Source organism: Rhinolophus sinicus, chromosome 18 (assembly GCF_057876585.1).
Source record: "Rhinolophus sinicus isolate RSI-liver-muscle chromosome 18, RSI-T2T, whole genome shotgun sequence".
NCBI lineage: Eukaryota > Metazoa > Chordata > Mammalia > Chiroptera > Rhinolophidae > Rhinolophus > Rhinolophus sinicus.
Genome location: NC_142518.1, coordinates 77,043,839 through 77,283,389, shown reverse-complemented (window position 1 = coordinate 77,283,389; position 239,551 = coordinate 77,043,839). Strand labels below are relative to the sequence as shown.

General features: G+C 37.3%; 2 protein-coding genes, 1 long non-coding RNA gene and 1 other non-coding gene across 4 annotated transcripts; 2 read left to right on the top strand and 2 right to left on the bottom strand.

Annotated features, from left to right (window-relative positions):
* Positions 1–21,813: 21,813 nt before the first annotated feature.
* On the bottom strand, positions 21,814–96,163 carry ALG13 (ALG13 UDP-N-acetylglucosaminyltransferase subunit). The gene is given in 29 exon segments (XM_074323865.2): positions 21,814–22,730; positions 32,666–32,846; positions 34,443–34,483; positions 36,589–36,771; positions 46,784–46,949; positions 48,188–48,259; positions 51,982–52,031; positions 52,145–52,177; positions 54,581–54,701; positions 55,083–55,239; positions 55,665–55,778; positions 56,203–56,449; positions 57,193–57,320; positions 59,858–59,958; positions 60,290–60,354; positions 61,554–61,662; positions 62,828–62,903; positions 64,896–65,058; positions 65,248–65,329; positions 70,635–70,707; positions 72,457–72,503; positions 73,250–73,300; positions 75,333–75,416; positions 75,959–76,100; positions 76,102–76,178; positions 76,180–76,299; positions 76,302–76,335; positions 92,497–92,633; positions 96,017–96,163. Coding segments are annotated over 29 exon segments (3,201 nt in total). The 5' UTR covers positions 96,098–96,163; the 3' UTR covers positions 21,814–22,464.
* Positions 96,164–96,187: 24 nt separating this feature from the next.
* Positions 96,188–223,575, top strand: LOC141569671 (uncharacterized). Its single transcript, XR_016020105.1, has 5 exons — positions 96,188–96,300; positions 98,922–100,985; positions 101,774–101,826; positions 207,538–207,752; positions 221,250–223,575. It is a non-coding gene; the product is annotated as an uncharacterized LOC141569671 (long non-coding RNA).
* SERTM2 (serine rich and transmembrane domain containing 2) lies at positions 216,482–219,393 on the bottom strand. The gene has a single exon (XM_074323868.2). The coding sequence runs from the start codon at positions 219,303–219,305 to the stop codon at positions 219,033–219,035; it is 273 nt and encodes a 90-aa protein (XP_074179969.2). The 5' UTR covers positions 219,306–219,393; the 3' UTR covers positions 216,482–219,032.
* Positions 223,576–235,936: 12,361 nt separating the features above from the next.
* Positions 235,937–236,042, top strand: LOC141569767 (U6 spliceosomal RNA). The gene has a single exon (XR_012493567.1). It is a non-coding gene; the product is annotated as a U6 spliceosomal RNA (small nuclear RNA).
* Positions 236,043–239,551: the final 3,509 nt, after the last annotated feature.

Below are 239,551 nucleotides of genomic sequence, written 5' to 3'. Positions count from 1 at the left end.
TCTAGGAATTTTATGATTTCACATCTTACATTTAAGTCTTTAAGTCTTACATTTAAGTCTTTTTTGAATTTATTCTTGTATATGGTGTAAGGAGGTGGTCCAGCTTCATTTTTTTTTCATGTGTCTTTCCAGATTTCCCAGCACCATTTATTGAATAGACTGTCTTTACCACACCGCAGATTCTTGCTTCCATTTTCATACATTAAATGACCACATAGGCATGGATTTATTTCTGGACTCTCTACTCTGTTCTACTGATCTCTGTGTCTGTTTTTATGCCAGTACCATGCTGTTTTGATTACTGTAGCCTTGTAGTATAATTTGATGTCAGGTACTCCTACTTTATTCTTATTTCTCAAGATTGCCGAGGCTATCCGGGATTTTTTATGGTTCCATATAAATTTTAGGATTATATGTTCTATTTCTGTGAAAAATGTCCTTGGTAGTTTGATGGAAATTGTATTGAATATGTATACTGCCTTAGGCAGTATGGAAATTTTAACTATATTAATTCTTATAATCCACGAACAAGGTATGTGTTTCCATCTATTTGTATCTTCTTTCATTTCTCTCTTCAGTGTCTTATAATTTTCTGAATACAGATCATTTACTTCTTTGGTTAAATTTATTCCCGGGTACTTTATAGTCTTTGAGGCAACTGTAAACGGGATTGTTTTCTTATTTCTCCTTCCAATATTTTATTATTGGTATATACAAATGCAACTGATTTCTGAAGATTAATTTTGTATCTTGCTACTTTACTAAATTCATTTATCAGCTCTAATAATTTCTTGGTGGAGTGTTTAGGGTTCTCTATATATAGTATCATGTCATCTGCATATAATGACAATTTTACTTCCTCCTTACAAATTTGGAAACCTTTTATTTCTTTTTCTTGTCTGACTGCTGTGGCTAGAACTTCCAGTACTATGTTGAATATTAGTGGGGAAAGTGGGCAACCTTGCCTTGTCCTGATCGTAAGGGGAATGATTTTAGCTTTTCCCCATTGAGTATGATGTTAGCTGTGGGTCTGTCATATAAGGCCTTTATTATGTTCAAATATGGTCCCTCTATTCCAACTTTCTTAAGGGTTTTATCATAAATGGCTGCTGGATTTGTCAAATGCTTTTTCTGCATCTATTGATATGATCATATGATTTTTATTTTTCATTTTGTTTATGTAGTGCATCACATTAATGGATTTGCGGATGTCGAACCACCCTTGCATACCAGGAATGAATCCCACATGATCATGGTGTGTGATCTTTTTAATGTATTGCTGAATTCTGTTCGCTAATATTTTGTTGAGGATTTTTGCAACTATGTTCATTAGAGATATCGGCCTGTAGTTTTCTTTTTTTGCAGTGTCTTTGTCTGATTTTGGGATCAGAGTGATAGTGGCCTCATAAAAAGTGTTTGGGAGCCTTCACTCCTGGATTTTTGGAATAGCTTCAGGAGAATAGGTGATAATTGTTTTTTGAATGTTTTGTAAAATTCACCTGTAACGCCATCTTGTCCAGAGGTTTTGTTTGTTGGGATCTTGTTGATTACTGATTCAATTTCCCTGGTGGTAATCAGTCTATTCAGGTTTTCCGTTTCTTCTTGAGTTAACGGTGGAAGGTGTTATGCTTCTAGAAAATTGTCCATTTCTTCTAGATTGTCAAATTTGTTGGCATATAGCTGCTCATAGTAATTTCTTAAATTTCTTTTATTTATTTGGTGTCTGTTGTGACTTCTCCTCTTTCATTACTGATTTTATTAATTTGGGTCCTCTCTCTCTTTTTTTGATCAGTCTGGCTAAAGGTTTGTCGATTTTGTTTATCTTCTCTAACAACCAACTCTTGGATTCATTGATCTTCTGTATTGCTTTTCTGGTTTCTATTTCTTTTATCTGCTCTGATCTTTATTATCTCCTTCCTTGTACTCCCTTTGGGCTTATTTTGCTGTTCTTGTTGCAGATCCCTTAAGTGTGAAGATAAACTGTTGAAATTAGTGCTTTTTCTTGTTTCTTTATGTAGGCCTGCAATGCTATGAATTTTCCTCTTAGGACTGCTTTCGCTGCATCCCATAGATTTTGGGTCATTGTGTTTTCATTTTCGTTTGTCTCGAGATATCTTTTGATTTCTTCCTTCATCTCATGGTTGACCCATTCATTATTTAGTAACATGGTATTCAGCCTCCATGAATTGGTGTGTCTTCCAGTATTTTTTCCTGTAGTTCATTTAAAATTTCATAGCACTGTTATCAGAGAAGACAATTGGTATTATTTCAATTTTCTTAAATTTATCAAGATTTATTTTGTGGCCTAACATGTGGTCTATCTTGGAAAACGTTCCATGTGCCCTTGTGAAGAACGTGTATTCTGCAGCTTTGGGGTGAAGTGTTCTGAAAATATAGATTAAACCCAAGTCGTCCAATGTGTCATTTAAGGCCATCATTTCCATATTGATTTTCTGTCTGGAAGACCTGTCCCTTGTTGTCAGAGGTGTGTTGAAGTCCCCTACTATGATAGTGTTACTGTTGATCTCCATCTTTATGTCAGTCAATACCTGTTATATATATTTAGCTGCTCCTATATTGGTTGCATAGGTGTTTACTAGGTTTATGTCCTCTTGTCAGATCGATCCCTTAATTATTATATAGTGCCCATCTTTGTCTTTTAATATATTCTTCATTGTAAAGTCTATTTTGTCAGATATAAGTATTGCAACTCCTGCTTTTTTCTCCTTGCCATTTGCATGAAACACCTTATTCCAACCCTTCACTTTCAGCCTGTGTGTGTCTTTTGATCTGAGGTGAGTCTCTTGTATACAGCATATACAAGGGTCTTGCTTTCTTATCCACTCAGCCACCCTATGTCTTTTGATTGGAGCATTCAATCCATGTAAAGTGATTATTGATGGCAATAGTTATTGCCATTTCTTAAATTTGTAGTTAGTTTTCATCTTTCTTCTGTTTACAAAAGCCCTTTTAATATTCCCTGCAATGCTGACTTGGTGGTAATAAATTCCTTTAGCTTATTTTTTTCTGGGAATCTCTTTATCTCTCCTTCAATTTTAAATGATAGCCTTGCTGGATAAAGCAATCCAGGATATAGGCCCTTGTTTCCCTTCACTCCTGGCCTGCGATATTTCTGTAAAAAAGTCATTTGACAGTCTTATAGAAGTTCCCTTGTATGAAACCCATTGTTCTTCTCTTGGTGTTTTTAGGATTCTCTTTGTCTTTAACCTTTGAAATTTTAACTATAATGTGTATTGGTGTGGACTTGTTTGGGTTTTTCCTGGTTGGAACTCTCTGCACTTCCTGGGCTTGCATGTCGGTTTCCTTCACCATGTTAGGGAACTTTTCAGACATCATTACTTCAAATATGTTCTCGATCCCTTGCTTCTTCTCTTCACCTTCTGGTTTTCCTATGATGTGCATGTCGTGGCGCTTGATGTTATCACAGAGGTCTCTTAAACCATGTTCATTGCTTTTTATTGTTTTTTTCTTTTTGTTGTTTGGGTGATCTCTACTAACATGTCTTATAAGTCACTGATTCGATCCTGCACTTCATCTAACCTGCTGGTAATTCCTTCAAGTGTGTTCTTTATTTCAGTTATTGCATTCTTTAGTTCAAACTGGTTGTTCATTAGGTTTTCTCTATCCTTGTTTATGTCGTCACTAAGCTCCTTAAACATTCTTATCATCAGTGTTCTGAACTCTTGTCTCTGATAGAATGGTTACCTCTATTTCATTTGGTTCCATTTCTGGAGGTTTCGGCTGTTCTTTTATTTGGGACATGTTTCTTTGTTTTCCCATTCTGGCTGACTCTCTGTGTTTGCTTTGATGTGTTAGGTATATCCCCTAGGGTTCTTAGTTTTTGCTGGGTTATGTGTCCTCTATATTGTAGTATGTGTCCTTTATATTTGACTTGCACCACTTCCTTCTTCTCCTCTGCGTATGCTCCAAAGGTGACTCTTGTGTTGTGTATATTGTCCTATTAAAGTTGATCTTGATTGCTTTTAGCTTGTGAGTTGGTGGGGTTGACTCCTAGGATGACTAGTTTTGAGACTTGGCTCTGCCCACAGCAGGATGTTCTGCTGTGTGAGGGTTGACTGCTTAAATTAGGTTTGGACTCTATGGACTCTTGTGCCTGTACAGAATTCCCTCTGGGTGTGTCACTTGTAGGTCAAACCCAGTAGTACTCTGGTTGGGTCTGGAGTTCGCCTTGGGTGTGTTGAATCTTGTGCCTCTTGAGCTAGGCCCTGGTTTAGGGCAATTTCAGGAAAAAGCAAATCACCAAGGAAAACAACAACAAAGAAAAACCCAAATACATTCACACGTAAAAACAAACGATAACCCACACTGAACACTGGCAAAAATATCAAAGACATAAAAACAAAACAAAGCAAAAAAAGCAGCGCCAGTCTTGGCTTAAGCCCACCAAGTAATCTCCACGTTGTCCTCTGCTGTACCAAAGCGTCCTCTGTATATTGTGCAGGCAGAGCCAGTTACCTGGTGCTCAGAGTGACCTTGGGACTGCAGATTTAGATGAGTGGGGCTAAGGGGCCTGGATGGTAGTTTCTACAAAGTCTGCAGTTTCTGCTCTTGCCTGCACATATGCACATTGAGAGGAACACAACCAGCCCTGTTCCCAGGTCTCCTGAGTCTTAGGGCACTTCTTCCGCACGCGCGTGTGCGTGTGTCTGTGTGGCGGGTGGGAGATTTCTGAGCTGATGAAATCCCAGAGCTGCATCTGCTGCCTACTGCTGATCCCTGGGAGTGTATCCACAGTTGTAATTGCCCTGCCCTAGGCAGGCCAGAAAGGGTGCGGGCTGGGGATGGAGGAGTCTTCTCTCTCCAAGCCCAGCAGTGTCACAGTCTTCCCGCAGCCAGAAATAATAGGAGTTGGGGGTGGAGAAGTCTTGTCTCTCCCAGCCCAGTAGTATCACACTCTTCTCAGTCTTTTCCCTGGGTCAGAGCTGGGCTGCATGCCAGGTCTTCCCAGATCCTGAGCACTAAGACTCCTCTGTAATCTGACACTCCTCCTCAGTTCAGGGGCCATCTAAAGTCTCTGGAAGGGCCAGGGTAGGATTGGGATAGTGGGGGAAAGGGCCCAGGTATGGAGTTTATGTCCTTTGTCTGACCTACGGTCCAGCTGGAGGTCTCAGCTGAGGTTATTGCCTCAAATACTGGGTATGCTGCTCTCTCGGTGGGATAGATCAGCTGTGGGATGCAGGGAAAGAGCCCACCTCCTGGCTTTTGTAGTCTCTGTTCCGACCTGGGACCCCCTGCATCTCCGCTGCAGCAGATGCGGGCAACATCTCTACTCTGCTCCCTTCCCTCATCACCTGCTCTCCCAATTTGCCCACCTTCCAGTAATCCTCATACGAGTCTCTTAGCTGTTCTGTGTGATGAGCAGAAAGTCCTTTGATGGATTATAGATGTTCAATTTGGCCTAAAATTATACTTCTCAATCCCTTCAACTTTTTCACCCAGTACCCCAAACCCCTCCCTTCTGGCAACCATCAGTTTAATCTCTGTATCTACAAATCAGTTTGTTTCGGTATTTTGTACTTTACATTCCACATATAAGTGAGATCACGTGGTATTTGTCTCTTTGGCTTTTTTCACTTAACATAATACTCTCTAGGTCCATCCACATTGTTCCAAATGGGAAGATTACTTTTTTTTTTTATGACCGAGTAACATTCCACTGTATATATGTACCATATCTTCTTCATCCAGTCATCTATTAATGGGCACTCGGGTTGCTTCTACATCTTGGCTATTGTAAATGCTGCAATGAGCATAGGGGAACATGTATTTTTTTGAATTAGTGTTTTGGTTTCTTTGAATAAATACCCAGGAGTGGAAATGTTGGGACATAGGGTAGTTCAATTTTTAATTTAAGGAAATTCCAAACGGTTTTGTTAGTGGCTGCACCAACTTGCAATCCCACCAACAGTGCAAACAGGGTTCCCTTTTCTCCACATCCTCGCCAGCACTTGTCATTGTTGATTTATTGATGACAGCCATTCTGACAGGTGTGTGGTGATACCTCATTGTGGTTGCAATTTGTATTAATCTGTGATTACTAACATTGAGTATCTTTTCATACGCCTTGGCGATCTGTATGTAATCTTTGGAGAAATATCTATTCAGGTCCTCTGCCCATTTTCTTTAATTGGATTTTTTTATGTTGAATTTTTATACATTTTGGATATTAACCCCTTAACAGATACATCGTTGGCAGAATACTCTAAATGCAAAATTTACTTTTACATAAACTTAATGGTAACCAGTAACCACTCAAAAAAATCTAGAACTGAAATACACAATATAATAAACGAAGTAAAAGAGGGAGAAACCATAGAATACAACCACACTGAAATAATAGCAACAAGAAGGCAAAGAAACAATGGAGACAAAGTCCTACCAGAAAACCAAAAATAGAATAATAGGAAATCCTCATATATCAATAATCATCCTAAATATAAATGGACTGAACTCACCAAACAAACAAACAAACAAAAAAAGCGCACAGAGTAGCAGATGGATCAAAAAACTAAAGCCAACCACATGCTGCCTCTAAGAGACACATGCCAGCTACAAGGACAAATACAGACTCAAAGTGAAAGGCTGGAAATTGACACTCCAAGCAAATGGTATCCAGAGAAAATCAGGTGTACCTATACTGATATCAGATGAAACAGATTTTAGGATAAAAATGGTAACAAGAGACAAAGATGGACATTTCATGATGATAAAGGGGATTATACAACAACAAGACATAAAGTCATCAATATTTATGCGCCCAATAAGGGAGCACCGAAATATACCAAGCAACTACTAATAGAACTAAAGGGAGATATAGACCAAATCACAATTATAGTAGGGGACCTAATACATCATTGACAGCTATGGATAGATCATCCAAACGGAAAATAAATGAAGAAATAGCAGCCCTCAATGACACGTTAGATGAAATGGACATAACTGATATACATATGGCATTTCATTCATCCTAGAATATTAGACTACACATTCTTTTCTAGTGTACTGGAACATTATCAAGGATACACCATATATTGGGACATAAAACTAGCTTCAGCAAATTTAAGAACATTGAAATCATACCGAGCATATTGTCTGATCACAAGGATTTGAAATTGGTTATCAAATGCAAAAAGAAAACAGGAAAAACAACAAATATGTGGAGATCAAACAACATACTTTCAAAGAATGACTGGGTCAAAGAAGAAATAAGAGAAGTCAAAAGATACATAGAAAGAAATGAGAATGAAAATGCATCCTACCAAAATTATCGGGATGCATCAAAAGCAGTTTCAAGAGGGAAATTATATCATTATAGGCCTATCTCAAGAAACAAGAAAAATCCCAGATAAACAATCTCACATTACACTGTAAAGAACTAGAAAAAGAAGAACAAATGAAACCCAATGTCAGCAGAAAGAGGGAGTTAATGCAAAATCACAGCAGAACTAAATGAAATAGAGAACAAAATGACAATAGAAAAAAATTAATGCGCCAAAGAGCGGGTTCTGTCAAAGGATTAATAAAATTGACAAACCCTTGGCTAGGCTCACCATGATAAAAAGAGAGAAGACACTAATAAACAAAATCAGAAATGAAAAAGGGGAAGTTATCACGGACACCACAGAAATACAAAGGATCATCCAAGAATACTATGAAGGACTATATGCCACCAAATTCAATAACCTAGAAGAAATGGACAAGTTCATAGAAACATATAGCCTTCCTAGGCTGAATCACGAAGAACTGCAAAATCTAAATAGACCAATCAACAGTAAGGAAACTGAATCAGCCATCTGAAATCTTCCCAGAAGCAAAAGTCTGGGACCAGATGGCTTCACTAGTGAATTCTACCAAACATTCAAAAAGGATCTAATACCAGTCCTACTCAAACTCTTCCAAAAAACTGAAGAACAGACAATACTCCCTAACTCATTTATGAGGCCAACATTACCCTGATACCAAAACCTGGTAAGGATAACATAAAAAAAAGAAAATTACAGATTAACATCTCTGATGAATACAGATGCAAAAATCCTAAACAAAATTCTAGCAAATCGCATACAGCAATGCATTAGAACAATTATACATCATGATCAAGTGGGGTTCTCCCACGGGCACAAGGATGGTTCAACATAACACACAAATTGATCAATGTGATACACTCATAAACAAAAGAAAAGGACAAAAATCATATGACTATATCAATTGACGCAGAAAAAGCATTTGACAAGATACAACATCCATTTATGATTAAGACACTTAATAAAATAGGTATAAAAGGAAAGTACCTTAACATGATAAAGGCTATATATGACAAACATTCAGCTAATATCATAATGGTGAAAAACTGAAGCACTTTGCTCTATGTTCAGGAACACAACAGGGCTGTCCCCTATCACCTCTGCTTTTCAACAGTGTTGGAAGTCCTACACAGAGCAATCAGGCAAGAGAAAGAAATAAAAGGCATCCAAATTGCGAATGAAGAAGTAAAAATGTCACCTTTTGCAGATGACATGATGCTATATGTAAAAAACCCTAAAGACACCACCAAAAAGCTATTAGAAAAAATAAATGGATACAGTAAAGTTGCCAGCTACAAAATCAACATACAAATGTCCACTGCACTCCTACATACTAACAATGAAATCTCAGAAAAAGAATTAAACAAAAATTCCTTTTGCAACTGCAACAAAAGAATAAAACACCTAAGGAATAAACTTAACCAAGGATGTGAAAGACCTATATACTGAAAATTACAAGACATTTTTTAAAGAAATTGAAGAAGACACAAAGAAATTGAAAGACATTCCATGTTCATGGATTGGAAGAATCAACATACCATGTTTCCCCGAAAACAAGACCTAGCCGGACCATCAGCTCTAAAGAACCGGTCTTATATAAGACCTGGTCTTCTATTACAGTGTATTATATAAGACCCAGTCTTCTATAATAGTATATTATATAGGACTTGTTCGTATATTATAGTAAAATAAGACCAGGTCTTATATTAATTTTTGCTTCAAAAGACACATGAGAGCTGATGGTCCAGCTAGGTCTTATTTTTGGGGAAACATGGTAGTTTGGGCCATATTACCCAAAGCAACATACAGATTTAAAGCAATCCCATCAAAACCCAAATGGCATTTTTCAAAGAAAGAGAAAAACATATAATCAGATTTGTATGGAACTACAAAAGACCCCGAACAGCCAAAACAATCCTAAGAAAAAGAACAATGCTGGAAGTATCACACTCCCTGACTTCAGCTTGTACTACAGGGCTACAATAATCAAAACATTATGGTATTGACAGAAAAACAGACACGCAGACCAATGGAATAGATATGAGAACCCAGAAATAAACCCACACAAATATGGACAGATGATTTTTGACAATGGAGCCAAAAACATACAATGGAGAAAGGAAAGCCTTTCAATAAATGGTGTCAGGAAAATTGGAAAGCCACGTGGAAAAGAATGGAAGTAGACTTTGATCTGTCACCATATACCAAAATTAACTTAAAGTGCATCAAAGACCTAAACATAAGACCTGAAACAATAAATTGCATAAAAGAAAGCATTGGTACTAAACTTATGGACCTTGGGTTCAAAGAACATTTTATGAATTTGACTCCAAAGGCAAGGGAAGTAAAAGCTAAAATAAATGAATGGGACTATATCAAACTAAAAAGCTTCTGCACAGGAAAGGAAACCATCGACAAAATAACGAGGCAACCAACCAAATGGGAGAAGATTTTTGCAAACAAAGCCTCTGATAAGGGGCTAATATCCAAAATGTATAAGGAACTCATACAATTCAACAACAAAAAATCAAACAATCCAATTAAAAAATGGGCAGAGGACCTAAGGAGACATTTCTCCAAAGTGGACAAATGGCCAAAAGACATGAAAAATGCTCAACATCACTAATAATCAGAGAAATGCAAATAAAAACCACAATGAGATATCACCTCACACCAGTTAGAATGGCTATCATTAACAAGACAAACAGTAACAAGTGTTGGAGAGGCTGTGGAGAAAAAGGAACACTCATACACTATTGGTGGGAATACAGATTGGTGCAGCCACTATGGAAGGCAGTGTAGGGATTACTCAAAAAATTAAAAATAAAATTATCATGTGACCCAGCAATCCCTCTCCTGGATATCTACCAAAAAAAATCTGAGAACAGTTATCCATAAAGACATGTGTGCCCCAATGCTCACTGCAGCTTTATGTATGGTGGCCAAGACATGGAAACAACCAAAGTGTCCTTTGATAGATGATTGGACAAAGAAGGTGTGGCATATATACACAATGGAATAGTATTCGGCGATAAGAAAAGATGAAATAGTACCATTTGCAACAACATGGATGGATCCTGAGATTATGCTAAGTAAAATGTCAGACAGAAAATGTTGAGAACCATGTGATTTCACTGATATGTGGTATATAATGCTGAAAACAACAAAAGAACAAGACAAACAAATGGAGAAACAAAAGCTCATAGACACAGACAATAGTTTAGGGGTTACCAGAGGGTAAGGAGGTAGAGTGTGTTAGATGAGGGTAAAGGGGATCCAGTATATGGTGATGGAAGAACTGACTCTGGGTGGTGAACACACAATGTGATACATAGATGATGTATTACAGAATTGTACACCTGAAATCTATGTAACTTTACTAATGATTGTCACCCCAATAAACTTTAATTAAAAAAAAGAAACATGCATCGTTGGCAAATATCTTCTCCCATTCAGTAGCCTTTCTTTTCGGTTTGTTGGTAGTTTCTGTTGCTGTGCAAAAACTTTTTAGTTTGATGTAGTCCCCGTTATTTTTTTCTTTTCCCTTGCCTTAGGAGAGACAGCAGAAAAGATATTACTAAGAGCAATGTCAGAGAGCAAAAGCTAGTTTCCTTATCTGATGTGAAAAGGCGTGAAAGCTGTGTAGAAGCTTCCTGGTACTACACAAATGAAAGGCAAAAAACATCTCTTGTTAACAGAGAGAGCCCGCTACTTTTGACCATTGTAATCAACCTTTCTAAGTCCAGGATTGTAGCACATATCTGCCCTACCTTCATTCCTCACCCGCAAAAAGAAAATCCTTCTTTGTAACTAAATGACTGGATAGAACCAAAAATGGCTGAAGACATCAGTAAGAAAGGCCTGCAGTGTGAAGGTCATGTTCACCAATTTACAGCCTATTTTGTCCTTCAGCTCTATCTATAAGCAGGTTTCGCAGCAACCTAACATCCCAGGAGCTGCCCCTCAACATATGCACACACACACCAAGGCACCATCCTCAATGGCACTTCAATGAGTAGGTGGCAGTGTGCCTTTTATTTTAGCCTAAGGTGGCCCACCATTTGCAAATAGTTAAGCAGGGCTTGGCCATTTTATGTGTTTTCCCACAAAATTCAATACCACGTTTCCCCTAAAATAAGACTTAACCGGAAAATAAGCTGTGGCATGATGTTTCAGGATGCTCGTAATATAAAATAAGCCCTAATGCGTCTTTTGGAGCAAAAATTAATATAAGACCTGGTCTTATTTTGGGGGAAATACGGTAGGACTTATTTTATATTATGAGCATCCTGAAAAATCATGCTAGGGCTTATTTTCCGGTTAGGTCTTTTATTCGGGTAAACATGGTATATTCTGAAAATACTCATTGCCACCAATTGCCTTCAAACCTAGAAACCTTGACAGTTCTCTGGTCTTAAACAATCTTTAAAACTGACTCTTGGAAGGTAAGACAAAAAAGAGGCTTTGGATTTTTGTGCGAGTGCTTGAAGTACTTAGAGGGTGATAGTAGAGAGTCAGATGGAAAAGCTTTCAAAGTAAGGATGAGTATGGATAAGCACTTTAAAACATAGGGCTAAACCACCAAATTATCCAACTTTTAAGATGACCATATTGAGATGGAGTTCCCCAATTAAAGAAAGAAAAAGTTTCTGGATGAAAACTTTAATGTCAACATTTTCTTCCCCAACAAACTCCAAACGTGTAACAGTATATGAAACTAGCTCTGAACACCTGTACATCGTTTTCCAAAGGTTGGGTCATATTCAGGTTGAATTTAGGATGGCAGCAAGTTCTCACTTTGTGATCACTGCATTCCTAAGTTAAACACATCAGACCCATAGTAAGGTTACATTTTAAATTGTGCAATGTCATAATTTGACCAGTTACTAAAAGGACAGATATCTCCAAATTTTATCTAAGAAATAAAATGAATTTGTCAAAACTCTACCTGAAACAAAAATAGAAGTTAAAATTGAGAGAAGGTAGTATGGAAGAAAGCTAGATTCTGTAACTGCTATCACATTATAGCCTCATAAATTTGGAATAAACGTGTAAAGTGAGATTATAAAATAATGAGACTGATATTTTCATAAACATGCCAGAATTTAAGTGCCCAAATAAATGTTGTTCTTCAAACTAGTCACCATAAGCTGCACCCATATTCGAGTGCTGCCATTACTCCAACTATTGTGGACTTCTACTTTTGGGAGGCCTTTGAAAATCCACAATGAAATCTATGAATATCCAATGGTAGAAAATAATGGTCCTGTAAGATTAAATTTTTAGAAACAGTCAAAAGTAACTTAAGATGCACATTTGGTAAAATGTTGAGAGATCAAGTTGAGTTCTACTTTTTCTGGTAAAAAAATAAACATTTTTCAAGTGCTATTACACAATAGGCAGTTTGATAGGCACAATCATATGAAGTAATGAGATGGTATCTTGTGTAGTTTGCAAAGTGACCTGAAACTACTTTTCGGAATCCATTTTTTTCCCCCTTATAAGCTTTATTTAGGAATAATTTGTATACAATTACCTGCATCCATTTAACGTGTACAATTCAGTGAGTTTTCACAATTGTACATAGCCCTTGAACCACCACCAAAATCAAGATACAAAATATTTCCATCACCTCCAAAAGATTCCTGTTCTTCTTTGCCATGGAATGTACTTTCAAACATGCTTGAAACAGTGGCAGCCTTACTGGCTTAAGTGCACAGGTCCCCAAGGAGGATACTTTAAAGAATACCATATCTAGGTATAGAACCTCCACTGATTTGGGAACAACCATGAATTAAGCCTTGAAACATTTGTTTAAAATAGAACACATTCCAAGTTCCAATGGCTTATGCTGTACATAAACTCAGAACTGGCTTCCAAAACCTTATTCGATCCATAAGAAATGACACGTTATAATGCTGAGGTTCTGACAACTAGTTTGTTACAGGAAGAAGGGGCAGTAATGAAAAGCCCAAGAATTGGAGAAAAATGGGAGAGTTTTAGACTCAGAAGAAAAATGGGAGGGTTTTGGACTCAGAAGTAGCAGAAGTAGGAAATGGCTCTAGTGAGAGGATGGCGGCAGCTAGCTGAATGTTTAGGGCATTTGTAAATAACCTGTTAATACTAGGTATTTCCTGTGTAAGATTTAGTAATATTAAAATACAACTTTTCTTCATCACTTTGTGGTCACACCTTTTAGGACTTCCTTTTACAACATGTACTAAGTGATCAGTTTCAATAACCACAGCAATGAAGCCTGTAGTCTAATAAGCAGAGTGATAACTCTACTTAGTATACTTGGGCAGGAGAACCACTCCGAATTCTCAAGTGTCTATCAGGACCACTGGAACCAATGGCACTAAAATGAATGTGTGAGCTCATGAGGAAATCTCTAAACCCAAGGATTAACTCATTAGTCTGTGATTTTCTTAATGTTAAAACGCAATCCAGTTTGATAATTAACTTAAAAATTTTAACTGTTCAAATTACTCCATTGCATAGCAAAAGTAAATCCAGGTGCTCTCTTATTTCAACTATAAACGCAAAGACTTTCTCAAAGGACATTTCAGTTCAAATAAGGATAAACACATCTTCCAAAAGTGAACGCATGTTAATTCATCTGTTTCTTATAACTTAAGAATGTGCACTAGTAGTAGTATTCATGAAAATATCAATATTTAAACTCTATACAGGATTCTATTTCAAAGTTTCTCAAAAATGGGGTTGAAACTAAGGACAAAAAGCTTCTTCCCATTCAAAACAATGTAGTTTGGAGCTAACATTTGATAGCAGATAAAGAACACTAGAAAACACAGGTGGTGTTTAATTCACATTCTTAGCCTAGCTGATAGCCCCAATCACATATTATCATACAGAAAATCTTTGCATCAAACTTAAAGTTAAAAATTGTATCTCCTAAGCTTAATCATGAAAAGAGGAAATTCCGAATGTGTTTGTGTAAATGGCATTTTGGCTCTGCACACTTCTATCTTAAAAGCTAAAACTCCTTGAGTAACTATTCCTTTAAATACTTTCTGTAAGAAGTGCAAAGTTAGTTATTCTTAAATATGTTAAAAAGAATCTTGCATAATAAAATATTTTATGCATTTTTAGCTTCAGAATAAAGAAAAATAAAGCATTTTCTCCCCCTCCCTGAAATGTATGGTTGCTCAGATTTAAGATGTTTTGCTCTTCCCTTTCCCAATGTAATCATTTATAGACACCTATTATCAATAAACATTTATGAACAATAGATTTTATACTATAATTTAACCAGCAGAAACACTTAGACTTCTGCAGTCCAATATATTTTGAAAAGCAGACTATTGAGAATAAACATTAATATCATTCGAACCTATATTTCCTATTAAACAAAGCTGTGACTATTAAATATTTAAAAATTGAATAAACATTCATAAAGAACTTTGAGATGATGACACGAAAGGAATAGCTATGAATAAAGCTATAGCTTACACCATTGAGAAATCTTATAGACTCTATCCTGAAAATTTCTTATTCTTTATTGAGTACCCAAAGTATGATCCATGTTGTACAGAACAGTTTGACTCTGTGGGTCAGTGAGAAGACACATAAATTGAGGTTAAGCTGGTCATTATTGAGCTAGTATAATCTGAGTACATTTGGGCAATATTTCCTCAAGTATCAGCTGACATTTCCTTTTAATAATTTTTTGTGTAATAACAGTCTTTTCAGCAATTAGCTTTCCCCTAATTAAATCAGATTCCTGAAGTATTACTGTATTTTATTTTACTAATTAACATTAACTTTTAGGCTCCAGAGCACTGGTTAGATTCCAGAATAATTTAAGTTTCAGCCAAATAACTCACTTGCAAGTGCTCGCCTAATTATTTTAAGAAGTGTTATTGGGTGTATAACGTTTACATGTTGATTAGGCAAGTAAAGACACTTATAAAGGCATTAATGTATCTGAAAAAGATCTGCAACCAGCATATGCAAAGAACACCTACAACTCAATAATAAAAACAAATGATTTAAACACATTTCAAAAAGGAATATATACAACTTGCGAATAAGCACAAGAAAAAGTGCTCAACATAATTAGGGAAATAGAAATTAAAACCACAATGAGATACCACTTACTATACATCTACCAGAATGGCTAAAATCAAAAAGACTGACATCACCAAATGTGGACGGGGATGAAAAACAACTGTAACTTTCACACATTGCTGATGGGACTATAAAATGTTACAATCACTTTGGAAAATGTCCCGTAGTTTCTTACAAAACTAAACATACACCTAATCTATGGCCTATCAATTCCATTCCAAGAGGAATAAAAACAAATGCTCACAAAAAGACTGCTTTTTGTGACCCATAGCAGCTTTATTCATATCGAAAAACTGGGAATGGCCCAAGTGTCCGTCAAGAGAATGGATAAACAAACAACGAAATATCCATACAATAAAATGTTGCTCAGCCATAAAAACGAATTGTTGACACGCGCAACATGGATGGGTCCGAAATACATTATGCTGAAAGAAGCTTTACATAAACAAGCACATATAAATTCATTTACATATAATTTGAAAACCAAACTAATCTATGATGGGGAAAATCAGAAGGAACAGTAGAGTGCTACATCTTATTCATCTTGCATAACAGAAATTTATCAAGACAAAAATGGTCACTTTGATCTGGCTAATATACCAGCAAAGAAATAAAACTTTTCTTTTCTTTTTGTAAATCTAGAACTTGAGTACCCTAGTACTAGGGTAGAATTTTTTTCCCCTACAATTCTGCAAAAGATTTGAGAAACCTGTGTTATACAGTTTGGAAAAAGCCATAAGGTCTGCAAGAAAAGATTTGCTAGTTGATTAGGCGAAGGGACTGACCATCCATATAATACCAATAAATCACTACCATGAATCAATAATGTTAGGCTAAAATAGACCTTAACATTTTATTTCACTGACTGGCCTGATTTAATAAGAACAGGCTCAGTTTAACCTCAATATTGTTGAATCAAATCCCCCACCCTCCACAAAAGGTTTTTAGCCTGTAGCAAGAACCATCTACCAGGAAAAAACAAACAAACAAACAACCAATAAAAAACAAACAGCCATTTAACAGTAAAGGAGTTTCTAGTTTCCAAGCTTCTCTTTGGCAGCCACAAGGAGACCAGTGAACTCAAAAGTGATGGTGATTATTAGGGAAACAGTGAAACAGTAAAACCTGAAATGGGTCACTCTCCTCAATTTCAACTACAAATAAATGTCATGGTTTAATAAAATTTAGTTTTACAGGTAGTGAATATTCTTGATAATTATAGAATTTTAAGAATCAGTTGCCTATACTATAGGCTTCCCAAACTCTCAGATATCTTAACAGGGACCTGTGGGCCTATGTGATAGCCTATCTAAAATTTGTATGTTTAATTCTTTTCAGGATTCAAAGCAACATTTTTTAAAACCTTAACTCTTACTAACTTCATAAAAAAACATTTACTCTCCAGATGGCACCAGTTACCAAGGTAGTTTAACTATTATGAAAAATTTCAAACACAAAAATAGAAGGAATAGCATATTCAAGTTATTAACATGCAGCTAACTTTCTTTCATCTATTAAGTTGGTGAAAAAGTAATTGCAGTTTTTGCAATTTATTTTAACCTTTTAAACTTCAATTACTTTTGCACCAACCTAATATAAACCACACCCCTCAGATTATTTTGAGGCAATACCCAGATTTATCACTCTAAAGCAGTTTTATTCCCACAGTAGTCACCTAAATTCATGTCTATCCTTTCCTGAAGCTACAACACGCCCACATCCGTGGCCTTTGATAATTGAGGCTGGAGAGAAGTTGCTCCTACTGAATAACGTTCTAGGTAAGATAGAGGCGAGGAGAAGAGGTCTTTTGCTATATTAGTTGTCCTGAAATTTTTTAAAAATTTTATTTTATTAAATTTATTGGGGTGACAATTGTTAGTAAAATTACATAGATTTCAGGTGTACAATTCTGTATAGTCAGACAGAAAAAGCAGAGAACCATGTGATTTCACTGATATGTGGTATATAAACCAAAAACAAAAGAACAAGACAAACAAATGAGAAACAGAAACTCACAGACACAGACAATAGTTTAGTGGTTGCCAGAGGGTAAGGGGGCTGGGGGGCGGGGGGTGGGAGATGAGGGTAAGGGGGATCGAATATATAGTGATGGAAGGAGAACTGACTCTGGGTGAGTTCTCCTGAATTCTTAGTTTTTATTATAAATGGAAACAAATGGCTGCAAAGAGGTTTCATGTAAACTACATATGTCCCAGTTTTTAACAAGTCTAGATTAAGTACACGTACCACTCTCCCCCAATGACTATTTCATTATTCATGAAGATTTATGTCTGAATTAAGTTCTGAATGTCTGGTGTTCACATAAAAAAAATCATGCTTTATACTTTTATTTCTAAAGCTAAAAGGTTATGCCTTGATTATAGACTCCAAGGAAATGGAAGACGTTTTAAATTCACAAGTCTTGAATTTCAACAGTAAAACAGATTCAGTATTTTCATCTTTTCTTAATCAAGGCAGAAAACCAATTAGTTTTAAGAATAAATATACACAGCACAAAAATAAATTCTAATTGTTTTTATCCCTATGGAAATGATTCCGCTTTCTACCTTTGGTGTGACCAGATTTATCTCAGGAAGTGGGATGGAAGTAAAGGGTCCAGAACAAAGCACAGTCCTTCCCCCAACAATTCTTAATGGATGAAATTTGGTTTTAACAGTAGAGGAAAGGCAGGATGTCTTTTGTTACATCAAGGGCAACTAATGAGGTAATATATAAAAAGAAATCTACCACTATGCTTATACTATGGGTTTATTAAACATGTTGTCTTAAGGTTGGTGTTTTTTATTTATTACCAGACAAACCACTTCCTTTTTATCTGTAAACTGCCTTCAAAAACCACTGCAGACTTCCCCTGCAGAACAGGTCACCTTCACCCTCCCAACCCCCCAAACAGTACAGGAGGGTCTGGGTACATTCCTTGATTATTTCTTACAGAAGACTGAGAGTAATACATGAACAAGTGGACTACATTTGTATGATATAAACTACCATAAATACTGTTGACTTCAAACACCTTTGACAGTAAAAATTGGGTTGCAACAACTAAAAAAAAACAACCCAATTGAAAAATGGGCAGAGGACTTGGAGACATTTCTCCAAATAGGACATACAAATGGCCAATAGACATATGAAAAAATGCTCAACATCACTAATCATCAGAGAAATGCAAATCAAAACCACAATGAGATATCACCTCACCCCAGTTACAATGGCTATCATCAACAAGACAAATAGTAGCAAGTGTTGGAGAGGCTGTGGAGAAAAAGGAACCCTCATACACTGTTGGTGGGAATGCAGACTGGTGCAGCCGTTGTGGCAGTATGGAGGTTCCTCAAAAAATTACGAATAGAATTGCCATATGACCCAGCAATCCTTCTCCTGGGCATCTACCTAAAAAATCTCAAAACATTTAACATAAAGACACGTGTGTTCCAGTGTTCATTGTAGCTTTGTTTACGGTGGCCAAGACATGGAAACAACCAAAATGTCCTTCAATAGATGAATGGATAAAGAAGTTGTGGTATATATACACAATGGAATACTATTCGGCAGTAAGAAAAGATGATACAGGAACATTTGTGACAACATGGATGGATCTTGAGAGTATGATGCTAAGCGAAATAAGTCAGACAGAAAAAGCAGAGAACCATATGATTTCACTGATATGTGGTACGTAAACCAAAAACAACAAAAGAACAAGACAAACAAATGAGAAACAAAAGCTCATAGACACAGACAATAGTTTAGTGGTTACCAGAGAGTAAGGGGGATCAAATATATGGTGATGGAAGGAGAACTGACTCTGGTTGGTGAACACACAATGGGATTTACAGATGATGTAATACAGAATTGTACACCTGAAATCCATGTAATTTTACTAACAATTGTCACCCCAATAAATTTTTTTAAAAAAATTACAAATAGAATTACTGTATGACCCAGCAATCCCTCTCCTGGGTATCTACCAAAAAAATCTGAAAACATTTATACATAAAGACACATGTACTCCAATATTCACTGCAGCTTTACTTATGGTGGCCAAGACATGGAAACAACCAAAATGTCCTTCGATAGATAAATGCATAAAGAAGGTGTGGTATATATACACATTGGAATACTATTCTGCCATAAGAAAAGATGAAATAGGACCATTTGTGACAACATGGATTGATCTTGAGAATATAATGTTAAGCGAAGTAAGTCAGACAGAAAAAGCAGAGAACAATATGATTTCACTGATATGTGGTATATAAACCAAAAACAACAAAAGAACAAGACAAACAAATGAGAAACAAAAACTCATAGACACAGACAAAAGTTTAGCGGTTACCAGAGGGTAAGGGGGGAGAGGGGTGGTAGATGAGGGTAAGGGAATCAAATACATGGTGATGGAAGGAGAACTCACTCTGGGTGGTGAACACACAATGGGATTTATAGATGATGTAATACAGAATTGTACACCTGAAATCTATGTAACTTTACTAACATCTGTCACCCCAATAAACTTTAATTAAAAATTAAAAAAGCTCAGGCGGTTAGAGCTCCATGCTCCTAACTCCGAAGGCTGCTCGTTCGATTCCCACAGGGGCCAGTGGGCTCTCAACCACAAGGTTGTTGGTTCAATTCCTCGAGTCTCGCAAGGGATGGTGGGCTCCGCCCCCTGCAACTAAAATTGAACACGGCACCTTGAGCTGGGCTGCCGCTGAGCTCCCGGATGGCTCAGTTGGTTGGAGCGCGTCAAGGGATGGTGGGCTGTGCCCCCTGCAACTAGCAATGGCAACGGACCTGGAGCTGAGCTGCGCCCTCCACAACTAAGACTGAAAGGACAACAACTTGACTTGGAAAAAAGTCCTGGAAATACACACTGTTCCCCAATAAAGTCCTGTTACCCTTCCCCAATAAAATCTTTAAAAACAAAAATAAATAAAGAAGAAAGAAAGAAAGAAAGAAAGAAAGAAAGAAAGAAAGAAAGAAAGAAAGAAAGAAAGAAAGAAAGAAAGAAGTTAGGTTGTTCTACTATACACCACTGATTTCTGGCTTTTAAATTAATAACAAGTGTCTCATTAAATTGCATTAATTAATAATGGAACTCAACACAAGGCAGCGACCTACAAGTTTAAAATAAAAATGTATCAACAGGAAGCATAAGGCAAATGTTCTTATCTCAAAACCAAACAATTTCCAGATCCACATTCTCAAAATAGACTACAACCTTCTAAAACACCACCTGGAAACTAATTAGTGAACCACTGACAGTTGAAGATACAGGACAATCACTTGCTGTGAGTTACGTATATTTCAGAAATGTTAGTGTGTTTGAAAAATGTTGAAGAAAGGGTTGCTCCATATTTTAAGCTTGACTAAATTAAACCTTTACTTAAAACATAAAACAATTTGTAGGCTACACAAATTGAGAACTCAGGAGGTTAGCAGAAAAGATGATAAAACATTAACACATAGAGTTAGTTTGTTAGAAAGATCAGTACACTGTTGTTCATCATGTTTACCAAAGTTGTCAGATGCACTTAAGATCAAGAATGCAAAAACACAATCAGTCCCATGTCTATTATGAAGCAGAAGCCTTAACTAGTACACTGATGCGGAACTCATTAACGTCAATCATCTTGAGAACAGCACATCAAAGATATTAGAATGTCTTCTAGATCTTCTTTGCAAATGGATTCCACTCTGGTTCTTTCAATTGTTCAAGCACCTTGAGTTCTGAGGTCTTAAGCAGTGCATTTGGCCTGGGGTATAGCTGAAGGTGGGAAAGGACAGACTGATTTACAAACATAAATACCTGTTAAAAAGGCAACATAAATAGGTTCTGTGGCAACAAAGAACACTTTAAAAATAACTCTCTTATCAGGTGAGCTAGGGCAAAGCATTCATGATGAATTACTCCTCAGAGGAGAACTGAATACAAAAGATCTTGTGGTCTTTGGGTAGATGAAAGGGAAGAGAGAGAAAGACTGATGAAATATGTCTCACAGAAAGTTAGAGACAAGGCAGGCCTAGAGAGATATAAGGCAAGTCTAAAATCAGAAACTGAAAGATCTGACAACTATCGGGAGTACAGGACAATGAGAAAGTAAGTCTAGATTAAAGTTCCATGCGGGAGTTAATATATTTTAAAAAACAGAAATACTACCTAAAAAGGTATTCTCCAGGGAAAAGAATTACATATGGTAGTATGCATTGCAATGTCTTGAGATTAAATAACAGTTCAGCTGGCTCTGCCAGTTCATGTTATAAATTCACATGCTTTTGCAACCAAAATACCAGGGGACAAACACTGGAACAATTAAATGCCTCATACTCTTTGATGCCATGAAAAAGCAAAGAAAATCCCCACTCATTTTATGAATTTTAAATGCTAATTTTTATTTATTGCTAACTGTGCAAAGGATACCAATTCAATACTGTGCAGTAAAACAGTTACATAAATCCAATATTAAACAATAGTATATGGGACAGATCTAAAGCAGAGCACCTTGTGCCTTCGAAACTGATTAATATCATAGAACACAACTCAGTTCAGACAATTCTTAAGAAACCTGAAGAGTTCTCTCATTTAATATTAAGTTAGTTACCCAGAAGCAAATGCTCTACGTTTTGTTTTATTTTCTAGAGAAAAGTGGAAATTTGAATTTTGCAGTTTAATATGATGTGTGACATCTGAACCAAGGAAACAGTTCGTATGATTTATTCCTTTTATCAGTTGGTACTATCAGCTAATATAATGTTGACAAGCTGGATGACAAGAAGACAGCTGAATACAATGAAGTATGCTCAACATGGGGCTAGCTGTACATCCATCTCAATTTCCTTATTCACAAACCAAAGCAACATTCCTTTAAAGTACTATTTTAAATCAAAAGACAAAATAATCTTACAGACAGAATAGTAAACACCTAAATCACTTTTTAAAACACTAACATAAAACAGTTTTTAGAAACCAAAACAGCAAGAAAAATGGCAGTGAAAGAATACTTCATACTGCTGAATCTTACATATTCTGAGGTACATAATGAGAAGCTGAGGAAGGTGAAGCAATATAGCCAACTGGCCCAGGATTCATAGCACCATGAATATGAGGAGAACCACCATATACTGCACCAACAGGATGCCAAGAGGCAACATATGGATAATCCGGCACAATAGGAAGACAGGAATCAAAACCCGGTAAAGGTGGCTGCCCACAGGGATCTGACATCACTGGATAATAGACTGCTCCACGAGGGACAGATGCAGGGTCAGCATTTGGACAAGTATCTGAAACAAAGAATGCACACAGTACACTTTATATAGAAAGCTTCACTAAAACACCAGTATAAAATGGATGCTCTTAACAAGTAAAAATGAAATTTAGCACTAACTATAGGAAAGAGATTATATGAACATTTACTAATTTAAAATTTTAAATATTCATGTGTATGTGTCAAATGTATTCTGCCTAGTGACAGCTATCTTTCTGGGGTGATTTAGGCACAAAACCCACTACATAAAGAAACATTCTCTAGAGTCCTTCTAGCCAATTAAATTCTTATAAAAGTTGGTCATAATGAAGTTATCCAATCGTTTTCCAGTACAATACATATATTATCCAAATAACTGAATTACTTTAGTGATTAAAAACTCAAGTGTCTATACAGTCTGGTCTACACTTGAAGGTATAGTTTTGAAGAACATTTAAATATTTAAGTGCTATTTCTTGAATGTCATTAAGATCCTTCCATCTTGAGCAGCCGGTTAGCTCAGTTGGTTAGAGCACGGTACTCTTATCAACAAAGTTGTGGGTTTGATCCCCACATGGGCCACTGTGAGCTGTGCCCTCCACAACTAGACTGAAACAACTACTTGACTTAGAGCTGATGGGTCCTGGAAAAGCACACGTAAAATAAAATTTAAAAGTTTTAAAAAAGAAGAAAAAAGATCCTAGCATATTTTCAATTTTACAGCACTTTTGCTACCATGAGTAGGTTTCAGTGGAAATAAGATGCTGTTCTAGCCTTGCTATAGTAATTATACAAATATTCAACAAAAAGGAGTCCTTCATTACTTGGGATAACTTATATTTGTTCATTTTTGGAATTAATACTGCCACCGTCTAATGGTTTACTACCATTAAAAATATCTCTATAAAAGGTACCTGGTACAAAAATGCAATAAAAGTTGATACTTTAATTTTTATTTCCATGGGCCACATCACATGATCATACCAGAGATAATATTCTATAGCACTAATATTTCAAAGCCATTAATATGCTTTAAAAAAGGGAGGAGAGAAAAGAAATTCACATTCCTCATATGTGCCAAAAACAGTTTATTTACACATAAGGTCTCATTTAGTTTTCATAACAACGCTGGCAATTAGGTATTTCCCATTTTACAGAAAAGCAGGCTTAGGAAGGCCAAGTAACATAGCTGAGATCACAACAATCAAGTAGCAGTGCGGGGAAACAGATTGGTTAGGTTAGTCCCTAACGTTTCTTCTTATCTCCTGCTGATTCCTTCCAAGAAAGGCAGTCCAAAGATCCTATGCTGTGAGTAAATACTCAAAAATGCCTCCTCATCTGTGTTATACTGTGAACGTGCAAAGCGACCATCCTTATGGTCTCAAACTTCTTGGTCTCAGGATCCCTTTATACTCTTAAAAAACTGAGGACCCCAAATAGCTTTTGTTTATGTGGTTTATATCTATCAATATTTACTGTATTAGGAATTAAACTGAGAAATTTAAAAATATTAATTCACATAAAAATAAACCCTTTATGTTAACACAAAAGTTTTATGCAAATGAGTTTATTTTCCAAAACTAAAAGAAAATGTGAAATAGTGGCATTGTTTTACACTTGTGGAAATCTCTAATATATGGCTTAATAGAAAACAGTTGGATTCTTATTATCTGCTTCTGTATTTAATCTATTATAATACATTGTTTGGGTTGAAGTACATGAAGAAAATCTGGATTCAGTTAGATATGTACTTAGAAAAGAGAGGTCTTTCAATAACTAGCCTTTTCAGATAACTGTAGATATTCCTTGATGCTACTCAAGTGAAACCAGGTAGTTTCTTAAAGATCAGTAGCAGTATGGATTTTTCATATTTTGTTAATTTTAAAATCCAGTTTTATCTTGCATTTTGGATAGATCTTTTATGAAATCATGCACGGGTAACATCATGCACTGGTAACTGGGAAAATATTCTTTCACTGAGTTATACAGGTCTCCCAAATGTTGACACATTTCATTAGACAATGTAAAAAAAGACATTCATTAACAGTGCCATCTAAGTATTGGGAAGCTGTCAAGTTCGTGGTGGCAGATACAAATTTTCTAAAATTTTAATTTTTACTTGAAAGCTGAAATTTTTATCTTTAACAATACTATCAATTGTTTTTCTTGAAGTGGCAGGCTCATGTAGTTCATTTGAGAAAACGTCTGCCAGATCCCACAATTTGAATAACCATTGTTTGTCTATCATTCTTTTAAGTAAAAATAGTGTTCCATGAAAAAAGGCTGCTATGGTAGTTCAGATCAGAACTCAACCTCACAAATCCTTATATTTAGGTTAATCATCAAACTTCAATTAAGTGTGCAGAGTGCCTTTTGAATAATTCTCATTTTGTCACACAAATATAAAGCACAATTATTCAAAGATAAATATTTAGGAATTCATTCTCTTCCTTAAAAAATAGTGCTACTCTTTTTAAGCAAAATAGCAAAAATATTATTCAGAAATTAATGGATATCAGCAAGCTGGCAGACTAGAGAAACACTGTGCTTGCCTCCTCCCATAATCACATATAAATTACAACTAAATTATATTAGGTTGGTGCAAAAGAAATTGCAGTTTAAAAGGTTGAAAATAATTGCAAAAACTGTAATTAATTCTGCACCAACCTAATCAATCAACCTGGAGAACCATGTGAAGAATAGCTGAAACAAAGGCCTATAACTAAACTATTAAAAAGCCACATAAAAATTGGTAGAAGGGGTGGAGATGCGAAACTGGCCGGCCCAACTTGTGTGTGGTGGTTGAGAATCAGGAGGGATATCTTGGCCTTGGAGGTTCCCCCAGAGGAGGGAGGGAACCCAGGCTCACACAAGGAAACCCAGTCTGGAGTACCAGTGTGGGGAAAAGGAGCCCCCAAAACATCTGGCTTGGAAAAACGGGGGATTTTTTTCCATTGGGTGGGACAAAAGGCTGCTGGAAACCCAGACATCTTAAAGGGCCCACACACAGACTCACTTGCTCACAGACACTCCCCCTGGGCTCTGGTGCAGGGATACCAACTCTGGATGTGCTAGAGACAAAGAGAAACTGAGTTGTGTGACTTCAGGGCAAGGACAGGGGTTGGGTGGGGTAAGTTGCCATTTTCTCTGTTTAGAACCTTCCACCATGCAGCCAGCAGGTGAGTGCCGTTTTTCCTGGATTGAGCCCTCTCCCTACATGGCCAAACCTTTTCTCCATTGGTCTGATGATATCCGCTCACTCCATCCTGGTGACTGCCTGAGACCCTGCCCCACCCAATTCATAAAATGCCTGAGGAGCTTTCTGCGACTCACAGGAGGCTTTTTCAGTGGCAAACAGCTGGCCTCAACTCCCATGCCACTGGAAGCACCATTACAGGCAGTAGTCAGCCGCAGCCCACACTACAGTCTTTCTTGGACAACTCTAGGGGGTAGGCAAACCCATGGTGTGCGGCGGTTGGCCTCGGTGTGCTCTCAGACTTTTACAAGATGCTCCGGCTCTGCACTGGTACCAAACCATAATCCACATTAACCTGGGGAAAAACACTCGCCTCACTCTGGTGACTCCCTGAGATCTCACCTCATCAAATTCATTCAGCAGCAGGCCTCGGGATGCCCTCGGCTTTTTGTGGACTTACCCCAGGCCCAGTACTGCTGGCAGCCGTCCTCAGTCTGCTGTGTGGCCTCTCCCAGGTGCCTCCAGGCCCAGTACAGACAGCAACTGACCACAGATTGCTTTGTGGCTCCTACCAGGTAGTCCCAGGCTAGTCAAAAGCAATGGCTGACCTGGGCCTGCACTGGAAACTATCCTAAGAGGCCTCAGAACAAACATACCCAGAGGTAGATATCAGACCACAACAAAGCACCACCCAATTAGCCCCAAAAGTGGCACGTCCAAAGGGCAGTCTCAGCAGGGACCAGAGCCTACTGGGGCAAATCCTGCTCCACAGTGTAAGCCCACCGCACAGGAACCTATAAACCATGGATGTGGCCAAACCCTACAGCCAGTCAGCCTGAGGATCAATCCCACCCACTGATGAACCAACAGTAATCGAGGCTCAATAGGAGGGAACACACACAAGGGACACTTGTGGAGCACCCAGCTCAGGTGACCAGGGAGACTGTGCCACTGGGACAGACAAGGAACGTACTATATGAGGCCACCAGACAAGACTAGGAGACACAGCATATATACCTAATGCATAAAAACAAACACAGAGAGACAGCCAAAACGAAAGAACAAATATGTCCCAAATGAAAGAACAAGAGAAAACTCCAGATAAAAAAACTAAATGAAAATGGAATCAAGCAATCTACCAGATACAGAATTAAAAACATTGGTTACAAAGATCCTGAAAGTACGTTTTGAGAACTCCAACAAAGAGACAGCAAGCATAAAAAAAAAAAAAAAGACATAAAAACCATAAAAAAGAACCAGTCAGAAGTAAAGAATACAACTGAAATGAAGAATGCACTAGAAGAAATCACCAGCAGATGAGATGGAGAGGATCAAATCAATGATTTGGAAGACAAAGCAGCAGAAAACACCCAATGAAAACAGCAAAAAGAAAAACAAAAAATGAAAAAAAAAATGAGGCCAATTTACGTGAGACCTCTGAGACATAACATAACATTTGCATCTAGGGATACCAGAAGGAGGAGAGAGAAAGCAAGGGATTGAGAATCTATTAGAAGAAATCATGTCTGAAAACTTTCTTAATCTGATGAAGGAAATAGAAATAGACATACAAGTCCAAGAAGTATAGAGTATCCCAAAAAGATGAACCAAAACAGACTAACACCAAGACAAATCATAATCAAAACACCAAAGGCTAAAGACAAGGAGAAAATCCTAAAAGCAGCACGATAAAGGCAACTGGTTACTTACAAGGGAACTTCCTTAAGATTGTCAGTGGGTTTCTCGACAGAAACATTGCAGGCAAGAAGGGATGGCACTAAATATTCAAAGTGCTAAAAAGAAAGAACTACAAGTAAGAATACTCTACCCCGAAAGGCTATCCTTTAAAATTGAAGGAGACATCAAGAACTGCCCAGACAAGAAAAACCTAAAGGAGTTCATTGCCACCAAAGTAGTATTGCAATGAATATTAAAGGGACTTCTTTAAGAAGAAGTGGGGGTGGTGGGGAAGAGCATCAATATGATTAATAAAATGGCAATAATTGTATTTATCAATAATAATTTCAAATGTAAAGGAATTAAATGCTCCTTTAGAAAGACATAGGGTAGCTGAATGGATAAAAAAAACAAGACCCATACATGTGCTGTCTACAAGACCCATTTCAGATTAAAAAAAAACACAGACTGAATGTAAGGGGATGGAGAAATGTATTTCATGCAAATGGGAATAAACTGGAGTAGCAATACATATATCAGACAAAATAGACTTTACAACAAAGGCTATAATAAGGGATGAAGGACGACAATACATACTGATAAAGGGATCAATCCAACAAGAGGACATAACCCTTCTAAACATTTATGCACCCAACATAGGAGCATCTAAATATATGAAGTAAATACTGACTGACATGAAAGGAGAGACAGACAGTAATGTAATCATAGTAGGGGGCTTTACAGACGAGACCAAATAGATTTACAGACATTTTAGAGCATTTCACCTTAAAGCAGAAGAATATACATTCCTCATAAGCACACAAGGGACATTTTCCAAGATAGAGCACATATTAGGCCACAAAACAAGTCTGAATAAATTTAAGATTAAAATCATATCCAGCATCTTCTCTGACTACAATGGTATGAAACTAGAAATCACTTACAAGAAAAAAAACAAAACACAGAAAAAAATCATGGAGGCTAAATAACATACTACTAAATAAAGAATGGCTTAATAATGGCATCAAGGAAGAAATCAAAAGATACCCTGAGACAAATGAAAATGAAAACGCAATTAAACAAAATCTAAAGACAAGTGAAAACAGTCCTAAGAGGGAAATTCAGAGCAATACAAGCTTACTTCAAGACACAAGAAAAAAATCTCCAGTAAACAATCTAACCTTACACTTAAAGGAATTTGAAAAAAAACAGCAGACAAACCCAAAAAGAGTAAAGGGAAGGAAATAATAAAGATTACGCAGAAATAAATGAAATACAATCTCTAAAAAAATACAAAACATCAATGAAACCAAGAGCTGGTTCTTTCAAAAGATAAACAAAATTGATAACTCAAACTAGATTCAACAAGAAAAAAAGAGTATCCAAATAAATAAAATCAGATATGAAACAGAAAAAGTGATGACACCACAGAAATACAAATGATTACAAGAAAATATTAAGAACAATTATATGCCAACAAATTGGATAAGCTGGAAGAAATGGAAAAATTCCTAGAAACATACAATCTTCCCAGACTGACTCAAGAAGAAACAGAAAATCTGAACTGACTGATTATTACTAACAAAACTGAATCATAAGCAACAAGCTCCCAACAATCAAAAGTCCTGGACCAAGTGTCTTCACAGGTGAATTTTACCAAACATTCAAAGAGGAAGTAACACTTATCCTCCTCAAAGGATTCCAAAAAATTCAAGAGAAGGGAGAGTTCCCAAGCTCATTTTACGAGGCCATCATTACCCTGATTCCAAATCAGATAAAGACATTAACAACAACAACAAAAAATTTACAGGCCGATATCCCTGATTAACATAGATGCAAAAATACTCAACAAAATATTAGCAAACTGAATTTAGCAATACATTAAAATGATCAAGTGGGATTAATTCCTGGGATGCAAGGTTGGTTCAATATCCCCAAGTGAATTAAGGTGATACAACACATAAACACAATGGAAAATAAAAATTATATGATCATATGAATAGATGTAGAAAAAGCGTTTGACAAAATCCAGTATCCATTCATGATAAAAACTCTCTGCGAAGTGATAACAGAAGGAACATACCTCAACATAATAAAGGCCATATATAACAAACCCACAGCTAACCTCATATTCAATGGGGAAAAGCTAAAAGCCTTCTCCTTAAGATCAAGAACAAGATGATGATGCCCACTTTCACCACTTTTATTCAACATAGTATTGGAAATCCAAGACACAGCAATCAGAATAGAGAAAGAAATAAAGTGCATCTAAGTTGGAAAGGAAGAAGTAAAACTGTCATTATTTGCAGATGACACGATACTATATAGAGAAAACATTAAAGATTCCACCAAAAAACTATTAGAACTGATAAATGAATTCAGTCAAGTTGTAGGATACAAAATTAAGATTCCAAAATTGGTTGAATTTTTATACACCAATAACAAATGATCAGAAAGAGAAATTAAGAAAGCAGTCCCATTTACAATTGCATCAAAAAAATAAAATACCTAGGAATAAATTTAACCAAGGATATAAAAGACCTGTACTATAGTTTTCTAACTATAAGACATTGAAGAAAGAAACTGAGGAAGATACAAATAAACAGATGCATAGCCCGTGCTCATGGGTAGGAATAATACTACCCAAAGCAATCTATAGATTTAATGCAATCCCTATCAAAATACTAAAGACATTTTTCACAGATCTAGAACAAATAATCTTAAAATTTATATGGAACCGCATAAACCCTGAATAACCACATAATTCTTGAGAAAAAAGAAATTGGAGGTATCACACTACCTGATATCAGACTATTCTATAAGGCTATAACAATCAAACCAGCATGGTAGTGGCATAAAAACAGACATAGATCAATGGAATACACAGCCCAGAAATAAACACATGCATCTATGGTCATTTAATCTATGACAAAGGTATCAAGAACATACAGTGGTGTAAAGGCAGTCTATTCAATAAATGGTGTTGGGAAAACTGGACAGATACATGCCAAAAAATGAAACTTGATCACCTTACACCATATACAAAATAAACTCAAAATGGAGTGAAGACTTATTAAATGTAAGACCAGAAACCATAAAACACCTAGAGGAAAACATAGGCAGTAACTTTATGACACTGCTCTTAGTAGTACTTTTTCGGACATATCTCCTCAGGTAAGAGAAACAGAAGAAAATTAAACAAATGAGACTATATCAAACTAAAAAGTTTTTGTACAGCAAAGGAAACAATCAATAAAATGAAAAGACAACCTACTGAATGAGAGAAGATATTCACCAATGATACAGCTGATAAGGGGTTAATATCCAAAATATATTTTTTAAAAAACTTATACAACTCAACATCAAATAAAAAAAAGCAAACAATCCAGTTAAAAAATAGGCAGAGGACCTGAACAAACATTTCTCCAAAAAGGACACACAGATGGCCAAGACATATGAAAAGATGCTAAAGGTAGCTAACCATCAGAGACATGCAAATTAAAACCACAATGAGGTAGCACCTCATGATTCAGAAAGGTTATCATCAATAAATCAACAAATAACAAATGTTGGCCAAGAATATGGAAAAAAGGGAACTCTCGTGCACTGTTGGTAAGATTGCAAATTGGTGTAGCATCTACGGAAAATATTACAGAGGTTCCTAAAAAAATAAAAAATAAAACTACCTATGACCCAGCAATTCCATTTCTAGGCATTTATCTGAAGAAATCCAAAAAACTGATTCGAAAAGATATATGCACCGCTATGTTTACTGCAGCACTATTTACAACAGCCAAGATATGGAAGCAACCCAAGCACCCATCAATAAACGACTGGATAAAGAAGATGTGGTGCATATATACCAGTACAATAGAGTATTACTCAGCCACAGAAAAGATTGACATCTTACCATTTGCAACAACATATATAAACCTAGAGGGTATTATGCTGAGTGAAATAAGTCAGACTGAGAAAAACAAATACCATTATGATCTCACTTATATGTGGAATCTGAAGAACAAAATAAATGAACAAATAAAACAGAAACAGATTCATAGATACAGAGAACAAACTGATGGTTGCCAGTTGGGAGAAGGGCTGGGAGCTGGGTAAAAAACGTGAGGGGATTAAGAAATACAAATTGGTAGTTGCAAAATAGTTATGGGGATGTAAAATACCAACACAGAGACTATAGTCCATAATGTTGCAACAACTACATACAGCACCAGGTTGGTATTAGACTAATTGGGGATCACTGCATAAACTATATAAATGTCTCACCACTATGCTACACACCTGAAACTAATATAAAATAATACTGAATGTCAACTGTAACTGAAAAAAAAATATATTTAAAAAAGGAAAAAGATAAATATTTAGTAAAAATAAAACATGTTTGATGAAATGAAAAATAAATAAGATTGGCATTTTTGTTCACAAATGTGTGGCTTTCAGGAAAACACTGATTACTAGCATGGTTTGGTGCCCCTGCCTTGATTTGTGCATAGGTGCCAGCAGTTTTACCCGCCACTGATATTTGCACTCCCATTGCAAATCTAACAGAGTGAAAGGGACAAACAAAATCTGTGCATTATGATGAATACTTCTGGCTTCATGGATCATTTGAAAGGATCTCAGGGACCCCATGTACCATGTTTTGAGAAACACTGGTCTAGTATTTGAACCTAATTCTGTTTCCCCAAAAGTAAGACCTAGCTGGACCATCAGCTCTAATGCGTCTTTTGGAGCAAAAATTAATTTGGGACCCAGTCTTTATATTATATTACATTATATTACATTACATTACATTACATTACATTATATTACATTATATTATATTATATTATAATTATATTATATTAAGACCCGGTATTATATTATGTTATATTATATTGCATTATATAACACCCGGTCTTATATTATAGTTAATTAAGACCGTGTCTTATATTAATTGTTGCTCCAAAAGACACATTAGAGCTGATGGTCCGGCTAGGTCTTATTTTTGGGGGAAACACGGTGAAATACCCGATGGCTATTATTAAATTGTGCAAAATAAAATCCAATGGTCTTTCTCACAAACAATCTCATTACATACTCACCATTTGCTGATGCTTCTGCCTGTGCACCATCTTGTCTCCCCACCTCACTGTACAACTGAGGAATGGTCTGATCTACCAGAGGAGGTGGCTCAGTATAGACTGAATAATTCTCTACATGAAGCTGTTGCTGCTGCATCTGTGGCACATAGACCATGGAGTGCCAGTAGTTGTGGTAATAGCACTTGGGCAAGAAAGGGAAAAAATAAACACTTTATTGTTCTATTTTCTTAAAGTAGTGCACTTCCTCTCTAAAAAAAAAAAAAAAAAAAGTTGGGCCATAATTTTCCCATGGGGTAACACTGAAATTTTTTACTTAAAAGATATGACATTTAGAAAATCTATTCTCCATTATAATTTTAAAACCTTTTGCAGCATCTGTATCTCATATTTGGACCTAGGAATTCTTTTAGGAAAGCATCTGATGGAAATAAAGAGATATACACAATGACATGTATAAACAGAAGTGTTTTATGGCATTATTTTTAAAAGCAGGACACCTTGAACAACCTAAATATTCAACAATAGGGAAGTAGATGAATAAATTATGATCTATTCATGATAGAACACAAAACAGGCAATAAAAAAAAAACTGTCAAATATTTAAATGAAAAAATGCTCATACTGTTAACTTAAAAGTTTACAAAATTACACAGCATAGTCCACATTACTTTGTAAATTATGCAAACAAACGCAAAGGAAATCTATCAAAGTATACAGTAGTTATACAGATGATTTCAGTTTTCTTTATACTTTAGTATTTTCCAGATATACTACAATGAATGCTATTACTTTTATTATGAAAAAAAGTATTAAAATATTTTCTGCATTTTCTTGTTTCCCCTGAAGGAATATTTTAAAAATGCTCAGCCTTGTGGAATAAATCACAATGTTTCCACACGTGACTATAATAAACTAACACAACTGAAGGGACAAATCGTTTATTTTTTCAATTCTTGAAATTTCCTTTATGAAAGTTAGTCTCAAATAACAAAAACCAACTTCACTACTCTAAATTTACAAATGTGTTCCAGTTGGGGAAGATAATTTTCTGTAAATGATATGTCCGAGGTTTTAAGGAAATCTATGACCTAATCTAAGCATTATCCAAGAGACTATCTAGTTTACTATCATTGGCAAATCTTAAGAAGCATCATTCCTTTTCAGGAAACACCATCTTGTTATAGCAGAAGTGTCATTTCAAGGAGAAAATGATCCCTGAATGAATAAAAGAGCTCTTAGATGAAATCAGAGATACTTGCTGTGATATTAAAATATTTGTCAGTATCCACCTTTTACAACTCAGGGGAGTGGTGAAAATCAAGTGTCTGGCAAATATCTATGAACACATGAATGCTTAAAAATAATACAGCTCTTTAAATGTCTGAATTTGATTACTTTTCACATGGAATGCAGAAATAACCCTCAAATGTTTTAAGTAAGCAGGATAAACAACACATTTATTATTTTGAGACAGAAAAACATAGTGAAGAGTTAGCACATGATGCTAAATATGGAGGTCAGTATATGCTAAAGTTGTGCTGCTTAGAGTCCCCACTCACCACAATTTAACAACTATTTTATAAGAGAAACTGAAGCACTGGGATGCTAAAGTAGAAAACTGACGTACATGATCTTCAGAGATCTTTTATAAAGACAGAAATATAACTTTCAGGCCCCTGACAGTATTCTTGGCTTTCAAATATCAAGAGTCTGATGATCAAAACAGCTTATATTTTTAATACAGAGCTTATCAAAGCAATTTTAACATAATTCTTACCTGCAATCCCAGATTGAAATAATACTGCAAAACTTTTGTATCTAAAATTTAAAAAATTTAATTGTAGTCACTAAATGACATAAGCAATTAGAACTACCACTTAAAAACTTTTGAGTATTAAGGTAGATACAAATGTAGTCTTCCTACATCAACACCACCAACCAGTTCCACCTTAGAGTAAATGACCATTTACCTACTACTACAGCTAAGATCATTATCTGAGCCAAGGTTTAATCACCAAATACATGCTTTATTTCTACTCTTAATACTAGCAGGTGTTACAAGAATGCCACTCTGCTAATATTTACAAAGAATCCAGTAAAGGAATTTTTTTTGCTCATTTCAAGAGTACAATTTTACTTCAATACAAATCTACTACATAAGCAATCATATTGGATCTCAGTTAGTGGAGCTACTACATAGTACAAACTAAATGCTCTGCTAATGCTAAAATTAGTTATGCCTACTGAGGTAACTAGCACGGTATGAAACAATTCACCTTGTTTTCAGTCAACACGACTAAACACCATTAGAACTCCAAAAACAGGAGGCAATGAGCACAGTAACATCAAATAAGTTAAATCCTAAGATGATAAAATTTCTCCAAACATAGAACTTAATTAAAATATTTCACAAATGAACATAAACTAGATGTAGGGGCGAAGAGGGAATAGTCTTAGCATTCCAATTATATAAATGTATTTTTACCGATTGACCTGGGATCCATGTGTATTCTTATAAATAATATAACCTGAGTTCCACTAACAAATGAATTCTCACAAAACCCCTTTCTTAAGTTGGAGATTCCTGATACATATACGTATGTTTACTGCCACTTTAAATGGCATGGGATTCCACTCCTTAGTATATACATACATCCACACAAAACTTGTATACAAAAATTCATAGCAGTTATTACTCACAATAGTGAAAAATTGGAAACCCAAATGTACATCAATTAATAGATAATAAAATGTGGTGTATCCATTCAATGAAATATTATTCATCCATAAAAAGGAATGAAGTAATGATATATGGTACACTATTAATGAAATAGGAAATCAAGAAGAGTTAATATTTTGCATGGCCTAGAGAGAAAAAAGAAGAGATAAAGATGAGGACTTTCATCACAGTCAGACTGGGTTTTAAGTGAAAGTAAGAAAGCCAAGTGAAAATGTCTAGCAAGTAGCCAGCGACAAGTACCTGAAACTTAAAAGGCCAGGGTTAGACAGATTTAGGAATCATCTACATAAAGGTGATACTGAAGTTTTAAGGTAGAGAGAACAGAATGGAGTTGAAGATCTTGGTGACTACCTTAGGTGCTAGAAAAAAATTGAAAAGCAGCTAGAAAAATCAAGAGAATGTTACAGCAAAGAAATTATAAATAAGTTATAAACAACTTTCAACTACAATTCTCTTTTGAGAAACACTGCTAAAGTGAGAGGTAACAAAGAACATCCAATGGAAAGCTACTCCTTAGTTTAATTAGGGAAACAAAACATATGGCTGAAATCTAAGGCATACCAGCTCCTTTTTTTGCACCCCCAACTCCTCAAAAAAAAAAAAAGAAGAAAAAAAAAAACTTTTCCAAGTCTTCAAAGTTCAGTTAGAATCCTAAATAATACTAAATATCAAAGACTACAACAATTCAACACATTTGTGTTTGTGGTGAGGATTTAAGAAAAAAAATGGAGAATATTTTGATATTGACGCCTGCTTTTCAAGAAAAACAATTGATAGAGCAAAAATATCCAGTTGAGTATCTTCTCCAAGACAGACACATAAGCTACCAAAAAGCAGCATGAGTCAGCTCAACCATCCACTTCTTGATTATGCACAATATATTCTCAGCTTTTGTTGCTCCATTCCTTAGTCATTTACTTAGTATTATGCTCTCGAGTCAATTTCCATTTGGTCCCTCACCCTACTCCCATTGGTTACCCAGAGATATTCTCTAACATTAAAAAAAATAAAAAAATAAATTCCAGGGTTGGCCGGTTAGCTCAGATGGTTAGAGTGTGGTGCTAATAACACCAAAGTTGCAGGTTCAATCCCGGTATGGGCCATGTGAGCGGCACCCTCCCTAATAATTTTTTTTTAATCCCAGATCTAAATAACCCTCACCCAAGTCTCAAAATGCATGTACCTTGAGGCAGATCACTGCCACTTGGATCACAGGAATAAGGTGGAGGTGGTAGAGGTAAGTCTGAAGCCTCCCCCACCTCAAAAGAAGGAGGAGGTGGGGGTGGAGGTGGTAGTGGTGGTGGCAGAGAGGCAGCAACAGCAGGCATCGGAGCAGATAAGTATGGGTAGGATGGTGAAGCAATCACTACAAAACAAACAAAGCATAACGTAACAATTCAAAACTGTAACACCTTATAAGCAGAGTTCATCTACTTCTTGTGTGTTCCAACATGGTCAAACAACTCTGATTCTTATGGTCTGACTTAAAAACAAAAATCTGGAAGGTAAATTGCCCCACATTCTCCTAGACATGCCACTTCAAAACAGGTTCATTACAGGTTGAGTTAAGGAAATTACTTGAAATCAAAAGGAAAAGCTTTGACTATCAAAACTTTGAACACCAGCTAAAAGAACATAAAACAACAAAAAGAAAACATTAAAGCAAAAGTTTTACTTAGCTGAATACAAAGTTAAGGATGTTTTCAGCCATCTGACATTCTTAGTCAAATCAGAAGATGTAGAAACTAAGAAGAGAAACTAATTTGCATAGATAACAGATTTAAGTAATCCCTGAAGGTTTCTACTTGGTAGCATTAGAGTAATATAGGGAACTCTAAATCATGACAGTTCATTTCTAGGACATACGGAATCTAAAACAGACAAGTTTAGGTGAAATATCTTACCCCTGTAACTTTCTATACCTGTTACTATAGCTCAAAAACAACACCCACTTAGTAATTTCACAGTTTTTGATATAAGGAATTCAAATATAATTATGTTTAAATATTAATACATTCTTCTATGATGATAAAGGAAACAATGTGGTTCCAACCTAGTAAAAATAAATTATCTCCATAATATACGTAATATGCCAGATAAATCTGTTAAATTTTTTGACAAAAGATAAATGATACAACCCTTCAAGTTTAATTCAACATTTTAGCTAAGAAATTAAAGTACTACGTTTTATCATTGTGTGACCTGCACTGTAATTTTAACCCTGAGAAATACAGAAAGATTAGTCTAGTCTATTCAATAAAGGTTTAAGTTCAGAGTCTTAGAACAGATAGTTTAGGTATAGCAAGTCAACACAGGCTGAATTTGTTATTCTGAGAATTTAGCAACAGAAATTTAAGGCCAATTACAAATAATCCACATTGTCTCCATTCGCCAACATAAATATTAACAATACACTTATCTATACCCTTTATACAGTTACGGGGTAATAGTAATAGGAGATCTGGGTCTTAGGGTGATTTGCAACTTGATAAAACAACTCTTTGGGGATGATTAAAGTGTTCTTTCTTGACTGTAGTGGTAGTTACAACTCTACACACTGTCAAAACACATAGAACTAGGCACCAAAAAATGAATTTTACCATCTATAAATTAAACAGTAAATTATACAAAACTTGCTCAACTAACTTTTCTGGAGTTTTGTCACACATGTGGAAATCTCCACTTTTACAGTTTGGAAGAGGAATTTGATTTTTAGACTATCTCCAAATGTTCTAAAAGCTTTATGGATTTGCTTTCTATAAAATAATGGCTTCTTCAACAAAGCTCAATGCTCGTGCCTTTTTTTTTTAAATTTATTGGGGTGACAACTGTTAGTAAAATTACATAGATTTCAGGTGTACAATTCTGTATTACATCATCTATGAAGCCCATTGTGTGTTCATCACCCAGAGTCAGTTCTCCTTCCATCACCATATATTTCATCCCCCTTACCCTCATCTCCCACCCCCTACCCCCCTTACCCTCTGGTAACCTTTTAAATGAGCACTCAAATCACATCATTTAAAAATAAATGAATGAAACATGAAGCAACAAATGAACAAATAAAACAAACTCATAAATAAATAAATAAAACAAAATAAAACACACATGGACACGAACAACAGTATGGTGGTTACCAGAGGGAAAGGGGGATTGCAAGGAGGATGAAGCTAAAAGCATTCTCCTTAAGATCAGGAACAAGGCAAGGATGCCCGGTTTCACTTAACATAGAACTGGAAGCCATATCCACAACAATCAGACAAGAAAAAGCAATAAGAGGCGTCTAAGTTGGAAGGAAAGAAGTAAAACTGTCATTATATTTGCAGATGACATGATATTATATAGAGAGATCCCTAATGATTCCACCAAAGCTATTAGAAATGATAAATGAATTCAGTAAGGTAGGACACAAAATTGATATTCAGAAATCAAGCATTTTTATATACCAATGATTATCTGTCAAAAAGGGAAATTAATAAATCCCATTTACAACTGCATCGAAAAAAATAAAATACCTAGGAATAAATTTAACCAAGGAGGTAAAAGACCTGTACTCAGAAAACTGTAAGAAACTGAAGAAAGAACTTGAAGATACAAATAAATGGAAGCATATACCATGCTCTTGGATAGGAAGAATTAACAGTTAAAATGTCCATACTACCCAAAGCAATCTATATATTCAATACAATCCCTATGAAAATACCAATGTCATTTTTCACAGAACTAGAATAATCTTAAAATTTATATGAAACCACAAAAGACCCTGAATAGCCACAGCAACCTTAAGAAAAAAATAACAAAATCGGAGGTATAACACTACCTGAAATGAAACTGTTCTACAAGGCTATTTGAATCAAAACAGCATGGTCCTGGCATGAACACAGACACACATATTGATATACTGATGGAACGGAAATATTCCCACACCTATATGGAAATTTAATCTGTGACAAAGGAGGCAAGAACATACAGTGAGGTAAAGGCAGTCTATTCAATAAAAGGTGTTGGGGGAAAGTGGACAGTACATGCAAAAATAATAAAACTGGACCACCTTCTTACTCTACCGTGTTTCCCGAAAATAAGACCTAGCCAGACCATGAGCTCTAATGCATCTTTTGGAGCAAAAATTAATATAAGACACAGTCTTGTATTATAATATATAAAAGCGGGTATTAAATATTATATTATATTATATTATATTAGACCCAGTCTTATATAAGACCAGGTTATTATATTAATTATATTATATAATATTATATTATACCCAGTCTCATATTATATTAAAATAAGACCGTGTCTTATATTAATTTTTGTTCCAAAAGATGCATCAGAGTTGATGGTCTGGCTAGGTCTTATTTTCGGGGAAACACGGTATACACAAGAATAAACTCAAAATGCATTAAAAACTTACATATAAGACCCGATACCATAAAACTCCTAGAAGAAAATATAGGCAGTAAACTCTGACATTGCTCTTAGTGATATTTTTTCTGATCTATCTCCTCAGGCAAGGGAAACAAAAGAAAAAAATAAACAAGTGGTACTACATCAAACTAAAAAGTTTTTGAACAGCAAAGGAAACATCCAACAAAATGAAACATCAACCTACTGAATGGGAGAAGATATCTGCCAATGACATATCTGAAAAGGGGTCAATATCAAAAATTTATAAAAATTTCATACAACACCAAAAAAAATCCAATTAAAAGATGGGCAGAGAACCTGAATAAATATACCCAAAGAGGACATATGCATGGCCAACAGACATATGAAAAGATGTTCAATATCACTAATCATCAGAGAAATGCTAATTCAAACCACGATGAGACATCACCTCATACCTGTCAGGATAGTTATCTTCAATAAATCAACAAACAACAAGTGCGGGCGAGGGTGTGGAGAAAAGGGGACTCTCGTACACTGTTGGTGGGACTGCAAATTGGTGCAGCCACTATGGAAAAGATCCGGAGGTTTACCAAAAAATTAAAAATAGATCTACCTATGACTCAGAAATTCCACTTCTGGGTATTCATCTGAAGAAATCCAAAACACCAATTTAATAAGACATATACACCCCTATGTTCATTGCAGCACTATTTACAATAGCTAACATATGGAAGTAACCCAACTGCCTATTAATAGACAATTGGATAAAGAGGATGTGGTACATATACACAATGGGATATTACTCGGCCATAAAAAGAATGAAATCTTCCCATTTGCAACAACACTGATGGACCTAGAAGGTATTATGGTAAGTGAAATAAGTCAGACTGAGAAAGACAAACACCATATGATCTCACTTATATGTTGAATCTAAAGAACAAAGTAAACAAATAAAACAGAAACAGACTCACCGATACAGAGAACAAACTAAAGGTTGCCAGATGGGAGCAGGGTTGGGGAGCTGGGTGAAAAAGTTGAAGGGATTAAGAAATACAAATTGGTAGTTACAAAACAGTCATGGGGATGTAAAGTACAGCATAGAAAATACAGTCAACAATGTTACAACAACTATGTATAGTGCCAGGTCAGTACTAGACTAATGGGGAGGGGAGAATCACTGCATAAATTACATAATTGTCTAACCACTACACCTGTACACCTGAAACAAATATAAAATAATACTGAATGTCAAGTATAACTGAAAAAATAATTTTTAAAAATAAAAAAATAAAATTTCAGGAAGAGAAAAAAAGCTAATGGAGTAAATTAATGGAGTTACCTAAAGAGAATGTGATTATGATCATCATGTAAAAACCAACTAGTAGACACAGAGGTAGTTAAATAAGTTCTAATGCGGCTGAGAGAATATAGGGCAGAAAAAAATTTGGAGGTTACTGTCTGAATTCACCTTCCGTGTAAATGCATACTACAATAAGCCCCATAAGGAAAAGCTTTTATAATTTCCAGTTGCTCTAGAGATGTATGAGCATCTCATTTGCAGGCTTAAGAGAGCTCTACAGCATTAACAGGTATATAGTTCAAGGGATGGTTCCAGAACAGAAGCAAACTTTTCTAATATTAACAGAAACCAATAAAATGCACTCAAAATGCTTGTTTGTTCCTGTCCATGTAGCTGTACCCTGCTTCAGGACATTTCAGTAGAAAATATGAATATACATAAGACCTGGCTTCCTTAGAGACCAAAGGGCATGACCAAGACTAAGGTGCAGTGAGGTGCAAAATTCAAGGGGCCACCAAATTAATGCAAAAACAAAAATACATGAATAAATAAAATATCAAAATTCCAAAGATAGGATACAAATCTCTACTCGTATGACTTCAAGAGTGAATGCCTCACTGAACTCACCCAAAGCCTGGCCCACAGATTCTGTCTTTAGGGTGAGTCACTAGTCCTGGCCCTGGCAAAAGCCTTGGGAACAATTACAAAAACTCAGTTATAAAAGGATGTGATGTCTATGAGGAGTCTCATATTAAAGGCAATCACGACATCTTGTTACCTGGCAGATAGGCAGTGACTTAAAAGAGAATGGGATGGGGCTGCCAGATAGTCACATGAATAACATGGAAAAAATGAGTTGTTTCATCTAGAGGACAGGAACGGTAAAGAGCAGCTCAAAAACAGCCAAGGCCTGGTAGAGTTATAGTTGAAGTTCATAACTGAATCAAAAAACAAAAAGTAAAATAAATGAAGGCAGCATACATTTTTAGAAATATCTACATAGAACTAATCTGGCATTTAATGAGTAAGTTTTTAATGACTCTACATAAATGAGGCATTACGATGTTTGATTCACCTGTCACTTGATTTTTTTTAGGTCAGACGGCTGCTGGAAGACAGCCAACACTTTCCCTAGTAGTACAGAACATATAAGAAAGGAAGGACAAATACTTGCTTCTTTCTATTTTCCAGTTTTCAAGAAAATAAACTGGTTTCCTATCATCCTCTTTAAGGTGACCAAGTTTTTAAACATTAGGAACTTTTAAATTTAACATATTTGAGATGTTCCAATCTATTGCAGTTATTACTGTTGAAGCTCAAATTATTCCATCTTTGGCCAGTGGGAACCTCTTCAAGATGGCACCTGAGTCCCTCTGGCATGACCCTAGTACTCTTTGATAGCTACCTGTCATGACAAGATGATCCGGGCTCACCTTAAACATTTCCTGCCCAGACCTGGAATCAGCATTGCTCCACAAAATTTTTTTTTTTTTTTTTTAAGTGAGAAACGGTATTTCAAGACCACAAACTGTGCTAGGGATACTCATTGCTGTTTCTAGGCCTTTTCAGTGAACAGACCTAGGAAATAATACAAATATATTTAAAGGTAAAATACCTGAAGTACTTATTGACACTTCTAATTCAAACTTGAGGCCATAAAAAGTTTTACTTAGCCTCTTTATTACATCTGTATTGTCTTTCTTCCATACTGAGACTCCTGGTTAACAAGAACACAGGACATAAAAACAGAATATCCCATACTCACTCATTTGTTTTAACTGACATTACGCAGTCTCCAAATAACAATCTAAGTGTCCAGATAAAAGAATCTGAAGTCTGACAACTGAGGACATTAAAAAATGTTTGGCATATAGTCTCTCAATTCTCCCACTTTCAAAAACAGCCATAGTATATCTATATCGTCCAAACATAAGGCTATTATATAGCATATGCTTAACCTATCAGCCCTCATTTTGTCTTAATTCTATAGGTAAATACAGAGGGTGCCAAAAATATGTATACACATTTTAAGGAAAACTGCATTAAAATTGTAATACTCAATATATACCAATAACAAAAGATGAATACAAGTCACATTTGACTTCCGCAATTACAAGAGATGTTCAAAGTGGTTACCATCAGTGTCCAGACACTTCTGATTACAGCGAACTACTGCTTGAGCAACACTGACAAAAGTGTCCACTTGTTTGGCACCCCCAGTATATATTTAATACTTACCATCAGGTCTTATGCTGATGTCACTAATTATTTTTGTAGTATAAAAGTGAAAACTCATTCTCTAACGCACTGCTGTCCATCCAATACAACTTTCTGTGATGGTAGAAACATTCTTTATCTGCACTGTCCAATACTGTAGCTGCTAGCTACATGTGCCTTTGAGCACTTGGACATGCTATTGAGCAACTGAAGGTTTATTTTAATTAGTTACAATTAATTTAAAGTATCACATGCAGCTAGTGTTTACCTAGCTTGACAGCATAGCTTTAGCAGATTCTTCAGGAAGTGCTCATGCAAATATTCTCTGGGTGCCCTTAAAAATCAGTTTGATTGGATATAAAATCTTTGGCTCACACATTTTTTTAAAAAACTTTTATTGGGGAAGGCGGACAGGACTTTATTGGGGAACAGTGTGTACTTCCAGAAGTCAAGTTGTTGTCCTTTCAATCTTAGTTGTGGAGGGTGCCGTTCAGGTTCAAGTTGTTGTCCTTTCAGTCTTAGTTGTGGAGGGCGCAGCTCAGCTCCAGGTCCAGTTGCCGTTTTTCTAGTTGCAGGGGGCACAGCCCACCATCCCTTGCGGGAGTCGAACCGGCAACCTTGTGGTTGAGAGGAGGCATTCCAACCAACTGAGCCATCTGGGAGCTCAGTGGCAGCTCAGCTCAAGGTGCCGTGTTCAATTTTAGTTGCAGGGGATGCTGCGCACCATCCCTTGTGGGACTCAAGGACTTGAACTGGCAACCTTGTGGTTGAGAGCCCACTGGCCCATGTGGGAATCGAACCAGCAGCCTTCGTTGTTAAGAGCATGGAACTCTAACCGCCTGAGCCACTGGGCCAGCCCACACATTATTTTATTAGTTTAAAGGTTACTCCATTTTCTTCTAGCATGAAGCATCGCTGTCAAAGTATGAGATTATCATTTTCTTTTATACTCGATAGGCTCTTTTACATAGATAATCAAAGGTCTGTCTATTTCTTTGAAGTCCAGGCATTATACTAAGATAACCTGGTGTTGGTTGTTCTGGGTCAATATTCCCAGGTATGCAGAGTAGTAATTCACTATGTAGTTTTAAAGGTTTTTTAATTTCAGGAAAATTTTCTGATTTACACTTTTAAGTATTTGTTCTTTTCCCTTACTTTGGTTTTCTTCTTCAGGGACTTCTATCAGTGTTTGATCTCCTTTACCTAATGTTAGTATGTCACTTGTGAATCTTTACCTTTGTTTTCTTCACTTTAATTCCCCCCCTCTTCTTACATCTTTCTCGTAAAGCATTATCTGTTGTGTATACCAGGGGTGCCAAAAAATGTACACACATGACTTGTATTCATCTTTTGTTATCGGTATATATTATTACAATTTTTTTTAAAGATTTTATTGGGGAAGGGGAACAGGACTTTATTGGGGAACAGTGTGCACTTTCAGGACTTTTCTCCAAGTCAAGTTGTTGTCCTTTCAATCTTAGTTGTGGAGGGTTCTATTCAGCTTCAAGTTGTTGTTCTTTCAGTCTTAGTTGTGGAGGGCGCAGCTCAGCTCCAGGTCCAGTTGCCGTTGCTAGTTGCAGGGGGCACAGCCCACCATCCCTTGCGGGAGTCGAACCGGCAACCTTGTGGTTGAGAGGACATGCTCCAACCAACTGAGCCATCCAGGAGCTCAGTGGCAGCTCAGCTCAAGGTGCCATGTTCAATTTTAGTTGCAGGGGACGCTGCCCACCATCCCTTGCGGGAGTCGAGGAATTGAACTGGCAACCTTGTGGTTGAGAGCCCACTGGCCCATGTGGGAATCGAACCGGCAGCCTTCGGACTTAGGAGCACGGAGCTCTAACTGCCTGAGCCACGGGGCCGGCCCCGAGTATTACAATTTTAATACAGTCTTTTTCCTTTCTTAAAATGTGTATACATTTTTTTGGCACCCTCTGTATTTGGTCATGTTCTGTATAGTTTACTCTTCATTACTGAAATGACTTTCTTCCATTTCTAACACTTTCTTGAGTATTGTTACCTCATCTGTGTTTTTCTGATTCTAATTTGTTAATCTTTAACATTTTATATTATTTTATTAATGTCTAGCTCATTCTGAAATACCTGTTAATTTAATTACATTTAGCTTGTTTAGTTCTGTTTAATGGACACATGGTTTTACCGTCTAAGGACGTTATTCTTTTTTTTTCTTAAAACATCTTGATATAGGATTTGACCTTAGTGCTTTTCTTCTGTTCATTTTTATGTGAAATTATTTTTCATGAACTTTTAGGAGGTAAGAGTATAGGAAAGATTTTCTGATTTCATAGTTCTCTCTTCTCTATTGTTTTTGTGTAGTGTTCAGAAACACAACTGCTTTCTAGAATTCCTTGGCTCTGTTCTCAACTTTAGTTTGGACCTGCTCTTTTCCCTATCCTGATGAATTCTGACTCCACTCCCAGCAGTTTTTCCCCAATAAAGAATACTGTCCTAAAAGGGAGACCTGACAGGTTAGTTTTGAGAGTTCTTAGGGGTCAAATTGCTCCAAGCCCTTCAGTCCCGTTACCATGTACCCAAAGCACTCACCTAGTATTGGAAAGGGCAAATCCCTTCCTAAACATAGTTGCTCCTTCCAAATTGGCTGCCCCATTTTCCAGTGAATTCTTATTAGTTCTTTAGGGGTTTTTCTATTCTCAGGTCCATCAGGCCACATCCCTGATGCTTCCGTCTTCTTCCTCCCACACAGACCCTGATAGCATGGAGGCCTTGTGAAGTGGTGGTTTGCTCCCAACTGCTTATATTTTGTGGTTTGTAGGAATAACTTTTCACTTAGTTTTGTTACAAGTATTGTCCATGGGTTTTTGTTTTGCTATTTCCATTTTTATTTGGGGTCTCAAATTGAAAAGCTATGTAGTTGTTGCCACCACCTTCCCAGAGTTCTGCTGAGAATGTTATCTCATTGGAATTCCACAACCACTTCATAACTTGGTACTACAAGCACCTACAGACTCATAGATGAGAAAGGTTCAATAACCTGTCCAAAATTACACAGCTAGCCAAGTCATAAAACCAAGATTCTAACTTGGATCTCTTAAATTCTAGCACCTATATTTTTATATTCATAGGAAAATGATTCATTATATAGAAATGTATTTTATAGCAAATTTGTCAGGAATTAATTCTGTGAAATGCAAAAAAATCTATAAATTCCTGTATAATAAAACTTAATTCGAAGTTTGAGAAACTACAAGTCCTCTAAATTTTTAGTGGGGCAGCAAAATAATGGCTACAAAATCACATCAAAGGCAAATTCGCAAGAAAAAAAATTGAAACCCTGGCTCTCAAATCTCATGGATTCCTCAACTATAGTACATACTTTAAGTAGGTTAAACAAATGTAATCCTGGAAATTACAGTAATCCTATCACTACAACTGTTGCATGTGCATGTTCATGCATAGGAAAAGAAGCTTCCAAAGTGAGCAGCCACTAATAACCTACCTGGCCTGCCTTGTGTAGGTGAAGACACAAATAGAGGCTGTACAGCATTCTGTGAGGAAACTGAAGTAGTACTACTAGCTTGATTAGCTGTTGCACAGTTAGATAAGACTGGAGCTGGAACATTACTGGCACAGGAAGCTGCAATTGCTGCAGAATTTACGATCACCTGTAAACGTGGGAGAAAGTTTAGAAATCTTGAGTTTGGTTTCTCAAATAATATTAGTCTCTCATCTGATCCTACATTTCAGGAAATAGTATTTTGATAACTAAAACACAGAGAAGTCAATCTTTATTTAACCATGTATAGGAAGGTTATTTATTTTAGAAGACCCCAGATTACTTTGAGAGCTTCAACTTTTAAAATTTACTATTTTTCTGAAAAGGTAATATATATTAATATGACTCAAAAATCAAGTATAAAATTGTGTAACAATGAAGTTTCCCTTCAACCCCTGTTCTCCATCTGCCTAGTTCTCCTCTCCTCAAGCAAGTAACCTCTGTGTTTCCTGCATATTATCCAGAGATTTATACACTTAAAAAAAAAAAACAGAGAAGGTGCTTTGATTTTTTTTTTTAATTCATGAGACTACAAATTGTGTTTCTGATTAGGCCACAGCACCCAACACAGGGCTGTGTACAGAGAGGTGTTCCATAAATGGTAATAGACTCTTCTTGAATACAGTCCTCAATGCAGTCTCCATTTTCTTACCACCCACTACAGTGTGGCTGCTACTGCCTCTGGTCCTCAGAAACTGTATTCCAAGTCACCAGTGGTCTCTGTGGCAAAAAAATCCCAGTCAACTCGTTAGTCCTCACACTGCTTGACCTCTTGGAAACAGCTGACACTTTACTGCTCCTTGAAACATTTTCTCCCTGGGGCTTCAATAATAATACACTCTCCTGCTTTTCGCAGCTCCTTGGCTGTTCCTTCTCTACCCATTTTCAAAAATTTGGTGATTCACAGGCTCTGTTCTAGATGCTCTTCTCAATCTCTTCCTCTGCCAGAATGATCTTATTCACTCACTCCTATGGTTTCAGCTACCTTTTTGATGCCAACTCTCCATTCTACAGGAGTGCTTTACATTTAAGTCTCAGCAGATGACATTGACGTGGCAGGTAATTTATATTAACTCACTCATTACATAAGAAGTTCAGAGTAGATTAACAACTGTTAGTCTAATGTTGGCATATAAAACAGTGTCTGGACCACAGTAGATGCTCAATGTGTTGAATGAATTTACTAATCACTGTGCAGGGCACCACAAGGTATAATAATACTTAAGATAGGAATATAAGCAGCTTCTTTGAAGTATGATGAAGAGCAAAGAGAACAAAAAGAAAAAAAGTCAGTTTCCTGTGTTCAGACCACTGCAACTGACTGCTTGATAACACTATAAAGATTACCTTCTGGGGGTAGTTGTATGAGGTAACTGTGTCCTGAGGAGACATAGAACATGGTCTTCTGTCCTGAAGAGACTTTAGTGAATACAGAAATAGAGTTAAGTAAGGGGAAATCAAGAAACCAAACAACACATCAATAAAGGATTTGCTTTGTTTTAACACCTCCTAAAATTAATAAAGGTCATCTGCTCTGAAAGTATTCAAATTTGGAAGTGACTACTAAAATAACGCTCCAAAAATTATCACTCTAGTGCCTGATTTACATGACTTCTCTATTTCTGATCTATAGAGATCCAGATCATTATCTAACTCTAGTCCCAATGCAAATAAGGTAACAGAGGACTGTAATTTAAATACTTTCTCAGTGGCCCTTCTTTCCTCAAAATCTTCAAAATCAGTAGGACCAACAACAGTTTTGCTACAAGAAAGCATTCCATCTAAAGATGTAACTTGGGACAAGGGTGGATAATTGGTAATTTGGCTGCATCCTATTAGCCAGGATGTAGTATAATCCAACCACCACTCCCTCTGGCTCAAGACCTTGTCTTTGTGAAAGCAAAAATCATTTTATCAAATATACAGTGATGGAAGAACTGACTCTGGGTGGTGAACACACAGTGTGATATATAGATGATGTATTACAGAATTGTACATTTGAAACCTATGTAATTTTACTAACCATTGTCACCCCAATAAATTTTAATTAAAAATGATTTCAAAAGGTTCAGAGTTATACACGACAGACTGTCATGACAGCAAAAACAAACAAAAAACTAGCAACAGAAATGGGTAATAATGATAAGAACACAAAGGGAATCAGGGGAAATAATCACAGAAACAAGGTTCGGAACAATACTGTGACAAAGATGAGCCTAACTTAACAAAAACTTAAGATTGCACGTTTCTTAAATTTGTGTTCAAGTACAGCCAAAGTACCTGCCAAAAAGCAAACTTCAGCCCTGGCTCAGAAGGCCCATTGTGAATGCTAAACAATTCTAGAGAAGGATTTGGTTGAGAATCCTATGGAAATAAGAAGTAGGAATAAATGTTCATCGCTTCTTAGAAGGCTCTGTGCCTGGACATCTTTAAGTCCTGCATTTGTCCTCTCCCCTTGGAATACTGTGAAAAAATTATGTAGAAACTTACTAGTGATTTGGTGACTAGGGGGTGGTTAATGGAGCACAACATGAAGAGATTGAAAGCTACTGGAATGTATAATAAAGTAAGTTCACAACAAAAAGGAACACGTGACAAGTGAAATTAAAGGGACAAAATAAAGTGTCTACTTTTGTCACCTCTGATGGTGAGATTTTTACTTGCTTTTTCAGTTGGGTGACTATTTCAAGAGATGGTATAAAAAGCATGTGATATGAGAATAGTAATCACAGACTGAGGGGAAAAACTATTATTTCTCTAGAAGGGGCAAAGGAAGGGAAGGAAAAACAGGGGAAGAGAATTACATATCATAGTTTTCTTCACCTTCCTAAAATGTATTGCTTAAACAGGGAAAACAAAAATTTAGTACATGAAGCTACCAGAATTAAGATTAATCACAGTTAGAGAATAGAGGGTAGTTATTCAAATTCTTCAAAAATATTCTAGTTCTCCTCCTGGGTACATGGTAGATTGTTCTGCCTGGCCTCATCTAAAGTTAGGTATGGCCATGAGACTTGTTTGGCCAATGAAATATTAGCAAAAATATTGAGAACCAGTGTTCAATTTTCCTATCTTTAGCCTGCGTCAAGGTGATTGTGAAAGTGCACGTCCATCAGCCATGGTCCTTGAGTCACTATGATGAACAAAGGCCTGCTACCAACCTGCACTGGACATAGAACATTAGCAAGAACACCCATAATGTGTTCAGCTGTTGAGATTTTGGAGGGGTCTTTACTGCAGCCTAACCTAGCTTGACAAAAACAATAATTGTTAACTAGAAGTAGTGGGCTGCTGTAACAAAAACCTAACTTGAGAAGATTATGAACTTACAGCTCTTAATGGAAAAGATTTGGAAAACAGAATGTTAGTTTTGTTTTGATTACTGTTGGCAGAGTTTAGTAAGCTATTTTAAGGTACAGAAAAGTAGCTTGCAGGCAGGAATAAAAGGGAGTAGAGAGTACTTGAAGACAGGGACTTGTAGGGCTGAAGAGGTAAATAAAAGACAAAATTGATTAAGTGCTCTCAACAACAAAGAGCAGTTAAAACTTGGCCTCAAAGGAAGAATCACACCATTGTGAAAATCTGATTGCATTATGTTAAAGCAAGAGTCCAACTAAGACTATAATATTGAGTGAAAACTTGCACTTGGACAAAACGGCTCATGGAAAAGCATCCAAAGGTATGGCTCTTCCATCAATGCCTGATAAGCTCATGACAGTTGCGATCAAGTAGAGAGAGACATAGGGATAAGAAAGCAAAGCATTATAGTAAATCTAAATAGTGTATCTATTATTAAAAAGAATTGTCAGTATGGATATTGGCACATGAAACTAATAGGAATAAAACAGAAAAAGAGCATAATAAATTAATCATACAGCCAGAGAAAACGTGAGCAGAACTAAAACCATCCAACTGAGATAAAATGACCATTGGGCCTCCAATTTTCTATGAGTAGGATGTAGGCTAATAAAGCTGCTCAGTTGCCAAGAAGGATTACTCTCTAATGCCTATTTCAAATACGACCAAGGAAAGAATAGTCTTGGAGTAACCAAGAGCCCCAGAAAACAATGAACCAGCGAGCCCCTCCAGGGGAACAGTCCCCATGCCTAAGTCGGGGGCCTTTATAACATTTGTCCATCATGATGTCAGAATTGCTACAGGCAAGTAACCATGTTTCTCCTATTTTCCCCCTCTCTGAGTGGGAATTTTTACTCCAATTTTCAGTCCCTGCTCTACCACTGTAAATCACGTTTGAAGGGAGTAAATAACTTTATAAGTTTGGTTTTAGTTCTCCAGATCAAGAGGAGCCACATCTAGATCCAATACAAAGAGTATTACACATTTCCCAGAAACCTTGGGCTCTGAGTTTAACTACAATGAATGGAATTTTGGGGCTGCCTCCCTTGAGGTGGAAGCAAGTATTTTGCTTGTAGGAGGGAGTTTGAGTTGAAGGCTGTAGTCCTTAGTGCTGTTAAAATATTTCCAACTTTTTGACTTCCAGGCACAGAGAAATTAGTTCCTCAGTGGGACATGCTCTGGCCAATGAAAAAGAAATGGAAAAGAAAGTGACACATGTCATCGCCAGGTGGAAGCTGTAAGAGCCATTGCACCATTCACTACCTTTTGTTTCCTGCCTTGGCAATCACGGATAGAGCTTCCATAGCCTGAGTGCCTGAGTAGGGCCCACCCAGAGACCTCCACTGGACATGTAGCATAAAAAAGAAGCAAATATTTCTTATATCAAGTAACAGAGATTTATAGACAATTCTTACTAATAGAAAAATCACAAAATTCTCTAAAAAGGCATCACTGCCAATGCTCAAAATTCTTCATGTATCAATACATATTAGGAATACCTCTAGTATCTCACTTGGCCACCAGTGAGAATATAGTGGCATGACTCTCCAAAAAAAAAAAAAAAAAAAAAAAAAAAAAAAAGGAATACCTCTAAATAGACTAACTTCAGAAAGGGAGTGTGAACTTGGATGAGTTAATTTCTGGTTCTCAATTTCTTCATCTACAAAAATGGAATGATACCTGATAACCTCATAAAATTTAAATAAATTTATATGTATAGCTCTTAGAATAGTGCCCTAGGACACAGTAGGAGCTATAAGTGCTTGCCATTATAAAATACCTACCAAGTTTGCTGTAGATTCAGTTGTGCTATAAACACCTGAAGTTTCATATTCTGGTTCCAGAGGATATTGCCAAAGTAAAGTTAAAAAAAAAAAGAGCATTATATTATAGTTGGAAATTTTATAAACAATGATGAATGTCAGATTCTATCTAGATCTCACTGACCTGAAGGATAAATATATTCCTCATGATATCCCCCTAGAAAAAAAGAAGAAGTGTGTTTATGTAGGGCTTTTTAGCTCAGTAGAGCCAGATGACCAGCACTTGTTTTTCTCAAGTTTTATGGATATATGTTCAAAACTAAAATGTATACATCCTTGAAACAAGTCATTTGAGCTTTCATACTAGTCAAAAGATACTGAAACCAGAGATTGGCTGTCCAAGAGTACAAATATCTCCTCTGAAAATTCCCTTAGTTCCTAAAGTTCAGGGAAAGGTGAAAAACCCAGCTGTATCCAATTTTCCCAGTCAGGCAGTAAAGTATGGCAATTAAGTTCACCAGCTCTGGAGTTAGGACTATCTAGATTTGAATCCTGATTAATTACATCAGTTTAGGCAGGTTATTTAATCTTTGTGCCTCACTTTCTTCACTATAAAACCGGGATTAACAGTACCTGGCTGATAGGGGAGTGAAAAGAACATAGCATGGTGCTTGACATGTAATAAATGGTGACTATTATCTGAGTATAAGCCGTAGTTTGCACAGGTGGACATTAAAAGGATTCACCATGTCTCATTTGTTTTTCAGCCTGTCAGGTTAATAATACATTTAAAATCGGTCTGTTCTCAGAGGATGGCTCAATGGACTGAAGTACTTCACTGTAAGACTGGTGTAACATTGAAATGCAGACAAAGTCAATCTTCAATTGGACAGTTTTCCATGAAATAAAACCCCACAGGTCAAAATTGGATTTGATTCTTAAACACATCACTTATCAAACACATACGCATCAACCCCTCCAGACATCAGGATTTAAGGTGAGAACAAAGATTTGGTTACTTTGAATATGCCACTACTGGTGAGCAGTACATATGAAGGTACCCATCGTGCTCAGGGGAAAAGACAAAAGTGTCATGCTGAGTAAAAGAGCACAGCGTATGTATCCTTGAACATATGTATCCTTAAACGCATGCACATGCACATGCAAAACCTTCAGAGATTATCCTTGTGCTAGATTTTTTTGTACTCATTAAATTCTTAGAAATATCTATTTTCTTCCATATAAGTAACAGAAAGGAGAACATCACAGGAGAATAAGGAATTTGATTGGTAAGTTGAGTCATTCAGACTGCCATAATCCACCCAATTCCTCCAGAATTGTTTAAGTAGGCATATATCATTTTATAGTAAAATGGTAAAAATAAGCATACCCCATGGTAAGAGGCACTATAACTACTGTTGAAGGCACATATGCTTTAGAGTCAGAAAAACCAAAATTGAAAATTGATCTCTGCCAGTCACAAAGGACCACATATTATATGCTTCCATTTATATAAAATGTCTAGAATAGGCAAATCCATGACAACAAAAAGACTGGTAGCTGTCAAGGGCTGGGGGGGAGAATGGGGAGTGGTTATTAATGGGTACAGGATTTCTTTTGGGGGTGACAAAAATGTTCTAAAATTGATCACTGTGATGGTTATGCATCTGTGCATAGTTCTGTGACTATCCTAAAATCCAATGGATTGTACAGTTTAAAGAGAAGAACTGTATGGTATGTAAATCACATCTAAATAGAACTGTTATAAAAAAAATTGAATCTGTGACACTTACCAAGAATATGACTGGTCATGTCATTTACCCTTCAAACCTCAATTTCTTTACATATAAAGTAAGGATACCGCATTTCTCAGAGGGATACAGTTTAAGTATTATATTAAATTATAAATAAAATTACTTAGTACATAGGATTCAATGAATAGTATGTTTACAGATCAAGTAGACCTCTTCAGGCAATGAAGTTATTTTATAGCAGTCTTGTAAAATAATAGCCAATTACATGAAAAGCCTAAAGTAGCTACAGCGGTACCTCAGTTTTCTAACATAATCCCTTCTAGAAGACCGTTCGAATTCTGAAATGTTCGAAAAAAGCCGACTGCTAGACCTCAGGATCTTGCACTCAGCGGAAGTCACGTGACATGTTCGACTTCCGAGGCATGTTCGGAAAACCGAAGCATTTACTTCTGGGTTTACGGAATTCATAAACCGAAATGTTTGTCAACAGAGATGTTCGAAAATCAAGGCACTACTGTATTGGAAATGGTGAGGACAATATAAATAGTACCTTACTAATAAGGAATAGATGTTTTCCATACTGAAATCTTACTCAATCAAAACTCACTAAAAACCTATGCAGAGAGCTGAAAAATAAGTTACTGCAATGTGGAGGCCTACAGAAACAGAAGTTTGTCCTTCTGAGAAATACCAAGACATCTTCAAAAACCTAGAAAGCTCTGAGATAAGAACTGGTAACTTTCAAAATGAGCGACCAGAACAAAGTGAGACCCCCCAAACCAAAACTTTAGGTCTATTTCACAGCCCTGATATGCTAATACCAAAAGAATCATCTTTAAAAACAAATTTAGCTGTAATTGACTCACCACTGTCACTCTGGCCATCGCCCTCCTCTGAACTCAAAGTCTGTTTGCCTGAGCTATGTCCTTGCCTTGTGACACAGTATCTTGGATTAGGAAGAATCATTGTAGAGGGTCCTCCATGATTCTGTACCAAAGAGACACACACACACACACACACATACATGCAGTTCTCCCTATACAGTCAGAAAAAACTACATATATTTTTAATGTGCTTTACAACTTTAAAATGTGAGGAAATAATGATCAAGAAAACAGAAATATTAGCCCATACTATATAGACAATATTATTTATCCACCTCTACCCCCTTCCCTAAGAACAACTTAAAACAACAACAACAAAAATGTTCTCTTTTCCCACCTTTAAAAGTGCTAAGATGAAAACTCGTGTTTTCCAGGAAGGGCTTTATTTGGCCATTTGTACAAAAAGCTAAAATTTATCCACATTGCCTTTACTTTAAAAAGAGAAAAATAAACCGCTTATTGAGTAAAGCTTTTAACTACTTACAGGTAAAGTTGGATAAGCAGTCTCATCCCCTTCTTCAATTTCATAAAAAGTAATGGTTTCTTCCAAGCCCCTGGGCATCTGTCCATTCTCTGGGGCAAAGTTATACTGGCACTCCTTATTCATGCAATGCATCTGGCGGTGACTACGTCTAAAGGAACTTAAATAGTTCAAAGAATGAAAAGGGAAAAATGATAAAATATGGTAGTAACTTGATTCTAATTTCTAAATAACAGTACAAACCATCTTAACGTTGACACTTCAAAAAATTTAGCCCATACATTTGTTGCTCAGCAATGAATCCAGACTTACCAATTTTCTCTAACTTTCAACTTAAAATTCACTTACCGAAGTTACAAAATAGCCACGGGGATGTAAAGTACAGCGTAGAGAATATAGGCCATTATGTTGCAACAACTATATACAGTGCCAGGTAGGTGGCGACTAGACTTATTGGAGGAATCACTGCATGAATTACATAAATGTCTAACTACTATGCTGCATACCTGAAACTAACATAATACTGAATGTCAACTGTAACTGAAAAAAACATAAATAAAAAATAAATTTTAAAAATTCATTTACCGAGATCTATAGGAGAAGTTATCATAGCTCTGGCAGCACCTTTTACCTGGGCCAGGGTAAAAATCAACTTTAGGCCCCGCCACGTTATGCCTGTTCATAAAGTGAGATGAATCCCTAAGAATAAAGGGAAAGGAAAACAATGTTTTGTTCACCAGTGCTTGAGTAGTTGCTGTTTGTAATTAAATAGAAATAACACACATCTTCCTAAAAACATCCACCCTACAGGCACTAGGCCTATCTATTATCAATGCATATAGTGCCATACACACAGCACCCATCTCGATGGCATTCTATTTCTACCATCTCTTCAACTGCTCCATATTTTTCCCTAAACTGTGAGCATATGAACCTTCCAATAAATTCATTTGAATTTAAGAATTTAAGTATATATCAGTTCCATCCTCTATTCTTTTCATAGGTAGAAATTACAAAAGAAATCTAAACTATTGTTTCTAAATTCTACTGTAATTCTGTCCAGAAATTATTTCCAGTATCTAAACAGAGAGATGTATTATCTTAAAAGTCAGCTGAACCTTACCTGGGCATCCCAAATCCCCGACCTTGTGCCTGAGATGAATGTTGAGGATGAAAATGTTCACTAGCCATAATATCTCCAGTTGTCTGTGAGTAGTGCATTGCAGGGTCATGCCCATAATGCATACTATGCTGAAGCCTCGGCGGAAGGAGGGGGTCTCCCCTGCTGTAAGCCATGGTCATATAAACCTCTTTTCCTCTAACTTTCTTGAACATCTTCTTCCGTTGCTTCATGTCCATTTCTGACATAACTTTCAGACAAACAAAGAAGTAGCAAATAAGCTTCATAACCAAAAGAAAAGATCCATGGTCTCCCCACCACTCCCACAAATGCCTAAAATGTTCAAATGTTTTTACTAGGAACAAACCAAATAAATATAGGGAGGGAATTTTTATATTTTTTAAGGAGGTACTAGAGCTTCCATTTGGAAGGGCAAAACCAGCAGGTAATTTCTGTATCAATGGATATTTCAACACTATCTTTAGGCAGCTTTGGTCATCAAAATGTAGAGTCAGTCATCCAGTTACCTATGGCACTATTATCCACAAAATTATGTCTATTGATCTATGGCTGCTCCCGTGAGATAGGGCTGCTCCCGTTTTCCTAGTTCTCTGAGAAATCTTTCCCCTTCATGTTTTATAATCTAAAATCAATTCCAGCTTAAGTTTACACAGAGTACTTAGAACAGTGGTTCTCAGTCAGGGACAATTTTGCCAGTGACCCCTTGGAGCACATGCAGCAATGTCCGGAAACATTATGGTTGTCACGACTAGGGGAAGGATGCTACTGGCATCTAGTGAACAGAGGCTAGGGATGCTGCTAAGCATCCTACAATGCACAGGACAGCTCCCCATAAAGTATTATCCATTCCTAAATGTCAGTAGCACTAAAGCTGAGAAACCAACCCCGGAACTAGACTTACATAGACCTTTTTAAAAAGTACAATGTAGGATACAAGAAGGAGAGAATAATAAAAACCTGCAGTATACAAACCAATTTCTGGGACATAGCCCCTGGAAATTTTCTGGTAACCTCTTCCTTTCCGACTGGGTACAGCACACCAGGCAGGAACGGGTGTCACTTGGGTAACTGGTTTTAAGTTAGCCAGCGGAACAACATGCCTTAAAATTAAAGGTACCACCGTGAAGCCATTGCAACAGACTTAATTTTCATTTGATGCACATAACCCACCCTTCCTGATTCATTTTCAAGTGTATTCTACTTAAACCTATTGATATTAGCTTCCCAGTTGATGTTTTCTTTTTAGGTTTAGAAAACCTAAAAGTAGTTTATACAATTTCACAGCTGTTTGTAGTATACATCACATTCCATAGGAAAGATTGTGGCACACTAGTTTACAAATATTTGTTGCCTCTCCTTGGAGAAAGATTGTATTTTCGCACCCCACTGACTTCAGTCTTGGATATGTAACCCACTTTTGCCAATAAAATGTGAGCAGATGCTTTAAGAACCAGCACATGGTTTGTCATGTTCTCATTCTTTCCCTGCCTGTAAAATGAGGCTTGTTGGCCTGGGTCACCTTTGCTGACCCACTATGAACATGCTAAATGAGCAGGAAATGACTTTATTGTTTTAAGCTGCTAAGTGGTTTTTGGTCGTTGGGGTAATATAACCAGTTTGATCATTCTTAAAGTGGATAATAATATCAGTATCACCTGGAAACTTGTTAGAAATTCAAATTCTTGGGCCTCACCACAGACTTACTGAATCAGAAACTTTGGGAACGGAGATCATCAATCTGTTTTAACATGCTCTCCGGCAATTCTGGGGCATGTTAAAGTTTGAGAATGACTGGACTACATTATCTTGATATTGGCAGAGGCTCAGTTAGCAAACCAGCTTTCCAATTAGTATGAACAGTTTTTTCCAGAATTCTGTTGTATTTGATATTTCTAATAATTTGGCTAGTGCCTAGGATTTGTAAACTTTTATACATAGGTATACAGCCACGTGTTGCTTAATAGAGTGGGTAGGTTCTGAGAAATGCGTTGTTAGGTGATTATGTCATTGTGAAAACATCCTAAGTGTACTAACACAAACCTAGATGGTCTAGCCTACTACACTCCTAGGATATATGGTATAGCCTATTGCTCCTAGGCTACTAACATGCACAGAATTTTATTGTACTGAATACTACAGGCAATTGAAACACAATGGTATTTGTGTATCTAAACATATCTTAACACGTTGCGTACAGCGGGGTTTAAATCCCTCATGAAGATTCTCGTGATCCATACGCAACGTGTTAACATAGAAAAGGCACAGTAAAAATGTGGTATAAAAAATAAAAAGTGGTATACCTGCATAGGGCATTTACCATGAATGGAGCTTACAGTACCGGAAGTTGCTCTGGGTGAGTCAGTGAGTGAGTGATGAGTGAATGTGAAGGCCTAAGACATTACTGGACACTATGGTAGGCTTTGTAAACACTGTCCCACAAGCCCTACCCCTGCTTCCTTACAACAGGGTCAGAAATATAACTTTAAAGCTGTTAGTGCTGTCCATGAACCCTTTGAGCTGGATGAATGTGAACATGAAGCTCCATGTAGGTTGGATTAATTGGAAATATTGAGGAGAAACTGGCTGGTTGAGGTGCAGACCACAATAGTGACTGTCAGGGAGTGGAAGGTGGTCTGAGGATCACTAGGAAGAAATCAAGATGTAGACAAAAAGGAACATAGGGATTGTCATGACTATGTGCTATTGGCCACTGCATGTTGGAGCAGTGGTCAGATTAAGAAACCTTGTGGTATTCATTTTAAAAAGGTGTTTAACATGGAGAGGGTGTAGAACTGGGGATGCAATAGTTTGACTTTGGAAATTTTTTTTTAGTTCAATTGACTCTATTGGGGACAAAAGGCTCTCTCTGGCATTAAATTGATGGAAGAAATAAAACTTCTCTTTGTTTTATATCATTACAACCTGAAAATATTCCCAAAGTACAGGGACAGGTTGGCTCCACACTAGCACAGAAAGCTTTTATGGAAGTGGCAGGTTCCCTGAAAATAAGACCAGCTCTAATGCGTCTTTTGGAGCAAAAATTAATATAAGTCTGGCTAGGTCTTATTTTCAGGGAAACATGGTAATACTTGTTAAGGTAGCTCCTGTGGACCTGTGTCCTTGTACAGAATCTTAGGTCCTCAACAGAAAATTTACAGCAATGCACTCTGAAGTACATCAAGCTAGATCTGGGAGGGCTATAATACCCTCTAAGTATGTCATGATGGGGGGACAGGCTCCCCTATGCTGAAACAGGGGGTGGGGATGTAATCTCTGTACTCAAAACTGAGGTGCTGTGAGATAAAGAGAATCTACTATCAAGCCCCACAGATATGCTCCCATCAGAGAAAAGAAAATTCCTCCTGAACCACATATCCTTCTATTTCGTACAGGCAATTCAGCTCCATTACAGTCTTATGGGACCACTGTCATAGAACAAAATATCATTATGCAGCACATATATGTACTGAGTTTTCACACTTTAGCATTTACTTTTACAATTCAAGATAACTTATCTGAGGCCAGTACCAGATACAACTTTGGTTCTCTTACTAGCATCCTGGTGATTCTCAATTTAATATTACAGAAAGGCATCAGGACCCAAAGATTTTAAGAATTCAACACATTATATTCTTACTTTTCTGCCAATTCTTCAATGAAGACTGTTACTGAACTGTTCTCGTTTCCAACTTCCTGAATATGAGCATTATAATATCTTCCACCTGTTTCCAAGCGAACCTGAAAAAGGGGAAGAGACAATAAGAACACGTCTAATCTCAAGCCTATTGGCAGATGTGGCTTCTGCCGAACAAAAATACCACTTTTCCCCAAATGGAGTTGTGTCTACTTATTGAAAAGCAGTTGCTAATCAACACTGCTAGTCTGGTTCAATGGACACAGTATACACTCAAAGAGCCTTACATCTAATGAGAAAAGTCTATAATTAAAATTTAACACAAACATTAAAAATTTTTCTAGCATTTTGTAAATTAGTTTTATTGAACTCATATTAATGACTAAAACCACAATCTTGGAAAAAACAAATTGATTCTTTGCAGAAGGAACTAACCTGACACTTGTCTCCCAAATAGTACTGTCTCCCAGCATACTCTAAGTAATCAGATTTCTGAAGTTCTGTTAAAAGAAAATGAAGAATCAAGCTCAACTGAACTGGTTCCTTTCCTATTATACATCATTTAATTTTCTAATTTACTTTTACCACAGTGTCCTTATAATGGTACCACTAGGAGCTAAAATCTGGGGTGAGAAGTCCGAAAGGGTCATTCTGTCACTCCTGATGGGTTAGGTTATTCCTGTGGTCAATTTAAGGAGACCTGCAATTACAGTTTTGTGCTACAAAACACAAATAGGTGGAAATTAGGAGGTCTGAATCTTGGAGTTGTTCAAATACCAGTAAGGTAAAATTTGAAAGTAACATACTTCACTAAAAAAAGAAAAAAGTAACACTATGCAGCTTCTTCAAAGCCACCTATTATTTTTAACAACTTATTGTGTTCCACCTGGTCTTAACCTCATCCTATACTGTAAACTATACCTAGGTCCACAAGGTTCAAGGAGTTGAATATGAAATATTAAAGGCTACCTCTAAGACAGAACCTTAAGGCCTACTTTGATCAACCTAGTTATCTATTAATAATAAAGGAGAGATAATCAATTACCTATTTCAAGGGTTAGCAAACTTTCTCTATAAATAGCTAGATAAGTATTTTAATGTTTGTGGACCACACAGACTCTGTTGCAACTATTTGACTTTGTCATAAAACTTTATTTATAGACACTGAAATTTAAATTTCACATAATTTTTATTTGAATTTTATATAACATATTGTTCTTTCCTTTTTTTTTTGCCATTTAAAAACATAAAGACCATTTTTAGCTCACAGACCGTACAAAAACAGGTGATAGGCCAGGTTTGGTCCACAGGCCATAGTTTGCCAACAGCTGACCTATTCATTTTTCAATGAGGACAGTCTTAACCCTTTAAATTTAAGATGAGCTTATTTCTAGTTACTAGACGTTTCCGATACTCTTAGTTATCTAAAGGCTGTCTCCACACAATCTTTGCAAAGTTGAAGTTCCAGATAAACATCAGACTCTAAAAGATCCCTTCCCACTTCTAAACCTACTTGTTTTCTCCTTTGGATTCAAATAATGTATTGAATAAGGCAAAAAGCACCTGGCTGTTTTTTTTTTTTTGTGTGTGTTTTTTTTTAATAACAGTATATCGAAAATGTCTCTCATTAAAAACAATTTGCAAAATTATTCTCCTGGATCTATAAGGATTCAAAAGTATCCTGTTGATATTTCATTACCTTTTCTGCTGTCCAACCAAACATCAAATTCTACATTACGATAGATTTCTGGATCCAGAGCTTTGAGCACCTTATAGGGCAAGAGCATCTTTGATGGATTTTCTGGAGACTAAAACAAAAATAATCATGCTACAAACTCACCATCCTTAGCTAAAGTATTCCTTAAGAAAAAGTTATTTTCTTCCTTAAAAAGAAAACTATATACATATGCCTCCCTTTACTTTTTTATTAAAGAAATAAATGTCACAATAAATTTTATTGCGTATTTTAAAAATATGGAGACTAAAGCAAAATGCAGATAATCTAAAAGGTTTTAGATGGCAGAAGGAAATACTGTCTAAAGCAGCCAATTCAGCACAGATCTTATATAAATCAATGCAACACAGGTCAGGATTGAAGATTTAGTCAGAGCTACCAACAAGTTTCATCTTGATATGTACACAGAGGTGCAAGTGTTTCTGTACCCTAAAATCACCTGGAAATAGCTGAAAAGTTTACTTCACTTTGGTCAATATCTGTTGCAATTTCCAAAGGAATTACCTTTTTCTTCTTCTTTCCTAGAAATGTACCATATTCAATACTTTTCCCAAATTACCAGCACTTGGGGCATACATAGAAATTGTTGTAATAATATTTGCCCTACTTAGTTAGCTAGCCTCAAACTGAAGGTCTGCTAAATTTTAGGCCTTTGTAGATGGTACAATTTCTCCTGTTTCTCCAAACAGGGTTATTACCTACTTTCTCAGTAGACTAGGGATAAGCACTATTATTCTTTTTTTTTTTAATTTTATTTTATTAAATTTATTGGGGTGACAATTGTTAGTAAAATTACATAGATTTCAGGTGTACATTTCTGTATTACATCATCTATAAATCTCATTGTGTGTTCATCTGATATGTGGTATATAAACCAAAAGCAACAAAAGAACAAGACAAACAAATGAGCACTATTATTCTTTAATGACAAAAAGAAACCTCATCAAAAGACTGTATACAAACTAAGTATCTATTAGGTTTGTAATATTACTTTAAATTGAACAGTTGCTGAAATTTCTCAAGTGTTCAGTTTGCTTTGAAAAAAACTGTAATTCCATAAGAATAAAAATTCAGAGAACATTAAGCATACATTTTTGGATTAAGACTTCCACAAAGGAAAACCTCAGCTCCCTCCCCCAAACCATATAATTAGAAAGGACCATCTGACCTTAACTAGTTGGAGTTACATTGCTGCAAACCAAAATTATGAAAAGTCTTTGCCCTAGAAAATCTCAAACCTTTGCTTCTTCTGTTCCTTGATTGTACCCCTCTGGTATATCTTCAATATTGCAGCAAGCACCCCACTCTTCAGTCCTAATTAAAAAGATTTAGAACAAAGAGCTTTATATAAATGTAGTAGCTAAGAAACTCAAGCCTAACAACTATTCCACTACCTAGTGTTAAAGCAGCTCAGTTCTAAAAATGAGGCAAATACTTTTTCATTCCAACATTTACATTTATGCTTCCTTCGTATAAGTATGTGCTACAATATACTTAGCAGATTACCTGTTATATTTCATAACTCCTGTGGGGACACATTCTTAAGATTGTCTCTATGATCCCCACCTCTTGGTATTCAAAACCTTGTGCCAGTTCCCTCTCCTTAAGTTTGCTCCTAACCAATAAGCAGGATGTGTATCATTACACTACATAAGAATGTAATGCCTGCCTTGGTCTCTCGTTTGCTGACTATGACTATAAGGAAGCAAGCAGACATGTTCACCAATCCCATATGGCAAGGAGCTGAGGGTTACCTCTGGCTGACAGCCAGCAAAAAACTGACGTTTTCAGTTCTACACCTGCAAAGAACTGAATACTGCCAAGAATCATGTGAGTGGGGAAGTGAATCCTTCCCCAAAGCTCCAGATGGGAACTCAGTCCTGATCAACACCCTCACTGCAGTCGTTTGAGACCCTAAGTAAAAGATCCAGCTAAGCGGTGCCCAGATTCCTAACCCATATAAATTATTAGATACATGTGTTGTTTTAAGCTGCCAAGTTTGTAGTAATATTGTTATGTAGCAATAGATAATACATGCTGCCTTCCTAATACTACTGTTCCCATAAGCCTGAGGCCTTAGGACAAATAATCAGTAAAGGATGAAGAACTTTTACCTTGATATATGGTTGCTGTCCCCTGTATTCTAACTATTGACACCCCAATAAATTTTAATGTAAAAATAAAACCCCTCTTCTACCATATATGTATGTATGTATGTATGTATGTATGTATGTATACATATATATATGTGTGTGTGTGCATGTGTGGATATATATATATCTCGAAAGCATCAAACATCAAAGAAATAGAACTGCAAGACAAAAAGGTAAGACCTGACTGGCACTAAGCCTATCTGAATTTCCAGACAGAACAAGGAATCAGGAAGAAATATTATCTCAAACACAAAGTTTTTCACTAAAGCTGTTCAATAATAGCTGCTTCCTCAGAGGCCAAACATACATTCCTAGTACCATGTTTCCCTGAAAATAAGACCTAGCCAGACAATCAGCTCTAATGCATCTATTGGAGCAAAAATTAGTATAAGACCTGGTATATATTATATTATAATTAGATTATATTATATATTATGCTGGGTCTTTTAGTAAAATAAGACCGGGTCACATATTAATTTTTGCTCCAAAAGACGCATTATAGCTGATTGTCCGGCTAGGTTATATTTTCGGGGAAACACGGTAAGTACAAAAGGCAGACAGTGAAAAGCTGCTAAAACTCCCCTTAGCTTAAGAGACTCTTTTCTACTAGCTGAATGTGTGTCAAGTAACCACTCTGAAACTCAATTACCATCTACAAAATTATGGTGCTGGTTGAGAATCAGTTTTTTACCCAAGTGTGGTCTATGGCCTACCCACATCAGAATACTTGCATGTGTTTGCTTAAAAAGCAGGTTCCTGGCCTCACTCTGAGCTGAAATTTTGTGAAGGTAAGCCACAAAATCGGCATTTCTAACAAGCACCTTCAGTTATTTGTATATAATAAAAGTTTGAGAATCACAGGATTAGACAGTTCTAAAGTTTCGTCTAGCAATAAAACACACACACTCAAAAACTGATTCTGACTTGGACCGAACCCCCAAATCCTGAGCAGCTCACAACATTATCTTTTTGGTAAAACTTCTCTACCCCCATTTAAAAAAAATGTATATTCTTACACATTCGTACGTGTGGGGGGAGGGGAGAAAGGGGGTGTCTAGTCTAAGTCATAAAAGCTTGCCATGTCCCTTCCACTTGCAAATGATGCACAGAGATATGATGGTCTTGTAGCTGATGTCCCCTTGCCCTTTATTACCTATCCTGAGTCGAACTCTTGTAGTCAATATGGGCGTCCTCACTGCCAGGGACAGCACTGTTCCTGTTCTTCTTGGAACCACTTCGAAACAATTCAACTGCAGCCTTCAACGCTTCTTCATCCACAACAAATACATCTTTATAGAGAATCTCATACAATACAGCTAAAGAATAAAAGGCCAAAATTCCAATTGTCAAAGTAAGATTTTTTATAACCATGTGAAAATATCCATAACCCAGTATACAAATTCAATAGGTATCAACAAGGTTTTGAAAGAGCTATTTATGGTGGGTCCCTCAATTTAAAGACTGGCAACAAATCACACACAAACATTTATAAAGCCTGCACATACCCTGACAAACAGCTGCACTTGACTGAAACTGTTTTGAGTACACTGAATCATAATGACCATTACTTGAATAGCAGAGTAGAATCTGAAGAAAAGAAAAACACAGAACAATTAAGTGAATGTCACACATCTTACAGCCATGAAATATTTGAAATTAAGATGTGAATTAGAGGGGGGGTGGTAGATGAGGGTAAAGGGGATCAAATATAGGGTGATGGAAGGAGAACTGACTCTGGGTGGTGAACACACAATGGGATTTATAGATGATGTAATACATAATTGTACATCTGAAATCTATGTAACTTTACTAACAATTGTCACCCCAATAAACTTTAATTAAAAAAAAGATGTGAATTAGAAATTGATAAAGAATTTTTTTAAAAGGTGATTTTAGATTCTACACTTTAGTAATATTATACAGTATTTGTCTTTCTGTCTAACTTATTTCACTTAACATAATGTATCAATTTTATCTTGATAAAGCTGGGGGGAAGTCATTTTTAAAATCTAAATATAGATAAATGCAAGCTATACCTCATATTTTCTTAAGTGACTTTTAAATGCCAAGATGAAAATCATAAGGCTACACTGTGAGCCTCAATAACATTCTTAGTAATATACCAAACAAACACTGATTTACAAATTTACAAAAGATGGGAACTTTTATAAACTGAATTAGTGAACATAATAGAAAGCCTAACAGCAGTCAAAAGACCCTGCTTAACTTCTGCAAAATGACTGGAGACATTAGATCAAACACCTCAAACTCATACTATGGTAGAAGGGACTTCATTCAATTTATTCAAAATGTTATCCATTGTGCTGAATAGCAATATATCAATATACTGCATAGAAGCAATACTGTTAAAGAGACTTCCTTAATGAATTAACATATGAGATGGCTGCAAAATGAGTTAATTTCTTAGCTGATTCCCTTGATCTCTAGCAAACAACAATTCAAAGGCCATGCTTAGGAACCAAAGTATTTCAGCAAAAATGTTCCCTGGCTCCACGTGATGAAATTTGTTTAAATAACTTCTCCAAAACTTTTTTTGAGATTTTGTTCAACCTCTGTTTTGTGTAAGAAACGTAATCCCTAGTGATTAAGTATGTTTCATTTTGAAGCCATTTCTGGTATCAGCAACCTGAGGTACCAAAGATGACTGACTCTCTGTGATCTATGGAAGGATGTTGCCACAAAGCTTCCTTGGCAGAAAATTATGCTAAGAACCAGTTTTTCTACCTTCCTACACTATCCTGGGCTAACTTCTTCCAATAATCAAATTCTCTGATAACAGATCTATTATTCTTCCATAGCCTGTTTCTGAAGTCACAATTCCAAATCAACCAGTATAATCCACTTCAAAGTATTAAGGACAAGTGTCAAGCTAAGGTTTACTCACAGTAAAGTTTAAGTTATGAAGTTTCACCCACCTCAAGGGGTATTTGTATTTAAGAGTTTATTAATCCCAAAGAATAGTGAGCAGATTTTGAAGAGAAGCCCTTTTTACTTTAAACTAGAAGAACTGGGAACTCCAACTGAGAAAGGTTAATAACTAGAGGCAATTGTTAAGGAGTAGTTAAGGGAACTCAGCTAACAAGAACTGGTGAATAAAAAAGGAAAGAAAACAAAGTTGACCATACTATTTCTCTATTCAAGTGGCATGAAGTTCTGTTTTGATTGGAAAAGGCAAAACTCTGACATGATGGCTTTTATGTTCCTGGTGGTATCCCAACATAAAATAATTATCTCATACATTGTGGTGGTGAGTTTGTTGGGGATTTGCAGATGGGATGTAATGGCAGTAAAGTAGTGAAAAAATGAGGTAGATCTATATGACTGATGAGGATATCTAAAAAGAACAAGAGAATGTTAAGTATGAATGAACCCATCTACATTAAAAAAATAAATGCAAAGAGAATGATATATAGAAGGATACCCACCCAAACTTTAGTTGTAACTATGAAGCACGAGACTGAAGAACATGGGACTTGACTTTTTACTCTACTTTTCCAGATTTAGGTTTTATTGTGTTTTTAATATTTCTATTCTTTCTAGATAGAGCAAATGGGCTGAATGAAGATGGCTAGCTTCCAGTAGCATTCACTTTGACAATGAGTAACTAAAATGAGGAGTTAAATCAATATAGAAGGTGAAAGATACCAAGATGAACATCAGGGATTCATATCTTTGAAATGTGCTCTAAAATATATTTTATGGGAAGCTCATTAATAATGTTCACTGTTTTTAACAGTTATTTTTGAAAACCCCAACAATTCAAATACAAATCTTATGATCTGAACTCAGTGACAGCAACTAAGTTTTAGGCAAAGCAAAGTGTCACACAAGAAAAGTACCCTGCTGCCACCTGGCTTTTCCATACTTGAATTTCAATATGAAGCAACACACTTACTTTACATATTCCCAAATCATACACACACACACACACACACACACACACACACACACAGTATCCTGTGTATGCAAATACCCAATTGTTGATTGTAGAAATAACCAACACGTCCCGTTCCCATGAAGTTAATCAGTTTGTGAGAAAAACAAGAGACTAGTAATTAACTATTTACATGTTAAACATTAGCTCTGTGTATATGTATGGATGATACTTATTCATGACATTCTCATGGTTGCACACACTCAAAAGCTTACATTTTTGTACTTTCATGGTTCCCAGTGGGTGTTTTCCCCATTATCTCTGAGATGTATAAAACTCATTTCAAAATGGAGCTGTATAATTTTGTGGGAACTATGAAGTAGGTGTATGAATGTTCATTATACAAGTCTTTTAACTTTTCTCTTTATGAAAATTTTAAGAATGAAATGGGGGAAAACTGAACTGCAGGTTTAAAGTGTCCTGGTAAAGATCAAAATGTCTAAATCTCATCTCAGGCAAAGCTGTATACAATTGCTGAAACAAAAGCTAATGCTCCTCTCCCTCAGACAATTCTTATTACATCACACCTTTGTTTAAAAACTTGAATGACTGTTTAGGGGCAATTGTACTGATATCTGAAATTTACTTTGAAATACATAAAAAATTAAGACGGACTGATGGATGGGTAGAGATGTGATTAAAAAAAGGATACTAAAATATTAACAGTAGACTCTAAGCAGTGGGTATATGGAATGCTGACTGTAAAATCCTTTTTTTAATTGAAGTTTATTGGGGTGACAATTGTTAGCAAAGTTACATAGATTTCAAGTGTACAATTCTGTATTACATCATCTATAAATCCCACTGTGTGTTCACCACCCAGAGTCAGTTCTCCTTCCATCACCATATATTTGATCCCCTTTACCCTCATCTACCACCCTCCTCCCCCCTTACCCTCTGGTAACCACTCAACTATCGTTTCAGTATGCTTGAAAATCTTCACAATAAAATACTAGAAAAAAGCTTCAATGAACTATTCTGTACAAAGAAAAGTCAAATTCTTACACATCCTACTATACCTTTCATTATGTAACTCTAGCCTATCTTTCCAATACTGCCCTACCCCCACTCAGCTACGTGAGTCCCAAAGGGTCTCTTGCTTCCAAGCCTTTGCATATAGTGTTTCCTCTGAGTAGAGTGCTCTTCATACTTGTTGGACTCATCTTTTGATACTCCACTGAAATGTCACTAACACCATGAAACTTTCAAAATTCCCTCAAGCAGAGGGAAAGACTTTTTCTTCTATGCTCTTTGCACGTACTTCTATTATAAAACTTATCACTTGCTGTAATTAACTATTTACATGTCTGTCTTCATAGCCCCTTAAGCCCTTGGTGGGCAAGGATTTTGTTATATCCTTTTTGGTATCTCCAAAGTCCAAGAAAGTACATTATACACTATAGGTGCATAATGTTTGCAGCAAATTAGACGTTAGTACTGAGCTAGAAAAGGGATAACAAGAGGGATTCCATTTTAAAGCCAGACTCCATCCTGTCTATAAGGAATGCAAAGGAAAAAAACTCAAGCACAACTGAGAAGGGAAGAAAAACAAGACAGTCAACAGACCTTGTAAAAATAACCAATGTGTCCCGTTCTCATGAAGTTAATCATTCATTGTAAGAAAAACCAGAGATTATAAAACTCCTACATAAGTTTGTTTTTACAAAACCTGAAAGAAAACCCTGTCATGAGACAAGGTTGAGCAGATATCTGCTGACCATGACATGGAGACATGGTTTGCTGACCACAGCAGTAAGGATTGTGGGACAGCACCAACTTCCCTCCCTAGGCCCCTTTCACTCCCCAAATAGCACAGAAAAACCCCCTCACACAATCCTATCAGGGAACCAGCAAGCTCCTTTTTTGCTGGTTCCTTGGTGCAATAACTACCTCTCAATAAAAGGTGGCTTGCTGAACTTTTTACCAGGTACAGGACTCATTTCTATGACATTGGGACCCAAGAACCTGGCATTAGTCAGTTCCGGCAACAGTACTATGGTAAAACAATTGATGTCCCCCAATTTATACTTATCTTGCATCCTACTCGGTCTTTTCTATTCCTAATGCCAGTTGCCTAGTTCAGGTCTTTTGTCTAGGTTACTGTAACATCTTAACAGTGCTCCCTCCTAACAGTGTCTAGTCTTACTTTACCATCACCAAAATGTTGCCTGAATTTTGATCTACAATGTGAAACAAGATTTACAAACATCAAATATTACGTAGTCTATATCCACTAATCAAATAAAATAATGAGGACAAAACACTTTTCTTAAAATTTTTGGAAGAAAAAGTATATGCTGAAGAAAAATTTGTTTACCTGCTAAGAGTTCTCAACCTCCTACTATTTTCCTCGCACCTTACTAGGCAGTAGTAGCACTGTCCCTGCCCTCAAGAAACTGTCAGACTAATGAGAAATAGACATTAAAACAAACACAATGTTGATAAATACTGTAATTACTTGGGTGATGCTAGGGGAACACAAAGGAAGGAAACAACTCCGAGGGGGGGGGGTGTTGAGAAAGTTTCAAAGAAACTGACACATTTTGGACACAAGGGAAAGAAAAAAAAAGGATGAAAGTCTGAGTATCTGGAAGCCTGGTATACTAAGACTGGAGAAAAATGAAGCTGGAAAGAAGAATTGGGACCCTTTAGGGCACAGAATGCTAGGTTCAAAGTTTGAACCTTATCTTCTAGTCAGTGAGAAGCCAATTAGGGTTTTCTATTAGATGAGTGACAAGATCAGGCCTGTTCAGAAGGGCAGCTAACAACACGATGATGAGACTGGAGAGGAAAAGATTAGTGACAGAAAAGCGTGGCATTTAGACTGTGCTTATTTTTTCATTAATTAGGTAAAAAGGATGATTTCTTAATATCCTAGTAAGCCAGTGACATCACTCAATTTCTTTTACTTTAGTAAACATTCACTGATCTTCTTACCTTGTCTTCATAGCCATTATCTGTGACATCAGTTGGAGGCTTTCCAGGATAGCGATAAAGAATGAAATCCCGACTACATGGGTAGAAAACAAAGGTGGGTGAGAAGAGAGAATTTAGTATACACAACAAAGTTATAAGGACAAGTATTCATATAAAATAATTCTGACCTTATTCATATAAAACAATCCAAATGTTTAAGAGGCTAAATAATGTTAATTCAAAGTAAATAAGCTAACTGTCCGTAAAGTCCTATGTATTTTTAAAAATGTATCTTAATTTAGGGGAAAGGGCAGTAAAGAAGATAGATTATGAGTTTTACGTATGTTTGTGAGTTTGGCAAAGGGCTCCCATTTATTTAAAGCAGAGGTAAGCAAATTTTTCTTGGTAAAAGACCAGATAATAAACATTTCAGCTTTTGCAGGCCATATGCTTTATTCAACTTTGACTTTGTAGTGTGAAAGCAGCCACAGACAATGCATCAACAAATATACATGACTGGGTTCCAATAACACTTTAGACACAGAAATTTGAATTTCATATAATTTTCACATGCCATGTAACATCTTTCTTTCGATTTTTTTAACCATGTAAAACTTTTTTAAAAACAAACCAGCTTTAGCTCAAGGGCAATACAAAAACAGACAGCAGGCCAATTTAAAAGCTGGTCCCTGATTTAAAAGCAACCTATCCAAGCCTCTTGTGCATTACCTCTTTTCAGATTAAGTAAAAGAGCAGAATGAAAAAAACGAACTTCAACAAGTCCCCATGACAAGAGGGTTCTGACTCTACCAAGGTATGTGCCATCTCACCAGCCACAGAATTGTGAAGGAGTCATATAGAGATCAAACTCCTCAAATGAGCAACATTCCCACTAGCCTCTAACCTGTATTACATAGCTATTTTCCAAAACCCTACAGCTTTCAAAAAGAGCACTTTTGCAGTTTTAAAGACCAAAACAGAATTTCCAAAGCATTAGAGCAGTGTTTCCCAAATTGTCCCCGATTACTGCCTCCCTAAAGCGCCTCTTTCAGACTTTTCTTAATTTCCCTATGAAATTGTAATACCACAGAAAAACTGTGCATCTGTATACATACTATGACCCTTTGAAGACCACAAACTATTGTAATATCTAACATTTTTGTCCTCAAGAACCAATTTCTACCCTCTTGGAAGCAATAATGGCCCACAGAAGATGCATGCAAAAGAGGCACAAAGTTAAACAAAATTTTAAGATAAATATTCCAATTTTCAACAGGAATAATACCAGCAGTTCTTAAAGTCCTTTATTCTTCCATTCAAACAAGACACAAATGCTAGAGGTTCTCTACCTAAAAATTAGGCCAACTGACTTTGCTTATTAGACCTCTTCATGCTATGTATTAGGTTGGTGCAAAAGTAATTGCGGTTTAAAAGGTTAAAAATAATCGCAAAAACCGCAATTAATTACTTTTGCAACAACCTAATACTAATACATCACTTCTCAAATTTTCCCAATCCTAAAGGGACTTAGAAACCATGCATGCGCATGCACACACATAATTTTTTTCTTTTTAAAGTTTATTGGGGTGACAATTGTTAGTAAAATTACATAGATTTCAGGTGTACAATTCTGTATTACATCATCTATAAATCCCATTGTGTGTTCACCACCCAGAGTCAGTTCTCCTTCCATCACCATATATTTGATCCCCCTTACCCTCATCTCCCACCCCCCACCCCCCGCCCCCCTTACCCTCTGGCAACCACTAAACTATTGTCTGTGTCTATGAGCTTTTGTTTCTCATTTCACACACATACTTTTTAAAAAGGAGATTCAACTTACTTATAAATTAGAGAAAGAGCTCTTATTTCCAGCTGGCCAGCACTTTCCTAAACATAAATAGTGCATAAAGTTTTTTAAAACATTTTGTAGCTAGAAGGTACAAGTTTTTACAAGTTCATCAACTGTTTCTTTAGATGCTTAGCACTGTTTTAGATGAAGAATTTGTAGACTACAATATAACTTGCTTTGAGGCTTGGGATACTGTGATAGTTACTCATTAACAATCTTTTTCTGAAAAAAATGTGCCCAAAACCTTAGCCATTAAGTAAAAAGAACAGTTAATATGGGAGATTTAAAAGGCACAATAAAAATGGAATTAGTGTAAGAATATGAAGTTAACAGGGTATTTTAGTACACGTGTTTTAAGCCCAGAACTATGGAATTAATCATATCAAATTATTTTTAATTAAATATGTTTTTATGGATCTTACTCCCACATGAAACAAAGCTAACTACAAATCAGAATTGTTTAATTAAAAAAAAATAACCTCCTACTAGCATTCACTACCACCCGTACCCCCATTAAAGTGAAAAGGCTTAGGCCTGTCCTATTCCCAAGTGTGTGCTCTTTCACTAGTCCATGGATGATACAACTGTTAATCACACAATTCTCAATATTCAACACAAAACAATAGGTCAATTGCCAGCCTCGTGACTTTGCAAGAACTATTTGATTCAATACAGCTGGCTACTTAAAACAGAGTAGCTTTAGCTAAAGTGACACAGCTGAATGAATATTTAGGTTATTATTCCAAATGCTCTGAAAAGATTAAATCCCAATATTTGATCTTACCTTGGGATCTCCCAACCGTTCCAGGTATTTCTCAAAAGATCCCTCCACATACTTCAAAAATAAAACAAACTTGACTTAACCAAATACATAGCATTACTGAAATCTGATTATATTCTGCAATATTATCCTCCAATGGCTTTTTGTTCAGCTCAACAATTGTGGTATTAAATTCCTACTTTGCACAGCACCTCAAGAAGATTCGCAAATACACAAAAGTTATGGGTGAAGAAAGGCTAGACTACAAGAGTGTATTAGGAATTGGTCCTGGCCTATGCACACACCAGTACATTTTCTCAAATGCTATGCCTATGAGTTTCTTTTGAAGTGCCAACTTAAATAACTTGACAATTTTCATAAATCAAGCAAGCCTAATAAGGATTTCAAATTTGACAGGAGAGATGCATTTACAAAGTTAAGTTGAGGAATTTTAAAGGGAATTTCAATAGGTTGAAAAAAAGCACAGGGCACAAGGAAACTTTTTGGGGTGATGAAAATGTTCTACATCTTGATTGCAGTGGCAGATGAATGACTATATTATTGCCAAAACTAAAAATGGTAGTATTAAACTGGTGAATTTTACTGTATGTAAAATATAGCTCAATAAAAATAAAATTAAACTCAAGGAATATAAGTCCAGGTCCATGCATATACATCACTATAATTTTAAAACAATCAATTTTTAATTTTTTCCAATTCCTTTTTAAACAGTTTTTGAAGTATAACTGACATACAATAAATTGCACATAATTAAATGGCACAATCAAATAAGTTTTGATTTGATTATGCACCCATGAAACCATCAGGACAATCATGACAGTGAATACATCCATCATCCCCATAAGTTTCCTTGTGCCCCTCTGTAACTCCATTGACCCCCAATTACTGACCTGCTTTAGTCACTACAGATTGGTTTGCATTTTCTAGAGTTTTACATAAAGGCAATCATATAGTATGTACTTTTGGGGGGGAGTCTGGCTTCTTTCACTCAGCAAAATTATTCTGAGATTCATCTATGTAGTTTTAAAATTTTACACATGTATGTTACTCAAAATATGGTCTGCAAACACCACCAAGTGTCACTTGGGAGTTGAACATTGCAGAAATTTTGGGCTCAAGCTCAGACCTACTAAATCAGAATCTGTAGTTTAACAAGACCTCCAGGTGATTGGTATGCACAAAAATACTTGAGATGCACTGCTTTACACCATGGTCTTGCATTTGAAGTAATTCAAGAATAATCCTTTCCCCAGGTGTGGTAAAGACCATAATTAACTTTAAAGTAATAAGCTTAAAAGTCAAGAAGCCTTCACACAATTCCAAAATTCAAATTTGTTGAAAAAATTAAGAGTAAACCTCCGACAGCAAGCAAATACCCACAATACAGTCAGAATAAACTCTGGAAGGGCTAGGAGTATAATAAATAACAACCACATGAAAGGGCACACTTCATATCAGACCTTGATAAAACCTCGTTTCCTTAACAAGAATTCAAATACTTCAACATATAGAAAGATGCCTTCTAAAAGTTGTTTTAAAGTCAATCGTTAGTGGCAAAGCTCCAATTACAGTTTGTCACATGAAAAGATGGATGTTCTGGACTAATTTGTTTCCTTAAAATTAAGTTTTACAAGATTCTTCAAGTTGACCGACTGAGGATCATTGTGCACAGAAATGAAAAGACGGGGTTTCCCACTTGTATATATTTTAAAATATACATTTAAAAATATTAACGTAGTCAAAACTTTTGTGAACTATGATTAACTTTTCAAGAAAACAGTTGTAAGATAATACAAAACAGAGTCAAAGTGTAGCTTATTAGGGTGGTGGGGGGTTTTTGGTGTGGGGGATAGAAAGTAGTGGGGAGAATACATACTGTTTTTTCTTAATTTTTAGAATACAAAACAATCTAATTCTGGGAGGAGTTCCAGAAGTGTGCTAGCTAGGGGGAAGGAAGCTAGGTGAAAATTTCAGTATTTGCTATTGATAGATTACATATTTTTCATAGGTAGGTGCTCAAAATTCATTTCCCATCTGCTACATACTCTAATGACAACTCTCCCTTGGGTATGTATATTCTACTTACAGACTCAAAAGTTTGTGGATTTTCTCTCATATATGAGACACAAGCCTTCCTGATTTCCAAATGATGGACCTGGCTGCAAAACAACTAAAAAGAGAAAGACCAGCTCACTGTCAGCAGTCATTTGAAATAGAAGTTTCTAAATTAAGACTATGAAATACACTTAACATCCCCCTTATTCATAAAATATGTAGGAAATTGGGAAATTAAGTCCTGATATTACTAAAACATATTTTTGTCATCTTTAGTGAGATTGGGGAGACATTTCTGTCAAGCTCCCCATTTTCTACTATTTATGGGCACAGCCTGCATTTTTCCTTAGACAAAATTTAGAGGAAGCTGGGGCTACTTTTAAAGCATCAAGATACATTTCAATTTTTTCTTTAACCCCATTATCTTACCTCTCATTCCAAAGTAGCACTTAGAAAACAGAAAAGATAGCAAAGCACAGCAATATATTTGGACTAATCAGCAAAGGTATGTATAAATCTAATAAGTAGCAGGCAGGTCTAGATGTTTTTACTAGGTTTGTCTGTTTTGGTGAGCTACAGGTCTTCTAGCTATAGTACCATACCCAGCACAAACTACGAAATCTCAGTATAGGGAAGGTGTATTTGCTTTCCTGTTACCTGCTCCGAAATAGCCCGAAAGAGGCAAGAGGCATCCTTGGCAGTCAGCTTTCGAAACAGCCCTAAGCTGCCTAAATATTCATCCATCGTGGCCTCATTCAGAGACTTCTGGCCGCAGTACTTTTTCCATCCTTTATGCATTGTGCACGGAGGGTGGAGATGGGGACGGGGAGAAAGGAACACAAGTGTAGCAAGAAGGAAAAAGCAGGGTACAGGTAGGAATGGGTAGCAGTGACAAGGGCTTGCTTATGCAGGTATCCGGAAAGCAGCCCAAAGTCTAGGCATGAAAAGGCAGTTGAAATCAGCGCTGCAGAATCTTGCCACTTCTCAGGAGCAGGAGAAGCAAAGGGCTGGCTTGCCCAGGACAAGTTGAGACCCTGTGAAAAGAAGAGGAAGAGCCAATGCTCCCAGGAATAGAGAACTTGACTTGAGAAGGAGACATGGAAGGGGAAAGGTACTTGCAGAGTTACCTTGTTGGGGAAAAGTGGGATTAACCCAATCAGCCCAAGGTTGAGAGAAGTATGCACAAAGCAGCTGAGCTGTGGGACCAAAGGGAAGCTGGGTTTGCAGCTTAACTCAGGGCAACTGCTGCACGAGGCTGCCAAAGGGCTGTAATAAGACCCAGGTGTATATGATGCAGCCTAGCCCACATGACATTACTTTAAGATCTCTGCCCGAAATTTCAACTAGTCTCTGCCCAAGTTCCCTGCTCCCTCCATGGTTTCATGGAGATGAGAGGGGGGAAATCTGAACCTAATTAACTAGTAAGCTTTTTATAAAAAATATCTTTAAAAAATAAAGGGGGCACCCTTAATATATAGGGGCAGAGGTCTCAGTTTAAGTAAAGTGCCAAAGAATCTGGATATTTCAGGTATGGGGTTTAAGTAATCTTCCCATTTAGTTCTTGTAGATTAATTACCCTCCGCTAAGATCACAGAAACTAAGTGGTAGCTATGCTAGGAAATGGTGATATAATTCTTGATTGATGTCTCCAAACTATTGTATAGCATTAACAAAAGGAAAATGCAAAAAGTGTTTCTTAAAAAAGGAAAATAAAAATTTAAATTGAAGCAGCATGAAAGGAATATCTTACCCACAAACTTTCAATAACAGACTACATTTAAAATCCTGTGGCACAGTATTAGAGGCATTGGACATGAGAGGTGTGTTTCAATGTATTATTAGGGTACTTTTCCAGAAAAAAACTACTGGATTCTGAGAAAACCAAAGTAAAATATGATATGGATAAAGTAAGGTTCAAAAACAGGACTGATTACTTGTATTACTTGAGTCTACTGTGTATCACTTATCAAGTGTGATCAAGCGTCCACTGTGTATCACTTATCAAGTGTCTTGTTTTTATTTAAATGCCAAAATCCAATTACTTTCTTACTTTTTCTAAATGTTAAAAAAATTTAGATCAAAATCTAGCTTTGGAGAAGTTGCAAAATTCAGCCGCTTTGAAAATTGTTTTTCTTGTATCTGTGGATCCGGTAGTAATCATGACTGCCCCCTGTAGGGAAAGCATCAATAATCAATTTTATAATTTTGGAATGAAATAAAATCACGTTAGAAAAAAGAATAAAAGCTTGACTTCCTTTAGCATGCCAATTTGAAATTACCTTAACTAATTTCTTTTTTAAAGAAACCATAACATTGAGGAAATTATTCATTTTGCAAACGTTCTGAAACATGCTTTGGGAAGAGGGATCACCATCTTTCTTTAGTGCCACAAATTCGCAGAGAAATATTAGGAATGATAATGAAAAAGTTAATTCATTTTTGGCATTTTTTACTTGTAGAGAAAAATACAAATACTTCAGATTTCTTGTTTTCTAAACTAAAAATAAGTTATATAAAACTTAAATTAATATTAATCCATATACTTAATTTTGAAGAAGGGAATAAAGGAAGAGAAAACTGGGATAGGAAGAGAGAATCAAAAAAAGGAAAGAACAAGAAACAAAGAGAAGAAAAATTAAGAGACAACAAGACAAAAAGATATAGAGGAAAGGGAAAGTAACTGAGAATCAGCACACAGAAAGAGACCCAAACAAGCATGGTCAACTGATTTTGCACAAAGGTACAACAGCAGTTCAATAGAGAAAAGACAGCATTTTCTTCAAATGGTGCTGGAACAACTGACATGCACGTGCAAAAGAAAAAAAATCCTCAACCTATACCTCACATCTTGTACAATAATTAAAATAGATTGAAGACCTAAATGTAGAACTTCAAAATTTTTAAAAGCAAGCATAGGGGAAAATCTTCACGACCTGGAGTTAGGCAAAGAGTTCTTTGATATTTAAAAAAACAAGGTGATTGGACTTTATCAAAATTAAAAACTTTTGCTCTGCAAATGACACTGTTAGAGGAATGAAAATACAAGCTACAGACTGGCAGAAAACATCTGTGTATCACTTATCTGACCAAATAAACAAACAAACAAACAAAAAACTTTTATCAAATTATATAAAGAACTCTCAAAAGTCAACAGTAAGAAAACACAATTGAAATACGGGCAAAAGGTCTACCTACACATTTCACTGACAATATATGAATGATTAATAAGCACATAAAAAATGTTCAACATCATTTGTCATTAGGAAAATGTACATTAAAACCACAATAAGACATCACTGCACATCTACTAGGATGGCTATAATAAACAAAACAGGCAATAACAAGTGTTAGCAAAAATGTGGAAACTGGAACCTAAGTAAAAGAAGCCAGATGCAGAGAGTATTATCCCAAAAGATGTACAATTCCATTTATATGAACTATACCAAAACAGGCAAATCTATAGAGGCAAAAAGTAGATTAGTGGTTGCCTGGGGTTGGGGTGGGAATAGGTAGGTATTAACTGCAACCAGGCACAAAGAACTGTTTTGGTGTGACAAAAATGTTCTAAAACTGTTTTGTGATGATGTTTGCACAATTCTGTATATTCACTAAAAATTATTGAATTTTACACTTAAAACTGGTGATTTTTTTAAGCTTTATAATTCAGTGTGAACATTTTAATATTTTTAGAGTTGTGTATCCATAATTTGAGAACATTCTCATTACGCCAAAATGAAACCCCATACCCCATAACCAACAACCTCTAATCTCCCCTATATGTATCCACCAACTCCAGACAACCACTAATCTACTTTCTGTCTCTATATATTTGCCTATTCAGGACATTTCAAATAAATAAACTCATACAATATATGGTCCTAACTGGCTTCTTTCACTTACCATGAGGTTTTCAAGGTTCATCCATGTTGTAGCGTGTATCAAACATTATTTCTATCCTTTGTATATAGTTAAACAACATTTCATTCACCTATTCTTCAGTTGATGAACATTTAGGTTGTTTCCATCTTTGGGTTAATGCTGTTATAAACATTCACATGCATGTATCTGTTTGAACCTGTTTCTATTCTGTTGGATAATACCTAGAAATGCAGTTGCTGAATCATATGGTAAATGATGTTTAACCATTTGAGGAACTGCCACAGAGGTGCACCATTTTACATTCTCATCAGTAGTTTGGGAGGGTTCCCATTTCTCCACATCCTATCAACATTTACTGTCTATCTCTTGATTATAGCTTTCCTAGTGGGTGTGAAGTGGTATCTCATTGTGGTTTTGTTTTGCATTTCCTGGATCACTTATAATGTTGAGCATCTTTTCATGTGCCTGTTGGCCATTTGTATATCTTTAATGAAATACCACTACATACATCTTTGAATGACTAAAATAATATTTTTAAACTTACAATACCACGTGTTGACAAAGATGTGGAGCAACCTGACCTCTCCTATGCTGCTGGTAGGAATATAAAATAGTACAGCCACTCTGGAAAAAATATTTCAGCAGTTTCTTATAAACAGAGTTACCATATGACCCAGCCATCTGGGTATCTCTCCAAGAGAAATGAAAACTTAAGTTCACACAAAAACCTGTACATGAATGTATATAGCAACTTTTTTCATAATCATGATTCACCCAAAACTGGAAACAATTGAAACATCCTTCAATTGGTGAATGGAGAAACTGTGGTACACCCATGCAACAGAATACTCCTCAGCAGTAAAACACTAATGAAGTATGGATACACACAAGAACATGTATTAATCTAAAATGTACTGTACTAATTGAAAGAAGACAGATTCAAAAGGTTACATACCACATGACTGAATTGATATGACATACTGGAAAGGCAAAACAATAGGAAAAAAGATCAGTTGCTGCCAGGGTTGAGGAAGGGTTGACTGCAAAGGATGGCAACAAGGGAGGCATGGGGGTGCCGAAAGTGCTCTGTATTTTTATTGCGGTAGTGGTTACATGACTATGCATTTGTCAAAACGTATAGAACTATACAAGAAAAAAATGCCAAATTTACTGTACTTAAATTTAAAAATAAATAAAACAAAAAGCAGAAGAAATAGAATTTATAATTGAGGGGCTCAAAGAACAGAAAAGATTGTAGAGAGAAAAAAAAAAAAGAAAATTAGAGGATCAATCCAGGAAAGCTAACACCTAACCAACAGGAGGCCCAGAAAAAGTAGAGGGGAAGAAATGATGACAACATAAGGAAAATTCTAGCACTGCAGGATATGAATATCTATATTTAGACTGAAAGGTACATGAAATAACCAGAAAATGAAAGCAAAAAAAGATGATCAGCAATGCATATAACATTTCTTGAATCAAGGGACAAAGAAAAGATTCTAAAAACTTTCAGCGAGGAAAAACGGGTCATGTACAAAAGATAACACATATGCATAGCAATAAACTCAACAGAACTAGAAGCTAGAAACAATGAAGTTCAGTATTTGAGGGCAAATTATTTCCAACCTTGAATTCTGTATGAACCTATCAATCAGATGGGAGAGTAGAAGGTGTTTTCAAACATGGGAGATTAAAATAATTTACTGTCCTTTCTCAGAAAGCTACTGGAGGGTATTTGAAACCAAAACAAGTAAGTTAAACCACAAAAAAGGGTGGGGGGAGCACAGAGTCCTGGAAGCAAAAGATTCAACACAAAAGAGAAGCAAAAGTAATTGCCAGGATAAGGATGAAGGGGAAATCCCAGAACGACAAACATTCAGGAGGACTAAACAGAGAATGAGTAGTTCAAGTGAAAGGAACGAGAACTTCAGCACAGACATTTCAAAACAAAATAAGTAATAACAGAAGTTACAGACAACCTGTTTAAATGTACTAGGAAAGATGTATATCTCTGTTGGAGAATTTGAGGATGTTTCTATTGAAAACTGAGCAAATGAAAAAATAAAAATGAGGTATAGAAATGGAAATGTAATCAATGAACACATACTACATGATTCAGATATGAGCAATATTGTATTTAAGTAATCATAATAATGTCAATACTGAAAACATCTCACCAGACCTGATAAAACTAAATTTGTTTTTTAAATTTAGATATCATCTATAGACTTCCTACTGTGGAAGAGATAAAGCCTCTTCTTCCCTAGTAGGAAGTCTATAGATGTTATTTAAGTTTAAAAACCAAAAACAAGTTTGAACGTATCACTTATAAAACATACAAAATAGTGTAACACGGTCACCTATAGGAAGTAGGATCACAGATGGGGAATAGTGGGACATAGAATTGCTATTTCTTGTTATAAGCCTTGTGGAACTAGTTAATTATTTTTGTGTATTAAGAAATAATGAAAATTAAAAAAATATTCAGTAAGTGAGCAAGAAACACAATAGCAAAATAAACTGGGAAAATAAGTATAATTTTACACCTACAAAGGATCTCTTATTTTACAGATGAAAAAAACGGGTTTCAAATAATTATTTGTCCAAGTTTTCACATCCAATCAGTAACAGTACTAGAACTATATATTGTCACACAATTATTATAAAGAGGTACTGTATACCAAAGAACAGACATGAACAAAAGCTCAGAGGTGGTTATATACAAGTTACGTTCCCCAAATTAGTACAATAGGACTTTTTTAAAAAGAGCTGTAGGACAATACTACAGCTCTGTATATAATGGAAAGCCACTTCATAGTATTTAATACTGTTCTTTGAAGTGCAATAGACATTGAACTTGAAATCCTAATTGGTTGACTATTCTTCCACAGCAAACTACTCCAATCCTATAAACCTCTAGAACAGTGGTTCTCAAATAAAGGCCTTGATAAAACACGGATTTGCCCCACACTCAGATATTCTGATTCAGGTCTGGGGTGAGTCCCAAGAATTTACCCTTATAACAAGTTCTCAGGTGATGCAAGACGCTACTGGTCCAGGACCACTCTTTGAGAACCAGTGCTCTAGAATGTGTTCCATAAGTTATTAGTGTTTCTAGAGTTTCAAGGTTCAAATTTCAGGAACACTGCATACTATAATCCTATTATATCTTTGAGGTTCACAATGTCCATTAGCAATATTGAAGGATCTAAAGAATGTTAGTTACCTGCTTAACTTTGACCTGCCCTTTACCATAGGGGAAAATAGGTTTGGGAAAGGCCAGGTCAAAGCAGGCAGCATTCAAGATAATAATGGTTTTTAATGCACTATAGCTACTGCTTTTAAATTGTTCCAAAGTTTGAGAAATGTTGGTATAGAAATTTTTCTGTGACTTATACATAAACTTGTTGAAATAATTACTTAAGATAATACACATCAAGTGCACAGCACATAAGTGCTTAATTAATAAGTATTGACTGCTATTAGCTGTTACCTGACAAATAAAGCAGTTCACTAAGAAATTATTCTTTGGTCAAAAAAAAAAAAAAAAGAAAAGAAAAGTAAGAACCGGAACAATATCACCTAAATTCAACTGAAAATCGAACCAAAATTCAAATGTAACTCCCCAGAAGAGGTTTCTCCAATGCTGATGGAGTTCCTCCCTTTGACATCTGCAAATGGGAAGAAAAATGTTTGCCTTAAGACTTTTTAGGCACTGTACTCTGGATACTGATTAAAGTAAGACAAACTGAAGAAAATAAAAAGAACTTAAAATAATTATATTATTTGACCTGTTATGAAACTGACATGCTTTAATTTTATAATTACTACTTTTTATAATGTAATTTAAGTTGAAAATATCATTTGTCCTTTTAATTGCTAGAATTGTCTATTTCTTCTTTCACTGATTAAGTGGGGAAATTCCTTGTAGTACAACATATGAATGCTATTATTATAATTCTAGGACAATTATATTCTAAGCTATTTCCAATACATAGATAATTCTTATGCAATTCTAATATTTTAATTTTAGATAACACTCCTTCATGTTTCAATTAAATGAGGCATATGCTTGAATTGTTTTAAAGCATATTATCTGCGACTACAAGGTATAATTGCAAATGTATATATGACATGATGCTTGCGACTGACAGGCAATATGGTACCATGAAAATTATGAACTTGGTTATGCCACTTTAATCTCTGTGGGTCAGTTTTCTCATCTGTTAAATGAAGAAAATGGACTACATGATCTCTAAGTTCTCTTTCAGGTCTAAGGAACTGTGATTCAATTATTTTTAGTACCAAATAACTTGAGGCCAATTGGGGGAAATAGTTCCTCAACTTTATAGACCACTTTTTAAGGTTTTTCGTTACTTAAAAATATAATGATAAACTTTTAAAACAATATTTTTTAACAGTACCCTGGAAGTAGAACCTGTCACTTCTTTTCTTGGTGGACATTTAAACAGATTTAGCAAAGCAGGATTTATGAGGGAAGAGAATACAATGGTTCTACAACAAAATTTGGCCACAGGGATCTATTAAACCTCCTCCTCAAGTTTTAGGAAGGAGAGGATAAAGACAAGAAAAATAATTAATTTCCCAGAGCAGTGATATGCAAAACTGAAAAAACATTACCAAGAGCCACTTTATTTTCATTTCCTTCCTTTCTTCCACCTGAAGCATTCTAATACAGATTAGAGAGAAAAAAAGGAAAATAGTACTTTGCTTTAAAATGTTATCATACTGGCACAGAAATACTGAGGGTTGTTTTATGGTTATTGTTTTCTGATTTAAGACACTTGCAGTGTCTAATCAATCTACAGACAGACGGGATAAGGTAAGGGAGAATAACAACTAGAATATTCTTCTCTTTATTTTGATGCACTGGAAATACCTACTGACTTACACCTCTAAATAAACTTTAATTCTCTAACTATAACCCCAGGTAGAAACTGAATATGAAATTATACATTAAATTCAATAAAGAGTTTGCTTTTTGTATAATTTAGGTCTATATACTCTGAATTCTAGAGAAATATCTAAGCCTACTCCTACTTCTTAAAACAAAAACTCTTAACCAAGAGAAAATGTATTATTTCAATGACATTTTTTATTTTCAAACATGCCACACAACTGGTTTTGTCTTAGAAGTCACCTATGAGGAAAGTTTTGCTAATTCACAAATACGAAAACTGAGATCCAGAATACTCTGGGAGAGGATTTAGGAATGTTTTTCACTCTTAAATTTGGGGAGTGTATTATCCACCCACTTCACAGTGATAGTAGAGAGACAACCAATGTATTCTGTACAAAAGGAGAAATGAACAGTAAAAAAGTTGCAATATATGTCCTCTCACAGACATCATTCCAATAATAAGTGTTAAAATTCAGCAAATACTTTAGAAGCACACTTGACAGTAAATAATTTAAATATGTATTGCTTTACCAAATAGCCTAATGTATTATACCTAAAATTATCACTACAAATGAAAAAAATTCCATTTAGCTCCTTTGATCAATGAGAAACAGTGCTACACAAGACATGGGTTAGAGATACTGACTCAATAGTATAAGGGTATTAAGGTTACGTTTCAAAATGTGTTGTTTGGTATGTTTCAACGAGCAAAGTTTACAATTGGTGTTATATTACAAAAACTGTGAATTACTAAACTTAAATGCATTTAATAAGAGGGTTTAATTATAAAGGAGTCTAGCAGTTATCACCAGAATATTAATGAACAGTGATGTAGGAATGAAGTTACCGAAGTTGGCCTCAGTCTAGGGATTAACCTGGGGGCCTCAAGGTACCTGTAAACTCTCTGAAATTCACTGCAAACTGTGTATATGTGCGAGTAGGGAGAGAAGCAATAGTTTAAAATAGTTTGAAGGGTCCATGACTCAAAAAATCTGAGAGCAGGGCTATAGTCATCAAAATGAAATCATGAGAGTACCAATCAACATAAATAACTGTAGCAAGGATGTGGTGAACATTCATAAAGACAACCAAGATCTAAAAGTGAAATACCATTAGATGATATATAATGGTATAAAAGCACCTCAAAATAATTTTCAAGAATATTAAAGTTAAGCATATGGGTGGGCTACATTCCTGTTTGAAGCTAGCTAGATTGGTATGCCCAACTTTTGTCTAGCCACCTGCAAAAATTATAATGAAAAGAACTACACAGTATAGATTTTGCTAGAATATTCAAGTAAGGAATTAACCATTTAACAAGGAATTAAATTGTGTCATTTGGTGGTTATCGTAAACCTTTCTCCATGTAATCTTTTACTGGAAAACATTAGTCACTCATTTTAATAAATCTCTTGATTTTTAGCATGTTTTACTGAAAATCCCCAAAAGGTACCATTATTTGACAGACCCTTAACTACCACTAGTATTTTACACAGGCTCAACACTGTTTTAGGGGTCACTCCTATAAAAGCTTGATCCTACAGATTTCACTATATACCATGATGTTCACAAATTTCTTCCCAACAAGAGACATACTAGATACTTCGAAGTCAAAGAAAGTATGAAATGAATGTGTGATAGGTGACAGTGTTTGAGAACCAATACCTAATCCTAATCAAGATAAGGAGAAAAGAGTACTAAGTTACAGAAGTACATTTATTATTTATGGAAGGCCTACAGTGTTTCAGGGAAAGAACTCAAGAATGAAGACAGTTCCTCTGCAAGTAAACTGTAAGAGTTCCTCTAGAACAGGAGTCTTGAGTCCTCTGATACCAAGAGTAGATCCTTAGTATGCATTTGTATTAAAGACTAAATGAACAAATAAATAAATGGGCTTGACTATTTTGGAAATAAGCTGAGAGTACCTGGTGACCAATCAGATATAAAGGGTGAGAGATACAAAAGTATGAAAGCCTGGAAAATGGTGATGATACTAATAGAGACAAGGAGCTCAGCAAAATAAAAAGGAGAAATATGATTTTAGTTTGGGGCATATCGAGCTTAAGGTGCTTAGAGAATTAAAAGAAAGGTGACCAGTAAGCAATTGGAAATACCCTTCAGGAGCTCAAATCAGACTCGGAGGACATCAGGGAATCGGTAGTAGAAGTTCTGGGAGTGAATACCAAGAAAATACAGAGGGTGCCAAAAAAATGTATACACATTTTAGGAAAAGAAAACTGTATTAAAATTGTTAATACTCAATATATAACAACTATAGATGAACTCAAGTCACATTTGACTTCTGCAATTACAAGAGGTGCTCAAAGTGGTTACCATCAGTGTCCAGACACTTCTGATTTCAGCGAACTATTGCTTGAGCAAGTTGACCAAAGTGTCCACTTGTATACATTTTTTGGCACCCCAGAATATATAAAGAGAACCAAAAATTGAACCTAAAACACAATTATTTAAAGAGAAAAGGAGAGAGCTGATAAATAACTTTCAACGAGGTAAACCAACTGGGAGTTTCTCTACATGGATTTTATGAGTAGAAATCAGTATGCTTTTAAACAACGATGTATAAACTGAAATAGGTTATATACCTGTGCTATTGATCTAAATTTCTTGGAATAGTCATGGTTTCAAATATTGTCCTTCTGTCCCCATAAATTATGGAAATATACTAAAATTCAGCATTCCAATTACAAGTCCCTGACCATGTTTTGGATGTTTAAGAAGCATAAAACTCCCTTTTTACATCATGCTCTAGGTTGTTTCCTCACGTACAAAATGGAAAAATAACAGTATTTCATAGGATTATTGTAAAGATGTAATGAGTTCACACTTGTAAAGTGCTATGAATAGTACCTGAAACATATACTAAGCATGCAACAGGCGTTAACTGTTATTTATCATTACCCATTTCTCCATAAAAATGTATACTAATTGTACAGCAGAAGATTAATTATCACACAGCTATAAGGACCACCCATTCCAAATCTTTCCCAAAAAACCAATTTCAAATAATCTTACTATACATCTCATTTCTCAGACTGTATGCAGATTTTTGTTCATCTCTGAAAATTTTATATATCGAACAAATCAAAGGGATTAAATGCTCATACCATAATAAAGGGACAAGAAAAATAACTACATTACTGCTAGTCATTTCTAAGTATTTTTTATTCTTGGAAAACTCTTCCTCAAACTATCAAATAAGTGGTATAATTTTTATATTGCCCTTTGTGTCTACATTAACTCACCTTTAAAAGCATACAAAGTATTGTTCTAAGTTATCTAAAATCACACTTGACAGTACTTTCAGATAACTACCTTTAAACGTTCCAGAACCCCACATCAAGTTCATCAGTTGTACTATCTTACACCTACCACCAAATCCTTCTAGCTCTTTGCTCCCAAATTATGAGCACACAGTAAGTGAAAATCCTTACTTCCCAAGGTCATCCTATTACCTCATTTTTCATCTACTCTAACATCAACTTTCTATTTACTACCTGCACACCTCTGAACCTATCCACGATGTGAATTTCTCAAAATACTAACCTTTCTCTTTTGCTTCCTTATCCCTGAAAATCTGAATACCTCTAACAGAAAACTGCTAAATTAACTGCATTCAACTTCCTCATTGATGTCAAGAACCCGAAGCCCTGTCATTGAATGAAACCAAACAAATTTTACTTTATTGAGCAAATATTTCTAACAGAATTTTGATTACCCTTAATTTTCTCATAAGGACCAATAAGATGTAAACTTGGCAATTAATTTATCTTAGCCTATTTCCTCATCTGTAAAATGAGTAGTTTCACTAGGTATTTTTAAAATTGTCTTCTAACTACAAAAAATCTATAATTCTTTGTCTTCAAGTCTTCATTCGTTCAATCTAGTATGAATTCTACCCATGGCATTTTGCTACTCAAAAACTCATAATCAAATATTTGTTAACTCTGAATCAAGGATGTCATACACCAAAGGAAAACCCAATTAAGTGTGAAATTCCTACTAAAATAAACAACTGGAAATGAACAGAAACTTCCATTCAAAGGAATTAAAGTAACTAAATACTAGGCAAACAAGTATAAGGAAACAAAAAGCTTACAACATATGCATTATGGTATGGGAGTCAAAAAGCTGCTTCTAGTGGAAGCTCTGCCAAAGGCTGTTATTTCAGACAAGTCCTAACCTGAGGCCGTCTTTCTCATGAGAAATGATGGGATTGGACTAAGATGGTCTTGAGGATTCCTGCCATCTTCAAATGATTCTAAGATATCCTTTGATTTTTTAAACCCCACATTTCACAAAGGTACAGTCAAGAGATGTCACTCCACACAATTGAAACCATTGACTTAAGCCTCTGCTGAATGAAATACTGCAATGTAGGTTTCGTATCCTTGTGGGAAAAAAGTAAGCGGAGGATTTGGGGTTCTATATTGCTTCCCTATTGCTTTTTAGTTGTCTCAAATTTGAGTAGACCCTTTCATTTGTTTGATTCTCTGTTAGTCCTTCATGTCATAAAATAACTAAAGACTGAGCGAGCAACATAAATTTTAAGCCTGTTTTTCTCAAATTAGAGAAACACATTTAACACAGCCCAAAAATGTCAATTCTTTCTATGGATTTAAACAGGGTCTTTCCTACATTAGTATAATATTAATATACAATTATGATTATGGTGTTGTGAATTCTCAACTATGTAGATGTAGATTACTCACTTTTTAGGTTATTCTCAGCAAAATTTTAATCCAAGCTGGCTTCCTCCTGCTACCCAGAGTACTTCTCAGCCACCACCTTCTACCATTAGTAATCTACTTTAATATTAGCCTAAGTGAAACACAATCAGGAAAATAAATCTACAGAAACATTATTAAACGTATCCCAGTTTAAGATATTCAACATTTTGGAATATAATGAAAAGTAGGTCTTTATAGTGAATTCTCTATTTTTATGCATGGATTTACCTAAACTTACTACCAGAAAACTATGAACACAGGTAATCTAGTTTACTTTACAGGTCTTGAGACCATTTACGCTAATCAGAATTTCATAATACAGGTATCTCAAGTTATATGAAGTTTAAAACCATTATTTAGCACGTTATACATATCAGATCATTTATTTGTAAAACTAATTTTATAAGTACATAAATTATAAATTCCTGTTACCGTAAATGATTCAATACCACTGTGAGAGGGTTCTTAAAAAATAATAGTGAGTCCTATTGGCTTAAGTCATTTTGGTTTACTCTTCTCAAACCAGTAAAGCTTTGACATTAGCCAAGATTATTTTGTCACTGTCTACTTCTATTTTAGAGGGAAAAAGTGAACACATCCACTCCCCTCTATTCTTGAGGATAAAAGTTTCTCCAAGTATAACAGTTAATCTTATTTATCTTTTTAAGATAATTATTGAGCTTTTTATTTCAAAGAACATAATCCGTCATTTTTGCTTCTTTAAAAATGTGGTTCCTTGGATTATGAAGCTGACTCTCAAAATTTTTTTACAAGTTTGTTACTATTTCTTTTTCTTATTCTAAGAAACATCAAACTAACTACATTTGAGATTCTTCTCCAAGTTTTAAAATTTAATTCATTTTTTTCATGATTCCAATTCCATTTGGGATTCTAGGATACAATCTGTGAATGCTTACTACATCTATTTCCTAAAATATGAAGATTTTATGGGGAAAAATCTATTAAATTTACTAAATTGCAATTATGATTTGGACCCAAATGCTAATATTCACACCATAAAATTTTCTAAGATTCTTATAGATGTAGGCAGTTTATTAATTTACGTTATTCTGCAAATATATATTATGTATTTAATTTGATTTAACCACATTCCATAGGTTGGATCTGGGAGAGGGGTGTTTTTAAAGTGTTGAGAGTTTAGTGTTTATTTTTGTAATCCAACAACTTTATCCAAAAATGCAGAATTTTTTTCTGGCTGGCCAGGAGGAAAACATTTCAGTGTTGATAAGTCCATTGACTGTAACAGCCCAGGAAACGTGCTAAAACAAAAGAAGAAAAATATTAGGTAACATGGGAGAAAGTTCCATAATTCATCTGCTGCCCATTTGATCACTACATCTAACTTCCAAGAACACTGTGATGCTTCTCAAACTGTACATAAGAATTTTCATGTATTTTAATATTATAGGTATACATACTACCATGTTTCCCCAAAAATAAGACCAGCTCTTGTATTAATTTTTGCTCCAAAAGACACATTAGGGCTTATGTTCAAGGGATGTCATCCTGAAAAATCATGCTAGGGCTTATTTTCCAGTTAGGTCTTATTTTCGGGGAAACACGGTAAAATTAAAGTAATACAAAAAACACTACATGTCAATTATCAATTTAACAGGTATACTTTATCTCTGATGTCAACTGAAATATTTCAGAAATGTTATTTCATGAAAAGATGTGGTCACATGGGTTTGGAACACTTGTCAGGACTGGGCAGATAGAAATTGAAGCAAAATTAATTAATTTATGAAAACAGAATAAACGAAACCAAAAGTTACAGCTGCCAGACAAGAACAATTAAGCTGGGGAGACTACTAGACCATGCATGAAGATTGTGAAGTAACTTTTTTCTGCTGTAATATACTATCACAAATCCAATGTAAATTACACAATGTACAATCACCATGCATGTTGGAAATAAGGTTCCAAACTACAACATGAAACTATTACTTCAAAAACTTAATTAAACCAGCCACGTAACAAATTGACTTGCAAAAAACAGTTAGGAAGATTAGAGTTTATTCCTCTTTAAAAAATGATGTTAACCCCTAATAATCTCAATTACCCAAGGATAGATTTGCACATTATCTGAAGCCCACATAATTTTGATTACGTAGATTCTCCCCAACTTACAGTGGTTTTAAGAAGGGCTTCTATATTACAAAGCCACCCTGATATTCCCTCTCCTCCATCATTATAGGGGTTAGGACATCAACAATTGCTCCTGAAACAATCAATGAATCCATCTCCTCTCAATGAGAACAGGAATCTTTGCTTTGTTTACTGATATATGCTAACTGCCTAGAATACTGCCTAGCACATAATAGGTGCTCAACAAATATTTAATGAATGAACAAGTACTTACTGAGTGCCTAAGAGACAGACGCAGTCAAATTAAAAGAAAAGCTTACTATGTTCTAGCCGATACCTTCTAAAGTTTTTTTTTTTATTTTCAAATTAATTTGAATTTATTATAATGTAAAAAATTATGTATTTTGCAATTCTTCTATGAAGTCTTTACTTTTTAAAACGTCAAATTAGGATAGCTTTTAAAGTTAAACAATTGGGAATTACTGACCTGACCCTTTGGCAAGCTTCTAGTGTCTCAAGAAGAATTAACAGAAAACAAACCAGCAATTTTCTTCATCCTTCTATTGTGATGTTGATCAGTTCCTGTTGAATTCTAATGTACTTCTAGAAAATAATTCCCCTTACCGTAAAGTAATTCCACTGCTTAAAATACTCCAGTGACTTCTCACTAAACATAGAATTAAATCACTCTTACGTGAGCTATCCCCGTCCAGTCTCATCTTATACTACATTCTCCCTTGCTCACTATACTCCTGCCACACTAATAACCTTCCCTCTGTTCTTCAAACACACCAAACTCCAAGCTCATTTCCAACTTAGGGCCTTTGCAATTGCTGCTGTTCCTTCTGCCTCTAGAGCTTCACATGACTGGCTCTTTCTTGTCATTCATGTTTCAACTCAAATGTCCTAACACCCTGTCATGCCTTCCATGACCATCTTATCTAATTAGTCTTCACCCAAGCTATCACATCACCCTGCCTTATTTTCTTCATAACACATTTCACCATGTGAAATTATCTTGATCACTTATTTATGAACTGTTAACTGTCTACCTCCCACAACTAGAACATAAGCACCATGGGATTTTATCTCATGTTTACCACTGTACCCACAGCCCCTAAAACAATGCCTGCCACCTATTAGCTATAGTTAAATTAATGAATGAGTAAATTTAATTTAGAGATTCCAGTGGATTTACTGAAGGCAAAACCTGAATTAAAAATAAGCAAACGACTTCCTTGAATAACTCAAAAATTATATTCTCGGACACTTGAGCATGCAATTGAACATACATTACACACATGCACATGCTCAGTATTCACATGCAATGATACAGGCATAGAAAGAAATGCAACACAGAGATCACAGTCAAAGTGGAAGACAAAAAAAATGAGAGGGTTTTACAGGTGAGAAAATCAAAGTACGTTTGATAAGTGCGAGAAGATAAGAGGTCAAAGAGACAGATGGGTTAGGTAGGTGGGTAAGAACAGCTAGGGAGGAATTAGGGCAAGAAGTCAAATAATCAGTCTCTAGTATACCTGCAGGTACAGTAGAAGAGATGCCTGTCTTTGTGTAGCTGCTTTGCCAATTCCAGCTGATGATTGTTCATCAACTTTTCATTTATAACCACTACAAGTGGCTTCCTTTTTTCTAGTCTCCAAACAGCTTCCTGCACCTATAAAAATAAAACTTGTTAATACAATTTAAATAAAGGTGCTCCACCAAGCTTTGTGCTAGAACTTGAAAGATGGAAAACTTAGTTGGCAGAACTATAAACCAGGACTTTTAATTAAACATTCAAAATGCCAAAAGTACAAGGTGTGCTCAAACAATATGGTGAAAAAAAGAGATTATTACAGTAAGACACATTGCAATAATACCCCTCAAAACACTGCCCCTCACTTCAAACACACTTATCCCATCACTTTTGCCACTTTCTAAAGCAGTTCTGGAAGTCCTCTTCCATGAGTGTCTTTAGTTGTGCTGTGGTGGCTGCCTCAATGTCCTGAACCATTTTGACTTTGAGGAAGAGCCAGAAGTCGCACGGTGCCAGACCCAGTGAATAAGGTGGATGTTTTTATTTGACAGAAATTGCTGTATACCAGAAATGACGTGTGAAATGGAGCACTGTCATGATTAAGGATGATTTGCAGCACACTTTAAAACACACCTTCTCTCAACCTTAGCTCAAACCCGACTGACTACAACGAACAAGTTGAAACTTGTCACACATTACTAAGGTTCAACGTACCGTTTCCTGTATTGAAGATCCCTGCCTTTCCGTTGGATGGCACTCGACGGCAGCATTCACCGTATTTCTTGATCACAACGGAAAGGCTCCGTATCACACATTGCTTCTGGTACACAGCCAACTTCTGTCAAATAAAAACATTATGGTGTGTCCTCATCCACCTTATTCACTGGATCTGGCACCGTGAGACCTCTGGCTCTTCCCCAAAGTCGAAATGACCATGAAAGGAAAACATTTTGAATCCATTCATGAAAGTGAGGCAGCCACGACAGTGCAACTAAAGACACTCACCTAAGAGGGCTTCCAGAACTGCTTCAGAAAGTGGCAAGCACGATGGGATAAGTGTGTTCAAAGTGAGGGGGAGTATTTTGAGGGGGATTAATGACAATGTGTCTTTTACTGTAATAATTTTTTTAATTTAAAAATTCACTCTATTTTGTGACACCTTGTAGTTACCAGTTGCTCTCTAGTATGTGTTACAAACCTGACTTGAAAAACACATTTTTAACACTGCCAACAATATTATGATCTATAATTCACTGCTTTGCCACTTGCCCTCTAGTAATACGCCCTGGGCGTGGATCTCGAATCCAAATAAAATTCAAGTTCAACATACTGTACATGAAACTGTACTATACGTCTATTCAAACACAAGTAGAAAAAGCAAGCCTTCAATAGTGACAGGCACCAATAAAGAAAAATTTTGACCACTCCTTATGAGTCTGCCTGTGAGGTACCATTCCAAACATAGAGGTAAATCTCCACAAATGTGCACATATACAATATTTAGGTCAAATCAACTTTGAAATCTAAAATCATTTGACACTTTATATGGGACCAAGGTGACTGATAAGTGAGTAAACAAATCCTTTTTGGGTAAATAATTCTAGGGTAGTAGTTAAGAACACAGACTTCAGCATCAGACCATTATCTATCTACCACTTACTAACCGGACAAGTTACTTAGCCTCTGTGTCGGTTTCGTCTGTAAAAAGGAGATTCTAATAATACTTAGTTCATAGGATTGTTTAGGATGATTCAACCAGTTATATACACAAATCACATAGAACAGTACCAAAAGCTGTTATCTACTATCGTATACATTTCTAATCACCAATTTCTTAGTAATGCCTATTTGTAATAACTTTTCTCTCTCCAAACGAGGCTTTTTAGGGACCACGAAACTTCCTCCCTCACTTATCCAGCAGTCAAAATTGGAACGCTCCCCAAAAGCAGTTCTTCTGAAGGTACTGGCAGTCTAATTAACTAGTTCAGGATGGTTCTCTGAAGAGCAGGCAATGCAATGTGATTGTTATAGAATATTTTTGACTGCATTCATTTCACATTCTCATTTAATAGAAATGTAAAACATCTTTCAAAGCCAGTTTCTCCATGACTAACCCAACCAAATTACTAGATGGCCGAACATTACTGCAGATCTAACCCCTGATACTAACTTCAACTGACAACTCTTTACACATGTCACTGGATAGATCATTTTGTCCGTGTTTAGGGTTTCTTCCTGTAAAATTGTGGTACAGTGATTAATTTCACATCCTTCTACCACCAAGAAATACTTTCTGTCCAATGATATTCTCAATTGTTATAGTCAAATAAGTGTTATATTCAAAAGGACTACTATGAGTTACTCTAGTGATTTTATTGTACTCCAAAAAGGTTCAAGTTTGTTATTTATTGTCTATCAAAACCCAAATGGTAAGATTCCAAAGAACTTTACCTGCGTGACTAATAACAAGATCTGCTTTCTCAAGGTCTTCTTTCAATGAATCCTTGTACCTGTAAACATCCAGAGTAAATGACTCAGTACTGAAGGGTTCTGGTACCACCTTTCCTCTACCTATTTGTAGGATGAGTAGGTTGTAACCAAGGCTCTTAATGATCGGAAACGGGGTGTGGGGGAAAGCGGGCCTTTTAAATAGGTTACTGTAAAAACAGCAGTAACAACAAACCCTAAAGTCAGTGTTCAGATCGAAGCACGGGCTGCCAAATAGTCTAAGTGTAGCCGATTTCAGGTAATTTTCCAAAAATGCCCCCTTTTCACGGTCCCGGGCTCCAACAAGGTACCTCACTAGTCCTAATGGATCTCAGCGACCCAGCTCACCGAGTCGTGAAAAACTGGCCCCGCAAGAAATCTGAGACCCGGCGAAGATTCTGGAAAAGGCGCCAAAAACCGGGGGGGGGGGGGGGGGGGCGGGGAGACCAACTAACAAGGTGGTTATGCCTCCCAGACGGGCCACGAGCCCTGAGGAGACACCACGCCGCTGGAGGATGCCGGTTGGCTGGCCCGAAAGACGCAGGCTGGGCGGGGGCGGCCCGCCGAACAGGACAAGCTAACTCCAGCCGGGTGGAGCCCACGTGGACCTGAAGGAGCCCGCCCACGCGACTGGCGCCAACTTCGCCGCCACAGCCGGCCGGAGGAGCAGCGGGCGAGGCGGGCCAGGGCCTAGAGGCGGAGACGCAGGAAGGAGGAGCGAAGTCTGGGGACTGGGAGGCGGAGGCGGAGAATCCGAGGGAAAAGCAGGAGAAAGGAGGAGCCGGAGAAAGGACGGGGAGGAGCGGCCCGGGAAGGCAGCAGGGAAGCAGGCAGAGGAGCCGGAGGAGGGCCCAGCCGGGCGCGGGGAGGAGCCAGCAAAGGGGCGGCGGCACCTGAGGTCTGGCTGGGGGGGGGGGGCTCTTTCCGAGCGCGGCGGTTCGACAAGGTTACCGAGACTGACGGTAAGGATGGCGGCGGCGAGTGGCGAACTATGGGCGGCGAGCCCAGCCTTCCCACCCGCCTCACCCACTCACTTGCAGACTGTCGTGCGCCAACACACACGCAATGAGGTCGTCAAAGCTGGTGGTCCCCACAGTAACAAACACGCACTTCATCCCGAGGGTTCCGAAATCCTGACTCACAAGGGCCGGATGTGACGTAGCGGAGGCCGCGGGGGCTGCTGCGGCCCATCTCGGTGGGGGCGGCGGAACCCGGTTTGCGTCGCCGGGGTGGAGGTGGAGCCAAAGACTACGAACGACCTATCTGTAAGCAGCGTTGGAAACCGCGTGGTAGGACCTCACCCGGCCCTCACAATGAGGTGGGGAATTGATAGGTTTGTTATTTTTTTCAAAAGTAGCGGTTAAAAAAAATAATAATGAAACCTGACACCCTATCCTGTCTTTGTTGGTATCATTGGTTGGGTACCACAGATCTTTTAATAATAGAAGTCCGGGATTCTTTATTTGCTACCACGTTTTGCCAAGGCATAGACATCTGAGCGATGGTTTCACTTCAAGTCTGCTGAGGTCCTGTGAAATAAAAAAGTGCCCTCTTAAAATCACTCATTAGCCTGGGCTCTTCCATCTGTGGTTCTCAAGAAGCCAGAGCTCTGTGGGGTCTCTTTGGAAGCTGCAGCAAGACAGTTACCTCCATTAACAAACATTGTGTGTAAAATAGAGGCGTTAGGGCCTGAAGCCTATTATCTATAATGCTATAACTCGTTGAACCATTTAAAATGTAAAATTATAAATTTAAATTATAATGAAATATAAAATTCTATATTAGCATAAAGAGCGTATGTTACACTTAGGCACTCAAGTACAGGAGAGGTGATTTCGATATACTCCCCTTTTTTCCCCTACCACTATTATTTAAGATCTTTGCTCGCTCTATCTGGCTCTTGTTTTCTGTGTTTCCTACTTAAAATTTCACGTTAGCTTATGTTTATGCTTTGCCTTGCTTGGTTATATACAGAAGGGAAGCTGTGAGAAGAAATTCTTTTATGGAGGAAAAGGAGTTAAATTAGGCCTAGGTCATAGCCTGAAAAAAAAAGAAAAACTTTTTCCTTTAAGTCTTGTAGCGTGGGTAATTGTCTTTTTGAGGAGTCATAAGTTGTTATCCCTCTCTTGATACCAAATTTCACGAATTAATGATACAGTGAAACTACAGTTTCATAATAACCATAAATGTAGAAAGATCATGGTTAAATAATAAAACATAAACATAATCTTATTTTCTGCCCAATAAGAGGAATCATTTATTGAAATACAAGGTCAAAAATATTCCAAAATACTCTTACCTTTTCTTGTGTCTGTGAAATCTTTTCCTATGTCTGCAAGATGTTAAATTAAAGGAGCACTGTTCTGATTAACTCATAGCAAGAATAAACATACATGTAAATTAACTGCTCTTAAATTCCCATAAAATAAGAAAATTAAACTTCTAGTACTTTAAATGTGCTAGACTTTAACAAAACATCTTGCAGATACGCATCCAGAAATGTTTTAAAATCCAAGATCACGTAACTATAGTGTAAAATTTTGGCAATTAAGTCTCCTTTTTTATTAATAGTTTCAGGTGTACAAAACAATGGAATAGTTAGACATATACACCGCTCACAAAGTGATAGCCCCCCCTCCCCCAATCTACTACCCCTCTGAAATCGTATATAGCTGTTACAATTCCGTTGACTGTATTCCCTATGCTGTACTCCACATCCTGTGACTATATATATACACATATATATATATACATATATATATACATGTACATATATATATAATAAATTATAGTTGGCTATTAAGTCTTTTTTCTGATCAGTATTAAGTGTAATACAAGTGTGCGTTTTATTCATTTGGGTGTGTGTTTCCTAAACTTACACAGGTTCACTGATCAAATAAGTTAACATTACTTCTAAAAATGTTTATGATTATGAAAAATGTAAATTTGTTTTCAATCACATTAAATCAGTATTCTGACAAACTATTTTAACAGCAACTATGTTTTGTAGTATGCCAGTTTGAAGATGATTTCCAAGATCTTTAAACAACTTAAAGTCGTGCACTGACATTAAATTGAGTTAGTTAATGGGTAATCATTATGCAGCTAGATACTTTTTAAGTCAAACAGAATATTGAAACATTGGGTTAAACTAAGCATAATTTTAAGTTTATATACTTTTTCTTATTTTGAAATGCTATAGAGATGCTGTATCTTGAACTGTGTAATGAATGTGTTCATTTTTCCTGCTTTAGGAGGTTGTAAAAGGGATTTCTATGGCTATAGAAAGTTTTGTCGTGTGTATTAAGCTCTGCTAGTGTGTTAACATGCTTGTATATGCCAGACAGTTCTCAACCATCAACGCTGCCTCTTTCTCTTTAAATTAGAAGTTAGTCACTTTGGTTAAAAGTTACAATTAATATGGGTGGGTGCGGCTCTTGACGAAGTGACAAGAGAATTACAACTATATATGTGCTTTTGTTTTTCAAGGAAAGAAAATAGTCTTTTCCTAAAGCAGCATTTTTGTTTCCAGACTCCTTTATACCCTTAAAAATTGATTGAGAACCTCAAAGTGCTTTCGTTTATATGGATGCAGTGTGAGTTACAACTATTAATATTTACCATTTACCATAAGATTAAAAATGAGAATATTTAAAAATATTTATTGATTCATTGGAAAGTAGCAATGATGAACACATTCATGTTAACATAATCTACTTTTTATGAAAAAAATGCATTTTTTAAAACAAAAATTTTCATGAAGAGAATAGCATTGTTTGATATTTTTGCAAATGTCTTTTACTTATATGGGCTAACAGGAAAAAATATGGATCCTTTTATCTGCTTTTACATTTAATTCATTGTATTACCACACATTGATGTAGGAATATTTTTCCGTGAGTCCCCAAATGATGTAAATGATGTTGGATCTGTCCACAGTTTCTGGATGTGGGCCGCGATCATATCTAGTGAAGCCGAAGAATGGACACACGGACCAGGGAGAGGCAAACAGTTGTAAAGGAAGATGGTTTATTCGAGACAGGAGAAGAGGTTGCAGCTCCAGAGCTGGAGGGAGAACCCGAAACTGGGAAGCCCAGTGACTGAGGCAAAAGCTCTTACTTTTATACCTTCCCTGGTCTGTTTGGGGAAGGAGGCTGGAACCTTCTAATTGAATTCATCAATCAGGTTTATCCTGTTTGCCCATCCTGAAGAGGTTAATGAAATAACCCATTCCTACCTATCAGATCTGCTCCTTTGTCCAACCAAAAGGTATTTGAGATAATTTATTAACCTCAAGGTGCGGTCTCATATCTTTGTCCTGGAGTAAAGGAGACGTTCCAGAACCTGGAGTTTCAGGATAAGGCTGCTTTTTTGTTTATTCAGCTGGGGACCTTCCTGTCTACCTAACGACATGCTAATTAACCTGTCTCAACATCACAGAGCCTCTAGAAAATGCCACTGTATGCTCAGAAGTGGTTAAGAGTCAAAAAGCGAGATAACATCATAGTATTATTATGCAAATCATTTCACCTCTCAGATCATTGAAAAGAGTATGAGAGAGTATAAAAAAGGACAATACTTAGAAAGTGAATTTTATTTGACTTGGTTTATAATACCTGAGTCTGAAAAGAAGCTATGAAATACATTACAATGTTTAGAGTACATCAGTTTAAGTGGTCTTCCTTCCTTGATTTATTAATAGTTCCACCTACAATATGAAAGGTTATTCTTTACCTTATGTGTATTCTGCCTAGATAGTAGAGATTCTGTGTCTTATAAAAATTATTTTCTATGATTTAAGTTGCCTTTATTATTTTTTAGCATGTTTTTATTAGTTTCAGGTGTACAAAACATGTAATAGTTAAACATTTATCATTTATATCCCTCACACAGTGATAACCCCCTCCCCCCAACTACTACCCCTCTGACATCGCACACAGCCATTACATTTCCACTGCCTCTATTCCTAATGCTGTACTCCACTTCTTGTAACTACATATATATATGTGTGTATATACATATATATGTATGTATACATATATACATACATACGTACATATATACATATATATGTGTATATATATATATAAAAAATTGTAGTTGATATTCATTATTCTTCAGCTTCAGCTTCAGGTGTACAGTGCAGTGATGATGCATAAGTTGCCTTTATTATGTCCTTGATTATTTAAGGGGAAAAAACTCCATAGAACATAGACTCTTCACTTAAAATAGTGTTACCTTCTCTGTTTCTTTTCAAATGCTTTATTTGTACTTTGATTAAACAGACATGGAAGTATTGTTTCTCAGTCACTCATGATCCTGTCTAGTCAAGTGCACAAATCTCTGACAACTCCTTCCCAAAATCAGTTCCTAAATTTAGAACAAATAAAATAAAATTTTCAGGATATATTTTATACCTAAAACTAAAACTTCTTAAATAAAACAACTAAGATTTCTCAGAGGGCCTCTGGAATCACAAAGATGTGCTCTGTAACCTTATAAAAAGTGATATTGGAAATAATTAGGTTAGTTTAATGTGTTACTATTATAAAATTGAGAAGATCAATCAGATAAAAAGAAACACTAGCTTTCCCTAAATTAAGTTTATTTTGGAAATAATTAGGTTAGTTTAATGTGTTACTGTTATAAAATTGAGAAGATCATCATCAGATCAAAAGAAACACTTAGCTTTCCCTAAATTAAGTTTGTTTTGGTAAAATAATATAAACATTTCAGAAATTGTGTGCTTTATGGGAAATTCCTGGTGATTTGTCAGTACCTTCCCTGTTCATAATTCTGTTTTATATTCAGGGGTAACCCTCATCAAAACTCTTATGAAATAGTTATACAGGCATACCTCATTTTATTGTTCTTTACAGATGTTGCATTTTTTACAAATGGGTGGCAAGACCCTCCACCAGCAAGATGATCATGATCAGCTTTATTGTGATACTCACTTTATTGTGATGGTCTGGATGCAACCCAGCCCACAATATCTCCGAGGTATGCCTGGATTCCCATAAAGAATTTTACTCCTCTCTATTAAGATAGAATTGGCAATGATAATAAATTAACCACAGCCATTAACTTTCTCAATGTTCTTGTTTTAGTCTAAAGCTTACCTGAAGGTTTTACTATAAACTACAGGCCAGAGTTTGTATTTTCAACGAAGAACAATCTCAGAGCCTCATGGAAAAGGACTGTCCCAAGTACTACACACAATGGCCACTTCAAAGAATAGACTTTAGGGTTCAGGCATCTGAGTTTTGTATCACTTAGAGTAACTGTCAGACGATTAAAAGTGGACTAAGACAAGTTTTCCAGGGCTCTTTTTAATCCAATGAAAGGCACAGACCAATATAGAATCAGATAACCAGTAAGGATGTGCTAGACAATGCCTAGCCTTCCATAAAATACCCAGTAATTCTTTTTTTCTTTTTTCCCTTTCAAAATCTTTTACATGTTTTCATGACATATGAGACCCAGATTTTCTGATACGCATTTTAGAAGAAATGTCATACATATTTGCCCAGATAAAATAAACATGCAGCTACTGCTGAGACTCTAAAGGAAATGTGGAAAACAAAGTAGCATTAGTTATCTTTATGATAAAGGTGGTTTTATACTGATTTTATTTAACTGAAGATCTATTTTATTTTTTAAATAATTCAGAAGGAATTGTAATGACTGTATGCCATATTAATTTATTCATATTCGTCTTATATATTTTTTTGTTTCTGCTCTTGCTATTTCCTCTGCCTCGTCATCAATATGGTTAATTAATCCTTCAGGATTCAGCAGAAGTGCAATTTCCTGCAGGAAGCCTTTCTTTGACCCTCATAAGGTATGACAACTATATGCAAATACTACTCTTTATCTACCTCTGTCATAATTCTTGATGTTTAAATTACCTATATACTTTTTTCTTCCTCTTGACTGTAAAATCCTAAAAGGTATGGACCATGTCTAAATCATCTGTGAATTCCTAGAATTTAGTGATGTCCCTAGAACCTAGACAATACTCAATAAATGTTTATTGAAGTAAAAAGAGTTAAATTATTAGCTAGTATGCTAAGCCCTGTGGGGAATACAAAATAAATAAAATATGGTTCCTTTTCTATCCCAACAATAGATTATCTTTTTAGTTCATAGGCTGATCAATGGTTTGTGGAATTTTAGAATTAAGAAACCATGGAATCCATTCTTTTTATTCTATGGATAGGAAACAGAGGTTCAAGTAGATTGTGATTTTTCCCAAGATTATAATAGCAGAGCTAATAATAATAGCAGAGCTAAGGATTGAACCCAACCCTCCAGATGCCTGTCAAGTGTTCTCCACTATGGACCTGCCCTTTAATGATGAGCCTACAGTAGTGACATCTGCATTATAATATAAAGCAGTAGCAGTGTGGGAGAGGAACAAATTTTCCTCTACTCTCAGGGGTTTTCTGGCTAGTCTAATAATCAAATAAACACGAGACAGATTAGCAAGAGAAAATAAACAAATTTATTACATAAATATGTATGGAAACCCCATATATAAGATAGAGTCAGGAACCACACACATGCACAAGAGGTTCATTCAGAGATAGAAAGGGGAATTGAGGTATATGAGACATCCTGAGCTAGGGATGAGGTAATGCACCTTGGGGGCTTCAAAGGGTCATTCCAGGATGTTAAGAAGAACAAACATTTAATAAATAGAAGTCTGCCCTACTTTATAGTTAGTAGATAAAGGGAGGGGCCGAAGCTTCTCTTGAGCCTAAAGCCTTAACTGCCTTAAGGTCAAAGTAATCTGCATACCATTGAGGCACATCTTGGGGTGGCTCGTTCTGAACCCCCACAACAGCAATATAATTTTTAAAAGATGATAAACTAGAAGTGTTTTTTTTTTTCTTTTTAAACACAGCATATTATAGAATCCTTGAGCCTAACTATTCTGTTTAGGTTTATTTCTTTAATTTTTTATAATTCATCAATGGTTTCTGTGTATCTTATTATAGTAAATATCTTTTATCAAAGCTGAGAAATTGCATGTTATAAAACATTTCTTTTTAATAACTGCTTTGTGAATCTATTGTGTTCTTAAAAAGTTGCCAAAACTTTACTCTCCCTTTTCTCCACCCCCTCCAAAATATTATTGATGGAAATTGTCTTTTAGGGACATAAAAATAATTGTTTTCTGGCTCCACTGGTCAAATCTGGGATTAAAAATTATACTATTTTTAAAGAACCATAAAGAAATTTTTAAAGAACCACAAAGAAAATGGTTTAATGTTAAAGGGTAGCAGAATATGCCATCCCAAAGTATGGCACTTTGACATAAGGATTATTTTGAGCTGGTAGCAATTGAGAAGCCTCAGAAACAAGAAAACTGTCTGCTCTCCCCTTATTTGCTTAAAAGTATTTGTAAAGGTGTACCCCTCCCCTCTGTACCAGGAAAGGCAGAAGTTAACCACTAGAGACAACTCTAGACCCTTTATAGCCTGGAGTCCCATCAGAGAAATCTACATGACCACTAATTAGTCCTTATGGTCCAGTAGTTCTCCCATATATTTACCTTCCAGCAATTTGCTACCGGAGAAACTCAAAGTCCTGTTCCTTTGTCTTGTCACTTCTCTGAAAAGTTATTGTTCTTTTGTTAAGATGCTACTGTGTTTCCCCAAAAATAAAACCTAGCCAGACAATCAGATCTAATGCCTCTTTTGGAGCAAAAATTAACATGACCGGGTCTTAAGACCTGGTATACTATAACATAATGTAATACAATATACTATACTATACTATACTATACTATACTATACTATAAAGTAATATAATACCGGGTCTTATATTAGTTTTTGCTCCAAAAGACGCATTAGAGCTGATTGTCTGGCTAGGTCTTATTTTTGGGGAAACACAGTATGTAAGCTCAGGTTCTAACCACCTTTTTCAGTTACTCATCACTGAGTACTGATGTTTAGAAAATTCACACTATGTTGCCTAGTTTCTTCAAGATCCTTAGTGAGTATAGTGAAGAGCTTCATTTATCCAAGAGTATTGTGAGGGTCCAGAACTAGTCACCCCAAAATGTGCCTCTGTCATATGCAGATTGTTTTTGCGCTAAGGGCAACTTTAGCTGTAGGCTCAAGAGAAACTCCTGCCCCTCCCCACTTAACTACCTAGAATTTGAATTAGAGGCCTTGCCCATAAGATATTATGAGAAATAACTTCTTTTGACCTACGAATAGGACAGAGAAAACTTCTGTTTACTAAAGGTCTGCTCTTATCATCCTGCAACGACCTTTGGAAGCCACCAAGGCACCTTACCTCATCCCTAGCTCAGGATATGTTACATACAGAGGGTGCCAAAAAATGTATACACATTTTAAGAAAGGAAAACTATATTAATTGTAATACTCAATATATACCGATAACAAAAGATTAATACAAGTCACGTTTGAATTCTGCAATTACAAGAGGTGCTCAAAGTGGTTACCATCAGCGTCTAGACACTTCTATTTTCAGCAAACTACTGCTTGAGCAACGTTGACCAAAGTGTCCACTTGTATACATTTTTTTGGCACCCCCGGTATATACCCGTGTTCCCTTTCTATTTCTGAACCTCTCGTGCATGTGGGGTTTTTGACTCTCCTGTATGTGGGGTTCCCATACATACGTATGTATTAAATTTGGTCATTTTCTCTTGTTATCTGTCTCATGTCTATTTGATTATTAGCCCAGCCAGAAGATCCTTGGGGATAGAGTAAAGTTTGATCCTCCCCCCCACATTTGGTGCTGTGAACAAGATAAACTCACTGGCTGGAAACCTGCACTTCCCCACGAGGCTGCCTCAGATGAGGAGATCCTGGGGCACCTGACATAGGCCAGCAGAAGATAAGGATTCTTACCTTGTCAGAACACCTCCAGATCTCTGTCTGCAAGAACCAGTGGTAACAAAAGTCATAAGAATCTTTTTCTCTCTTAAATTTAGATTGGCAGGAGAAAATAGTTGTGAAACTATTTTTTTGGACTAACAATTCTTGCTTAGTTGGTATGAGTACTCATGGGTTTGTTTTTCTCTGTCTCTGTCTGGTTTCTCTCCTTTCATCTTGTTATATGTCCTGAGAGCTTGACCTTATCAATAGTGAGAATATTTTCTTTCTGTCCTCTATCATCCAGAGGGTGCACTTGCCAAGGCACACCTTGCTCTCTATCTGGCCATGACAAGCTCTCAAGGGAGTTTCCTGTGGCTATCACATTCCTCCCAGAGCTGGCCTATTGTCTCTGCCAGCTGGATGATACATATGCATATGGCGGGCAGCCAAACAGGCTGTGGATCCAAGGTTAGGGAATCTTAGCTGTATTCTGTTCAAGGGGGGAAAGCACGTGATTCCCTGAGTTTTGGAACACTTGTTGAAAGACAGGGCTCCCCATCTTTCTTAGGTTACCTCTGGGAGTAAACTTTATCTTGCAAAGGTGGAATCTTTCTGCATTCTCTTTTGGAAATGCCTCTTGAATCCATTGTATTAGTTTGAGTCGCTATAGATCCTATCATCAAGGCCAGGCAATGGATCCTTTTAATTGGAAAAAGTAAATTGAAAAAAAATTTTTTTCTTAGAGAGCTCTCATAATACCTAATCATTAAGATTCTCTTAATAACTCTGAGACTGTTTCTGTTGCAGAATATCGGTGAGGACCGAGAGACACAAACAGCACCCAGAGGGCAAGGAAAACTCAGCTTTATTACACTAGTGGGCCCAGTGGGATATTTCCCAAAGAACTGAGCACTGACTGGGGTCAGGGGTTTTACTTTTATATGCTTAGGCCTCTGGGTTGAGGGGGGGAAGTCTGGCTGGGGTGCCAGGGAGATCTGTCCCTAGCAGCTGTGATCCCTCAACTTTGTTTTGACAGGGAGGCCTCTAACTATACTGCGTGTAGGAGTCATCTCTGATAAGGTATGGGAAGAGGAGGGGGCAGAGCTCTTAGGGGGAGCTTGCCGTGGACATGTCCAATAAGGGGGAGATTGAGCTTTTAGGGGGGGTCTGCCGGAAAAACCTCAACATTTCTAATTAGTTTGTTCATTTATTCTGTTCTTTAGATTCCACATATAAGTGAGATCGTATAGCATTTGTCTTTCTCCGTCTGACTTATTTCACTTAGCATAATGTTCTCTAGGTCCATCCATATTGTTGCAAATGGTAAGATTTTATTCTTCTTTATGGCCGAGTAATACTCTATTGTATAAATGTACCACAGTTTCATAATCCAGTCGTCTACCGATGAAAAAACTGAGGGTTGCTAGATGGGAGGTGGGTGGGGATGAGGGAGAAGGTAAGGGGCTTAGAAAGCATAAGTTAGTAACCACAATATTGCCATGGGGATACGAAAGACAGTTTGAGGAATATAATCAATAATGTTGTAAACATTTTGTAGGGTGTCAGATGGGCACTTGTCTTATTAGGGAGACTACTTCATGGTAGACTACTTCAGTGTAGATGCCTGACCACTGCAGTGTACACCTGAAGCTGAAGCTGAATAATACTGAATGTCAACTATAATTATACACATGATATAATAATACTGAATGTTAACTATAATTATATACACATATATATATATATATATATATATACACACACACACATATATTCATTCACAGGATGTGGACTATAGCATAGGGAATAGAGTCAAAGGAATTGTAACAGCTATATATGATGTCAGAAGGGTAGTAGATTGGGGAGGGTGGTTATAACTTTGTGAGAGGTGTAAATGTCTAACTATTACATTATTTTGTATACCCGAAACTAATAAAAAAAGTTATCTTAATAAGATGGAAGGACAGAACTTAGGACAAAAATCAAAGCCCACTCAGATCCCTCCCTATTTGCCTTCAGAAATTTGCAGTTAGTCTAAAAATCAGGACATTGGAAGTACAATTGTCCTGCACATAAGAAGAAAAATGAAAGAAAAAGAATGGTAAAATCTTACTTAAAGAAAACCTGGATCAAATATATGGTGATAGAAGGAGAACTGACTCTGGATGGTGAACACAAAATGTGAGTTTTAGATGATGTAATACAGAATTGTACACCTGAAATCTATGTAAATTTACTAACAATTGTCACCCTAATAAACTTTAATTTAAAAAAAAGAAGAAAACCTAAAATTGTTATGTTCTAAGATCTCGGCTTGGTAACTGTGAGGTTGGAAACTCCGAAATATGGCCAGATAGAAATGTGAGATGAACTCTGTTTATGGCTAGGGTCCTACAGAACTGCTGCCATCCCTCAAGGAAATTATCATCTAAACTTACAATGTCTATTGTGAAAATTAGAAAAAAAAACAAACTAACTGGGCTAAATAAAGCAAACATTGATGGGGTTAAAACAAAGATTTTAATACAGCACAAAGTCTGAATGGGCCAAACTGACCCCCTTCTGGTCACCCAAGACTAAAGAGTCCCAAACAAGTCTGCTCTGTTTATCCCAGCTTGGAGAAATTTAAAAGACTGGAAGGATATAATTACAATGAGAAACCTGACCACCAATCACTTGGGGCGGCAGTCAGGCTGGTTAAATCAAGTAAAAGATTGATAACAGGGCCAGGGTCCTTTGGCTTGACCCCTCGCTGGAGACTCAAAGCCTTTTTACTCATGAGTGGGTAAAATGATCAGGAGATAGAAAAGAGCAATTTCCAGGACGCTTTGATACAGGAATTGATGAACTGTAGTACCAAAACCCATTGGTGAAGCCATGACTCGGGCTACAATTAGGTTAGAAGAACATGGAAATGTAAGGATTGATAAGATTATGAAAATTGGAATGTTTAAACAGGCTTCATATTTTTAAAAGTTATGTCAACTTTAATTGATTGCATCTCTTTTACCTGATTGAATGTGGAAATACACATTGTGTCTTTTTGGGGGAGCTGGGACATGAAGTCTGTCAGTTGTTTCTTTTGGCTATCAGAGGAAAAGGCTCTAATAACCATTTTGTGCCCTCTTGGATCCATGGAATTATTTAATAATGCCAGAAGTAGTTACTGTTTGTCCCAGATGAAACCTGATAAGATATTTGAAAGGATTTAATAACTTTTCTCAGAAATTTGGCCAAATAAAAAACTAATGTCAGAGCCTGATAGGAATTTATTTTATTTGTTTTGATTTTGAACCCTCTCCCTAAACTAAAATAAAACTATATACCCAGAGGGAAAGAAACAAATTAGAGATGATGTAGTTCAAGAGGTAGGTCAAACTATGATGTCACTTCAGTTTCAAAATTTTGAGAGCAATTGTTATCATACAAATCTTTGTCAAACCAGAAATGCAGCTGTCCTGCGGGGAAGCCTGTGGGGTCTCTGCTCCCGCTCCCCATACAAGAACGCAGGATATGGTGAGGCCAAAAAGGAACACCCACGGAGCCATAGGTAGGGGAGTCATACCACTATATTCTCTCTGGCGGCACTACACTCTCACTGGAGGCTGGATCCACACTGTCCGCAAACCGCCATCCACGCTTGCCAGCCCAGCCGCCATCTTCTTGCTAGCCCCCATTCTTCTCCCTTCTCTCCTCGCGTAGCCACAGCAGTTATATTGTGGCCAATGGCTCACTGGTTACAGCTGACGGCCAACTAGCCACAGCTGATGGCCATGCAATCACAGTTGGCCATTTACTACCTGAGCCAGCACCTGTCTATGTGAGGCCGAGAGCCTGGAAACTGCTGTCTGGGGCTCTGCCCCCACAGCAGCTCTAGAAGCAATTCAAGCCCACCTAGCTTTATCATCTCCAATTCCTAAGACTGAAGAGAAAATGGGAGACTAGGGTATTTTTGTATTTGTTTCAGGTGTACAAAACAATGTAATAGTTAGACATTTATCATTTAATATATGTATGTATATGTATGTTTATATATGTGTGTGTATATATATATGTGTGTATATATATATATATATATATATATATATATATATATATATATATATATATATATATATAATTGTAGTTGACATTCATTATTCTTCAGCTTCAGCTTCAGGTGTACAGTGCAGTGATCAGGCATTTACATCATCCCTGAGGTGGTCTCCCTAATGAGACAAGTGTCCATCGGATACCCTACAAAAACTTTACAACATTATTGATTACATTCCCCAAATTGACTTTTCGTGTCCCGTGGCAATCTTGTGGTTACTGACTGTGCTTTCTAATCCCCTCACCTTTCCCCTTATCCCACCTCCCCTCCCATCTAGAACCCTCAATTTTCTCTCTATGTCTCTGAGACTGTTTCTGATTAGTTCATTTATTCTTTACTTTAGATTCCACATATAAGTGAGATCATATGGTATTTGTCTTTCTCTGTCTAACTTATTTCACTTAATGTTCTCTAGGTCCATCCATATTGTTGCAAAAGGTAAGATTTCATTCTTCTTTGTGGTTACATAATATTCCATTATATAAGTGTACCACACTTTCTTAATCCAGTCGTATACCAATGGGCATTTCGGTTGTTTCCATGTCTTGGCTATTGTGTATAGTGCTGCAATAAACATAGGGGTGCATAAATTTTTTTTGAATTAGAGTTTTGGATTTCTCTGGATAGATACTGTCATGCGGGGTGGCCTGCGGGGTCTCTGGTCCGGCTCCCCACATAAGAACGCAGGATATGATGAGGCCAAAAAGGACCACCCACGGAGCCATAGGTAGGGGAGTCATACCACTATAGTTTCACTGGCGGCTGGGTTGGAGAAATAGGAAACAGGAGCCACACGATCCGCAACCCTCCGCGGCTTGCTGGCTCAGCCACCATCTTCTTGCTAGACCCCATTTTCTGCTAGCATAGCCACAGCAGTTATATTAGTGGCCAATGGCTCACTGGTTACAGCTGACGGCCAACTAGCCACAGCTGATGGCCATCCAATCACAGTTGATGGCCATTTACTACCTGAGTGAGCACCTTTCCACGTGAAGGTGAGAGCCTGGAAACTGCACTCCTTGCTCTGTCCCCACAGATACCTAGCAGTACAATTTCTGGGTCATAAGGTAGTTGCATTTTCAGATTTTTGAGATACCTCCATATTGTTTTCCATACTGGCTGCACCAATCTGCAATCCCACAAACAGTGCACAAGGGTTCCCTTTTCTCCACATCCTCGCCAGCACTTATTGTTTATTGATTTCTTGAGGATAGCCATTTTGACTGGAGTGAGGTGGTATCTCATTGTGGTTTTTATTTGCATTTCTCTAATGATTGGTGAGGTTGAGCATTTTTTCATATGTCTGTTTGCCTTCTGTATGTCCTCTGTAGAAAACTGTCTCTTCATGTCCTCTGCACATTTTAATTGAGTTGTTTGTTTTTTTACTATAAAATACCTAGGGTATTTTTGAAAGCACAAACTCCTTCTATGGCTCCAAGGCTCCCTTGCCATGGACAAATACAAATCTTAGGTGTTTTCTCCACAAAGCTTCAGCCATCTACACAGGCAATCTTAATTTGTCTGCAATAAACACAGTTTGGATCCAACTGTTCCTTTATGTTATCTTATCCATCCTATGTCAGTAATTTTAAATTCAAGGCTAGGAGGTTTCTGTTTGTGTCTGTTTGTATGTTTATGTGTGTTATGTGGTATTTTCTACCTCCAGATAGTATTGTTGATTCATAAAAAAAGGAGCGCTATTAAATTAGATTAAACAAAGGCTTATATGAGATTTCTCAAAATAAGAGAAACCCAAATGCTTTTCAGAATCACATGATCTGGGAAAATATTTGATACTAAAGCTGGTTTGAGTTTTGTTTGGTTAAATAGACATATCTTTAGAATAATCAGCATTAAGTAATACTTTTATTCTACCTGGGTTTGCTAGTCAAATAAGTTCATGTTCTCTCTGTTGCAAAATTTGTCAGCAAGAAAAGTAATTTGGTATATTGAAATTTTCATAAGTAATCTAACCTTAATTGTTAGGAGTAAGTAAATTAAATAAACATAAGTAGGATAACAGGCTTCTTTTTAGATGAGTGCTTCAGCGATAATTATATGTTAAAATGTTTTTTTAATTCTCTTTGGTAACTTGAAACTAAAGTTTTGCTAGACAAATTAAATGATAGATATTCATGGAATGTCTAGACCATTTCCAAATAAGATAAAGTAATAAAACATTATCTACCAAACATTAGGTTTATCTCCTTGTCGTGCGGGGAGGCCTGCGGGGTCTCAGCTCCCGCTCCCCATACAAGAACGCAGGATATGGTGAGGCCAAAAAGGAACACCCACGGAGCCATAGGTAGGGGAGTCATACCACTATATTCTCTCTGGCGGCACTACACTCTCACTGGAGGCTGGATCCACACTGTCCGCAAACCGCCATCCACGCTTGCCAGCCCAGCCGCCATCTTTTTGTTAGCCCCCATTCTTTTCTCTTCTCTCCCTCTCCCTTCTCTCTCTGCTAGCGTAGCCACAGCAGTTATATTAGTGGCCAATGGCTCACTGGTTACAGCTGACGGCCAACTAGCCACAGCTGATGGCCATCCAATCACATTGATGGCCATTTACTACCTGAGCCAGCACCTGTCTATGTGAGGCCGAGAGCCTGGAAACTTCTTTCTGGGGCTCTGCCCCCACAAGCCCCGTGGAGAGGTGGAAAGATGTGGACGGTTCCCCAACCAGCACAGGCCGGAGAAAGTGAAAGTCGTTGCAGCCCTGTGGGCCGGGGAAGTTCCTGCTCAGGCAGCCCGGATGCGGGACTTATAGTCCCAGGAGGTAACGCTTGCTGAGTCCTCCGTGGGATATGAGGGTGAGGTCACGGTCGTCCCTCACTCCCAGGACAGCCCTGGCGAATGACTATGGACTATGGGGAATTGCCTTCCATCCCTAATTTAATGGACCGCTTGACTGTTTGTTTGGGAACTGTTGTTAGTGGAACTGGGGGATATTTGCTTTTGTCTCTTGACTGGCCGCCATTGAGAATATGTAAGCACCTTGATTGTGAGTCGCTGTTGTTCCAGCAGGGTACCCTGAGAGGCACAGAGAGAGTGGCGGTGCCCTGAGAGCCCTGGCTGTGTCCAGGAAGTATGGCTGTGCCCACAGAGAGTGGCAGTGCCCTGAGAAATCCTAGCTGTGCCCGGGGAAACTAGTGGTACCCTAAGAAGTCCAGGAAGTCTGGCCATGCCCAGAAGTACTGGTGGTGCCCTGAGAAACCCTGGCTGTGTCCGGGAAGACAGGTGGTACCCTAAGACGTCCAGGAAGTCTGGCCGTGCCCAGAAGCACTGGTGTTGCCCTGAGAAACCCTGGCTGTGTCCGGGAAGACAGGTGGTACCCTAAGAAGTCCAGGAAGTCTGGCCGTGCCCAGAAGCACTGGTGGTGCCCTGAGAAACCCTGGCTGTGCCCAGAGAGCCTGGCTATGTCCAGGATATTGCATTCACCCCCAGGCTCCTCACACAGGTCCCCTCGCGGAAGACGCTTGTCGCGTAGATTGTGAGGCGAGAGCCTGTAGGGGTGGAGTGTGGGGGCAGAGCCTCAGAAAGTAGTTTCCAGGCTCTCGGCCTCACATAGACAGGTGCTGGCTCAGGTAGTAAATGGCCAACTGTGATTGCATGGCCATCAGCTGTGGCTATTTGGCCGTCAGCTGTAACCAGTGAGCCATTGGCCACTAATGTAACTGCTGTGGCTACGCTAGCAGAGGAGAGAGGAGAGAAGAATGGGGGCTAGCAAGAAGATGGCGGCTGGGCTGGCAAGCGTGGATGGCGGTTTGCGGACAGTGTGGATCCAGCCTCCAGTGAGAGTGTAGTGCCGCCAGAGAGAATATAGCGGTATGACTCCCCCATCTATGGCTCCGTGGGTGTTCCTTTTTGGCCTCACCATATCCTGCGTTCTTATGGGGGGAGCGGGACCAGAGACCCCGCAGGCCGCCCCGCATGACATCAACCTACTAGGACAAAGTACTTCCTTTTAACTTCTCTCAAAAATACACACACATCCCTTTTTTTTTCTTCTGTAATAACATTCCTTCTAAATCTTATAACCATAAAAATAATATTATTGATAATATGAAAGTTGTCTTATATACCTTCACCAATTATTAACAGTTCAGCTATATAAGTACAAGTTTTGAGAAAAGCCTAAATAACAAGTATAATTATCATCATTACTAATATTTTTAGCAGACCGGTAAAGACAAACAAATGGTTATTTTAAGTTCAATATCAATTATGTAGATATACAGGCCTTCTTGATGTCTTGGGATAGCTGTCTAACCCTGATGTCGGCGGCTTCCCGTCCTTGAGGAGTCTTTGATAACCACTTATAGGTCCCTTCTGACAAGGTTGGAGTCTTTAATTGATGTCCAATGGACAAAATTACCTGGTTGTTGTTAGGTCAGCTGTGGGCATGGTCAAAGCGGCCAGAAGCCAAAAATACCCCTCTGCCAAGTCAGACCCCTCCTCGCATGATAAAAACTGGGGGCCCTGGCGTTTCCCAGAAAAGACAGCAGACCCTGGTGCAATAAGCTCTGGATGCAGCCGCTCGCGCCCGATCTGCGCTGGGGGTGCCTGCTCATCTGCCACCTCACTCAGCCAACCCCCACCCCAAAAATCGCATATATGCCTCTGTCGTGCAGGAGACCCTGCTCGCTACGCCATTTGTCATGTGGGCAGCCTGTGGGGTCTCTGCTCCCGCTCCCCACACAAGAACGCAGGACATGGTGAGGCCAAAAAGGAACACCCACGGAGCCATAGGTAGGGGAGTCATACTAGTATATTCTTGCTGGTGGCTGGGTTGGAGAAACAGGAAACAGGAGCCACACAATTCTCAACCCTCACTGCGCCACTTGCAGGCTCAGCCACCATCTTCTTGCTAGCCCCCATCTTTTGCTAGCGTAGCAACAGCAGTTATATTAGTGGCCAGTGGCTCACTGGTTACAGCTGACGGCCAACTAGCCACAGCTGATGGCCATGCAATCACAGTTGATGGCCATTTACTACCTGAGCCAACACCTTTCTATGTGAGGCCGAGAGCCTGGAAACTGCTTTCTGAGGCTCCGCCCCCACAGCCTCCCTCCCTCTACCCTGGGCGCGACTTCACAGGCCTCGGTCTGTGGACTGGTGAACCTCGCTCGCCCGGTGGTAGCATAGAATAAAGCGCTCACTTTGCTCAAACCGCCTGACTCTCTTAGTCTCATTATCTCACCACAGGCCTTACAGTTGTGAGTCGTGGTCTTTGAAGTCTTCGTCTCCTGGGAGCACACTGAAGTGAATCAGTTACTAATTTATTAATTTCTTTAAGATAATTGATAAGTCTTTGATAATGTAGAATGTCTACTTTTAGTAAGGTTGGTTCCAATGTCCCTTCGCATAATGTGAACAGTGACTAATGAGAAAGCCTGTGTTTACCAAAAGTATATCTCAGGTTGAGAAGCACTATAAGGAGAGCTTTTGGCTAAGGGAGATTAAAAGCTTCTGAAATTTTACCTGTTTAAGTTTTACTTTACTATTAGTACATTCTACCAATCCAGAGGGCTGAGGTGATAAGCACAATGAAAATGCTGTAAAATAAGCCAAATATTACAAATAGATTATATTATTGGCCCAGTGACATGAATCTCTCAGTTAGTATGTAACTCACAGGGAATTCTCCAGTTGGGGATGATGATGATAATGATGATGATGATGATGATGATTATAAGTAACTTACCTACCATTAAGGCTGTTGCTCTCCTGCAAGGGGATATCTCAACCCAGTGAGACAACATACAAATCATGGCTAACACATATTTGTAGTCTTGAGATTGGTGGCATTTGAATAAAATCCAATTACCATACCTCAAATGGACCTAAAGGAAAAGGGAAATGTCCTTGGGATTTTCCAGGGTTACATTTTGGACAGATAAAACATCTGCTATACACCTTATGAGCTATAGTAGGAGGTTTTCAATAATATTCTTTACTTCATGAAACCATCTTTCTAAGACCCCACTGCGTTAGCTCACGTACATGCTAAGCTATATCTGTTTGGGTCAAAGTTTTCCCCTTTTTGTTGCCATATCGTTTTTCTTCTTCTGCAGCTCTCCATTGGAACTGTAAAAGAGAGTCTTTTATTGATTTAATGAGGAGAAGAAAAATTCTTAAGTCTGAATAATTTGGCTGTTTATTGTTGCCAGTCTAGCTGCAGTATCAGCTAAAGTATTTTCTTTTGTTTCCATGGTGGCAGCCTTAGAATATCCTGGAATTTTTGATAATTGCCAGTTGTTTTGGTTGTTGTATGACATCTAATTTAAATTCTGCAACCTGTTTTCCTTTCTGATGAGTTGCCCTGAGGAAGTTAAGAAGCCTTGCTGCATCCACAACATTCCAAAGTTGTGAGCTATACTAAAGGTATAGCAACTGTCAGTGTAAGTATAGGCTATTTGATCTTTGGCTCATTTACAAGCTCCTGTTAGATCAGTTGGTTTAGCAGATCTTATTCAGGTAAATAAGAAACTTAAATTTATGTTTACCATGGAAGTTACTGCATATCCAACTTGGTAATATCCCTATTCATCTTTCAGATAAGAGTTAGCATTATCAATAAGGGTTTCCTGTAAATCATTCCTAGGATCAAGAAGGTGGTCAGTAAGCAAAACACAGTTGTGGATGTCTTTATCCTGTAAAGAGGGTAATAAAGTTGCTGGGTCAGACTGTTTCATTGACTTAAAATAGTATTAGGCACAGGAAGCAAGAGTACTTTATAAAGAAGCCAGTCAGCTGAGAGAAGTGTTGAGTTCAGTAAGGATTTAACAGAATGAGTAACAAATAAAGCAGCACCTATAACTATCTCTTCTGTTTGCATAACATGACTGTAGCAGAGATGGCTGTCATGCAGGAAGAGAACCCTTTAACTACTGAGTTTAACTGTCTAGAGCTTCTTTAGCTTGTTTCCCTTCAGGGTTCCATTGAGTTGGATCAGAGTGACCTGATTTTAATAAGATATATAGAGGCTGGGCCATTAATGAAAAATTTGGAACCTAATTGAGACAGCATTTAATTAGACCCAGGAATCCTTTAAGCTGTTTTTGTTCTTTGAAGAGGAAAGGATATTATTCCTCTAAGTCTATGTTAATTGGTAGCCTATCTTTAGATATTAGATAACCGAGGTATTTTACTTGGGGTAAAGAGAATCAAAGCTTGTCCTTTGAGTCCCTATGTCTTTTATGACTAGCTATTGTAATAGGTAAGTTGTGTCCTCTTAGGAATCTAATATGTCCTTGAGCATAAGAGTAAATCATTCACATATTGGATTAGAGTAGAATTTCTGGGAAATTCAACGTTATTCAAAGCAGCTTTTAGTATCTGAGAGAAATAGGTGGGACTCTCTGTATAGCCCTGGGGCATTATTGTCCAAGTAAACTCTGATCTTCCGGAATGGAAAATCAATTATAAACCACCCATCCCTTTAAAGATAATCTTGTATAATGAGCAAATTTCAGCTAGTGCATCAGGCCTTAAAAGATATTGGCAAATATAAGGTAGAGGCAAAGTATTATCAGTAGTTATTTAAATAGGAGTGGCTGCCTTAACCTTGCCAATATCTGTACTGGAAAAAGCATAAGTTGCATTGGAATATCCTGCAACAAACATTCAGTCAGTCTCAAGACTAGTTTTCTCTCATGTACTTTTTCTAAGATCATTGTTTTTCCAATCTGATTCATTTAGTTCTAACTAAGTACATTTCACCCTTCTGGGAGAAGGATATGTGAGCATTATTGGTCAGAAAGTCTTACACTATCAGGTGACTTGGGGAAGATTTGAGTGGTAAAAATATATGTTGCCCCTTAACATTCCCTAGTTGGAAGGGAACAGGGTTTGATTAAAAAAAAAACACAAAAAAAAAAACAGACATCGGTTGATTAGATATCCCTACCATTTGTACAGAAGCTTTATTCCAAGGGAGAGGGTAACTTAGCCAAGTGGTGTTAACAGATAAAGTAGCCCCAGTGTTAGTAAGAAGGGGAAATGCCCGTATAGTCCTTAGAGTTTTCCTATGCTCGCTTCTATTTCTTTTATTTTTCTAAATCCCATTTCAGTTTTGTACAATCCTTAAGGTAACCTGACTTTTTACAATAGAAGCAGACTGCTCTATAGGAGTTTCCCTAGCAAAACTCATTTAGTAATTTTGTTGCTTTTCTCTCAGAAACCAGTAGGTGCACTAATTGAAATAAATCAGAAAAGCCAAGATTATATGTTCTAACAGTTAATTCAAATTCTTTTGTGAACTCATCAGGATCCTAGAGAGGGTTGGGGGAATCTTTAGTAGATTCCTTAGTTCTGCCTGCATATAACCTCTGATTCCTTTCTGCTCAAGACCAGCTCCTCTCCAAAGGGAGCTGCGACAGAGGTGCAGAAAAAAGAGATGGAGGAAAAGGAGAGCAAGTCCAAACAAAGTAAAGCACACAGTGGGACAGTTGGAGAAGAGGGAAAAGTGGGGTGTTGGCATTGAGCAGTGTGGGGGCGGAGCCCCAGAGAGTAGTTTCCAGGCTCTCGGCCTCACATAGACAGGTGCTGGCTCAGGTAGTAAATGGCCAACTGTGATTGCATGGCCATCAGCTGTGGCTAGTTGGCCGTCAGCTGTAACCAGTGAGCCATTGGCCACAATATAACTGCTGTGGCTAGAGGGAGAGAAGGAAGAAGAGGAGGAAAAATGGGGGCTAGCAAGAAGATGGTGGCTGGGCTGGCAAGTGTGGATGGCGGTTTGCGGACAGTGTGGATCCAGCCTCCAGTGAGAGTATAGTGCCGCCGGCGAGAATATACTAAGTATGACTCCCCTACCTATGGCTCCGTGGGTGTTCCTTTTCGGCCTCACCATATCCTGCGTTCTTGTGTGGGGAGCGGGAGTGGAGACCCCGCAGGCCTCCCTGCACGACAAATGGCGCAGCGAGCAGGGTACGGTGCTGGCCAAAGCTCTCCGAAGGACAGTGGAGCAGTCTGTGTGTATGAACACTCAGTCTCAGGAAGACCAGGAGGAGCAGCTGCCGGAGAGCTGGACCCCCGTGGAGGGGTGGGAGGACGTGGACGGTTCTCCCACCAGCACAGGAAAAGCCATGCAGCTGCTGGAGAGATGGAGCCCCGTGGAGAGGTGGAAAGATGTGGACGGTTCCCCAACCAGCACAGGCCGGAGAAAGCAAAGGTCGTTGTGGCCCTGTGGGCTGGGAGGTTCCTGCTCAGGCAGCCCGGATGCAGGACTTGTAGTCCCAGGAGGTAACGCTTGCTGAGTCCTCCGTGGGAGATAAGGGTGAGGTCAAGGTCGTCCTTCACCCCAGGACAGCCCTGGCGAATGACTATGGACTATGGGGAATTGCTTTCCATCCCTAATTTAATGGACCGCTTGACTGTTTGTTTGGGAACTGTTGTTAGTGGAACTGGGGGATATTTGCTTTTGTCTCTTGACTGGCCGCCATTGAGAATATGTAAGCACCTTGATTGTGAGTCGCTGTTGTTCCAGCAGGGTACCCTGAGAGGCACAGAGAGAGTGGCAGTGCGCTGAGAGGTCTGGCTGAGCCCTGAAGATACCCTGGCTGTGCCCAGGAAGTCGGGCTGTTCCCAGAGAGAGTGGCAGTGCCCTGAGAGCCCTGGCTGAGTCCAGGAAGTCTGGCTGAGCCCTGAAGGTACCCTGGCTGTGCCCAGGAAGTCGGGCTGTTCCCAGAGAGAGTGGCAGTGCCCTGAGAGCCCTGGCTGTGTCCAGGAAGTGTGGCTGTTCCCAGAGAAAGTGGCAGTGCCCTGAGAAATCCTAGCTGTGCCCGGGGAAACTAGTGGTACCCTAAGAAGTCCAGGAAGTCTGGCTGTGCCCAGGAGTACTGGTGGTGCCCTGAGAAACCCTGGCTGTGTCCGGGAAGACAGGTGGTACCCTACGAAGTCCAGGAAGTCTGGCAGTGCCCAGGAGTACTGGTGGTGCCCTGAGAAACCCTGGCTGTGTCCGGGAAGACAGGTGGTACCCTACGAAGTCCAGGAAGTCTGGCCGTGCCCAGAAGCACTGGTGGTGCCCTGAGAAACCCTGGCTGTGCCCAGAGAGCCTGGCTGTGTCCAGGATATTGCATTCACCCCCGGGCTCCTCGCACAGGTCCCCTCGCGGAAGACACTTGTCGCGTAGATTGTGAGGCGAGAGCCTGTAGGGGTGGAGTGTGGGGGCGGAGCCCCAGAGAGTAGTTTCCAGGCTCTCGGCCTCACATAGACAGGTGCTGGCTCAGGTAGTAAATGGCCAACTGTGATTGCATGGCCATCAGCTGTGGCTAGTTGGCCGTCAGCTGTAACCAGTGAGCCATTGGCCACAATATAACTGCTGTGGCTAGAGGGAGAGAAGGAAGAAGAGGAGGAAAAATGGGGGCTAGCAAGAAGATGGTGGCTGGGCTGGCAAGTGTGGATGGCGGTTTGCGGACAGTGTGGATCCAGCCTCCAGTGAGAGTATAGTGCCGCCGGCAAGAATATACTAAGTATGACTCCCCTACCTATGGCTCCGTGGGTGTTCCTTTTCGGCCTCACCATATCCTGCGTTCTTGTGTGGGGAGCGGGAGTGGAGACCCCGCAGGCCTCCCTGCACGACAGCAGCTTCAGAAAACTTTTTTAGTTCAGAGACAGTCTCTAAATTTTCTTACTAACTTCCTGGAGAGAAGGACGTCTCTCTGCGTACCATTTCAGAGGCTTCTTTCTGTTTGCCAATTGAGGTAAGCTTCCCATTTCATTCAGTTTGATTTTTAAGGTGGCTTTTTCTAATTGTGCACACAAAAATTAATTTAGATGTTATAAGAGCTCCATTTTGGCCGTCTTTTTATTATTATTATTGGGGAAGGGGGACAGAACTTTATTGGGGAACTGTGTGTACTTCCAGGACTTTTTCCAAGTCAAGTTGTTGTCCTTTCAATTTAGTTGTGGAGGGCGCAGCTCAGCTCCAGGTCCAGTTGCCGTTGTTAGTTGCAGGGGCCGCAGCCCACCATCCCTTGCGGGAACCGGCAACCTTGTGGTTGGAAGGACGCGCTCCAACCACTGAGCCATCTGGGAACTCCGTGGCAGCTCAGCTCAAGGTGCTGTGTTCAATCTTAGTTGCAGGGGGCGCAGCCCACCATGCCTTGAGGGAGTCGAGGAATCAAATCGGCAACCTTGTGGTTGAGAGCTCCCTGGCCCATGTGGGGAATCGAACAGGCAGCCTTTTGCATTAGGAGCACGGAGCTCCAACCGCCTGAGCCACCAGGCTAGCCCCATTTTGTCCATCTTAAGTTGATATGTCTTCTAGTTAAATCTTTCCATTTCTGTAAGTACTTGCAAGACTCCTCGGAACTGTACACCTGCAGGAGTATTAATTGGATTGGTGTCTGGGAGCTTGTCGGCCTTGGAGGCATGATTTCCTATGTTAATCTTTAGTTTTCTTTTCAGATACGAAGAATCTGAACAAATTTCTAGTGATATTATGTAGTGGATTGAAGTGTGCTGCTTATGGGTTGAGCTCTAAGGGGCTATCACCTCCCGAGTCACTTCAGTCCTCTTACATGCTTCGGTTTCTCTCCCCAGCTGTCTAGTGCAATCGTGAGGGCTCAGAGCACGAGGTAACCAGCCTTTATGTGCGCGTCCCCAGATGAGTCAAATATTTAATTACAGTTGTGTTGGAATTCATTATGGGGCCACTGCACGTTTTGAGGAGTACCCTCAAACGCTTCAACAGATTCTTAGTCACTTAAGAATACCCTAAATTCAGGCTGGAGAGAGTAAATGCCCCTTATCTTCAGAGCTGAACAAGTTCACACTCTCATTTAACCAGTAAACGGTTTTCTTCAGACTCGCAGTAAGCAATTCCAATGGAAAAGCAAAAATTAAAACCAGCCACCCATTTTTTTTCTCCTGTCCTAGAGTTATCTTAACGCTTGTCCTTAACCTGGGTTATCTCAACACTTAACCTTTAATGCCACCTCAAGGTTTTAACAGCAAACAAACAAACAAAAAACCCAGCTCAAATAAACTCATGGCCTCCTACCTTAAAACAGGGAGGTCCAGTATTCCATGAAAAACTCACCCAAGTTCACCCAATGTGAAGCAGGGAGCCCGTGGGGCACAATGGGCCCCTGCTGGTACCTAGCACTGAATCTGGGTCTGCAGGGTGGTCCTGGGTGGGCTTCTTTGGAATCCTGCCTCACTATGCCAAGTAATGTCAACAAAAAAACAATCCGGTCTAAGAGAAAGCTAATAAGATTTTATTTGAGCCAAACTGACAATTGCTGGGAAGCAAAATCTAAACAGGTTGAGAAAATGTTTTGGAAAATGGCCATTTTGCAACTTATTTTATACATTAGAATCAAAGGAGGAAGGTTACATGAAATCCATTGGTTGTAGATTAAGAGGGTGGGAGAAAGCAAAGTGGGATTGGGTAAAAAGCAAAATGGAGAGACATACACTTCTTTTACATTGGTGGGTACAGAATAGTTAATAGCATTTTACAGCACATAGAGATGGTATTTGGGGAACAAGGTAACAATGAGAGATTTTGTAGCTTCCTGCTCTGGTGTTGTGGGTTGTGCCCCCTGGGGGGTCGGGAAAGGGATTATCCTTACATTCCAAAGGTATGTTATCTTATATGCAAAAAGGTGACAGACTCACTTAAGGTAAAGGCTGACTTTTGTCAAGAAAGCTACAGGCCAAAGATGTGACTTCCCGCCATGGCCCACCTTAGTTAGGAATTTTTATGTTCTTGCCATCCTATGTGGTTGTGTTCAGTCTCCTGAGCTTGTCAGGTTTAACATGTGGCCCCTTTTCTGTCCACAGGATCCTGAAATTTTCTAATTTTTCTTAAATATTTGGCTGTAACCCTCTGAACTAACATTTTTCACTTCCCTTCCATTGACTTGGAATCATTGAGAACTAGAACTTCCCATTTCCCAAGGCCATGCAAGCTGAAATGGGACAACTTGATATAGACTTTAGAGAAATCACCACAACACTCACATATAGACAATCTTCATGCCTGTTCTAGAAAGAGACATTCAGAGACATTCAAATTGCAGAGCAGGAGACTCTATCAGACTATATATAACTGCCTGCCTCCAGTCTACCTGAAGATCATTCGAGACAGACATCTAGAAATCTTATTAGAAACCAGGATTATAGTCTGTCCAATGATTAATCTTTGTTTTTCTTCTGTTTCCTTAGAGATGCCTCTTATTAAATACCTGATTGCTTGTATCATAGGCTTAACTTTGGGAGCCCACTTGCATCACCACCTCCTGAAATAAGACACAACTGTTTAAATGAACTGAACTTTTTTCAAGACTGAGACTGGTTTAATAAGATAAAGAACAATCTACCAACCCCCAACTTCTGGAATGTGAAACTTTCAGGGAAGTTTCAGAGGAGGGAACTGTGAGGGTCCAGAACTAGTCACCCCAAGGTATGCCTCTGTCATATGCAGATTGTTTTGAGCTAAAGGTAACTTTAGCTGCAGGCTCAATAGGCACTTCTGCACCTCCCCCATTAATTGCCTAGAATTTGAATTAGAGGCCCTGCTCATAAGAGATCATCAGAGATAACTTCTTTTGACCTATGCAGAGGACAGGGAAAACTTCTATTTACTAAAAGTCTACTCTTACCATCATGCAATGACTTTTTTTTAAATTTAAGTTTATTGGGGTGACAATTGTTAGTAAAGTTACATAGATTTCAGGTGTACAATTCTGTATTACATCATCTATAAATCCCATTGTGTGTTCAACACCCAGAGTCAGTTCTCCTTCTATCACCATATATTTGATCCCCCTTACCCTCATCTACCGCCACCCTGCCCCCTTACCCTCTGGTAACCACTAAACTATTGTCTGTGTCTATGAGTTTTTGTTTCTCATTTGTTCTGCAATGACTTTTTGAAGCCCCCAAGGCACCTTACCTCATCCCTAGTTCAGGATGTCTTATTGTATATACCCATGTTCCCTTACTGTCTCTGAACCTCTCATGCATGTAGGGTTTCTGACTCATGTATGTGGGGTTCCCATACATATGTATGTATTAAATTTGGTAATTTTCTCTTGCTAGTCTGTGTAATGTCTATGTGATTATTAGCCCAGCCAGAAGAACCTTGAGGGTAGAGGAAAGTTTGATCCTCCCCTACAGTGTGCAAGAGAAATGAAAAAAAAAATCATGATTCAAAAAGATAGGAAAAAAATATGAAAGAGAATATGAAGAAGCAGAAATAATGAGTTCAAATAAATCAGATCAGTTTTAGGCATAAGTTAAAACAAAATACTGTACAAGTATAAAATTGAGGTTTTAGTGGGCTATAATGAATGAGAGTTGGCTATACCAGTACCTGAGTTATCAGAGGTAGGGGGAAAACACATTTTAATTGAACACTCCTAATGTGTCAAGCACTGTGGTAGAAATATTACATGTCTAACCTTTTTTCATCATGCTTAAATTGTAAGATTTTTACAAATTCTACCTGTACTTTATAATCGTTGCTTATAAAAATTACACTACAAATCATATTAAAGCTACAATATTACTCAAATAATTAAAATGAACCTTTGTGATTTTGACTTTACATCCCTTCCCAGGCCACAAAGATAAAGATCAAAAACCATGAAAATTCTTTCTCTAAGTAAAATCCAATTGAATATTGAACACGTCACCTAAATGAAGTATTTAATTCTATTATAGTGACTATTTGACTAAATTATACATCTCATTATCAGGTATTATGGGAAGAAGGAAAAGACATAATTATATGAGTGTATGTCTCCTGTATGGATCGATGATTGTCACATCTAGCGCAACACGGGAAGTGAGAGAACGAGAAGGGGCGGCGAAGGGTTAAGAAAGAAACAGAAATCAATAAAGTTATGAAACAGGGGGCCAAGGGTCTCCCAGCCTCAAAGGACTGAGAGCCCCAAATTGAGCCGCCTTCTGGCTTTTATTAATGAACACACAAGGAAGTAGCATTGTTTTCTCTACGGTCTGTGAGTCTCATACATCATACCAGAAAACTGATTCAAATCAGTCACCCTTGCCTGCAAACAGCCGGAATAGAAAGTCCCATGATGTTTTAAGAATTATGATATGTGCTATCCCAGGAACAAATACTTTATGCTAAAACTTATTGTTAAGAATGGAAGGAAAACGGATGTTATTACATCATTGGCTCACTTCCCAAGCAGGTTGTGGGAGGGAATGTAGCCACATAGCCAGAAGCTCTCCTTAGCCGGGGGAAGGTGGGGGCTATGCCCACCGCTGTGTACCCCGTGAGTTCTCCTGGTGGTCCCCACACAGTTCCTCCTGGCTTGGGTTGTTCCTCCCATAAGGAATCTTACCCGTCATTGGCTGACCAACCATCTTTTGGGGGCCAAACAGAGAGACATGAAGTGTAAGCACAAAGGTGAAGCAAAGTCCCTGAAAGGAACAGTCTCACAGATTCTTCTTCCTTTAGGGATAGGTACGGGGGAACAGACAGGCTGCTGCGTGACAACAGATGATGTTGTTAATTAACCCACTGTTGTGCAAAATTTTCAATATCAGCTTAACTACAAATGAAGAAATGTTTGACTAAAGGAGAATATCTGGAGTAAAACAATTACGGACATCCCTTAGAATCCATGATATAATAAAGGGCTAGTGATTAGATGACACAAAAGTAGTTACAACTTGAATGTTTTTGAAGAAAGCAAGTTTTTGAAAAGGTCTGCATTGTATTATTTTGTTTTTCTTTTTTTTTTAATTTATTTTTAAAATTTATTGGGGTGACAATTGTTAGTAAAATTACATAGATTTCAGGTGTACAATTCTGCATTACATCATCTATAAATCCCATTGTGTGTTCACCACCCAGAGTCAGTTCTCCTTCCATCACCATATATTTGATCCCCCTTACCCTCATCTACCATCCCCCACCCCCACCCCCCTTACCCTCTGGTAACCACTAAACTATTGTCTGTGTCTATGAGTTTCTGTTTCTCATTTGTTTGTCTTGTTCTTTCGTTGTTTTTGGTTTATATACCACATATCAGTGAAATCACATGGTTCTCTGCTTTTTCTGTCTGACTTATTTCACTCAGCATTACACCCTCAAGATCCATCCATGTTGTCACAAATGTTCCTATATCATCTTTTCTTACAGCCGAATAGTATTCCATTGTGTATATATACCACAACTTCTTTATCCATTCATCTATCGAAGGACACTTTGGGTGTTTCCATGTCTTGGCCACCGTAAACAAAGCTGCAATGAACATTGGAGCACAAGTGTCTTGATGTATAAATGTTTCCAGATTTTTTGGGTAGATACCCAGGAGAGGGATGGCTGGGTCATATGGCAATTCTATTCGTAATTTTTTTTTTTAATTAAATTTATTGGGGTGACAATTGTTAGTAAAATTACATAGATTTCAGGTGTACAATTCTGTATTACATCATCTATAAATCCCATTGTGTGTTCATCACCCAGAGTCAGTTCTCCTTCCATCACCATATATTCGATCCCCCTTACCCTCATCTCCCTCCCCCCACCCCCCGCCCCCCTTACCCTCTGGCAACCACTAAACTATTGTCTGTGTCTATGAGTTTCTGTTTCTCATTTGTTTGTCTTGTTCTTTTGTTGTTTTTGGTTTATATACCACATATCAGTGAAATCGCATGGTTCTCCGCTTTTTCTGTCTGACTTGTTTTGCTCAGCATTACTCTCTCAAGATCCATCCATGTTGTCACAAATGTTCCTATATCATCTTTTCTTACAGCCGAATAGTATTCCATTGTGTATATATACCACAACTTCTTTATCCATTCATCTATCGAAGGACATTTTGGTTGTTTCCATGTCTTGGCCACCGTAAACAAAGCTGCAATGAACATGGGAGCACACGTGTCTTTATCTCTAAATGTTTTCAGATTTTTTGGGTAGATACCCAGAAGAGGGATTGCTGGGTCATATGGCAATTCTATTCGTAATTCTTTGAGAAACCTCCACACTGCCTTCCATAACGGCTGTACCAGTCTGCATTCCCACCAACAGTGTATGAGGGTTCCTTTTTCTCCACAGCCTCTCCAACATTTGTTGCTATTTGTCTTGTTGATGATAGCCATTCTGACTGGGGTGAGGTGATATCTCATTGTGGTTTTTATTTGCATTTCTCTGATGATTAGTGATGTTGAGCATTTTTGCATATGTCTATTTGCCATTTGTATGTCCTCTTTGGAGAAATGTCTCTTCAAGTCCTCTGCCCATTTTTCAATTGGGTTGTTTGTTTTTTTGTTGTTGAGTTGCATGAGTTCCTTGTATATTCTGAATATTAGCCCCTTATCGGAGGCACTATTTGCAAAAATCTTCTCCCATTCAGTTGCTGGCCTCTTTATTTTGTCGATGGTTTCTTTTGCTGTGCAGAAGCTTTTAAGTTTCATATAGTCCCATTCGTTTACTTTAGCTTTTACTTCCATTGCCTTTGGAGTCAAATTCATAAAATGTTCTTTGAACCCAAGGTCCATAAGTTTAGTACCTATGTTTTCTTCTATGCAGTTTATTGTGTCAGGTCTTATGCTTAAGTCTTCGATCCATTTTGAATCAACTTTGGTACATGGTAACAAATAGCAGTCCAGTTTTATTCTTTTGCACGTGGCTATCCAATTCTCCCAGCACCATTTATTGAAGAGGCTGTCTTTCCTCCATTGTATGTTTTTAGCTTCTATGTCAAAAATTATCTGTCCATATTTATGTGGTTTTATTTCTGGGTTCTCAATTCTATTCCATTGGTCTATGTGTCTGTTTTTCTGCCACTACCATGCTGTTTTGATTATTGTAGCCCTGTAGTACAAGCCAAAGTCAGGAAGTGTGATACCTCCATTAGTGTTCTTTTTTCTTAAGATTGCTTTGGCTATTCGGGGTCTTTTGTGGTTCCAAACAAATCTGATGATTTTTTGTGCTATTTCTTTAAAATACGCCATTGGGATTTTGATGGGGATTGCATTGAATCTGTATATTGCTTTGGGTAATATGGCCATTTTAACTATGTTGATTCTTCCAATCCATGAGCACGGAATGTCTTTCCATTTCTTTGTGTCTTCTTCAATTTCTTTCAAAAATGTCTTATAGTTTTCAGCATATAGGTCTTTCATATCCTTGGTTAAGTTTATTCCTAGGTATTTTATTCTTTTTGCTGCAATTGCAAAAGAAATTGTTGTTGTTTTTTTGTATTTCTTTTTCTAGATTTCATTGTTAGTATATAGTAAAGCAATGGACTTTTGTACGTTGATTTTGTAGCCAGCAACTTTACTGTATTCGTTGATTGTTTCTAATAGCTTTTTGGTGGAGTCTTTAGGGTTTTCTATATATAGCATCATGTCATCTGCAAACAGTGATAATTTAACTTCTTCATTCCCAATTTGGATGCCTTTTATTTCTTTCTCTTGCCTGATTGCTCTGGCAAGGACTTCCAACACTATGTTGAAAACCAGAGGTGATAGGGGACAGCCCTGTCGTGTTCCTGAACGTAGAGCAAAGGGCTTCAGTTTTTCATCATTAATTATAAGATTAGCAGAGGGCTTGTCATATATGGCCTTTATTATGTTTAGGTATTTTCCTGCTATACCTATTTTATTAAGTGTTTTAATCATAAATGGATGTTGTATCTTGTCAAATGCTTTTTCTGCATCAATTGATATAATCATATGAGTTCTGTCCTTTATTTTGTTTATGTGATGTATCAGATTGATGGATTTGCGTATGTTGAACCATCCTTGTGCCCCGGGGATGAACCACACTTGGTCGTGATGAATAATCTTTTTAATGCATTGTTGAATTCGATTTGCTAGAATTTTATTTAGGATTTTTGCATCAGTATTCATCAGAGATCTTGGTCTGTGGTTTTCTCTTTTTGTGCTGTCCTTACCAGGTTTTGGTATCGGGGTAATGTTGGCCTCATCAAATGAGTTAGGTGGTACTGTCTCTTCTTCAATTTTTTGGAAGAGTTTGACCAGGGTTGGTATTAGATCCTCTTTGAAGGTTTGGTAGAATTCACTAGTGAAGCCATCTGGTCCCGGACTTTTGCTTTTGGGAAGGTTTTGGATGACTGATTCAATTTCGTTACTGGTGATAAGTCTGTTTAGATTTTCCAGTTCTTAATGGTTCAGCCTTGGAAGGCTATATGTTTCTAAGAACTTGTCCATTTCTTCTAGGTTATTGAATTTGATAGCATATAGTCCTTAATAGTATTCTTGGATGATTCTTTGTATTTCTGTGGTGTCCGTGATAACTTCCCCTCTTTCGTTTATGATTTTGTTAATCAGTGTCTTCTCTCTTTTTATCTTAGTGAGTCTAGCCAAGGGTTTGTCAATTTTGTTAATCTTTTCAAAGAACCAGCTCTTTGTCACATTAATTTTTTCTATTGTCTTTTTGTTCTCTATTTCTTTAGTTCTGCTCTAATTTTTGTTATTTCCTTTCATCTGATGACCTTGGGTTTCACTTGTTCTTCTTTTTCTAGTTCTTTAAGGTGTAACATGAGGTTATTTATTTGGGAGTTTTCTTGTTTCTTGAGATAGGCCTGTAATGAGATAAATTTCCCTCTTAAAACTGCTTTCGCTGCATCCCAAAAATTTTGGTAGGATGTATTTTCATTGTCATTTGTTTCTATGTATCTTTTGATCTCTCCTCTAAGTTCTTCTTTGACCCAGTCGTTCTGTAAAAGTATCTTGTTTAATCTCCATGTATTTGTGTTTTTCCCCGCTTTCTTTTTACAGTTGATATCCAATTTCAAAGCCTTGTGATCAGCGAATATGCTTGGTATGATTTCAATCTTCTTAAACTTGCTGAGACTGATTTTATGTCCCAGTATATGGTCTATCCTTGAGAATGTCCGTGTAAACTAGAAAATAATGTATAGTCTGATGTTTTAGAATGAAGTGCTCTATAAATGTCAATTATGTCCATTTCATCTAATGTTCATTTTGGGCTGCAATTTCATTACTTATTTTCTGTTCGGATGATCTATCCATTGCTGTCAATCATGTATTTAGGTCTCCTAGTATAATTGTGTTTTGGTCAATTTCTCCCTTTAGTTCTGTTAGTAGTTGCTTGGTATATTTCGATGCTCGGTGATTGGGGGCATAAATATTGATGACTGTTATGTCTTCTTGTTGTATAGTCCCCTTCACCATTATGAAATGTCCATCTCTGTCTCTTGTTATCTTTTTCACCTGAAATTCTGTTTCATCTGATATCATTATGGCTACACCTGATTTTCTCTGGGTACCATTTGCTTGGAGTGTCAATTTCCACCCTTTCACTTTGAGTCTATGGTTGTCCTTGTAGCTGAGATGTGTCTCTTGGAGACCGCACATGGTTGGGTTTCGTTTTTTGATCCAATCTGCCACTCTGTGCCTTTTTATTGGTGAGTTCAGTCCATTTACATTTAGGGTGATGATTGATATGTGAGGATTTCCTGTCATTCTATCTTTAGTTTTCTGGTAAGGCTATGTCTCCATTGTTTCTTTGCCTTTTTGTTGTTGTGTATTATTTCTGTGTGGTGGTATTCTATGATATTTCCCTCTGTTTCTTCTTTTATTACAGTATATATTTCAGTTCTGGATTTTTTTTTAGTGGTTACCCTTAAGTTTATGTAAAAGAAAGTTTGATATTTAGAGTATTCCATTTTCTTCAGCCCGCTTACTTTCTCCATTCCCGTATTGTGGTTCAGGGCTTTACTTTCCCTCTTTTTGAGTTTTGGTTGCCACAAATTGTCCCTGTTGATGGTGGTCGAATAGCCTCCTTTAGTATTTCTTGTAGTGCAGGTCGTGTATTAGAAAATTCCCTCAGCTTCTGTATGTCTGAAAAGGTCTTTATTCCTCCTTCATATCTAAAGGATATCTTTGCTGGATATATTATTCTTGGCTCACGATTTCTCTCTTTCAATCGTTTGAATATTTGTTCCCACTCCCTCCTGGCTTGTAGAGTTTCTGGTGAAAAATCTGATGATAATCTAATGGGCTTTCCTTTGTAAGTTACCGTCTTCTTTTCCTGGGCTGCCTTGAGGATTCTTTCTTTGTCCTTGATTTTAGACAGCTTCAGTACAATGTGTCTTGGAGAAGGCCTCTTGGGATTGAGGCAATTATGTGTTCTATTTGCTTCTTGGATTCAAGGGTCCAGTTCTGTCCACAGATTTGGGAAGTTCTCATCGACAATTTGTTTGAGTATATTCTCTGTTCCCTTCTCTCTTCTCCTTCTGGTATGCCCATTTTTCTTATATTGCTCTTTCTGATGGAGTCAGAAAGTTCTTGTAGAGTTCTTTCATTTCTTTTAAGTCTCAAATCTGTTTCTTCTTACATCTGTGTAATTTCCAGGTTTCTATCTTCGATGTCATTGATTCTTTCCTCCATCTGGTCAACTCTACTACCTAAGCTGGTTATTTCATTCTTAATTTCTTCTATTGAGTTCTGAATCTCCAGAAATTCTATTTGGTTCTTTTTTAAAATTTCAATCTCTTTCGTAAAATGCTCATGCTGTACTTTGATTGTGTTTCTGAGTTCATTTAACTGCCTATCTGTGTTTTCTTGCATCTCGTTGAGTTTTTTCAAAACTGCAATCTTGAATTCTCTGTCATTTAAGTCACATATTTCTGTATCTTTAAGTGCCTTTTCTGGAGATTTTTCACTTTGTTTCTGATCTATCTTGTTGCCTTGGTTATTCATGGCAATTACTGGTTTAGTATTTGTCTTCCTAGACATCTACAGGAGTGGCTTCTGCAACAGGTTGATAGGAAGCGGTGTTTCTTTTGTTTTCCAATACTTGTTGGTAGAATGTTTTATTTTTTCTCCGACTACAGCTTATTTTTCTTCTCCCATACGGTCGTGCTATGTTTTCTCTGCACTATTCCAGCTTCTCACAGAATGGGGGGATTCCCTAGGACACGGGCTTCTCCTGTGTTAATAGTTCGTCTAGGTCACAGGGCGCAGTGTCTCGGTGGGTATGCGGAGAGCTTTTGAAGTTCCAAAAGTCTTCCTGCACCAGATTCAGAGCCCATATGTTTCAGCAGTTCTGTTTACTCCTGCCGGGATCCGCCCAGATAGGTGTGGCCAGGGGCGGGGTGAGTTGTGATAGGTGGCCCAGAGTAATGGCTGCGACCACCACCACAGCCGGTCCTGCCTCCACAGTTCCCTTTCCTTTTCCGTGACTAGTTGTGCTGCGAATCTGTGTCTATGGTTCACATTTCTCAAAACAGCAAATTTTCTGTTGTTTTGATCTGACACTGCTACTGTTCCGCTTCTAGCACCGGGCAGGTGGGGGCGGGGCGAGCTCTGGGAGGGTCTGGAGGGGGCGGCTAGTCTCAGTGCCTAAGGCTTCCATTCTGTGCTCGGCAGTGAGGGCTTAAACCACCGTTTTCAGCCTTCCTCCCTCAGTCTTTTCTCCGAGGTCTCTGCCATGAGTGTTGCGTTCAGCTGAGTTATATGCTGCCCCCTCAGCCCTGTGGGCCATAAGCGGTGCCCTAGCAGTCCGAGTTCTTCCCTCTCTCGCAGCTGCGGTAGTTCCGGGAAGGGGCGAGGTCGGAGCACTGAGCTAGGTCTGCGTCCTGCGCCCCCGCGGCTCCCGTCTCCGCACTTCTCCCTTTCCTCCTCCCCCCCCTGCGCGAATCTCCCACCTGTAGGTGATTTCGGTAGGGGGCCTCTTCGTCTTGCCTGTCTGCTGTGCAGGGAGTCCTTTGTGGAGTTTTTGTTGTTCGATTCGTTGTAAATTCCAGGGGAGCTTTACAGAGGATCACCTCACGCCGCCATTTTTCCTCTCCATTTTGTTTTTCTTTAATCCTCTTTAATGTTTGCTAACATACAGCAAAAACTACAGAATACAACATGCCACTGTTTATAAATGTTAGAGACATGGATAATAATAAAAAAACCTCATTCAAAAATGTTTGTTAAGGGCTTACTTTGGGCAAATCACTCTGCTACACACAGAATCACTAGACAGCACAGAAAACACACAAACATGTATGCAAATATGTTTGTATTTATTTATTTATTTTTAGAATTGGAATGATTTTGTTTATTTTTTTTTAACAATTTTTTATTAGTTTCAGGTACACAAAACAATGTAATAGACATTTATCATTTATATGACTCACACAGTAACAACCCCCCTCGTCCCATCCACTACCCCTCTGACATCGCACACACCCATTACATTTCCACTGTCTCTATTCCTAATGCTGTACTCGACTTCTTGTAACCATATATATATACATATGTATATATATGTATATATATATAAAGTTGTAGTTGACATTCATTATGCTTCAGCTTCAGGTGTAGAGTGCAGTGATCAGGCATCTACATCATCCCTGAGGTGGTCTCCCTAATGAGACAAGTGGCCATCGGTTACCCTACAAAATCTTTACAACATTATTGATTACATTCCCCAAATTAACTTTCATAACTCTGTGGCAATCTTGTGATTACTGACTGTGTTTTCTAATCCCCTCACCTTCCCTCTTACCCCCACCCCCCTCCCATCTAGCAACCCTCAGTTTTTCCTCTATGTCTCTGAGACTGTTCCTGATTAGTTCATTCATTAATTCTTTTCTTTATTCCACATATAAGTGAGATCATATGGTATTTGTCTTTCTCTGACTTATTTCACTTAATGCAGTGTTCCGTAGGTCCATCCCTATTGGTGCAAATGGTAAGAAATCATGCTTCTTTATGGCTGCATAATACTCCATTTATAAATATACCACAGTTTCTTAATCCAGTCGTCTACCAATGGGCTTTTCGGTTGTTTCCATGTCTTGGCTATTGTGTATAGTGCTGCAATACACATAGGGGTGCATAATTTTTTTTTGAATTAGAGTTTTGGATTTCTCTGGATAGATACCTAGGAGTGGAATTGCTGGGTGATAAGGTAGTTCCATTTTCCGATTTTTGAGGTACCTCCATACTGTTTTCCATAGTGGCTGCAGCAATCTGGAATCCGATCAACAGTGCACAAGGGTTCCCTTTCCCCCACATCCTCACCAGCACTTGTTGATTTATTGATGATAGCCGTTTTGACTGGGGTGAGGTGGTATCTCATTGTGGTTTTTATTTGCATTTCTCTAATGGTTAGTGAGGTTGAGCATTTTTTCATATGTCTGTTTGCTATCTGTATGTCCTTTTTAGACAAATGTCTCTTCATGTCCTCTGCCCATTTTTCAATTGGGTTGTTTGTTTTTTTGAAGTTGAGGGAGTTTTTTTATAAATTTAGGATATTAGACTCTTATTGGATATATCATTGGCAAATATCTTCTCCCATTCAGTAGGATCCATTTTTGTTTTGTTGATGTTTCCTTTGCTGTGAAAAAACTTTTTAGTTTGATGTAATCCCACATGTTTATTTTTTCTCTTACTTCCTTCGCCTGAGGGGATATATCAGTAAAAATCTTACTCCGGGTAATATCTGTAAAGTTTCTTCCTATATTTTCTTCTAGGAATTTTATGGTTTCACATCTTACATGTAAGTCTTTAATCCATTTTGAATTTATTCTTGTATATGGTGTAAGGAGGTGGTCCAGCTTCATGTTTTTGCCCATGTCTGTCGAGGTTTCCCAGCACCATTTATTGAATAGACTGTCTTTACCCCACCGTAAATTCTTGCTCTCATTGTTGTAGATTAAATGACCACATAGGCATGGATTTATTTCTGAGCTCTCTATTCTGTTCCATTGATCTATGTGTCTGTTTTTATGCAAATACCATACTGTTTTGATTACTGTAGCCTTGTAGTATAATTTGATGTCAGGTATCATTATACGTCGAACTTTGTTCTTATTTCTGAAGATCGCCTAGGCTATCTAGGGTCTTTTATGGTCCCATATAAATTTTAGGATTATATGTTCTATTTCTGTGAAAAATGTCCTTGGTAGTTTGATAGGAATTGTGTTGAATGTGTATATTGCCTTAGGCAATATGGATATTATAACGATATTAATTCTTCCTATCCATGAGCACGTATGTGTTTCCATCTCCTTGTATCTTCCTTAATTTCTCTCTTCAGTGTCTTATAATTTTCTGAGCACAAATCTTTTACTTCTTTAGTTAAATTTATTCCCAAGTATTTTATAGACTTTGAAGCAATTGTAAATGGGATTATTTTCTTAATTTCTACTTCTGATATTTTATTATTCGTATATACAAATGCAACTGATTTCTGAATATTAATTTTGTGTCCTGCTACTTACTAAATTCATTTATCAGTTCTAATAATGAACTGAGTTGAGTGAGTTGGTGGATTCTTTAGGGTTCTCTATATATAGTATCATGTCATCTGCGTATAATGACAATTTTACTTCCTCCTTACCAATTTGGAAAACTTTTATTTCTTTTTCTTGTCTGATTGATTGCTGGGGCTAGAACTTCCAGCACTATGTTGAATAGAAGTGGAGAAAGTGGGCAAACATGCCTTGTTCCTGATCTTAAGGGAAATGGTTTTAGCTTTTCCCCAATGAGTATGTTGTTAGCTGTTGCTTTATCATATACGCCCTTTATTATCTTGAGATATAGTCCCTCTATTTCCACTGTCTTGAAGAGTTTTTATCATAAATGGCAGCTGGATTTTGTCACATGCTTTTTCTGCATCTATTGATTTGATCATATGATTTTTATTTTTCATTTTGTTAATGTGGTGTAACACATTAATTGATTTGCGGATGTTGAACCACCCTTGCATACCAGGAATGAATCCTACTTGATCATGGTGTATGATCTTTTTAATGTATTGCTGAATTCTGTTCACTAATATTTTGTTGAAGATAGTTGCATCTATGTTCACTAGAGACATTGGCCTGTAGTTTTCTTTTTGTAGTGTCTTTGTCTGATTTTGGGATCAGAGTGATAGTGGCATCGTAAAAAGTGTTTGGGAGCCTTCCCTCCTGGATTTTTTGGAATAGCTTGAGGAGAATAGGTGATAATTCTTTTTTGATTGTTTTGTAAAATTCACCTGTAAAGCCATCTGGTCCAGGGCTTTTGTTTGTTGGGAGCTTGTTTTTTACTGATTCAATTTCCCTGGTGGTAATCAGTCTATTCAGGTTTTCTGTTTCTTCTTGAGTTAGTGTTGGAAGGTTGTATGCTTCTAGAATTTTGTCCATTTCTTCCATATTGTAGAATTTGTTGGCATATAGTTGCTCATAGAAATTTTTTAATTTTTTTTTTGTATTTCCGTGGTGTCTATTGTCACTTCTCTTTCGTTTCAGAGTTTCTTAATTTGAGTCCTCTCTCTCTCTCTCTTGTTTTTTTTTGATGAGTCTGGTTAAAGGTTCGTCGATTTTGTTTATCTTGTCTAAATACCAACTCTTGGATTCATTGATCTTTTGTATTGTTTTTCTGGTTTCTATTTAATTTATTTCCGTTCGGATCTTTATTATCGCCTTGTACTCCCTTTGGGCTTATTTTGCTGTTCTTTTTCCAGATCCCTTAAGTGTGAAGAAAAAATGTTGATTAGTGCATTTTCTTGTTTCTTTAGGTAGGCCTGCAATGCTATGAATTTCCCTCTTGGGACTGCTTTTGCTGCATCCCATAGATTTTGGGTTGTCATGTTTTCATTTTTGTTTGTCTCGAGATATCTTTTCATTTCTTCCTTGATCTCACGTTAACCCATTCATTATTTAGTAACATGTTATTCACCCTCCATGTCTTTCAGTTTTTTTTCCTGTTGTTGATTTCTAATTCCATAGCACTGTGGTCAGACAAGACAATTGGTATGATTTCAATTTTCTTGAGTTTATCAAGATCTGTTTTGTGGCATAACATGTGGTCTATCTTTTAAAATGTTCCATGTGCCCTGTGAAGAACGTGTATTTTGCAGCTTTGCGGTGAAATTCTCTGAAAATATCAATTAAATGCAACTAGTCCAATGTGTCATTTAAGGCCGTTGTTTCCATATTCATTTTCTGTCTGGAAGACCTGTCCCTTGTTGTCAGAGGTGTGTTGAAGTCCCCTACTATGATGGTGTTACTGTTGATCTCTGTCTTTATGTCAGTCAATATCTGTTTTCCATATTTAGGTGCTCCTATGTTGTGTTTATAGATGTTTACTAGGGTTATGTCCTGTTGTCGGATTGATCCCTTTATTATTATATAGTGCCCATCTTTGTCTTTTAATATAGTCTTCATTTTTAAGTCTATTTTGTCAGATACAAGTATTGCAACTACAGCTTTTTTCTCATTTCCTTTTGCATGAAATATCTTACTCCAACCTTCACTTTAAGCCTGTGTGTGTCTTTTGTTCTGAGACGAGTCTCTTATATACAGCATATACAAGGGCCTAGCTTTCTTATCCACTCAGAAGAAATCCTATGTCTGTAGAGTGGAGCATTTAATCCATTTACATTTAAAGTGATTATTGATAGGTACATAGGTATTGAGAGTTTTTAAATTGTAGTTAGATTGTTTTCATCTTTCTTCTGTTTACAGAAGCCCGTTTAATATTCCCTGCAATGCTGGCTTGGTGGTAATAAATTCCTTTACCTTATTCTTTTTTGGGAAGCTCTTTATCTCTCCTTCAATTTTAAATGATAGCCTTGCTGGATAAAGCAATTTAGGTTGTAGGCCTTTGTTTTCCATCACTTTGAGTACCTCCTGCCACTCCCTCCTGGCCTGCAATGTTTCTGTAGAAAAGTCATTCGATAGTCTTATAGGAGTTCCCTTGTATATAACCCACTGTCTTTCTCTTGCTTCTTTTAGGATTCTCTCTTTGTCTTTAACCTTTGCAATTTTAACTGTAATGTGTCTTGGTGTGGACCTGTTTGGGTTTATCCTGGTTGGAATTGTCTGCACTTCCTGGGCCTTCATGTCGGTTTCCTTTACCAGTTTAGGGAAGTTTTCGGACATTATTACTTCAAATGTGTTCTCTATCCATTGCTTCCTCTCTTCACCTTCTGGTATTCCTATGATGCACATGTTGTTGTGCTTGATGTTATCCCAGAGGTCTCTTAAATCATGTTCATTGCTTTTTATTCTTTTTTCTTTTTGTTGTTCCATTTGGGTGATCTCTGCTGACTTATCTTCTATGTTGCTGATTCAATCCTCTGCTTCATCTAGCCTGCTGGTAACTCCTTCAAGTCTGTTCTTTATTTCAGTTATTGTGTTCTTTAATTCTTACTGGTTGTTCATTATGATTTCTCTATCCTTCTTTATGTCATCACTAAGCTCCTTTAACATTCTTATCATCATTGTTCTGAACTCTGTCTCTGATAGGTTGGTTACCTCTATTTCATTTGGTTCCATTTCTGCAGGTTTCTTCTGTTCTTTTATTTGCGACATGTGTCTTTGTTTCCCCATTCTGGGTGACTCTCATGTTTGCTTCGATGTGTTAGGTAGATCCCCTAGGGTTCTTGGTTTTTGCTGGGTTATCTTATGTAGTATGTGTCTTTTATATTTGACTTGCACCACTTCCTTCTTCTCCTGTGCATGTGCTCCAAAGGTGACTTTTGTGTTGTGTATATTGTTGTGTTAAAGAAGATCTTTAATTGCTTTTGGCTTGTCAGTAGGTGGGATTGACTCCTAGGATGACTAGTTGTGAGACTTGGTTCTGCCTACAGTGGATGTTTTACTGCATGAGGATTGACCACTTAAATGAGGCTTGGCCACTATGGCCTCTTGTGCCTGTAAAGAATTCCCTCTGGGTGTGTCACTTGTAGGTCAAACCTGGTAATACTTTGGTTTGTTCTGGAGTTGGCTTTGGGTGTGTTGAATGTTGTGCCTCTTGATCTGGGCCCTGGTAGGGCAATTTCATAAAAAAGCATATCAACAAGCAGAACAACAACAACAGTGACAAAGAAAAAACCAATTACACTCACATGTTAAAACAACCGATAACACAGGCAACACACTCAACACAGGCAAAACTATCAAAAATACAAAAATAAAGCAAAACAAAACAAAAGCACCACCAGTCTTGGCTGAAGGCCACTAAGTTATCTCCAGGTTTTCCTCTGCTGTACCAAAGAGTCCTCTGCATCTTGTCCAGGCAGAGTGGGTCACCTGGTGCCCAGAGTGACCCTGGGACAGCAGTTTTTCATGAGTAGGGCTTTGGGGTCTGGATGGTAGTTTTTACAATGCCAGTGCAGTTTCTGCTCTTGCCTGTACATACGCGCACTGAGAGTAACACAACCAGCCCTGTGCCCAGGTCTCCTGAGTTTTAGGGCACTTCTTCCGTGCGCATGCGTGTGTGCGTGCGTGCATGCATGTGTGTGTGTGTGTGTGTTGGGCGGGAGATTTCTGAACTGCTGAAAGCCCAGAGCTGCATCTGCAGCCTACTGCTGACCCCTGGGAGTGTCTCCACAGTTGTAATTGCCCTGCCCTATGCAGGCCAGAAAAGGTGGGGGCTGGGGATGGAGGAGTCTTCTCTCTCCCAGCCCAGAAGTGTCACACTCTTCCCAGCCTCTCCCCTGAGTTTGAGCAGCAAGCTGGGTCTTCCCAGATACTGAGCGCACCGGCTCCTCTGTAATCTGATTGCAAACATGTTTTTAAACATTGTGGTGGAGTACAGTAAAAATAATAGTAATGCAGGAGAGAATAACAGAATGGGTGGGGTATGTGAGGACCTACTTTAGATTCTATAGTCAGAGAAAGTCTCCTTGCACAAGTGACATTTCTGCTGAGTCTTGAAAGATGAGCTAACCGGGAGAAGACTGAGGAAATAGCCTTTCATGCAAAGTGAGTTGATTTGTGGTCACATTATCAGGGCACGTGCTTTGCTTGTGTGAACAGAAAAATGGAAAAAGACAGTGTATGTAGAACATAATAAGCTCGTGGCATGCAATGAGATGAGAGAGTTCAGCAAGCCCTACAATTCACGGTAAGGGTTTTTATTTGTACTCCAAGAATTGAGTAAATGTCAAATGTGCCAATGCGCATAAGAGGATTTTTACCTGTCTTAAAAATTGTGATTTCTAGATTAGAACACGAACATAACGCATCTCAAAAGAATTAAGCTAAACACAAAAATGTATTATTTACGGGAATAACTTATTTTTAAACTAAACTTTATTAATACCATGTGCATAGATTTTTTAAAAAAGTAGTGCAGTAAATAACACTCTCGCATCCCTCTCTGTTCCTTATTCTCACACCTGAAGGGCAATAGGTAAACAATTTTAGCTGTTTCCCGTGTTTCTGTGTAACATAGTTATATTGCTATTTCTTGATTTTTCAACTTTTTAGATATCTGTTGACTTTTTGTTACGAAAGGTGGCAATTTCACCCTCTTATGCACCCATCAACTCATACCACCCCTCCTTACATTACTATGACTTTATAAACATTATTCAGAGTTTAACCGTATATTATGATTTTACATTTCCTATAAAAATTTTGTTTTGCCATATTTTAATTTTTATTTGCTTAGAATTTTTTAAATGAATCTATCACTCATCCCCAAACAAGTGTTCCCAAGAAATCTATACATCTTATCTCTGTATATTAAAATACATCAGGGTATCTACAACTTTCATTTGTTTTAAATTAAAGATGTCTGATGGGGATTTGCGTTCTCCTGGGGTATCCCCTAACCCTTATCCTGAAAATTCATTTTGCCTTTCTCTTGTGTTGTATCCCATTTTTCTGGAGTCTCTGTTTCCCTCACTTTTGCTTTAACTTCTTCATTTTGGTGGACACATATCCTCCAGTAACTTCCTGAGAAAGGAAGATGGTAAATTTTTTTAGATCCTGCATGTCTGGAAACACCTTGTTCTAATCTCACCTAATTGTTAGTTCAACTGATACATAATTCTAGGTGGGAATTTTAGTTTCCTATTGCTGCTGTAACAAATTACCATAAACTTAATGGCTTAAAACAATGCAGAAATCTGAATTAAGTTTCAATGGGCTAAAAATGTATTGGCAAGGCTGGTTCCTTCTAGAGACTCTAGGGCAGAATCCTTTTCCTGGCCTTTTCCAGTTTCTATGGGCCACCTGCATTCCTGGCTCATAGCTCCTTCCAGTGTCTTCAAAGCATCTCACTCCAACATCTGCTTAAGTTTTCACACCTCCTTTTTCTTATTCCGATCTTCCTGTCTCCCTGTTATAAGAGGCCTTTTGATTACATTCAGCCCACCCAGAAAATCCAAGATAATCACCCTATCTCAAGATCCTTAACTTAATCACATATGCAAAATCCTCTTTTTAAGGTAACATATTCACAGGTCCAGGGATTAGGACTAGGACATCTTTGAGGGGAGGCATTATTAATCCTACCACAGTTGGAAATAATTTTTCCTAAACATTTGTCTTCTTGATTCTAGTGACACAGTTTAGAAGTTTGTTCATAATATTATTTGTGATGTTTTTGGTATATGACCTGTTTCTTCTCTTTGGAAGTTTTTAAAATCTCTTTATTCTATCTCCTGAAATTTCACTGTTATATATATTGCTGAGAATCATTTTCTCATTCTCTGTTCTGGATATTTCCTAGACATTTTCAATCTGTATATTCATATCCTGCAGTGCTAGTGATTTTCCTTGTATCATTCTTTAGTAATTTTCCTCCCTCTTGCTTTTTCTGCCCTCTATTTCTAAAAGATATGTTGCTGTAATTTGGCCCTCTAGTACTTGAATTTTCTAATCTTTTCTCTATTTTGCATTTCTTTCTGTTCTACTCTCTAGGAGAGATTCTCAATTTAAAACTTTTATTCTTGTATTGATTTTTTTTTAGATTTCTACTACATGTAATAATATTCTTAAATTCTAAGAGCTCTTTTTCATTCCTTGAAAGTTCTATTTTTACAGTATACTGTTGTTGTATGTTGAATGTACTATCTTCTCATATCTCTGAAGATATTATTATAGGTTTTTTTGGTTCTTTTTGCTTTGACTTTTATTGCTGTTGTTTTGATCTCTTTCATTTTGGAAACTCCCTTCAAATATCTAGGGATTTGGCCAGTCAAAAATATTTAAGAGTGATATGCAAAAAAGAAGTTCTCTCTATATTGTTGGAATTTGTGGATTGTTGAGTATCACTGGGGAGTAACTGGGCAAAAGTTCAGTCTTTTCAATGGGAGAACCCCAAATATCAATGTCTGTAGAACTTTACACTAGTATTGGTCAACTTCTCCAGAATCGTCCAATCTCCTGGTCAGCTGAAAATATCTTAGAAACCAAGCAGCCAAAAGATGACTGAAGAGGGTCTTACTATTTAGTATATAGAGACTCAACCTATGCCTATTGTTTCTAAGACAGAGCTTTTCTGGAAAGATGGTTTAGTCATTCCAGAAAATAAATCTTGAAACCTTTGTTAAAATGGATAAGGGACTTTTTGGATCTAACTTTTTTCTTATATGTACTTTCAATCAATCCTCTTTTAGCCCTCCCTTAATCCTGTACTTCAGAGATATTCAGTAACTTTAAGAACTGAACGTATCACCGCCAGCCTTAAAATTCAACTTTCTTCAGTTTAAGTTAGCTTAGCACTCACGTATTATTTTCAAAGTTCAAAATTTTTGCAACTTCACTTGACTGCTGTTGTGTCCTCTCCTGTTCTCTCTGTCTTTCTCCATTTATGCCTTTAAAAATTACTGTCATTTTATTGGAGCTTCATGCGGTAACAGAGAAAAATGCATGTGTGTGATCTGCCTTGTTTAACTAAGTCTTATAGCACACTCTATGTTGAGAAATAATACAGTACAAAGGTAATAACATCATGGGTGGGCAATTTAGAAGCCCACTTTGAAACATAAAAGAAAAATCTTTCAGAAAAATATGAAATCAATAATTCTATAATATGTAAGCCATATATGTCACTATTCACTACACTGAAAAAACATGGGAAGAAGATTCTACACAGGAAAGATAGTGACTGTCTCTCCAGCTCTTGCCTTAAAACCACACAAGTCAGTCTTTCCTTGTATGTCTCTGATGCCCCCTGAGTTATTGTCCCTCCCCCGGAGCCCAGGGTGAGTGCCTGCGAGCAAGTGAGTCTGTGTGCGGGCCCTATAAGAAGATATCTGGGTTTCCCGAAACCTTCCGTCCCACCTATACAGTCAGAATCCCCACTGTTTTTCATAGCCAGATGTTGTGGGGTTCCTCTTTCTGGCTCCAGTACTCCAGAATGGGTAGGCTGGTGTGAACCTGGAGTCCCTCACTCCTCTTGATGGGACCTCTGTGGCTGGGACATCCCTCCCGCTTCTCAACCACCACATGCAGGTGTGGGGCCAGAATGTTCTGCTTCTCTGCCCCTCCTACCAGTCTCGATGTGTTTTCTTCTTTATATCCTTAGTTATAAAACTTCTGTTCAGCTGGACTTTAGATAGTTCTTCAAGTTGATTATTTTATAATTTAGTTGTAGTTTTAATATAGTCTCGGAAGAAGCAAGCACAACATTTATGTACTGTACCATCTTGGACCTCTTTTTTCCTGTAGACATTAATTACCTTAAGAAGGTAATTGAGGAACATGCCATTTAGTAACTAGTTGGAAAGGCTCCTGACTAGAGGGATGGAGCAGGAAGTTTAATATTGTAGATTTCATGAAATGGGTGAATTCAAGGTACACTTTTTAAAAAATGATTCATACCTTAAGTATTAACAATAGACTATGCATAGTCCTCCTCTATCTCAGCCCTGACCACCCACCCTGCCTATATGTAAATTTGGGAAAAGAGGTCAATGTAAGGTCAGAGAAGTGGGGTTGCACACTGTAATAATAATTATTAACATATATTAACTTTCACTGGGTTTTTACTATATGCCGGTAACTGTGTTAAACACTTTTTGAGAATTATTTCATGATAGGTGGTTAGTGATTATTTGTCAAATGAATTTAAACAGTTATATAGGATGGGCAAATAGGTAAAGAGGAGGAGAGGGGGAAGAATGCCACCAAAGGTTCATAAAGTTCCCATTTCCTTTCCCTCTCCCATCTCTAAACTTCGCAAGCACTGTTCTAGATTTATTTATATTTGTAACATAATTTTGAACACTATCCCTGCTTTTTGCTGTTCTTTCAGTATGTTCATGTTAAATAATTCATCTTAGGTACTTCAATTTGAAGGTTAATGATTGGGAACTTCAAACAAGTGTTTTGATTTAAATAGTTCACTGTGTTACAAAATGTATTACCAAATGTTTTGTAAGAAAAGACATGGAATAAAAGGAGAGAGAAAAAAGAGAAATCAGCCAAGACATTACTATAACTTTAAAACTGTTTTTTAAAGCAATATGGCTGATGTTTCCAAGCGATCAGACTTTTATAAAACTACTGATAATAGCATCCTGTGATGATGTAATACAAATTCAGTCCAACAAAGTACCAAGCATGTATAAGACTGGAACATGTGTGAAATCTGGGATTAAAGCAAATAATCTAGAAAGTAAAGGAGAATTTAAATAATTCTACCCCCAAGTTTTTCTCTCAAAAATATATATTTGATTATACAGATTATTTAAGATTGAAAATTTTGCATATTTTTATTATAAATGAACAAGGTAGATTACTTCCATTTTTACCTAATTGGTATTCACTTAGTACCTACTTTGTGCAAGCCATTGTGTTAGGCATTAGGGAGGGGAGAATATAAAAATGGCTAAGATGTTGTTCATTTTATCTAGAAGCTCATAATCTAATGTTGAATGTAAGATATATGCAAACTAACTACTATGCTATGTATGGTACTATGTGGCAAATGCTACATGAATGACACAAAATACAGAGGGTGCCAAAAAATGTATACACATTTTAAGAAAGGAAAAAACTATTAATTGTAATACTCAATATATTTAACAAAAAATGAATACAAATCACTTTTGACTTCTGCAATTATAATAGGTGCTCAAAGTGGTTACCACTAGCGTCCAGATTACAGTGCTTCTGATTATGGCAAACTACTGCTTGAGCATAGATAACATCTCTTAAAATATGTATACATTCTTTTGACATCCCCAGTATTTTGATTTTTCTGTTTTACCAACTTGCAGTATAAATAAAATGAACTATGTAGTTAACATTCCAAATATATGTTTCTTTGTATACTATTCAGACATACTAACTTTGTACAACAGTTGCAAAACATCATTAAAACCAGTGTATGTATAGCAAGTCTAGAAAAAGAGTTGCCAGCTATGGCATACTAGGGAAAATAATTACTGGTTTCAAAGAGATACATGCGTATGTGTTTCTTTAATGGGATATATAACATTGATTATTTACTAGGTTCCACTCAGCCAAGTGCATTAGGTATATGTTTCATTTAATTTTCACAGTACTCTTATTAGGTCAGGAATATTTTTGTCCCCATTTTACAGATGAACAAACTGAGGCTCACAGAAACTAAGTAAAATGTCCAATGGATCATAGCTGGTAAGTGATGGAGTCAGGAGTTGAACCCAGTCTGTTTAACCACTAGTTTGTACTCTTAACCATTTGGCTCTACCATCTATCTTGTATAACATACCAGTGGAGATGTCTAGGATATATTTAGATATCTGAATCTGGAGTTCAAGAGAAAGCGTTAGGCTAGAGATACAGATTTTGTAATCATCAGCATGTGTTATATATCCTCAGATATAAGGAGACATCAATAAGAGAAACTAAAGTTTTCCTTTTCAACTGGATTATAAAAACTTAGGGATATAGGTGAATGAGCCAAATATCTACTTATGGCATTTAAAATTTCAATTTAGTAAGATAGCTAAAGCTATATTATATAAATATGAGGTCAAACAATTAAGTTCATGAACTCATCCTAGAAGAAGTGCTACATACCTCATTGCTGAATATCCCTACAGTCACCTTTGAAGTACTCCCCTTGGGAAGTTATGCACCGATACCAGCACCTAGTCCTTCCTTCAAAGCAATTTTGGAACTCTTTTTCTGGAATGACCATCAGAGCGGTCGTCGTATTACCCTTGATGTCCTGAATGTCATCAAAATGTCTTCATTTCAATATTTCCTTCATCTTGGGTAAAGAAAGAAGTCATTGGGGGCCAGATTAGGTGAGTAGGGAGGGTGTTCCAATACAGTTATTTGTTTACTGTCTAAAAACTCCCTCACAGACAGTGCCTTGTGAGCTGGTGCATTGTCGTGATGCAAGAGCCATGAATTGTTGGCCAAAAGTTCAGGTCGTCTAACTTTTTCACGCCGCCATTTCAGCACTTCCAAATAATAAACTTGGTTAACTGTCCAGTTGGTACAAATTCATAATGAATAATCTCTCTATATCAAAAAAAGTTAGCAACAGCATTGCAACTAGGTCACACACTTAATTGTCAGACCTTGTATATTAATTTAGCTCTATTGCTTTTTCCCCCTCATATTTTATGAAATAACTGTAATTCTTTACATGCATTTCAATATTGGTATTTGCATCATCACCAGAGTCTATTCTTGTAATTTAACTTTTTTCCAGAGCTCATTGTTCTCACTTCTACATACCAAACTATTTGCACCATCTTACTGTGAAGGAAATTTTATCCCAAATCATAAATATACATTCACATTACATCATATTTACAATTTTGATGTCATATCCCCAGGATTAATATTTGTATTAAATTTGTATTAGTTTCTTTATGTATATACTTATGTATTTACTTTTAAACTAACTTTGATGTAGGTTATTCCATGCAAATATGATAGTGTTAATTGAAATCTTCAGAGTGGAAAAGCAGATAGGACTCCTGTTTAAAAAAAAAAAAAAAAAAGCATAGATCAACATGGCTGCTATACAAAGGCAGCAAAGCACATACTTTTCTAAAAGAAACTTCTCATATTTAACTGAGATGTGTTAAAAATTGACTATTTGGCAGGTGATTTCATCCCTATAACAACTCAGTACCATCCCTATAGTGCCATTTCCCCCATTTCCTTTTTAACAGCTGAGGAATGAGTCTCAGAAAACTACTGTATTTTGCTGTGTATAATGTGCCCCTGTGTATAGTGTGCACCCGTGTTTTTGGCTCGTACCTTCAGGAAAAAAATTTTTTGTTTTTATTTAATTCAAATTTATATTTGTTTATAATTAGGTACTTGTTTTTTGTATTATAAAGGAATTTTAGCATTTATTTTTTTAACATTACTGTACAAGAAATTTTATGTAACAAATAATTAAAAAACATAAGAACAGATGCAAGGTACAAGAAATTTTATGTACCAGTAAAAAATTTACGATATTTATACATCATAGAAGGCCAAGAACTCTTCGTCATTGCAAGTTTGTCGTAAGTTCAACAAAACCGATTATCGTATTCCAGGGTATTATTTTGCATACGGATATTGTTACTGATTTCTAGAATTACACTTTTCACTTATACGCATAAATAAAAGAATTAAAAACGTTTATATAGGTATGGTATTAGTACTACCCATGTATAATATCCATTCTAATTTTTTCCTCACAAATTTGGGCAAAAAAAGTGCGCATTACACATGGCAAAATATGGTAATTTATGAAGAAGAAATAACTTAAAAACAGCAGAAATAGGATTTTAATCCAGATTCTACTCAAAAGCTCATGTTCTTGTTTTACCTGCTATCTTTCTAATCAACAAGCAATATATGGTTGTGAGATGGCTGGCTAATGACCCTCAGATAGAGTTTAGTTAACTGGTCTATGTGTAAAAAATGGAATAAGTAACCGTGGGTTGATAGCACGCTTTCATCAACTGCCATGACTCCTAAGGGATAAATGTCATATTTAAAGTATGGGAGATCACTTTTGCAGAGTTCCATCAGGGAAAATCAGTAGAGAAGAGAAAAACTAGAAAAGGTGGGTGATGATATCTGAATCAATATTCATTTTGTATTATTAGAGTAGGTTAGAGATGGAACCATTTATACTTCTGGCAGGTATCTGACCCTGAATCCCCATGGTAAGGCTGTTAAGTAAAGATATGCATGGCACAAGAATTAATTTTAACATTTAAAACAAAGCCTATATGATGTCATACATCTTCTAGATATTTTTAATATTAATGTAACAATTATATTTAACAAGAACTTGCTAAATTAAAAAAGTCACATTTATCACCTTTTGAGTCCTCTCTGTTTTCTTTCTTTCCTTTTTTAATTTTTTTCATATAATATTACATTAGTTTCAGGTGTACAACATACTGATTATACATTTATGTAACTTATGCAGTGATCACCCCAGTAAATCGAATACCCATTTGACACCATGCATAGTCATTACAATATTATTGAGTATATTTACTATGATATATTCCACATCCCAATAACTATTTTGTAACTACCAGTTTGTACTTCCTAATCCCTTCCCCGTTTTTTAACCATCTCACCAACAACCCTCCCATCTGGAAACCATCAAAATGTTCTCTGTATCTATCATTTTGTTTCTGTTTTGTTTGTTCATTTCATTTTCTAGAGTCTACATATAAGTGAAATCACGTGGAATTTGTCTTTGTCTGACTTATTTCACTTAGCGTAATACTCTCTAGGTCCAACCAGGTTGTTGCAGATGGCAAGAGTTTGTTTCATTTTTTTTTTTTTTTGTGGCTGAGTAATATTCCATTGTATATATGTACCACTTCTTCTTTATTCATTCCTCTATTGATGGAAACTCACATTGCTTCCATACCTTGGCTGTCGTAAATTCTGCTGCAATAAATATATAGATGCATATGTCTTTTCAAATCACTGTTTTTGGTTTCTTTGGCTAAATACCTAGAAGTGAAATTACTGGGTCCGTCTTTGTCTCTTGTTATAACCTTTGTTTTAAAGTCTGTTTTGTCTGGTATAAGTATTGCTACCCCAGTATTTTTGTTGTTTTTTTCTCATTTCCATCTTCATGAAATATCTTTTTTGATCCCTTTACTTTTAGTATGTCTGTGTCTTTCAATCTGAAGTGAGTCTATGGTAAGCAGCATTATGTATGAGCCTTGTTTTCTTATCCATTCAGCCACTGTGTCTTATGATTGGAGCATTAAATCCATTTACATTGAAAGTAATTGTTATATACTCTGGTTTCTCTTCAGATCATGTAAACCTTTAGCCTTTTACTAAAGAAAGTAATTGTTGATACATATGTAGTTATTCCCATTGTATTATTTACCATTTTGATCGGTTTTTTACCCTTCTTCTTAAAGAAGTCCCTTTAACATTTCTTGTAATGCAGGTTTGGTAGCGATGAACTCCTTTAGCTTTTTCTTGTCTGGGAAGCTTTTGATCTTTACTTCAGTTTTAAATGATAGCCTTTATGGATAGAATAATCTTGGTTGTAGTTCTTTGTTTTTCATCACTTTGAATATTTTGTGCCAATCCCTTCTGGCATGCAAAGTTTTTGTTGAGAAATCACCCAACAGTCTTATGAGAGCTCACATGTGGGCAACTAACTGCTTTTCTCTTGCTCCTTTTAGAATTCTCTCTTTGTCTTTAAGCTTTGGCATTTTAATTATGATGTGACTTGGTGTGGGCCTCTTTGGATTCATCTTGTTTGGGACTTTCTATACTTCCTCAGCTTGTATGTGTACTTCCTTCACCAGGTTAGGGAAGCTTTCAGTCATGATTTCTTCAAATAGGTTTTCAGTATCTTCCTCTCTTCTCCTTGTGGTACCCCTATGATGTGAATGTTTGTACACTTCATGTTCTCCCAGAGATCTCTTAAATTATCGCCATTTTTTAATTATACTTTTTTTTTAAAAGATTTTATTGGGGAAGGGGAACAGGACTTAATTGGGGAACAGTGTGTACTTCCAGGACTTTTTTTCCAAGTCAAGTTGTTGTCCTTTCAGTCTTAGTTGTGGAGGGCACAGCTCAGCTCCAGGTCCAGTTGCCGTTTTCTAGTTGCAGGGGGCACAGCCCATCATCCCTTGCGGGAGTCGAACCTGCAACCTTGTGGTTGAGAGGACACGCTCCAACCAACTGAGCCATCCGGGAGCTCAGCGGCAGCTCAGCTCAAGGTGCCGTGATCAATCTTAGTTGCAGGGGGTGCTGCCTACCATCCCTTGCGGGACTCAAGGAATCAAACTGGCAACCTTGTTGTTGAGAGCCCACACTCCAACCAACTGAGCCATCCGGGTGGCAGCTCAGCTTAAGGTGCCATGTTCAATCTTAGTTGCAGAGGGTGGAACTCACCATCCCTTGTGGGACTTGAGGAGTTAAACTGGCAACCTTGTGATTGAGAGCCCGCTGGCTCATGTGGGAATCGAACCAGCGGCCCTCGGAGTTAGGAGCATGGAGCTCCAACCACCTGAGCCACCAAGCCGGCCCTAATTATACTTTTCTTTATTTTTGCTGTTCTGATTGGGTGTTTTCTACTACTTTGTATTTATTTATTTATTTATTTATTTATTTATTTATTTATTTATTTATTTATTTATTTAAATTTATTGGGTGACAATTGTTAGTAAAATTACATAGGTTTCAAGTGTACAATTCTATAATACATCATCTGTATATCACATTTTGTGCCTACCACCCAGAATCAGTTTTCCTTCCATCATCATATATTTGCCGATGGCAAGATTTCATTATTTTGTATGGCCTTTACCCTCTTCTACCATCACCCCTCCCCGCTAACCCTCTGGTAACCACCAAACTGTTGTCTGTGTGCACAAGTTTTTGTTTATTTGTTTCTCTTATTCCTTTGTTGCTTTCAGTTTCACATCCCACATACCAGTGAAGTCATATGGTTCCACTTTTTCGGTCTGATTTATTTCACTCAACATAATAATCTCAAGATTCATCCATGTTATCACAAATGGCACTATTTCATCTTTTCTCATGATAGAGTAGTATTCCATTGTGTATATATGCAACATCTTCTTTATCCAGTCATGTTTCGTAGGACACTTTTGTTATTTCCATGTCTTGGACACCATAAATAAAGCTGCAGTGAATATTGGAGTACATATATATCTTCACGGATAAATGTTTTCAGATTTTTTGGGTATATACCCAGGAGAGGGATTGCTGGGTCATATGGTAATTCTATTCTGAATTTTTTGAGGAACCTGCACATGGCCTTCCATAGTGGCTGCACCAATGTACATTCCCACCAACAGAGTATAAGGGTTCGTTTTCTCCATAGACTCTCCAACACTTGTTATTATTTGTCTTGTTGATGATAGTCATTCTAACAGGTGTGAGGTGATACTTCATTGTGGTTTTCATTTGCATTTACCTAATAGCTAGTGAAGTTGAGCATTTTCTCATGTTGGCTGCTTGTACGTCTTCTTGGGAGAACTTTCTGTTCATGTCCTCTGTCCATTTTTCAATTGGATGGTTTGTCTTTTTGTTGTTGAGTTGTATGACTTCCTTATATATTTTGGATATTAGCCCCTTATCAGAGACGTTGTTTGCAAATATTTTCTCCCATTCGATTGGCTGCCTCTTTGTTTTGTCAATGGTTTCTTTTGCTGTGCAGAAGCTTTTAAGTTTGATATAGACCCATTCGTTTATTTTAGCTTTTACTTCCATTGCCTTTGGAGTCAAGTTCGTAAAATGCTCTTTGAACCCAAGGTCCATAAGTTTAGTACCTATATTTTATTCTATGCAGTTTATTGTTTCAGGTCTTATGCTTAAGTCTTTGATCCATTTTGAGTTAATTTTGGTATATGGTGACAAATCACAGTCTACTTTCATTTTTTTGCATGTGGCTATCCAATTTTCCCAACACCATTTATTGAAAGGCTTTCTTTTCTCTATTGTGTGTTTTTGGCTCCTTTGTCAAAAATTATCTATCCATATAGTTATGTGGGTTTATTTCTAGGTTTTCAATTCTATTCCATTGGCCTTTGATCTGTTTTTCTGCCAGTATCATACTATTTTGATTATTGTTGCTCTGTAGTACAAGCTGAAGTCAGGAAGTGTGATATCAGCAGCCTTATTCTTATTTCTTAGGATTGCTTTGGCTATTTGGGGTCTTTTGTGATTCTACACCAATCTGATGATTTTATGTTCAATTCTTTAAAAAACTATCATGGGGATTGGATAGGGATTGCATTAAATCTGTATATTTCTTTGGGTAATATGGCCATTTTAACTATGTTGATTCTTCCAATCGATGAACACAGAATGTCTTTCCATTACTTTGTGTCTTCTTTAATGTCTTTTAAAAATGTCTTATAGTTTTTAGTGTATAGGTCCTTCATATATTTTGTTAAGTTTATTCCTAGGTTTGTTATTCTTTTTGTTGCAATAACAAAAGGAATTTTTTTAATTTATTTTTCTGAAATTTCATTGTTAGTATATAGGAATGCAATGGATTTTTTGTACATTTATTTTGTAGCCAGCAGCTTTGCTGTATTCGTTTATTGTTTCTAATAGCTTTTTGGTGGAGTATTTAGGGTTCTCTATGTAAAGTATCATGTCATCTGCAAAAAGTGACAATTTAACTTCTTCATTCCCAATTTGGATGCCTTTTATTTCTTTCTCTTGCCTGATTGCTCTGGCTAGGACTTCCAATACTATGTTGAATAACAATGGTGATAAGGGATAACCCTGTCTTTTTCCTGAACATAGAACAAAATGGTTCATTTTTCACCATTAATTATAATGTTAGCTGAGGATTTGTCATATATGGTCTTTATTATGTTATTTTCCTTCTAAACCATTTCATTAAGTGTTTTAATCATAAACAGATGTATCTTGTCAAATGATTTTTTTGCATTTATGGATATAATCATTTGACTTTTATCTTTTGTTTATGTGTGTTTATCTTTTGTTATGTGATCGATTCACATATGTTGAACCATCCTTGTGCCTGTGGGATGAACCCCACTTGATCATGATGTATAATCGTTTTACTGCATCACTGTGTGTAACTTGCTAGAATTTTGTTTAGGAATTTTCCATCTGTGTTCATCAGAGACATTCATCTGTAATTTTCTTTTTTTGTGTTATCCTTACCAGGTTTTGATATCAGGGTAATGTTGGCCTCATAAAATGAGTTAGGAAGTATGGACTCTTCTTCAATTTTTTGGAAGTGTTTGAGGAGGACAGGTGTTAGATCCTTTTGGAATGTTTTGTAAAATTTGCTAGTGAAGTCAACTTGTCCTGGACTTTTGCTTTTGGGAAGGTTTTAGATGACTGATTGTGGGGGCAGAGCCCCAGAAAGTAGTTTCCAGGCTCTCAGCCTCACATAGACAGGTGCTGGCTCAGGTAGTAAATGGCCATCAACTGTGATTGGATGGCCATCAGCTGTGGCTAGTTGGCCGTCAGCTGTAACCAGTGAGCCATTGGCCACTAATATAACTGCTGTGGCTATGCTAGGAGAGAAGAAGAGAGAGAGAAGAATGGGGGCCTAGCAAGAAGATGGCGGCTGGGCTGGCAAGCGTGGATGGCGGTTTGCGGACAGCGTGGATCCAACCTCCAGTGAGAGTATAGTGCCGCCAGAGAGAATATAGTGGTATGACTCCCCCATCTATGGCTCCGTAGGTGTTCCTTTTTGGCCTCACCATATCCTGCGTTCTTGTATGGGGAGCGGGAGCAGAGACCTCGCAGGCCTCCCTGCACGACACTGATTCAATATCTTTTCTGTTGATCTGTCTATTTAGATTTTCCAGTTCTTTGTGATTAATTCTGGGAAGGCTGTATGTTTCTAAGAACTCGTCCATTTCTTCTTGGTTGTTGAATTTTGTGGGGTATAATCCTTCATAGTATTGTTGGATGATCCTTTGTATTTCTGTGGCATTTGTGGTAACTTTTCCTCTTTCATTTCTGATTTTGTTTATTTGTGTCTTTTCTCTTTTTATCTCAGTGACTCTAGCCAAGGATCTGTCAATTTTATTAATCTTTTCAAAGAACCAGCTCTTTGCTGCGTTGATTGTTTTTCTATTGTCTTTTTCCTCTCTATATCACTTAGTTCTGTTCTAATTGTTGTTATTTCCTTCCTTCTGCTAACTTTAAGTTTCATTTAGTCTTCTTTTTTCTAGTTCTTTAAGGTGTAAAGTTATGTTGTTTATGTGGGATTTTTCTTGTTTGTTGAGATCGGCCTGTAATGATATAAATTTCCCTCTTATTACTGCTTTCACTGCACCGCAATCATTTTGATAGGATTTATTTTCATTCTCATTTGTTTCTATGTATATTTTGATCTCTCCTCTAGTTGCTTCTTTGACCCAGTCATTCTTTAAAAGCATGTTGTTTAATTTCCACATATTTGTGGTTTTTCCTGCTTTCTTTTTGCAGTTGATATCCAATTTCAAAGCCTTGTGATCAGAGAATATGCTTGGTATGATTTCAGTCTTCTTAAATTTGCTGAGGCTAGTTGTATGTCCCAACATGTGGTCTATCCTTGAGAATGTCCCATGTACACTGTGAAAGAATGTATAGTCTGGTGTTCTATGATGAAGTGCTCTAAAAATGTCAATTATGTCCATTTTGTCTAATGTATCATTTAAGGCTGATATGTCCTTATTTATTTTCTGTTTGGATGGTCTATCCATAGCTGTCAATGACATAGTTAGGTTGCCTACTGTAATTGTGTTTTGGTTGACTTCTCCCTTTAGTTCTGTTATTAGTTGCTTGGTATATTTTGGTGCTGCCTGATTGGGAGCATGTATTTCCCCTTTGTCACTATGAAATGTCCATCTTTGTCTCTTGTTATCTTTTTTTTTTTATCCTGAAGTCTGTTTCATCTGATATAAATATGTGTACACCCGCTTTTCTCCTTTTACCATTTGCTTGGAACATTTGCTTTTACTTTGAGTCTATATTTGTCCTTATAGCTGAGATGCGTTTCTTGGAGGCAGCATATGGTTTTGTTTTTGTTTTTGTTTTTTCATCCAATCTGCTACTCTATGCCTTTTATTTATTGGTGAGTTCAGTCCATTTACATTGAGGGTGATTATTGATATATGAAGATTTCCTGTATCCATTTTGTCTTCTGTTTTTTGGTAACTCGGTGTCTTCATTGTCTTTTTGCCTTTTTATTGCTGGTATTCTATGATTTTTCCTCTGTTTCTTCTTTTTTTATGTTATCTATCTCAGTTCTGGATTTTTTTTTTTTTGAGTGGTTACCATTAAGTTTTTGTAAAAGAAAGTTTCGTGTATACTGTAGTCCTTTTACCTCAGCATGGTTCTTATCTCCATTCCCCTTTTCAGATTCAGACTTTTATTTTCTCCCCATTTATGTTTTTGTTGTCACAAGTTATCCCTACTTAAGTTGGGTATTGATTTCTGAGTTGCAATAGCAAGTTGTCTTTTTTCTTCTCTTTTTTCTTTTTGTCTTAATGTTTTTATTTTCTTTACCCTTTATGTTATGTATAAGTATATAGTGCCCTATTTTGTGTAGGGGTTACCATTTCCTGTTTCTGTCCATTCGTAATGTTGCTCATGGTTTTATATTCTTTTGTTGTGTGTGTGTGTGTGTGTGTCAGGTCAATTAGCATCCTTCAGTATTTCCTGTAATGCAGGTCATGTGTTAGAAAATTCCCTCAGCTTCTGTATATCTGGAAACATTTTATTCTTCCTTAATATCTAAAGGATATATTTATTTGCTGGATATACTATTCTTGGCTCATAATTTCTCTCTTTCAATAGTTTGAATATTTGATTCCACTCCCTCCTGGCTTGTAAAATTTCTGCCGAAAAGTCTGACAATAGTCTAACGGCCTTTCCCTTATTTAGGTTAATGATTTTATTCCCCTGGCTACCTGGGAATAAATTTTTGTCATTAATTTTTGACAGCTTCAGTACAATCTGCCTTGGAAAAGCCCTTCTGGGATTGAGGAAAGTTGGTGTTCTGTTTGCTTCTTAAATTTGAGTATCCAGTTCTTTCCACAAGTTTGGGAAGTTCTCATCAACTGTTTGTTTGAATATACTCTGTTCCCTACTCCTTCTCTTCTCCTCTGGTACACCCATTATTCTTATGTTACTCTTTCTAATGGAGTCAGAAAATTCTTGTAGAGTTCTTTCATTTCCTTTAACTCTCAAGTCTCTCTCTTCTTACATTTGTGTCATTTCTAGATTTCTATCTTCGATATCACTAAATATCACTAATTCTTTCCTCCAACTGATTAGCTCTATTACCTAAGCTGGCTATTTCTTTCTTCATTTCTTTTATTGAGTTCTTCATCCCCAGAATTTCTATTTTGTTCTTTTTTAAAGTTTCAATCTCTTTGGTAAAATATTCACTTTCTTCTTTTATTGTGTTTCTGTATTCATTGAACTGCCTATCTGTGTTTCCTTCCATCTCGTAGAGGTTTTTCAGAACAGCAATATTGAATTTTCTGTCATTTAAGTCACATATTTCCATGCCTTTGAATTCATTTTCTGGCGAGTTTTCATTTTCTTTCCTCACTGCCTTGTTACCTTGGTTATTCATGGTAATTCATAAATTACTATTTCTCTTTCTGGGCATCTGCAGGAGTGTGTTCTGTAGCAGGTTGATATGACGAGGTCTTTCTTTTGCTTACCAGTAGGTGTTGCTGGGATGTTTTGATTTCTCTCCTGCTGCAGCCTTTTATTTTCTCTCTCACTGTAGCATTTTATTTTCTGTTGCCCTGTTCCAGCAAGAGAACATATAATAAAAGGCGGGTTTCTGCTCTGTGAGATGGTCACCTGAGTCTGAGGGCACCACTTCTGTGGCAGAACATGGAGAGTAATAGAGTTGTGAGCTTCTGAAACTCCAGTGCTACTTCTGCAGCCTGATGCAGAGCCTGTGTGTCTTAGCGGCTCTGGTTTCCCCCTCTGGGATCCGCCCAGAAAGGTGGGGACAGAGTGGGTTGTGAGAGGAGGCTGGTGTTTGTGGCTTTGAGCAATGGCGACTACCAGCCCACAACTATCTTGCCCCTACAGCTGTTTCCCTATCATCATAATTAGTTGCTTGCTGTGTCTGTGGCTGTGGGAACATTGCTCCAGTTCTCAGGTCTGTAGATACTCTGTTTTTTAAATCTGACACTGCTACCATTTCTTCTGGAGCCCACTTCTAATGCTGGGAGTGTGGGGTTGGGGTGAGTTCTTGGGGTGAGGGAAAGTGGCCAGGATCCGTGTCTTTGTTTTCTGTTTTCTGCCTGGCAGTGTGGGCTTCAACCACAGTTCTCACCCAAGGTCTCTGCCCCGATTGCTGGGTTCAGCTGTATTATATGTTGATCCCTCAGGCAGGACTGTGTGCCACAGGGAGTGTGTCTGCAACTTGAATTCTTTCCTCTCCCAAGACTGCAGTGAGTTCTGGACTACAGCCTGTGACCCACGTCTCTGAACTTCCCCCTCTCCTCCTCCCCTGCTCACCCGATTTGCGCACCTTCAGGTGATTTGATGCGCGGATTGCTCAGATGTGCTTTTGTGTTGCTTAAGTTATCGTTTGTTGAATAATAGCTGTTCAATTTATTGTAACTGCCAAGGGAGATTTCACAAAGCACTCCTCGTGCCGCCATTTCTGTGATGTAATCTCTACCTTGTCTTCCAAATCGCTGATTCGATCCTCTGCTTCATCTAGTCTGCTGGTGATTCCTTCTAGTGCATTCATTTCATTTATTGTATTCTTCGTTTCTGACTGTTGTTTTTTTATTGTTTCTATCTCCATTTTTATGTTTCTTATCTCTTTATTGAAGTTCTCACTGAGATCATTGAGCATCCTTACAACCACTGATTTGAACTCTGAATCTGGTAGAATGGTTGTTTCCATTTCTTTTTCTGGAGATTTTTTTCTGTTCTTTCATTTGAAACATGTTTTTTGTTTGTTTTGATTTTTCTTTTTGTCTCCTCATTTTGGGTGCCTCCCTCTGTTTGTTTCTATGTTTTCAGTAGAGCTTCTCTGTCTCCCTATCTCGGTAAAGTGGCCTTATGTAATAGATGTCCTATGGGGTCCTGTGGCACAGTCTCCCTGATCACCTGAGCTAGGTGCTGCAGGTGTGTCCCTTGTGTGGGTTGTGTGTGCCCTCCTCTTGTAGTTAAGCCTTGATTGCTGTTGGCATGTCAATGAGAGGGATTGACCCTCCGGCTGACTGGCTGTGAGGACTCTCTGTGACTACGGTGGAGGAGCTGTTGTGGAGGGGCTAAACCTATGAAGCAGGTTTTGCTTTAGCAGGGCTCTGGTACCTGCGCAGTCTGCCCTTTGCGTGTGTCGTTTGTGGAGGTCATTGGGTGGTGCTCTAATGTGGTCTGAAGCTGGCCACTGGCTGTGTTGATTGTGGGGTCTCTTGAGAGGGGCTCTGACGAAGGCCAAGTTCAACCACTGCCTGTGCCCTTGCTGGGGACAGTTCGTATGAGCTACAAAGTGATCTGCAGGTGGTTGCCTCTTGTGCTGGGCTTAGAGTTGCCTGGGAACGGCTAAGCTGGGAACTGAGGCCAGCTGCCACTATTGTCAGGCTTGAGCCTGCCTAGCAAAGGGGTATGGGACATGGTGAAGCCAGATGCTGCTTGTTTGGTGTTTGTGAACCTTTGAAAGATTTTAAGAAAGTCAGCATGAGTCAAGGCAGGCTGTTTGTGTGGAAAAGCCCCTGGAAGTGGTTTGGTTGAGCCCAGAATTTGGGTGGGTGGGCACATCAGAGAATCACCAGGGCAGAGTGAACTATGTTAGCTAGGTTGATGGAGAGTCAGATATGGCACTCGACTGCATCTGCACACTGGGTGAGGGAAGCACTCAACAAAGGAACCATGGCTTCTCTGGAAGAAAGCTTCCCTTCCATTCCCTGCCCTAGAGCCAGACAATTCAGTTCCTCCCCTATGTCCCTGGTGCCTTTTGAGCTGCTGCCCCAGCTCTGAATCTCAGAGTTAGTGAGTTCATCAGCAAGTAAGTCCATGTGTGGGCCCTTTAAAAGGAATACTTGGGACTCCAGCAGCCCTCCATTTCACTCAGCCACAATCTCTTCTGGTTTTTGCAGCCAGTACTTGTGAGGACTTTTCTTCCTGGCACTGGAACCCTGGTCTTGGGTGCCTGATGTGGGACTGGGACTCCATCACTCCTCAGGGGGGACCTCTGCAACCAAGGTATCCCTCCTTATTATCAGGGGACACAGGAGTTCCCTGTGCTCTGTGGGATATGTGTGGAAAATCTCTCCTTTTTTTCTTAGTTTAGCTAATGTTTTGTAATTTATTTTTATATTTTAAAAAAAAGCAACAACTCAGTTTCATTTTATATTGTTTTTCTAGTCTCTATTTCATTTACCCCTGCTCTAACCTTTATTATGTCCTTCCTTCTGCTAACTTTGGGCTTAGTTTGTTCCTCTTTTTTAAATTCCTTAAGATGTAAAGTGTGGTTATTTATCTGAGATCTTTTTTCTTAATGTAGTTATTTATCGCTATAAACTTCCCTCTTAGAACTGCTTTTGCTGCATCTCATAACTTTTGGTACAGTGTGTTTCATTTTCATTTGTCTCAAGATACTTTCTGATTTCCCTTTTGATTTCTTCTTTGACTCATTTCTTGTTCAGGAATGTGTTGTTTAATTTCCACATTTTTGTGAAATTTTCAGTTTTCTTCCAGTTATTGATTTTTAGTTTTATACCTTTATGGTTAGAAAAGATACTTGGTATTGATTCCAATCTTTTTAAATTTGTTAAGGCTTGCTTTGTGTCCCAACATATGGTCTATCCTGTAGAATGTTCAGTGCATACTTGAGAAGTATGTGTATGAGGTGTGATAAAAAAAATACAGTGAATGTTTGAATAAAACAAATTACTACAGTAAAAGGCACATTGCCATTAATCATCCTCAAAACACTCCCCCTCACTTCAAACACACTTATGCAATCATTCTTGCCACTTTCTGAAGCAGTTCTGGAAGTCCTCTTTCGTGAGTGTCTTTAGTTGCACTATTGTGGCTGCCTTGGTGTCCTGAATCGATTCAAAACGTTTACCATTCATGGTCATTTTGACGTTGGATTAAAGACAGAAGTCGCACGGTGCCATATCTGGTGAATAAGGTGGATAAAGACACACTGCAATGTTTTCATTTGACAGAAATTTCTGTACCAGAAGTGATGTGTGACACGGAGTATTTCCGTTGTGATTAAAAACTATAGAGAATGCTACTGCTGAGTACCATCCAACAGAGAAAGGCAGGGATCTTTAATAGGGGAAGCGGTGTGTCAAACCTTAGTAACTGTGTGACAAGTTTCAGCTTGTTCAGTGCAGTCAGTCAGGTGTGAGCTAAAGTTGAGAGAAGCTGTGTTTTAAAGTGTGCTGCAAATCATCATCATGACAATCCTCCGTGTCACACATGGCTTCTAGTATACAGCAATTTCTGTCAAATAAAAACATTACAATGTGTCCTCATCCATGTTATTCACCGGATCTGGCACTGTGTGACTTCTGGCTCTTCTCCAAAGTCAAAATGATTCAGGACATCGAGGTAGCCATGATAGCACAACTAAAGACAGTCATGGAAGAGGCCTTCCAGAACTGCTTCAGAAAGTAGCAAGAATGATGGGATTGGTGTGTTCAAAGTGAGGGGGATTAATGGCAATGTGTCTTTTACCATTATACATTTTTAAAAATTTAAACATTCAACGTATTTCTTGATCACACCTCGTATTCTGGTCCTGTTGGATGGAATGTCCTATATTTGTTTGTTAAGTACATTTGCTCTATAGTGTTATTCGGGTCCACTGTTTCCTCATTAATTTTCTATCTAACGTTGAAAGTGACATATTTAAGTCCCCTACTGTTATTGTATTGCTGTCTATTTCTGAAATGACCCCTTTATCATTATATAGTGACTATATTGTAGCTGACTTTGACTAAAAGTCTATTTTATCTGATATAAGTATAGCTAGTTCCTGCTCTTGTTTGGTTATTGTTTGTATGGAATATCTGTTTCCATCCCACATTTATTACCTTTTAAATCTGTAGCTTTAGTGTACTTCCTCTCCTGGTATTATTTCCTCATACTTGTTACAAAAATCAGGCACCCATTCACTACAAATAATAATGTGGACACAATAAATGTTAAACTATGTTTCTAAAAGTGGCAGCATTTTCCAACTTACACAGAAAAGGATCGCTCTGCTTGTACCTATGAATGTTAGCATTTAGTTAGAGAAAATCCACAAGATGGCAACCTCATCTGCTAGTGAAACATAATGTGTAATCCTCTGCCACCCATTATAGGTCCTTTAAGCCCGATACAACCTGATTAATGACTGATTTCTATAGTGATCCCCAAGGTAGTCACTTGGCAATGATTATTGGAAAGTGGAGGGATGTTCAGAGTTGGGATGTATTTAGCATCAAGCGTGAAATATTTTTAGTAACATTCTTTTAAATATTAATATTGAAAACAAAAAGAAATATACACTATCTATTTCCATTTTGCCCTCTAAACATATTTCTAATTTGAAGCTAAAAGGAACCATATTCATTTCTCCAGTGAATGAAGCTGCAGACAGTATTATTTCTTCATGAATCACAAGTTATTCTAGTTGGATTCCTTGTAATTAATGGCAGTCTTTTACCTAACTGGTTTATTGCTTAAAATGCAAACTGTCTTCCTTATTTCTCAATCTGATAGTATGCAGAGAGTACTGCTGGGGATATTTAACATGTCCCTTGTTGTTTCCTGTTTATAAACAACCTGCCCTGAGGTACTAATTAGGTGGAAGATATTGCATATACTTAGCAAATACTGTTGTGTTTTTCCATACAAATAAATCTGTGGTCAAGGTGAAAATTATTAGGCGGCCAGTTGCTCAGTGGTTAGAGCGCGGCACTCACAACACCAAGGTCGCCGGTTTAATTCCCACATGGGTCAGTAAGCTGTGCCCTCCACAACTAGATTGAAAACAATGACTTGAGTTGGAGCTGAGCTGCGCCCCCCGCAACTAGATTGAAAAACCACGATTTGACTTGGAGCTGATGGGCCCTGGAGAAACACACTGATCCCCAATATTCCTAGATAGATAGATAGATAGATAGATAGATAGATAGATAGATAGATGATAGATAGATAGATAGATAGATAGATGATAGATAGATAGATAGATAGATAGATAGATAGATAGATAGATAGATAGAAGTTATTGATGTTTTGGTTACATGAGGGGCAAATTTCTGAAAGTATTGTTATAGTAGATGCTCCAGAAAAAGAAAAACAATGCATTTGTTGAAAATTTTATTCCTGAATAGCTAGAGTTCTGAATGCATCTGACATTTCATTAATAAATCTGTTTCTAAAGTGGCTGTTTCACCACCATTATAATACAGCTGTCTAAGACATCTGTTTGAATTAAATATCTATAATACCTAATAGATTGCCTTTTTCTTATGACTGCAATTGATTTTATTTTGTATCTGTATATTTTTTAAAAATCTGTATTTAAAAAACATGCTTTTTTCTCAATCTCTTGTGTATTTTAAATAACTTTATTGAGGCATATTTTACGTATCATGTAATTCACCAATTTCAAGTATACAATCCAATGATTTTTAGTAAATTAAAATCTCCTGGGTATTTTCTAAATGGTATAGCTGTACCTAGGTACTGTTCCTCACTACATGACAAGCACTCTGCATTTTTGGCAGCTCATCTATATTTGGTTCCTAACATGCCTGCTTTTAAGATTTTGTTTAAAAAATGGAGGTCAGAAAATATGGCTCTTGTGTGTCTGAAATTTTGTTAGTGTCAGTTTCTCAGTGCCCCACCTTCTAGACTGGGGGAGAAACAGTCATATCACATTGCAGAGTGGGAGTTTTCTCTTCATTGTCAGATAATACGAGCAAATCTAGCCTTCCGTACTACCCAGACCATTAGAGCTAGTGATTTAACACGTGCAGTTCTGACATTACATTTAAGCACTTTACAACACATAGAAGACTGTTCTTGCTCTTGAAGGATTTACAAAGTAATTGAAAAATTGATCTAGGTATAAAGAGCACTTCAGAATGATCATTAGACTTCACATTCTTTTGTATCCTTTTCTTTCCAAATGTCGCTTTCTCATTCCCCCAGACATATTGTTATTTTGTTCTGCCATCGTGATTTGCTCGCATGATTCCAAGTTCAAATCACACCAACAAAGTGTCCTTCAAAACATATCCATCTTCTATTAAATATTAGTTCCCTTGTTCATATGTTTGGGTCAAAAGCTGTATTGTAAAAGAGTAGAAAAAATCTCCAGGTCAGTATTACTGTTGTTTCTGGCATTGATGGTGGTCAAGAATTGATGTCTCCCTCAGTTGGAAGAGTTTCTTTGACCTTCATGGAGGAAATCCTATTGTATTTGAATAAATAAAGTCCTGAGTTTGGGCAATTTATATTTATGTGCATAGCAACTAAAAAGCTGAACATATTGTCAAAACTACCATTTCAACACTCTGGAAATTGTCCCAAGGATATAACAGTGAACTTCTGTGTGTTGCATGAGAACAGAGCAAGTCTATGGTGTTCTTGCCTGTTCTGTATCTTTATGTCTACGAGGTCAGATAAAGTTCTCGAACTCATCCTAGAAAAAGTGCTACACACCTCATTGCTGAATATCACTAGGGTCAACTTTGAAGTACTCCCCTTGGGAAGCTATGCACTGACGCTAGGACCTAGTCCACCCTTCAAAGCAATTTTGGAACTCTTTCTGGACTGGCCATCAGAGCTATCATCGTATTATCCTTGATGTCCTGAATGTCATCAAAATGTCTTCCTTTCAATATTTCCTTGATCTTCAGGTAAAGAAAGAAGTCACTAGGGCCAGATTAGGTGAGACGAGAGGTGTTCCAATACAGTTATTTGTTCACTGGCTAAAAACTCCCTCACAAACAGTGCCGTGTGAGCTGGTGCATTGTCGTGATGCAAGAGCCATGAATTGTTGGCAAAAAGTTCAGGTCGTCTAACTTTTTCATGCAGCCTTTCCAACACTTCCAAATAGTAAACTTGGTTAACTGTTTGTCCAGTTGGTACAAATTCATAATGAATAATCCCTCTGATATCAAAGAGGTTAGCAACATCATTGCAACAAGCTTGCAAACTTTATTGTCAAACCTTATATGTCTATGTCGATGTCTTTATATCTATATATCTATATCTATATATCTATCTATATCATCTATCTGTCTGTATCCTATTAGTTCTGTTTTTCTGGAGAATTATGACTAGTGCACTGGGCTTGCTCCAACTTCCTACTCTCCACTACTACTACCCTCCATCCCAGCTCTGTTGGTGAGGCAAGCAGTAAAATAAAAACCAGCAGCTTTGCTGCTGCTGCTGAAAGGAACTCACTTGATTTAGAGCATCGTCAGTTAAAGTAGTCATCTTAGTGGCAAGCAGACAAGAAGGGCTGCTAGCCTGAGGTTGCAGGACTGTTTGGGGCAGGCAGTGGACCAGGAGATTAACAGGGAATGTAACAGGAAATTACAGAAAGTGAAACAGCCATAGTGGATTTGATAAGCAATCCACATATCCTGTGAACATGCACACCCATCCCTGGCCTGCAGTGCCTATGTGAATGCACAGAGGAGAAGAAGAGAGACCAGCAGAAAGTAAAAGCTAGAGGAGACTGAAGAGCAGTTTGAAGTTTGAATGTGTTCTCCAGTCCATACACAGATCTATCAACAGATGCATACTGACCGTAGGTGTTTGAGCAAAACCTTGGAGCAATGTTTAGTTAAATATTAAGCTATGCAAACACAAGATCTACCCATAGGAAGCTAGTCTTAAAAAAAATAAAAGCAAGGGAAAAATTCTGAGCAGAGATATCAACAGCTACACATATTACCGGAGACAGAGATTATAAACTTTTTTTCAGGCGAGTTTATAAATAAACAAGCAAACCCCAAAACAATAACCTTCAGGAGGCAAGATCAGAATCCAGTGTTGTTATAATACATTATCTAAAATGTCCAATATTCACCCAAAAATTATGGGTGTAAATAGACATGTCAATAGACAACCTAGTAAAGAAATGAATTCAGCAATTTAATTATTTCCACAGTCCAAAAAAGCCCCAGCCCATGTGGCTTCTGTGGTAAAATTGAACAAATATTTGAAGAAAAACAATCATACCAATCCTTTACAAACTTTCTCAAAAGTAGAGGAGGAGAGAATGCTTCCCAATTCCTGCTATGAGGCCAGTATTACTCTGATACTAAAGACATATATAAAGACATCAGAAGAAAAGAAAACTATAGACTGATGTCCCTCATGACAACAATGCAAGAAATCTTAAAAATTACTAGCACACTGAATTCAACATATAAAAAGGATTATAAAACATGACAAAGTGGGGTTTGTTCCAGTAATGCAAGTTGGTGTAATATCAAAAAATAATTAAATATACTGTATTAATAGAATAAAGGACAAAAAATTCATAATCATCTCAATAGACAAGGGAAAATCCTTTGACAAAACTCAACACCCTGTCATAAATAAAACACTCAACAAACTAGGATTAGAAGGGGACTTTCCCAACATGATAAAGAACATCTATGAAAAACCTTTAGTAAATATTTTAAGTATGAACAACTGAATACTTTCCCTCTAAGACCAGAAATAAGACAAAAGTGTCCACTGTCATCACTCTTATTCAACATTGTATTGGAGAATTCTAGCCAGTACAAGAACAACAACAAAAATATTTTAAAGCCATTCATATTGGAAAGGAAGGAGTAAAACTGTCTTAATTTGCAGAGGACATGACATTTAGAAAATCCTGAGGAGTACACACAAACACACCCACATAACTGCTAAAATTAATAAATGAATTTAGCAAGGTCACAAGATACAAGATCCATATACAAAATTAATTGTAATACTATACACTGGCAACAAACGATTCAAAAATGCAATTAAGAGAACCATTAGGAAATCATTCCTAAAAACATCAAAGGAATAAAATACTTAGGAACAAATTTAACAAAAGTACGAAATTTGTAAAATTACAAAACATTGCTAAGATAAATTTTAAGAGATCTAAATAAATGGAAGAGACATTCCATGGTAATGAATTGGAAGCCTCAATATTGTTAAGATTGCAAGTTTCCCCAAGTTGACAAGGTAATCCTAAAATTTATATGGAAATGCAAAGGTCCTAGAGTAGCCAAAATAAATTTGAAAAATAATAAAGTTGGAGAATTTATACTACCCTATTTCAAAACTTACGATGAAATTACAAGGCATCAAGACAGTGTGTTATTGCTGTTAATATAGGCATATATATTAATGGAATAGACTTGAGTCCAGAAATAAACCCATATGTTTATAATCAAATTGTTTTTCAGCAAAGCTCTAAAACAGCGGAATGGGAAGAGGATAGTTCTTGCAACAAATGGTTTTATGAAGTCTGACAATTTCACAAACTTATTGCAACAATGTTGCTAACCTTTTTTGAGATCAGAGGGATTATTCATTATGAATTTGTACCAAAAGGGACAAACAGTTAACCAAGTTTACTACTTGGAAGTGCTGAAAAGGCTGTGTGAAAAAGTTAGAAGACCTGAACTTTTCACCAACAATTCATTGCTCTTGTGTCATGAAAATGCACCAGCTCACATGGCACTGTCTGTGAGGGACTTTTTAGCTCGCAAACAAGTAACTGTATTGGAACAACCTCCCTACTCATCCGATGTGGCCCCCAATGACTTTTTTCTTTACCCAAAGATCAAGGAAATATTGAAAGGAAGACATTTTGATGACATTCAGGACATCAAGGATAATACGACGACAGCTCTGATGGCCATTCCAGAAAAAGAGTTCCAAAATTGCTTTGAAGGGTGGACTAGGTGCTGGCATTGATGCATAGAATTAAAAACTTTTATGTTTCAAAGGATACCATTAAGAAAATGAAAAGAGAACCCACAGAATGGGAAAAGGTATTTGCAAATCATGGAACTGTTAAGGGACTTAATCCAGAATATATAAAGCATTCTTATACTCAATAATAAAACTACGAATTTAAAAATGGGCAAAAGATCTGAATAGACATTTCTCCAAAGAAGCTATACAAATGGCCAATGAAAACATGAAAAATTGTTCAACATAAATAATCATCATAGAGATGTAAATTAAAACCACAGTGAGACACCACTTCACACCCACTAGAATGGCTATATCCAAAACGAAAAACAATGGTAGTGTTGGTGAAGATGTGGGCAAGCAAGAATCTCCAAACATTGCTTGTGGGAATGTAAAATGGTATGATCGCTTTGGAAAACAATTTGGCAGTTTCATAAAACAGTTGGACATAACCTTACTATGTGACTTAGTGATTCCACTGTTAGAAATCTACCCAAGAGAAATGAAAATATATGTCACACAAAGACTTGTGTGCAAATATTTGTAGTGGCATTATTCATAATAGCCAAAACCTGGAAGTAATTCAAATGTGCCTTTTTGGTGAATGGATAACAAAATGTGGTATATCCATACAATGGAATACTATTCAGTATAAAAAGAATGAAAAAATGATGCACGCTGCAACATGGATAAACTTCAAATACATTCTAAGTGAAATAATTCAGACACAAAAGGCCCATATTACATAGTTCCATTTATATAAAATGTACAGAAAAGGCTATTTATAGAGTCAGAATGCAGATCAGTGGTTGCCTTGGCTTGGGGGTAGAGGAGTGGACATTGATTGTAAAAGGGCCTGAGCATTTTTAGGTGTGATGGAAATATTCAAAAACGAGATTTGGTGATAGTTGCACAATTGTATAAATGGACTAGAACTCATTGAATTGTACACTTATAATAGGTCTATATTATGGTATGTAAACGATAATATCTGAAAAAATAATACCCACCATAGTCTAAGGAAATAATTGTAATAAGATTACTGCATTAGTTCGTTCATGCTTATGCAATTCTTGTTCCACTTGTGTCCATTGTATTTTGGGTGAGCAGTCTGCCTTCATGAAATACATTTACTGGACTATGACTAGTCCTGGAAACTCTGACTCACTCCACTCATTCAGTCTGAAACCTATCCAAGCAATGTCAGTTCAGAAGCCTGTAACCGAGTCCTTTCTTAAAGTAGTAGTTCAGAGTACTTGACGGATTACTTCCCAGAAGACTCAGCAACTGTCCTTCTCTGTTGTAGACACAAATTTCAGCCATACTCTACAGCAGAGACTTCAGGCATGCATTAGGAAGCAGAAATCTTTTTTGGTAATGAAACTGAGAAGCTACAGTTAATTTGATTACAGTAATCAATAACAGCATAATAGAGGACAGTAAAACAGCATAATAGAGGACAGTAAAATTCTCTATTGATACACAATACAGAATTATTTCATAAGAGTTTGATCAGTGCTTTCCCAGAGTGTAAAAATATATTTAACAGCAAAAATATTGAGAAATCTCCAGAGAATTTACATAAATTGTACAATTTCTGAAATATTTACATGGGTACCTGAAAACCAACATTCTGTTATAAATTTAATCAAAATTAAAATAAAATATTTTGTAACTACCAATTTCTATTTCTTAATCCCTACACCCTTTTCACCTAGTTCCCCAACTCCCTCCCCTCTGGCAACCATCAGTTTGTTCTCTGCAACTATGGGTCTGTTTCTGTTTTGTTTGTTTGTTTATTATTTATTTATAATTAAACTTTATTGGGGTGACAATGGTTAGTAAAGTTACATAGGTTTCAAGTGTACAATTATGTAATACATCATCCATATATCACCATATATCATCCATTGTGTGTTCACCACCCAGAGTCAGTTCTTCCATCACCATATATTTGATCCCCTTTACCCTCATCTACCACTTCCCTCCCCACCTTAATCTCTGGTAACCACTAAACTATTGTCTATATCTATGAGTTTTTGTTTCTCATTTGTTTGTCTTGTTCTTTTCTTGTTTTTGGTTTACATACCACATATCAGTGAAATTATATGGTTCTCTGCTTTTTCTGTCTGACTTACTTCGCTTAGCATAATAATCTCAAGATCAATCCATGTTGTCGCAAATAGCAATATTTATTTTTTTCTTATGGCAGAATAGTATTCCATTGTGTATATGTACCATTTCTTTTTTATCCAATCATCTAGCGAAGGACACTTTGGTTGTTTCCATATCCTGGCCACCATAAATAAAGCTGAAATGAACTTCAAAGCACATATATCTTTATGGATAAGTGTTTTCAGATTTTTTGCGTATATATCCAGAATAGGGATTGCTGGGTCGTATGGTAATTCTATTCTGATTTTTTTGAGGAATCTCCACACTGCCTTCCATAGTGGCTGCACTAATCTACATTTATTTCATTCTTTAAATTCCATATATAAGTGAGATAATGTGGCATTTTTCTTTCTCTGTGTCACTTATTTCACTTAGCATAATACCCTCTAGGTCCATCCAGGTTGTCGCAAAAGGTAAGATTTCAGTTTTTGTTATGGCCAAGTATTATTCCATTTTAATTATGTACCACCTCTTTTTTACACAATCTTCCATTGATGAGTACTTTGGTATTTTCATATCTTGGCTATTGTAAATAGTGCTGCAGTGAACATAGGGGTGCATATATCTTTTTGAATTAGTCTTTCAATTTATTTGAATAAATGCCTAGAAGTGGAATTACTGGGTCATAAGGTATTTCTATTTTTAATTTTTTTAGGAACCATCATACTGTTTTCCATAGTGGCTGCACTAATTTGTTTTTCCACCAATGATGCAAAAGTTTATCCTGCTACTTTACTGAATTAATCAGTTCTAATAGTTTTGTGGTGGAATATTTGGGGTTCCCTATATATAGTATCATGCCATCTGTAAACAATGACAGTTTTACGTTTTCCTTTCCAATTTGGATGCCTTTTATTTCTTTTTCTTCTCTGATTGTTGTAGCTATAATTTCTAATAGTATGTTGAATAAAAGGGATGAAAGTGAGCATCCTTGTCTTGTTACTGATCTTAAGGGGAATCTTTTAGCATTTTCCCTATTGAGTATGATGTTAGCTGTGGGTTTCTCATATATGGCCTTTATTATGCTGAGATATGTTTTCTGTGTTCCCACTTTGCTAAGAGTTTTTATCATAAATGGATGCTGGATTTTGTCAAATGCTTTTTCTGCATCTATTGATATGACCATATGATTTTTATTTTTCATTTTGTTAATGTGGTATATCACATTAATTGATTTGCAGATATTGAACCAACCATCCCAGAGATGAATCCCACATGATTATGGTGTATGATGTTTTTAATGTATTGCTGAATTCAGTTTAGTAATATTTTGTTGAGGATTTTTGCATCTATGATCATCAGAGATATTGGCCTATAATTTTCTTTTTTTGTAAGGTCTTCGCCTTGTTTGGGAATCAGGGTAATGGTGGCCTTGTACAATGAGGTTGGGAGCCACCCCTTCTCTTGAGTTTAATGGAATAGTTTGAGAAGAATAGGTGTTAATTCTCTTTTAACTGGTAAAACTCACCTGTGAAGCTATCCAGTCCACGACTTTTGTTTTTGTTGGGAGCTTGTTGATTACTGATTCGACTTCATTATAATATTCACTTGGTTCAGATTTTCTATTTCTTCTTGATTCAGCCTTGGAAGATTGTATGCTTGTAGGAATTTATCAATTTCTTCCAGATTGTCTAATTTGTTGGCACATAGTTGCTTGTAATTGTTTCTTAAAATTTTGTGTATTTCTGTGGTGTCTGCTGTCACTTCTACTCTTTCATATCTGGTTTTATTTATTTGTGTACCGTCTTTTTTTTTTGTTTTTTCTTGATGAGTCTGGTTAAAGGTTTATGAATTTTGTTTATCTTTTCAAAAAGCCAGCTATTGGTTTCATTGATCTTTTTCATTGCTTTTTAGCCTCTGTTTCATTTATACCATTCTGATATTTATTATTTCCTTCCTTCTAGTCACTTCGGGCTTTGTTTGCTGATCTTCTCCAGTTTCATTACATATAAAGTTAGATTGTTTATTTGAGAATTTTCTTGTTTCTTTAGGTAGGCCTGCATTGGTATGAATTTCCCTCTTAGGACTGCTTTCACTGTGTCCCATTGATTTTTGAGTCGTTCTGTTTTCATTTTCTTTTGCTTCAAGGTATCTTCTGATTTATTCCTTGATTTTCTCATTAATCCATTTATTGTTGAGTAGCATATTATTTAGCCTCCACGTGTTTGTGTGTTTTTTAGTTTTTAGGGACTTTTTTCTAATTGATTTCTAGTTTCATACCATTGTGGTCAAAACAGATGCTTGATATGACTTCAATCTTTTTAAATTTATTGAGACTTGTTTTGTGGCCTAATAATATGTGGTCTATCTTGGAAAATATTCCATGTGCACTTGAAAGGAATGTATATTCGGCAGCTTTGGGGTGAAATGCTCTAAAAATACCAATTAAATCCATAGGTCTACTGCGTCATTTAAGGCCACTGTTCCTTGTTGATTCTCTGGAAGATCTGTCCATTGGTGTCAGTGGGGTGTTAAAGTCCCCTACTATGATTGTGTTACTGTTGATCTCTCCCTTTATGTCAGTCAATGTTTGTTTTATATGTTTTGGTGCTCCTATTTTGGGTGCATAGATGTTTACTAGGGTTATGTCCTCTTGTTGGGTTGATCCCTTTATCAATATGTAATGTCCTTCTTTGTCTTTTATTAGAGTCTTTGGTTAAAGTCCATTTTGTCTGATATGAGTATTGCTACCCCACTTTTTTTTTCATTTCCACTTGCATGAAATATGTTTTTCCATCCCTTTCAGTCTATGTACATATTTCTTTTTATCTGAGTTAGGTCTCTTGTAGACAACATATGTATGGGTCTTGTTTTCTTTTCTTTGTCTTAATTTTTTTTTATTTTTATTGGGGAACAGTATGTTTCTCCAGGGCCCATCAGCTCCAAGTCGTTGTCCTTCAATCTAGTTGTGGAGGGCACAGCTCAACTCCAAGTCCAGTCGCCATTTAGTTGCAGGGTGCGCAGCCCACCATCCCGTGTGATAATTGAACCGGCAACTTTGTTGTTGAGAGCTTGTGCTCTAACCAACTGAGCGATCCAGCTGCCCCTCCGGAAGCTCAGTGGCAGCTCGTTTTCGTCAAACTAGTTGTGGAGGGCGCAGCTCACTGGCCCATGTGGGAATCGAACTGGCAATCCTGTTGTTCAGAGCTCACACACTAACCAACTGAGCCATCTGGCCGCCCAGGTCTTGTTTTCTTATCCATTCAGCTTCCCTATGCCTTTTGATTGGAGGATTTAACCATTTACATTTAAAGTGGTTATTGACAGGCACATAGTTATTACCATTTTATTATATTTTTTTTATATTTTTTGTTTATTTTTTCCCTGCTTCTTCTTAAAGAAGTCCCTTTAACATTTCTTGTAATATTGGCTTGGTGTTGATGAACTTGAGCTTTTTGTTGTCTGGGAAGCTCTTTATCTGTCCTTCGATTTTAAATGATAGCTTTGCTGGATGCAGTAATCTTTGTTGTAGGTCCTTACTCTTCATCACTTTCAATATGTTGTGCTAATCCCTTCTGGACTGCAAGTTTTCTGTTGAGAAGTCAGCTGACAATCTTATGGGACCTCCCTTGTAACTAGTTGTTTTTCTCTTGCTGCTCTTATGATTCTGTTTGTGTTTATCCTTTGGCAATTTAATTATAATGTGTCTTAGTGTGGCCCTCATTGGGTTCCTCTTGTTTGGGACTCTATGTACCGCCTGGGATGGTATGTCTATTTCTTTCACCAGGTTAGGAAAGTTTTCAGTCTTATTTCTTCAAATAGGTTCTCAATTTTTTCCTCTCTTCTCCTTCTGGTAACCCTATGATGCGAATGTTGTTATGCTTGGTGTTGTCCCAGAGGTCTCTTAAACTATCCTCATTTTTTATGATTATTTTTTTCCTTTTGCTGTCTTGAAGTGGGGGTTGCTACCTTGTTTTCCAAATTGCTGATTTGATCATTTGCTTCATCTAGTATGCTGGTGATTTCTTGTATTGCATTATTTACTTCAGTTACTGTATTCTTCTTTCTGACTAGTTCTAATTTGTGGTTTCTGTGTCCTTTTTTATGCTTACTATCTTTTTTCTGAAGTTCTCACTGAGTTCATCTATTCTTTCCCTAAGTTCATGAGCTTTCGTATAACCATTTTTTGAATTATCTATCTGGTAGGTTGCTTGCCTCCATTTTATTTAGTTCTTTTTCTGGAGTTTCCTCCTGTTCTTTCATTTGGGACATATTTCTTTGTTTCCTCATTTTGGTTCTCTCTCTCTCTCTCTCTCTCTCTCTCTCTCTCTCTCTCCCTCTCTCCCTCTCTCCCTCTCTCCCTCTCTCCCTCTCTTCCTCCCTCTGTCTCTTTTCCTGTGTTAGGTAGGTCTGCTATGTCTCCCATCTTGGCTGGGTGGCGTTGTATAGTAGGTGATCTGCGGAGCCCAGTGGCACAGTGCCTTTGGTCACCTATGCTAGGTGCTTCAGGAGTGTTCCTTGTGTTGGCTGTGTGTACCCTACTGTTATAGTTGAGCCTTGATTGTTATTGGCGTGCCAGTGCATCAGATTAACTCTTAGGCTGACTGGCTGTGTGGTTTGGCCATTTCCATAGCTTACGGGCTGTTGTGGGGAGGCTTACCCCACAGAGTAGGAATCACCCCAGTGGTCTCTGGTGCCTGTTGAGACTGCGTTTTTGGTGTGCCACTTGTGAGGCTGATTGGGTGGTGCTCTGCTGTGGTCTGAACCTAACCTCCAGATATGTTGGTTCTGGGATCCCTTGGAAGGGGCTCCAGTGCAGGCCCACATCAGCCACTGCCTGCTACCAGCCTGAAACTGCCTGGTAGGAGCCACAATGTGATCTGCGTTTGGTCGCTGCCTGTGCTAGACCTGGAGGTACATAGGAGCGGCCACCTGTGAACTGAGGATAGCTGCCACCACTACTAAGCCTCAGGTAGCTCCTCAAAAAGCCCAGAACACCCCAAGGCCTATTGCTGCCTGCTGACTCCTGTAAGGCTCTGTCACTGATAACGCCTCTTGATGTACGGGAGTTGTGTGAGCTGGGGTCTCAGGGTGTCTGCAGGGTGAGAAGAATGGTGGTCACCAGGTTAATGTTGATTCTGGTTTGGTGCCAGTGTTCATCTAGAGTTACTCAGCAGAAGTTTCAAAGTACATCAAGGCCAGCTGCCACCCATCTGGAGCCTGTGGACCCCGGAGAGTTGTTCAAGAAAGAGTGCAATGTGGGTGAGGCTGGCTGCCCTCTGAGGAAGTATCTCAGGAGTTGTGTGAGTTGGATGGGGTGGAATCTTACGGAGTCACCAGGATGGAGCAAGAGGAGCTGTCCAAGCCAATTCAGATTCACATTTGGCTATATGGGGGAAAGCTCAACACAGGAAAGTTGGTGCCCACCCTCTAGCTGCACAGGAGAAGGACCCCACATAGGGAAAATGGTGCCTGTCCTTCTAGTCCTTGCCCTGAAGCCACATAACCCAGTCTCTTTCTGTATGTCTTTGATGCCCCCCACCCCAAGTCACTGCCCCTCTGCCAGAGTTCAGGGTGAATGCCTCTGAGCAAGTAAGTCTGTACATGGACACTTTTAGAGGACATCTGGATTTCCCATAGCCTTCTCTCCCAGTCAGATGTTTAGAATCCCCACTGTTTTTCACAGCCAGATGTTGTGGAGGCTCCTCTTCCTGGCTCTGGTACTCCAGGCTGGGGCTCCCAGTATGGTGCTGGGGTCTTTCACTCTTTTGGTGGGATCCTCTGTTGCCAAGATATCCCTCCTGATTCTCAACCTCCACATGGAGGTTTGGGTCCATCCCATTCTGTGTCTCCTCCCATCCTAGCAGTCTCAACATGGCTTATTCTTTATATCCTTAGTTATAAAACTTATGTCTAGCTAGACTTCATATGGTTCTCCTGGTTGATTGTTCTATAATTTAGGGTGTTTTTTTGTTTTTTAATTAAGGTTTATTGGGGTGATAATTGTTAGTAAAGTTACATAGATTTCAGGTGTACAATTCAGTAATATATCATCTATATATCACATTGTGTGTTCACCACTGAGAGTCAGTTATCTTTCCATCACCATATATTTGATGCCTTTCTATAATTTAGTTTTAATTTTTATGTGGTCCTGCAGAAGGCAAGCACAGCTTTTATCTACTCTGCCATCTTGGATCCTCTGATAACAAAATGTTTTTAAATAACCGTAAAGGAAGGTAAAAGAGTTACAAGAAAATTTAGTTGTTCCACCTTAAGTCTTTGTACGTTTGGGTGCATTTAAAAAAAGAAAAAAAACCCTCAACAGTATTACATATTTACAATAACATGCAAATAAAATTATTCTTGTGATATGGGAAATCTCTGCTATCAGGAAGATTACACAGACGGTAAATATAAACTCTTACTACCCCTTGATAAGAGCTTGAAGACCAGTTTATCATCTTTAAAGTTTTTTTTGTACTTTTTGTTTTGTTTTGTTTTTTGTTCTGTTGTGTTTTTTTTTTTACTTTGAATTAACTATAGACTCACAGGAGGTTGCAAAGAAAAATACAGGGAAGTTCTATGTACTCATTCCCTAAGCTTTTCCCAATGTTAACAACTTACATAACTACAGTACAATATCAAAATCAACAAATTAATATTGGTATAATCCATAGAGATTATTCAGATTTCAACAGTTATAATGTGCTCGTGTGTGTGTGTGTGTGTGTGTGTGTAGCTCAATGCAGTTTTATCTACTGTAACTTTGTATAACTACCACCACAATCAAGATACTCAACTAATGCCACCGTAAGTCTCCTTCATATTTTTCATTTGTCACGCCAATTCCCTCCCCTTCCATCTGGAAATTGTGAATCTCTTCTCCATCTCTAATCACATAATTTCATGAATATTACATATATAGAATTATGCAGTATATGAGCATTTAAGATTGATTTTTTTTCCTCACTCATGATAACACCCTTGAGATTTATCTAAGTTGTTACATATATCAATAATTCATCCTTTTATTACTGCTGAGTAGTATTCTATAGTATGGATGTACCACAGTTTATTTAACCATTCTCCCACTGAATGGCATTTAGAGAGTTTCCAGTTTTTGATAATTATGAATAAAAGTGCTATGAAGATTCATGTACAAGTTCCTGTATGAAAACAAATCTCATTTTTCTGGGGTAAATGTCAAGAGTATAATTGCTGAATTATGGATTAAGTCTATTTTTAGATTTGAAAGGAACTGCCAAACTATTTTTCCAGAGTGGCTGTATCATTTTACATTTCTACCACCAATGTATGAATGATTCAGTTTCTCTACAACCTCAATAGCCTTTGGTGTTATTACTACTTTTTATTTTAGTGATTCTGATAGGTGTGTAGTGATATGTCATTTTAGTTTAAATTTGCATTTCTCTAATGGCTAATGATGTCAAACTACTTTTCATATGTTTATTTGCCATCTGTGTATCCTCTTGGGTGAAATGTCTGTGCATGTTTATTCATCCATTTTCTAATTGGATTGTTTGTTTTTTATAGTTTTGAGTTTTTTAAAAAATAAATTTTATTGGGGAATATTGGGGGACAGTGAGTTTCTCCAGGGCCCATCAGCTCCAAGTAGTTGTCCTTCAATCTGGTTGTGGAGGGCACAGCTCAGCTCCAAGTCCAGTTGCCGCCCCTCTGGAAGCTCAGCAGCAGCTTGTTGTCTTCAATCTAGTTGTGGAGGGCGCAGCTCACTGGCCCATGTGGGAATCGAACCGGCAACCCTGTTATTCAGGTCTCACGCTCTAACCAACTGAGCCATCTGGCCACCCCTATATTGTTGAGTTTTGAGAGTGCTTTATATATTTTATATTCAACATCTTTATTGAATATGTAATTGCAAATATTTTCCTCCGGACTCAAATTCATCTTTTCATTCTCTTAACAGAATCTTTCACAGAGCAAAACGTTTTTCTTTGAGATGAGGTCCAATTTGCTGATTTTTTATTTTGTCAATTGTGCTATTTGGTGTCAAGTCTAAGAACTTTGCCTAGTCCTACCTAGGCAAGTTCTTTTCTATGAATTTTGTAGTTTTACATTTTACATTTGTGCTCACTATTCATTTTGAGTTAATTTTCATGTGAAGTTTAAGTCAAAGTTCTTTTTTTTTTTAATTTGGTCAATGGACATCCAGTTATTCAGCACCATTTATTGGAAAAGTCTATTCTTCCTCCACTGATTGCTTATGCTGTTGTCAAAAATTACTGGGCAAAATAGTGGGGATCTATATCTGGGTACACTATTCCATTCCATTGATCTATGTGTCTATCCCTCTGCAATTTATCTTTTTAATAGAAAGTCAATTCCTAGTTTTACATTAATACAATATTGGCAGTACAATTTTACAAGCTCTTTTTTTTCCTTATCAACAAACCCATCAAATCAGACACACCTTAGCAAAAATTTAACACATTTCATTCTTTCTTTTCAGATTCAGTATTATAAACCAAGGCAAAATAAAATTCCTATTTTTGAAAATCTTCTGCAACTTTGTGTAACCAGTAAGGCTTTGTCGTTCCCTGTCCTCTTTTACATTCTGGAAAAATCAGATGCTTTATGGCGGAAAAATAGTCTCTTCTTAACTTGATAAACTAAAACACAAGACTTATCTTATATATCCAGGTTATTTCTCTGTTACTATTGTTCCTAGTATATTCATATTAATTATAACCTTTAACCAAAGTAACTAACTTCTACTTCACAGGGAAAAAAACACAAAAACTGGGAGGTAAGTATTGAAAATTGTTAGACACTAGAATTGAGCAGAATATCAAAGTTTTTGAGTACACAGCTTTCTACAGTCTTACATCTCTTTTACACCTTAAAGTGCTAAAAATGAGCATCCATTTGCACCCTACAGCATATAAAAAATAAGCAAAAATATGTTAGGTTGAAATTATGTTTAGTAATCAATTTTTCAGTATTCCATTTCACTTAGTAATTATATATTGAATGTCAACTGTAATTGAAATTTTTAAAAAATTTTAAATAAATTCACTGGCAATCAAAGATTATTAATTAAATAATTTGATTTGATATTTATCCAAGTGTTTAATTTACCTAAGGATTTTGAAAATTATGTTCAAGCTGCAAAACAATTACAGTTGATGTAAAAATTTTGTCACATGAAATTTAGTAGAGGACAAATTTACATTTTTCACAATCTTAAAATTTATGTAGGAGTTATATTAGCTTGTTTGATTTGCAAACCAAAATAAGAAGCTTAGGAAATTTTCATTCAGTAATACTTTCATAAAAGACAAAAATTTTGTAAAAATATACACTTTACTTAATATACAGATTAGAAAAAGACCTAGAACTAGTTTTTTCTCTTTCTTAAACCTAAATTATCAAACCAATCTAAATTGTTCAAAGATTCTTAATTACGTAAACATGAATTCTTAAAATGTTTCCAACCTAGCCATTTCTGTAAGGATTTTACAAATGTATAGCACATTTAAAGTATTAGAAGTTCATTTAATAATTTGTCATCATTTATAGGAGTATTAGATCTATATAAACACTTATTTATCTGTAAATAAATTATAATTGACCTCCTTAAAGAGACATTATAATCTAGTTTATTATCCTTCATACGTAGGAAACTATTACATATTCATATGAGAAAGGCCTTTCTAATTTACAGAAACACAGATATGTGGAGAGCTTATAGTTCAGTGCTAGAATTTCTGCCACAGGTCAAGAGTGAATACATAAACACAAAAACTCACAGGACTCTATATGAAAGAGCTGTTCTCTTTCACAATTGGCACAGACTTCCTAATTGATTTGAGTTCACAAACAGACAAACAAAAAGCCTAAACAAACCAGATTCTCTGTTCCTCACTTAACAGAGAATTGCTCTCCACCATCCATCCAATAGAAATCACAAAACAGTCAGACAGTAGAAACAAATTCCCAATCATTACTACTACCAAGTGGGAATAACTTTTTTGTCATGTGCAAACAAGAAACAAAAACACAAAAATCACTACAGAGGAGAAAATAAAATCTATAGAAACAAAATTAGCAAAGTTCAAGTTCTATTGCTGCTTGGGATTCATCCTGACAGCTAAGAAAAATGTACTAGGGCTTAAACAGATGATGAGATGCATTTCTTTTCATAACACAGTTTACTTGTCTCCATCAGGTGACTCAATTTAGGCATCTCTATGGAAGCTCCAAAACTGTCAAAATACAGTTTTCAAACAAGTGAAATCACAACATTCAGACAAATATAAAACGAACACATATCAAAATTTTTATTTAACTCATTCATTAATAAAGGAACCATTAAGATGTCATGTCTGGGTCAAAGACCATTTTAAAACAGTATTGATAGGAAGATAAGATTGCTGATTAGATACAAACTAGATAATGTCTAACAGGGCCATAAAACTTTGGAGTTATCTATGTACAGACAGAATTTATTTGAATTTACACAAGACAAAAATTTACAAGTTAACATATAACTTTTCTAAATCTTGAACCTTAACTAAATACTAAACAGTGAGTTGAATGAGTTATCTTAGGTCACCCGAACCAGGGGTTGGCAAATTACAGCCTGTGGGCTAAATCTGGCCACTCAATTGTCACATATGTTGCGTGGCTGATTTCATGTCTCAAAGGCAGAGTTGAGTATTTATTTGTGAGATCATATGGTCCACAAAACAGAAAATATTTACTGTCTAGATCTTTACAAAAAAACATTTTCTGATTGTTGTCCTAGACAATCCTTGGGTGTCCTTCACTTTCTTATGACACTGAAAATGTATGACCCTACTCTTTTTGCAGTATTTCTCAGTTTCAGATAACTTTTTAAAATACTCCTCTAATTCTGCTGTGGTGGAAATATTCTCTCCCTCTTTTGTGTATACATATTTATTTATATCTCTTATAATATTATACTATGGTATTATGATCTTTTCTTTTTCTTTTTAATTTTTAAATTTTTAAATTTTTTTATTAGTTTCAGGTGCACAAAACAATGTAATAGACATTTATCATTTATATCCCTCACACAGTGTCAATCCCCCTCCCCGCATCCACTATTCCTCTGACATCACACACAGTCATTACATTTCCAGCCTCTATTCCTAATGCTGTACTCCGCTTCTTGTAACCATATATATATATATATATATATATATATATATATATATATATATATAAAATTGTAGTCGACATTCATTATTGTTCAGCTTCAGCTTCAGGTGTAGAGTGCAGTGATCAGGCATCTACATCTTCCCTGAGGTGGTCTACCTAACTAGACAAGTGTCCATCGGATACCGTACAGAATCTTTACAACATTATTGATTACATTCTCCAAATTGACTTTCGTAACCCTGTGTCAATCTTGTGGTTACTGACTGTGCTTTCTAATCCCCTCACCTTCCCCCTTATCCCCACCCCCCCATCTAGCAACCCTCAGTTTGTCCTCTATGTCTCTGAAACTGTTTCTGATTAGTTCATTCACTTATTCTTTTCTTTAGATTCTACATATATGTGAAATCATGGTATTTGTCTTTCTCTGTCTGACTTACTTCAATTAACATAATGTTCTCTAGGTCTATCCATCTGGTTGCAACTGTTAAGATTTCTGTCTTCTTTATGGCTATGTAATACTCCACTTTACAGATGTAACACATTTTCTTAATCCAGTCATCTACAAATGGGCATTTGGGTTGTTTCCATGTCTTGGCTATTGTGTATAGTGCTGCAATAAACATAGGGTTGCAAAAATTTTTTTTGAATCAGAGTTTTGGATTTCTCTGGATAGATACCTAAGAGTGGAATTGCTGGATTATAAGGTAGTTCCATTTTCAGATTTTTTTTAAAATAATTTATTTTTTAAATTTATTGGGGTGACAATTGTTAGTAAAATTACATAGATTTCAGGTGTACAATTCTATATTACATCATCTATAGATCACATTGTGTGTTCACAACCCAGAGTCAGTTCTCCTTCCATCACCATATATTTGATCCCCCTTACCCTCATCTCCCACCCCCCACCCCCCTTACCCTCTGGTAACGACTAAACTATTGTCTGTGTCTATGAGTTTCTGTTTCTCATTTGTTTGTCTTGTTCTTTTGTTGTTTTTGGTTTATATACCACATATCAGTGAAATCACATGGTTCTCTGCTTTTTCGGTCTGACTTATTTCGCGCAGCATTACACTCTAAAGATCCATCCATGTTGTCACAAATGTCCCTATATCATCTTTTCTTACCTCCGTGTAGTATTCCATTGTGTATATATACCACAACTTCTTTATCCATTCATCTACCGAAGGACATTTTGGTTGTTTCCATGTGTTGGCCACCATAAACAAAGCTGCAATGAACATTGGAGCACACGTGTCTTTGTGTATAAATGTTTTCAGATTTTTTGGGTAGATACCCAGGAGAGAGGGATTGCTGGGTCATATGGCAATTCTCTTCGTAATTTTTTGAGGAACTTCCACACTGCCTTCCATAACGGCTGCACCAGTCTGCATTCCCACCAACAGTGTATGAGGGTACCTTTTTCTCCACAGCCTCTCCAAAACTTGTTACTATTTATCTTGTTGTTGATAGCCATTCTGACTGGGGTGAGGTGATATCTCATTGTGGTTTTGATTTGCATTTCTCTGATGATTAGTGATGTTGAGCATTTTTTCATATGTCTATTTGCCATTTGTATGTCCTCTTTGGAGAAATGTCTCTTCAAGTCCTCTGCCCATTTTTCAATTGGGTTGTTTGTTTTTTTGTTGTTGAGTTGCATGAGTTCCTTGTATACTCTGGATATTAGCCCCTTATCGGAGGCACTCTTTGCAAAAATCTTCTCCCATTCAGTTGGTGGTCTCTTTATTTTGTCGATGGTTTCTTTTGCTGTGCAGAAGCTTTTAAGCTTCATATAGTCCCATTCATTTATTTTAGCTTTTACTTCCATTGCCTTTGGAGTCAAATTCATAAAATGCTCTTTGAACCCAAGGTCCATAAGTTTAGTACCTATGTTTTCTTCTATGCAGTTTATTGTGTCAGGTCTTATGCTTAAGTTTTTGATCCATTTTGAATTAACTTTGGTACATGGTGACAAATAGCAGTCCAGTTTCATTCTTTTGCACGTGGCTATCCAATTCTCCCAGCACCATTTATTGAAGAGGCTGTCTTTGCTCCATTGTATGTTTTTAGCTTCTTTGTCAAAAATTATCTGTCCATATTTAAGTGGTTTTATTTCTGGGTTCTCAATTCTATTCCATTGGTCTATGTGTCTGTTTTTCTGCCACTACCATGCTGTTTTGATTATTGTAGCCCTGTAGTACAAGCCAAAGTCAGGAAGTGTGATACCTCCATTATTGTTATTTTTTGTTAAGATTGCTTTGGCTATTCGGGGTCTTTTGTGGTTCCAAACAAATCTGATGATTTTTTGTTCTATTTCTTTAAAATACGCCATTGGGATTTTGATGGGGATTGCATTGAATCTGTATATTGCTTTGGGTAATATGGCCATTTTAACTATGTTGATTCTTCCAATCCATGAGCACGGAATGTCTTTCCATTTCTTTGTGTCTTCTTCAATTTCTTTCAAAAATGTCTTACAGTTTTCAGCATATAGGTCTTTCACATCCTTGGTTAAGCTTATTCCGAGGTATTTTATTCTTTTTGCTGCAATAGCAAAAGGAATTGTTTTTCGTATTGCTTTTTCTGAGATTTCATTGTTAGTATATAGGAAAGCAATGGACTTGTGTACGTTGATTTTGTAGCCAGCAACTTTACTGTATTCGTTGATTGTTTCTAACAGCTTTTTGGTGGAGTCTTTAGGGTTTTCTATATATAGCATCATGTCATCTGCAAAGAGTGATAATTTAAATTCTTCATTCCCAATTTGGATGCCTTTTATTTCTTTCTCTTGCCTGATTGCTCTGTCAAGGACTTCCATCACTATGTTGAAAAGCAGAGGTGATAGGGGACATCCCTGTCGTGTTCCTGAATGTAGAGCAAAGGGCTTCAGTTTTTCTCCATTAATTATGAGATTAGCAGAGGGCTTGTCATATATGGCCTTTATTATGTTAAGGTATTCTCCTTCTATACCCATTTTATTAAGTGTTTTAATCATAAATGGATGTTGTATCTTGTCAAATGCTTTTTCTTCATCAATTGATATAATCATATGATTTTTGTCCTTTATTTTGTTTATGTGATGTATCATATTGATGGATTTTCGTATGTTGAACCATCCTTGTGCCCCGGGGATGAACCCCACTTGGTCGTGATGAATCATCTTTTTAATGCATTGTTGTATTCGATTTGCTAGAATTTTATTTAGGATTTTTGCATCGGTATTCATTAGAGATATTGGTCTGTAGTTTTCTTTTTTTGTGCTCTCCTTACCAGGTTTTGGTATCGGGGTAATGTTGGCCTCATAAAATGAGTTATGGAATACTGTCTCTTCTTCAATTTTTTGGAAGAGTTTGTGCAGAATTGGTATTAGATCCTCTTTGAAGGTTTGGTAGAATTCACTAGTGAAGCCATCTGGTCCCGGACTTTTGCTTTTGGGAAGGTTTTGGATGACTGATTCAATTTCGTTACTGGTGATCGGTCTGTTTAGATTTTCCGGTTCTTCATGGTTCAGCCTTGGAAGGCTATGTGTTTCTAAGAATTTGTCCATTTCTTCTAGGTTGTTGAATTTGGTGGCATATAGTCCTTCATAGTATTCTTGGATGATCCTTTGAATTTCTGTGGTGTCCGTGATAACTTCCCCTTTTACGTTTCTGATTTTGTTAATCAGTGTCTTCTCTCTTTTTATCTTAGTAAGTCTAGCCAAGGGTTTGTCAATTTTGTTAATCTTTTCAAAGAACCAGCTCTTTGTCACATTAATTTTTTCTATTGTCTTTTTGTTCTCTATTTCATTTATTTCTGCTTTAATTTTTATTATTTCCTTTCTTCTGCTGACCTTGGGTTTTACTTGTTCTTCTTTTTCTAGTTCTTTAAGGTGTAACATGAGGTTATTTATTTGGGAGTTTTCTTGTTTCTTGAGATAGGCCTGTAATGAGATAAATTTCCCTCTTAAAACTGCTTTCGCTGCATCCCAGAAATTTTGGTAGGATGTATTTTCATTGTCATTTGTTTCTATGTATCTTTTGATCTCTCCTCTAATTTCTTCTTTGACCCAGTCCTTCTTTAAAAGTATGTTGTTTAATCTCCATGTATTTGTGTTTTTTCCCGCTTTCTTTTTACAGTTGATATCCAATTTCAAAGCCTTGTGATCAGAGAATATGCATGGTATGATTTCAATCTTCTTAAATTTGTTGAGACTGATTTTATGTCCCAATATATGGTCTATCCTTGAGAATGTTCCGTGTACACCAGAAAACAATATATAGTCTGATGTTTTAGGATGAAGTGCTCTATAAATGTCAATTATGTCCATTTCATCTAATGTGTCATTTAGGGCTACTATTTCGTTATTTATTTTCTGTTTGGATGATCTATCCATAGCTGTCAATGATGTATTTAAGTCCCCTAGTATAATTGTGTTTTGGTCAATTTCTCCCTTTAGTTCTGTTAGTAGTTGCTTGGTGTATTTCGGTGCTCCCTGATTGGGGGCATAAATATTGATGACTGTTATGTCTTCTTGTTGTACAGTCCCCTTCACCATTATGAAATGTCCATCTTTATCTCTTGTTATCTTTTTCACCTTGAAGTCTGTTTCATCTGATATCATTATGGCTACACCTGATTTTCTCTGGGTACCATTTGCTTGGAGTGTCAATTTCCACCCTTTCACTTTGAGTCTATGCTTGTCCTTGTAGCTGAGATGTGTCTCTTGGAGACAGCATATGGTTGGGTTTAGTTTTTTGATCCAATCTGCTTCTCTGTGCCTTTTTATTGGTGAGTTCAGTCCATTTACATTTAGGGAGATTATTGATATGTGAGGATTTCCTGTCATTCTATCTTTAGTTTTCTGGTAAGGCTGTGTCTCCATTGTTTCTTTGCCTTTTTGTTGTTGTCTATTATTTCTGTGTGGTGGTATTCTATGATGTTTCCCTCTGTTTCTTCTTTTATTTCAGTATATATTTCAATTCTGGATTTATTTTGAGTGGTTACCCTTAAGTTTATGTAAAAGAAAGTTTGATATTTAGAGTATTCCATTTTCTTCAGCACGCTTACTTTCTCCATTCCCATATTCCGGTTCAGGCCTTTACTCTCCCCCTTTTTGAGTTTTGGTTGCCACAAATTGTCCCTGTTGATGGTGGTCGAATAGCCTCCTTTAGTATTTCTTGTAGTGCAGGTCGTGTATTAGAAAATTCCCTCAGCTTCTGTATGTCTGGAAAGGTCTTTATTCCTCCTTCATATCTAAAGGATATCTTTGCTGGATATATTATTCTTGGCTCATGATTTCTCTCTTTCAATAGTTTGAATATTTGGTTCCACTCCCTCCTGGCTTGTAGAGTTTCTGCTGAAAAATCTGATGATAATCTAATGGGCTTTCTTTTGTATGTTACCGTCTTCTTTTCCCTGGCTGCCTTGAGGATTCTTTCTTTGTCGTTGATTTTAGACAGCTTCAGTACAATGTGCCTTGGAGAAGGCCTGTTGGGATTGAGGTAACTAGGTGTTCTATTTGCTTCTTGGATTCGAGGGTCCAGTTCTGCCCACAAATTTGGGAAGTTCTCATCGACAATTTGTTTGAATATATTCTCTGTTCCCTTCTGTCTTTCTTCTCCTTCTGGTATGCCCATTATTCTTATATTGCTCTTTCTGATGGAGTCAGAAAGTTCTTGTAGAGTTCTTTCATTTCTTTTAAGTCTCAAGTCTCTTTCTTCTTCTCTCTGTGTCATTTCCAGGTTTCTATCTTCGATGTCACTGACTCTTTCCTCCATCTGGTCAACTCTACAACCTAAGCTGGTTATTCCATTCTTAATTTCTTCTATTGAGTTCTTAATCTCCAGAAATTCTATTTGGTTCTTTTTTAAGAGTTCAGTCTCTTTCGTAAAATGCTCATGCTGTTCTTTGATTGAGTTTCTGAGTTCCTTTAACTGCCTATCTGTGTTTTCTTGTATCTCGTTGAGTTTTTTCAGAACTGCAATCTTGAATTCTCTGTCATTTAAGTCACATATTTCTGTATCTTTAAGTGCCTTCTCTGGAGATTTTTCACTTTCTTTCTGAGCTATCTTGTTGCCTTGGTTATTCATGGCGATTACTGGTTTACTATTTCTCTTCCTAGACATCTACAGGAGTGACTTCTGCAACAGGTTGATAGAAAGCGGTCTTTCTTTTGTTTGTCAGTACTTGTTGGTAGAATGTTTTATTATTTCTCCAACTGCAACTTATTTTTCTTCTCCCACACGGTAGTGCTATGTTTTCTCTGCACTATTCCAACTTCTCACACAATGGGGGGATTCCCTGGGAGACGGGCTTCTCCTCTATTAATAGTTCGTCTAGGTCACAGGGCGCAGTGTCCCGGTGGGTATGCGGAGAGCTTTTGATGTTTGAAAGCTCTCCCAGCTGCTGATTCAGAGCCCGTATATTTCAGCAGTTCTGTTTACTCCTGCAGGGAGCCGCCCAGATAGGTGGGGTCAGGGGCGGGGTGAGTTGTGAGAGGTGGCCCAGAGCAATGGCGGCGACCACCACCACAGCCGATCCTGCTTCCACAGCTCTCTCCCCTTTGCCGGAACTAGTTGGGCTGTGAATTTGTGTCTGCGGTACACAGTTCTCAAAATAGCAAATTTTCTGTTGTTTTGATCTGACACTGCTACTGTTTCGCTTCTAGCACCGGGCAGGTGGGGGTGGGGAGAGCTCTGGGAGGGGTGGGAGGGGGCGGCTAGTCTCAGTGCCTAAGGCTCTGTTCTCAGCTCGGCAGTGCGGGCTTAAACCACCGTTTTCAGCCTTTTTCCCTCAGTCTTTTCTCCGAGGTCTCTGCCGTGAGCGTTGGGTTCAGCAGTGTTATATGCTCTCCCCTCAGCCCTGTGGAGCCCTGGCGGAGCCCTAGCAGTCCGATCTCCCGCAGCTGCGGTAGTCCCGGGAAGCAGCGAGCTCGGCACACTGAGCTAGGTCTGCGCCCTCCGCCCGCGCGGCTCCGTCTCCGCGCACTTCTCCCTTTCCTCTTCCCTCTGCTCGCGTGAATCTCCCACCTGTAGGTGATTTCAGTCGGTAGTGGGCCTCTTTGTGTTGCCTGTGTGCTGTGCAGGGAGTCCTTTGTGGAGTTTTTGTTGTTCGATTCGTTGTAAATTCCAGGGGAGCTTTACAGAGGCTCACCTCACGCCGCCATTTTTCCGGAAGTCCAAGATTTTTAATTGAGAACTTTGGAACAGACGTAATGAAATTCCAGAGAAACCCTACTTTGGCCTCCCTGCTCTTGTTGATGACAATAAGGTTCTCAGATTGTCAAAATTTCCTGATTACCAAATATGTACAAGGTGATGTATGGAATATGACGATTAACAAAATATCTTCATCCTTGATGCACTTAACAAAATTAAATGGAAGTTATGGAAGATCTCATTAAAAGTGGCTTAAAAATAAGGAAATAAACTGATTTCATCTTACATAATAGAAAATGTGCAAGGCAGGGCAGTTTCAGGAGTGGTTCCTTGAGAGGTTCAACAGTGTTATTAGGACCCAGGTTCATTGTATTTCTTCGATCTGTTATCTTTAGAAAGTTGATTATTTTCCACATAGTCAAAAAATGCATGCAGCAGCTCCAGATGTTACCCATTCACCAAAAATACCTAAAGGCTGGAAGAGAGCAAAAGAATGCTTCTGTTCCTTATGTCCTTTTTTTAAACAATAAAGAAAAAATTGATAACTTTCTCAGTCAACAGACTACTCTTCATGTCTCATTTTCTAGAATTGCATCACTACCCTATGCCTAAACCAAGCTCTGGCAAGGGTAATGACATTACGATGACTGGTTTGTACCATTGAATTTTAAACTTTTAAACTATAACCCACAGTAAGAAAATAATTTATACTTTATTACATAGCACACACACGAGCATGAACAAATGCACACACACACACACACACACACACACACACACAGAGCTTCACACAGAAAAAATCTTACCCTTAATGCATATAATATACTTTGATGTTATTTGTAATATTCTACATCTTCAATTAAAAAACGCTGGTAGTAACTCTTCCAAACAGTTGAAGAGGAAAGAACACTTACAAACTGATTTTTTTTTTTATTAAATTTATTGGGGTGACAATTAGTAAAATTACATAGATTTCAGGTGTACAATTCTGTATTACATCATCTATAAATCCCATTGTGTGTTCATCACCCAGAGTCAGTTCTCCTTCCATCACCATATATTTGATCCCCCTTACCCTCATCTCCCACCCCCCAACCCCCGCCCCCCTTACCCTCTGGCAACCACTCAACTATTGTCTGTGTCTATGAGTTTCTGTTTCTCATTTGTTTGTCTTGTAGTTTTGTTGTTTTTGGTTTATATACCACAAATCAGTGAAATCACATGGTTCTCTGCTTTTTCTGTCTGACTTGTTTCGCTCAGCATTACTCTCTCAAGATCCATCCATGTTGTCACAAATGTTCCTATATCATCTTTTCTTACTGCCGAATAGTATTCCATTGTGTATATATACCACAACTTCTTTATCCATTCATCTATCGAAGGACATTTTGGTTGTTTCCATGTCTTGGCCACCGTAAACAAAGCTGCAACGAACATTGGAGCACACGTGTCTTTATCTCTAAATGTTTTCAGATTTTTTGGGTAGATACCCAGGAGAGGGATTGCTGGATCATATGGCAATTCTATTTGTAATTCTTTGAGGACGCTCCACACTGCCTTCCATAACGGCTGCACCACAAACTGATTTTTTGAGGTGAGCATTACCCTGATACCAGAACCAGATAAAGATACGACAAGAATGGGGTCTGGTCAAGGTGGTGCATTAGGTAAATGCTGTGTTTCCTTCTCTCACAACCACATCAAAATTACAACTAAACTACAAAATAACCATCATTGAGAATCACCTAAAATCTTGCTGAACCAAAGCCCTACAACTAAGATGCAGAAGAAGCCACCTCTACTGGTAGGAGGGGCACAGACATGGAATGGGCTGGTGCCACACTCAAGTGTGATCATTAAAGTTCGGGAAGAATATTTCAGCCATGGAGGGTCGCCTCCACCCCAGAAGAAAGAGGTCCCAGCCCAGGGTTTCAGTTCTAGGAAGGGAAGTCCCCATAATTCTGGTTGTGAAAACAAGCAGAGATTGTGACTGGGTGAGACTGAGTGCAGCTGCACTCCCAGATGCTCCTCTTAAAGGGACCACACCTGGACTCACTCAACAACGGAATCACTGGCTCTGAGCTCCAGTGCTGGGGCAGCAGCTGGAGAGGTCACAGGACATACGGGGGGTGGAATGGAACTGACTTGTCTGGGTTGTGATGAGGACTGGAGAGGCAGCTTTCTCCTGGACAGAGGAGCTGGTGGAGGCCACTCTTTCTTGTTCAGCCCTCACCCTTACTGGCATGTGGACACAGGTGGCCTCCATATCTGAGTCTCCACCATTTGTTTTCCACACCCTGGCAATTTGAGACCCCACCCTGCCCAACTTTCAGGCACACCCAAGCCACTTCCAGTGGCTTTTTCATGCAAACTGCCTGCCTTAGTTCATGCTACAGACTTTCCTAGGGTCTTGTTAGGTTCACAGAAGCCAGACAAGCAGCATCTGGCTTGAACGAGTCCTGTAACTCTGGCTGAGCAGCCCTAAGCCTGTCACTAGCAGTAACCAGCCTTGGTTCATGGCTTGGCCTCTCAAGGCACTTCCAAGCACTGCACAGGTGGCAGCCATCTGTGGATTTCTTTGTGGCTCCTGCTGGGTGGCCCCAGGTGGGATATGGGCTGTGGCTGAACTTGACCTACAGGAGTTCCCCTCCGAGGTTGTCCTGGGGCTGGGCCCCCAGTGGCCAGCATCAAAATAAGCTGGAGCATCACCCAGCTGCCTCCAAGAATGACACACCCAAGGGTGGATTGAGCAGGTATCAGAGTGCTGCTGAAGCAGATCCTGCTCTGTAGGGTTAGCCCCTGCACAACCCTTCCACTCTAGTCAAGGCCAGTCCTCACAATCAGTGAGCCTGAGAGTCAGTCCCTCCCATTGATGTGCAAATATCAACCATGGCTCAACTACAAGAGGAGGGCACTCAGAACTCATACATGGAACACACTTGGAGTGCGTGGCTCAGATGATCAGAAAGACGGTGCCACTGAGCCCCACAACACACCTACTACATAAGACCACTCTACTAAGACCGGTAGACATAGCAGCTCTACCTAATACATAGAAACAAACACAGGGAGACAGCCAAAATGAAGAAACAAAGAAACAAGTTCCAAGTAAAAGAACAGAACAAAACATCAGAAAAAGAACTAAACAAAATGGAGACAAGCAGTCTACCAGACACTGAGATCCAAACACTGGTTATAAGGATGCTCAGTGATCTCAGGGAGAACTTCAACAAAGAGATAGGAAAAATTAAAAATGGAGCTAGAAAACATAAAAAGAACCAGTCAGAAATAAAGAATACAATAACGGAAATGAAGAATACATTAGAGGGAATCAACAATAGATTAGATGAAGCAGAGTATCGAACCAACGATAAGGTAGCAGAAAACACCCAATCAGAACAGCAAAAAGAATCCAAAAAATTGAGGAGAGTTTAAGGGGCTTCTGGGAAACATCAGGCATAACAACATTCACATTGTAAGGGTAGCAGATGGAGAAGAGAGAGAGCAAGGAATTGAAAACCTATTTCAAACATAGTGATGGAAGGAGAACTGACTCTGGGTGGTGAACGTAATGTGAGATATAGATGATGTATTACAGAATTGTATACTTTAAATCTATGTAACTTTACTAAAAATTGTCACCCTAATAAACTTTAATTTAAAAAGAAAAAAGAAAAAAAGCCTATTTGAAGAAATAATGACAGAAAACTTCCCTAACCTGGAGAAAGAAAGAGTTACATAAGCCCAGGATGCATAGAGAGTCCCAAAAAAGATGAACCCAAAGAGGCCAACACCAAGACACATCATAATTAAAATGCCAAAGAGAGAATCTCAAATGTAGCAAGAGAAAAGCAGTTAGTTACTTACAAGGGAGCTCCCATAAGACTGTCAGTTGATTTCTCAACAGAAACTTTGCAGGCCAGAAGGGATTGGCAGGAAATATTCAAAGTTAAGAAAAGCAATGAACTACAACCAAGATTACCCAGCAAAGCTATCATTTAGAATAAAAGGACAGATAAAGAGCTTCCCAGACAAGAAAAAGCTAAAGGAGTTCATCATCACCAAACAAGTATTACAAGGAATCTTAGAGGGACTTCTTTAAGATGGGAGGGAGGTTAGGGGTGGGTGAAAAGTGGAAGGGATTAAGAAGTACAAATTGGTTGGTACACAGTAGTCATGGGGATGTAAGGTATAGCATAAGGAATACAATGAATAATATTCTAATGACTATGTATGGTGCCAGATAGGTACTAGATTTATCACTAGGGTGATAGATGGGAGTGGGGTTGGGGGCAGGGTGAAAAAGGTGACGGTATTAAGAAATACAAATTGGTAGTTACTGTTGCGCCTGCACGACAAGAGCTGTGGGAAACAAGAAGGGGGGGCACAAGGTTAAGAAAGACAGTAGCCAAGAATAGAGTGCAAGCGGGGCTGTGGGGACAGAGCCCCAGAGAGCGGTTTCCAGGCTCTTGGCCTCACGTGGAAAGGTGCTGGCTCGGGTCGTAGATGGCCATCAGCTGTGGCTAGTTGGCTGTCAGTTGTATCTGTTGAGCCATTGGCCACTAACATAACTGCGGCGGGGCTGCGTTGGGGAGTGGAGTCGAGGAGAGTCGTCGGTCGGTTGGCAGAAAAGCGGACAGCAGGTCGCACGTCGTGTGGATCCAGCCTCCAGTGAGACTATAGTGGTATGACTCCCCTACCTATGGCTCCATGGGTGTTCCTTTTTGGCCTAGCCACATCCTGCGTTCTTATGTGGGGAGTGGGAGCAGAGATCCCGTAGGCTGCCTTGTGTGACAGGGGCCAAGGGACTCAAGCCTCAAGGACTGAGCCCTGAATTGGACCAGCTCATAGCTTTTATTGGTTAACAAATGAGGAAGTAAAGCTTGTTAATCTCAAGATCTGTGAATTATGTGCCTGCTTTCTGTCTTTCCAAAGGTCCCCATTGTGCTCCAACGTGTACTGTGCCTTCACACACGCATAACTCTAGGGTATTCATTAAAGGGGAGGGACTGATATTATTCCATCGAGCCTCAGTTTGCTGAAGCACTCCCTTGTGAAATCCTGGGAAGAGCGCTGGGGAACAAACGGTTTGGCAGCTGTAAGGCAACGAGTTACAAAATAGTCATGGGGATGGAAAGTATAGGGAATATAATCAATAACATGGTAATGACTGTGTATAGTGCCAGGTGGTACTAGTTAAGGGGATCACTTCCTAAATTATATAAATGTTTAACTACTGTGCTATACACTTGAAAGTAATATTGAATATCAACTCTAACTGAAAATTTTAAAAAGTGGGGAAATGATCAATAATACAATAGTGTGGTACAGTGTCAGGTGGTTTCTGGACTTTTATCATGGTGATCACTTCTTTAGTATAGAGAATAAAATCAATATGGGGTAGTAACACTGTATAGTCCTAGGTGGGTACTGGTGAACAACTATGATGTACTCCTGAAACTAATATAATATTGTATGTTAACTGTATTTTAATTTTAAAAAATCTTTAAAAAAAGATACTACAAGAAAAGAAAACTATAGGTCAATATACGTGATGGATATTAATGTAAAAATTCTCAACAAAATATTAGCAAAACAAATACAAAAGCACATTAAAAGCATTATACTTCATGACCATATGGGTTTTATCCCTATGATGCAAGGATGGTTAAACATATGAAAATCAATCAATGTAATACACTACATTAACAGAATAAAAAATTTAAAATCACATGTTAATATCAAATGATGCAGAAAAAGCATTTGATGAAATTCAGCATCCTTTCATCATAAACATCCAACAAAACAGAAATAGAAGGAAACTATAATAAAGGCTATATATGAAAAGCCCATGGCTAACATCATACTCAGCAATGAGTATGATAGCAAAAGTGGGTATCCTTCCTTGTTCTAAGATAAGGAACAAGGAAGGATACCCACTTTTGCCATTTCTATTAAACAAAGTACTGAGAAAAGGAAACAAAAAGTATCCACATTGGAAAGGAAGAAATAAAACTCTTTCTGTTCACAGATTACATGATCTTATGTATAGGAAACCCTAAAGAATCCACACACATGTAAGTTAGAACTAATAAACAAATTCAGTAAAGTTGTAGGACATAAAATCAACACACAATATTGCCATGGGGATATGAAAGAAAGTTTGGGGAATATAATCAATAATGTCATAAAGATTTTGTAGGGTGTCAGATGGGAGCAGGTCTTATTAGGGAGACTACTTCAGGAACTGTGTAGATACTTGACCACAGTGCTGTACATCCTGTGTTCAAGAATTGAAAGACTTCATATTGTTAAAATGTCAATATTACCCAAAGTGATCTACAGATTCAATGTAAACCCTATCAATCCCAAAGGCATTTTTTTCTTTTGCAGAAATAGAAAAAATCAGACAAAAATTCATATTGAGTCTCAAAGGACACTGACTAGCCAATATACTCTTGGGAAAGAAGAGCAAACCTGGAGGCCTCATACTTTTTGATTTCAACAAATTTGTGGTAATCTAAACAGTGTGGAACTGACATAAAGACAGTCATATTGACCAATGGAACAGAATAGAGTGCTCCAAAATAAAGCCTCACATATATGATCAGATGAATTTTGACAAGGGTGCCAAGAATACACAATGGGAAAAAGTCTCTTCAACTAATGGTGCTAGGAAAACTGGACATCCACATTCAAAAGAATGAAGTTGGATCCTTAGCTTACACCATATACAAAAATTAATTCAAAATGAATTAAAGACCTAAATGTAAGACCTAAAACTATAAAAGTTTTATAAGAAAACATAGTGGAAAAGCTTCATGATGCTGGATTTGATAATAATTTCTTGGATCTGACACCAAAAACACAGACAGCAAAAGCAAAAATAGACAAATGGAATTACATCAAACTTAAAAACTTCTATGCAGCAAAGGAAATGATTAACAGTGAAAAGGCAATCTACAAGTGGGAGAAAATATTTTCAGATCATGTATCTGATAAGGGGTTAATATCTAGAATTATAAAGAACTACTACAACTCAAGAATAAGAACAAAAACCCAAGTAACCTGATTTTTAAAATGGGTAAGGGATTTGAATAGACATTTCTCCAAAGAACATACACAAATGGCCAACAAGCTCATTAAAAGATGCACAGATTCACTAATCATCAGGGAAATACAAATCAAACCTACAATGAGAACTACCTCCTACCCATTAGAATGGCCATTATAAAAAATAATAATAACAAGTGTTGGTGAGGATGTGGAGAAATTGCAACACTTGTGTACTGCTGGTGGGAATATAAAAAGGTGCAGCTTCTATGAAAAACAGCATGGAGTTTCCTCAAAAATTTGAAAATAGAACTACCATATGATTCAGCAATATCACTTTGGAGTATGTATGCAAAAGAATTGAAAACAGGATCTCAAAGAGATGTTTGTACACCCATGATCATTGCATTAGTCACAATAGCCAAGAAATGGAAGCATTCTAAATGTCCATCAAAGGATGAACGGATTTAAAAATGTGGTACATACATACAATGGAATGTTATTCAGCCTTAAAAAAGAAGGAAATCCTGTCATGTACTGCAAGATGGATGATCCTTGAGGACACTATGCTAACTATAACAAACCAGTCACAAAAAGACAAAAACCACCAGTCTACTGATAAAAAGTATCTAAAGGAGTTAAGTTCATAGAAACAGAATGTAGAATAGTGGTTGCCAGCAGCTGGGGGGTGGGGGAAAAATGAGGAGTTGTTGTTCAATACTTTCTGTTTTGCAAGATGAAAAAGTTGTAGTGATCTGTTACACAACAATGTGCATTAGTTAATGCTAACATACTGTTTACTTAAAAAGGGTTAAGAAAGTAAATTTCATGTGATACGCTTTTTACCACAATAAGAAACATGTTGATTATGACCTACTAAATTGATTATATGACTTACTAATGAGTCACTACCTGGTTCATTAATCCTAGCTTGGAATAAGATAGACTTTGTGAGATGGGACCTACCTTGTGGTATGAGCTTGTTTTGTTCTTGTTCTTGATCACAATCAGGTCTACAGCAAGCAAAAGGTAGGGGAAAGATGGAATATTATTTGGGAATATAAAGGAATGAAGCTCTGATACATACTACAACATGGAGGGACCTTTAAAACATTATGCTTAGTATAAGAAACCAGTCACAAAGGATCACATATTGTGTTATTTTATATGAAATGTCTAGAATAGACAAATCTGTAGAGACAGAAAGTAGATTAGCAGTTGCCTTAAGGCTGGAGTGACATGAGGTGTTAGGGGAAATGGGGAGTTAATGCTAATGAATATGGGCTTTCTTATTGGGAGGACAAACATGTTCTGAAATTAGATTTTGATGATGGTTGCATAATCCTCTAAACAGACTAAAAAGCATTGAATTGTACACTTGAAATGGCTAAAGTGTATGGTATGTGAATTATACTCTAATTAAACTGCTAAAAAAGGGAACGAAGTAGTAGAGTTTATATCTAATTAAATAAAGACAATAAGTCAGCATATGGAAAATGTATGAACACAAATGCAGACAGTGTTAAAATACTCATATATCTGCCTATGTAAACAATTTTGAAATGAAATCAATATCACAATCACAGGGAAATAGGAAGAACTATTTTCTGGTGATATTGTAAATTCATTACATAATGGCAATATGTAACAAGAAGTATTATATTTAGTTTTGAAGTAGTAAAAAGAAAAGGCAGGAAGAAAAACTGATGAATTAGCCAACAGTGTCGTACTTTATTTAGAAATTTCCTTTGTTCTATATATTCAGTTTAATCTCACAATGTAGACCTTCCTAGCCCACATATGTTTCTAACCAATTCAGAGAAGTCTGGATTCTCTTCCTGGTTCTAGAAATACTATGGTTCTACTTCTAAGTCGTGTTTGAACTCAGTCTTTTTGGTTTGCCCTTTACTTTTTGTGTCATGCTTATTTGTCTTTCTCCATTAGATTATGAGTTTCTTGAGTCTAAGCACTGTAATTTCCAGGAATGACATTATATTAATAAATTAACCTGGAGAAGGGGAAGCAACACCGAGATTTGACTACTGTCACTTAAACAACTGTGTGACCTTAACTTCTCTGAAGCTCAGTTTCTTTATCTGTAAAATGGGAATCAATCTATTTCAAGGTGTTGCTGTAAGAACTAAATAGATCGAAGTTATATGAAGTATCTAGCGTGGATCCAAGTACGGGGCAGATTCTCAATAAACATTAGTTTCTTTCACCTGTCTCTTTGTGGACCTTTGTTCTTTTGCCCCCGTTCAGGTGAAATGGTGTATTTGCCCTAATTCTCCTCTTCTGTGAACCCAAAGGCACTACTAACTCTAACATTTACAGGATATTACCAGGCTTCTAGTTTTTACTTCCTGTTTGGTCCTTACTATTTCTTTTATTTTATTCACTTTTATCTCTTCTCCATGTATACAAAGGTCTATATTGACTGTGTAATTTTGTCCAAGTCTAAGTAGTCAGTGGATAATCATGACAGTTTTACACTAATAAATAATGACATTTACATAAAGCATTCATAAAAGATTTCTTGACTACTGTGAAAAAGGGGGTTTTGTATTCCATAAACAATGTTAAAGAGCTACTGCTTAAACTGAAAGAAAAAAAACAGTAGTTATAGCTTTAAACTTATTATAATTGTTCAGATACAGAGTTACCCATTCATGTGCTCTTCTTAATAGCTAACCCAGACAGCAATCTGTTATATAAGCAAAGAACCAGGAAGCTCCAGGAGAACTCAAAGAAGCATTTGGTATCTTCTGTACAGATCAAATTACCTGATAATATGTGTTAATAATGTTTAGATTAAATGTAATGAGTAATTTTAAAAAGTGTATGCTGAGGGATGAGGGGAAAATAACTTATATTGAAAGACCAAAACAGAGATGTTTTTGTTTTTTTCAGACCTTGGAGTTGATACTACATAATCAGTTATATCAATGCCCTCCAGCCAAAGATCACTGGGAACACACCTATAATTGAACAAGTTGGATTTTTTGCTGGTTGCAGGGAGGGAAAATGCACACCATGGGTATCCATGGGGTATCTCAGTAAGAGAGTTGAGAATGAACTTAGTACAGGACATATCCACAGGGGATATGTCCTAAGATCCCCCAGTTGATGTCTGAAACCACAGATAGTACCAAACTCTATATATACTATGTGTTTTCCTATATATACACACCCATGATAAAGTTTAATTAGGTACAATAAGAGATTAACAACAATAATTAATAATAAAATGGAACAATTATAATAATACACTCTAATAAAAATTATGTGAATGTGGTCTTTCTCTCAAACTATCTTATTATACTGTACTCACCTTTCTTATGATGATGATGTGAGATGTTTAAATGCCTACATGATGCTATGAAATAGTAATAACCCTGAGGCAGACAGCATCTACATTTTACAGAGGAAGAATCTGGGGATTAAAGAGAATAGGTAACTTGTTCAAAGTCACACAGCTGGTAGAGGCTGGTTTTGAATCCAGATCTATCTCCAAAGCCTTATGTACTTTCTGCTCCACCATGTTACCTTGCCAGAGATTTATGAATACAACCTATTCTTCATGTCTGTACTATTTATTTAAGAAAATGTTATATTCAGTATTGAAACATGGAAAAGTAATGATTCCTTCAAGTCACAGTTGTTGAATATTTTTAGATTAGATTATATGTGTCGGATAGCAGAACCTATAGGCAGCACATGATATTATAGTCCTGTTACACCAGACATAAATACCCGAGGGGAGACAAAGCAGGAAAAAACTAAAGTGTTAGGGGCTACATCTGTGGCTTCTCTGCCCTAGGATAAATTTAGGAACTGGGTATTTAGAGAAAAGTGGTTCCTAGAGGTGAGTTTCTAGGTATAAAGATCAGTTCCATTTTAGTTTCTATAGCTTCTGTCACTTGACCCAGACATGCAGGATCAGCTTTGCTCTAGTCTCTAGGAGCCATCTGGCTGTCAGGCAGGGGGAATGTAAAGAACCCTGGATTCACAGCTCATTCATTCATCATAAAGTCAGACTTCCTACCACTCCCTTTCTGACTGAATCTCTAGTCTAACAAATGGGCTCTTACCTTGTTTCTTATGAATAAATTTCTACTTTATAATCCAGTTCCAGTAACTAAATTATCCTCATGAAGAGTCCTCACATCAGTTCTCTTTTCCATGATAATAATGTCAATTTTTCAGGGTTTTTGTACATTAAGGCCAAGCAAAGTGCCCAAACATAAATGTTCAGGAAGTGATAGCTCTTTTAAAAAAAATTCAGGTAAAATTCACATAACATAAAATTAGCCCTTTTAAAGTATACAATCAGTGGCATTAAGTACATTCACAATGTTGTGCAACCGTCATTCTATCTAGTTCCCAAACAAATTCATTGTGGCCAAAGGAGACAGAGTAAATCCGTAATAGCTCAAAATGCTTTGAACCCTGTGGATAGTAAAAAAATGACATCACAATGAGAATATTAAGACCACAATCTCAGACCTATTAATTATAACACTCCATTCATTGTTCTCTGATTTCTGATGTTATGCTATCTCTGAAACTTAAGCAAAATAGAGGTATAATTCTTAGCTTACTTGCTTTAAAAGTCACTTTTACTACTTTTTTCATCTCCTATAAGGTCAGTCTGCAGGATTTTTATAGCTCAGTTACCCTTTCCACTCACCATTGTACCATGAGGTTTCATTTAAGCACGTTACTCAGCTAGGTTCTATACCTACTTCTTAAAACTCAATTTATCGTTGATCCATTAGGTGTTTGCTTATTCACTCAGAATTAATTGTACACTAATCATTTTCATTGAATCAGTTTCCATGTCTATAGCTTTTGTAACCATAAGTACTAACTGCATACTGATTAAAAATTTCCCATCAGTTATATGCAAGGTATGACTACAAATTTTGTTTTTAATTTTCCTTTTATGACTCATTAACTTGCTTAGAAACAATTTTAAAAAGGAGTAAAAGGTTTGCAATGATAGTGGTGTCCATGGAATAAATGATCTTTTTTTTCTTGGGAGAACCCTCAGATGTATACATTCTTATTTGTTAAAATGTAAAATGGTCTTTGTCAACATAAGAAACGTCCAAACCTGTAGAATTTTTATGAGTTTATTTGAGCAAAACTGGTGACATATGCTCTCAAGTGCTCCTGAGAATAACAGTTTTGCAGTTTATTTTATGCATTTGAAATTAAGGAGGGGATATTAAGGTGGGAGAAAGCAAGGTGAGGATTAGATTACAGAATAGTTGAGATTATGTTCCCTCTTGAGAGTGGTTATATAGCAAAGGAATCTGAAAGGGAGGTTCATGCTTTAGAAGGAGGGACCTGAAAAGAGGTATTTGAAAGGTGTGTTAACCTAGATGCACAGGAACAATGGACAGGGCTTGCTTAAGGCAAAGATAAACCTTTTACTAAAGAAGTTATAAGTCTGGGTGTGACTACTCACCCAGGACATACCCAGGTAGGAATTTATGATCTGATCACCCTGTGAGTTTACTTTCCATAGAACTCTCTTTCACCCACATCTTGTTATAATCACAATTAATATTCTTCATTTCAGCATTGCTTTTAGAAGCCTCATTTTCTATGAGAATTTTCAGCATCTTTTTTTTTCTTAGAGTATAGTAGGATATAAGCTTTTTTACATTCAGCTTTTTTGAAAAACAGTTTTTAATGATGCAGTCATGTGTTGCAATGGGTAAAATATTCTTTACAAATAGACATTGAGAAGAAAAATTAGTACCATTTATAACCCGTGTCAATTGCTTGTTTTGGCCTAGTGCTTAGAATGAGAATGCAAGACTAGAAATCTGTTAGGAAACCTGGGTTCTAGTCCTCAGTCTGCAACTAAGCAGCTCTGTAATTTTGGGCAAGTTACAACCTTATACAGGGACCACAGTTTTCTTACTCTGTCACATCAGTATGTGTACCTCATTAGGATGTTGTAAAGTTGTTACCAGGTTAAGGTCTGGCTGCTTGTTGCCTCATGAGTCAAAACTTGAGAGACAAGGTTGGTGGAAAGAAAAGTAGATTTTTTCAAACTGCCAGCATTTGGGTAGGATGGCAGACTCCTGTCCAGAGGCCATCCCCCTGTTCCCTGCATGGCCATAAGATTTTATATACATGTGAGAAGAGGCAGAATAATAGGAAAAGAGGAAATAGTCCAGTAATTCCGGGGGGATTTGAGAAAGAAAAGAAGGCACTTTACAGAGTCTGGTTGGTTTCAGGGGATAAGGGTGGATCTTATGCAGATGTTGAAAAGACTTCTTCCAAGTCAAAGGTGAGTAAACTGGGTCATTAAAGCTGGTATATATAGTAAATAGAGTCATTGACTCTGGTATGCATACACTCTTGAGTAAGCAGAGTCATTAAGGAAGGAAGCAAAGAAAAGAAAAAAAAGTTTTAAAAGGTTTTAAGCTAAATTACATTGTTGAATCAAACTAAACTTAGGGCACCCTTACAAAGACAACCCAAAATGTTTCAAGTTTAATTGATTACCTCTACCATCTCTTCTCCCAAATCTCCTTATGGTCTTTTATGCTCATGATTGTCTTGTAAAAAGTTCTTCTTTATTCCATTGTCATTTTCCCAGGTCAAATCCTATTCATCTCAGTCTTCTGGACAATTGCAATAGATTGGTCAGCCTGTCCCCATTTTTTCCCTCCTCAAAACCGTCCTCTACTTTACAAGAGTTATATTCTATAAACACAATCTGACTGCCATTTTCTGGCTTAAAACGTGAGATGGCTCCCATTGCGAAGTGATAAAATTTAATTTTTAAGTCTGGTGTACAAGGTTCATCAGCTACGGCTTCATTCTACCTTATCAACGAGCCCACCACACTCCATGTGAAATTACTTGTGTCATTCAAATCTTCAATAATCTCACTATGGAAGACGTGTATGCTGCACCATGCCAGATCCCCAAATCCACCTGATTTCAGCTCAACCTGGTAGAAGTTCTGTGTATCATTGCCAATGTCCTGAACCAAGCATAAGTCAAAGCATTTCTCTGCTCTTGCTTTCTTGGAAGCTACAGAAGGTTGCTAAACTATGTACAGGTGCAACATAAAAGTGTGGGGAGTTAATACCTGAGGGATAGAGGACAACTCTCAACCGAAGGAGAAAATAGTCAGTGGATAAATGCTCCAGGTTCTCTGTTCTGTGACACATCATGAAGCCTGTTGTATATGGTTGCTTACAGAGTTCCTAGCAGGATTGAGCTCCATTTGCTCACAGTGGTTGCAGCTGGTTTCTTTGGAGGTGATTCTTGGACTGCTTCCCAAATAAACTATGCATACCCAGTCCTTGTTTCAAAGTCTGCTTTCTAGGTAACCCAAATTAAGACACCTTCTTATATTTGTCTCCTTGATATTATGATCATTAAGAGAAGTATGCTAAAGTCTCCTACTATGATAATGATTTTGTAAATTTCTCCTTATATTTCTATTAGATTTTGCTTACATATTTCAAAGCCCTCTTGTTAGATGCCCAAAGGTTCATGAATATTTTATCTTCTTGGTGGATAAAACCACCATGATGTCTTTGTCCCATTAAATTTATTCATCTTGAATTCTATTTTATATGACATTAACATTGATACATACAAGGTCAGACAATTAAGTTCAAAAACTCATCCTAGAATAAGTGCTACATACCTCATTGCTCAATATTACTATGGTCATCTTCGAAGTACTCCCCTTGGGAAGCTATGCACTGATGCCAGTGCCTTGTCCACCCTTCAAAGCAATTTTGGAACTCTTTTTCTGGAAAGGCCATCAGAGCTGTTGTAGTACCCTTGATGTCCTGAATGTAATCAAAATGTCTTCTTTTCAATATTTCCTTTACCGTTGTGTAAAGAAAGAAGTCATTCGGGGCCAGATCAGGTGAGCAGGGAGGGTGTTCCAATACAGTTATTTGTTTACTGGCTAAAAACTCCCTCAAAGACAGTGCCCTGTGAGTTGGTGCATTGTGATGCAGGAGCCATGAAGTGTTGGTGAAAAGTTCAGGTCATCTAACTTTTTCATGCAGCCTTTTCAGCACTTCCAAATAGTAAACTTGGTTAACTGTTTGTCCAGTTGGTACAAATTCATAATTAATAATCCCTCTGATGTCAAAAAAGGTTAGCAACGTTGTTACATCAAATTCGCAAACTAATTTTCAGACCTTGTATATCTTTTGTCTCCCCTTTTTTTCTTATGTGAAAGGTAGCATACTATTTCGCACTTTGCTTTTTCCACTTAACAATATATTCTGGAAATCACTCCATGTCAGTTCATAAAAGTCTTCCTCATTCCTTTTTGGCATCTGCACAGTATTCCGTTGTGTCATGTACCATACTGTCTTTATTCAAGCACTCTCCTGTATGAGAATTTAGGTAGTTTCTAACATTTTGAAATTACAATGTTGTAGTGAATAACCTTGTGCATATATATATTTTATATTGTTGTAGGCCTATTTTCAGGGTAAATTCTTAGGGATAAGATAGCTTTGTTAAAAGACAAATGCATATGTAGTTTTGTTAGATATTTCCAAATATCCCTCCAAAAGGATTTTAGTGTTTGCCATTCCCACAACCAGTGTATGAGAGTAACTGTTACTCCACAGCCTTGCTAAGAGTATGTGTTGGTATTTTCACTGTGTTGGTAATTTCAAGGGTACTGCGACAACAACTCTGATGGCCATTCCAGAAAAAGAGTTCCAAAATTGCTTTGAAGGGTGGACTAGGTGCTGGCATCAGTGCATAGCTTCCCAAGGGAAGTACTTTGAAAGTGACCATAGTGATACTCAGCAATGAGGTAGGTAGTACTTTTTCCAGGATGAGTTCTCAAACTTAATTGTCCGACCTCATACATTGATCAGCTCATTTGTGCACAAAGAAGCATGAAAAATTAAACTAGAAAGTAATGAAATTGGTTACCCACAGTAATTGGTTGAGAACCAAGTGGAATGGAGGTGTTATGGAGAAAGACTAGAATAAATATGCAAGAGTGATACTTCTCTGAATAATATTTTTGTCTAGTTCTGACTTTTAGAACCATGTTGATATTTCATATACGAGTACTTAAAAATAAATAAAATCATCGAGGTTGGGTAAGGCAAGAAAAATGGAGTACAGACAGAAACAAATTAACCTGACTTTATTTCAAGTGAATAATATAACCACACCAAAGTGTGTGATTGTAGAAGAGGGGGAGGCCAAGACTTAACATGAGTAACTGAAATATAGTATTTTGATTACCATGTTTCCCTGAAAATAAGACCTAGCCGGACAATCAGCTCTAATGCGTCTTTTGGAGCAAAAATTAATATACGACCTGGTATTATTATATTATATTATGTATTGTATTGTATTGTATTGTATTGTATTATTGTATTGTATTGTAAAATAAGACCGGTCTTATGTTAATTTTTGCTCCAAAAGATGCATTAGAGCTGATTATCCGGCTAGGTCTTATTTTCAGGGAAACACAGTATATACCTTATAAAGATGATAGGAAAGACTTGGACTCTCAGTGATATATGATTTAGCACCAGCAACCTCTACGCTTCATTTCCTGCCTGTGTTATCACCTCCAGCAAAATTCTGATAAGGCTGCCCCCTTCCACATCCGACAAGGTCATGTATCCTTTGGCTGCCTCTTTAAAATCTTGCATTGGATGAGAACATCTTTTAAATCTTGTGCCAGTGGGACTTTCTCTTTATAAAATGCCTGTGTACTGCTATTCATTCTTTCTCAATTCTAGACTTTCTCCCAGAGAGTCACCATCCCTGCCCCTTGCCTGTGGATTTCCTCACCTTTTTGAGTAATATTGTTTTGTTTTTTTCATACGAAACGATGACTTGAGTTTCAAGATCTAAACCTAACATTGAGAGGGAGCTTCCCCATAATGCCTTGAGGTTGCTATAACACAAATTAAGGACAAAGGTAGAATTGGAAACAAATATTGTATTCTTGTTGGTAGGTTTGATTTTCACAGTGGTAAGGGTTAACAATTCTGCAACTAATTTATATGTAGTCTGGGACTGAGCCGTAAATATATTGTCAGTAATGAGAGCCAGGTTTCTCACTGTTGGAGAGGGCAAATCCTATGATGTTGAATTGGAATTAGAGGTATCAGTGTGAATTCATGGTGTTTGAAGACAGATTGATAGATAGGTATATAAATACAGATGTGTTTATGTATGTGTGTGTGTAGACATGCATATATATCCTAGTTTTGTCTACTGAGAGATCATAGAAGTAAATATGTTCTAGTACCAATGAGCACACCCAGTGCCCAGATATTGGTTTCTAAATACCATTCTCTAATAAAGAAACAAGGGCTCCTTGGAGAAATGACTAATTCCAGTGTGAGGGCACAGAAAGTGCGAGATAATTCTGAAACATCTTGTGGTGCCAGAAAATAAAGAAATTCTCAAAAAAATCATGGGGAAGATAAGTTGTAGACAGGATACTTTTACATATTAATTGTACACAGTACATTTATCAAAATCAGGAAATTAACATGGATACATTATTATCTCATATGTGTACCTTATTTAAATTTCACTATTTGTCCCAATAAAGTGGTCCTTTGTAAGACTGTATAGAAGCATCCTGTCTGTAACTTACTCTGGAACATTTCAAAAATTAGAGACAGAAAATGGAAGTGGTTAAATGTTAACATTTGGGAAATCTGGATGAATGTTATACCAGAATTATTTAACTATTTTTGGAAGTTTTTGTAATGTTCAAGTTATTTCATAATCAGAATTTTTCAGTGCTTTATTCTGAGAGTCTTCTTTAAATAGAGTAATCTATCCTATTAATTACTGTGGTTTATTGTAGTTACTGGTACATTTATATTTAATACTGCTAACTTATTTTATGTTTTCTATTTGTTACTTTTCTTTTTTTTCTTTCTATGCATCTATTTGGTATTCTTAACATACATTTGTATATTTGTTTTATAAATTAAAATCTAGATTTCATTAGAACCCATATTTTACCTTGTATTAGACAATAACCTTACCAACTTTAAAATTTCTTTTCTGTTGTCTCCCAAGTTATGATCTCCTGGAATTTCAGTTCCAAATAATTATAAAAAATGATTTTGATATTATACACCTGTAATTATTTAGACTTAACTACAAACTTTACTGGTTTTGTTGCTGTTATTTTTTCTTTTATCTCATATCTATTTTATGGAAGCTTTTTTGATTTCTTTATCCTTTTTTAAATCCTTGGAGTTCAGAAATTTCACCACAATACACTTATATGTGAGTCTTCTTTTGTTTTCCTTGTTTAGCACTTAATAGTCTCTTTCTCTCTGAAGAACAGTATTTTAATCATTTCTTGGAAATTATCTCTTATTATTGATTTATTAACTTCCCCCTCTCTCTTCCTACTGCACATTAGAATCAACTGAGGGCTTTTTAAAATTCTGGAGCTCCGGCCATACAATACACCAGTTAAATCAGAATCTCAGCTTGGGATCCATGCATCTGTAAATTTTTAAAGCTTCCCAAGTGATTCCAATATGTAGCCAAACATGAGAAGCACCACTCTAGACCAAATAACAGCAAACTTTTTCTGTAACGGACCAAATAGAAAATATTTCAGGCCTTATGGGCCATATTTTTTTGTTATATATTCTCTTTTGTTTGTGCTACAACCCTTTTAAAATGTAAAAACTATCCTTAGTTCACAGGCCACATCTGCTCTATACTGTCAGCTCCCTGAAAGCTACAACCACATCCAATTGTTTACTGCTACATTCCTAGAACCTACACAGAATAGATGCTCAGTAAATATGTGTTGATTGACTGGCTAAACCCTTAGGAACTCTTCCATAACTCCCCTCACCACCTCAAGTAGAATTACATCATCAGTTTTCTGATAGAATCCTGTATATTTCCTCTTTATAATACTTATAACACAACAATATATTGTAGGTAAATATTCAGTGTCTTTCTCAGGGATACTGTTTTAATCATCCTCAAATCCTAGGGACCAAACAGAGCCCCTGACACATATTAGCTCTGTGATATATTGTTGCATTAAATGCTAAATTGAGTTTCCAGGTAAAATGAAAAGTGCTTTGAAAAGGATAAAAGTGCTAAATAAACATGACTTAATGATAGTGAGACAGCCAGCAACCATAAGTAGTTGTGAAGGTACCATTGTTTTAAGTACTTGGTTATATTTAACCTGTTGTTAAAAATTGTGCTGTTATCTTTTGTTAGGCAATGACTTCTTAGATATGACACCAAAAAAGCACAAGTGGCAAAAGAGAAAAAAAAACAAAAACGGATGAATTAGACTACAACAACATTAAAAATGTTTGTGCTACAAATGGTGTGATCAAGAAAGTGAAAAGAGAACCCACAGCATGGGAGAAATCAATTTCAAATCACCTGTATAATAAGGGACTTGTATCTAGAATATACAAATAGCTTTACAACTCAATAATAAAAACAAAAATAACTCAATTAAAAAGTGGACAATATATTTGAATAAACAGTTCTCCAAAGAAGACATACAAATGACCAATAATCTCAAGCAAAGATGCCCACCATCATTAGTCATCAGGTAAATACAAATCAAAACCATAATGAGAATGTAAATTGTTGCAGCCACTATGGAAAACAAAATACAGGTTCCTCAAAAATTAAAAATAGAACTACCATATGACCCAGCAATTCCACGTCTGGGTATTTATCCAAAGGAAATGAAAATATTAACTTGTAAAGATATATGCAACCCCACGTTCATTACAGCATTATTTACAGTAGCCAAGATATGGAAACAAAATAAATGTTCACTGATGGATGAATGGATAAAGCAAGTGGAATACTACTCAGCCATAAAAGGAGGGAAATCCTACCATTTGTGACAACATGGATGCACCTTGAGGATATTTTGCTAAGTAAAGTAAATCAGACTGAGATAGGCAAATACCATATGATCTCATTTACATGTGGAATCTAAAAACCAACAAACTGAACTCATAGATACAGAGAACAGATTGGTGGATGTAGGGGGTAGGGGTGGGCGAAATATGTGAAGGGTGTCAAAAGGTACAAACTTTCAGTTATAAAATAAATAAGTCATGGGGATGTAATATACAGCATAGTTAATATTACTGTGTTGCATATTTGAAAGTTGCTAAGAGAGTAGATCTTAAAAGTTCTCATCACAAAAAATTTTTGTAACTATCTGTGGTAATGGGTGGCAACTATACTTATAATGGTTATCATTTCACAATGTATACTAATATTGAATCATTATGTTGTGCACTTGAAACAAATATAATGTTATATGTCAATTATACCTCTATTTAAAAAAAAGTGTTGAGGATGTGGTGGGAATGTGTAATGGTGCAACCACTGTGGGAAATAGTATGGCAACTGCTCAAATAGTGAAACATAGTGTTACCATATAAACCAGCCATTCCACTCTTTAGTATATACCCAAGAGAACTAAAAGCATATGTACACACACACACACACACACACACACACACACACACAGACACACACAAACAAAAACAACAAAAACTGTACAAAAATGTACATGGTAGCTTTATTCATAATAGCCAAAAATTGGAAACAACCCAAATGCCCATAAAATGCTGAATGGATGAACAAAATGTAGTATATCCATACAATGGTATATTATATAGCCATTAAAAGAATGAAGTACTGATACATTCTAGGACATGGATGGAACTTGAAAGCATGTAGTGAAAGAAGCCAGACACAAGAGGTCATGTATATGACTCCATTATTATGAAATGTCCTGAATGGACAAATCCATAAGACAAGAAATTGATTAGTAGTTGCTTAGGGCTGGGAGGGGGATTTTGAAGGGAAATGGGAAATAACTGCTAATAATATGAGATTTCTTTTACAGGGGATGAAAACTTTCTGGAGTTGGTGGTGATAGTTGCACAATCCTGTGAATATACTAAAAAACACTTTAAAAGATAGACTTTGTGCTATGTGAATTACATCTCAAGAAAATTGCCTGAAAAATCATGCTGTTTATTGAAGCTTATGCTTCTTATATAACAATTTATTTTTCATTTATAGTTTTTAAAAACCATGTCCACGTTCAAACTAACCAAGTATTAATGTAAAATTTTTCTTTTTAAAAAAGAAATGCTGAAGTTAGTTCAGAGTTTTGCAAAACTGTTTCCATATGAAAATGATTCCATTATTGGTTAAAATTATTCCACTATTGGTTCTAGTTGTTAATCAATTAAATCAGAAAAATGGCCAAGTTTGTCATTCCTCCATTCTTCTTTCAGGGCACTTCTGTATGACACTGCACTGTGATGGTTGATATGCTTATCTCTCTCTCCTACTAGGCTGTGAGCTTCTTTAGGAGATGGATCAAGACTCATTTTTGTTTCATATGGTCTAGTTCAGTGCCTGAATCATTGTAGCCAATACTTAAATATTTGTTGAATGGTTGAATGAATAAATGATTAACTACAAGTTCTATCTCAAACAATCAGTGAAAAATTTATCAGTTCTCTTTTCCTTTCAGGAATAGGAATCACTGATACTTCCCGATTCACATGTGTAAGAGCTCTGCCAGCTCCTGCAGTGACCGCCAACAATGCTACAAGTATCAGCTGCTGCTGGAGAAGCAAGTTTTGGGCTAAGGGCCCCACACCCCCAAAGGGTCAGAGCTGGGAGGCGCCAGCCCAGCCCAGGCAGGACTGACAATGTGGTTCTGACCTCTGTAGTCAAGGGATCAAGGTCAGGAAACAGTCTCCATTACAGATACCGGTAGTTACAACTTAAAGGTTGCCAATGCCAAAAAACATATCTCCTAGAGCTTAAGAAAAAAAAAAAGAAAGAGAGAAAGAGGGAGGGAGGGAGGGAAGGAGGGAGGGAGGGAGGGAGGGAGGGAGGGAGGGAGGGAGGGAGGGAGGAAGAAAGAAAAAAGTTATTCCAGTCATTCAAAAGTCATAGCAACATAACGGTAGGCAATTTTCTCAGAAAATAGTCAACTGGAGTACACACGAGACTGACTAAAAATGCCTTAAAATTACAAATAGGAAATATTAGTCCTCTAAATATTTGAAAGTATTAGATTGGTGCAAATGTAATTGCAGTTTAAAAGATTAAAAAATAATTGCAATTACGTTTGCATCAACCTAATAGAAGTTCCTTTTCTTTCCTCCTTTCTGAAAATGCATACCTCATCTAGTATAAAGTGTTAAGCTATTAAAGTTACTAAATTAACATTTTGGAAGCCGAGAGGGAGGGAGGGGGAGAGAGAGAGAGATCATGTATGACAAGAAATGCTGCATCCCACTGGGATTCTAATTTTAACCTATGATGATTTAATTTGGGGCTAGACTGCCTGTTTTTGTTTTGTTTTGTTTTTTAATATAAGATCAGAGACAAGCCATGGTCCATGTCCTAATGATTTTACAATATGCCAATTGGGGAGAATGCCTTCATTCAGTATTTAGTGAGTACCTACTACGTGTTAGGCTCTGTTCTAGAACCTGGGGATATCACAGGTGAACAGAAACAGCCCAAAAATCTCTGCATTACAGAGCTTTCATATCCGGCTGCATCTCATGGTTTGCCTCCCCAACCTACTCTTCATTAACATATTTCCATATCTTTAAGTTCCTTTTATGGAGACTTTTCACTTTCTTTCTGAGCTGTCTTGTTGCCTTGGTTATTCATGGCAATTACTGATTTATTATTTCGCTTCCTAGATATCTACAGGAGTGGCTTCTGCAACAGGTTGATAGGAAGAGGTCTTTCTTTTGTTTTCCAGTACTTGTTGGTACTTGTTCGTTTTATTTTCTCTCCGACTGCAACCTTTTTTTTCTCTCTTACACGGTAGTGCTATGTTTTCTCTGCACTATTCCAGCTTCTTACACAATGGGGGGATTCCCTGGGAGACGGGCTTCTCCTCTGTTAATAGTTTGCCTGGGTCACAGGGCGCAGTGTCCGTGTGGGTATGCGGAGAGCTTTTGAAGTTCCAAAGCTCTTCCTGCTCCAGATTCAGAGCCCATATGTTTCAGCAGTTCTGTTTACTCCTGTAGGGTTCCTCCCAGATAGGTGGGGCCAGGGGCGGGGTGAGTTGTGAGAGATGGCCCAGAGCAATGGAGGCGACCACCACCACAGCCGGTCCTGTTTCCACAGCTGTCTCCCCTCTGCCAGAACTATTTGGGCTGCGAATCTGTGTCTGCGGTCCACAGTTCTCAGAATAGCAAATATTCTGTTCTTTTGATCTGACACTGCTACTGTTCCACTTCTAGTAACGGGCAGGTGGGGGCGGGGCGATCTCTGGGAGGGGAGGGAGGGGGCGGCTAGGCTCAGTGGCTATCTCTTCCGTTTTCTGCTCAGCAGTGAGGGCTTAAACCACCGTTTTCAGCCTTCTTCCCTCAGTGTTTTCTCTGAGGTCTCTGCCATGAGCATTGGGTTCAGCCGTGTTATATGCTATACCCTCAGCCCTGTGGGCCATAAGCGGAGCCCTAGCAGTCCGAGTTCTTCCCTCTCCCACAACTGCGGTAGTTCCAGGATGCAGCGAGCTCGGAGCACTGAGCTCGGTCTGCATCCTGCGCCCGCGTAGCTCCGTCTCTGCACTTCTCCCTTCCCTCCTCCCCCACTCGCGAGATTCGCCCACCTTTAGGTGAATTTAGTAGTGGGCCTCTTTGTCTTGCCTGTCTGCTGTGCAGGGAGTCCTTTGTGGAGTTATTGTTGTTCGATTAGTTGTAAATTCCAGGGGAGCTTTACAGAGGCTCACCTCACGCCACCATTTTGATCCCCGTAAGATGTATTTTCATTGTCATTTGTTTCTATGCATCTTTTGATCTCTCCTATTTCTACTTTTACCCAGTTGTTCTTTAAAGGTATGTTGTTTAATCTCCACATATTTGTGGTTTTTCCTGCTTTCTTTTTGTATTTGATATCCAACTTCAAGCCTTGCGATCAGAGAATATGCTTGGTATGATTTCAATCTTCTTAAATTTCCTGAGGCTAGTTTAGTGTCCCAATATATGGTCTACACTTGAGAATGTTCTATGTACACTAGAAAAGAATGAATGATTTATAAATGTCAAGTATATCCATTTCATCTAATGTGTCATTTCGGGCTGATACTTCTGTATTTATTTTCCTTTGTATGATCTATCCATAGCTGTCAATTATGTGCTTAGGTCCTCTACTACAATTGTGTTTTGTCAATTTCTCCCTTTAGTTCTGTTAGTAGTTGCTTAGTATATTTTGATGCTCCCTGATTGGGGGCATAAATATTGATGACTGTTGTTTCTTCTTGTTGTATAGTCTCCTTTATCATTATGAAATATCAAATTTTGTCTCTTCTCACCTTTTTTTTATCCTGAAGTCTGTTTCATCTGATGTCAGTATGAATACACCTGATTTTCTCTGAATACCATTTACTTGGAGTGTCAGTTTCCACCCTTTTACTTTGAAACTGTATTTGTCCTTGTAGCTGAGATGCATCTGTTGGAGGCAGCATATGGTGGGTTTAGTTTTTTGATCCAATCTCCTACTCTGTGCCTTTTTATTGGTGAGTTCAGTCCATTTACATTTAGGGTGATTATTGTTATATGAGAATTTCCTGTCATTCTATTTCTGCTTTTCTGGTAGGATGGTGTCTCCATTGTTTCTTTTGTTTTTTGTTGCTGTCTATTATTTCAGTGTGTTGCTATCCTGTGATTTATCCCTCTATTTGTTGTTTCTTTCTGTTATGTATTTCAGTTCGGGATTTTTTTTTAAGTGGTTACCATTAAGTTTATGTAAAAGAAAGTTTCATGTTTAGAGTATTCCATTATCTTCAGCATGCTTACTTTATCCATTCCTTTGTGCCAGTTCAGACATTTACTCTCTGCCCTTTTATGTTTTTGTTGTCACAAATTATCCCTATTTATGCTGTGAGTTGATCTGCGCTGCATTAAGAAGTTGTCTTTTTCCTCTTTTTAAAAGTGATTTTCCCCCTTCTTTATCCTGTATATTACGTTTAAGTTTATAGTGTCCTATTTGGTGTAGGTGTTGCCATTTCCTCCTTGTGTCTGTCCATAACACTACACATGGTTTTGTATTCTTTTGCTTTTTTGTCTCAGGTAGAATGGCCTCCTTCAATATTTCTTGTTGTGCAGCTCATGTATTAGAACATTTTCTCAGCTTCAGTAGGTCTGGAAAGGTCTTTATTCCTCGTTCATATCTAAAGGATATCTTTGCTGGATATATTATTCTTCGCTCATAATTTCTTTCAATAGTTTGAATATTGGATTCTACTCCCTCCTGGCTTGTAGAGTTTCTGCTGAAAAAGCTGATGATAACCTAATGGGCTTTTCTTTGTAGGTTACCGTCTTCTTTTGCCTGGCTGCCTTGAGGATTCTTTCTTTGTCGTTGATTTTAGACAGCTTCAATACAATGTGCCTTGGAGAAGGCCTGTTGGGATTGAGGTAATTATGTGTTCTATTTGCTTCTTGGATTCGAGGATCCAGTTCTGTCCACAAGTTTGGGAAGTTCTCATTGACAATTTGTTTGAATATATTCTCTGTTCCCTTCTCTCTTCTCCCTCTGGCATGCCCATTATTCTTATATTGCTCTTTCTGGTGGAGTCAGACATTTCTTGTAGAGTTCTTTCATGTCTTTTATCTCTCAAGTATCTCTTCTTCCATCTGTGTCATTTCCAGATTTTTATCCCTGATGTCACTGAATCTTTCCTCCATCTGGTCAGCTCTGTTACCTAGTTTGGCTATTTCATTCTTTATTTCTTTTATTGAGTTCTTAATCTCCAAAATTCTATTTGGTTCTTTTTTAAAATTTCAATCTCTTTGGTAAAATGTTCATGTTCTTTGATTGTGTTTCTGAGTTCATTAATCTGCCTTTCTGTGTTTTCTTGCATCTCATTGAGTTTTTTCAGAACTGCAATCTTGAATTCTCTGTCATTTAAGTCACATATTTCCGTGTCTTCAAGTTCATTTTCTGGAGACTTTTCATTTTCTTTCTGAGATGTCTTGTTGCCTTGGTTATTCATGGTAATTACTGATTTATTATTTCTCTTCCTAGATATCTACAGGAGTGGGTTCTGCAGCAGGTTGATAGGAAGAGGTCTTTCTTTTGTTTTCCAGTACTTGTTGGTAGAATGTTTTATTTTCTCTCCAACTATAGCCTTTTTTTCTCTCTCACACTGTAGGGTTACGTTTTCTCTGCTCTATTCCAGCTTCTCACACAGTGGGGGGATTCTCTGGAAGGCAGGCTTCTCCTCTGTTAATAGTTCGCCTGGGTCATAGGACACTGCAGAAATTCTATTGGTTCTTTTTTAAAGTTTCAATCTCTTTGGTAAAATGTTCATGTTGTTCTTTGATTGTGTTACGTTAAACTGCCTGTCTGTGTTTTTTTGCATCTTGTTGAGTTTTTTAAGGACTACCGTCTTGAATTCTCTGTCATTTAAGTCACGCATTTCCATGTCTTTAAGTTCATTTTCCGGAGACTTTTTATTTTCTTTCTGAGCTGCCTTGTTACCTTTGTTATTCATGGCAATTAATTAATTATTATTTATCTTCCTAGGCATCTACAGGAGTGGGTTCTGCAACAGGTTGATAAGAATAGGTCTTTCTTTTGTTTTCCAGCTGGTGTTGGTAGATTGTTTTATTTTCTCTTCAACTGCAGCCTTTTATTCTCTTTCACGCTGTAGTGTTGTATTTTCTCTGCACTGTTCTGGCTTGTCTCACAATGGGGAGATTTCCTGGAAGGTGGGCTTCTCCTCTGTGAACACGTCACCTGTGTCATAGGGCTTAGCTTCTGTTGGGAGATGTGGGGAGCTTCTGAAGTTCCAGATCTCTTCCTGCACCAGTTTCAGAGCCTGTGTGTTTCAGCGGCTCTGTTTACTCCTGTAGCGATCCACCCAGATAAGTGGAGACAGGGTCGGGTTGGTTAGCAGGAGGTCACGCAGAGAAATGCCGGCAACCACCAACACAGCCAATCCTGCAGCCAAGGCTCCTTACCCTTTGCAGGAACTAGTTTGGCTACAAGTCTGTGGCTGCGGGCCATAGTTCTCAGAACTGCAAATATTCTGTTCTTTTGATGGGACCCTGCTGTTGTTCTGCTTTTAGTGCTGAGTAGGTGGGGGTGGGGCAAAGTCTGGGAGGGTAGGGAGGGGTTGGCTAGTCTCCGTGCCTATGCCTTCTGTCCTTTGCTTGGTAGTGAGGGCTTAAACTGCCATTTTCACCCTTCTTTTCTCAGTCTTTGCTCCGAGGTCTCTGCCGTGAGTGTTGGTTTTAACTGTGCTATATGCTGATCCCTCAGAGGGGACTGTGGGCCATAAGGGGAGCGCTAGCAGACCGAATGCTTCCATCTCCCATAAATGCGGTAGCTCTGGAATTTAGGGGGCACGGAGCTCTGGTCTGTGTCCTGCACCTGCGTGGCCCGTGTCTCTGCACTTTGCCGTTCCCTCTCCCCCACCCCCAGCTCGCCCAATTTGCCCACATTTAGATGATATCAGTTATGTGTCTCTTAGACTTGCCTGTCTGCTATGCAGGGAGTCCTTTGTGGAATTATAGTTGCTCAAATTGTTGTAAATTCCAGGGGAGATTTCAAGAGGCTGACCTTACACCGCTATTTTTATGACGTTATGGCTTGTTTCCATATCTTTGCTGTTATGAATAACACTGCAATAAACATAGCGAGATATATATATATATATATATATATATATATATATATATATATATATAATTAGTATTTTGGATTTCTTTGGATAAATACCCAGGAGTGGAATGTGGAATTTGGGTCATTAGGTATTTCTATTTTGAATTTTTTGAGGAACCTCCATACTATTTTCCATAGTGGCTACTCCAATTTGAAGCCCTGTCGAGGATTCCCTTTTCTCCACATCCTTGCCAGCACTTGTTTGTTTATTTAGTGATGATAACCATTCTGACAGGAGTTAGGTGGTATCTCATTGTGGTCTTTATTTGCATTTCTCTGATGATTAGTGACATTGAGTATCTTTTCATATGTCTATTGGCCATCTGTATGTCCTCCTTAGAGAAATGTTTCTTCATGTCCTCTGCCCATGTTTTAATTGGGTTGTTTGGTTTTTTTGTGTTGAGTTGTATGTGTCTTTTATGAATTTTGGATATTAACCCCTTATCAGATGTATCATTGGCAAATATCTTTTCCCATTCAGTAGGATGTCTTTTTGTGTTGGTGATGCTTTCCCTTGCTGTTAAAAACCTTTTTTTTTAGTTTGATGTAGTCTCATCTGTTTATTTTTTCTCTTCCTACCCTTGCCCAAGGGGACATATCAGTAAAAAGTATTACTAAGGGTAAAGTCTGCAAGTTTGCTTCCTGTATTTTCTTCTAGCAGTTTTATGGTTTCGGGTGTTACATTTATGTCTTTAATCAATTTTGAGGTTTTTTTTGTAAATGGTGTAGGAAAGTGGTATGATTTCATTTTTTCCATGTATCTGTCCAGCACCATTTATTAAATAGACTGTCTTTATCCCATTGTAAATTTTTGCTTCTTTTGTCATTGGTTAAATGATCATATATGCATGAATTTATTTCTGAGCTCTCTATTCTGTTCCATTGATCTGTGTGTCTGTTTTCATGCCAATACCATGCCATTTTGTTTACTATAGCCTTGTAGTATGATTTGATGAGTGTGATACCTCCTACTTTGTTCTTCTTTCTCAGGATTGCCATGGCTAGTTGGGGTCTTTTATGGTTCCATATAAATTTCAGGATTATTTGTTCTACTTCTGTGAAAAATGTCATTGGTATTTTGATAGGGATTATGGTGAATCTGTATATTGCTTTGGGTAGTATTGACATTTTAACTATATTAATTCTTTATATTTGTGAGTATGATATATATTTTCATTTATTTATATCTTCTTTAATTTCTCTCTTCAATATCTTATAATTTTCTGAGTATAGGTCTTTTACTTCCTTGGTTAAACTTATTTCTAAGTATTTTATTGTTTTTGATGCAATTGTAAATAGGATTTTTTTCTTAATTTCTCTTTCTGACAGTTCATTATTAGTGTTATCAAATGCAACTGATTTCTGGATTGTAATTTTATATTTTGCTACTTTGCTAAATTCATTTATCTGTTCTAATAATTTTTTTGGTAGAATCTTTGAGGTTCTCTCTATATAGTATCATGTCATCTGCAAATAATGACAATTTTACTTCTTCCTTTCTAATTTGGAAGCCTTCTATGTCATTCTAATGTCTGATTGTTGTGGCTGGAACTTCCAGTACTATGTTGAATGAAATTGGTGAGAGTGGGGATTCTTGTCTTATTCCTGATGTTAAGTGAAATGCTTTTAGCTTTTTGCTCATCTCTTTTTTTGTAAAACAGATTATAGTGCCTTCACTCATTACTCACATGTTTGCTGTGAGGATCAAATGAAGCCAGCACAAAATGGAAGATACTGGCACTTTAGTGCATTATCTCATTCTCAGTTAAGGTCACCTTCATTGCCAGCTATCAGTCATTATCTTTTTTCACATCTTACTACTAAAGAAACAAAGTAACTCACCCATAAGTTTGCAAGTAGGGAGAAAATAAAAGGTAGGAGATTGGGGAATAAAAAAATAATGATACCTGAAAATTATAAATGCCACAAATTTGCAGCTGTTATAATTTATATTAGAATGATAAGACTAGTGTCCTCTACATTCTTGAGACAACAGATACTTGTTATCAGCAAACCAAACAGAATTTATTTTCCAGGGATCAAAAATGACATGTTAAATATTAATTCAAATTTTATGTTTGTTTTTATACAGTATGAATCTATTTCAAATATTAATGATTTCAAACAAAAGAAATCCAATTTTTCTTACAATTTCTCATTTTGTTAAAAGAAGTTTCTTTTATACAAATGCAAGTGATTAAAATGTATTACTAAATATAACCATATTATTGCATTAATGGATCCCTTTTACCTACTTTGCATGTATGGTAGTGTCTGCAGCAGTCAAACTCAGTTCTGAGTCTAAAACTTCAGATTTGGCGTGAATGGAAAGGTTAGGCTGGATAAACCCATCTTGGTTAGCCTTAATATTTCTTGCCTAATACATAATACATAATATATAAGCCTTTTACAATATGCCTTGTTTTATACAACCCATGATTCTGAAATGTATGCAAAATACATTTTTTTAAAAAAAAATAGTTATTTATAAATGCATTAGGGGAATTTACTATTTTAAGAATTCATATAATGGGTCTTTTTGTTAGGTTGAATTATTTGAAATTGCCAATATTTGAGCATTTTTGACTTACAGAAATGGCAATTGCTTGTGGTTCAGTGTAATAAAAAGTGAGGAACCATTCTTTCACCTTAAAACAGAATACATTTATATACATTTAGGCTAACATGAAATTTTTTCGAGACTGAGGAGGCAATGGACAAGTCAGCATTTTGGATATATGGATGAATTCAAATAATGCCCATTGATTGCTCTAGCTATGTCTTTGAGCAGTAATATATATTAATTAATACATTGGGAGATATAATATAAATAGAAAAATTCTTTTCTTTACAGTAAGTTTGCTATGATGAAAACATTCACTGTATTTTCCTAAAGATTAAATACCACGTGAGGCACCATAATGACACATTTGATTAAATGCATCTCCGTTTATGTTATCACTGGAAACTGTGAGGGGTTATGCTGCTATTTTAGTGCAATCTGTGCTGTATGCTTTAGTTAATGCTCAGTGAAAATCTGGGTCCCGTGGGGCAGTTTGTGATGAAAGAGAGTGGTTGTTTTCCAGGTGAGTAACCTAAACATAAATTAGTAATCTTCATCCAAATCAGTGATTAAAGAGCAGTTTCAAGCTCCTGAAATTTGGGTTGAGGAGGTAGGAATAGATTTGCAGACTGTTTGTTGATTAAATTCAGCAACAAGGCATTGGATATCTTGCTGTCACTGCTGTTTAAAGTGTAATCAGTTCTTCATTTATCCAGCCACTGACTTCTTAACTGTAAAGCACATTCAAATACTATTAGCACAAAAGGGAGAGGGAGACTTGTATCCTTAACAAATTCTGGGGTATATTGCCAGCCTCTGAGGAAGTCCACATCTGGCTACCAAGAATTAATATTTTAAAGGGTACATGGATTTTGGGTGTAGACTAAAGACACAACTTAAACCACCAAATCTAATAATATGAGAGTCACTTTGCATTTGGGAAAATATAATGCCCAAAGGGAAGTGTATGAGCTATCTGAGTCTTAGCTTACCTGCGGCTCTCTTCTGAATGGTACAGAATTCATCTGCCATCTCTTACAGTGTGCTGTTGTAACAGGTGTTCCAGAGTCAGCCTAGCTGCTAAGTTTAGCTCTGCATGTGGGGATTTTACACTTTACAGCCCCTTGGAGAGGGGAGTATTGGCAAATTACTGTATACAAAAGTAAAAAGCATTTGGGAATTTTACCACCAGGCTAGATTTAGATCAGAGTAAAGGGGCCGATCTAAATTTGTAACAGGCTAGAGAGAGCTGCATGTCTGGTGGAGGTGGCATTAACCTAATAGCTATTTCATTTCTCGCTTACCACCACTGCAGTTCCCGAGGGAGCACCCTGTGAAATTTGATGACCATCTTTTAGGTGCAAGAGAGAACTGTTTTGTTAAAGCAGGAAGAATTTAACACAGGTGTATTAGTTCTTTGGTGACAAGAATATGACCAGCCTTCTAATTTCTAATTTGTAAACAGAACTTATCTCCCTTGATTCTCATTTGGAACACTATTTTTTATAAAAAAATTAAATTCTTTCTCTACTACTGGCATATGAGGGCTACTTACGACAATGGAATTTTTCAAAATATATTTCTCCTATAGGTAATAAGTGAAACACTTCATCTTTTGGTAAGGATTAGGAAGGGAAGAGCATTATCTGGGAAAGAAAAATGTGAATGTGAGGACATTAATCTCAGTAAGGATTTGTTGCAGTATTGTTTAGTCCTTTCCTCCTTTGTTTCTTTGTTTTACTTACTCAGATTCAAAAGGAGTTCGGTGATGACTAAATAGCTCTCTGATCATTTTTCAGAAATAAAAACCCGGCATCGAGAGGCTTGAATGTTTCATCCAAAGCCACACTCATTCAACAACAGGGTACCAATATGATTTCATTTCTGCTTTAAACTACAGTTGAGTGTTCTTTGCTAAGGCTACCTTTAAATACAGCTCATATTTGTGTGCAACTCAATCCTAAAGCATGATCGGTAGGGAGAAAAAGGCAAAGGTTGATTGTCATGAGCACATTTTGACTTAATTTTCCCTTGGTTTTTGGGGGAGCTCATCATCCCAAATTTTCATAATACATCTGTCATTATCTGAGTTTTTAAAAGTCCAGTAATAGTAATAACACAGATGTGAAATGCACATTTTACCTCTCTAGATGAATTTGTTGACTGGAAACATCTTTCTGCAAACTTACTCTTTAAACTGAAACAGTTTCTTGAAAAGTTTTCTTTCATTTGGGACAAACTCAATGGCCTAGAAGATAAAATCACTTCCCCTTTGGGAAAGGTTCATGGTCCCTTCCATTAATCTCTGACGTGATTTAGCTTCATATCAGCAGATGTGATTATTTAGGGTCCAAGTACTAAATTAGAACTTATCCTTTTCTTGGGGTAACTTCTTTGAACAATCAGCCCTTTCAAAGGCAAATTTTCCTTGTTCTTGGAGCTTCCAAGGATCCTGTATTTCTTTACAACAGCTGCATATGAATTTCTGTGGTCTCAGGTTTGCTCAAGGCGCAGGCACTCTTTGGTTACTATAGAAACCTGCCCTCCCAACCAGCTGTCATTTCCCATATTCCTGGCAAAGAATGAGTCTTAAACCTGTTAGATATCCCAAGCAGAGTCAAGATAAAGAATAACACAAAGAAAACATGAACAATTTTTTGTTAAAGGAACAACTTAACTTCCTACATGCAGTGCAACAAAGTAAGCTTTCCTGGACATCAACATACAAGGGTTTACTGAGCTCCCCTACAGCTCTCTTCATCCTGGCTTTAAGGAGTGGGGATTCGACTCTGCATCTCTACATCTGTGAATTGAAGAACATTTTCTGTGCTCTCCGAGGTGACGGGTGAGATGACATGTTTGAGCCGAAGGAGCATTGTGAAGAGCAGGAAGAGGAGAATGGCCAGGAGGCTCAGGAATAAGCCCACATACATGTATAGGTTGGAATACTTATCTGAAGTGGTGTCAACCTCTGTTGCCAGGGTGGGGAAATGGGCCCGCCCAGTGAGATTTCCATGGTACTTGAAAATTATCTCTGTCATCACTCAAGACTTGAGTCGGTACCTGTTTCTATTCGATTTCTATTGCCCTTGAGGCATTCCACAGTCACTTAGGCTGTCTCTGAATATATTGGAGGTTTTCTAGCAATCTCATACAAAGCAATCACGACCAGAGCCAAGTCAGTAGTGCACAAGCAAGAAAATGGGGATGTTCTAATTTCGCAATTGCCACACCTTCTCTGTCCTCCAGAACAGCAACCCCTCCCAAATAGGTTTTGTCAGAACTTCTCAATCATTTTTAAAAAATACATAAATCATTTGTTTTCCATGGTCCTACTCTTATAATAATAAAAATAAAAATGGTGAAATTGCTTATAATACTGGTATGGGGACTGAGTATTAAATCAGACTTTTACTCTGTTTTGGTGGGAGAAAGGATTCTGTTTTACCTACAACTCATCTAAATATGCACACTAATTATGTGGATTTAGTTGGGTTCTTCCGTGAAACTTTCTAAAGGCTTTTGTATACTTCAGGCTTAGCATATCTGAGTTTTCAGCTTTCTTGTCTTTCCATATCTCCCCTAAGGATGGAGCTTGTAAAGTTCCTGCTCAGCTGTCACAGCTTAAGGGCTGTAAGTCTAGAGGATGTGTTTTCTACAGCTTTGTTGACATGCCTCTCTGTAGGCTGGAAGGAAAGTGTTGTCAGACCTGGTAATTCTCAGATGAAGGAAGTCTCAGAGATGCTGACAGCAGTAGATTTAGGCTCAGAAGATTTGACTCAAGATCCTTCAACAGATTTATTTTCCTGAAAGTCAAGAACAAAAATAAAAGATTCAAGTATCTAAGAAAAACAGATGGCAATTTCTTTGAAGTAAAAATTGACAGAAACATTGAATAAAAGTTTGCTATGGGCAAATTAGTTTTAAAATAATATCCTGAGTTTTCATCATTTTGAATGTTTTTTCTTCTATGTGGTAAATAACTATTTTTAAAAGATTTTTATTAAAATGTAGCTAACATACAATATTATATTAGTTTCAGGTGTACATTGTAGTTATTCAAAGTGTAAATAACTATGAAAAGGTTAAAGAAAATGTCAGATTACTGAACAGCAGCTAATAACTAAGCTACTGTGTTTTCTAAACTAACTTATAAGATTTACCTGTGGTACTTATTAAAACACAGACCCTTGGCTCCAACTTAGATGCTCTGAATCATTAACCTCCACAGTAGGGGCCTGGACACCACTCTAGAATGTCACATGTTTCTTGGTCTAAGGTGGGGTCTAAGCACTGATATTTTTTAAAATGTGACTCTAAAAATATAGGTAGGATTGAAAACTACTGCCTCTAGTTTCCAGGAAAGCCTAACAATGAACTAAAGAAGACCTAAATTTAAGGATTCGTTTTCAAACTCCAGGTCACAGTGCCATGGGTCACTTTAACAAATCACGGAATTTTCAGGAATGCAGGCTTCCCCCAATTTTGTTTTTGTGTTCTAGCTGTCTCATTTATGTCTGTGGGGGGCTGAGAATACACTCCCCCCAGTATTTGTAGATCAGAAGGAATTAAGAGGGTATATCTGTTCTGAGCAAGTAACTGCAGGTTTCATTATTGATGAAGACAGAACCTTGTCTTTATTGGCAAAAACATTCCAGTGTATATGAGTTCAGACAATTAAGTTTGTGAACTTTTTGAAATGATGTTGCTAACCTTTTTTGGTATCAGAGGGATTATTCATTATGAGTTTGTGCCAACTAGACAGTTAACCAGGTTTACTATTTGGAATTACTGAAAATGCTGTGTGAAAAATTTAGATGACCTGAACTTTTCACCAACAATTCATGGCTCTTGCATCATGACAATGCACCAGCTCACACGGCACTGTCTGTGAGGGAGTTTTTAGCCAGTAAACAAATAACTGTATTGGAACACCCTCCCTACTCACCTGATCTGGTCCCAATGACTTCTTTCTTTACCCACAGATAAAGGAAATATTGAAAGGAAGACATTTTGATGACATTCAGGACATGAAGGGTAATACAATGACAGCTCTGATGGCCATTCAAGAAAAAGAGTTCCAAAATTGCTTTGAAGAATGGACTAGGCACTGGTGTTGGTGCATAGCTTTCCAAGGGGAGTACTTCGAAGGTAACCATATTGATATTCAGCAATGAGGTATGTAGCGCTTTTTCTAGGATGAGTTCACAAACTTAATTTTCAGACCTCATAAAAAGGGTCAAGTAATTACTGTTGAAGTCTTCCAGAATGATTTAGGTTGCTATTCTAAACATGAATTTTGAATATGGCTGAATAAAATAAACAACATAAACCACCATCACCTGTCAAACTTCTATGTGCCACAGTAGCAAAGAGCTGACGATGTAGCCTAGTTCTGTCACTTGTTAACATACTCAAGGAGAGTTAACACGTTGCGTACTGATCACAAGAATCTTCACGAGGGATTTAAACCCCGCCGTACGCAACGTGTTAATAGAAATAGCTCCAATCACATTACTCTTCCTATGATCTTGAATTTTGACCCCAGCCTGGGAGCACTTTAGCTTAAAGTTTATATTCACTAACCTACTTTCTGTAATCTGCATGATTCTTGGTTTACCTACCTATAGTCCCTACCACCCATGCAGAGCCACCTGGTTCACAAAAAAACTGGGTATCTTTCTACTGTCTTAGGAGCAGTGGTCTAGGAGACATTTTTTGCAATACTTAAAGGTACATCTACTTTGATATCTGATTCAGTAACAAATGGAAAAGACAATCACAGTAGGTATCCTTTAGTTTCCTAGAAATACTATGCCCCAAAGGCAATGGTTCACCTGAGTAGCTTGTTACAAATTCAGATTTTTAGGGTCTGCTCTTGGGAGCTCCTTCTCCCCGAACCACTTGGTTTTTGACCTTGCTTGTTCTCCCTAATCCAGTTTTGTCTCAAGAGTGTGGAGCCCTAACATCGTTTAAAATGTAGATTCCTAGGTCTTTCCCCAGGCCTACTGAATTCTAATATCTTTGATCAAGGCCCAGGAATATGCATGCTAAGCACAAGCTTTTGAGGTGATTCTTTGCACACTGAGCTTTGAGAGTTAACTATTAGTTTTTCTATCTAGACATTTCAGCTAAAAACATAGATAATCTGCCTTATTGGTTGTTTGGGGGCCCTACTCAGGAAGATGTTAAGAAAATTTGCCTTCATTGGCTGATGTTAGTTTTTTTTTCTTTTGTTTTGTTCCCTCACATGACAGACTGCATGTGAGGTGATGGTTAGCTTAGGGTTAAGAAAATTCTCCCTTGTCTCATTCCCGCAGGGATGATATGAGGTCTTTTTGTCTGTTTTGCCTGCATCAGCAGGTGAGGTAGAGAAGTAACTAAGTTATATCAGAAAGACATGACAGGGACATTGCCAGGCTTTGGAAGGCCTTGGGCCAATGGTCCCAAGCAAGAACAGTAGGTATTGTTTGTCCAAATAAACTGGCCCTGCAGCTGAATAGGCAATATTTTTATCACAGTAACTGCCGAACCCTCCTGGAACTGGCCATTACTGGAGGAGGCAGCTTGGCTCTAGGGTACATCTGAAAAATATATATAAGACAGACCTCAGTTGGCAGTGTAATTTTCATTACTTGTCATAGGTGATTTTTCATCATTCTAACATTTTGGAAACTTGTATGCAGCATGCAGTTTACAACATCAGGAGACGCCCTGACTTTCAGCTGCAGACCTGGTGAGGTCTGGCTGGTTCCCAACCTCTCCAGGGTTGTTCCCCACGGTTAGCCTTCTTGAGAACTTGTTAGCATTTTGGGAAACTTGTATAAAGCTTGCAGCATCAGGAGATGCCCTAACTTCCAGCAACAATAAAAACAGCAACAGCAGCAGCATTCTTGGGAACTTGTTAGCATTTTAAAAACTTATATGCAGCTTGCAACATCAGGAGACACCTCAGTTTTCCAGCCATGGACCTGACAAAGTTCTTATTCCTGACCTTTCCACTGTTGTTTCCCCACAGTTTGGTGAGCTTTTGGCATCTATTGTAATAGTTGTTATCCTATAGAATTTATTACTGCTTTTGGATGCTCCCTATTAACTTTCTTTGTATATTTAGCCAAATGATATTTGATCAACTGTAAACATGTGTTGGGATCTCTTAAACTTATATGTATGTATACTCCTTTGGCATGACATTGTCAATGTATATAGTTTAGTATTAACCACCTTCACTTTCTGTCATTAGCACATTTTTTTGATTGCCTTTGTCTTTTGCTATTATAGTGCGAAATAAATTGATTAGATATTGCTAAATAAATTAATTAGTCCTTCTCTAGTGAATACTCCCCTTTCTTTTCCCCGTTCGTCATTACACCTACTTAAAAAAAACTATCTAAAACAGTGTTATTGGTTGAATTGTTCCCCCAAAAGATATGTTGAAGTCCTAACACCTGGTACCTGTGAATGTGACCTCATTTTGGAAATAGGGTCTTTGCAGATAAAATTAAGTCGACTCATTAGGTCGACCCTAATCCAATATGACTGGTGTCGTTATAAGAGAAGACAGAGACATACAGAGAGAAGACAGAGGCAGAGATTGGAGTGCTACATCTACAAGCCAAGGCATGCAATTTAAAAAGTAACTTATGAGCTACATGTGTGAAAAATCTTATCTTTGAGCCAGCACTACCTTTAACGAAAGGAGCTTCAGGGAGAAGAGGTGGTGTGGAGGGAGGCTGCTCGGACAGGCAACATTTAATAAATGGTAGGTGTTTCTTCACAGGTGTTTTTCCATGGGTGTTATTAAGTAAGCAAATCAACGAGGCCCTGGATACACCTATGATGACAATATGCCATTAACCAAGGAGTATGACTTATCCAAATCTGTGTATTTGAGATCCACAGGAGATTTAAAAGACCTTATAATACTATAGTGGTTCCTCCCAATTGGCTTGCACTAGCAGTGAGTGTTTCTTTTCCTTCCAAGGATTGACATACCACTATATTCTCGCTGGTGGCTGGGTTGGAGACACAGGAAGCAGGAGCCACAATCTGCTATCTGTTTCTCTGTCAACCAACCAACCCCCTAGCATAGCCACGGCAGTTATATTAGTGGCTAATGGCTAACTGGTTACAGCCGATGGCCATCTACTACCCAAGCCAGCACCTTTCCACGTGAGGTCAAGAGCCTGGAAACTTCTCTTCTGGCTCTGTCCCCACAATCACTTATTAAGCTTTTTGAAAAAATATGTATGTATATGCCTGGGTACTTCCTTCAGAGATTCTGATTCAGTAGGTCTGTATGGGTCATGAACATCTGTAGTGCTTAAAGTTCCACAGGTGATTTTGATATGCAGCCAGGGCTGAGAAGCACCACTCTGCAAACAGAATGGAGCACTTCAGATTTAGGACTCTGACAGTCCCGGGCAGCCCACACAGAGGTGTTTTTTTTTTTTTTTTTTTTTGGTTGTTTATTGTTTGTTTTTCTTTAATCTCAGCCGTCCACCTTTAAGATGGAAAATAATAATTTATGACATCTGCTTATGCTCCCTGTCTCATTCTACTACCAATTCTCCCCAGAAATAATCAATACTCTAAATTTTGTTAATCATTACCTTGCTTTATTTACACACACACAAACATACACATACACACCTATGCCTAAGTAATATGTTGTTTAGTTTTGTTTTGAAGTTTATAAAAAAGAGTCAAGCTGTATGTCATCTTCTTCAATTTGCTCTTTTTATTTATAACTATTCTAACAGGATGAAAAAGGAATAAAGTATTGGAAGACCACATATGGCCTTGAGGCTCCTTATTGCCTTTGGACTTTATTCTCCTTAGCTTGGCATTCAAGGCTGTCAATACTCTTCTCCTGGCTGGCCTCAATTCCCTCTACTCTCCTTTACAACCAAACTGTAATGTTCACTGTTACCCAATTCCCTGCCTCCATGCTGTTGTTTGACCAATTCCTTACATCTTCATGGATCACTGCTTGGGGAAATGCTACAATCCTTCATGGTTCAGCTCATGAAACTGACCTTGATTTCCTATCCAAATCCTAACTCCCACATGCTTTGTATCTCTTCTAGAGGAATTAAATTTGCCTAATATTGTAAATATCTATTTGATGTGTTTTTTCCCCAAGCTGTAATTTATAAACTCCTTCAGGATCTTTTCCAACATTCTATCCCTTTGTGGGGACAGAGCCAGGAGAGCAGTATCCAGGCTCTCACCCTCACATGCAAAGGTGCTCACTCAGGTAGTAAATGGCCATCAACTGTGATTGGATGGCCATCAGCTGTGGCTAGCTGGCCAGCAGCTGTAACCAGTGAGCCATTGGCCGCTAATATAACTGCTGTGGCTATGCTAGCAGCAAATGGGGGGCTAGCAAGAAGATGGTGGCTGGTCTAGCAAGAGCGGATTGCAGTTAGCATGGCAGATTGCAGCTAGCAAGTGAGGTTGGTTGGCAGAGAGAAGTGGACAGCGGATTGCAGATCATGTGGCTCCTGCTTCCTGTGTCTCCAACCCAGCCGCCAGCGAGACTATAGTGGTATGACTTCCCAATGGCTCCATTTATGTTCCTTTTTGGCCTCACCATGTCCTGCGTTCTTATGTGGGGAGTGGGACCAGAGATCCCGCATGACACCCTGCATGACACCCTTATATAATTGTGCTTGCAGTTGCTGCTCCATAATTGTTTACTAAATGCATGGATATGATTGAAGAAATGCACTTAGCACTGACAATTTGAAGAGAAGCACAGTCTTATCTCTGATGTTAATATAGCTTGGGGAAGAACCTGAAACTCCCTTTTCTTTCTATTCACCTCACCCACTCCTCTATCTTTTACTGTGCAAAGAAGACTAAATTCCTGATTATAATAGGGAATTAAGGAATAATCACTTTCTTCGAAACTTTTCTCTTAAATTACTATTTCAGTTACACGATGTTAAAGGAAAACTAGATGGGATGGGTCTACAGCCTTAAATTTTAGAAAGTTCAGTTGTGTCTATAGATGATTTTCAGTAACAGTTGATACGACAGTTTCTTCCTCCTATACAATCAACCCTGAATTTTCATTAGGTCTGAATATTTATTAAATATTTGTTAGAATTATATAAAGCTTGGAGAAGCTGTAAACAACAATGATCTCACATACAGTTGTCAATTTCTTTAAACATTTCATTTGAAGTTTTGGAAAACTAATCATATCTTTCCTGAAACCTCTATAGTCTGCAGGACACCAAACACCCTGGTCAATTCAGACAGGTCTATCGATTTAATTCTTTAAATCTATTAAGGACTTCCAAATGAATAAATGAAAAAGTATGCATTGGGGAATCCTCTTTGTTAGTTTGGTCCTGTATCTGTGACAAGTTCTCATAAAAGCTCCCTGAACAAGATTGCCATAGTTCTCTTTGCTAACTAATCAATGAGTTGTATAGATAATGTAATTGCTCCAATAAAAGCTCTGCACCATTTGGAAAGAAAAACAAACACGAAATTAAAAAAAAAAAGAAATTCTATTGATTATGAAGAATCTGCTTTTTGTTGGAAGACAGAATTTTAGTATCCTGCAGTCCTTTCTGGAAAACTGATAAAAATCAGTCTCTAGTCTTTGTAAAAATGGTTGAAAACTGTCGAAGGATAAGGTGGAGTCTCAGGGATAGGAAAAGGGTTAAGGAAGTAGGAAAAGAAAGGAAGAAAAATAGAAGGCAAGGGGTGAAGAGGGAAGGAGTGAAATGTGAGGAGAAAAATGATTAGTGATTTGGGAAGTGGATAAGAGGTGGGAGGAAATGAGTGATTAAGGGGTAGAGATGAAGATAGGGAAGCAGAAAAACATTGGGAAAGAAGGGAGGAAGAAAGGAAAAAGGGAGGGAAGTTTGGGGGAATGGCAAAATGAAAGAGATTAATTTAATAATTGGCCAATGTCCAACATTAGCCTCAACATCTGATTTACTTCACTTCTAATATAAATCAAAATACCCACAAGTAATATGAATACACCTTTGGTTTTCTGATTGCATGTTTTGATATTAACTTGGTAAATAAAACCCTTAGTAATAAATAATAATAATAACCTTTAGTGTTTTGGTATGGACACTGAAATGCCAAGTCTTTGGTAATGTTTGGCATCAGTATAGTATGTATAACCTTACAGAAGCAAAATAACATACACACCCAGATCATGAAATTTTCGCCTTAAAATGAGAAGGGGACGTGGAGCATTCTCCATCCAGCAACCCTTTTCCTTGGATAAAGCTTGTTGCTAGTAAGAGCAATAAAGTTCTGCTTGGATCTTGAAAACCAGATTGACATTTATTCAGCAAAACTTTGAGTGCCAACCGAAGTACCAGACACTCTGGTAAGTCCTTGGGATATAGAGATAAATGTAACTTGATCCCTGTTTTGGTACTCAAGTAGCACCTAGAAGTTACTTTTGCTTTTTATTTAACATGATCAAGTTCTGAAAACACTGGTAATTTTACATTTTTCTGCATTGCACCTGCCTATATAATTCCAGAGCTGAAATCCCACCAAATAGCTAAGGAAAATGATCAGTGGAACAATTCAGAAGAGAAAGTCAAAATTATCAATTGTAACAGCTTTCAGGAGTTAATGCACTCTGTTTGTATTTATCAGCCCAGTGTGAGGGAGAGAAAACTAAGGGGAGGAAGGAGCTGTTAGAGTATCTAGTTCCACATCAGCCTATGAAAAAACAATTCCAACAGCAAGTGTTTCTTTAATGGCTGGAGCCATTAAGTAATAAGCTTTCTCAAGTGGGAGTTGCTGTATTTTCTACAGCAGATGGTACGTGTTTGTCACACCTGCCAATAAATAAAATAATGCCGCTCATTTCACCATGAATAATATCATAAGATTGTCAAATCTCTCTTACCTTTCATGGCTCACAGGATGAATTGGTTGGCCGTTTAAATCTCCCTTTTGAAGCTTGCAACAACAGGCAACTTGTTCAGGAACATCTCTGGAATATCTGGAAAATAGAATGAAAGACTTGCTTTGCTAGAAGAAGCAGGACTATGTTCATGCAAAGTATGCTTTCTCTTTCATCTTCCTAAAGAGTCAGACCTTTCCAGTGCAAAACAGAAAAGCACCTTCTATTATTAGTTACTTAAGATGCCAGTTGCCTCTTAACAGCTTCAGAGTGTAGTTTCCGATGCCTTGCTCCTTATAAATGCCAAAGAGCCAAGAGAAGTGACTGTTTTGGATGTGTATATACCCTCTGGAACACTTGAATGGAAACAGCGTTGAATAAAGACCCTAGTTATTCTTTCACAGGCAAGAGTTTAGAGTATGTGGGAAAGGTAGTGATTCAGCTCTGCTCTGCCTTAGCTGTGTGGAGCCCTAGAGGGAGGAGATTAGAGAGAAGCTGAGAAGCCAAGTTTGAATAAGTCTTCCACTTTAACCCCTTCAAGGCTTCTTCATGAATCTGGAGGATTAGCAAATGCTCCCTGTCTTTGTAAAAAGCTTCTTCATGTGTCATTTAAGAAGATCAGATCTCTTGCTCAAGTAAAGAGGTTTTTCATTCTATGTCTTATATATGCTTAGAATTAAATCCAAAACATGCCAGGATATAGTGGTATTTAAATAATTCAATCTTTCCAAACAGAATGTGTGCATATGTATGTTCCTAGTTTTGGGAAACTTTTTTTTTTTAGGCACCAATTGAATAATTTTACTTTGAATTTTTTGTGGAAATTTAATATCGGTCTTAGAATCTATGTCTCAGTTTCTGGTTGGGAGTCTATGCTTTAGATAGAATATCTTTGAAGAAGGCATATCTATCCAGGGCATATGTTCCATTATAAATGATTTATTCATTTGTAGTTTAAATGCCCTTACTGAGACGTCATCAAAATGGCAGCCTGAGGTGAGCCTCTGGAAATCTCCCCTGGAATTTAAAACAAATTGAACAACTGTAACTCCACAAAGGACTCCCTGCACAGCAGACAGGAAAGACGAAGAGGCTCACTAGTGAATTCACCTAAAGGTGGGAAAATTGCACGAGCAGGGGAGGAGGAAAGGGAGAAGTGCGGAGACGGAGCCGCGCAGGTGCAGGACACAGACTTAGCTCAGTACTCGGAGCTCGCTGCATCCAGGAGCTACTGCAGCTGCAGGAGAGCGAAGAACTCAGACTGCTAGGGCTCTGTTTATGGCCCTCAGGGCTGAGGGGACAGCATATAACACGGCTGAACCCAATGCACACAGCAGAGACCTTGGAGAAAATACTGAGGGAAGAAGGCTGAAAATTGTGATTTAAGCCCTCACTGCCACAGAGAACAGAAGCCTAATGCACTGAGACTAGCCAACTCTCTGTACCCTCCAAGAGCGCACTATACCCCCACCTGCCCAGTGCTAGAAGCAAAGAGTAGCAGTGTCAGATGGAAAGAACAGAATATTTGCAGTTCTGAGAACTGTGGTCTGCAGACACAGATTCGCAGCGCAACTAGTTCTGGCAAAGGGGAGGAAGCTGTGGAAGCAAGACTGGCTGTGGTGTTGGTCCCCGCCATTGCTCTGGGCCACCTCTCACAACTCACCCTGCCCTTGTCCCCACCTATCTGGGCAGATCCCTGCAGGAGTAAACAGAACTGCTGAAACTCACGGGCTCTGAATCTGGTACAGGAAGAGCTTTGGAACTTCAAAAGCTCTCGACATCCCTAAAGGGATGCGACGCACTATGACCCAGACGAACTGTTAACAGAGGAGAAGTCCACCTTCCAGGGAATCCCCCCATTGTGTGAGAAGCTGGAATAGTGCAGAGGAAACATAACACCACAGTGTGAGAGAGAAAAAAGTGCTGCAGTCAGAGAGAAAATAAAACATTCTACCAACAAGTACTGGAAAACAAAAGAAAGACGTCTTCCTATCAACCTGTTGCAGAACCCACTCCTGCAGATGTCTAGTAAGAGAAATAATAAATCACTAATTGCCATGAATAACCAAGGCAACAAGATAGCTCAGAAAGAAAGTGAAAAGTCTCCAGAAAATTAAGTTAAAGATATGGAAATATGTGACTTAAATGACACAGAATTCAAGATTGCAGTTCTCAAAAAACTCATCAAGATGCTAGAAAATACAGAAAGGCAGTTTAGTGAACTCAGAAACACAATCAAAGAAAAACATGAGCGTTTTATGAAAGAGATTGAAATTTAAAAAAAGAACCAAATAGAATTTCTGGAGATTAAGAACTCAATAGAAGAAATTAAGAATGAAATTGCCAGTTTAGGAAGTAAAGTTGACCAGAAGGAGGAAAGAATCAGTGACATTGAAGATCGAAAGCTGGAAATGACACTGATGGAAGAAGAAAGAGATTTGAGACTTAGGAGAAATGAAAGAACTCCACAAGAACTTTCTGACTCCATCAGAAAGAGCAATATAAGAATAATGGGCATATCAGAAAGAGAAGAAAGAGAGAAGGGAAAGGAGAGTGTATTCAAACAAATAGTCGACAAGAAATATACAACCTTGTGGAAATAACTGCATACTCAAATCCAAGAAGCAAATAGAACACCAACTGACTCTGGGTGGTGAACATACAATGGGATCTATAGATGATGTAATACAGAATTGTACACCTGAAATCTATGTAATTTTACTAACAATTGTCACCCCAATAAATTTTAAAAATAAATTTTAAAAAAAGGAGATTTTTAAAGGAAATTGAACAAGACACAAAGAAACGGAAAGACATTCCGTGCTCATGAATTGGAAGAATCAACATAGTTAAAATGACCATATTACCCAAAGCAATATACAGATTCAATGCAATCCCCATGAAAATTCCAATGGCATTTTTTAAACAAGTAGAACAAAAAATCATCAGATTTGTTTGGAATCACAAAAGACCGCGAATAGCCAAAGCAATCTTAAGAAGAAAGAACAATGCTGGAGGTTTCACACTCCCTGACTTTAGCTTGTACTACACGGCTACAATAATAAAAACAGCATGGTATTGGCAGAAAAACAGACACGTAGACCAATGGAATAGAATTGAGAACCCAGAAATAAACCCGCATAAATATGGACAGATAATTTTTACAAAGAAGGAAAAAACATACAATGGAGAAAAGACAGCCTCTTCAATAAATGGTGCTGGGAGAACTGGAAAGCTATGTGCAAAAGAATCATACTGGACTGCTATCTCTCACATGTACCAAAATTAATTCAAAACGGATGAAAGACTTAAGCATAAGACCTGAAATAATACACTGCACAGAAGACAGCATAGGTACTAAACTTATAGATCTTGGGTTCAAAGAATATTTTATGAATTTCACTCCAAAGACAAGGGAAGTAAAAGCTAAAATAAATGAATGGGACCATATCAAACTTAAAAGCTTCTTCACAGCAAAAGAAACCATCGACAAAATAAAAAGGAAACCAACTGAATGGGAGGAGATTTTTGCAAACAGTGCCTCTGATAAGGGGCTAATATGCAAAATATACTAGGAACCCATGCAACTCAACAACAGAAAAACAAACAACCCAATTGAAAAATGGGTAGAGGATCTGAAGAGACATTTCTCCAAAGAGGACATACAAATGGCAAATAAACATATGAAAAAATGCTCAACATCACTAATCATCAGACAAATGCAAATCAAAACCACAATGAGATATCACCTCACCCCAGTTAGAATGGCTATCATCAACAAGACAAATAGTAACAAGTGTTGGAAAGGCTGTGGAGAAAAAGGAACCCTCATACACTGTTGGTGGGAATGCAGACTGGTGCAGCCGTTATGGAAGGCAGTGTGAAAGTTCCTCAAAAAGTTACAACTAGAATTACCATATGACCCAGTAATCCCACTCCTAGGTATCTACTCAAAAAATCTGCAAACATTTATCCATAAAGACACGTGTGCTCCAATGTTCATTGCAGCTTTATTTACAGTGGCCAAAACATGGAAACAACCAAAATGTCCTTCAATAGTTGAATGGATAAAGAAGTTGTGGTATATGTACACAATGGAATACTATTCGGCGGCAAGAAAAGATGAAATAGGACCATTTGTGACAACCTGGATGGATCTTGAGATTATAATGCTAAGCGAAATAAGTCAGACAGAAAAAGCAGAGAACCGTATGATTTCACTGATATGTGGTATATATGATAATCTAATGGGCTTTCCTTTGTAGGTTACCGTCTTCGTTTCCCTGGCTGCCTTGAGGATTCTTTGTCATTGATTTTAGACAGCTTGAATACAATGTGCCTTGGAGAAGTCCTGTTGGGGTTGAGGTAATTAGGTGTTCTATTTGCTTCTTGGATTCGAGGATCCAGTTCTGTCCACAAGTTTGAGAAGTTCTCATCAACAATTTGTTTGAATATATTGTCTGTTCCCCTCTCTCTTCTCCTTCTGGTATGCCCATTATTCTTATATTGTTCTTTCTGATGGAGTCAGAATGTTCTTGTAGAGTTCTTTCATTTCTTTTAAGTCTCTTTCTTCTTCCATCTGTGTAATTTCCAGCTTTCGATCTTCGATGTCACTGATTCTTTCCTCCATCTGGTCAACTCTACTACCTAAGCTGGTTATTTCATTCTTAATTTCTTCTATTGAGTTCTTAATTTCTCAATGGAGAAAAAAGAGAAGTAAAAACACTCTAATTAATATACTCAGAGATTCAAGAAAACATTGCATTTATATAACATAAATAATCTATTTGAAAATAAATAAGAAAACAAGAAAAATCTCTTGAAATAAAAATATATGATGGCTGAGATAAAAACCAAGGGAAGAGTTGGAGAGAGAGTTGAGAGAATATCAAAGAAAGTAGCACAAAAAGACTGAAAGATGGAAAATGAAATTGAAAGAAATATAATACATAGGGGAGTAAACCCAGGAGATTCAACATTTGGCTAATAGGAGTTCAAGAGAGAACAAAGTAGAGAGAATTATCAATGAAACAATGCAAGACAATTTTTCAGAGTATACTCTTGTGAAATTTTAGAATACAAAGTATACAGTTATCGTCAAAGCTTCTGGAGAGGGGAAAAGCAGGTAACCTACAAAGAAATCAGAATGATATTGACATCGTGACTTCTTATCAGCAATCTCATAGGTGAGACAACATTGGAACAATGCTTTCAAAGGCTGATGGAAAATGACTTTCTTCAACACAGCTTAACTATCATCAAAGTGTGAGAATAGAATAAAAGCATTTTCAGATGTGAGATGACTTCCAAATTTTATCTGCATCAAACAATTTTTTTTTTGAAGGTATGAATTTCTTTTTTTTTTTAGCAGGACTTTATTGGGGAACAGTGTGTACTTCCAGGACTTTTTTCCAAGTCAAGTTGTTGTCCTTTCAATCTTAGTTGTGGAGGGTGCCGTTCAGCTTTAAGTTGTTGTCCTTTCAGTCTTAGTTGTGGAGGGCGCAGCTCAGCTCCAGGTCCAGTTGCAGTTGCTAGTCGCAGGGGGCGCAGCCCATCATCCCTTGTGGGAGTCGAGGAATCGAACTGGCAACCTTGTGGTTGAGAGGACACACTCCAAACAACTGAGACATCTGGGAGCTCAGTGGCAGCTCAGCTCAAGGTGCCATGTTCAATCTTTAGTTGCAGGGGGCGCTGCCCACCATCCCTTGCGGGACTCGAGGAATTGAACTGACAACCTTGTGGTTGAGAGCCCACTGGCCCATGTGGGAATCTAACCGGCAGCCTTCAGAGTTAGCATGGAGCTCCAACCGCCTGAGCCACCAGGCCGGCCCTGCATCAAATTTAAAAGTAAAAGAAGCTGAGGATTTCATCCAGCAAAAAATAGGAAATAAACAAAGAAAAAGACATGAATTCTTTTTTTTTATTTATTTTTTAAATTTATTGGGGTGACAATTGATCAATTCTTGAAAAGAGTGTGTCCAACCCAGGGAAGCAGTGAAGTTCCAGGATGGTAGCTGTGGAGTAAGTCTAGAGAGAAACTGGAACACAGTGGAATCCGAAGTTGGAGGCCTCTGGGAGGTAAGTTTCCAGAAAAAAGTTTCCATTCATCAGTTATGATGGAGACTTTGAAAAGAAACCAACAAACAAACTGAGAATATGATACAGGCAAATAGTACACAGTGGGGGGAAAAGCTACTAGAAACTCCAGGAAAGAAATGAAAAAGCTGGACAAGAAAATATATGTAATCTGATTCTCGGTCCTCAAGTGAACACCATGTACATAGTCACAATAAAGTAAACACTGGTAACTGATTTTAACTTTCAGGTTAACCTACAGACAAAGTACAGGAGACTCAATTGTGATTATAGAAAGAAGAAAATGAAACACAGATAAAAAAAATTGGGGAGGTATAAGGAAGAGTGTCAAAGGAACATGTGATAAAAGCACTAAACCCATAATATGTAAAACTCAAGGCAATTGATAGAGGAATCAAAATAAGTATACAATTATGTTGGATGAAAGAGAGGGAAGAGGCAATGATATAACTGAGACCAAGTGATATAAGCACTTTTTGTAGAGATAAGAGGAGATAACTACTAGAAAAAACAGCTAACCAAGTAATGGGTTATCCTGGAGAGCATAAATATGGGATGTGGCATGGTGGAGCAGAAGTCTGTCACTTTGCATCATAACCCTCCTGTTTTAAGTCTTAATCCTGTGTGTGTATTGCTTTGATAAATACTTCTTAATTATTTAAGAAAGTAAGCTATTTGTTTTTTTCGGGTTTTTGTCCAATGAAGATGGCCACCATGGATAATGGAATTTAGATCAGGAAACTATCAATTAACAAGCATTTGTTTGACACTTATGTGCCTAGCACACTGCCCAGTGTTAAAGAAGTTCTAAGAGAGTTTAAAACATAGTCTCTGTCCACAAAGAACTTGAAATCTAGTTGGGCAAAGCAAACCAGTACATGAAACAATTAGAGGTTGAAAATATATACGTTGTAAAATGCTGAATTGTTAGAATACTAAATTATGCCCCCTAGCAAATATAGCAGCAGGGAGATGAAATCAGTTTGGATTGAAATTGGGGGAGTCGTCAGGTAGAGCTGGGGTTGTTTCTGGCCTTAAATGATGAAAATAATGGGAATAGGTCTTGAAGGGAAAGGCAACATGTACAATGGCTTAGAGATTTATTTTTTCTACTTATGTATTTATTATTAGGTAGAAATTTTTATCCTCTCTAATATCACTAAAAAACTCTTTCTCTTTAAATCTCCCTAATATAACACCTTTTTCTGAGTGGGTTATTTTTTCTTGCTGAGAGTGCAGTAAATTTTCTGTCACTTTGCAGGATGGGAACTGCCATTTACTAAATGAGCTCTTCTCTATTATGTGATCCTTTGGTGCCAAGTCTTAATAAAGACAGATGGGTTTCCCCCACTGTGCTGCTGCTTCCCATCTCAAGCTGATTAGTATGAGCCTGAGAGCCTGACACTGTCATTGTCAAGTAACATAAAAGGTTTCATCCTTATTTATTGCTATAGTTTCATTACTAGGGGAAAAGTATCAAGTAAGAAACAAAGGATTTAAAACAATTTCAACAAAACCAGGCTGTCTGAGCAAATTAAAACCTTCCTTCCACATTTTCTGTTCTTTGGTGGCAGACAGTGAAGGTGGTGAGGTGATTAGTGTTGTTTAGGTTAAATTTAATTAATAGGAACTCACAGCATAATGTTCCATGAAGAATGTATATGTTAAAAACCATGTGGTGTGTTTGCTTTGGCAGCACATATACTAAAATTGGAACGACACAGGTAAGATTAGCATGGCCCTCACAAGGATGACAACACAAATTCATGTAGCATTCCACATTTTTTTTTCCACATAAAGATGATGGTCCTCCATGCATTTAAACTGGTGCCCTCAACAGAAATCATGCTGGAAGGAGGTCTTGGCCCCTTAGATCAGACAGGCAGAAATTTTTGATTGCAGGCTAGATAGGGTGGACGCCCCATCTCAGCCTGTAGCAGCTACAGAAGTCTGATCTCCCCTCTCTCAACAACCCACGTGATTTTGGGTCTGAAAATCTCTTAAGGGGGATTTATGAGGCAGGATAGTAGCCCAGGGAAATTGACAACCTCCTCCAGGGCGGATACCTCACTGGTTACACAAGTAACAAGTGTCTGTAACCAGCACCTGCAGCTGGAGGAAAACAAGAACCAGTCTCATCCATCTGGGCTAATCCCTATGACCTGACCTTATTTTGCATCTCCAGAGACCCTGAGGGAAATTGATCTGCCCCTCAGATCTGATTTTATGGCTCCATTCAGCTTCTAACACTTTAATGTGAATGAGTTTATCTGACTGTGTGTATGTAATTTTTTTTTAGCGTAACATCAATTTTTTTTCTTTTGTTTAAATTTTCAATTATGAAATCTATACTGTAATTTATATGTATGAAATCTATAATACTTATGAGTATATATAATACATGCATGTTGTTTAAGTAATAATAAAATGAGCATCTACCTGCCCACTATCCAACCTAAGAAATAGAACATAACGCAAAGTCTTTGAAGTATTTTGGGTGTTCCTTTCTCCTCTCCAGAATTAACCATGATTCTGAATTTTGTGTTTGTCATCCACTTGACTCTTTATTTATCTCTAAACAATCTGTTTAGGTTTTATGCATGTTTTATCTTTACATACATTGAATTCAGTCTGTATATATTTTTCTGAAACTTTTTTTTGCTCAATATTATGTTTTTGTGATTCATCCATGTTGATGTGTAGGGCTACAGTTTATTAAGTATTTTAACTGTACTCTATAGTCTAGATACACCAAAGTATACACCTAAGTATTTTACTGTATAGATACACCAAAATTTATCCATGCTGTCAGATTGCTTATTTTGGATTAAAAAACCTTTTTTAAAACATATAATGCATACTGATAATTTAAAAAGAAAACCTTAAGCAATATGTAAGCATACAGTGAAAGTCCTCTCCAATCTTCCCCCTCACCATTATAGAAGTAACCACTGTTAGCAGTTTAGTTTTCATAGCTCTAGACTTTTTCTATGCACAGGTTGTGGTCTGGTGTGTGTGTGTGTGTGTGTGTACACATATGAGGAACAGCATTCTACATACATTGTTCTGCAATTTGCCTTCATTCAACCGCATACTATGGCTAGCCCTCTGTGTCATTACTTACATACTGTGTTTCCCTTAAAAATAAGATCTAACTGGAAAATAAGCCCTAGCATGATTTTTCAGGAGGCCATCCCCTGAACACATAAGCCCTAATGCATCTTTTGGAGCAAAAATTAATATAAGACCCGGTCTTATTTTCAGGGAAACACGGTATTTACCTTGTATTTTTAAATATATTCCCTTTATTCCTTGGTATGTATGTAGCTTAAATTATTTAACCAATATACTACCAATGAATACTGGGTTGTTCAAAGTTTTGCTATTATAACAACACTGCAATGATTGACCTTACATATACGTATCTGCATAGAAAAGTGGAATTGTTGGTTTGAAGATATTCAAACTTAAAAATTTTATTGATACAGCTAATTGCCTTCCAAAAAAGGGTCACCAATTTATACTCTCACCCACAGTGTATTGGTACAATCCTTTTCCACATGCTCCCTCCAGTGATGCATAGAAACTGATAGTTAATTTTTTTTTTGCTTCTGATTATAAAAGGACTACACTTAATTTGTATAATAGATAAAGTTGGGAAAAAATGGAAGAGTATTAGTAAAAAGTTAAAATATTCTGTATTATTATTCATCAGTAAGAACCATCATTACCCGTTTGGTGTAGTTAACTTTCACTCTTCTTTCTTTTTGTACATTGATGGTATTTGACATTCAAGATAAATATGTCCTAAGACATTGACAACTCCCCAAAGTCTTCAATACATGTATAACATATTTTACTCACAAAACAAAATTTTTACATTGACTGTAGTTCTTTCACTGAAATTTTTAAATTAATTTTATTTTCATATATATTATACAGTGGACTTTGTTCATATCAAAGTTCTATGCCACCACCAAAATCAAAGAGCTCTACACTGCCATTTAACATTTCTGTTTACTGGCTAAGTATTATCTTACATGCTTTTACTCTTTCTCTCCATTTCTGTCATCAGCAATTACATTTGGCTTTTCTCTTTAAGCCACTTTAAAAGAAATTGAAAGTAATACCCATTTGCTTTAATTATATTATTCTTTTTTTTTCTATTCATTTCTCTTTGAACATGTATGTTTTCTGGTATAATATGACACTAATTCTAAATTATTCCAGATTGCTCTTTTCTTTCATGTATTTAAGGTACATTTTTCAGAATTCCTAGACCTAAGGTAATAACGACTACTAATAATTGCCTAGTGACCTCTCCAAGTTTATGGACCATTCCTTTTATTTAGTAAAAAAATGGATTTTTAAAATACCAAGTTATTTTCTTTTCAGTTTTAGGACTAGGAACAATATGCAAATATGGTCATACCAATTTTCTACATTAGTTTTCTTTTTATTTCTTAGTTTTCATACAAAAAATGGTATCATACTAAACATACTGTATACTTCAATTTTTCATTTAATTTCTCATAGTAGTTGTTTCTATACAATACATAGAGATTTGCCTCATTCTTTTAAATAGCTGTGTAATATTCTACAAAATGATGTCCCGTAATTTACTGAACCATTACCTTATTGATGAACATTTATTTTTTTTTTCTCTTTCAATTGTTTGTTTACTATAAACAGTACTCTGGGTAACGAACTTGTTTCAGTTTTCCTGCTTCTAGCACTAAAAGCCCCGCATCCCTAGAAACACTTCAATCCTGGGCAAACTAGGGTAGATGGTTACCCCACTCTTACATCTCCCTGCATCTATTTTTAGCTACCTGTGTTTTTGTTTCTGTCATAGAACTGGAATTTTCTAGAACTGGAATTATCAGGTCATGTGATTGCTTGTACATATGACACTTCATAGGAAATCCTATCGGAATTTCTTTTGTGGGGAATGTGGAGAGCAAGTCATAGAGTATGGCTCTGGTTGATATTAGAAGTCATAATAAAAGTCTTTTAGCATTAGGCCATTTGAGCAAGAGAAGAGAGAATCACAAAAAGGGCATGAAGGTTGCTGAATGGGTAAAGAAAAATTCCTAAGAACCCAAAAACAGATTTTACTCTTATATTTTTGCCTAAAATGAGTGCTGCTATCTAGAACCTCTAAGGACATAACAGTGAATGAAGAATCTGGAGACCTAGCTTGTTTAACATCTTTGTTCCTCATTTTGTTGTTGTTGTTGCTGTTGTTGTTCAAATAGTAAGGACTAAACATTTGCCCCTTTCTTACATCCTGGA

Bases quoted from the DNA above. Each gene is read 5' to 3' on its own strand.
- SERTM2 (XM_074323868.2), bottom strand. From the start codon at position 219,305: ATGACAGAGATAATTTTCAAGTACCATGGAAATCTCACTGGGCGGGCC.